Below are 286,024 nucleotides of genomic sequence, written 5' to 3'. Positions count from 1 at the left end.
AAAAGACTGTTGTTGCTTCTGTGTGTCTTCTAGTGGTACAAATTTCTCCAGTTACCTCCTAACCATTCATAAATGAAGTTTTACAATAGCCCATCAGTTACAGAAAAACGCCCATCCTACAGACATACCAACTGAGGCACAGAGGGGTTAAATGCGTTGCTAAAGATTGTGCTGTAAACTGGTGGCAGAGGAGACGTTTAGAAGGTGATGTTCAGTCGCCTGACATATATCCCTAATTATAATCCCTAATAGTGTGCTGTTATAGTAAATGTAAAATATGCAATGCTACCAAAGCTTGCACTAGCTGAAAGTCCAAGCAAGTGTACACTGAGCTTTTATAGGCCCAGGGTCTGCACATGTTTGTGAAAGTGCTTAATCTGCTAATATGAGGATGGGACTATTCGCAGTAACATTAAGCACTCCTGTATCTGCAGGACTAAGGCTATGCATTTTTCCAGGCATTTATAACTTCCCCAGATTTATTCTTTCCCCAGATTTAGCAATGGGATCGGTCTTCATTAAATGCTGTTAATAAGAAAAACTCCTGCTTTCAAAGTTCAGCTGTTTTTGTTGCAGTTCTGGTCAAGAAGTGTAGCTAGCTAGTGTGTTTAAATGAGAAAGGTATTGGTTTTCCGCTGTCATTGAAACTGTCAGGCCTTCTATAAACATTTTCCAAAAAAAGGTTCATCCCTGAATTGAGACCAAACACTGACATTTTAGTCCCGGAGGAATAAAGAGGGTGGGGTGGTTAATGTTAGAGTAGCCTCCCCAAGCATGTACGGGCACCCTTGCAAAAGTCTAACATAGGAAACCTCTATGACACTTCCAAACACCTCCTCTTGTTTTTAATAAAAAGAATAGATCCTGGAATGGGTTTTTTTCTGTTCTCGAAAGGTAGCTCCAGGAAAGCGATCAGGAAATGAAGACTATGTTGGTCTAACTCTAACCTATGCCAGTTTTAATATCTGATATTGCTTGACCAGAAATTAGACTTCTAGACATTGGATCCCCAAGCTTTTTGATGCTATTGAAAGGATTTATTCTGAGTAGTTGTGAGATATTGGATTTTAGAGACTGTGTAGGGTTTATGAAAATGAACGCATGCTAATTTTGCTGTCTAGTAACTGCAATAAGGGAGTACAAAGATACCACTGCTAATACATTTCTGTTAACCTGTAGCAAATGTGCAAAGGCTTTTATCTGAAATGTGTCCCGTAAGCCAAACCTATGCCAGACGAGCTGCTTAACTCACCTGTGGCTTCACTGCTTATGAGTAATGCAGCAATCCCAAAATTAACATTAATAAAAGCTGTACAAACTCCACGCCTTCGTGAAATTTCTATATATATAACCAGTGGCTCATCTCCTTAGATATTTCACACAGCTAAATACAAAAGACTTATATAAGGATAAAACACACTCGCTGTGTTCACAAGAAGGGCTTCAGAAACAACAAGGGTTTCAAACCTGATTTAAAAGGCGCTAGCTCCAAAGTCTTCACTTGACAAGCAGTTATTGTTCAGATCCTCCCGGCCTCCCTCTGGATCTGCAGTGTTGCTCCACACATAACTCTCCCCTTCAGACTGGGGTCTGTCCACATTTTGATTATCACATCTCAAAGACTTTGGATCTGTTCCTACTGTCCTTTCACAAGAAAAAAGCTTTTGAGGAGTTTCCCCTGCAGTTCAACCCCCTTCTGTTCTGTTGTCTGAGAGTATAAAACAAGCTGGGTAGTATTCTGTTGTGGATTATATATCTTCTCGAAGCAATTCCCTGCTTCCCTTGCTTTACCTGTGGCAGGTTAGGGTCTTTGTTGTGTCGGGGTGGACGGTAATCTTACGGAGAGTTTAGATTACATGGGGTTGTTTGGATAGGGATGATCCTGCCTCAGGCAGCAGGTCAGACTAGATGACCTCTGGGGCTCCCTTCCAGCCCTGTCTCTCTATGACTGTACTCTTTGGCATTGAGCATGAGAAGACCCATGCATGTGTTTAAGCTCACTGTTGCCAGGCATCAAAAATGCCATGCAAGGATGAATTGCTACTGACCAAAGGAAGTATATCATTTCTGCAAGTCACCTCCTTCCCCAGAGGCAGGCCACACCTAGAGCCATCACTTTGGTCATGTCTGGAATGACAAGTATTGTCCTAGGCAAGCAACAAACAGCCTCAAACCTATGTCTAGTCCCACCAACTGGCTCGATCCCTGGGCTTAGCATAGGATTACTCAAATCAGAACTACTTACCTGGCATCAGATTAAGTGTGCATGTAAGTCTCTGCAAGATCAGGGCCTTAGGGATAGGTATGCAAGGTACTATTTCTTTTTCTGTCACCCCGTGTTCCTCCGACAGTCCTCCACAACAGTCTCCAGGCCCCGGCTGTTGAGTCTCATTTCTGCCTAGATTGTAAATTCTTTGGGCCAGGGACTGTCTTTTACTGCATGTCTGCACAACATGAAGTGCAAAGGCGCTGAGTATGAGCAAATTTGGGGTGGGGGAGGAGGCTACTGGAGCACCAGCTTCCCTGCAAATGCGGGGTCTGGTCCTTGCAGCAGCTGAGCACTGCAGTTCCTGTTCTCGCAGCAGCGGGGAAGATCAGAGCGGATATGAGTCCCTGTAAATCGGAGGAGACTCCATTGGTCAAGTTCCCCATTCACTGGGCTGGGTACATCGATGATATAACATGTAGAGCCGAGGCACAAGGAAGCAGTGAAGCAACACAACGCCAAAAATATCTATGATCAAATGCCGGGGAAGAAAGATTAGCTTGCCAAGGAGGAGCATCACCAAGAAGCTGCAGAGGGGCAGCGGGGGATTGCAACTACAGATTCTGTCCTTGGCTGTGTCGCCAACTCCCCGGGATACTTATCAATTCCCATCTCACCATGGGCGGCCCCGCTCCATGGAAAAAGATGACAGGATGCCCTCAACACCTGGTCTGGCCTGTACATTTATTGGCATGCTGCTGCTGCCATCCGCTGGACTGAGCAGGTTTTGCAAGTAGACTTGTAAAAAGTTTTCTAACATGCATGAAATAGCTGTTCCAGAGGAAGAGACTTCCACCTTCAGCTTCCTCTGTGCAAAAATGCAGTTTATTTTCTACCTATGGGGACTTTTTACCATCCTGAATTTTCCCAGAACCTGAAGAAGGGCACGTGTGCCTGAAAGCTTGCAGAAAAAGTTGGTTTTTTTCCGATTCTTTAGTTGGTCTAATAAAAAGTATCATATCTGAACCAAGAGTTCTAGAGTTATGCATTTCTTTCTGTTCCAGAAGAGAAATTCTGTATAATGAAGGGTCCTAAAATATAGCTATTTCGTTGGCCAAGGACTTGATATCTACTAAAGCAGAGCTCTGAGATTATGAGCAAGTTTAAACAGTGATAGAGAACAGCAATGAGGTGTTTTTGCAGTACCTGCTCATTACTCTCAGTACATCCTCCAGGTGTGGTAGGCACTTTAAAAGATGAATAGAAACAGGATCTAATTGCAGCTGAGCCATGCTCCCATTTTGAATACGGTGTGCAGTACTGATCATCTAGAAGAGGTCCAAAGAAGGGCTGCTAAACTGGTAAAGGGGATGGGAACCTTTTCTTATGAAAGATCAAGGAGCCTGGGTTGTTTTGTTTAAGAAAACAGATTGATGGGAGATCCATACTTTACAAACACATGCATGGGGTGAATATTAGGGAAGAAGAGCTTTTAAGCAACACTGCCACACAATTAAATGGCTACAAATGGGCTCTGGATGAAATGAGAAGATTTCCAACTAGCGGAGGAGTGAAGTTTTGGAATGCTTGATCCGACAAAGCAGTGTGAGCAAAGACCTTCAATCCCTTTCTGACTGACCTGGCCAAATGAATTGGCTGGATGGATTGTATAATACAGGGGTGGGCAAAATGCAGCCCGGGGGCCAGATGTGGCCTGCCAGGCCATTCTATCTGGCTCGTGCGGCCCCTAAAAAATTTAGAAAATTACAAGCACCTGGCTGGGGTCGTCTGACCCAGTGCTCTTTCCTGCCCAGGGGAGGAGGTTGGACTCAATGATCTACTGAGGTTCCTTCCGACCCTAAAAATCTATGAAATATTAATCTGCCCCTGGCTGCCTGTCATGCAGCCCTCGATGGCTTGCCGAAACTCAGTAAGCGGCCCTCTGCCCAAAATAATTGCCCACCCCTGGTATAATAGGACAGAGAGCTCTGGCTCAACAGTGTGTGTGTGTGTCATGCGTGGAATCATGTCTTCACAATTCCCAAGTTGGGGACTCTTGCAGCATGGAGGTGTCTGGCAGTGTCATAATTCAGGGTTTTTGTTAGTCTCCAGGAGGGGGCCAAGGAAGAAATATTTCCCCTTGTGAATGTCATTGGTTTCTGGTTTGATTTTGCTTTTTTGGTTAATTTTTTACCTTTGCTTGAAGCATTGGGATGTTGACTGCAGCCAAAGCTAGGGTTTTTTGGCTGGGGCATGATGATGTTTCTGCTGGTGTTTAGAAAGCCAAGAGGTTCCTGGCTAGAGCGTCTTGCTGTTGCGCTCTGGGAGATACTGATTTTTAAATCTGGGGTCTGGAAGGAATTTTCCCCTGGGTCAAATTGGCATGCAATGGGGGAGAAGCAGGGGGATTTTTCCCTTACACTAGCGTGTGAGGCATGGTTCTTCTCCTAAGATCGTCTGAGTACAAAGCAACTAATTACACCGGTGCCATTGCAGCAGCAGCGCATTGCCAGCACCTTCATCTCCCCTGGTTTGACCTAGGGTGAGTTTTAAGGTGATCTTGGTGTTTCTATTTTTTCTGTATAGTTGCTTGTAAGGGTTTTAAGTGGCAATCTGAGGGATTTCTTGAATAAATGATTGCCTGTGAACTCGGGGAACTGACTCCACGGCCCAGTCCTTTTTTCCTATGACAGATGCAGTATGGCTTGGTCAATACAGCATTACACAGAGTGCCCCATGCCTTTTCATTTATAACTCTGTACTGAATAAACCCCCATCTGTTATAAATCTCAGAAGCAAAGCCAGTCACACAAGCTACTTTGTTTCTATCTCTGTTTATTATATTCTTTAGTTGACTGAACTTCCTAGCCAAAAGATTACATTTGCCAAGGATCTGTAGATGTCAAGGCCTCAAAATGATTCAAGGCCAACTTCTTGTTAAAAGAAAGAATATTCATTTGAACATCATTGATCCACGCAGTAAAACCCCAGGAGCAGGGGCCAGAAGTGGAAGCTGGAAGAGGGAAGGGGGCCCAAGATGATGATCCCAGCCACGTAGCAGCGGGAGCAGCTGCTGGACAGGAGCTGGCAGGGTGCATATTACCTCGTGGGCTCCTAAATTGGACAGCCCAGACTTGGAAGGTAAATGGAAACTCCTACAAGACGTGCTTTAACAAAAACGCCAAAGCTCTGACACACACAGGGCCTAGATCCTTAGCTTTTGGTGGCCATTCACAGTTCCCGTGGAGTTTAGGGTAAGTCTTGAGCACTTGCCATCTTTGCAAATTGGGTTCTAAGAATATGATGGCTCGAGTGGCATTCTGTGCACTTTGCAGCCCTTTTGCAGCAAAACCAATGCTGCGCATTGCTGGCTATTCAACTACATTCAGTGCTACAGCTCCCCACTGAATGACGTAGTGATTTTCTAAATGGTCACGCAATGCCCTGTCTGCTCACACCTTTGCACAAGAAGCCTGGGGGTATAAAGTATAAACCCAGGATTTAAAGGAATGACACCATATTCCAGATATAAATCACTCTAACGCCTAAACTTGGATGTCCTTCCTTCTTATCTGAGGCAGCTTCTTATTCCGCAGAACATTTTCCCTGAAGTCACTGAGACTAATTATGAAACAAAGCAGTACATAGCAAAAGAGCATCTGAATCTGGGGTGCTCGTCTCCTGAATTTTGTCAGACACAATTGATGGTACTTGTTAAAAACACAATTGACAATATATGTTCAATATTCATTTCAATGCCCGGAGGGATCTCAAAAGCCGACAAAGGGGCCTTCAGAATAAGCCAAACACTGCACATCATAAAACTGAAATGTACATTAATGTGCAAATGAGATTAAGGAAAGTTTATAAACGGGTTCAAAACCCCATGCTGATCTTATTCCATTGATTTCCCATCACAATAAGTTCTCTGCCAGACATGATTGTTCCCTGACTTAGTGACATTCATACAATCAGGCCTTACTCTTCCAGGACCTTCATTCTTATTGCTTTTCAGGTTAAGAGTTAATAAGCAAAGTCACAGCTTTATCACAGAAACCTGATATAGGAATCCATGCCTGGCTTGCTGGCTGTTTTTCTCAGTGCCAGGAGGCCTCTGCTGGCCAGCTCTGCTCCTTGCCTTTGTCAGAAATATCTGATATAAATGAACTCTTGGTTAACTGTTTGATCAGCTGGATGTGTTAAGCACGTACCAGCATGGGTGTCCTCAGTTCCTTTCACTTCACTATCAGTCAAGGGGGCTCAGCACCCATTAGGGGACTATCGGGTTCCTGAGCTGCTGAAGAATAAGTTCCTGAGTTGCTGTAGTTGCTGATTAAACAGATAAAGCTAAGTTAGCTTCTCCTCTTTCTATCAGCAAGGTGTATTTAGGTAACATGGCATCAGTAGATCCCGCTGGTACAAGGAGGAATATACGCCTCCACACTTCCATCAGGTCAGCAGCTCGTTTTCATCATCTCATTTCAAATCCCTCAAGCAAATCCTGCATTTGCACAACTCCCCATCAAAGGAGCCAAAACTGAATGCACACGGGAAAACTAAGCAAAGAGGATACCTCCCTCTGAGGAAGCATTTATTCCCAGAAGGTGAAATCTATCCTTGATCCCAACCTGCATAATACCAGAACAAATGAGTTGCTCCAGCTTGAGATAGGAGAGAGTTGAGTCTGAAGCAGAATTTCTGTCTTCTAACACTGGTGCAGGAGATATAACAGCAGAAGGAAAACAATATTATCCTTAAACCATGGAATCAAAGTCTCTATTCTTCAATGGAATTTGGTCAACCCCAACTCTTTCCCATACCATGGTTTTCCAGCACATTTTATAAGCTTGCAACACTGGTGTGATGGCCATCTTTGGGATAGGCCAGTGTCCTAAGGGTTAATAATAAGGAAAGCCACACAGAGGTGAAAGAAAATACACACTGGAAAACCAAGGCAGCACAGCTCCTGCTAACAGGCCAGCTGGCCATGAAACAGCTGTAAATTTGTCTTCACTGCGCCTTAGAGCAGTGGTGCTCACCGATCAGCCCATGAGCCAGAGCTGGCCCATGGAGCCGTGTCATCCGGCTTGTGGGCTCCCTATCCATGGGCTCCCTACAGGTCCAGAAATTTGGTAGCAGGAAAGCAGTGATAATTAATCCCTCTACTGGTCCCCTGCTGTCACATTTCCAACCCCGGTAGACGACAAGACCTGTGCTGGATGTGGCCCACAGACCAATCCCATGCACTGGATGCAGCCCCACAGACCAATCCCGCACCACGCATGCGGCCTGCAGCCAGAAAGGTTGGACACCGTTGCCTCAAGGTGCAGACAGACATAACACAAGCCATTCCAAGCATGTCTCTGCCTGGAAGCCAGCTCACACCTGTCCTGGTTTAGAAGTGTCCACATGTACACTGGCAAGGGTTTTACATGGCACAGTCACCTTTTGTCAAGCAATCACCAAGGAGTCATAGCAGATACCAGGCCCAGCTTGCCTTCCCTGGGGAGTGCCCTAGTTTCTCCAGTATTCCTTGAGCAGTGGAGGAAAGCCTCAACTGGCTGGAAGCCAAGGAAGGGGGATTGCCTGCAATTGCACTTTTCTCATCCTCCTTCTCACTAATATTGAGTTCATTAAAGACCATTTCTGCACTTGACCAAAATCTGCATGGCGGTTCCCTAACTGGGGGTGCCCAGGTGTGTGGGGCAGGGTAGGAAAGGGAAGCCTCCATCCCTGCTTCTGGGTTCCTAGGGAGCTGGGTATCTTGGGGTTGCACGTCTCCACCGCTTTTAAAAACCATTTCCCCTCAAGCCGCTTAATGTATTTCATTCAGTTTATGGTGACTGACCAGACTGTGGGGTGGGGCAGGGTGGCGAGGTGAGCCCAGGGGTACCCCCGCTCTTGAGTTCCCGGGGAGTGCTGAGCGCTCCAGGGAGCTGCCCACCGTCTTCACGTCAATTACAGGAATGGAATGAAATTGACCGGTGCCTTGGGGAAAAGTGCCGGTTAAGACCTGCAGAGACCTCGGACAGCCCCCAGAGCACCCAGCACCCCAGAGCCCTAATAGCAGGGGTATCCCCTCTATACACCTGACCACCCCCCAACCCAGATCAACCTGGGCAGCACAAACTGGGTCATGTGCAGGCAATACAGGTTGGAGCAGTAGAGTTCTCGTACCAGAGAAGCCAGTTGCCATGCAGGCATTGTGGGAAGGGATGAGGAGTGATGCACTGTGGGATGCCTGGAGTACTGACCAGACACTAGGCATGGGAAGCTTGGTGTGCACAAATAACACTCAGTGGGTTCAAGAAGGACAGCTTCAAAATAATACCTGATTATCCAGGGTTATTTTTGAAACATTCCTGGAGGTTTAAACCATTCTAAATTGGCTTGCACATCCAGACGCTTGTGACTTAAACAGCATTTAAAACGTTTTAAGTGCTATGTCTGTCCATACCCATACAGAACTCTGGACCACAGAAAAAAAAATCCCCTAGGCTAGGGACAGAAATTACACGTAAACAGGTAAAAGGGATGGGAAACTGGTTCAAATGTGTAACACAACAGTAGTTCAATGATCATAAACCTCTTTCAAAATGGCTGAAACCAGTTTAAGATAAACCTGGGTGGATGTAGTATCAGACTTCACTGATTTAGGTTAAATCAGTTTATTGAACTTCTGTCCCAGATCCCCTCCAGATTTAAGTTAACTCATTGCCTGCCAACATCCCAGATCGCTTTGCACCTTCCCTGCAAACCCTTGCCTCACAGGGTGGGCATGCTAGCCTTGGCCCAAGCTGCCTGCTCCAGCTGAGCAAGGAGGCATGTTCTAGCGCCCCCCAGCTTCTGGCCTGGGCCACTGCAGGAAAATGGCTGCATTTCTGGGATCAAAAGTGACTATCTGGTCACTTGCTTATTAGTTCAATCTACTCAGTTTAAACTTACCTGCGAAGATTGAATCAATTCAACCTTGGGCTTCTTGACTGATTGTACTTAGCCCTAGTGGTGGAGCAGCACTGTAGCAAGTTTGCTGCCTTAGGGGGCAATCCCTGGATGCCAGAACGGCCCATGGGGCTCCTGGCATCTGCCATAAAGCAAAGCATCCCTAATACTACACCACTGGAAGCCAGGGACCAATCTTGGATGGAACACAGCTAGCGTGGATTAGAAAGCCCAGCTCCCAAAAGGATCCTTTAGGGGCCCTGAGCCTGAGAAAGATGAGTCTGATAATTCACCTAATGACTTACAGCTTGGAAAGAAAATGGAGAGAGATGTTATCTGTATGTTACAGCGGCATGGCTTACTGAAAAGCCACAAAAAACAAGATTTAAGTGCTAGCTTCATTGCTCCTATTGACCCATGGATTGTGGTTTTGTGGTTTGAATTAGTTTTGTTCACTATAGACACACTTTCCTTTGCATACAGATTAGGATTCCTGTTCTTTATTTGGATGTTGTTTATGATGAATTATTTCAGACTCAAAATAAAGAGGGAACACTAATTTCCCACATGAACTCATCCTGTATCACTCAGGCCGTTGTCATTTTTTCCTTCAACAGAGGATATATTTTGTGCCCCAAAGTTTCGTGGCTTAGATACAAGCACAACTCTTTTGCTTTATCCTTTTCAAGAAGGAGAGGATGTTTTTGTCTTCTATGCATCTCCTTATTCAGTGGTAGGCAATGGGTCCACTGACCCGGGGATAACACTCACTTGATCAGTTTGCTGCTGTGAGTCTTGCCTATCTCAAAACTGGGATCTGAAGTTTTCAAAGTAAGTTAGTACCTGGTCTCTGGCACCCAGAAAATTATAACTACTGGTGAAACCATGTCAGTGACTGTAAATTCCTGTTGATCCTTTCTCATAACCATGAGACAATCACTGAAGAGCTCACAGTGTAATTTAAGACAGACACGAGTTGGCATATTGTGTAACAAATGGGATGGACCAGGGAGGGAAAAGGAGGTAAACATAGTGACATCAACTGTGTACGTGAAAGGGGTTATGTGAGTCAATTCATTTAAACAATAAGACATAAATATGCTGGATGTCAGAAGTCTCTCTGAAGTGGGTCTTGGGGGAATTTGGTATAAAAAAATAACTTTAAAAAATAGCCTGAGTGATGTGACCTATTGCACAAGGGACCACGAGGATGAAGTCACAAAGTCCCAGTTCCTCCAAAAATAATACTCATCCGTGTTACATTTTAGAGGCTCCGTTTACCATAACTAATAAAAACTCTGCTTTTACTGAGCTCCAAGGGAGACAGGGCCCATTCAGAATATGCAGCAAAAGCAATTTCAGTGGGAGTAAAGTGCCAAACACCTCCGAAGATTTGGGCCATAGAAACGTGTGGGGGTAGTCAATGGCCAGTCGAGACTTACGCTGTTTGTAGAGGGCGGCAGATGAGGCAATGTAAGAGATGGTGATGGGTGAGTAGGAAAGTGCTGACTTGTGAAAGGCCTTAAAGGTAAAAGCAAGGAGCTAATTTCTGGTGCTGCAGACTTTGTGGGGTGCAAGACTTTGACAAAGAGGTTGATATTTGATTCGGGAGAGAAGAGGGAGACAGTGAAAGGCAAGGTATAATTGCACAATTTCTGTCATTAACCAAATATTCTTAACAATTGCTGTGGCTATGTCTGTGTGTCTTCCAGGGTGAGCCCAGGAGAGCCCTCAAGAGACGATCCCCTACTTGCACCCACTTCACGTGTGCTCAAGCTCACAATTTCAGCAGCACAGACAGCTCGAATGTACACCCAAACAGCCCTGAGCATATACCTCCTGGATCTCCAAGTCTGGAGGGCCTGAGCTGAGGTGTATGCCTAATTTGCTTGGTTAGGTGTGGTCATGAGTGGATAGGGCTACTTTTGCAGCAGCGCTCTGGGGCTTACTTTGTAGGCCTTGCAGATGTGGCCAGTATTACTCCCTATTTTGTACATGAAATAACTCTACGTAATAAATGTAGTCCCTGAAATTCTGGGGCAGATCTTGGGTTGGTATGAATCAGTGCTGCATCACTGAAGTCAGGATCTAGACCCAAATGGCTAACACTGGGTGAAGTGAACTGAGTAATTTATTTGGTCTTCAAACATAACTGGGGTTGTAGGAGTGTTAGCAAGAGAAAAACCTGATCCAAAACATTGACTACAGCCTCGCTCCTCTGTAATAAAAGTATAATGATAAATAAGCATCCAAGCTTCTAGGAAACTGGACAATTTTGTCCCAAGTTTTGGGCGCTTGAATCTGCACATCTGGTGGAAAATGTGCATGCATTCATTGGGTGACTATCATTTTTATTGGCAGGTGCATCAGAAACACTGAGCGGCTCTGCAGGTTGAGTCCATGAATCACAGTAAAACCCTGTCCGCTTTGTCCCTTTTCTCCTGGGCTTCCCAAATGCCAGGTCACTGCTCCTGCCAGAAGAATATAAGTGGTCCTATACAAGTAAAAATTCAAACAAACATTTTCTCCTTGGTGTCAGACAGAAGTTTTGTGGGTCTTCATGGACCTAAAGCCTAAAGACTATATTATGATTTCCTTGTAAAACTTACAATTTTCTCTTCCCCTCCTTCTCCTCTTAGTTTTTCAAGCTTCAATCTTGTGGGAGCTTCTCATTCCACTAGATGTCTACAGAGTTCTCCTGTTTGAGGAGAGCTGGCTTAATATTTCTAACACAGAAACAGACCAGTAATTTATCCTCTTCCTCTCAAAACATCACCTCCAAACCTTCAGATATTTAGACAGAGGGGAAAAAAGAAAAAAAAGAAGAAGAAAAAATACAAAAAAGGCAATCTTTCCATGTCACTGATATAATTAAATAGTTTCAGGGGGATCATGCTTTTTGGCTTTTCCTCTATTGAGTGCACAAAGACCCCTTGTTTCCTATCAAGCAAGCCATTCACTGGATCTCAAAGCTGAAGGTAGCAGCAATTATTCATTTCATGTATAATTCTCTAGGACTAAACTACTTTGCTGCTAATCAATAATCAGAACTGAATAGGCTGGGAAAGATCAACACAGGCTAGAAACACTAGCCTAGTTATGTTTTGAAGTTATGTTAAAGAGACTTGGAAAAAATCCAGTCTAGGAAGTTTTGCTGTCCTTCCTTCCTATGCAAAATGAAGCTGTTTCAGCTGTGGGAGAACATCACTGCAGTCAGCACATAAATTCAAACTGCCAAAACTATTTTGTTCTGGTGCCACAAAGTCATTTTCATTCTTTGTCTGGGCTCCAGCTGGGATCACACAAATAAGCCAAGTGCTCCAGCTCCTGTAAGCTGAAAACATGCTTTCCATGTTAACAGACAAATAGCAGCCTGCTTATCTGGAAGTGGAGGCTATTGACTGGAGTCCTTCTCCTTAGCAGTATGTTGGGACTAGGACAGTTTGCGGTATCAGTTCTCTCTTTGCTGACCATCCAAAGCCCATGAAATCGTGACGACCCCATACTTCTTGTAATCTTGTTTCGAGGGCCTAACCAAACTTGCATTTCTCCATCCACTATTTGATGTGTTTAGCCTTTCCTTAGAGAGCTGGTGATTGTGAGCACAGCTGCAGGGGATGAGCATCCTCAGTCTCCTGTAAAGGGCATCTATATTGCCAGACCCCATCGTGCTCCTGCTACTGCCTCTCATCCACTTGGGGAAACAGCAAAGATTTGGGTCCATCCGCTCCATTGCATCACTCCAGACAGCTTAGCCATTGCAGTTTGTAGTGGTGGGGTTTACTTCCTAGAGCCTGTCCTGCTCCCCCATGTTGCATGTACATGGGCTCATTTTCAGGGTTGGTGTTTACATCCTTATTGTAATGACAGTAGGATATTTGGAGGGGGAACCAAAGTTATTAGACACATTGTTCAGGGGAAGAGAAAGCTGGAGGAGAACATAGACTTAGATGGAGGACCATGAGGATTAACCCAGTCATTTCTATATGTACGTAGTTAATGTATGCATTAAGTTAATGAAGTACAGTATGTATGTTGTTAATAAACGAGGCTGCAGTTAAAATGTGCAGTATTCTAGTAGGGCGTCTAGTAGGTGCATGCATTACAAATATTACACTTACCACATGCATTACTAAGTCTGCACTTCCATAGTGGAATCAAAATATGGTAGCAAGGAATATTTGACACAAAAGCTGCCTTTGAATAGACCCATTTTAAGAGGGTTCTTAGGGATGTACACAAGCAGATGGCTAAAATCTCCCATTTTCATTCAAGAAAAGTGCCACAGGAGGCTCTCAGTAATCTCCTTAGCTTCCTGGATGATAGCAGAATTACAAAGGAGTCAGAGATTTGCACCAATGCTTTGGAGAGTGTATCAGTGCCAAAATCAAAGGTCCTGCAGAGCTTATCAGGCCAGGGTGGCTAAGACAGAAGTTTCTATAGGCAATGATTTACATGGGAGAGATGGGCTTAGTATCACGTCCAGGCTGACTGAATCGTAGGGTTAGAAGAGATGTCGAGTGTCAGCTGGTCCGGCTTCCTGTATGAAGGCAGGAATTATACTCCTAAATGATCCATAATCAATGCTTATTCAGCCTCATCTTGACTGATCAGGACACTGGTCGGCACACTTCTGCAGTAGGGCTTGAACTCATGGCTCTGCAGCTATAGCAAAATGCCTTCACTACTCTGCAGTTACCTCCTGAGCCCCAGTAACATGTTATACTTTTCTGGGGACACAGACAGGTAGGTGGCAACACCGTTCTCCGAGACAGGCTGTGTGGGAAAATCCTAAGCAGTCCATTTATTGTGACTGGCAAACACCCTGCTTTTACTGAGCTTCAACCCAAACAAAATCCTGATTTTTTCAGAGGTGAATGTCCAATAGAAGTGGTCTTGACTTGTGCTTAGCCAGGTTTCTACTCACCCCCCTCTTCAGATTTCCAGTTTCATTTAAATGCAAGCTATTGTGCAAAGGCTGCTGTTCAGAGCAGCAGTGGTAAAAGTCTTAAACCGTTCCTCTGAAATCTGTGTGGTCCTGCTGATTTTCTTTGCCCCAGCCTCCCATAGTTAGGTCAAATGAACGTACATGGCACATGCAATGCAGAAAATATTGTACCTCAGTGGAGTAGGGCTCAGGCTTGTGAGCCCCCATCGCTGGTGCCCAGTAAGGAATGTAAAATAATTGCTCTCCGGTGAGTGAAAGCTATGCCTTGGGACAAGTGGGGTTAAAAACTAGTGCATTTAAGCGCAGTAATTTACTGGGCTGCCAGATGCTGCTTGTATCTGACGGGACTATCCAGCAGCCCAGTAAATTAGTCTACTGTGCCCTAATTGCCATGCATGTGTAGACAGGTACTCTTTACTGTGCAGCAAATTAGTCTGCTGCGCATTAGAGCACCCTGTGGGTGCCTACATGTTGCCATATGGTGATGTTAGTACTGCGCCATGTTTTAGTACTTGCTTGGGGGTAGTACTAAATCATGGCGCAGTAGCCGCCCGTACTGCAGCATGGTAGAGCCGGCTCTGTCCCCGTAGCAGCATGGGAGAGCTGGGCAGCTCGCTACTACAGCAATGTAGCTGGCGATCACGTGTAGACCCATGGTGTCTGTGGGTTTACGTGATGATGTGTAGACCCACGTCAGATTGTGTCTCTGGAGAGAGGCTATATCCTTTTCTGTGTTTGTACAAGGCCTGACAAAACATGGCCTTTACTGAAGCCTATAGTCGCAACTGTAATTAAAAACAACCAATGACGATAACTAATAATTAAACTCAGATTCCTACTGGAGTCTGATCAGAACTGTCTATTGACGGTGATGGTGTTGAACTCCATCAAATTCAACTCCAGGATTGAATTTGGCCCTTGATTTTAGTTGTTTTTGGAGGTAACAATTTGCGTCTGACTGGATAATATACGCCAGGCTACATCTATTTAATGTCTCAGGGAGTTACGCTTGTTTATACCAGAGGCAGACTTTGGCTCATTGGAGCATCAATCACAGCCACTAAATTCTAGACTTCCTCTTTCAGGCTCAGCTATATGGAGCTAGAAAAATAAAAAAAGGGAAAAACACTAATTACAAATCCTGGTGAGTTTATTCCATGGGATGGCTGATGATCCCATGCTTTGAAGCTGTCAATTTTCTTTAACAATCCTATTTCTTGGAGACAATTGTGCTCTTTGCCCATTGGATGGGAACATGCTAAATGAATGCACTACGTCCTTTTATCCCTGAGTCATAGCTGGGAAAATTATTGCTCTAAATAAAAAGAAAACAGACAGTTCACATAAACTGTTACCAAGTGGCTAGACCTTTTCCTCTTATGTTACCCACGTAATGGAAGGAAAAACCTAATCAAAATAAGACATGAGAAAAGATTTCACAATGTGTTAAATATGCAGCTGCATAGAGAAGGGATTTTTACAGGTCAGCTTATAAAAAGGGATTGCTGTCCTTTGAGGAAAAGACTTGGGCCAAGCTTGTCTGGAAGTGACAAATGATTTTGGATATCCAGACACTTTGAAGTCATTCAGCTTTCAGAAAGTGCTGAGAGCCCAGGTTTTTAAATAATCCCCTGTAACGGAGAACTCTCAAATGGCAGGTAGTGTTTCAAACTTTCTGTAAACCAGGGTGTCAAACTCATCTCCTGCTCCAGGCCAGATCTGGACCCCAGGGCTTCTTGCAGGCTGGATCTAGCCCAGGGCATCAGGTGGCTCTGATGGTGGTAGTGGCAGCTCTGGCCCCTATTCCAGCTCCTGCCGTGTGCTATGTGCCCTGTGCCAGAGCTGGAGTTGCTGCTATCACCATATGTTTCATGCCAGGGCTGCAGCTCAGGCACAGAGCTCATAGTGGTGGTGGCGGCAGCAGCCGTGGTCCTGGCATGGAGTACAGTGTGCAACGCTGGCTCCAGCTCCAGCGTGGGACATGCAGCTGCGGCACGGAGCGTGGAGCAAAGGGTGCTGGCTTGGACTCTGACTCACCCATGGGACATGGGGCATGCAGCTGCGGTGTGGACCATGGGACACATGATACCAGCCCCCACACAAAGCATGCGATGGTGGCAGCGGCAGCAACAGGTGGTAAGGCTGGTAGCTGACCACAGGTGAAGCAACCAGAGGGCAACCAGAGCTGTGTCAGCCCTCACTTGCCCATCTGCCATGGACTGCAACGTCGACCAACGCCCAAGGGCCCCAGATTCTGCAGCAGGACACTCGGTGCTGGCCATGCTCCCCCCTAGCTTCTGGTGGCCATTCAGTAGCATGGTGGGCCACATACAGCAGTGCAGGATCTGGCCTATGGGCCATATGTTCGACACCTCTGCTATGAAACACTCTACAGGACTTTTTTAGAATGGAAATTTTTTAGGATCCCCCTTTTTTTTGCTTTGAAAATTAATGCCTAATATCTTTCTTGTACACCTCAGCCCATTATTGTATTCTGCAGGCATCTGAAGTATATGTGAAGGGAACTCATGGGCATGTTTTATGCCCATAGCCAACAAGGCAGTTGCAGTGTTACACTGAAGGCCAAACTGCACTGATTTCACTATAGCACGTGGTGAGCTGAGTCTAACTAAGATGAGCAACACTTAAAATATCAAAATGCAGCTACATTAAGGGCAGCTGTATCTAAGGCAACAAAGCCTATCACATGTATCTGGATGGAAATTTCACAGAGGAAAATATAAATAATTTGACAGGTTGCTAATTCTGATAGTTGGAGGTAGTGGAAAGAAATCACTCATTAACTAGTTCTCAATAAGTTATCTTATCTCGACAATAATGTAAGGAGCAGAAAAAACAATCAGTTCTTTCCTTGTGAAGAACAACAGGAAAGTATTCATCTCTTCAAAGGAGAAAAAAGAAAAATAAAATCTCTTTAAATTAGTAAAGAATTCTTATTGCAAGCAAAGTTAGAATAATATGGCATAACTGCAAAACAGGATCTTTTCTTTTCATTCTTAGTGAGGATAAGATGTTTTGCTGTGGAAAATTATTTTAAAAAGGACTGGGATGGTAACAATCTGTTAAAGGCAGCATGCCTTGAATTTGCAGAGTGTTACCAGTGTTACGGTAAAGGTAACCACAAACAGTACTGGTTACATCCGCTGAGCATCTGGCCTCTGTGCATTTAGGTAGAAGCAATCTCTTGTTGAAGTCAGTGACATAATTAAAACAGAATCAGGGCTCTCCCCCACAAACCCTGCTCTTATGAGTTGTCCCACTGAAGTCAGTGGGACAATCCTCGTGTTTAAATGCAAGTGAGGGGTGCAGCCTCAGCTTGTGAGGACCCAATCCATCTCCCAGTGCTACCCTACCCTTACAAAAAGTCTTCCATTGTCAGGCTAAGCCTGTAATTACAGTTTTTCTGTTACTTAGAACAATAAACCATATCTCATCTTTCATGGGAACAACGATAAGAAAGGGCAAATATAAGCACATGTACATGAGATGTTTGCTGCGCATTAGCCTAATAACACTGCGTAGTAGTGTAGTAGCTATTAATCGTGCCAATAGCCTACTGCACAGTGTTATTAGGCTAATGCACAGTAAGCATCATTAAAAAACTGTGTGCCAGTGCACTGTGCAGTAACTCTAGGGGCTGTGCATTCAGTTAGTACCACTACTAGAGGTACTAAAATAAACGCACAGTCACTAAGGCACATTAATGAACACGTAGATGCGCCCTATGAGCATTAAAATAATGCAAGAGTAATGCTTTTCAGCAGGGACCAATAACAATAGCACTTTAAAATCATGCTAGGGCTGTCTGCATGCTACATAAGTAATTATTTTATCTCAGTTATATGGGAGAAGGACTGCCAAATCTATCTCTACATTTCTTTGCTTTCTGTTTACTGCATTCAGCCTGGGAACATGTTTTTCCCCCAAATCAATTTGCATTGTTTAATAGAAAGATCTTCATAAAATTTACATATTTTTATGGCCAGAAAATGCTGACCTGCGGCATCACAAAAGCCGTAGCGTTTCATCCCAGAATTTCTGTGTGAAGTCTAACCGCTTGGGACTCAACTGGGACACAGCTGTCCTTCTACAGCAGCCAAGATCTAGTCATCAACGTTTTGTCAAAATTGGACTGTTTTGTCTCTGCTGCACTGAGTGCCTTTTAGGAAATATTTCTGAACAGGCCATTTTTCAGAGTTTCGCTCCACCCTCATTTCATCCTTGTGAAGGATACCTTGGAGCAGTGAGTATTTACAATAATTTCAGTTTTGTTGTATGAAATCCACCATCAGGATAGCATGTTGCTGAGAAGCGGGCTACACACTGTGGAATAGAAATTGTAAGTGACTGCTTTAATCACACGTCTGGTTTTCAAAGTGCTTTACTAACATCTAAGTCATGAAGGTTCACATGTCCTCCCCTGTTACATGGTGTTATAACTCCATTTCACAGGCTGGTAAACTGAGGTAACAAGAGGTAAAGTACGTATTTACTTACATAACACACACATCTGTTTCCCAAAAAAGAACAGCAAAATTGCGGCGGGGGGTGTCATAAGTGGGGAAGCTGATGCTTCTTCATTGGAATAAATGCATGGAGACTTTGTGCTATAAAGGCTGGCAAAAGGCTGCTGCCTCTCGTGGGGACAAGCAAGCAGCAGGGGTGAAGTCCAGTGTTAACCCTCTCATGGTTGCTGCTGAAGTGACAGTGTCCTTTGGGCAGCTGAAAGCTTCTGCCAATCCAGCAGTGGCCACGGAAGGGTTAACTTTGTAGGTGTTGTATAAAGATCCCTGGAGTTGGCTGAGGGGGAGCGAGCTGCTGCGTGCACAGATTCATAGACATTTTGGGCTGGAAGGGACCTCGTGAGATCATCGGGTCCAGCCCCCCAGCTCTGGGCAGGAAAGACAGCTGGGGCCAAATAATCCCGGGAAGGTGTGCATCCAGTCTCCTTTTGAAGATCTCTGGGGAAGAGACCCCCGCTGGGAGTCTATCCCAGAGTCTAGCCACACAAGCCATAAAGAAGTTTTTCCTTATATCCAGTCTGAAACCTTCTTCCTAGGAGTTTATGACCATTACTCCTGGTTTTCCCCTGGGACGCTTTGCTGAATAGGTGTTCACCTCGCCCCGATGCTCTCCCCTGATACATTTGTAAGCTGCCACCAAAGCCCCACAAAGTCTTCTCTTTTTTAGGCTGAACAGTCCCGTATCTATCAGCCTTTCCTTGTGCGGCTTGCTCTTCAGGCCTCTGATCATATGGGTGGCTTTTCTCTGGATGCTCTCAAGCTTCTCCATGTCTTTCTTGAAGTGCGGCGCCCAGAACTGGATGCAGAGCTCCAGCAGATCTCTCTGCCAATACTCTGGAAAAATCTTTCTTTCTACATTCTGCCTGTCAAAAACAAGGCACATGTCTTATTTGTCAGCTTGTGGCACATGAGAAAATTTGGTAACTGGATCAGGGGGAGGCCACTAGTTTGACAGTCAGTCGCACAGTCGGTTCTGCCACTGAGCTATTGTGTGACCTTGGGCAAGTCACCCAGGGTCTCTCTGAGTCTCTTGCTGCTCATCTACAAAGCACGGATGGTATTCCTCACCTCTTGTCACATGCAAGCCCTTGTCTTTTCTATGCTTGTTCAGCAACAAGTATAACGCAGCCCAAAAAGAGTGCTACCTGAATACAAATATATTCTACTGATAAAGAATTGGTGCAAGTGTTGGGATTACAGTCTAGGATGTCCTGGTCTCCTCGGTGGCCATTACACTCTGCCTTGCTCACCTTTGAGGAACAAGGAAACAGCTCCATCTTACACCTGGCATTGTTCTGCATGAAAAGCAAGTTATATTCATGCTTTCAGAAAAATTTCTTTCTAGGTCCTGTACCTTATTTGGCCACAGCGGGTAGGTCAGCAAAACCCTGCTGCTCCCAGGACCTCAATCAAAACCTCTCATTCAATTAAGGAAAAAGATCACCGAACGTTTCAGTGGCTGTGAAGGTTTTCAACCAGGCGCTGTTATTTTTGAGGGAGCCGCTAGACAAATGGGGCAGGTTATGAGCTTTTTCTCTTGCTTTCAGGAAAAAAAAAAGGATGTAGCCTTGCTTTTGTCTCCTTGCTTCTCCCTGTATTTCCTCCCCTTTTGCCATTTTTGCAAAGACTGTCCTACAGTACTAATGATGTTAAGCTCTCGGGGTTTTTACTGGCTTTTTTTTTTTAAAGCAAAAAGTGATAAATGAGTAGGGAGGCTCCAGGACAATCAGTATAAACAACCCCGATGTTGAGAGACTGAAGGAAAGGGCCCGTTTCTCAGAGCCAGCCGCCCGTGAGAATCACCATCATAGCACGTCCAGTCAGGTTTCAGCAGGGGCTGGATGCTGCCAGGCCCGGAGGTGCAAAAGAATGAGGACCTAGATACTTGCGTGGATTTGTGTGGTTAGCACAGGTTTCCCTTCAAACGGTAGGCGCGTTGTTAAACGGCTTTGCATTGCCAGATAACTCCCGCAGCAACCCAGTTCCAAACTTTGGTCTGCATCAAGGTGGGATCACCCTGGCTAATTTACCCTGGCGTACGTCATTTCTGCTAGAAATTAAGAGCCAAGGAATGACTGTAATCCACGGGCTTCCCCTTCCCGCTAGGAATCGCAGAGCCGAGAGGCAGGCACGACATTAGGAACGGAGGCATAGGTGCCCGCTTTGGTTTTTCCCAGCGGGTGCTTTTTCTTTTTATGGGGCCCTCGCTGAGCCCCACGCGTGCCCAGAAGAGGCGGCGCGTTGCTGCAACCCGGCTCATCTGACGTCTGTAAAGATCGCACATTTTAGTGGAGCTTTTTTGACACTTTTATCTCATTGCTGATTGATTCAGCTTTAGCTAAAAGCGCCAAAATGCCCCGCTGAAGCACCTGATCTTTTCAGAAGCTTCACAGCTGGCTTGAAACAACACACTGCTTCTTTTGGTAAAGGGCTTTTTTATCTTCTTAATGTCTGCCACAGAGATCTAACATGTACAACCAAAACGGCCGTGGCTTGTGGGTGCTGAGCACTCACTCGTTGTTTGGGGTGGGTGCTTGAGCCCCGGAGCACCCATGGAGTTGGCGCCTATGCATGGAGGCCAAATGACCCCCTCTTCCCTCTCCCATAAAGGGTAGCTCTATCTATTATCCCTTTGGGGAGGCTAGATCAAGGCCAAGGTGTGGTTCTTGAAAAGCAATAAAACTCAAGTGTCAGATCAAGGAGAGATGCCCATTTGAAAGGAAAAGGCTGAAGACAACCTTCCACCGGACCTTTCCTGATTCAACTAGGGGCCTGGTAGCAGTTGCAGCAGCTGGCCTCAGCTGCCATAGCATCACCCAAAGAGGGAAGTGGTTTCCATGGCACCGGGATCCAAACTATCCAGGGCTTTGAGTACATGATTAGATCTCCAGAATAAATGTTTAGTATAATCAGAGACACGACAGACTACAAGGGCCAAAATCATGCTTCCACTAATAACCGTTACAAAATTCCCATTGTTTTTAGTGGGGTCAGGACTGGAGCCAACATATAGACTGTGAACAGAAACTCAGCACATTGCTAACTTTCCTCCTATCTGTCTATCTGTGTAAATATGTTATTCGAAATAAATCTGTCAGGGGAATGAGACAAAGGATGGCTAAGCATATCCATGCTTCTCGGGAGTGTACAAGGGCTGCATCAGTGAACTGGGGCCAGAAACCCCCCCCCAGATAGAAGCAGTGCTTGGGTCTGTAATAGTAATGTCCAAAAAAATAGCTCTAATATTAATAGAGATCCCTCTGTTTATTTCTTTTACTTTCTACTGCTTCACCTCCCTCAGTGAAAGACCAAGGACCCGCTGATCTTTTATCAGTTCATCTGCCGACAAAGAAGAAGGAAGCACGAGAGCTAAACTTCCTGGAAGAGACTCCAAACAACCCTAAAGTATCTCCAAATACGGTGACTTTTCCCTTGTTTAATAAGCCAGACGCAGGGCTAAATACTCAGCTGGTCCAAGCCCGTCCATCTTCACTTATTTCAGTGTGGGTCTGCCAGTTTTGGGGGGGGCAATATGGACACCTTTATTCCTCATTTGCTAACATTTCTGGGGTGTTCCTGAAAGCCTCTGCTCCCTCAGGTGTGTGACCGTGCAAGAATCTCAGTTTTAATTTTAATTTTTTTTAATAACGTCTCACTCTCATAGCTGCAGAGGAGAATTTGCAAATGTGACCTGGAGTTCAGAAAGCAGAAGATACAGAAAAAAGACCCCAACTTCACCCTGATTGCTTTGTTTAAATCTCATATGTCTTGATGGGCTGGTGATAGTGCTGAATAGGTCAGTAGAAGATGTCCCCCAGGCCCAGACTCTTAAATTTTGGCATTTGGTGATGAATAATGGTGGGATCCTGCAGGTCTCTTTCTTTGTCACCTGCTACCTGGGGCACTGGATGCAGCAGCAAGGTAAAACTCCTCTCCTAGTATGCAGGGAGAGGAGGCAGAGGTTTACCCTGCTATCGTCCTGTGCTACAACATAGTCCCAGTGAAATGTGGTCGGCCAGCCTATGGGTTTGGATTTTACCATTGAAGTGAAAAAGGGCTGTGTGTTTGGAAAAAGAAAAGCAGCAATTAAACTGTAGCACAAATGAGTCTCAGAGACCTTACAGTGCAGGCAAATCTCACGTGCATCACTACAACTCCACCGATTCCCAACATTTCACTAGTGTTAAACGGTCAGAAAAAGCAGATTTTGCTTCATTGGAAATTGCAAAATGTTCCTCCCTGCTGCATGTCTATTTAGACTTCTCTGAGTCCATTTTGCCACTAGAAGATTTGCCGTCTTCATTTTGTCCCCTTGTAAACAAAAGAGACTTACTCTTCAAGGTCTACCTTTTGCAGGGGTTTTTTTTATGTTGTTGCTAGCTAATCCAATAATGGGGACTGCTTACGTAAGAGGTAAGTTTGATCCAACAACACCTTCATTTTAAGTTCTTTATTTCATAAGTAAATTTACAAGTTTGTTTTTTGCTGCTGTATCTGGACACCTCTCATATGTTAGCAATTTTCCCATGCAAGACCTCTTTGAAGCAGGAACATGCTGATCCCATTTATCTGATAGGGAAGTGAGGTATCAAGAGGATTAGCTTGATCTTTCAGGAGAGTTCAGTATCCCTACTACCTGTGGAGGAGGTAACTAAGGGGATGAAAACCAGAGCATGAGTGAACTCAAAGGATGTCTCTGGGGCGAGGACCCTAGGGACTCTGGAGTCATGGAGCGTGTCTACACTGCAATCAGGAGGGACAAGTGCAGCATGCTGCCCGTCATCAACGGTAGGAAGCCACAGCTGCACAGGCTTTAGCAAGGGCCATAAAGGTCAACCCTGGACCTTGGGGACTTATTAGACTGGCCAGTTTACAATACAGTGCATCTTCACTCTCATTGCTACCCAACCTAGCAAGATTAAAGCTACTTTGGGTACGTCTGTCTATGATACTGACTCCCTCTCCTCCAATTATCATGGAGACATAGCCTTAGACCAGTGCCACAAACACAAGGCCAGACAGCTTTCTGCTGCACCACCCACTTTGAGTGTGGGAAAACAGGGGCAGGATTGCCTAATATCAAGTGAATTCAACTGAGCGCTGTATTAATCATGCGTAAGCTCAATGTAAGCAAAGGCAGCCACCAAACTTGACTGATGAAGTGCTGTGCTGCTGCGTGGCTCTGAGACGGGGCTCCTTCGGCTGGGTCAGCTGGTTTGCTCAAGATAAGTCAGACTATTGCAGCAGTAAATCATGAACCAAATGCTCTCAGCAGCAGTTTATGAATCATTCTGGTTTCCTACACTGTTTGCTTACAGTATCTGAAGCTGTCAACTTCATAAAACCCCTAATCCATGGGAAAGATATAGGGCCAGCTTCCAGGCAGCATGCCATTGACTCCGTTGTAGCTTTCCAGATTTACACCAGCTGCGTCAGGCTTATAGACAGAGGGAAAGGACACAAGGGGAGTGTAGCACGTGTCTGCATGTGATGGGCAGGTAAGCCACAGCAGGGATGCTGACAACTTAAACTGAGGCTGCAGCCTGCCCCAACGAAAGCTCATATGTTAAGTACTGTGGAAATGTGAGAAAGCAAGCCCAGAGCCAGGCATCACAAAATTCTTCCTGCAAACTAAACCCAAAACAGCAGGGGCCTCTACCATGGGAAGAGATGCTTCTCCAGATTGCTAGCACTTCTCCCTTCCACTTCACAGCCTTACCCTCTATAGCTGCATCTTCTACCCTAGGGGCGTCATACATCTCATGCATCAGCCAGATCTGGCCCACAGAGCCTTTTCCTTCACCTATAGGGCTCCTGGTAGGTCTGAAAATTGGGGGTAGGGCAAGTAGGGGTTGAGACCTGCTGCAGAATTTGTGGCTACAGGGCCCCTGGGGTACAGCCTTCAATGGCAATGGGGCAAGCAACGGTTGTGCCAACACAGCGCCACTTGCCCCCTGCCACTGCTACTCAACTCACTGGTGCTGCCACTTGCCTTGTCCCTGCCGGGTCCAAATCCAGAGCTGGCCTTCAAGGTCCAGATCCAGCTGGGGGGAGGAGGAGTTTGACACCCCCATTCTTCAGTGGGACAGTGGGATATGGAACATGAGGGGTCTCCTTAGTCACAGCCAAACTCAAAGATTTTCAGTGGCAACAACAAAATGAAGTATGGAAATGCCTTTGGTGAGCTCAGATAAATCACTTTAGATGAGTAAGATGTTGACATTCATAACATCACTGTCCTTACACTGGGGTTGAGCATTGCAAATCTGTTTACAGCAGTTCCAGCAATTCCTTAGCTTTGGCAAGAGAGAAAACCTCTGAACAATCACTACATATTAATCCAAAGCAACCACACTGTGTAAGCATGCTTTGGAAGAGGCGATGAGAGGGGGGAGCTGAAGCAGCTTCTGCTTTCTGCAGGCTCGACTGCAAACAAAATTTACAGCTAGCAAAGAAAATCCATAGATGTTTATCAATGCTAACACATTTCTGACATTGTTACACTAAACATTTCCTGCCCTCATAAATAAAGGGGGAGGCAGTAATTCTGGAGCGAACATCTCATTATCTGCAAACGTGTTTCAGCTTATCAGCAATCTATTAATTTACTTTGAAATAAAATTAAACAATGCATGTTGGGGAAGGCCTGATTGAACGCTAAAGCCTTAGCAGCCAGCAGATGTGAACATATAGGGGGTTTAGGCTGGCGGTTCCCAAAGAAGGGCTTTCAGCTCTGCTTTTTGGTATGACAGCGAGTTTGGTGAAGCCCAGTGACTTCTGCAAGGCTGTGTCTAGAAGGGTTGGACTTGTTCTGGTATTTCTAGCGGTGCTCTTTAGGGGTGCAGCTGGGGACAGGAAAGGCACCTTGGGACTAAGCCAAAGCCTTCAGCTTCTTGGAGATTTGGGTAGTGCTGTGAAACCACTGATGCCTAGAGAGGCTGTGTAACTTAGCTCCTCTGGTTGGTCTATGCTATACCTGGAAGCTCCTTAGCTCCTGGAACAAGCCAGCATAGGGCATAGCTTAAAGTCACTGTGGCCCCCACCCACCCTTGTAGCTGTGAATTGTGTGGGGTGCCTCTAGAGACAGTAGGTAAGGTAGGTAGTGCTGCATTGCCTTTTAGTTTAACCTTTCAGAAGAGGCGGATGTCCCCACTGTCCATGGGGTGGATGGGCCAGAAGGGAGGGATAGAATATCGATGCTTTAATATGTAGTTGCAATGGTTTAAGGTTTAAAAAGTTTCCCCACCTGCCCCCAGCACGACTGATCGCTGTGACTGTTCAGTGGTTTTTCACTGCGGTGCAACTGCAGAGATGTCGGAGACAGGGATCTATGGAAAACCGGTGAACGGCTTTTCAAGTAGTTGCCCGCAGAAGGGGGCATCACGGATGAATGAGAAGAGATGCTCATGTGGGAAGCAGATGCATGAGTAAACAAGGTGGGAATCACTGACTTAGACGAGGAGGTGGGGAAATGGGGAAGAAGGGAGACTCAGGAGTGGACACAAACAGAAGAGGAGCTGAAGGGCCTTGTGTAGTGTTGGTAATTGTTGTTTTAACCCAGTAGCGGGCTCACGAAACTTTTTATTACAACCAGTAACGGGAGACATAGAGCTGCACAGACGGTGAACTATGTATCTATATTGGGTAGAACAGGGCCATCTAACCAGAAGGCTAAGTTTGCCCACCCACAGCCCCCCATCACTCTCGCTGCAACAACAGCTGGAGTCTCTGGGTTTCCCCCTCCCTCCATCACCTTCCACTTCCCGCCGCAGCCCCAGGAAGCAGGGCAGACTGGATAGCTGACAGTGAGGCCATGTGGGCATGGGGGGGCAGCAGTGGGGTGGGGGCATGGGTGCAGTGTGGCCGTGTTGGGGGAATCCGTGCAGTGTGGCCCATGGCTCACCTGGTGCTGTCTGGTGTGCGGCCCCCGGCCACTTGCAAGTTGCACAGCCCTGGGATTGAACATGAAAAAAACAGCATTGCTGTCTTAGTTCTTGATGCAGCCAGATAGTTGATTAGTGGATTGAATTTCAGGGGGATCTGGATCAGAGGAGGTACAGTGGTTGAGCTGTAAGTGTGAACACCAGCCCAGAATAAGAGCCAGCTTATTCCATAACACATACTCACCTTTGAAGGTGCACTGATTAGAAGGAAATAAAAGAAGAGCAAGGTTTTTTTGGTGATAACTTTTACTGGCCATCTGTATAGTTGGGAGAGCTGTTGGACAAACTTCTCGGCGTCAGGTCTTGTATTCCCCAAAATATGACTTTTATTCCATAATAGATTGTCCGTACAGAATGCTGTTCTGCAAAGGCTACTGCAGTCTATTTCCTCAACTAGACAAGCCCTTAAAGACCTTCTTGGATTGGAGGGACTGTTGGCAAAATGTCCTGAGATTGTAAATGAAAGATGCTATATGAATGTAAAAACCTGTAAGCCACTTGGGCTGGCTGTACGTATGTATGTGAGGCCTGCGCCTGTTGTGTTGCCAGAAGTAGCAAGAACGTCCAAACGCTACCCTGATTCCAGAAGCAGAACAACAGGCATCGTTGGGAGAGGAAGCACAAAAGCAGCAATCTCTTGATGCATGAGGTCCGTTCCCAGAGCAATCGATAGGGAATGAATTATGCAAATCTTTATTTCAACTAATGGGAAATAAACCTTTGCTTTTCCATTCTGTGCACTGAAAAGTCACATGCAACCAATACCACTGCGATGTTGAACTATATTATTGGTTTGTAGGCAACACACAGCTGATAATTAGAGACCCATGCTGGGAAATTGCATATAGAAAAATGATTAACTATTGAAGCAGATGTAATTTGGTTCAAAATGCTGAAACCAGAGTCAATCAGTTAATTTGAAAAATAGAACAGTTATTGTCAGTCACTTGAGCAATTAAAATCTCTTCAGAAAACTGAAGAAGCTGAAAAGCTTTTCTGATGACTGAAAACTATGTAACCATTTTGCTTTTTAGAAGTCCTGGAAGATGACGTCCTGCTAATCAACAGATATAACCATCGGCCTGATTCTGCAACCTCATTCGGGTCAATACTGGTAATCCTAACTTTCTGCTTGACAAAAAAAAAGGAAATGATAGCAGAGCTAGATGGTATCTGACATGAGGGAATAGCTTCCTGTATTGTGTCTCCATCACTTTGTGGCCACAAACATGGCCACCAGATGCCACCAGCTTGTCTAAATGTCTTGAGAACATGAGCTTACATTGGGTTAATTAACGTGGGTAAAAGGTGCGACGCACACAGCACAGCAGCACCCAAGTGACCAAGGAGGTTTTGCAGCTGCTGAAGAGCTATCCCTGACAAAGGTGGCTGCCTTTTAGTTGATGGAACTGGGCTCGGCAATGGCATTCAACCTGCATTTGGCAATGCTGTCCTTTTCCAGAGGGTTGGAAATCCTGAATTAACCACCAGGGTGAAGCCCGCTGCCAGTCTTACACAAACAAACAGCTAAATAGACTGCCCATTGCTTTAAATTTGTTTTAAGTGTTTAACTCCCCCTGCTAAAATTAAAAACACCAGTTTGGTGTTAAGGAGGCCATCTGTACGGGGAGAGGGCGGGGGGATGCAGTTGTGCAGTTGCACCTCCCTTTGATTCCTGCTCCACTCCAACTTTAAAGCCAGCTGTCTGGGATGGGCAGCAGCATTTCTATTCGGGCAATGCTGAGTGAGTCAGTTGACTTCGTGGCTCATTATCATCTACCTGATTCCTGCTAATCTCTCCCCAAACCACAGGTGTTAATGACCCTCTCTCCTTTGTAATGGTCTGGATGTTCCACTATTCAACCTCATTTTTCTGTCTGCTAACCAATCTGAGAAATGCCTCTCCTCTGTTTCATAGCCCTGCAGACTGTTTTTAGTGCTGGCTAAAAACCTTTTCTCAGGTGTAATGTTATTAACTCTAGTGCAGAAATGGCTGACAGTGAAAGATTGAAGGCACTGTCAAGATGCTGAGAAAGATTAGATTTTGTTTTACAAATCTGAGTAAGTGATGTACACTGGAATAAATCTGAAATAAATCTGAAATGTTCTGACTACACAACTAGCGAGACAATAACTTTTGGCTATTGTTTGCCTTGTGTTTTTTTAAAGCAATATATTATCTAGCAAATTCGTGCCATTGTATCAATTATATTGGTTTTTGGTTTGATCTTAAACTGAATAATATACTGCTAGGCTCCTAGCAGGTCAGTAAAGCTTCTAGTTGATCTTTAAATGCAGACAAATATGTGTTGTGTTATATGTGATGATGCATCCCCACCACCTTTATTTCCCTTTTTTCAAAATCCTAGATTTGCCCATGGATGTGTCACACCAGGCATGGACTCCTAAAGGAAAGCACTGTGACATGTTTTTCAATTAAAAGTTGAATTTTGAGGTGGGAAGGAGATACTTTTTTGGTCTGCTTTAGCCAGAAGTTAGGAACTTGAATAAATGACCTGACCTCCAGGGACAATAAGCAACTTCAGCATTTCAGCGGTTTAATATCTCCCATAAAGAGGCTCTAAGGGTTCGCTTGTTAATGATTATAAAACATTTCTAAGATACCAATATAACAAATCGCTGGTGCATTTACCCACATAAGCATGTGGAAAAATCCTTCTCATTTTGTCTAAATGCTACTTGTTTCTTATAAGCTTAAAATATACTTTTGTACCACATTTCTTAACTAAAACTCATGTTACTGTTTCTCCCCGTAATTTTATAAAATATAATTCATTTAGATTTAAAAAGGCTTGATGGCTTTTCTTTTATCTCTATGAACAGTAAGTGATATTAATGCCCAATTATCTAGTTCTTGAACTCAAAGATCATTTGCATATGAAAACATTAATGTTTTCCTAATTTTTAAAATGTACGTTATCTCATTTCCATTTTAAATCCCCATTTTTATGTAATCAAAGAGGTAAGTAATAAAGCCGGAGTCAGAAACTAAATGTATATTAGCCTACCTAATGAGACAGGCATTTGTAAAGTAAGATAGATACATTTTAATTGACCTAAATTGCAAAGATATGTAATTATTTGACTAATTAATCCATTTCTAAGCAAGGGCTGAAAAGGTAAAATGACTTGTACCAAATAGAAATAGGACTTGAATATCAATTTACCCCTGAATATCAATTTACAGAGCTCTGTTTCAGGCTCTAGTTCTGCCCAGTGAAGCTAATAGGAAGTTAATCAAAGACTACATATATTTCATATACATCCAAATGAAGGTGCCTTGAAAAATTCATGTTTACACTGATTGTGTACCCATGTTAGGAATCAATCCGTGCATAAAATACATACATGGTGTATTATAGAAAAACTACCCCAGCTTTTTCCTCGAAAAGTATTGTGTATTGTTACTTCCTTAAATAGATACTGGGAAAACTTATTAAAACGCACCGATAAAATGCTTTCAGAAGATGAAGTTGTAAATATAATGTAAATGCTAATGTGTATTTTTAAGACCAGGACTTACCTAATCAACAAGACATTTTTAAACAGGACGGAAATAGGCTCTTGGACAATGATATTATACTGTAACAAGGTTAGGTCTGTTAAATAGTACATCAGTGTAGAAATAAGAAGAAACGTCACAGCAATTGCAATTTTTTAAATGAAGAAGTAGGCAGGCAATATTAAATAAGTCTTTCTGGAAACCCACATATACTCCTAATTAAACACTGAAGTTTTCCTCTTCTGGATCCTTGCTCATCCCCTTCACCATGTGTGCACTCTCATTCTTTTGTGGTTAATCCCAGTTTTTGGCGGGGGGAAAGGGTTTTACAGCTGTTTCTAAGAGGATGCAGTCCATGAGGATACCTCCTTAAGCTGGTGCTCCTTCACATGCAGTTACTCGGTAGCAAAATATACTCTCTCTCTCTCTGATTTCTGTCTCAGTCCCAAAACACTCATGCTTCACTTTAAGCATGTGCTTTTGATCTGTGGCTTGGGACCTTACAACCTGATCCTGCAATATGCTTCAGTGCTGGGGTGGGAGTGGGGAGGGAATGACCTGAGCACTGACTGCATTTGTCTTTTAGTTTTCATTTCATGAATTCCTTTCCAGATTGCATCAATAAAAACTGCTTTTACTTAAGACACCTGGAAATGAGTGTTGGTTCTGGTAACTGAGGGACCACGAGAGGCAGGCCCCTAGAAAAACCACAGATCTCGGCTACGGTCTTAGAACTGACCTCAGCGCCATCCTAGGATTAGGTTGTGTTGGTGGAACAAAACCTTCCGTTGTTTCAAAGCTTCACGTCTGAGCTTATGCCTTTACTAATGCTACAGAGTTAAATATATTAGCATTATTGAAATAAAAATATGTGTTACACCTCCAAATCATTGATCGTTAAGAGTACAACACTGAGACAAACTAGGGAAAAGGGAACCCAGCAACCCATCCATGTTCCTTGACTCAAAGGTGAGGTCCCAAATACATATTAACTCTTTTATTTTCCGGGAAAATATCCAGATCCCGAATCCACTACCTGATCCAACGGTAGACCCTACACAACCTCCCAGAGAGCACCGCCAGAATTAGCAGTTCTCCTTAAGCACTCTCTTCAAGTGAAAGTGTAAGTGAAACAAAAAATCTGTCTACAATAAAACAACTATAAAAGTAAAAAAGCAAATTATTACAATCTCAAATTGGCATTGCATTCTATTCTAAGTCATGAATCCAGCCACAGCTAAAAGCTTTATAGGAATATTTTAGTGTACTGGACAATGTTCGTCCAAAAACATGACTTCCTTTCTTTCTTTTCCTGGCATAAATCCTGTTTTTTTCATTTATTTCCTATAATCCTTCCAATTTCCACAAAGGACACAAAACAGATATAAAATGTTATAAATGCGCATCAGTTAATGTTTGATGTCTTATCATTTATATCCCATTTCTAAAAGGTTTTTGCACTTGACCAGTAGGAGTTTTAAAGCCTTTATATGGAAACAGAGCGCTTGGGATTATTTTTGGCACAGTTCATGTTTTCAGGCAAAAGTGAGAAACCACAGACTTGGACAGGGTGCAAAGAGTCAAAATGCACATGGGAAGTTAGTTCTTTCTATCTCTGAGAAAAGTGTTGGGTGGGAAGCAGTTTTCTTGTTCTGTGAAAGTTTAGGAGATTTCAAAATGTTTCCCCATTTTACGTTGCGATGAAACGAAGCCCTTTCAAACTGTGAAGGCAAAATCATCTCTCATATGTCTTTGATGAGAAAGTACACCATGGAACCACGGGACTTTCCTAATGAAGAGTTTTTTAAAAACATATTTCCATGAAAAGTTTCTGTTTTGCTGCATCTGCGTTCTTTAATGAAAAATGGTGTTACGGTAAAGTTCCCAACAGCCTCTAATTGCAAGTGCTTTTTTTACTGTGTGTGAAATAAATGCAAGCATCTTTTCTTTATATGCTAGTGCAGTATGCGAGCCAACCCATTGCCTTGCATTATCAAGGTATCCCAGAGACCTTTGAAACATGAAGACAGGCAGTGCAGTGACTCTACAAGCAAAAGTTTGTCACTCAGCCACTGTGGGGCAACTCCCAAAGATTCAACAAGTCAGCGTACCCATATTGCAGAAACAAGGCATCCTAGGAGTGAGGAAACTGCCACTCTGTGAACAGTTAGAGTGGCACAAAGGAGACACAGATTGACATAATTGGCCTTTCCCTGCCTAGGGCATCACCTTGAGTACAGCAGAGTCAGGCCCAGGCTAGGAGGCATTCCTGCAGGAACAAAAGACGCAGCTAACCACCGTGCTAAGGCTCTCTGTCCCGGCTGCTGAAGCAGCCCTTTGGGGATGTGGGAACACCAGGGAGCACCATCCTCTATGAGCCAGCGCCTGCTTGCAGAGGAGGCCATGAGCTGGCAGAGCAGACCCCTGGGGACAGCAGACGGAAAGCAGGAATATGGATCAAAGGTTAATAAACAGGGAGGACACAGAGGCAATGAATCCGGATTTCATAGCACTCCACATGTGGCAACACTTTTTGGGAGAGAAGTGCTTAATCAGCTCCCTTTTTGGCTGTCTTGACCACATGTTTGTCTACATCCACTTTCCAGCCCCTTACACCATCTCCTCTGCAAGCAGAAACTCAGCTGCTTTGTGTTGGCTCAGCATTTACTCTAGTGATGGGTCTAACCTGCCGTCTATACTGAAGCAACAAGTCAAGCGTGCTCCTGCAAGTCAGGCTATTGAAGCTAAGTGCACCTGAGCCATGCTAGATCTGTTCCCAACACGACTGCCTTGCTCAACAACCAGCAGGTCCCTCACATTTTAAAAGGCTCTTTCTAATCAGAGAGATCTACCCAGAATCTTGCAGCTGCCCAGATTTGCCTTGTGGGCGGCTAGCTGTTCGCGAATGAGACAGTTAGCAGAAATCGAATGTCCTCCTTCTTGGTGATCCTCTCCAAAATGGTAGAGGAATGATGGGAAGTGGGTAAGTATCCTGGAGCTGTCTGACATACGTGCAGGAGGAGTTAGGCTCCCTGTTTCCAAATGCCCTGGGCTTACTGCTCTGTCTGCATTAGTTATCCTCCCCGACTGACACAAGCTTTCCAGGGGCTGTGTTTGTAAAATGGAGCACAGACTCTAACGTATAATGCTCTGTTCTGTCAGCTTGAAGACACTTAAAATGCAGGATTGCCAAATCTGGTTTTCTCGGTTTCACACATCTCAGAAAACGCTTCAACTTGGGCAAGCAGCTCTCCTTGGACACAGCAAGCACGCCCATATGCAGTTTGCCCATGATAGAGAGCTATACCTATGAGCTGCACAACAAAAGTCATGCACATCTCAGGTAAGGAGGTGCTCCCTGCACTATAGGCATCCACAATCGACCTTCCTGAAGTTCAAGCGTAGATTGGTTTGTGTGGCAATAGCCAGGAACAAATTTGCCTCAGGCCAAAGAAGGGCCTGCATGGGGTAAAGGAGCAGTTTGGAAGGGGCATGCTCCCTGAGGGCCTCTCTCTCATCTGTTCTTCAGGAATTTGAATGCAACAGCCTACAATGAAAATGCAGTACAATTGGGGCCCAGAGACAGGCCTTACTCACTCAACCACAAAACCAAACCCCATCTAACCCGTCAGTGAGCCTGCCTGCTCAGTACTTCCCCTTCCAGCAGTCGGGGAGCTCTTCTCAACACCACCCCCACTCCCCCTTCTCTCAGGAGCTCCGGCACCATTACCTAAATGCAGTCCACCTGCAAGGACTTGGCCTGCACAGTACTTTAGCCGATAACTCCTTGACTGCTGGAAACCAGACAGAACCGGTTTGGAAATTATTTTTTCTTGGCTAATAACATGGTTTAATTCACCACTCCCGTCATGCCCCCAGTATAAAGCACGAGTGCCTGCTTTGGGTAGAAGGGTGTAGCTTGTAGCCGTGTTGGTCTAAGGACATAGGCAAGCAAGGTTCTTTGGGTAAATCTGATGCCTTTTATTAAACCAACTCAAACAGTTGGAAAAATTCTTCTTAGCAATTCTTCTTCTTAAAAAGCTTGCTCAGAAGAATTTTTCCAACTATTTGAGTTGGTCTAACAAAAGGCATCAGATTTACCCAAGAGCCGTGCCTGCTTTGGGTAGAGGTTGAGAGTCAGGGGCCCACCTGCACAAAAACCCAGGCTCAGCCAGAGCATTTATTTAAGCATGTGGGCAAGTCTAGGTCAGAACTATATAAAACAACAATAAAACCCAAACCATTTCTTCATGTTGATTATTCCCATTTTATTTGAAAGCAATGGGCACTCTCAGACAGAGCGTGGAACAATACCAAGGCTCGTGGCAAGGAACATCCATTGAAAATATGGCAAACAATAAAACTGTGTACAAACTATTTACATGCTGGTGGTGAGAGCTGTGGTTTTCCCAAACTTAACTCCAGTGCCAAATGAATAGGCACCTAGGGAAGAAACCCTGGCAAGTAAAATCATTGAGGTCCTGTTCAGCATAAACAGCGAGTGCCCTGGACAGAGCCTGGAAGAACTGATGGGAAGCTGCTGTGTTTGTTAAACATAATTTTCCTAGCTGCACTGTGCAGATACCCGAGGTCTGAAGCAGTGATAAGTTGGGGCAGAGAGACAGCAGCCTTGTGTGAAAGAAAAACCGCTCCACAGCCGTGGAATCTGTGAAATAACACTTACTCCAGGATAAGGGCTTTGTTGATGGCTTTCAACTTCATTTTTTCCACCTGTGCTTGCACTCTCTCTCTGAGTCTGTTATTCTGAACTTGTGAATGCAGTTCCAGGGAATCTTTCACTTCTCTGCAGGAGGTTGAGAAAGTCATTTGTACTGATAACAGTGCTAGTACAATGCCATAAAATACTGATAAAGCCAAAGACATTTGTGCCAATGTATCACATTCACAACAGCTTGCATTTTTGAGGCCAGGAGATAATTTTAATGAAGCCTAAGTGCATTTTATGTGAGTATCTGAAGTGTTGAAATGTGTAACAAGAACTGTGTGCACTCTGCTAAGACAGTACTGCTCTCCTTAGTGTGAGAATATATCAGGAGCAATTTCAAGAGGGTATTTAAAAAAAATAAATGCTTACAGTAAGGAAACGAGTATTGTTCTAGCCCTGTTACCTCTCAGCTCTGTGTTGTTGGGGAACCCTGGCACAGGACGCAGCCTGTCTGACTTGCAAAGAATTCCCCCCCCTTATACAAAACTGATTAAAATGCAGTGGAAGACACACCTAAAACCCTCCAGATAAGGGTGACAAGAGTGAAGCAACTGCCCTAGGTCTCATTTGCATCTGAGATGGAACCAGATGACCATTCATTTACATGGGAGATGGAGAACAGAAAGCCCGAAGCAAAGACTGCAGTGAATTCTGGGATCAGAGAAGCAGGGGAGCACTGCATGATGGGGAATCTGTGCTCCAAATGCTAATCAACCCACATTTACACACATGCAGCTCAGCATTTATCAGACCAGTTCTAATCTGGATTTACAAAGGACTTCCCCTGCCCCCACACACACACCTCTAACCGAAGTAAAGTTTAATAGGCATCTCGGGCCGTACATTCCCCGATCCCACTATGGGAGGCCTATTTAAACTTGATCGACTAAAACTTGGTTGCTGGGTTAGGGAATGTTGAGGCAAGAAACCGAGTCAGAGCAGGTATGGGCAATATTTGAACAATGGTAAAGGGTTCATCAAAGCATCCAGCCCGTTGGAGTCCTAACCACAAGTGTTGTCATACTTTTCCCAGGACGACTGGTGGGAGTCCTCTCCACAAAAGGTTATGAACACTCCAATAATTGCCTTAAGTCTGTCAAAAAAACTATAGTAAGATCTGGAAAAGTCATGCTAAGCGGAGGCTTGTTCACAACATGTGAAAATCCAAAACCCTGATGCTGCAAGCTATCTATTGTTTCTGAAGAAACCATGAGATATCCCATCAGTATATCTGCTATCCATAGGAATTTCAAGCTGGCTCCTAAGTGTCTGGTTACTCCCTAGCCTTATGTTTTCCTGATTATCAATCAGTTTTTTTGAGATGTTCCAAACCAGATAACCCCTTGTCAATCGAAAAGACAATGATTTATACTATTGAGAATGCTTTGAACTGAACTGAGGGTATAAAAATCTGTAAAAAAAGCAGCAAAGTGTGCGTGTGCTTCAAGAGGAGAAGTCTCTTTGACACCACCCGCTGTTGTCTCCCTTCAAGGACTGTGCTAAGAACTTTACCTGTCAGCACTGAAACCCAAATGCCTTGGACTGGTGAGATCCCAGCGCTCTCTCTCTCTCTCTCTCTTGTCTCTCTAGGCATAAATTTCTGAACCTGAACTGTATTAGTTAAGCTTGAGCTAAGTTTCCCCAAATACTTAGTGAAACCAGGGTAGTATTATAATTGTTCATGTTTGTTTTTCCTTTGCATGTCTATTACTACTAGTACCATTATATATTTCATATACTTAGCAATAAATAACTTTTATAGTCAAACTGATAGTAACTGGGTATATTTTTCCTTCTCTACTTCTCCTTCCCCACTTGCTCTGCAGCAACGCTTCTTTTACCTAAGCTAGAGATCCCTGTGAAGCCCAAAAATACTGTGGGGTCTGCTCATCAAGAGGCTAAAGATTGGGACGTGCTGAATTTGAAACACATAAGGGGATCAGCTTGTACAGGCTGATTGACCCAGTTTGGCTCAGCCGTGCCCTAATGAACTGAATGCTGGCCCATGAGGGTGTCAGCTGGACACCCAGCCGGATTCAGAGGGATTCTGTTTAGCTGTGTGCTTGTGTCTGGCTGCAGTTTATTGTTGCTCTGATGAACTGATGCTTGGCATATGAGGGTGTCAGCCTGTCCATGCTGATCAACCCAGCCAGGTCAGGTGTGCGACGTTAATCTGTGTGTGTTTGTGTGTGTATGCCTGATTTGGTGACTGGAGGAACCCAGCCCCATTGAAACTGAGTCCTACAAGATAGCTCCAGTGGGGGTGAGGACTTGCAGAAGGGAGAGATACAGCTCCGTATAGAAACACAAGTAACACAAGCAGCACATTGATAGAATTACCAAGACCCTAGAAATGTATCCTTAATAAATGAGCACATCCCCAAGGTGATGGGCAAATCTGGTAATAGCCCCGCCATTCTGGGCACTGAAACACACACATGTACACGTTCACACAACCCCCATATATGTGTAACAATAGTCCTGACGAGCCTTTTATTGAGAATACATGAGCTGTTGTCTGCTGTTCTTATTGCATTTTTTCGCCTTTGTGACAGCTTCTCTGTGGATTTCATAACCCAAGGAGTTGGAAGTTAATCTAACCACAATCCTTATTGTGCAAGATGCAGTCTCTGGCTTGCCCATGGAAAAGCACATGATGACTGAAGCAACCAGAATACAAAAAATGGTGAACCCTTGAGTAAAACCTCGAGCGTGGCTGGGAAGCAACAGAAGACCCATATCTTACAAAGTTGCTCTTTCCATGACTGCACCAAAACCTGAGAACAGGCCTGAGAGATGATAGGGCATGGCCAGGAGATCCATGAACTTTGTCATTCCATAGGTCACGGGTCCCCTCTTCATGCTGAGACAGTGAAAACATCCTACTAGTAGATTTTAGGAACAGCCTTGGACTGGCTTAGCTTTTGCTACGTGACAAGATGTGGGGAAAGGTTTCCTGTCCAGCTATGAGAGGAGGAGCCAATAATTTATTAGCAAGCATTTCAGGCCCAATCCAGTGTCCATGACAATAAGAACAGCAGATGAGTGTTGTAGTCGATGCAATGAGCAGCCCAAACCCAGTGTTCATTGCAGGAGGTTGTGCTCATCTGCAAATTAGTCTTAAATAGCACAGGCTCCTTTGGCTGGCACAGAGGTTCTCAAACCGACTGAAACAGAAAACATGTGACATCAGTCTCCAAGATGGGTTTCACATGGGCCTGTGTTTTCAGCTTTGTGGAAAACACTGATTTTTTAAAGGAATGACTCTTATGTTTGCACATCTGCTTACCCAGAAGGAGAAGTAGGGTTGTTCACTGCATTGGAGTAAGTAAGTTTGCCATCCAGGGCCGCATCACTGTGGAGAAAAAGGCGACTATTTAGTATAAGCTACCCCAAATCCTCTGAACAGCCCAGTGAAAGGAGACATAGAAAGCAGCACTCAGTCAGCCATTAGGGACCCATCAATAAACCCATGTGCTTATTTACTGCAAATTAGTTTCAATAAACGCTGTCAAGATGTTAGTACTGTAACATTAGAGTGGTCACGATGCTCAGCATTTATATAAAGCTTAATGGCAACTATGCTTCCTAAGGGTCTGGACAACTGATTCCTTTAATGTTAAAGGGAATCAGACATTCATATCTCGTACATGGCTTTGAAAACCTCAGTCTGTTCAAAGCGGTGTACAAGCATTAACCACATACAGAGGCAAACCCCATAACCCCCTTTTTCTACAGATGGGGAAACCAAAGTACAGAAAGGTGATGCAGCTTCCCCACAGCCAGGCAAAGGTTTAGAAATCAGACCTCCCGCTGCCCACCCTGCACCTCCTTCTCCAGACCACGTTGCTACTAGCACAGTGTCCCTGCCTCTGCAGGGCTATGCTCACCATTGCATTTTACCTCTGCCGCCTTGCTCACATCTTCTAACACCCTCAGCACCACTTACACCCATCTAGAGCCCCTCCTTGTTCCCTGCAGAGCTTCTGCTTAGTGCCCCTTGAAGTCAAGGCATCGGTGTTAGCCCTATTTCTAACCATCTAACTCATACAGCCTGCAGGCTCTTAGGATTTCTTCACACATCTGGGGATGTAGGGCCTCAGCACTACAAGATGAAAATAGCTGGCAAACCCTGATGGGACCCATGTCTTTCCCATACAGGGGTCTAATTATGACTTGTCAGGGCACAGTAATTTGTACTTATAAAGGTGATGTTTTAAGAATTGGCTGGTGTCCAAGACACAATGGAAATGAGTATAGGTAGGTAGCTGGGAGTTTTTAGTGTCTTTGACTATTTTTTCTAGAGGAGTCATTAAAAGTCATTAAAAGGCAAAACCCAACCTTGGCAAATGCCTGAACAAAACTGTCAAGGAAAATGCAATGCACCAATAAAAGTGAGTGGGCTCAATTTTGGGACTAAATTCAAGTCTTCATGTATGTAATAAAGGGACTATGGACCGGCTCTATGTGCAAGATCTGAATGTAACCTCACTGATTGAGTTGCTCTGACACTTCTACTCTGGGCTTATACAAACACTGAAACAAGATGGTCACCCTCAAAATCCTCCCCAAGCCTCCTCTTCCCTCTGTTTCAATAAATGTGCCATTACCTTTCTTCTTTCCCTGGCTTACTTTTGTTTTCTTCCTGTGGTAGGTGTTCAATCTGTGGAAATTCAGCTTTCACCATCTCCGGAGTGAGTACAACCCTTAACTCAGTCTCATCATCAGTCTCACTAAAATTCAGTAAGTTGGAAAAAACTTAGTTTTTTACCTTTTATTTTTAATCTTGCCAATGTTTTAGCCTGGAGAAACAAGAGGAAGTTTTATGCAAGGGGGACCATCTGCACATTGTGCTGAAATGCACACAAAGTGCTTACAAATCAAAACAGAATATGACAAATAAATAGAGAGAAAAGAAAGCCAACTTACTAGTCGATTATATTTTCCTTGTCCCTCTCAGGTAATTTGTCCAGCACTGGAGGTCCCTCACTTGGAAGCATATCTAAACTGTAGGGATCCCTGCTGTGGAAATGACATAATCATACATTTGAGTAGGGCAAGATAAGTAACAGCAGATGACAAAAAGGTTTTGCACCTTCTTTTAAGTTTCCAATCCTGCTAGACTTTCCTTAAGATATATCAGTTAGTTACTTTATAAGCATACAAATTAACAAAATGCACTTCTGTTCTTTAAAAAGGTCTTTTACAGCAGTGAATATCCTTTTCTAGTTATGTTAGAACGGTGGTCCATCTATCGGATGGACTCGGTTCCACTCCTAGACTGGCTGCCAACCAGGGTTAAAGAACCCGGTCCACCCTATCATGGAGTGGACAAAAATGGTTGATCTCCTTTTCTCCGGCAGCTCCTGCAGCCAAGCTGGTTCCAAACGTACCAACACCTGCCTTTCCTTTGGATTAAACCAGCAAGGCTGAAGGGGATGCTGGTGTGCGTGCAACTCAGTGTCTCCATATACACGGCCCAGGCTTTTGCATCCTGGAGAGGTCACTCCAGCTTCGTTTTCTCTCTCAAGCAAGGATTACGTTCAGCGAGCTGATGTCTCACTTGGAGTAATTCTGTTGTCTTGCGAGACAGAGAGATGCCTATTAGGTCCTGAATCTGTAGACGTGGTGCCTGAAGCAAGGCACCTAAATATATATTTAGCCACCTAAATAAATGGCTTGATTTTCAGAGGTGATGAATGTGTATTGTTCCCACTGACTCCAGGTCATTGATTTCTGTGTCTACATAAAGGTCTGGCGATTACCTTTAACTACGCAGGCTTTGAAATGTTTTTATTCAGCTATCAGCACGCTAAACTGCCCAATACAGAGGGGAGTTGTAGTCAGTTCTAAGCCTCCAGTCCTACGAAGCCCTGAAGTATGTGATGTGCTGTGTTGGATGATAGGTCCTGCCATCAGATCCCAGAGTCTTAAATATCAGTGTCTTACCGGCACCTGCTGAAATCACATTGGTTTCGGAAGCATTTAAATACAGTAAAAGCTCTGTTATCCAGCATCTCCCAGGAATGGGGGATGCCGGTTAATCATATATGCCAGTTAATCAAATATGCTGTGTCTGGTGCACCAGGGCTTTCACTCCCCGGCATCAGTGTGCCAGGGGACAGGGAGGGGGGCCTCGCACAGGCGGCTTTGCCCTGGGCCATGGTCCACAAGGAAGAAGTGGGACTTGGCTTGCCACAGTGAAACCGAAAGTGGGACTTCAGTTTCACCTTTGCCGCATCCCTCAGAAGGAAGATTTGCATTGACAGATGCCGGTCAGTGGAGCTTCCGGTTGGTAAAATGCCAGATAACACGGCTTTTGCTATATATGCTTATAGTTAAGCATGACTGAAAGACACCCACTGACTTCATAAGGGCCATGTCTGAAAGTCCACTGAACAAGGGTGGACTGGGGACCTAAGTGCTCCAACTGGAGCTAATATGTCCCTTACCTCCTTTGAGTTAGCACTATGGGAGCAGGAGGAGAGAAGCAGCAGAGCTCAGGAGGACAGGTACTGCCATTAAATACCAGTGTCTTGCACACTCATGTCTTACTGGCATCCTACTGCAGGGTAAGAGGAGCTGGCTTGCTAGTAACTCTCACACTGGCCTGGGGTTGAAGCAAAGACCATTCATGCTCCAAAAGGTCTGGGATGGCACCCTTATAATAGGGACAGACTGTCCCCTTTACTTGCACTGAGCCTGGTCCCTTTGGGAGGATTCCCAAAGGGAATTTTTTCATTGACTGCAGCTGCCATAGGACTGGAACCACTGAGTACTGATTTGCATTGCAAGTAGTCCTGGTTGCATCAGTGGGACAACGTGTGAGATGAGATAAGACATGGCAGAATCTGCCCCAGGGCCAAGGTGTTTTGTATTGAAATCTTTCTTACCAGTAAGGCATTGCTGGGTTTGTCAGATTGGGAGTGTCAGACCAAGAATACACCAGTGGTAGGAATCTTCTCCAGTTCATTACTCCTCGGATGACTTCCTGAAATGACACAGTAATCAAGCCTATAAAATGCCATGTGCTGGAGAAAGGTGTGACAGGAGGGAGCAGAAGAGAGGGTCTGGTTTTGCCCAGCTAAGGGTGCATTTGGCAGGCTTCAGTTCTCCTCACCCAAAAAGATAAAAGCTCCAGGCCAAAGGTCACATCAGTGCAGCAGAGGTGAAAAGGGGAATAGTAGGGAAAACCCTAGTGCTGTAGAAGGGGCATGGAAACCTAATGAAGGAATGATCTATTTGCAACAATCACCGCATCTAACAGCAGATGCTAATGATGAACATGCTGTATACATGGCGCAGTTTGAAATGCCTTCCAGCTGGGATAACCATTCATCTTCCCCTTTAATTCCACAAGACAAATCCTTTGCTGCCCTGTGCCCTGAAAAAGTATTAACACAAGGAAACAAAAAGTCTGTACCTTGCGATGCAGAAATTTCTTCTGTGTCACTGGGATGCTGGATCCCCTCGGGCATTCTTTGGTGACTGGATATTTTGGGTGAGGGCAAAGATGATATTCGATGCTTGTTTCTGAATAGGGCAAAGGCGGCATAAAAACTGACAACCCTGGAGTGGGATTCTAAAAGCAAACAAGAAAAACATGCAGAAAACGTAACTCCGAGCCCCACGAACAAGTCTGCCACTGAGAGCTCAGTTCTTGTAGTGAAAAACAGCAGACATCCCATCCCCAGCCTCCAACGCCTCTGTTCCACTTTGACTCTCCTCTTATGAACTGTTCAGCTCAACACCTGATCTCTCTTACCAACCCCTTGATCACAGGTCTATTACCTTCTTTATCCTGTCCAAGCTCTCTGCTGTCCACCAGGGGAGATGCCTAGGACATAGCTTTCCCGTCATGCAGGACTGATGCCAGGGAAGAACAAGCTATACTCCCATATGCCCTGTGATAGCAGGTGTGCTCCTGGCGCATGAAAGAGGGCCCAAATTCTCTGAGCATGTAGGACTGATAGGGAATGTAGGACTGATAGGGACCTCCTGGGTCATTGCCTCCAGCCCTCTGCTCTCAAAGGCAAATGTGCCACATAATCCCCTTCACAAACTGATCAAGCGCCATCTTAAAACCAGTTAGGCTTTTCCGTCCCCACTCAACGGGATTGAACCTTGCTAGGAGGGTGGGGGTCTGCAGGACCTTGATACGAGGGATGTGCCTGACAACACAACCTGGCACTAGGGTAGGCAATTCTTAGATCAAAGTCTAGCTTAGACAATTGCGCTCCAATTCCAAACCAAACGTTGGGTGAAACAAACCTCCGTTCCCTCTCTCCCCACCCCGCTCTTGGGTGCTTTATCAGAGCCAACTCCTACTTACAAAAACGCGAAGTGGGTGACTGTCTGGAGGTTGGAGTAAGGCTTTGGGTGGTGCCAGTTTTAAAAGGCTCGTGCCCTCTGCCATGGATTCATGTTTGTGAAGATCTTTCTGAGGTGCGGTAGGAGTAAGTTGGGCCTTAGGAGAGGCTACTATTGTGATCAGTTCATCCTTAGACAATGAAGAAGACAAAGGTTGTCAGTTGGCTTTTGGGTATGCAGTATTGTGACAAGATGGGGTACAGTAAAGTCAAGTCAAGGCTACTGGTTGACCCATTACCTTGGCTCCCTGTTTCAGTGGTCGGGAAAGTTTCTGCGGTTTGTAACTTGTTGCGGCATGGTGTGTGCAAAACGGCTGGTACCTCATAACGCTGAAGTGCTGAGGAACCTAGGTACAAAGGAAAAGGATCTAGCGCAACACTTGAAAAACTGCTCAATGTGTTTGAAGTGTCTATTAACTCATGTATGGAATGATACGTATGGAAACATGGGTGTTTCACCTAATCTCTGATGTAAGACATGCTTGATATCTGCTAAAAAACTTGGACCAGCCCAGGCCAATCACATGAACTGTAAAGGACTATGTCCACTGCTGTTCTTCCAAAAGGGGCTGTGTGAGAGGTGATATTCATAATCGGGAGTTAGTAAATTCTTGCACAACCAGTACGAGATCAAAAGGGTAGAGAGAAGCTGTGCTTGAGCAATGTCATTTCACTTACATAGCTCTTCATCCTCCCCGGTGTCTAACCCAGCCCTTGCCTTTCTCAGCACTTCCTCCAGTTTGAGTTTTTTCTCCTTGAACACAGATAACCAGAATGGGGCAGAGTATTCCCGATGAGGCCATACTTAAAACTGACCCAAAACACTGGCAGTCTGATCCACCAACCCTTACATGCAACTAGTTTATATGCAGGGGAAGCTCTCGTTGAGCAGAAGGCCAGGGACTACTGATTAGGGACCAAATGTGGTACCATATGTCTTATGTCAAACTAGCCCCGCTGAAATAAAGTAACTTAAGACAGCTGCACAAGTGATAGTGGCTGACCTGCAAACTGTAGAAGGGATGAGTATGTTTGATTTTCATGTCTAAAGGCTTGAGAGGAACTGGGCCAAGAGCATCAGGAGCCTGCAACAACACACAGTCTTTTAAGACACAAGAGTATAATGAGCATTTTCTTTTTCAGACATAAGACACAAAAGTATAATGAGCATTTTCTCTTTCAGACAAAATAAGCCATTGATTCAGCCAGTTGAACACAAGGGAAGAACCACGCACACATTTCCTCCCTGCTTTTTTGGTAGACATTTCAGTCCTTTTGTTTTCCTGCTGAAAAATTATATTTCGGTCACTCCTAGTCATCGGTGTGCTGCTGTGAACTTGGCTACAGTAAAAAAAAATCAGCTACTACAATGTAAAAATTCCCTATTCTTTTCACTATTTCAACATCATTTTTAATAAATGTATTGGGGTGAATGAAGAGCCTTTGTTTTGCAGATGAGTTCTCTAGTATCTGTGATGCTGATTGTATAGTCTATTGATTATATAGTCTGTGGAGTTTCAGATGCGTCTAGAAGCACCCGCTCAAATGGGCCCACAGACATCTTTCTGGTAGGTGCTGCCCTTGGGGGCTTTAGCTGAGAAGGTTAGAAAGGCCTCCAGTGGGAATGGCCATGTTCATGACCCTGCCTTTGTCTGAATACAGAAGTCTATAAGGCAACTACTACAGTAGTGGCTGAATAAGGGGAGACCTAACAGGTAAAATGCTGGACTGGGGCTTAGGCAATCTGGGTTCTATTTCTGGTTCAACCAGTGACCTTCCGCAAAACAATTCTCTCTCTGCTTCAGCTTCCCTAGCTGTAAAATTGAGACAATACCGTCCATCTCCTTTGTAAAGCATTTTGCAATCTTCTGATGCAAAATGCTGGGGATGGGCTAGGAACTGAAGTTATTAAAACATCCGGTCATATGTCCTGATCACTACTTTAAAATTGCAACACGAAGATTAATCTACAGTGACCTGAGAGCCGAGTTGCTTCTTCACATAACATTGCTGTGGGTGCATCTCTTGTCCCACATGCCCTGCAGTTGTAAGCAAGAGGCATCCAGCTGTATGGTTTTCATCGCCCCTCTCTATCTCTGTGTCAATTCAAAATGAAGAGGACTTGTTCAACTATTCTTGAAATGGGGAAGGTGGAGAGCTCAGGTCCAGCCTCAATTATACAGACCCTGCCAAAGACAAGGGGGGTCTGTAGTATAATCTTTAATCTTCAAAAGATTTTCTATGGTAAAATCTATACTGGTCTCTCAAGCGGCCAAAAAATAGCTGCTTGGCAGAGTTCGTAGATGGTCCTGTACAAAGAGGGGGTGGGGGGCGGGATCTGCTGAAGCTATGAAACTATACCAAGCACAGATTTGAAAGGAAATAAGAACAGTGACTTGGTAACAGTAGTGATTTTTAGTCAGGTGATGGGACCAGGGATCTTGCTTTCATATATATGCATAAAGTACTTTTCATGCCTATTGCATGATGTAAAGGGATGGTCTTTCAAGGCAAAGTAATGCAGTGGTGTTTATAAGTCAAGGGGTATATCCTACTTACAGCAAACTATTGCAGCTTGACTGGTGTTAATGGTACTTCAACTATAATATCTATTGATCTGGACACAATATCACAAGCCAAGCTGTTTTGCCCCACTCTGTGTATTATATTTATCCCCACATTAAAGCCTATCTAAAGTCTCAAAGTTGGGTAAGGTAGCCTCCATGTAAAAGAGAACTAGACCCACCATACTTTATCTGTTGCCGTTGTAACCATGCTACCTACCAGTTCATCAGACCTCTGAGGCGGATGGTACACGGGGAAGTCAAAAGGTAAGACGCGACTCACAGACAAGCTGGAAGCGACACTGTCGTGCTCCTCGCCCACAGGTGTGATCAAGGCTTTGAAAATGCTGTTTTCTGCTAAGTGTGGGAAAAGAACCAACATTTTGTAATAAAAGGTAAGATAACTCAGTTAGGATACATCAAGCTGCAAACAGGCTTTAACTTCTTGAAGACTCACTGTGCTACAGGCACAGCGCTAAGGTTATCAGGAAGATCTGATAACAAGCCAGTCTCAAATTCCCCTTACCAGGCATTTTTGACTTCTTGTCTTCTTTTCTCCCTTTCTAAAGCACTGCGTTCCATTTGCTTCACCTCAACTGTGTGCAGGACACATATTTAAGTCTTATGTGTCCTTTCTACTGAAAGCCATAAAATTCCCACTGTTGGCTAGGGCCAAGACCTCTGTCTTGAAGGCTGGCCCTGGCTATGGTTTATCAAAAACCCCTTTCCTTTCCCGATTGTTATAAAGCGAGTAACTTCTCTGTAGCAACACTTCCACTTCATTATATGGAAACGATCCACAATTTTTTGGAGCTCATCCAGATCCCAGACTGAAACCATGCAAATACTGGTGAGCATATGTACAGGAAAAGTTTCAGAAGATAAAAGTCATGGCACAAAGAACCTTGCCAGCATTAAAAGTCTGGCTTTTCCCCTTCTAGTTCCCTCCTCACACATATTACCAATTCCTTTCATTCGAGATCTTCCCCAACTCTGCCTTGTCTAACGGCACTCCTTCTAGCCTCTTCCTCTCCATAAGTGATACCAGTCTTGCCTACCTATTTGTCTGCTTTTCAAACACACCTGGACACATCTTCTACACTGCTCTTCGTGAAAGGGGCTCCTCTGCTTGAGTTGAGGGTCCATACCACCTCTTCCCCCTCAAGACCAACATCCTACCTGATGACCTCCCAAGTAACAATGGATACACTGCAAGGATTTTAAGAATAATTAGAGCTGTTCTCAATGCTTGTAAAGGATGTGCATGAATTAGGCACAGTGCATCTATGTATGCTGACTACACCTCTCCATTGCTCCAGGCAGAAGGTAGGACAGGGTGACATCCTAGAAAGTAACTGGTTCAGAGAGGTGTGAGCTTTCACAGGTGACTGACTACTTCATTGGATGCTAGCCTTTAAGGTATCACCCTGCCCTACAGATCACCACCTCGGTTGCTCATGGAAATCACCTCTGTCCACTGTCAGGTAATACTCATGTCTTCTGATTATAAATTCTTGAGCAGGGACTACTTCTTTGTGAGTGTGAGCAAGTGCGAGAGTGTATGTGTAAGAAAGTGGGCAAGAGTGCGAGTGCCTGTGATAATCAACATGAATTCAGATTAGCCAAAAGGCAAATATTTGATCTTATGCTTTACCTGATATGGAGCTTTCCTCATTCCTTTGCCTTCTGGTGTCTTTCACTAGTTCACGAAACAAAAGTAAGATGCGATTTAGCCGGCACTGAATCAGGACCTATAATAATTGTTTAAAGATTTCCAGTCAATAATAAACTGAATAATCAACATTTATGGTGATTCATAGTACACACAACATTATTTATCCTACAAAAGCCACTTGGACTTCCGGCGACAGGATTTTTTTTGACATATGCATCCATTTTAGAATTTTTCCTAGATTATTTTTGGTGGAGGAGGGCGGTATATGTGGCAGGTATATCCAAAATATAAAACTATTTTAAATGCAAATGGCATATACAGGCCCTGCTCATATACCTGGGTCTATATGGATACACAGATCTTCCTATAGGAATCCAATTGCTGGAGTGGGGCAACGGATTTGATATGGTCCCTGTAAAACAAGAGTCAACCCTAAAGGGAATTTTTCCTTCTACAAAGCATTGTACATTATTCTAGTAGTAGGGATTCATGGATACTGAGGCCAGAAAGGATCATTAGACCATATAATCTCCTGAATAGGTCACAGACCACAGATTTCTGCCTGCATTGCACATAACTTGAGTTTCACTAAATTACATCTTCAAGACATGGATCTAACTTTGGTCTGAGGCCACCAAGAGATTGAGACTCTCTACTGGCTGTTGCATTTGGATTTGCAGGGAGCGAGTGACAGAACTGTAGGGTGGCCAGGTAAAATCAATGTGTTTAGTTTCATGAACCACCTTTTTGTTCACATTTGGAAAAAATGATTTTTTCTGTCTTCTTTCCTTTTTTTAATTTTTTTGTAAAAATTCTATGTTTTGAACTGTTAGCATTTTATGCCTGCTTTATATTGACCTATTCTAATTACTTACAGATTTCGTTAACGGTGCTAAAGTTACAACATATTAGTGTTGCTTGTTGGCTACCTTGGTTGGCTCTTTGAGGATAGAAACTTTTAGCCCACAAGTGTTGTTCTCAGACTGAATTTTGGTTGCTTCAAATTACCTTGCAAGCTATCTGTTGAAACCGCCGCTGAGTCCTGTGTCTGCTGGCCCAAGGGTCATTGAGGAGGAGGTCAAACTTGGGCTGAACACTGGGACACTGTGTGGTTCACAGAAAATAAGAAAAGATTATCATTTTTATAACTAAAAAATGGAGGAATTTCTAGCAAGCATTCCTTGGACTGCATCTACTGGCTATTTCCTAACATTGAGATTATACCAGGTAAAAAATAGTTAGTAATTAATAAATGAATTCTGCTCCCGTTGCCATATCACACCATTGGCTATTAAATGGACATCATCAATAGGTTCAATAGAAAGTTACTGTTAAAATAGTTGAAGAAATAATATACTTCCTTGTTTTACTAATGTAAAAGCTAAAGTAGCTTCAGCGTGAATGGAATTACTTTAGATTCAAAGAAAGCTGACTGCATTCTGATCTCCCTCATACCAATGTCAATCCAAACTTACATCACTGCTCTAAAGATGCTAGGGCCAAACTTCATCCTGTTGAAATCAATGACAACATTCCTATTCAATTCACTGAAAGCAGATTTGGCCTATGCTCCATAGTTAAATTGTTGGACCTTGATATCCAAATCTGGCCTAGCACACAAGGGTGCAAGCAGAGGTAACAAGGGCAACATCATGGGCTGAATACATTCCCCACAGGTCAAATCGTTTAAGAAAAGGACACAATCAGCCAGAAAACTTCTGTGCTCGTGCAGTCATTCAAGGTGAGAAGAGTCCTTTGATCCCAGCAATCTTTCCTGCCCAAGTGCAGGGGAGCTGGATCCGATGATCTGTAAGGTCTCTTCCAGCCCCTAACAAATATGAAACTATGAAACTGAAAGAGCTGAGAGCTGCAGTGAGCAGACAGCTCCTACAACCATTACAGACCACTGTTCTGCAATTGTCAGGCCTCCGTGTTGTCCTTTATAGCAAGACTGTCTAACTCGTGAGTTGGCAAGATCTGAACTGCAGGGATTTTCGCAGGCCACACCACCCACCTCTGGTGGTGGAGTGAATGGCAGTAGCGTTAACTTCCATGTGCCGATTACATTGCCTCCGCTTACCCCGGTGCCAAAAGAACTCCCCAATAGGGATCTCGACCTAGAGTTTCAGCAGTGAGTTGACCAGCACCCACAGGGTGCTACCATCACTAAAAGGTGACCCCAATGGGGACCTCAACCTGGAGGGCAAGCAATGGTGCAGCCGGGCAAGCAATGGTGGCATTAATTCCTGGGGTGCTGGCTACACCGACACAGCTGTGGGGCGGGGGGTGCCGCTACTGCTTGCCCTGCCACAGAACCTCTGGTCCTGTCAACCATGATTTAGGCACTTACAGGAGACATTGGGCAAATGCAGTTTGGACAGCCCTGATTTATAACAACAGCAGAGCACAACTGACATCAGATACCCCTGTCTGCTTATCTGCACTCGCGATGCTGTTTGCACTGTGCTGTCCTGGGTGTACAGCGAGCCCTCCCCTTTGAAAAATAGCAGTGAAAGTGATACACAAGTACAGAAATTTGCTTTCATTCTAAAGATGTGGAAAAATTAAAACAGCTATGTTGTCAAGAGTGGGGCTAAACCTCTTTTTTGGCAGGTGTGTCACAAATTAGCCCCACATCCTCCCTGAGTGCCACTCTGATCCCTTTCCCCTGCCCAAATGGCTCCTCTGCTTGCTGCTTCCTGCCCTGTGCTCCTTGCTTGATCTGCTGCTCTGCCTTCTGCTTCCCTCCCTATCTGCCACTGTGCTCCCTGTCCCCGCCCCAGTCTGCTGCATGCCATACAGAGGCTGCCTTTACTGGACACAATCAGCCAGAAAACTGTGCTCGTGCAATCAGTCAAGGTGAGAAGAGTCCTCTTATCCCAGCAGGGGTGTGCATCCTGCAGTTTGGTCACCTCTGGCTAGAATAATATGGGCATACCTGTTCAACAGAGCGGATCACACGCCTGAGAGAAACTTCCACTTTATTCCTCTGAAACTCCTTCTCAGTGACAGGATCTCCTCGTTTGATCTGGTTCAAAAGAAGGTCCACATGAGAGCAACATAACCAATACCATATTTCCTCGTTAGCTATCATTAATTCTTGATCTATATTTGCCAACCAAATGGAGGCTTCATACCATGCTATGGTATGGCTGGCGATCACTGTACTTGAGTGAGCCGACCAGAAAAAAGAGGTATGACTCTTTGAGCCTGACTCTGCACCTCGATGCCCATGCCAATGGAAGACCCAGGGAAACCCATGAGTTTGCAGGGTCAGGGCTAAGGGCAGAGTCAGGCAGAATGAGTTGGGCTAACTGCCTTATTTTACAGTCCACTGATAAAATGATTTAGTTAGTCTAAGGTGCTTTTCTCCCCTGCCTTCAGACTGACTTCAGATTAACTCAGCGAACTCCCTCTCATTCATAGATTCATAGATTCATAGATGTTAGGGTCGGAAGGGACCTCAATAGATCATCAAGTCCGACCCCCTGCATAAGCAGGAAAGAGTGCTGGGTCTAGATGACCCCAGCTAGATACTCATCTAACCTCCTCTTGAAGACCCCCAGGGTAGGGGAGAGCACCACCTCCCTTGCGAGCCCTTTCCAGACCTGGGCCACTCGAACTGTGAAGAAGTTCTTCCTTATGTCCAATCTAAATCTGCTCTCTGCTAACTTGTGGCCATTGTTTCTTGTAACCCCCGAGGATGCCTTGGTGAATATATACTCACCAATTCCCTTCTGTGCCCCCGTGATGAACTTATAGGCAGCCACAAGGTCGCCTCTCAACCTTCTCTTGCGGAGGCTGAAAAGCTCCAGTTTCTCTAGTCTCTCCTCATAGGGCTTGGTCTGCAGGCCCTTAACCATACGAGTTGCCCTTCTCTGGACCCTCTCCAGGTTATCCGCATCCTTCTTGAAGTGCGGTGCCCAGAATTGCACGCAGTACTCCAACTGCGGTCTGACCAGCGCCCGATAGAGGGGAAGTATCACCTCCTTGGATCTGTTCATCATGCATCTGCTGATGCACGATAAAGTGCCATTGGCTTTTCTGATGGCTTCGTCACACTGCCGACTCATGTTCATCTTGGAGTCCACTAGGACTCCAAGATCCCTTTCCACTTCCGTGCCACCCAGCAGGTCATTCCCTAGGCTGTAGGTGTGCTGGACATATTTCCTCCCTAGGTGCAGCGCTTTGCATTTCTCCTTGTTGAACTGCATCCTGTTGTTTTCTGCCCACTTGTCCAACCTGTCCAGGTCTGCCTGCAGCTGTTCCCTGTCCTCCGGCGTGTCCACTTCTCCCCGTAGCTTTGTGTCATCTGCAAACTTGGACAGAGTACATTTCACTCCCTCGTCCAAGTCGCTGATGAAGACATTGAAGAGTATCGGTCCCAGGACTGAGCCCTGTGGGACCCCACTGCCCACACCCTTCCAGGTCGAGACCGATCCATCCACCACGACTCTTTGGGTGCGACCCTCCAGCCAATTCGCCACCCACCAGACTGTGCAGTCATCCACATCACAGCCTCTTAACTTGTTCACCAGTATGGGGTGGGATACCGTATCGAAGGCCTTCCTGAAGTCTAAGTTTACGACATCCACCCCCTCCTCCTGTGTCCAGGTGTTTCGTAACCTGGTCATAAAAAGAGACTAGATTGGTCAGGCACGATCTGCCCGCCACAAACCCGTGCTGGTTTCCCCTCAGCATAATTTGCCCTGCCGGGCTCTCACAAATGTGAGCCTTGATAATTTTTTCAAAGACTTTGCCAAGGATGGAGGTGAGACTGACAGGTCTATAGTTGCCCGGGTCCTCCTTCCTCCCCTTTTTGAAAATGGGGACCACGTTAGCCCTTTTCCAGTCCTCCGGGACTTGGCCCGTGCGCCACGAGCGTTCGAATATTCCCGCCAGTGGCTCTGCAATGATGTCAGCCAGTGCCTTCAGCACCCTCGGATGGAGCCCATCCGGGCCTGCCGACTTAAAGGCATCCAGTTCTTCCAAGTGACTCTGCACCACCTCAGGATCTACGCATGGCAGTCTGGCGCCTTGCTGCTGCCTCTCTACAACCCCAGTGAGAGACTTGTTGTGCCCCTCGCTTAGGAACACTGAGGCAAAGAACTCGTTGAGGAGTTCAGCCTTGTCCCCCCTGTCTGTCACCAATTGTTTCTGCCCCACTATTCTGTAAGCTCCATTCATGCTACTGGACCGAACATCCATTTGGCCTACTAAATTAATGATGCCACTTTCCCAGGCTATGCTGTTTGGCTGACATCTTTGCCACCATTTGGTGGCTTTGACCTGTTTTCAGTATCTCGTTGCCACACAATTAATCCCCTCCTCCACTTGATTTCCTGTTGTCTTTTGATGTACTCCCTGCTGCCACCAGATCTGATGCTGTCCACTTCATTTTGCTACACTGCTTGCATTTGCCTTCCCAATCTTCACCTCCATCCCTTCACTCTTCCACTTAGTCTCTTCCTCCTGGCTCTGCTCCCCTCCCCTGCAGACCACCGTCAAGCCCTTTGTTCCACTCCTCTGCTGGCTGTCTTCCTAGGAATCACCCAATCCCAGTCAAGTTTCCTTACATCATTTTAAATAAAAACTTTACATTTATTAAGCATTAAAACAAATATCTAGTGAAATCCCAAGGACTTTGGTGGGCAGGTCATATGGTCAGGATGATGAAACACAAACCAGCTGAGAGTATAGGCGTGCAAACACTTTACCATGAGGCATAAGGATATGGGGCTTTCCAGCCCATCAGTTGTTTTGTGGTGACTGTTTATGTGCATGCTTTCATCTTGCGGGAAATGAAGTTAACCCATACTAACGTGTCTTTCTTCCATTAAGCCAGTGTGTCTTAGCTTTCATTTCCCACAGAGTAAGAGCAGACATAGGCAATTACCGCAGAGTAGCTGACATGCTGCAAATGCCTGCCTTCAGTCTCCTGGCAGTAGCTTGTTCATGTGCCCATGTCTTAACGGGTCTTGTGGACTGTCATTCATATGTAGTTTGAACTTCTGGTCTACCATGGAGAGGATCGAAGGAGACAACTGAGCAAGACTTTAGAGCAATGGAAAAATATGCCCCTGACAAAAAGAAGTGGGAACTAATCTTGTTTCAGATTGCCAGATCAAATGGTGAAGCACATTTGGAATCTAGCAAAATCCAGATCACTAGCCAGAGAGTGAACAAATATGCATTGAAAGAAGTGAGGCCAGCAGGATAAGCACATAGCTAATTAAGCAACATAATTTCTCATGGTTTTACACCTTTTCCAACTTTTTGCTCTTCCTTTGTCTATCTTAATTTACATAGTGCTGTTGGAAGGTATGTCCTGACACTGCAAATACATATATGTTGATTACTTTCAATCACAAGCATAGTCCCACTGAAGCCAGCAGGACTACTCATATGGAGAAGATATACTCATGCGTGAGAGTGTTTATTGGGTTTGACCCTTACACTGTAAGCTATTTAGGACAGCAGCCATGTCTTTCATTCATTTGTTTGCAGAAAACTCTATAGACTACTACACAGCAATAATAACAGCTTAATAGATATGGGAAATTTGCAGAGCTTAGGCAGGTTTGCATCGACCTACTTAAAGAGCTAGCAGCAATCAAAAACAGGTTCATAGATTCATAGATTCATAGATGTTAGGGTCGGAAGGGACCTCAATAGATCATCGAGTCTGACCCCCTGCATAGGCAGGAAAGAGTGCTGGGTCTAGATGACCCCAGCTAGATGATCATCTAACCTCCTCTTGAAGACCCCCAGGGTAGGGGAGAGCACCACCTCCCTTGGGAGCCCGTTCCAGACCTGGGCCACTTGAACTGTTCTTTGTTCTTTAGTTGGTTTTATGTAGTCCAAACTGTAAAGTGGATTTTTAAAACACAGCATAAACAATGAAGACTAACCTTATATTGTTCTTCCGCTCTTTGTCGCTCTTCAATAATCTCTTTTTTCCATTTCAGAGAAACTGGATCTTTGCCTTTATGAACTTGCCTAATTTACAGTGGGGAAGAGAAAAACCTTTATCCAATGTTCAGCTTGTTCCACTTAAAGAATAATGGACCTAAGTTCTCCTGCCGTTACTAAAGCAGGTGCTTAACTTTAAGCATGGGGGATGTTTCTTTGACTTAGATGGGACAATTCATGGCTCAAAGTGGAAGATATGATTACTTGCTTTCCTTGATGGAGGCTTTACACTTTTTTTATTCACATTGATTTGAGCTATTTCAGTGTGGGCCTGACTCTGGGCTCCTTCAGCTCAATGGGAAAGCTCCCACTGATGCGAACAATACAGGATCAAGACCTGGAAAAGTAGAATCTGGAACAAAGTTTCCAGGAGCTTTCTGCTGAATGACTGTAAAGAAAATCCAAGAGCTTATTTCCCACTACAGATTACTAATCAGATCCCTCTCAGACAGAAGGAAAAAGAATGTGAGGAAAACAAGAAAATTCAGTTTTAAAATTCACCTACTGGACATGAAACAGCAGAAAGAAGTCTGAACTAACAATGCTTGTTTTGTCATATTTAAATAAACATTACCATCGGTAATAAAGCTGACTAATTACCACTCACCATTTAAGTTGATTTGCTTCCTCTGCCTGAATGTCTTGTTTGACCTTCTGTGCAAACACTGCTTCCTTCATCTGTCTTGTTTTTATTCCTTCGTTACCTTGGCATAGAACTATAGACGAGACCAAGGAGTTATTATATGAGATCTCAAACTAGACATCTTTGCAAAATGAAGATCAATTTTTTATGAGGAAAACTTATCTACTGTGATAACTGAGCTCTTATATAAAAAGTACAGCTAAGGTGACACTTTCTTCAGAAATCAGGGCCATAACTTCCCATCAGTTTTAAGACCAAGATCCCCATATGGATATCTGTTAGAAATCCAACAGCACAAGAAAGCCATTCTGGCTTATTTTATCATGCATTGTATCATTATGTTACCTTCCTTCAAGTCTTTAATCTTTAATTTGCCAGGTTCCTGAATCAAAACAGTTGCTACAGCATGGGGATTTGATAGATCTGTCGGGAATCTCAGGTTTTGGTATTCAATCTCCTACGGGATAAAAATGAATGGGAAGAAATCAATCATGTGCTTGATAAAGAACAAGGGGTAGTCTCATCCCCTGACAGGAGCTTCTGGTTCCCAGCTCTTTGTACCTTTACTTTCTGGGAAGCGCTGGGTCGTGGGTGCTTTAACTGGTCTTTTTTCTGCACCACTGGTTTCCCAGCTGAACCTGGTTTCTTCTCTGAGGCACTTTTCTGTGTTTGAAATTCTTCTTTCCTGGGTTTCAGAAGAGCATGTGCTACTTTAAACTAGCATCCTGATAATGAATGAAGAGCCTCCACTTGTCTTTGTATGCTTTTTAGGTGTATAGGAATAGTGTAATGGTCTCTCCCAAATTACAGATCAAGTATAATTTCCTAATTTTGCTCCTTCCCTATTCCCAAAGGAGCATAAGCGATAATCTTGGAAAGTTTATTAACCCTAAAGACCCTGATCTTGTGAGTATTGAGTGATGACTGTTGAAGAGGGTTGATAGATATAACAGGCATTGTGCGTGCTCAGCACTTCTTAGGAGATATTACGAACCCTGCAAAGTGGACCCTTGCAGAGCATATACATCTGGAAGGAGGCTGAGAAGAGCAGAAAAAGGGACCAGAGATGACTTACAAAGCCAGGAAACTTATTTTAAGGGCTTATGATTTTCCTTGTTGCAGTGTCGTGTTTGAAGCAGACTGTTGTGTTATCAAGAGACTTGGGGTATTGGCGTAAGTGCTAAAACAGAGCATGGTACTACTGTTATGCAAAACAGTATGAAAATCTATATTATAAAGGGCTTTTTCAGAAATAGAAATGGGCAAAAATATACAAAACTAGAGCAAGCACATATACCTTAAGCCCAGAAAGGGTGTTGATGTTCCTGTGAATACACATGTGTACGGCTTAGAGTTAAATTGTGAAATCCATAACTGCATTTTCATTTGGGCTGTTCCATACTCAAGTGGTGAATATGTTATGACAATTTCCACTTTCCCATTGGCTGGAATTATTCCTACAACAGGGAAAAAAGAACCATACTGAATTAACACAGAAATGGGACTTTATTTGCTAAGCACATTTTAAAAATAATATATCGCTGGTAGTTTTGGTGGCAGAAGGGCTGGAACATATTTCAGCCCAAACATATCACATATCTATTGCCAGAACTCCCACTCCCCCATGATTGGCAACAGCTTCAAATGGTAAAGAGATGAACCATTACTTGCACTGCACAGTTTGCTGCTACTGTGAGCATGACAAAGACTATTTATGTTTAAAAGCTTTTACTCACATCTGCTACTCTCAAGTCCTCTGGCACATCCCACTGTCTTAAGCAAGGTATTATAAATAGGTTTTTTATTCCTTTCGCAAGCCTGGGGATTTCTCTGGGTTTCCTCTAATGCTTCTAAATTTCCTCGCTCTCTGTGTTCGGTAGAAACTTTTAAGCGCTATTTTACAACCAGGAACACTTTGCACAACCTTTTGTCAGAGGCTCTAGCTGCTCTCATCATTCCTGAGACAAGGAATTTACTCAGCTCAACAGATACATTAACCTCCCATGACATTCATTTCCTACTCTTTAAAGTAACCTCTGCCTTGTTTCCTTTCTCCTATATTTTTTAAGAACATTTAGCTTCCTTTCCTATGCTATTTTTATTGCTGTTGATGCTCTAGGGAGCAGTGACTATAGTAGGAGTTGGAGGCACTCAGCACCTTAAATGTTTCCATTTAGGTTTAACTTTCTCCATCAAAGCCCCTTTATATTCCCCCCCCCCACCCCCCGAGAGCTAGGCCCATTCAAATGAATTCAGCTGGATAAAACAGGAACCATTCTGAATGCAAATTTGCAAATCCAAAATCCATGCAAGGAGGTTTGGGAAAATTTAACCCCAATCCAACCCTGTTTCAGCCCACCTATAACTTTCTGTTCTGCCTCTGATGTGCTATTGTACTTCCTACAAGTAGTTGTCAATAATTCAAGAAAGCATTTTAAAAGGATAACCCAAAAGAAGGTAGAAGAGTATGCTGTCCTCTGTTGGCCATATATTTGCTATAGCACCAACATTAGCTTCATCTGAAGAATGAAAACCTGCTCAAATTGTAAGTTAAGACCAAACATGCAAAAAACAAAGACCTGATTTTGTTAAACTTAGGGAGGGCTTGTCTCAGCTGGAAAAGAAGGTGATGTTAGACCATGACCTGAGGATTCATAATTAAAATGTTAAGCATGGTTTTAGCAGCCAGTGCAGGGAGGAACCTTCATGCATAACACTGTCAATTGGTTATGGGTAAACCCTACTGGAAACCTTAGATTAAGCACATCCAGTAGACATCATAAATATGCATGTGATATAATCAGGCGCATTAACATGTCAGCTAGCCTGGCTCCATAAAGAATGTTATAAAGTGACCTAATTTTCTACTGAAAGAAAGTGATAATGTTAAAGTGATAACTGGGCAAATTAGGTGTATAGAGGTACAGCTTAACCTGAGGGCTACCAATTTGCAACGTGTTGTCTGTATGATTTCTTATGATGAAACCTAAACTGATGACAAGCACATTTGATTTCCAGTTGCTTTCTCTGCCTAAACTCGTTATAGCTCCTAATCCTACAATCATTTATTTCCATCTGCAATGACAAAACAGCTGAGGACGCTAGCGCTTTTCCCACTGGGTTTGGGAGAACAAAACTTTGTTGCTTCCTATTGCAAATAATATTTTGGATCTAATTTTAGGACCAGCCCTAGTTCAAATACACTGGATTTTATTCTACATATCACTGCTGGGAATGAATCCAGACCATCTGTTAGACTATGAATCCCCATTTGTAGCATGATGCTTTCCTGTACTGGGAAACAAAGTAACGGACTAATGGATAACTGCATAAAGAAAAAGCTACTCTGCTGCTGGAGCATCAACCAGATAATTTGGAGGCAAAGACCTCTAACTTTCCTGTGTGTGTAACTGAAAACGTGCTAAGCCAACAGACTAAAATTCAGATGGTCTAACATGAAAGAGCTGAGAGGTATGTGTCTCCTTCCCATAGCTTCCATTTAGTGTAGTACATTTATATATAAAATTTAAGAAGAGACCAGCCAGTCACATCATTTTATTCCAAGTGAGCTTCCCTAAGAATTGATCTAACTGACAATACAGCTACACAAGTAACTTACTGCAAGGTAAACTGGGGTGCGAATGTCCAGTTCATTGATTGCTCCATAATAACTGCTTGTGCGTAGTTTTACTGCTCAGTAAGTGGGAAGCTACTTGCTCCACCGTTCACGGAGGAGTCAACCACCCCATGCTTACAGCAGGGCAAAAGCATGCGCAGAAGCAGTTACTATGAAGTCGTCAATGGGTCGCAACCTCACATCCTACTTTACCTTGCAGTGACTTCGTCGTGCGGCTGTATCCTTGAGAGGCTACGTCCCATCGTCAAAGGGACTGAGGCACTAGGGACCAAATGTATAAAGGTTTTTAGCTGCCTAAAACTTGTAAATCCAAGCAGACAGCTAACTCCTCTGACTTTCAGTGGGAGTTAAGTGCCTGGTCTACATCCACACTATATCCCTATTTGCATATTTTAGGACACCTGTACATGTGCCTGATGCCTGCTCTGACTTGTTCTAATTAGAAGTCAGACTAGCCTTGTTGGATTTCACTCTTAAAGAACGATTAAGAGTCAAATTCTCAGTTGGTCAATAGCAGCGCTGATCCCGCTGATCGGTGAACTGGATCCGTGCCAATTTACACCGGCTGCGGTTCCAGCTCGGTGTTCCTACAGAATTTTTAATTTATGCATGATTCAATTTTCTCTGAACGTACACCTGGACCACTACTGCACAGGTGAAAGCTTCTAGGATTTTGTGTAAGAGATGGCTATTATTTAACTTTTCTCATGGCCTGGGAAAGTGTTAATGAGGGTTGCCTTAACTCTAATTGTTCTAATTAGAAGTCTGCCTTGGAGCAGGCTCACTGTACACAAGTCAATGAGCCCACAGCATGTGGGTCTGATTCACAGTGTGAAATCCCTTCTGCAAATGGAGAGCCATGCAGCTAGGTGACCGATGAAGTAGAACGTCTCCCAGTATCTGTAAAACCTATCAGGCCTGATCCCTAGTTATGCTTATGGGAATTTTATACCAGTGTGGCAGTATAAAGAGGTCCTGAAGTGGTTGCCATTCCATGATAGAGTTTCAGCCCTAAGAAAGAGGAGGAGGAGATTTATGTATAATCTATAATAATGGTATTATTACTATTGTTGTTATGCTAATAAAATGCTATACTCCAAATCATATATAGTTCAACATCACTGCTAAAGAACTGAGGATTTATTCCACAGAGGAAAGAACTTTACTGGCTATGGAGTTGTTCGGCCTTCATTTGATGTTTGTTATTTATTTCTCTTGTCATATATATGAGGCTATGTTTCAGTGTTGTGGGCTTAACTGCAAACTCTCAGGGGCAGATCTTATACTCTGTATTTCTGTACGTCACCGTGCACAGAGTCATAAATAACAGAACTTAATACATAATCATTTCAACTTCAATCTTAAAGAGATGTGATTGACCTGATGTCGGCTGAACAGCAAATGCTTTGTGAGGATGAATGTAATCAATGTGGAATTCAAAATCTATTGGACAGCTGCACTGCAAGGGAATCGCATACTCCTTGCTGCAAAACAGGAAAGCAAGAAACACAAAGGAAAAATTAATAATCATCCCAGTAGATAACCATGAATGACTGCATGCTCACATCTGGAAAACGATGCTGTTTTCTCCATACTGGGCATGCTCTAACAGTTACAAACATCATAGAGATGGATCACTTAGAAAAAGAAAGCAGCAACTTTTCATAGCTAGAAAGAAAAAAGTCATTTAAAAATTTGTTCCAGCTAGAAGATGAATGAGAAATCTCACTGGGTTCCTCAAAAACAGCTTCATTTACATATACTTACATATATAGAATTTATTTTTTAAGAACTTAATTTTTTCTGTGTCTTTACGTGAGTATTTGTATTCACTAGGTGGTAAAAACTGTACAATGCAATGTAGAGTTACAAGAGCTTCAGAAATTGAAATTACCCCTAGTTCGAGGTCCACAGTGGGGAGAGAGGATGAAAAGGAAAATGAACCACATGTGAGGTGTTAGACATGTTACATAACACAGTGCAGAGGGCAGATAAGAACCTGCACAGAAAAGAACTGGTCATCACTACGCGTTTTTTGGCCCGCAGGGTCAGGATGCAGCCATATCCAGCTCACAGGGTCAGACTGGCACAACAACACTGAGTTATACTCAGAGTCCAGCCCTGCACGCTGACCCCACACCAGATCCATGCCATAGACTGACCCTGGCCATAGGATGCAGCCCTCAAAGTGATCAAGTTGAGCACCAGTGACCTACAGTAACCCCTGAACTGTAACAGCAGCTGCAGAAAGCAAAAGAAATCAGGTAGCACTGTCACACCTATGATCTACTTCTCACCAAGGACCGGCTGGAAATGTATTACTGGGCATAATCACAGAGCTGCCAAAATATATTGGCTGTAACATGTTACAAGAGAACAGGTCACTTGTTAAAGCAAAGGCTGAAAAAGGAAAATCAGGTTACAGTCCTTCCTTGTTCCCTCTGCAGAATAAGAATAGGGTTCAGTTCAAAACTATACAATACTCTGTTTTTTGCATAATTTGGAGACCAAAAATGATCAGAGGAGTAGTCCTTTTTCCCTTCTTTTCCATGTTTTGGATGGTTATTAACAACTGGAACACTCCTGGCCGGTTCAAGTTTTTCATTCATTTTCTTTAAAGTTAAAAATCAGAGCTAGAAAACAAGTAACACCTTGAACCTTAAATAAAAATTAAAATCCAATTTGCTTTTCAATGTTTACAATGTTTTTTCGCAGCAGAGATAGTGGGTAATCAACCTCTCTCCCATTTCACTTTTGCTTCTTGTTTATTAGGCCTCAGCCCAATGCTACAGTGGGAGCTGAAAATGCTGAAGTGGCATTAGACTATTTTTAAAACATTTTTTCTATTGGAACATGTTAATACATTTAAGAAGATTTTGTAAAAATCTTAATTTAAATATAGAGGCCAATTTGGTTCATGTATCTTTAAAAGCTTTAGCTAATGGATGCAAATATGTTATTTGACTCTCATGGATCACTGATGCAGGGCATGTCTATATGTGTATTCATGCGCCATAATTACGGCACATTAAGTTAGTACCTGTAGTAACAGGTAGTAACAGGTACTAACTTAACACACTGTAATCAGCATCTTTTAAGTGACACTAATGCGCAGTAGACTAATTCTACTGCACATTAGTGCATTAGCACGTCTTTTGCTGTGATGTGCTAATGCACAGTAGAATTAGTCTACTGTGCTTTTAGTGGCTTGTGTAGACATGCTCCCTGTAACCCAAGACCTAGTTCTACCAGCATTTAAGTCATCTGAAGTTCTGCACATGTCCTAAAGAGGTGCCATACAATACCCTTCCAGCCCAACCTGAGTACCCCAGCACTTCAAAATACTGGCATCTCTTCCCCTACAACAATTATACTTCAAGGGTCTGATTCTCGTTGGCACTAGGGCCCTTTAATCGCAATATAAGTGAGGCTCAGCGTAAATGAGGAATGATTCCAGTCTTGCCAAAGTTCTCCTTACTTTTGCCTGCATCTAATTTCATGTACCCAAGTGGAAACAACAGCCTGGTGAAACGTTGTACATCATGCTACAACCCTATTTTGCACAGGATTATGCCTGTGCTTTATAAACTGTTTGACTGAAATTGGGCCATGCTGATTAGCGAGGAATGCGTTTTATACACAACATGCCTGGGACAGCTTACTTTGAAAAGGTTAAGGAAATAAACAACAATTGTGCGTTCCTTTTCCCTGGATGTTAAAATTTAGCTTGTGTCTAATGTGTGACCTGTTCTAGGAGGAGAGGAGATAAGAGGAAAGAAAGCAGTAATTTATCTTAAAAGTCTGATCAATGTGGGCGCACACAGAAGTTATATTTGTTGTATGACTGGCCCCCTGAAAGTGCTCTACTGCCGTGCCATGAGAGCTGCAGAGTGCTTTCAAAGTGGCCTATCACGTGACAAATTAATCTTTATCTAATGAGGGATCAGATGAAGGCACTCCAAAGTACAGCACCTTAGGGAACTTGTGTTCCCTAGGCTTAATCTGTCAGTGTGATTGGGGCTGGGCTGATGCAGTCAAGTCCTGCCCATGGTGCTATCTGCAGGAAGGCAGGGGGATGGATGGAAGAGGCAGAGGGGGAGCTGCAGCCTGAGCTGGGAGGCAGGTGGGTTGGAGTCCCCCCACCTTGTAGCCCCCTCTGCCTCCCTCCTTCAGTTCAGGCTGGGCAAACCCCAACCCACAGCGTGCTTTCCCTCCCCTCTCTCTTCCTGCAGACAGCATCAGACATTGGTGGGGAGGGGGCTACATCAGCCTAGCCCTGATCACAGGACAGGCAGGCAGACTTGATCCCCCTCCCCACAACAGGTGAACATTGTTGGGATGGGGGTGGGGGTTGCTCAAACTCATGGCGCTTTATGCACAGCACCTTCAGTTAGAGCAGGGACCTGCAAGTCTCTCAGCACCCAGTATTGTGCTGTATTGAAGCCAAAGCACCTTTTAGGAACAAGGCAATTATACCATCTGCTGCCTTTGCAGCTGCATTTACTGGTGCAGAGAAGAGCACAGCAGAATACGGGGCTTAGTTCAAAGCCCACTAAAGGCAATGAGAATCTTTTCTATTAACTTCAATGGGTTTTGACCCTGGCCCACTGGCCTATGTCTAACTGTGGATCCTGTGTGTTATTTGTGACCTCAGATGTTTAGAAGTCAGTATCTACAAACAGCAGCAGAAAATCCAGTGACCAACTGGACCCCCATGATGCATTAATTCATTTGCTCTCACCAATAGATGTGTCTCGTCACATGAATTCTAGAAACAAGTTTGTACCTTCACCTTTGTACCAAAACAGCAATGCTCTATTCATGTAGGCCTCGTCCTCGCTAGAGAGTTGTACTGCTCTACTACACTGGTATAGTTTAAATAGGTTCACTGCCTGAAGTGGAGACCCAGTGATAGTGGTACAAGAGCGCTCTTGCCATTACAGCACAAGAGAGAATACATGGCACCTTCATACTGGTATCATTGTAGCTATGGGAGGATTTGGGCTAGAAAAAAATTCAGTTACAAATATCCCTCCCCTACTTGAACTAGTTATATGGGTACAAAACCAATGCACAGACAGGACAATAGGCTGAATTCTAAATTCTCAAAAAGGCTCCCAAATGGTACGTAAACCTTATGCTGACTCGCCTTGTTGAATTTCACTCCTAAAGAAAGATTAAGAGTCAAATTCTCAGTTGGTCAATAATAGCGCTGATCCCACTGATCAGTGAACTGGATCCCTGCCAATTTACACCAGCTCTGGCTCCAGCTCTATGTTCCGACAGAATCCTTAATTTATGCATGATTCAATCTTCTGCGAATATACACCTGGAACGCTACTGCACAGGTGAAAGCTTCGAAGATTTTGTGTAACAGACGGCTATTATTTAACTTTTCTCATGGCCTGGGAAAGTGTTAATGAGGGTTGCCTTGACTCACCTCTTACCAAGTGGCACATCAGAAAAGCTTATGTAGGAGGGGAATTCTACAACATTCACAGCAGGGTAGGCGTGTATGGGAACAAGTAAAGTGTCATCTCCCTGGAAAACAGCGGAGAAATTATTAACCTATTAAAATAAATACATATTCTATATAAAAAAGGGTTTTAACACGATAGCTTCCACAGAGCCACACTTCAGCAACTGGGGGCCATGTGACTCCGGTGTAGGAGTTAGCCCTTACGGGGTCATGTAAAACTTCTCCAAGACCTCCATTCCATAGGCAAAGAGTGTGAACACGCTGCTTCCCCTTAAAACCCCTGTGGTTTTCTCTCCTCTGAAGCTCTTACATTTCTGCTCAGCTGATGAATTCCAACTATATTGTCTGTGAGACTCTATACCAGTTGTAGCAGCCCGACGTGTGGGAGATCCAAACTGATGGTCTGCTTACTCTAGTTTTGGATTTGTGGTCTCCACAGCCCATGCATAATCGCAGGTTTAAGTTTCTGGGTGTCTAAAGGTAGGCACGTTTATCCATATTTAGACATCTATATCCAAGTGGCCTGGGTTCTTTCATAGCTTTGTGCCAGACCCTTGACATTACTTTACTGTTTTTCTGCTGTGAATTTTATTCTGATAGATAGCAGGGCACAAAGGAAGGTGGCCTCTACTGAACAGAATGAAAGAGAGGCTAATGATACACCAGAGAGGACTGTGGAGCAATATAGATATTTATCGTTATCACCTTGCTGTGAAGGTAGTTTTATTTCATAACCGCCAAAATGATTTGGCCTTTATCTTAGATCCTTCTTACCTGACAGTGAATTCGGACACAGTCGTAATAATAGCGCCACTCATCAGGACAAAAGTCAACTGTTACTGCAAAGGACAAGCCAGGGACAAGCCGATGCTATAAAATGACACAGAAACAATAAAGTGGGAGGCATTTTAATACTGGTTGTGTGCACTGAACGCAGGGTTTGTGTGCGTGGAACACAACGATGGAGTGCAATGAACAATCTGATAGCTACTTGTGCCACTTACAGTTTTGCTGTATTTGATGTGAAAGTACTTTGTCTGGGGTGGTATAATGTGAAGGTTTATTACATCACCAGAAATATTTACCAGCTTCTGCAGAACAAAAAAAAAAGTTATTTTAGGAGAACATTTGGGAGAACTGTAAAGCTACATTTTTGTGAGTCTGTGCCTAACAAAGAAACTCTATTTAACAGTGAAATAATGGTTTGTTCTTCGATAAAGAAAATGCTGAACGTGTTCAGAATTTTAAAATGCAACCAAAAAAGATGTTACTTTAAAAAAAATATATTGCTAAGTCTTTTAAGTTTTGCAGTCAGACTCTCCTAATCATAGGGAAGCTAATCCTGGCATCTTCTTCTTATTCCACAAATAATCCCACACTGAAGTCAGTGGTAGCCTTTGAAAGTAAGATGCTACCAGCTTCTAGCCTTAAAGGGTTTCTCATTAAATATTTAAGGAGCCAAAACCTGAAATCCACTGCTTATAATGATTTTTACAGATGCCTCACAGCAAAAAGAAATTAAATGTCTTTATTTTTTGGTGTTTGGTTTTCTGCTCATCTAGAAAATAAGCTTTGGACGGTGATAGTTTTGTCAGTAAACTCAGCAGGCACCGTTCCCCTTGGAAAATTTAAAAACCCCAGAGTAAGTAACATCCTCTTCTTCCTAATTCTGAGCAACATCAACAGCTGTTGCAAGAGAAATGACTTCCCCAAGGAAAGAAGCATAGGGAGGTGGCAGCTTGAGTCCTTGAAGTTAAACAGAGCATGAACGCACCTCAGGCCAGCAGCATTAAGCAATGGCAAGAGCTCAGTGGACACCTTGGCAGTCATCATATTGCTTAGTGTGTCAGAACCCAAGTGAGCCGGGAGCGACGCACTCCAAGCCACGTGGTACGAGACAGTCTCGGCCCACAGAGCTGAAAATCTAAAGAAACCAGATGGGTGCACGGGAAACCAGAGAGAAACTTGCCCAGGGCCACGCAGCTGGCAAGTGGTTGCCCTACAGCACAAACCCAATCACAGTGGCAGAGGACAAAGGGCACTTCCATGGTTCCCACTAATGAATGAGTACGAGCACAGTCAAGAGCGCTCCAAGCAGTCTAGGAAGGCGTTTCACGAGTGTAGGTTGTAGCCGTGTTGGTCTAAGGACACGGGCAGACCAGGTTCTTTGCATAAATCTGATATCTTTTTTTAGACCAACTCAAATAGTTGGAAAACTTCTTCTTAGCAAGCTTTTGCCCAAAAGCTTGCAAAGAAGAATTTCTCCAGCTATTTGAGTTGGTCTAGTTAGATGTTGACACTTATTCATCACTTCATCGACTCCTGCTTTACAGCAAGGTGTTAAAGCAGTGGTTCTCAACCTGTTTTGTACCAGGACCCATTTGTAAACATCAATGGCCAATCCTGACCCAGTGCCCCTTATTCCTGACCCATTGCACCCCACCTCCAGGCCCCAGTGTGTGGGGCAGGGGATGGGTATGTGGGGCACAGTGGGGTGCATGTGGGGCACGGCGGGCCCCAAGAAGCCCCCTACAAGCTGGAACTCTCTGCAAGAGAAAAGACACTGTTTCCCCTGTTTTTCTTTTTTAATCCATTTTTTAAGTTTCTTCATGACCCTTTCATATATTCTTGCAACCCACTTTTGGGCTGCGACCCACGGGTTGAGAAATGCTGTGGTAAAGGACACAACAGGGCAGAAGGACATGCGAGGGAAGAAAAGGCTCTTTAGGTCAGTGAATAAACATGCTTCCCCTTTACAGTGTGTTAGATAATCCCTGCTTAAAAACCTACCAGAGTCTGCTGGTGATGCCTGTTGATTTCATACCCCCCATAATGCAGTACAGCCGGTTCAGCCTGTATGACCTTGTTTTGTAGAAGTTTTGTATATATCTCTGCAAAGGAAGATGACAAAGTATATGAGAAGACTGGGCTGGATGGATGGATTTAGCAGTCATTCTACAGCATCGTAGAAAAATAGGGCTGGAAGGGACCCCAGGAGGGCATCTAAACCAACCCCCTGCTCAAGAAAAAAATCACCCCTATCTACACCATCCTATACACAAGTAGCACAGCCAGGCTGTGTGTGTGGCATGCAGAAGACCAGGGAAGGGACAGGCAGCACCACAGTAGATAGGACAGGAAACAGAAAGCAGAGCAGCAGATCTGGCAAGGAGCATACATAGGGCAGGAAGCAAAAAACAGAGAACAGGACAGGGAAAGGAGACTGGAGTGGCACTTGGGGAGGCTGTGAATCTATTTGTGGCACACCTGCCAAAATGGCTGGCCCCATTAACTTATTCTTAAAACTACAAGAGTGCTCCAGTCCCTGTCGCTCAACAACTGTCTCACAAATGCCAGGCAGTGCCCAAATCTGCAGGAACACCTCAACTTACCGCAGGTAAAGCAGGAGGACAAGGGCACCCTGCTGCTGCAAGGACAGCAAGTGATGGTTAAAATCCACTCAAAAGAGCAAAGGAAGATGACCGTGCCCCCACTAGAGAGGAAAGGAAACCCCCAGGCACACTCCATGCCAATCTCACCTTCCTGCTACCAAATGTGGTAATTGGCCTGACCTTAGCAGGGGAGCAAGGCCCTCTAACCAGGAACCTCTGGGCTTTTTAGTCCCAGTGGGAGCAACAGCACGCCCCAAAATCCCCAGCCTTGGCTGTAGCCATCACCTGAGGCATGTGACGAAGGCTCCTGTAGCAACAGGAGGGGGAAAAGTCCTTCCTGACCCCACGTGGCAACCAGCAGAGCCCAGAAACCTGGGAAAAACCAAACCCCTCCATTCTGCTCTGGAGCCTGGGGACTGCAGGTCCTTGTCCCTGTAACTCTTAAAGCAGGGGTAGGCAAAATGCAGCCTGTGGGCTGGATGCAGCCCACCAGGCCATTCTATCCGGCCCGTGGAGCCCCTAAAAAATGTGAAAATTAATATTTATCTGCCCTGGGCTGCCTGTCATGTGGCCCTCGATGGCTTGCCAAAACTCAGTAAGCGGCCCTCCGCCTAATATAATTGCCCACCCCTGTCTTAAAGCCTGCAGGAGATACTGCAGCATACAGAAAGATACAGAGCTGCTCCCATCAGCCAAGCTGTGGTTGGTGCAGGACCAAAATGGGAAGGTAAAGTGAAAACACATGCCCTGGCACTATACTACATTGTATCTGGTTGCCCCTGGCTCTGAGAGCTGAGGATCAGAAGCGTATGCCCATGTGCCTCTGGCCACAGTCTCTACAGTCAGCGCTGGGAAGGGAGAGCTGCTAAACCCCAGAAAGGCATGCCCTTCAAAGGCAGCAGCATCCTCGTGCATGCTCCACGGCTTTGCCCAGGCTGCCTCCTGAAGCAGAAGCAGTGAGGCCACAATTGCACAGTCCTGCCGTTCATCCCCAGAGCAGCGCGGCCTGTGTAAGAGGGAGTTACCGGCACAGTCAGGCTGTGGTGCAGGCACACAAAGAAAAAGGAGGACCGGGTCTCTGAAAATGTACTGGTAAAAGTGCCTGGTGGGCATGAGGTTTGCTTCCAGACCAGAAGGTGGTCGGAGAGCAGGTAGGACCAGGTACTCACTGGATTCCAGCAGGTGGTTGGGGACAACATTTGGTTTTCTAGGCTCCTCTACGAGGCTGTCCAAAAGGATGGCAGGGACTTTCTTAAATGGTCTTTCAGCACCAGCAAACTCCGAAGGGGCCGACTGGATCATCTCCATGCTGGCACAGAAACGCAGTCCCACGTGTATCCAGATACACCATTACCTGGCATCAAGTACAAAATCTTAATACAAAATATCCTGATGACTGCATTTGTCTAATCCTTGCTTTGGACTCCTCCATCTTTCTGTGTTCACCTGTTATCTTTTGTCTCGGATTCGAACTCTAAAGCTCTCCAGGGGGAGAGGTGCCTTTATGTTCTGTGTTTGTACAAAGGGGCCCCTGATCCAAACTGAGCCTCATCGAGACTACTGTTAACACGGGTAATAAAACGGGTCACAATAGGTATAGAAATTGCAGATGCCTTATGCAGTGATGGGGCCTGACCTTGCAAGTGCCTACTCAGAGGTGGGGCCCCTGTGAAGTCATGTGCAAGAGGATTTCCAGGTAAACTGGCAGCCAACACGAGCGTGGCTGGAAACTGAAATGGGCAGAGATGCACGTTTGGAAAGGACGTGTTTTCTCTCCCTCCTTCTAACTTGGGGAACCTGACTGGCAGCTTTGGGCCTTGTTACATGGTAAACACGGGTGGCTCCTGGAGCTCTTAACCCCTGGATTAACACCCAGGGTTTTAAGCACTCACTATGCAGCTCATAGTTAAGCCACTCCAGGGCAGGATTATCTCTGATCCACATTACCCAGCTCCCGGTCCATTAAAGGTGTGGACACCCCCCACAAATGTGCTGCCCAAGTTGAAGCCTTCAAGGATGCCAGGATCTCTCATGCCCCGGCCCGTACAGCAGGGATAGAAGTCCGTCCGCGTTCATCCACCCCGCTGTGGCAACTCACAGCTCCAGCTCCTAGTCCTGCCCCTGCTCCCCAGGCCTCGAGTGGCAAGTCACAGCTGTGCAGCTGGGGGACAGGCAGAGAAGGTGTCTGGACTATGGGTGCGACTGCTCCAACCTCCAAGCTAGCACTAACACTGACCAACATTTGTGCAGCTCACACGGAAGGTGTAGCGAGACCCTTTGTTTCCTGACACTTCTCCTTTCTACTTCTTTTCCTGACGGGCAAAAATGTTATCACAGGAACATGGGCCGTGTGCATGTCTGAGCTGATGGGAGCCTGTGATCTTAGAGGTTTCCTTTCCCTCCTCTCCCACCTCAGATTTCTTTGCTCTATTTTACATCTCGGTTCCCCTTTTAACAGTACTGTAAAAATAATTTTAACTACTCTGGAGCTGCGCATCTCCTCCCTAAGGCTGTGGTTGATAATATCCACAGTGGGCAAATGAAGCCTGTATGTAAATGCAGTGGCAGCCACTGCAGTTTCCAGATGTGATTTCATTGTGCAAAGGTCCCGGAGAAGTCCTGCCTTCACACTGTGGAAGAGGTTTGATCGGCAAGTGTCTTCAAAGGGAGCCCCAAAGAAAACTCGCCCTATAGCTTCAGAAGCATGGATGAACCTGGCTAAAATCCTTGCCTGAAGCCAGTTTCAAAGATGGAAACTCTTAAACATCACAGCTCCTAGGATTCTCTCTCACCCCATATAACTTCTCATGATGCCTAGACTATTTCCCTGGAAGCAGACTGCACAAGCTCCCAAAAGCCATCAAGCATCTGCTGCCATGGACAATGTAGTCTGAGCCAATGGAGGCAAGATGGACCTACCTCCTCCAGGGGAGATCTCCCACCTGGATACTTGTATGAGAGCTCCCCCTTTCCCCTCCATATCCTCCAGCACAGGCTAGTACAGAAACGATCAAATTCACTGCCTAGACTGGTTTGTACAGAATTATTTTTCAAATACCCATGGCGTGTCAGGGGTCACTCTGACACTCCACAGTCCTCGCATGTTCCTCTTCAATGGTGAAGTATTAATCTGAGATTACAAAACTGGCATTTACAGCTTTTATTTAAACAGGATTGGGATGGCGTATTTACTTAAGAAAGATAAGTGTGCATCCAGCAAGCTAGGGGAATCCTGGTTAAGCAAGCACACTTATCAGAACACTGACTTATCTAATGACAGAAGCATAATATTATGCAGCAAGGAAATCAGACATCACCCTCATGGAAGTACGCCCAGAAATATACCACAGCCCCTTTCCTCCCAACCCCTGGCACTGAGGGCAGGGGGGTAAAACTTTGAAGAAATGGTGGAGGAGTAAAGCAACTCTGCTGACGCCACCCACGTCATTTCAAATACACCCTCTAGTAGTCTTCTTTCCTGCTAATGCTCCTTGAGGTCCACCAGCAGATGGGACCATGTGGGCAGAGCCCCATTAAGATAACATGCAGAAGGCCCTAGGTTGAAAACAATTCAGTTCTGGATGGACCCTACATGGGGAGGTTCGTGGTCCACTCTGAGTGGTGGCTTGGCCGCAAAAAAGGTTTGATGAGTCTTGAACAGTTGTGGCTAACAGACCCAGCTCAAGCATAGGGGTCAGTACTTTTAAAATGCAGAGGTCTCATAGTCAACTGCTGGTGCCAACAACCTGTGCTAATGAATCATGTTGCACGAGCTCTTTAATTCCTGGTCCTCCTCTGGCTGGAGCTAGTGGCTGTGACTCCACTGCCTGGGCGCAGAAGGCCAGAGGAGAGCACCAAGGAAAAGCTCTGCTATCCAGCTGCCTAGATCTACTAATTTCCTGACCTGAGAGGCAGATCCCTGTCCTCCACTTTATACTGTGATCCCATGTCTGGTGTAGTCTCCATCAGAAGCATTTTGAGCAAAGAGTGTGGTTTCCACCCCCCCTAAGCAGGCAAAACGCTGTGGTGATTCATGGCACAGGGGTTAATGCTCCTTCCAGAACTTAATAATATTTAGCCATGAATAAGCATAGAGTTTATAATGATGTGGCACTGATTCTGGCAACAAAAATAATATTTTCTGCACTTTTCTGGATTCAGGCATTTACACAAAGCAAGGTGCAAAATCTTATTGGGCAGAGGGCTGGTAAATTTGTACTGAGCTGGTAATAGTGACTAAACTTAAGGTACTAAACTTAATGCACTGTAATTACAGCACATTAACGAATGTGTAGACGCACCCATTGATACCAAGACCTGTAAGAAGCAGATGTAAGCACACGGCCACTTTCTTAACATTTGCATTGTTCAATTTTTCTTAACTTTACAAGATCACAGTTACCATCCTCTTTGCTACTATTTTCTAGCTGAAAAAGGTTTGACAAAGAGGAGGCAAAGCCATATGACGAAAATGTCTTTCCTAATACATTCATCTAGTCACTGGTAACAAGAGCAAACCCCACCACTGCTTTCTACTATAAAGACACCTCATTACAGCTGAAATCCTGAGCCTAGCGCCAATGACAACATTCACACAGATTGCAACGAGACCATGATTTCACCCTGGCCCTATTTAGTGTTCAGGCCCTTAGATCCTTTTGTACCTGGTGGCGCATCAAGCACACGCTATGAATGAACTATAAGAATATTAAGCATCAAAGTAATTACAATTATGCACAGGCTGGGGTCTTCAAAAGCATCTGAGTGTTTTAGAAGCAACCGGTCTTGCAGTAGTCTACGTTAGAAAGCCTTCATTGTAACAGCTATCCCAGCAACGGCACCTCCTGGATACCTACGGCTTCCACTGAACATAATTAGCACAATTAAATCATATCCTTGAATGGCTTTGGACTCGATTGAAAAAAGGGCACTTTTGCTAACATAAACTGCATTTCCTGGAGGATGGTGGGTCAGCTGGAGCAGCCACATCCATTGTGGGGATGCTTCTTGTCATATGCCTAAATACCAGCTATGCCAGCAACACTTTTGACAATTCCAGCCATAATTTAATTAGTCCTTAGGCTAATTGGTCCATATCGTCTGATCAGTGTCACAGATTTATAGTGGCAGTATATATGCTTGCATCATTTTTTTCAATTGCCTTAACTAAAGCCTGGTTAACTTATTGTACTTTTATGTTATTTGCCATTATAAACACTGTAAAGCGTGCAGCCCTGAGATTTACCACCTTCTCCCGAGCACTGGGCTGGGTCCCAAACCCCGTGAGAGTCTAAAATTTTAAATAATTCAGGAACACTAGGGTCACACTTACTTACAAATCACAGCTTTTTACATCCACAAAATGCAAACGACAGGACTTCGAAATCTTATAACAGCTCAGCTCCGGTAGCATCTACCTGTGTGGAGCTGTGAGGCTACAGTAACTAGTGGCAGATCCTCAAAAGTGTTTAATTCCAGTTGAAATCAATGGAGCTGACACACTGAGACACTTTTACACAGCATGTGCTTAGTCATCTGATTGGCAAACGTGTAGTTTTCTGCATTTTCGTTTTTTACTGATTTTCATCAATACACGACCTGATTTTTTAAAATTGAAGTTACTCTATTTTTACTGATTTACACCCATTTTTCAGTTCACTCGGTGCTGCACCACGCTGCTTTCTAAATTCCCGGAATTTATTATGTTTTTTAAATAAAACCCCAAAATTCGGGACACTACACGATGCACAGGATTTTGCACATACATTGCGCTACCGGGCATTCATATGGACAGGGATTCCCGGAATTGCTTTTTAAAAAATAAAAACCAAAAATGTGGGACACGGCATGAGGCAAACAAAGATCTTTGGGTGAATCTGATCTCTTTTATTAGACCAACTTAAATAGTTGGAAACCAATTTTTAAGCAAGCTTTCGGGTTCAAAAACCCTTCGTCAGGCTGAGGAAGTTTCAGCCTACACGCCTGGACACTGCGTGATGCACAGGATTTTGCACATACATTGCTCTACTGGGCATTCATATAGACAGGGAGGGATGCTACCCTGACTGGCACCTGCAAACAGGGTGCCCTGCAAACATTGGAAAGCCCAATGAAGCACTGCCCCTCCACGTCCCACTGAAATCCATGGTGCCAGCAATCCCTTGGGATCCACGGCTCAGGGCAGCAGGGCTGGTGGCACTCCGGTGTCCTCTTTTTAGCAACAGCTGAGGCCACCGTGGACTCACCTGCGCTCGGCGTGAGCCCATCCACAGGTAACTCCAGCCCCTACCGTGTGTGCAGTCTGCTCCCAAAGACGGTGGCCACTGCCATGAGTAGGGGCTGGGGGGCAAGGGAGGCCCAGCAACCTGCCCACCCTGTGCACAGGGCTGCCTGCATCTGCTGCCCAGGTCCCTTGCCCTGGTTGCTAGGCGACCATCAACTCAGTCCCAAGACACAAAGCCTGGAACAGGCTGCACCACTTGTACCTGCTGTGCGGGGGGAGACACTGCAAAGTTTGGGGGTAGAAATGACAAGGGGGGAAATGGATTTTTCCACCACCTGCAAAGAGGTGTTCCTCTAATTTTTAAAATGTTACCCTCCAGATTCAATGCAGCGGCTCCTGAAAGGATCTGGGGGGGATACATTTAGTCTTCGACTGCACCATTAGTTAGCCACAAAGGGGCAGGCTGGGGATATGCAGAGCAGAGGGTTTGGGTCTGAGCAGGCAGAGGTGAGGGAGGCCTCTGCTGCTGTGTTTTTGGGGGAATTTTAAGTCTTAATAATCTAAGGGGTCACAGGAGGATTAGCCCTGGGATGAGACCGTCCATCCCTGTCACGTGCAACTGAGGGATGCCCCTTTAGGCATCTCTACTAAAACCCTTTGCATCCTTCCGGTACCCAGGTTGTAATTAAAGAAATTGTTTTGCAAAAATCAAGTTGGTCTAATAGTAAAAGATATCACGTCTACCACAAGTCCTGATTCCCCTTGCATCCTTCAGCATTTGCTGATGAGAGTAACCTTCAGTCTTCGCATATTGAAGTATTCGCATATTGAAGTATTCATTGAACTCCTGATTTTGTTCCGCTAGACACTTTGACAAGGGGTGCATTGTACGTGCCGTCAGTAATTAGCATTATTCTATATCATTTTACTCACATTTGTAATTGTGTGGCATGCAAAGTGCTGAGGAATGATTTGAGCAAAAATCGTATGTACAAACAATACACCAATTACAACACCGTACATACAAACATACACTCTACATACAAATGACCCCGTACATACAGACAATACACCAATTCCCAAAGAAACCCTGCAGCATCCCCTGCCCACTTGAGTCACAAACTTGCTCCAGAAGTTCACATGATAAATACTGCAGTTTTCTTGTAAAAGCAAAGATTGCATTTGCAAGGCACGAACGGTTCCATCTAGGGAGCAGAATGATCTTTTAAAAATCCCTGGAAAGAAACCAAGTGGGGCTATTAACTTGTTCAAGGTTATAATAATGAAATCCATCTTGGAGACGCTTGATACTTGCAGATGTAATTGGATTAGATGAAAGTTTATCCCGTAATAGCAATAAATCCAGATAAAAGAATCTGTCAATACTGTCATTTTTTATTTTAAATCAGACAAAATAAAATCTTTGCTGATCTTTTCAGGCAGCCGCAGTGCGGTTCAAACTGTATTTTTATGCCACCTGTTTGCTTCACTGGGGACCCCCATTTTACAAAGAAAAGGCCTGATTCTGTCTGCTGTTAAGCAGGTTAGTAACCTCATTGCCTTCCATAAGAAGATTACTTGCTCTGGGTGAAATTGCAGACGGCGAGATATATATGTCCTACCTAGGTCCTATTTTGAGTGCTTGATGCATTGTTCGACCCAGTGGCTGCATCTACACGAGACGCTGACTGCGCAGTAGCTCGTTACTGGCGTTGTGTGACATGAATCGTGACACAACACTCCTGCGCAGCAGTAACAAGCTACTGCGCAGCCCACGTCACCAGGAAGCCATGCGGGGGTGCTGCTGTGCAGTCACACCGGTGACTGCATAGTCATTTAGTACTTGGGTACAGGTATAGACATGGCCAGTGTTAATTAGACTTTCGACTGTCAGGCCCCCAAAGGGACTCATCATATACTTTTCATGATGAATACTATTGGATTGTTATTACTTATATTACAGAGCTCCTGAAGGACTCAGTTAGGACTGAGACCCATTTTTTAGGCCACATAACACTCACTGTATAACTCTTTTAGGATGTCATTTGGCTCAGACAAGGAAATGGCAATTTTGCTTTCAGGCAAAATTCTTTGTATATTTGAGAGGTGCTACAATATTCGGTAGCATGTGCTGTTGAAGAATACTATTTCTCTGAAAACAACCTGTTTCATTGGAAGCATAAATGTATAAGACAAATATTTTTCCTGATAAGCCCTTAACAAAGGGTTTGGTGCTTTTTTGCTAGGAAGAGGTAAGGAGAGGTGTGTGTTCTATATTTTTAGCTTCTGTGGACTTAAGAATATCCCTAGAAAATTTCATTACAAGCTCAAAGCAAAGAAAATTTCCTTCTACACACCCTGCATAGCCTTATCCTTCAAGAAGGAGTGTTCTCTGTCAGCCCCTTGAAACACAAACACAGATTGTCTAAGTTTCTCCTGATTATCACTGATATATTTTTTACTTTCTGTTAAACAAAGGAATGAGGATAATGACCATTGACATAAATAATGACATTCTGTGCTATTGAAGGTAATGTTGTAGTTTTAAAATCTATATTTAGTCGGGGCCCAGTCTTATAAGTCCTCCAGACTTGGAACTCGCCCTGAAGGCAATGGATGTTCCAGACAACGAATACCAGACTATTTTAGTTTACTTATTCCCATTGTATGCTATCTAAAATGCAATTGTTATTCAAATATTTTGTGGTGGTCCAACTCGCTTTTCAGTCGGCAGATATTTTTCTTGTCAGTTAAATGCACATCTGGAACAAGTCACTTAGATAACTGCACCATTGTTTGTAAAATCTCTTAAAGATGCTATATATGGAAGGAAGAAAATGTTTCCAAAGCTTTTTTTTTTGTCATACTCACAAGTTAAATAATTCTGTCCTATTAAATATAGGGAAGATAAAAAAAAAAAGAAGATAAAGCTTAAATCGCAACTCAAACTAAGCAAGAGATCTGAAAGAATTTTAATAAATTCTCATAAATATCTACTTGGATTAATGTATTTCTTATTGTTAGTAAAATAAAAGTGCAAGCAATTAAAAATGGATCATGTATATATTCTTTATATTGACATGGAAGCATCTGCATTTAGGAGAAAATTTTGTCTAAAAAATTATGTTTATCCCTCTAATTTTTATGCTTATCTTGAAGGTAGGAAATCCATGGCTCTTTTGGACTTCAGAGTTGTCAAGATCCTCAGGTGAACTGAATAAATCTCCAATAGCCATTAACTGCATATGGTCTGGGAAGCATAACAAAATAGTTTTATCCAGGAGAAAGCAGTGTTACATCCATTCATTCGTGTACATAAGCATGTGTGCACATACACATATGCACATACACATATGCACGTGCCACTCTATTTGCTTTGCAATAAGCAAAGCAGAAAAAAATCATTGATAAAAATTAGCTTACATTTTTATAGAGGAATCTGAAGGGTTTTGCATATTTTCAATGCAAGGGCACAGTTTTACAGGATGACAAATGCACACCCAGTAGTTCAGTTTATTCTCCTAGAAGCCTTTCTCTTTGACCTAGGTCAGTGAGTCTCTAACCAGGTGCCATGATACTCTGAAGTTCTGCAAGATGCTCTGAAGGGTGCCCTGAGGTATGAGGAGATGAGTGCAGGCTCAAGCTAGACCCTGCTTGGCTGCTCGCCTACACCCAACTGCCTGGGCCCTGTAAGCACATGCTTGTTCCTGCCCAACTGCTTCTCTCCTCACTTGCACCACCATGCTGCTTAGCCCCTGTGAAAGGAGGTAAGCACTAAGCAGTGTAATAAGTTAGTTTTTGAAATGGGGCCCCACTCAATTCACAAAAGTCATGGAGGGGATCTTGAATCTAAAAAGGTTGAAAACCTTTGACTTAGACACAGAATGAATAGTAAGTAGTGCAGTGCTCCGTACAGCCACAACAGACAGCAGATCCTCAATCTGCCCAACCTTTCACTACCATGTTAATAGAAGTTCTGTTGTTTTGCAGAATGAGTGTGTTAGAGGGCCATGGGATGATGAAAAGAAGAGGTGTTGCCTTGTGGCAGTGTTTTTGGCACTGAAAGAATCCTCAGTTCTAGGGTTTAATTGCAAAAATCCCTCTCTAAATTTGTTTAGGCACACAGATTAACAGGGCAATGAATACATTTACTTGGGAGAGACACTTCAGGCATTTAGAAATAGATTAACAAATGGGAACAAGTTATAACAATTAAGGTATTATAATATTAATCCACAGGAACCTCATCAAAGGCATGCATGTACATCTCTATCTCTTTGCCTATCTGTACAGACATATTTGGGTCCATATATATCAGCCCCCCTTTCTCCACAAAATCCACGTATCTGAATATAATGTATGTTTGGAAAGGTGCTTTATAAGGATATAACAGGGTCGTGCTCTAGGGGTGCCTGTGATGCCCCTGGAGCCCCCCAGTCCTCATCAACTTCACTCTTTTTTGGGCAATCTCCCTATCCCCTTTCCCTCTCCTGCCACGCCTTCATGGATTTACCTTTTAGAAAAAAGAAAGCTGCCTCAGGGACTCCCAAGCCTGGTCTCACACTCCTGAAAACAGGTTTCTGTGCTCATTGTTTTAAGGGCTAATTGTATGGGTTCTCTCCTCCCAGTACCTACACCCATGCCTTGCAGATGTCACACATACTAATTGATCATAACCGCCCCTACGGGCTACAGGCTCCTGGTTCTATTCATCCTTAGACCAGCCCCTCTCTGGGATACAGGCACTCTGGCCCCCTCAGTCTCCAGCTGTGGCCCTTCTGGCCATTGGTCCTTCTCCTTAGACCCTGGCCCTGCTCCTAGGCCAGGTGAGACCCATAGGTTCTTCAGCCCCACTAGGCTCCAGCTATGGCCCTCCATGACCTTCAGCACTTCCTGAGTCCTGGCCCCTCTCCTAGGTCAATAAGACCCAAGGGACCCCTGGCTCTACCTGTTCCCTAGGCTACCCCTCTGCTCTTTTCCAAGCCCCCTAGCCCCTGCTCTCTCTCTAGGCTGCTGGCCCTGCTCCCTTTCTGGCTCCTCTTTCCTGAGCCAGCTGGGATCACCGCACCTTCCCCTAGTCCCTTCCACAAACCACCAGAGTTGCTTCCTCACTCAAATTTTGCCCAGCAGCTCCTCTCTCTGCAGCTCTTACGGCTAGACTGCCTGCCCAGTTCTAGCTCTGGGCTTATATCATGATAGCCCAGCCCCTGTAGGCAATGTGACTACTAATTGCCCCTTGGCACACTTGTAGGCTGCTTTTCAGGCAACTTGCCTTCTTGTAAAGTAGCAGGAGCACCAAGCCTATTGCTGTAAAGGGTTCTTGACATAAGATCATATGAAAGTAAGGTTGAAAGGGACCTCATTTAGTCCAACTCTCTGCTCAAGGCAGGATCATCCCTCGCTAAACCAGCTCAGCCAAGTGTCTGTCTACCCTGCTCTTGAAAACTTCCAGGGATGAAGATTCTACTCAGTGAAAAAGTGAGATTAGAGGAGAAGTTCATCAACCAAAATGATAATCAGCTGTCATGACCAGGTTAAAGAAAGTCCCAATAAATAAAACAAACAGACAATTTAAAAAAACGATCCGAGTAAATATTTTTATTGTGCTCGTTATTCTAGTGTCTGATCATTTAACACAACGTATTGGTCTGGATTGGCAAACCCTTACACAGTGAGTAATGCCACAAACTTCCATAGGTTTATTAGCATGAGTGTTTGATGGATCAGGGTTTAGATAAGTGGTTCTAGCATTTCTTTTCTCACATCTATATTCTAAGTATGAGATTTAAAATGTCCTATGTGGTTGTCAAACTGTACTGGAGGGATTACAAACAGTTGGATTATTTAGCATGGGAAGGAGAAATATGAGGTTTGGATAGACGTGTTCAAGAAAATGAAGGGTGTTCAGATTAAAGTTTGTTGGTGCTTGATGTGGAAAGATTCCAGAAGTCTGAGTAATACAGTTCAAAGGTCTTTCTTTTGCTTATTTTGCTTATAAAGCCTTAATACAAAGTTCATTTGTGACTGTGTGGACACATTCCAATGTTTTATGCACAGTACAGATTAAAACAAATTCAGAAAAATCCATCTGGGCCAAATAAAATGAATAAATTGGGCTGAAAGGAAGGTAAATGCTACAGAGTATGTACAGACATTATACTTAGATTGACTTAATTGGGTGGGATGATCTAAATTCTGATCTGTGCATACATTTGGGAAGGTTAGATCAGGCAAAAATGGGTTAGCTCTACCTATCTAACATCTGTACACATTTGGAGTGCAGCCCCTGGGCTGGGAAAGCCTGGCCACTTGCCCCAGGTCTAGGGATGAGCTTTTTCTACCCCCCTCCCCACCACGACCAGGCTATTTTCAGCCCCCAACCCTCCTACCCCCTGACAGATAACTCCACTGTGGACCCACCAGACCCCCCCCACCCATGGACTCACCATGCCCTCCTCAATCCTGCCAAACTCCCTCCCCTCACCCCAACTTATTTAGATTAGGTTCCTGGTGCAGCTCCCAGCACCGGGGCTTGTCTGCACAAGCAGGACCCAATCTATGATCATGCAGCTTGCTTTAAGCTATATGATCGTAGACTGGGACATCTTCACATGCCCGTAGTGAAGGAATAACAGCTGGCTGTGATATAATGTAGCTATGTCTACAAGAAAAGGTGCTTCCCAACTCTTTTTGCAGGCATTTCTAATTAAAAAAATGATGGCCTTAATCAGAAATGTCTCAAGTTTTTTCTCCATCTGCCGCATCTATAACGTTTAGTTAAATTCTGTTAAATTGTAAAATAAGCAGTAGTTTTTAGCAACTGAGAACTCTTTCCACATCTTATTTTCCATCCAGATGACTCAAAAGCTCCTTTCTAGAGGATCAGACCGGGCATAACTTTATGGCTAAGCCCAGAAAAAATGTAGACGTTTAACAACCACTTCGGGTAGCTGTGTCCAAAATATGGATCCTCAAACTCCAGCTCAGCCGCTGAAGATGCCTAAGGCTTTTAAAGGGCTAGAACAGGTATGCACATGCCAAAACCCAAAACTGAGGTCCTCAAAACCCCACTTAGATGTCAGTTAACCCTAAAGGTGCTTAAACTCCCTAAGGACCTACGTTTTCACTAGGAAGTTTCCTGCATGCCTAGATGTCTGCTTCTGGGCATGGCCAAAACCATCTGTCTTCCCAACATTGAGGAGCTAGATAGAAACTTAGCTCATAGCCGACCCCTGTCAGACAATCTAGACATTTCTCTGCAGATCTCTTCTCTGCATATGAAGACATTTTGCTTAAGAAGAATAGTTTGTACTTTCTTGAAAAACGAGGTAGTAAGTATGCTCAGCAATGCAGTTTCCTAGTGACTACTTAACGGTGTCTGTAGAGTCTCATGCACTGAAATGAATGCAGCATTTGTATTTCACTGATTGCTTTTTGATAGGAATGGGACAATCCGCTTTTCACCCAGAAGTACAGCATGGCTTTGTAAGTGATGATGACTAGAAATGTGGAAAGCTGTAAAATCATATAGAACGGCTGTGGGTGGAGCCCAGGGATCTTTTAGATTCCTCCTCTTGAGGGGTGTGAATAGCAGATCATATTCCAGCCTGTCCTCTGGAGCCTGCCTCTGCCCTTAGCTGGTTTTAATATGGTTTGCTCTCTGCTTGGTAGGTGGCAGCCGCTGGTTCTTCTATAGAAACTCTATCAGTCTACTGATTCCGCGCACTTATCCGTCCTGCACTCTCTGGAAATGCATGTGCACAGCTACTAGTAGCAGAGAGACAGCTCAGTCAGCCTGAATCACAGTCTGCAAGCCCTGGTTCCCAGGAGAGCACTTATTTCGGTGCTTTGTGCATCCCGCATGCGAACAACTATTTCCTTTTGATAGATTGACTTTGCCACCACAAAGCTGACACTCACCCGGGAGTCCCGCTTGTTCCCTTATCAATGGGAGCATGAGGAATGGTCATTCCTCACCGACATGCAGCGATAGCAGTGAATAATATCAGAGAGGGGAGAAGGACAACACTAGGAACATGCTCAACAGAGGTGCTTGTTGTTCTTGGGACAGAACCCTGCTGCAAAGAAGGAGGCGAGTCTGGGGGGGCTGCTGTCATCGCTGATGCTGGTGAGAGCTTGGCAGTGGTAGAAGAACGTCGCTCAGGATGATAAAAGCTGATTCTAGCCAGAAGCCCAGAAAGGAATGGAGCAGAGAGAAAGGAACTGAGGAGTTGGGAAAGCCACAGTGACGAGCACATGAACTTCAGGCTGACCTTGGATGCGCAAGGGATGAAGGAGACGGACAGGGACTGACCATGTGGAGCATCCTGGCAATAATTTTCTGGTTTTCCACTATAATTGTAAGTATTTACGGCTATTTCTTTTGTAACTCTTGAAATCACTGATAGTATAAATAACTGCGCACACATTCCTTGGGGTGGTGTCATCTAATGGAGGGACCAGCAGATGAGGAGTGCTAGATCCAGGTCTTGGTTCAGCTGCTTGACTCATCTTATGACCATGAGAAGACACCATGCCTCAGTCTCCCGATCTAATAACATGAGGTTGATAATACCCATTATTGGATTGCATCAAGGTGCATTTCCGCAGAGCTATCCTGATTTACACCAACTGAAAGTCCGAGGCGTAAATCTTAAAACAGAAGCTGCCTGACTTTTAAAAAAAATATGCATTTAATGCTGGAATAAGCTTCACAGAATAGATTCTGGCTCCCTACCTTCAGCTTCAAAAAATCAGTGGGATTTTGAATGCAATACATCATTTGCAATATGTCATTTGCTCTCTGTTACTGTTGGGTCTCAGATGATTACAGGGGCCTGATCACATCAAACTAGCCAGCCTATACCACTTTTTTAAATGAGTATATCATCCATGGGTGAGTATGCTCAGCTGGGGTGAGCCAAGTAGGAATAGGGCTAACTTCCCTGCTGATACAAAAGTGTGCAGTGCCATTGCAGTCAATGGAGAGGATGAGTGTATTTATCTCATCAAGAACAGACAAGGTTCTTTGGGTGAATTTGATGTCTTTTATTAGACCATTATCTCATCAAGGAATCTGGCCCATTGTTTCTAGAGATGTCCGAGCACCACTTACACCTTCCATTTGCCTGGTGAATGAGGGTCACTAAGGTTTTGCTTTTCTATCAGATTCCAGTAGAATAACCCTGAGCACCATTTCCATGTATCCCCATTCCTTCTCATTTCTGCTTTCTGGTTCATAGGTAGTAGCACCGGGGGACTCTAGCTTAATTTATTCAGAACCCCCAAACCACCCACGTTTTTCTGAGATTTTAAAATCAACCACATCTATTTCCCCAAATTCTTTATCCCAGAATGCATCGTTTTCTTGCAGCTCCCACCACCCATCAAACAAAGCAAACAAAACTCCTAGCTTCAAGTCCAGTGTATTAGAGGTGGCTAATAGTGTCATGTACATTCAGTAGGTATGGACCCACCCAATCCTTCTATAGGTTACAAAGATAGATAAAATGCATAGTTAATTGTTATGGAAAACCTCATGAATTGCTGATTTCTGTGAATTTACTACCCTGGATATTCTAAATAGTTATATATGGAGCATTTGCTATATGATTAGAACAAGCAGCATTTTTTAAATAAAAAATATAGACAATATAGAAAATGTCGGGAATTTTCTGTCCTCCAAACATGAACAATGTAAGTGCCTGGATGCAGGAGGAGTTTTAGATCAATGGAATTAGGAAACAGATGGAGAAATTCTGGAATAAATAGAGACAGTCTAGAATGAAAAGTTTATCTTCAGTCAATGCTACTCTGCATTTTGAATTAAGAAAGTGGCTTTTTTTCCCCCTACCCAACAGAATATGGCAGGACATGCACAAGGAAATTAAAATTGTATAGGCCCAAAGTCACTGGGTACAGGGAATTTAGAGCCAGGCTTTCTACTTTGAAATTATATTATGGGGATGCCGCAATGATCAAACTGTTAAAACATTATCAGTTTATAGTCATTGATCTTAGTGCCTTACTGGGGGTGTTCAGCAAATGGTAGAAATGGATCCATTGTAAGTCTTTATCCTTTGCTCCTTCTTCACTGGTCGTCAAAGAGTGAGGGGTCCGGTTCAACAGGAACATCTTGAGATTTGGAAACCATGTTTGTAAACCAGAAATTAAATTCTTGATACATCATCTGATGCAGTGCGATACCGTGCTACCCATATATGTATGCGCTTTTACTGAAGTCAGCGGCACAACTCACAGAAGTAAGATGGCCATGATTTAGCTCTAACAAGCTATCACATAAAGACGACAACTTGTTCATATATGAATAACACACACTGTTTAGAGAATAACTTATTGATGCAAATTGTACACCTAATAAATTGATTAATTGAAGCATATGTCTTATTCTAGAAACAGGAAAACAGCATAAAGACATTTTTTAAAATTTTCTAAAATAAAAACTTATAGGACTTAATGGAAATGATACCCAGGGATGATGCATAGTTTGAAGAAAAAAAATGCTGCTGTCTTTGAAAATTATTTTTCATCTCAATCACTATTTACTTTCTGAGTCTGCTGACTGGCGCCTTGAATAATCAATACCTACTCCAGAGAATTCCAGCTTATTTTCATTAATTGCTTTAAAGGTCTTGATCACAACTTTATTAAAATCTCTTTCGATTCATGTTTTCCAACTGAACTGAGGTACTTTTTCACAAATATACCAAACAGGACGATCGCGCTGGTGTTGCCAACGACTGGATATGTACAGAATTCCTGTAATAACTTTAATTTATATGCAGCAAAACATTTATAAAGACCATATCACGTAACAAAGTTCAGAAATGATCAACTCCAGTATTTAACTAACTGAAAATATGAAACATAGTTAGGTTTCTTTATATCTTTAAGTCATTTAGATACTTAACAGACAGGATCTCCTTTTTTGAAGACTTTTGTTATAGATATAATTGTTTTAGAAGCCCTGATTTCATGAAGCTATTATTTCTCTGATATGAATGTTCTTTGCATGGGCCATTACAAGAAGTTTCTTTTACTGTACACAAAAGAAGGACTTTTCATTTCATTTCATTATTGCACAACACATTGCCGATAATCCATTAAAAGGAGCCCACTTTTTCCAAAATAAAAAGTCCAGGGGTATTTTTGGGGTAAAACCTTGGCATCAGTGAAATCAGTAGTAGTTTGGCCATTGACTTCAGTTGGGCCAGAATTTCATTCTGGTTTCTTTTAACAGACATCCCTAAAGATCATTAACAGCCCAACTGTATGAGATAATAATTCGCTGTTGCAAGGCTCCTGGGGTCCGTTAATGTTTTAATGTAACCTGAAAGAGGCCAGCAGCGTACATGATTAAAGGGACACTAACAACTTGTATTTGGATTTTGTAAAGACGGACTCATTTATTAAATAATCAGGTTTGATCCTTTTTAAATAAATCCTTTCACATCTGATAAAATAAGCCCGTTGTTTATAAAAGCTTATGCTATCCATCTTTGATGTAGTTAGTCCACAAAGGTGCACGCATCTACCCTGCCATCTGTCTTTTTTAAATAAAATATACTGGGGGTTTTTTTTTTTAATCAGAAAAAGGGTTGGGTTTTTTTTCCGTTGCTCCTTGAAAATATCTAGGGATCTTTTTAGGAAGGGAAATACTGACTAATTGATTATAAGAGGCAGATGAAATAGATTACACAAAGTGTTGTTATATATACAGAAGTGGACTGAAAAAAAAATGAAGACAAATATTCTTCCCGCTGCAGATGACAGTAGAGAAGCAGCAACTCTGCTATAAGCTAGGGTTGAGACTGTTCGACCTTTCTTTCAGCTCTAGCAAACGTAGGTGTTGCCAATAACTAAAGTAGCAGGAACATTTTCGCACCACTGTGCACTTCTGAATGGACTGGCCCACTATTTATTGTATTATTTGAGAGAGGAGATACTGTGGGATCAGTCCAGCCAACCTCATCCACTCTCTGGGAGCTTTTCCTCTGTTTCCACAAAGCTGGGGCCCAATCAGCATCTACTGGGAACTGTGTGCGGACGGCCTTAATTGTTGGTTTTTGCACATTGTTTGGTTCCCTAGCTACATGATTTTTGAGTAAACAGTACAAACCACACATTTAATTGCTGTTTCAGGGCTGACATTTTTACCGTGCCTTGCGGGGAAAAATGATGATTAACTTGGGGCACATGCTGACATCAGTGTTTTGAAATACTCAGCAGCAATTCTATTTTCACTTCTTCCCAGGTAGCCTCAATGGTTTGCAGCCAAATTTCTCAATGAAGCAGGGCAATATAGTCTTGGACCGGATTTTAGGGGTGCAACTGTGAGAAAATTTAGGAAGTGACATGCTGGCTTGGAGAATGACCCGCCACTCTGTGTTCTAGTGTTGTGAAGGGCCACAATCGGGTCTAATAGGAAAGAAATTGGTTCATAATCCCACATGGAGAGGAACGATAGGTGCAGCCTTGATCACATTGTGTATGTAAATTGTAATTTGCTGCCTGCTTGGTTATGTATACAGTGGGCACATCTACATGTGCAATTAGCAGGTAGCAATAAACTCCAGTGGAGCAGCCCCAGCTGGCAGGGAGGTCGGGGGGTGGTGGTGGTGGCAGGGTGGGGGGGGTCAGCCTACCACCCGGAGCTGCTCCGACCCAGCTCATTGTGCTGCAGAGGAGCTGGTTGGGGCACAAGGGCGTTCCAGTGCCAGACTAGCCAGCAGGCAGCCCCTGCACTGAAGCCCCTTGTGCCCCAGGCAGCCCCGTCTACATGTGCAGTCCACTTGCGTCAGGCAGTACTGTTCTACAGCAAAGTGAATTAGCTTACTGCAGCTTACTAGTGTTGCATATGTAGACGGTGATGCTTTATTGCAAAGCTAATTAGTCAGCTCCTCAGTTAAGTGTTTTGTGTAGATGCACCCAGTTATAATAGATATCATGCAGAGCTCAATTAAATACTTTGTTACATGTTGGATTTCAAGACAATGTTATTACCATCAAATAAGGAGGCGGCACAGAAAATGCTAGCGTGGGAAGAGTACGGGTGGCAAGTGTTTGAAGAGCGATTTAACTGCTTTTAAAAATTTGCAGATCAAAGCTATCCCCCCTGTATGTGACCTCCTCAATGTCCTGCGTAAGGAAGAAGAGCTGTGTGTTGAGGCTCTGGCCCGGGAAGGAAAGAACAGAACATCTGAAAATAATCAGTTCATGAACTCAGGTAAAAAGTGGGGGTTTATGGGGAAAGCATCCTGTTCTCAGGTCTGCACTGTGGATGGGAGGTCTCCAACTTCCTCCTCTCTACTCCTTAGATGTATGTGTGGGAGCAAAATTGTCATAAAAAACCATTGTGTTACCCTCAGAACAAAATTCTGCCCTTGCTATGGCTACAGACAAGTTCGACAAAGTCCCATGCACCTTCCAAACACAGGCCCCAACCATTGGATGAAATCATTCACAATATTCACTGTATTCTGAGTGGCAACTGAAGACAAATTAAGCCAAATACACCAAATCCTGACATATGCAAAGTACTTAAGATTCTCACCGACTACAGCATTTTTCAGTGCCGATCCAGTAAGTGCACAGCAGAGTTTTTACCTTCAGAACAAGTTACATAAATGGGCAGTCAACACCCTAAGTACATGTAGACAGGAGACCCCCGCTAGCTCCTTCCTCATATAATCACCTGTCAAGTTAATAGTGCTTTCTGTTCAGAGCAGATTTATGAACATATGTAGTACATTGGGGTCCCAGGGAAGGCTGTGATGCCCCCCTAGGGTGCCTTCCCTTCTCACCCACCATGCCTTGGTGGAATAGCAAGTAGGGAGGCTGCCCATGGGTGGGCCCTGTCCAGCTGGCCCCTCACCAGGCCTCTCTGGCCAACTGTGCTGTGCAGGGCACCTACAGCCTTAAGAGCTAATTGTGTGGCTCCAAAACCTCCCCTACACTATGCCCCAAGTCTCGCGGGTGTTACTGTAATGATGTTTGGACCTTCTTGGACACCAGGCCCCTGGCCCATCTGGCCCTATGGCCTTAACTCTGCCCACTCTGGGCTCAACAGCTGCTCGTGCCTTGAACCTGCCCCTGGTAGGGCTCAAGACAATCATGCATCCTTTGTGGACCTCCATATACCACCCCTTACAGTCCCAACCCAAACCACTGGTGCATTTATAACATTAACTATAAGCCCCCAGGCTATAACTTAAATATAAAGGGGAAGCAGCTCTCTGCCCCTGTAAGAGGGAAAACCTTCCCTCACCCCTTAGCTAGGCATCCTCTCCAGCCCTGGGCTCCTTGTGAACACCCTGAGCCACACTGTTCCCACAGGCAGCATGGCACTCAGCCTGGCGTCCCCGGGTAGCTCTCCTAGACAGGAGCTCCTTCCTCTACAGCTACCAGGGAGAGACTACTTGACCAACTCAGGTCCTGGGCTTATATAGCTCCAGCCTGACCCACTTGCTGTCATGTGAGCCTCTCATTAGCTCTCCTGCCTCACCTGCTAGCAGGCTCACAGGTTGCTAGCTCCTTCAAAGGAGCAGGTACACCCCAGTGCCTTGCTACAGCATGTAAAAGAGTTCTTTGGCTTTGGAGTGTCTTCTGGCATAGAGTCATTCATCTTGTAGCATTCAAGCAATATACCTAGCACAGCCATTGGCAGTGCATGCATTCATCACTGTTGAAGAATAATTTTAAATGATTATTTATGCTTGTCCATGAATAGCATTAATTCTGCCCAACCTGTGCCTAGAAAAGCATCTTATGGAACACACTGGGTGCAGGAACTATATTTGTGTGTGTACAGCCACATAAATTAAGGCAGGGTCTCTGCTACTCATAATGCTTCATGGACTGAAGTATTCTTGGATAGTTGCCTAAAGAGAGATGTCCTTTGAGGTAGGATACCCCTTGCCCATTTGAAATCCAGTGTGTTGCACTTAGAAACCGAATTTTTAACCTAGGGCTTTATGAATTGACACAACACTGGGTTGATGAATAGCAGAAAGGCTTGCTTTAATAACTACCAACAAATTACAAAGCTAGATGACAGAAAAAGACTCTTTCTCAATATAAAATGAGCTATTAGTCCTTGTGCAAAGAAAACTTTCTCCAATGCAGGGAAGACGCAGTTCTTGCACAGCCTCATTGTGTGGATCCTTCACTTGCGGCTGGGTGGCAGGATGGCTTCTTGATCTTTCCTGGACTGTACAGACACCTTGCTGGCAGTTCTGCCTTGCTTTTTTATGCTGTTTTAATTGCATAGCTTCAAAGCATTCCTTCTTGATAGTTGGTTAATCAAAGTCTGAACAAAACAGACAAGGACAGAATTAACGTATTACAATTGTACCCTGTTTGTGTGTTTGCGAAGTGTGCAAGCTGATGTAGGAATCAAATGGGATGGGTATTGATCACAGAATATTATTTTTCAGTAGTTACTTTAACAATGGAGCCTAATAAATGCTATAGCAAATGGCTCAGGGAGATAGTGAAGATCAGAGACCAGTGGATACAATAGGTATGAGTTTTAGGAGAATACACACTGGTTTAGCATAATAAACATTTAGAGATTGACTGCCTATTTTGAGAAATATGCCTTAATAAATGCAAATGTGAGGCCGTGAGGATCAGACAATAGGTGTGAGCTAGGTTAAATGCAGTCATTTAGACTGATTTAGCATAAAACTTTAGACAGGTATTGGATGTGTGCTTTGGGAAATAGGTCGTAATCAAAGGGGGAATGTAGTTAACCAGGATATATTTCCAGTCATGTTTTCAATGCACCTTGGCTTTTCTTTTCTCTTATTTTGCATTGAAGTGGATATTTTAGTTCTTTTGTTTTCTCTAGTGCCATTTAGCTCAGTTGAGACGTAGGTTGAGTTTGCAGGTTTCTCCCCAGGCCACTTGGCTTTCTGGCTTGCTCTGAGTCTTGTTACATCTATGCAACGAGTGTGTTAGGTCTCTGTCAATACTTTTAACCATCACTTCTCTGGTGTGGTAGAAGGTTGAGGACTGTTATTGCGACTGTTATTACCTTACGGCATGGGTCTGGTATTGGGAGCCGCAAGGCTCCACTCTCTCTTATGCCTAATGGGTTGCAAGCCATTAGCGGAGTTTGATTTTCTTGTGGCAGTCTTGTTACCACAACCTAGTCTTGCCCCAGCCCTGGTCTTACATTTTTGTGCAAGACACACTGTCCAAGCTTTCACAGTTTTCATATGCAGCACAGGGAAGTTTAAATATAGATGTTCAGAAGCACGATCAGCTGTAGAAAGCCTGCAGTTTTGGGTGCCTCCACGTGCGGGGTGCAAAGGTCTGATTTGCAGCATTAAGCAGGTGTGATGAGCCGGTCCCATGATGAGACTCCTGCCATTTGGGGTCTAATCTTACCACGATGCTTTGTAAGAACTGGGTGCCAACATATTCACACCCTAAATCTGATATAGCCTCATGCTTGAGCACAAAGATCTTGTTTGTTGTTTGGTTGGTTTCTTATGTGAATAATGCAGTTGCCTTTCATTTCAGTGAATTTAACCTAAATGTAGAATCATCGCATCATAGAAAAGTAGGGTTAGGAGGTCAGAGCCCAGATAGGAGGCCATCTAGTCTAACCCCCTACTCGAGGCAGGACCATCCAGACCCACGTCATTCTGGACAAGCGGTTCTGTAACCTGACCTTAAAAATTCCCCTACAAAGGAGGTTGCAAAGCCTCTCCAGGTGAACTTGGATCCAACTTGGAAAGCTGCCTTCTTGACCAATTTCTGGTCATCACTGGAAATTTCCACGTGGGGCTTGCTCTAAGTAAAGCACCTGGGAAGAAACCAGTTAAAATGAGAGTCACTTTCAAACCTTGCCATTACGTTTTGCAGTAAAAATCAGAATAAGTCTGTTCCCCTAACCCAATATTCCTGTGATAGGAATTCACAGTTGCTCTTCTGGGAATGGCAATGGAAACCAGACAAATGAGGAGGGAGGGAAGGTGGGGGAGGATGGCTGAATTCATGGTTGAACAAAGAGCAGTATTTTCTGCCTCCTGGTCTTGATTTAATGATGGTTCGTTGTTAGGTTGGTTTCTTATGTAAATAAAGTGGTGGCCTTTCCCTCCAGGAAAGTTAATTTAAATGATGTCAGCAAAGAGTGAAGTTGTAGGAACCTGCTGGTATTAATAGCTCCAGGCTTTTGTTCTCTGCATCTTTTATGCTTGATATCTGTGTGTGGGGAGAAATGCTCTTGGTGACCTCTGTCGTCTGGGGAAAAGCGGAACAAAGCTCTGGACATCCTGGCCGCATCCCCGTGTGGTTTGCAGCATCTCAAAGCCTTTTGAGGCACTGCAAAATGCACGCAGCACTTGTGATTCTGCTCACCACATGCATATTTGCAGCTCAGCGCAAAATTAGATACTGGGAAATCCCAGTATCTAAAAAACCCACACCAAAAAAAAAGCGTGGCTGCAGCATGTGCTGCCCAAAATTGGAGCCTGGCTGGCCAGAGCCACGCTCCGGCTGCCAGCCAGGCTCTGTGTGCCTGGATTGCTGTTGCTGCAGCCCCAGGAGGCCCCCAGGAGCCCAGGTAAGGCTGCTGGGGCCAGCCTGGGTACTGGCCCCAGCCTTCCTTACCCCACCCGGGGCAATTTGCTACGCACCAGAGTGCACATGCAGACTGCACATGCCCAGGGAAAACTAGCAGTGGCTCAAATATGTATTGCTGTTAATTGTCCCTGGGGAAATGCATGTTCCCACTCGTGGGGACATGTCCCCTGTGGGTGTGTTACTAGTAAATGTGCTTGGAAGAGGAAGGCACTTATGGAGTGGGGGACAGGGGGCTTCCCAGCAGCACCCCATCCCCCCTGCCAAAGCTCGCTCCAGTGGTAGGAGGGGAGCAGTTCTGTATGCGGCAGGTTCCCCTTCTTGTGCTGACCAAAGTCTACACTCAGAAAGCCCCCAAAACAGGATTAGTTAGTGGTGAATCAGGCACAAAATATCAAAGCAGAAGGGTATCTGAACTAATTTATGCTATAAATAAAAGGAGCCTTTTGTATTTTTCCACTGCCTTGAAAATACCAATTGTTTCCAAGAGATGGGAAGTTATACTCAAATAACCTTTGATCCAGCAGTGCTCTTTTATTTTTGGCAGGCCAGTTTACTTGGGGGACATGTCTCTTGCTTGAAATGTGCTCAGCGGAAGAGAATAGCTGGAGGTTGCCAGCAAACTGGGATCTCTATTCCTTCTGACATAATGGAGAGCAGCCTAGGGACTGCTCTAATTTATGCCAGCTGCCTCCCGTCCCCAAGAAACATTGAAAGAATCGGCAGAGCGCAGCTGGGCTCTGGCCCCATCCTGACATGCTGCCTAGAAAGGGCTGATAGTTGGCATAGGAGCCGGCTATGCCAGCTCTCCTGCAGCTGAGAAATCCCTCCTCAAGGAGAAATATCTCAGCTGGCCAGTGACATCTTGCTTCTGATGCCTTTTTGCCGGTGGAGAGTCTTGCCTTCTCGGTCCAAAAGCCAAAGTAGCAAACTTATTTATGCTATTCCCTGGAGGAAGCCTTCTCCCAGTACAACAAGCTCACCTCTGCTGCGCTGTATATTGTTCTCCGGGAAACAAAGGAGTTGACACAACAGTTTGCTGTTCAGGTTTTGTACCGCGCTGTCAGCACGGAGGGCTGCGCTCCAGACAACAGGGCAGAGCTAAACATAGACCTCACCCATGCTAACATTCGGCTTTGACTGATCCCCGCCTGTTAAATGATACTGCTGAGCCATAAACACTTGCCGGGGTGGGTAAATGCCGAAGTGAGACACTCCAGGCTGAAAACCATTGGCTGTGACCAAGCTCCTTGTTTCTATTCTTTTTATTGCACAGGAAGAGATCATTGGGAAAACAGGAGGAGGCAGATCTGGAGTGTGAGACAGTCTGTGTTAGCCTGATGAAGCCTAAGCTGCAGAGGCCTTGAAGGAAATGCTGAGCACTTTCCAGGGAGGGAAAAGCATTCAGGGTATGCAAGGGGTGCCCAGCACCCAGCAGGACGGGCTCCCTGGCTTGCAAATGAAGCAGTGCCGCAGCTGCCGTTCAGGAAACAGCAGATATTAATCACAGGCAGCAAAGGGGATTGTTCCCTCAGTCCAGTCGAGGGGAGCAAACAGCTCGCTTGCATCAGTCTGATCCCTGCGTAATAGAGGAGAACAGCACAAGAAAAAGCCAAAATGCTAGAGTCCCCACAAAAGAGGGGGAAAGTAGAGGGAGAGCTTCTTCTCAGCCTCCCACCCTGCACTCAACATGCAACGGGTGTCTTTACCCCTGCTCCAGGGTGCGGGAGGGGGCTCTCGGGAGCCACCCTAATTAAAGCGCCTGCAGTGTCTCGTGTGTTCAGCATCCCACACATCAAAATGGCAGCAGAGGCGCTTTAACTAAAACTCGTTCAACAAGCTTTAGTTAAAACACTCCTGCCAACTGCTGTGAAGCACAGGGACACTAAATACACATGACACCGAGGCTGCTGGAGCATGCTAATTAGCACGCTTCTGCAGACTCAATTAATCGAGTCTGCTGCGATGCATTCTAATTAGAAGTCATCAGAACAGGTGTTGAGCACATGTATAAGATGGTGTGCTAGCCATGGCAGACAGTAGAGTCCTTGGTGATTTAAAGGTGCAATACAGAGAAGAGAGTCACAAGAGTTGCATCCCTAAATACATAGAAATATAGGACCGTACAGTGCAGTGGGATTTCTGGTTCAATGATGGCTCAAGGGTGGAGTCTCCAACTGAAATAACTCATAGGCAATGGGATTCAAACCATAAATTGTTCAAGACCTGGCTTGTGCCAGAGAGAATATTACCATTAATTGCCTCATTCATATCTCCCCAGTCTCTGGAAGGGAATGCATGATCCCTTTCCCTGACCTGTAACTGGCAGGTGCAATTCTTTTCCTTTCTAATCACAGTAATTGCTTTTCTGGACTTGCTAAATTAAGTTATGAGCTCTTACAGCAGGTAAAGTAATTGAGAGCCACAGCTGAGCCCAGAAACTTGTTCATTAGCATTATTCACTCTAACCGCCTCTCAGCACTAGTGAAAGAGGTGCCTAAAAGGTCAAAAGATTTTGTGCTTGCAAAAGCCTGGCATCCAGTGAACATCTTTCCCCTTTTGCCATGGTATAATGTCATAGCTGTTTAACATACTGGTCAAGTTGTACATTTTTGTATTTATACAAGTAAGTAAAACATTAGACTCTGTCCAAGCAGCAGTTTTTGCTGAGGTAACTAAAAATATTCAGATCTGGTTTCTTTCCTCTTCCCAAGCTACTTAGGCAGTGACAGGACCAAGGGCCAACGGCCTGCTCTAGAGCCCCTGGAGTTGATGAAAAGACTCCCCCTGATTTTGGCATACTTGGAATCAGACCTGGCACCTGGGATCCCTCTTTCGTCTCCGTATTGCCTGGAAATGGATGATCCTTCATATAGAGAGTGGACAGAATACGGTTCTCCATGCTGCTGCCATTGGTTTCAACAGTAGAAGGACCAGTCCTCAGGAAAGCAGTTTCAGAGCTTACTTCTCATGGTCTTGAATGCGTGGTCTACTCTAGCATAGTCTACTCTTCTCATGGTCTTTATAGCTTGGTCTACTCTAGCGATCGAGTAAGTGGCCTGATGTCTTGTTATTCCATCGTAGGGAGATGTGCTGGAATGTGGGACAACATGAGCTGCTGGCCTTCTTCCCCACTTGGACAGACGGTCAATGCGCACTGCCCCAAATTCTTCCAAATGCTCACTGGAAAAAAAGGTAACATTAAACATCACTTTTTCAAATTAAATGTCAGATTTTGGGGGACACTTTCAGGTCAGGCTTTTCATAAACCCTACAACTGACACCCCCCCTCCAACAGCCCATTTTCCCTGTTTCTTTTTCAAAGGCCAATGACCATAACTAGGCAGTGTTTGCAGCCTGAATATTGTTCAGCATGGTACTAAGGCAGACCTGGAAAATGGAACGGGCTTAAAACAAAAATAGAAGTAACTAGGCTCTTTTTCATTGGCCGGGCTGAGAGAAATGCAGAAATTAAATGCAGTAATAAAAAGCAGGTGGCTGGATCAAAGGGGATTCTCAAGGATGGAGAACACCATCCTTTTCCCAAGCAGTAGAAGTGGGAAAGTCAAGGAATGCTTTGTTCTATCATTTACCTTTTTGGGATATCGAAGGTAGACAAGAGGGTAGAATTTGCTGGCAATAAGCTCTAGGAATCATCAGGTTTTAGCAGGAAGTTTGGCTGATTTTTTTATTAGCCTTTCCCCGCCTTTTGCTTGGATCAACACTAACAAAATAATAGACATTGAAAACGCAGTCATTTCTGCTTAATCTGACAGTGCCCCCAAATGATAAAAGGCTGGTTTGTCTCTCTGGTTATGAAACATCAAAATACCGTAACTCAATGTGATCCCTTATTTACATAAAAACACCCAGCCACTCTTTTAACAATTATTTTATGGAAGAAGGCATTCAACTATGAGGCAGATAGGAGCCAAAGTAAGATAGATTCAGCATAAGAAGAGGAATATTTGATGATATTTAAAATTTGTGCATCCTATTTCAGCTATTTTGAAGAAAACACTATTCTTGCCTATGGCAGGGGGTCGGACTTGATGATCTGCTCAGGTCCCTTTTGACCCTACCTACTATGAAACTATGAATCTATGAACTATTCAAATTATTACATTAATATAGCGAACATAGGAGCATAAGAACATTAAGAAACTGCCTGCTAACCCCCTCCAGCTCTATGTTAGCATAAAGGGTAACATTTAGGAAGGTCTGAATATCTGAGGAAATCTCTTCCTGACATAACCGCAGTCAGGTCTCATGTAATCTTTGGCCATAAAAGTACAAGTCTCTCTTAGGTCTGATTGGAAACCTTCTGTTTCAGCCACTGGAGGGAGCGGCTCACGTGTGTGTACAGAAGTGCTCCTTTGCAGCGCTGTAATTTAAAGCAGAGATTCCCCAAATTTTGCTTATTGTGTACCCCCTTCCAGATTTGCCAGCTGCTCAAGTACCCCTACCAGTATACCTTTTATATTTAACTCCTTAAATGCCAATTATTATTAGAATGAAAATTAAATTTGCCATTATATCATTTCTCCCACGTACCCTGCCAGAGATGTCTTGCATACCCCAGGGGTATGTGTACCACAATTTGGAAACCCCTGATTTAGAGCATTCTTTATAGCACTATAAAGTTACAGCACTCTTAAATATGATAGAAGTGCAGTGTTGGGGGGGCGGGGAGGCTGCAGGGGCAGGGAAGCGGGGGTGGTTTTGAACCTCTCTGCACTTTCCAGGCTTGGAGGCAGGAAACGCCCTGCAGCCAGCTGGGGCTTCTCCAGTGGTCAGAAATTTGACCAGCGTTATTTAAAGTGCTGTAGGTTGCTAAAGTGGTGTAAAATACAGGGCTTCAAATTTAATACCTCATTTAGCAAGGGTTAATTTAAAGTGCTGTACCCATTTTTAAAGTGCTATAAAGCCGTGTGCTTCTGTGAAGTTGCAGCAATAAAGCACTTTAAATGGCAACCCCCCCACACTTCTGCACACACGTCAAGTTGGCTCAGTCAAAAACAGAGGTGTCCTTATCAAAACCGAGGAGTCCTCACAACCAAGCAAAGGTCTGCATATCCAAAGGTTGCCTGATCTGAAATCTAGGGTGTGTCCCATTATTCTGGAGATAGTCTAACAACCTTAACTTAATTTGCCTTGATTATGCAGAGGCTGAGAGTTGCTGTGAGTCACTCCTAATAAGCAATGATCAAAGATACAGGCTTCAAGACAGAGTCCACAGGCAGAGATCCTGTTTTTGACTTGTTTCATTCATTGTTTTGAATCCAAATTAGCACCGTGCTTTCTGCTGGCTTGTAACTCCTGCATCTCGCAAGGTTGCTGCCACGTCTTGGACAAATTTTTGTTTTTCCCCTTAAAATTGCCTATCTCACAGGAAAACACAGCAGCCAAAACTTTGCTCTGTTGGTCACTTAGCTACAAAGGAAACTGATGTCTGCAAATGCAAAAGAACCACGTGGCAGTGATGCAAACGGGTCTGAACTAAATCTGTCAGCAGTGACAGACATGGAAACCCCCCCTCTCCCCTGCGCTTTACAGGAAGAAACCGTGTGTTAGTTCAACACAGCTCTGCAGTGTCTGTATAGACTGGGCACTTCAGTGGCGCTTTTTGGTGCTTTTAGCTAAAGGAGATTCAATCAGCTATTACTTAAAAGTGCAAAAAAAGCCCTGCAGAAATGCCCAAACCATACAGACATTGGGCAAGCCAGGACCAACACCATGCTACTTCTGCGCATATGCTGGGCTCGGTGTCAGGGTGCGCGGAGTTTAAAGTAGAGTGCAGTTTCTGGAGGGGTTTTTATGTCTGTAAGCAGTCATAAATACTGGTGAGTGCTAGAAGAGGAAATCTGCAGCTGCTCTCAGCCTTCTTGGCTGGCCCAACATCGTGTTGAATTGAAAAGAAAATCTGGACCCAAATACAGCATAGCACCTGTGAAGTTTGGATGGAGATCCGAATGCTCAACTTTCTGCCTGTTCAAATGGACACAGACTCAACAGAGGGAATAAAGGAAAGCATATCACAATTTCCTGAGTAGAAATCTTTCATAAGAAATCTATGCCCATAGATGCCAATGTTATACCTTCTTCTTGACGCCTCACCTAAAGCCCTGTACTTATGCAGACAGACAATAGATGCCAACACATCTGCACATGCCCCTTTTTATCGTGCCTTGTCCTCTGACACACTTAAAGCCCTTCTTTGCAATCAGTATTGTAGGTTATAAGCACACTTCTAAGCAGTGCATTTTGAGCCTACTTATCTTGCTTATCACCATCTGCTAGAAACACACATTCTGCACCTCCCAGTCAAGGATGCATGCAGTCAAGTTTCAAGGCAGGCTGGTAGGGTGTGGGGACAGGAAGGGAAAAGTGGGAGTTTTTCCTAAGATGCTTCACTTTTTTCACTTTGCTGTTGTATTACAACAGAACATGGAAAACATGAACTCAAAAATCCACAAGCCTGATCCTTCCAGAGAAATTAGCTGGAGCAAGACTTTCATAAATAGACGTAGAACACATTTGCAATTCCAGCCAAGCAAGGATCAAAGCCTTTGTTATACATCTTCTTTTCCTATGGGACCTTTAACTCAGACCCGTAGTTAGAGCAGATGTCATCTCACTATAGGATCATCCACAATGGTGCAACAGTCCAGACTTTATGTTCGCTCCTACCCTGTAAATTCCCATATACTCCACTGATAGTCTCATGCATGTGCATCTCATGCTTCTCTCTCTGACCCTTCAGTTTTGGACACGTCTTGCAAGACTACAGAAAAATAAAGCAGCTAGGTTAGATCCCGGAGTCTGCGGCAAAACAAGTGCCCAAATATAGTTTCCCTCCCTGTAATATTTCCAAGGAAAACAATAATCTGCCAGGCAATGACTAGAGTCATTACAGAGCTGCACGGGACCTTACTAAGTCATGTTTCTCTGTAGGAAGAGCATAGTAAAAGACGGAGAAGAGCAAAGCGGCTCTACCCTGCAGTACGCTTGTTCTGACAGCAGTTTACCTTTCCCTGGGTAAAATCCTGTCCTGATTAGAGGCAAGGGGAGTTTTCCTCGGGTCAGAATTTCACCTTTAGAGCGGAGGAGACGGGTAGTAGCTTGTCTGACTGTTGCACATAGCTATTGCTTTTACCAAGGCTCTGTTTCTTTGGCCGAAGTACCTCTCCGTGTGGGTACAGATGGCCATTCTAGCAACCTGTTAAGGTCACACATTCCTTCGGTGATCTGGTATTAGCTTATAGGGTCTCCATTTCATTTGCCCTGCTAATGCCTAACACAAGGTCGAGCACTTAGTCCTGGGGGTTGTTCCCGTTCTTGCTTCATGAAATGCATCGGATCGGAAACTGAGGTCTTGCGGGAAGCCTCTCTGAAACCTGCAGGTGATACTGTCAGCTAGATGCTGTGCTCCTGCTACATAGTAGAAAAACACACAGGTGTGGTTTATTCCTCCAAGAAAGGCTGGACCTAGGTTAGAAGTTCACAGAGCTAAGCTCTCCCCTGGCTGCTGGGGGACAAGTACACAAATCAGGTGATTTTTTTTCCCTTGAAAATCCTGCAAACGCACATGTGCTTATAGTTATGTTAAAGATCAGAAATCACCTTAGAATGGGGTGGGCAAAATGTGGCCTGCGGGCTGGATGCGGCCCAACAGGCCATTCTATCTGGCCCGTGGCGCCCCTACAAAATTTAGAAAATTAATATATATCTGCCCCTGGCTGCCTGTTATGCGGCCCTCAATGGCTTGCCAAAACTCAGTAAGTGGCCCTCTGCCCAAAATAATTGCCCGCCCCTGCCTTAGAATGGGATAACAGAGATTGTCTATGGAATGAGCAGAGCCATTGGCACTCCATCTATCACCATTTTCTCTCATCATCAGGTTATGACAAATCCTCATAAAGACATCTAACTTAGGGACCTTCACGAGAATGACAGATTTGACCATGGGATGAATTGGATCTGTGACTCCGTGAGTCACAGCTTTGTTGCTCCCAGATCGTCAGCCAACAAATACCAGCTGTGTAGAATACGGTTATTTATATTTCAGTTAATAAACCATATGCATCACAACCATCCCTGGGTGTGTGAACAGCCAGAACCACACAAATACACTGGGCAAATATGGTATCAACATAGTTCACTCACTGCCCTATCTATTCAACTGTATCTTCTGTGTGCAGACAAGGTTCTTGGGGTAAACCTGATATCTTTTATTAGACCAGCTCAATTTCCTCCTCCCACAAAAGCCTGAAGAATGGATGGGCCTTGAATTCTGGTATTCAGGGACTGAGCCTCTTAACCTATAGGATACCATGGTCCAGAGTAGATGGACCATGTCTGAGCATCACCCTTCTCTCAGGTGTTTGAGTTTAGGGCTTTATTAGTAAGAACATCTGCCAACACATAAAGAGAGAGGTGGACTTTTTTAGGGCCCAAGTATATATGGCCCAGGTCCTATTGAAACCAGTAACATAAACTTCCACCATGCAGGATTATAGACCTGACCCAGATCTTTTAGTAGAGAACAGAAGTCTTTCCATTGACTTCAATAGGTTTTGGGTCACGCTCTAAGCACTCCTAGGTCAGGGTCAGTGTTTTGTTGGTTCATTTTGCCTCTGTTCAAGAACTACCTGCTTCAAGAAGGTGCTCATGCTCCTCGCTGCATCTCACCTCCAGCTGTGCTCTCTGCATGCTGTGGAGAAAGCTATTCAGCGCTGCTGTTGGCATACTGGTATTTACTTGTTACTGATCATTAAGCAGAATAATCACCCTCGCATAATAGTGAGCGATTATATCTCGCTTTGTTACTGCTGCCACAATACAGGCTTCGTGTATAGGAACTGCACCAGTGAAGGTTGGTCCGAGACATTTCCAAGACCTGATGTTGCCTGTGGCTATGATGTGAATGACACTACTAATGAGGAGAGAGTGAGTCTGATTTATTATTTGTGACTTAACATGTGTTGCTTAATGATCTGGGGCAGGGGAGGGAGGGGAACTGTAAACCAGCAACAGAGAGAAAGCGTGGTTTAATGGCTGTGGCATGAGATGGAGCCTGGGGTGGGTGGATGTGCCCCCTTGCTCCTCAAAAGACTGAATACCAGACTCCTGTCTGAAGCTCTCCCTTGGCTTTGGCTCCCAGCATGATGGTCGTAGGTCAGCTAAAGGACCTAAGTATGAGACATTAGAGCAGGGGTGGGCAAAATGTGGCCTGCGGGCCAGATGCAGCCTGTCAAGCCATTCTATCCAGCCCGCAGGGGCCCCTAAAAAATGTAGAAAATTAATATTTAACTGCCCTTGACTGCCTGTCATGCGGCCCTCAATGGCTTGCCAAAACTCAGTAAGTGGCCCTCCACTCAAAATAATTGCCCGCCCCTGCATTAGAGAGAGAGAGCCCTGATTGCTGTTGGTCCTGTAAGACTTCAGAGTGAAGATGCCCATTGGTATCTCTTTTGCAGCGCACCTATTTCATGAAGCTGAAGACCATGTACACGGTTGGATACAGCACTTCCCTCCTGACGCTGATGATAGCCTTGGGGATCCTGGCAGCCTTTAGGTGAGGAGAAGTGGACCTTCTTTGTTTGCAAAACCTCTGATTAACCCTCCCAGACCCAAATTAATGTGCTTGCTTTCACAGGAACATAGATGGTTAAACAGTCTCACAACCGTTCTAGAAACTAGAGGCAGAAGTAGTCTGAGTTCACTGCTCCGGCCCTGTAGTGTGTTTTTCTCTTTTAAATGCTCCAAGTGGTAGAGCTGCCATCATTTCTGTCCTATGGTAACTGATCTCAGCAGTAGACAGCTTTTTTTCTCTTCTAGTTACACTCAGTTTTCCTTTCTTATTTACAGCCTGGGTGAAATTCTCTTCTGTGTCACAATGCATTGGCTTCAGAGAAGGTGTTTCAGATTTACACGGGCCAAATCTGCTCTCAGTTTTGCCATCAGCACTTGTAACGTGTGTGTTCTGGAGGTCTGCGTTGGCTGGTTACTCAACCAACTATGTTTAGCTGACAATGGATGTCAGTAAAGCGCACTCTTTGCAGAAGGAACTGCAAATGTTTTGCAAACCATTGTCCTGAGTCTGTAAAGGCTCACCGACTTCACATAGGATTCAACACGTTGAAGGCAAATGCAAAGAATAGACAACATCAGCAAAATGTGACCCACGCTGCGTATAAGACAGCTGGTTGGCACACACCATAATTCAGAAAGGGGGTGGGAAGGGAAAGCAGACCAAAGATAATAGAGCAAATGCTCACTTGTACAGCCGTGCTCAGATTAGTGTCTGTGCAGAGCAAATGTGGCTTGAAAGTTTCCTTCTGAAAGAACCCTGTAGGGCAGACAAATGAATGGGATTAAATCAGACTCCCTTTGAAAGATAAAGGGCTGAGTAGGTCCTGCCAGTTCTCGAAGTCGAGAGCCCAGGCAGAGTCCTGATGCTGAGATCAGCCAGCCCTCCCTTGTCTGGGGAGCATTAACTATATAGGATTTCTCTCTTTTGGGCACAGAAGACTCCACTGCACAAGGAACTACATCCACATGCACCTGTTCACATCCTTTATTTTACGCGCCCTGTCAAACTTCATCAAAGACGCCATGCTGTTTTCCTCTGAGGATGTCAACTACTGCGGCGCTCACATGGTAAAACCCCGGACTCCCCTGGGATTTTAGCAAGAGAAATGGCAATACAGGAAAGGGGCTGACAGCCCTGACGTGCAGAGCTACAGGGGGAAGAAAGCTTTTAACAAATGCCGCTCTCCTCTGTTTTCCCCTGTCCCTGTATTCTGTATGCTGGTTGTGTCGAGCTGAAAGTCTCACCACCGTTGTGTAAGTTTGGGTTAGACGTTGGGGTTCATCCTCCTCTCCCTGGGGCATCAGGGTGAAATGCTTGAAGAAATCAGGCTACATCCTGGCTCCGTTGCAGTCAACTGGAGTTTTGCAGTTGACTTCAATGAAGCCAGATGTTCACATGAGACCTTCAGAAAGTGTTTGCGGCTCTCTGCTGTGGGGGGTTTGGTAAGACGTGCGAGGAAAAAGTGCTGTCTTTGCTCACCTGCAAAGGCAGGGTGCTCCCTGCCAGGGGCCATACAGCCTAAGGCTTCCTCTGCAGCTTTGCATCACTGTCTCTCTCTCCCAGGAGGGATGGAGGCTATGAAAGCAGTGGCAGTTTCTAGGTGATGGTTATAGCCGCATTGGTCTAAAGACATAGGCCGACAAGGACTTTTTGGGTCAATGTGATATCTTTTCTTAGACCATCTAAATTTTCCAACTATTTAGTTGGTCTAATAAAGGTATCACATTGACCCAAAGAACCTTGTCTGCCTATGGCAGTTTCTACACATTTCCATTGAGAAATCAACCTCGTGCAGAGGAAACCGTGCTGCATTTGCTCCCCAACTCAGCTTCCCCACCCCAGCCCCAAGGGGCTTCAAGCTTCTTAGCAGTCTGCAGCACAAGAGGCAGAGGGTCTGCGGGTTTTAGAGAACTGACACTATTTCCGTGTCTCCCGCAACCTCCTTCAGTGCTCCTCTCTTCTTTACAGAAGTGCTAGGGGTTCTCCACACCAGGCAGGGCATGCACAACAGCAACACACCTTCCTTCTACCAACGGGCTGCACTTGTGTTGTTGAGCGTAGGGGGTCATACTCCTTACTCACATCATTAGTGCACTAGTAGCAAGGGCCTAGATATCACAGCAGTTGAAGACAGCATCATACAATGCAATGTGGCAGAACACGTTGATTCTGCACTGGCCCTAGCAGTGTTGCCAGCTCCCAGCCCTCAAAAATTCCCAGCCAGGCTTGACAGTCATGAGATTTACTTAAAAATCACAACTATTTTTTTTAAAAGAAAATAATTCTGTGCTCTTTTTACTTGGCATATAGTTTCTGAGCTTCTGAAATGCATTGATTTCAACTTTTTAAGCTTTTCTCCACAACCAAAAGAGCTATAAGTTTAGGCTCGCGAGCTAAGATTCTCATGCAGTCTCTATATTCTGGCGGTTCAGGCTGGAGGAAACCACGCCAAATATTGTAAGAATCAAAACTAAATTGAATGTTGCCAGCAACACAGCGTGAATCAAGAGCTGGTCAAAAAGTGACCCCTGCTTTACCTGGAATGCGTTGAATTTTACATTTTGTATTGAAATATGCTACAAACTAAAACTTTTGGGGGGAGCAATGTTCAGTTTTCTAAACCAAAAAAACAAAGAAGTGTTAACTGAAAAATAAAAATATTGCAAAGTCTTAGCCTGAACTTGTGTGGGCAGCTGAACAATGAGAACATTTCAACCAAAGTTAATTTTCCCTTTAAAAGTTGGTGTCTATTTTTCACTGAAAAAGAGATAAAAAGAAGAAAAAAAGCCAAATAACTTTGTGAATCAGTGGTAGCACTACTGATTGTAATGGGCAATGACATCAAACCCACGAGCTAGACGAAATCAGGCCTTCACATCCATATCCCATTCAGTTGTGGCCTCTCAGAGACTGTCAAATTAAGATACCCTTTACTGCCTCCATTACTATTGTATCTGGCCATATCCCAGTTTTTAGATTTATTCTCACAACCCCCTTGGGAGGTAGAGGTGAGCTATTATCTCCATTTTATAGATTGGGAACTGAGGCAGAGAGACGAAGAAATCAGTGGGAACTAGATGCATCTCGGATGTTTTGGGCTCATAGCTTGCCCAATATGACTGATGTCTAGGGTGTAGCAGGGAATGACACCTAAGTCTTTGAGTACCAGGCCAGCACCTGCCCACTGTTCCTCCTCTTCCTCATCATGCAGACACGCAGACTAAGACCATCACTTGCCACCACAATGAGCATGCATCCTCATTTATCTGTTGAGATGTCTCTCTGCAGGAAGGCAGATGAACATGCAGCAGAAGCTAATTCTACTCTATTTCTTTAGGCTGGATGTAAAATCATCATGATCTTCTTTCAGTATTGCATTATGGCTAATTACAGCTGGCTTCTGGTGGAGGGCCTGTATCTCCATGCCCTCCTGGTTATTTCCTTCTTCTCCGAAAGGAAGTTCTTCTGGTGGTTCATCGCCCTGGGATGGGGTACTGTGTCTCTTTTCAATAAAAATAATTGTTTGATTATTACTGATTTATTTGAGGCCACTTTATCTGGTACAATAATTGGCTCTTGCAATTGCAGGAGCCCCGATGGTATTTGTTATCACATGGGCCATTACCAGGCAGCTACATGAAAATATAGGGTAAGGCATTTAAATTCCATACATGTTGTACTCGTAGAGGGAAGCTGCATAGGCGCGTGCACACTGCTGCCAGGGTTGCCCTTCTCAGGAAAAGCATCTTTAGTTGTGACTGCTCTGCAGGTCCTGTGAATGATACTTCACTTCACTGGGACTCAGCAATGGGCCAGAGGCTGCAGGGATCCTGAAACCCTCACTGAGAATAGGTCAGGTTTAAAGGATGCTCAGGCCCTTGCAAAGAGGGTTGGTCTACAGCTAGGCAGCATTTTCAAGCCTAGTGGAAGGGCTCTTAGTATCATAGGCCAGAAGGGACCCCAAAGGATCCTTGGGTCCAGCCCCTTGCATGAGCAGAAAAGCCATCTGGGGTCAGACGAGCCCAGCCAGGTGACCGTCCAGTCTTCTCTTGAAGACCTCTAAGGTAGATGATTGCACCACCTCTGGGGGGAGCTTGTCCATAGTCCGGACACCCTAGTTGTAAAGAAGTTTTTCCTAATGTTCAGCCTGAAACTATCTTCCAGGAGTTTGTGGCCGTTGTTCCTAGTTTTCCCCCAGGGTGCCTTGGTGAACAGTTGTTCACTGAGCCCCTGATGTACACCTCTGATATAGCAGTAAGCTGCAATCAGGTCCCCTCTCAGCCTTCTCTTCTTTAGGCTGAAGAGTCCGAGATGCCTCAGCCCCTCCTCGTATGGCTTGCCACGCAAGTCCCTGATCATGTGGGTGGTCCTTCCCTGGACCCTCTCAAGCTTTAGCATGTCCTTGTTGAAGTGCGGCACCCAGAACTGGACGCAATACTCCAGCTGTGGCTGCACCAATGTTGAGGAAAGCGGGAGAATCACTTCTTTGCATTTACTGGAGATGCATTAATTGATGCACGGCAGAGTTTTATTGGCCCTAGCGGGTACTGCGTTGCATTGACAGCTCATGTTCATGTTCATGTTCATGTTCATGCTGGGGTCTATTGTTACCCCCAGATCCCTTTCATTTGTAGTGCTGGTCAGGTTAGCGATGCCCTGCAGGTGTGCTGGGGGGGGGGGGGGGGGGGGGGGGGGGGGGCCTTCCTTCCCAGATGCAGCACTTTGCATTTCTCTACGTTGAACCTCATCCAGTTCTGTTCTGCACAACATGCCAGCCTGTCTAGGTCTGCTTGTATCTGCAGCCGATCTGCAGGTGTATCCGCACAGCTCCATATCTTGGTGTCGTCCGTGAACTTGGCCATTGGGCTTTTCACCCCCTCATCCGGATCATTGATGAAGATATTGAACAGCACTGAGCCAAGTACTGACCCCTGCGGTACACCGCTGCCCACATCTTGCCCGGACGACACCGATCCATTCATTTGGACAGTCTGTGTCCTGCCCTGCAACCATTTTTGCACCTGCTTGACAGTCCCGCAGTTGAGCCTGATAGCTTGAAAGCCACCTGGCATCTTTTTTTGTGCTCCACTGATGGAGTCATTATATAACTCTTTCAAAGGCTGCATTTGACTCCTATAATCAGAGAAACCTTTTTTCTATGAAGGTTTCAGGTGTTTCCTCCCAGACTTCTGGATAAATAGAGTTGGGCTTTATTTTGAAGGGCAATCTGCCATTTTGTCAGGAACAGGTGTGAACCTGGTCTCCTAGAAGTTTTGGCTCCGATACCTGTGGGAAATTATTCTGTGAAAAAAAAAAAAATGGCACGGAAACCTATTTGAAGTGCTATGAAATTAAGTCCTAGGGTGAGCTTTGTTAGCAGTGGGTGATTTAACAAGGACCTCTTTTTCTTCTATTATTGCAGGTGCTGGGACATTAATACCAAAGCTGCTATCTGGTGGATTGTCAGAGGCCCTGTAGTTTTGTCTATTTTTGTAAGTCTGTCCTGGGACAAGTGCATTGAAAAGTCTACTTCCAGATACCGGGACATCAGAGAGTATCAGCACAACGGGTTTTAGAGCCACATCAACAACAGGATGCTCCGCACACCCCTTCGCTGGTGCAGTACGGGAATAACTCCCCGGGAGCGTTTTGCTCAGCGGGATCCGGGTCTGTAAGGATTGCCTCTAGGGTTAAATTCACGAGGATTCCTCTGAGTTTCCTCCCCGGCAGCAACGGCCAAGCGGGGATCAGGTTTCCACATCCTGTTGATTTCGCAGGCACTTCAGCTGGCTTGTGGAAGCTTGTTTTGGACTGTTCCCGGGAAGGCAATGAAGGGGGTGCAGAGGAGCTGAAGATCTCAGCACAATAACCTTTGTGCCTCCGCCTCGGCACTGCTTCTCCCAGCTAAGCCAAAAACAACTTGTCTTACATAAGCAGGGGTTTTTGCTTTTAAAACACAGGCCCAGCTCCCTGCTGGATTCCACGTGATAAGGTGCTGGTGCACCGCTGGGATAAGTACGCTCTCCCTAAGGCTAGAGGCATTGCCCTAAGACCCCTCCACCCACAAGTATTCAGTGCACGCAGGACTGCTGGGCTGCGTGGCTCGGGGAGCCTGGAATGGGTGACCTGCAGGTGGACACGTGGCCCTCGATGTCCTGACTTTGATCACAGGACTCCCGTATCTTTGGTGGTGCACGTTCAACCCAGTTGCATGGGGGGTTCTTAACGACTAATCAAGTTGGTGGGCCGTTGGCTCAGTAGGACGGAGATGGGCCACGTGCAGTCCATCCGAACACCAGTGACATCTCTACAATTATAGTTTCATAGTTGGTAGGGTCGGAAGGGACCTGAGCAGATCATCAAGTCTGACCCCCTGCCATGGCAGGAAAGAGTACTGGGGTCAAACAACCCCGGCAAGGTGTTCATCCAGCCTCCTCTTAAAGACCCCCAGGGTAGGAGCCAGCATCACTTCTCTTGGAAGTTGGTTCCAGATCCTAGCCGCCCTGACAGTGAATTAGCGCCTCCTGATATTCTGGTGCAGATTCATTATAATTAAGTCCATCTGCTGGTGCTTATCAATGCAAAACACCTGGGGAGTGGAACGGGGAAGCTGGACTTCACTAGGGGCTTCTGCATTTCACATTTCGGAAACCATGACCCTAGGTATCACTTGGGTGAGCACGAGGGAGTGCTAGACAGCTCTGCTGGGCCAAATCCTGGGTTCATTAACAACCATTCAACTCCCCCGACGTCACAGCTGGAGGACTGCACAACTGGACAGGCAGGTCTTCGCCAGACCAGTATTTAAATACCAACCCCTGTCCATGTTTAAACAAGGTTGGGGGTGATTCCAGTGCCAACCACATGACAAACATATTTGCAGAGCTCAAGGGGTTGAATGAAAATTGTCAATTTGAGCCTGGGGAGGAGTAACACACCAGGCTTCCTGAGCTGCTCCTGCCTCAGTTTCCCCCTCCAAGGCTCCTCAAAACCCTACACCATGTATCAAATCCACTTTACTGCCTGAGTTCCTCTTTGTAGCAGGTGCCAGAGCTGTAGGGTGCTTATCTCTCAAGGCTTTCTCAGGGCTTGGATCATACCAGTATAGGGCAGAGTATTAGTAACACAGTGCAAGTAATCCTTGAAATCCCAATGCAGATAATTTCTCTTGAACAGAGTCCCCAGAACAGCGCAGCACTACAGATACCCTTGTTTCAGTGCCTGCTGTCGCTCTTCATCCACCCTCTCTTTCAAGCAGCCACTCTGAGCCCTCCCCACACTTTTATCTCTTCCCAGGAAAGACTCCCAGTCTCTCTATCCAGTTGTTCTTTCTTCACCAGGGCTGAGCCTACCACTTCCCTGGCACTGCACCTTCTCCCACCCTGAGAAAATCAACACGTACAGCTTCTCTGCTACTCCCCAGGCCTCTCTACCCTGGGAAAAGTCAGCTGGCAACTCCCTCTGCTTGTGTCCTGCCTTTAGATTTCTCTAATTCTGCCATTCCCCCACTTAACAGCTCTCTTACCTCACCCACCAGATCTCTTATTAATCCCAGCCCATCCTCCTAGTTAGGGCCAGCTGAGGTCTGTCCAAGAGAAGTAGGAGCCAGTGTAAAGGGCAGCACTAGATTCAGCTCTGAGGAAGGTTGGATGTAGCCGTGTTGGTCTAAGGGCATGGGCAGACAAGGTTTTTTGGGTAGATATGATGCCTTTTATTAGACCAACTAAACACTTAGTTGGTTGGTCTACCCAAAGACCCTTATCTGCTCCGAGGAAGCCGCAGTGACATAATGCTCTCAGGCATAACTCGAAGGAACCTTGCATTGGATGCAAGTGTGTCCCACAATCCTCCCATTTGCAAGGGATGCATGTGGAGGAAGTATGAAGAGGTTCCCCTTTCATGTTTACCTCCATTAGACTGAGACTTCCCCCCAGTACAGGGCGTCGGATTTACTTGCATATGCGGAGGAAAAGGTTAAAAGCAGCAGTGCAGCGGTTTGTTTTGCAGCTTCATGGGGCACAAGCCGGGCTGTTGGTGGAGCACAGGGCATGCATGCGAGGAGCTGTGATATGGAACACAGATAAGCCCAAGATTATTTCCCCATGCTGCCATCTGGTTTATATTACTTCTTATCAAGAGAGGAGAATTGAATTTGGGTCCGACTATATCTTGTTATTTCTGCTCTTTGACTGCCAGGTCAAATGAGCAGGGACTGGTTTTGCTTCACTGTTCCAAGAAGCACATCAGCACTTTTAGCCGGCTTTCCTGGACGGAAACAAGCAGTGCTCCAGCAGTTACTACCCTCATGAAGCCAGGGTTGCCTGCAGTTTCTTTGCTTCCACTATCTGGGAGCCCACAGCTTCCCAGTAGACAGAGCAAACTGTGGTTGTGACAATGGTTGGCAAATGGTCTTTTTAATACCCTCCTCTGAACATCTTCATTTGCACCTGGGCAAGCTGGGCCGTTCAGCAGTTCTTGTTCGCAACCGCGGTTTGCATAGGCGGCAGTCAAAAAATGCAAGCCACTTATTGTACAGGCATGCACGGTCCCCCTTTCCTTAGCCATTTATGTTTTAATAATAAATCCTGACAACTATTTAGCTGTGCCTTGGGAGGGGGGTGGGAATAAACCCCTGGACAAAGGGGCAGAACAGAGCATATATAACGCCCGAGTCTTCAAAAGAGAGTTGAAGTGAGCAGAGGCTCCACAGAGATCATTGCACCCTCTGGGAGCAACTAGAGATGAACATGGTTAGATCTGAACGGTAACGCCAGGCTGTAGGTGCTGCGTAGGGTGTACCCGGGGGCTGCTAATGCAAGGGGGTCTCTGCAGCTTGACGCCTGTCCTCTGTGCGTGTTGTTTTTACAGATTAACTTCATCCTTTTTGTGAATATTTTAAGAATCTTAATGAGCAAGCTCAGGTCGCCAGAAGGAAGGACCAATGATTTCGACCAGTACAAGTAGGTTATGTCCTTCTCCCTCCCTTCCCCCCTTTTCATTAAAATGATACTTTCTCCCATTTTATGGTGCCTTCCCATTTATTTCTGCTATTAGGAGACTTGCAAAATCAACACTCCTTCTCATTCCCCTCTTTGGAGTTCACTACATCATTTTTGCTTTTTTCCCTGAAGATGCAAAGAGCGGCACAATGGAAATCCAGCTCTTCTTTGAACTGGCAGTTGGATCATTCCAGGTACGGTTTGACTTCACACTTTCAAGGCCAAAAAAGGCATTTTCCTTTTGTTCGTGAATGCCATGTACAAAGGAGAGGGAGACCAGTAGGAGCAAGCAACTTTTGGAGGGGATATATTTCTTTAAATTAAATCCAATCTAGATGTAAAAAAAAAAAACACACCTGAGGTTGCAACGTAAATCTAGGAATTAATCAATTAATCTGGTTTTGTTATTTTACAGGGATTTGTTGTGGCTGTGCTTTACTGTTTCCTTAATAGTGAGGTGAGTTTTCTGCCTACCCAGCTCCTATAGAGGTCTTCTGTTGCTTAAGCATCCCACAGCGATATGTCTGATTAGTTCAAATTATTCATTCCCATGCGAGCTGCCTCCTATTTCACCTGCCAGCTTGCTGCCAATTTGCCTGCTGTCACCTGTGAAATGCCTCGCCATCTCCTCGACTTGACTAACCCAAATAATTATGTATTATCTTGCAAACTTCTCCACCTTTCTGCTGCCTCCTCTCCAGATCATTTATTAAACAGCAGGCCTGGTATGAAACACTGGAGCACACTGCTGTTAATGCTGAAAATTAACCATGTATCCTTCCTCTTGGGGTCTGTCTTTAGTTCCTAATCCATGGCAATCATTTATTTGTCATCCCATGGCTATATAGTTACTTTAATTGATCGGTGGGGAGGAGTGTATCAAAACTCTGATTAGACTGCCAATAAGATCAACCTAGATTTTACAGTCTTGGGGACCGGGGCTGTTTTGTATAGACCTTACTGCTATGAGGCCTGGTTCTGTGGTTCCCAAAGTGTTACCTCCATCAGAGCTGGGCAGGAAACTCTTCCCATTTTTGGGAGAATTTGATATTTTGGAAGATTTTCCTGGTCCTTCTGGAATCAAGCCACAAAGTCCATTTTGAAATGTTCACGGTCTGAACATGAACAGATCAAAGTGTGCAAATGATTTGGAAATGTTTGGTTTAGACTGACCTTTTAAGCTTTTACCTTTCCCTCCCTGTAAATCAATGTGTCAGAGCTGTGAATACAAGGAAGCATTGCAACAGAAAGTTGTTGCAAATGGAAAAACTCTGCATTTTATTTAGAAAAAAAGCAAAATGCCTTTTTTTTTTTTTTTAAACATGGTTTCATGCCCCCCCCATGGGATGCTAACTGAAGCTGATAATGTCCTGGGAAGAGTTTGAATCTCAACTCATTTACTTTCTGATGGAAAAAAATGTTCCATCGAAAAATTCCTGACCGACTCTAACCACAGCTGCTCCTAATAACAAGCACTTACCTCTAAGGCTATGCTGTATTGTATGGGTTCTTTGCAATGTGAGATCCCACACAAACTCACTGACCAGAGTTGTGTATCCTCACTGCTTAGGTTCAGCTGGAAGTCCAGAGGAAATGGAGGCAGTGGCATTTAAGCAAACACTTGCGTCAGCATCTCAGCTCCTCAGCTAGTAATGGGGGAAGCAGTTTCACTCAGGTGATGCACACGATAAAGCCCAGCCCTCCTGAGCAAAAGAGGCAGTGCACTCAGAAATCAAGTATCATTTAACGGAGCCCATTTGGACTAACTCGGGCGCACACGCTCAACTTCCCATGGACTGCACCAGGAACCCGTTTGTGCATCCTGAAAGCAGAACTTGGCCCCGGGTCAACTCGTCTTGCAGCACATCTATGTGCTGGTATCCTGCATAAGTATTATTGTGGTCCTTTTGCAAAGGAGGCGGCCAAACATCCTGCTCTTTCTCCATTTTTCTGCAAATCAGTCATGTTTGCCTTCCTCCTCCTGTATTTTGGGGCTGTCATGCTGACCTGAAGCACTTGCTCTTTGTGGCTTTTTCTTGGGTTGTCCTGGCTGGGTTGTTCTCATGGTTTTCAAATGTATCTTATTTCTCTTTTTTTTTTTTAAATTGAAGTTTGCACTATATATTCTGCTTTGCAGAATGAGTGTTGCAGTGTATTCTTGAGCACCATATTGGTTGAAAATGCAGAATTAGTTATTCCTTTGTTTCAAGCATAGTATTTGTTATCCCTTTGTTTCAACCCATCTTCAGAACCTAATTTTAGAAGAAATGGCTGGGAAGGTCAGGGCTTGGTCCAGTTATTTCTCTCCTGTTATGTAGCTGTTACCTAGATAAGTTTCAATGGCATTGGAAATAGATTTCTTCCCTTCCACTCTTCTACTAAAGAAGATCTCAGAAAGCAACACACTTGTATAATTTAGATTAATGCCAGTGCTTGAGCTGGCAGCAGCAGAGCTACTTTGGAAAATTCCCATGTTAGCCAACCTTAATAAAATAGCCTTTGACACAAATTGTCATCTCCGTATTTATGAATCCATCCAGTCCATCTTCAAAGGGAACCGGTGGAAATGCAGATGCTCGGGGCACTTAAAACTCAATTAAACTAGACAATAACGTGGGAAGCAAACCAAGACCGGCAGGGGAAAATTCTTTCAAGGTCTGTCCTCACACAAATCTAATGAAGTCAGTGAGATTATACAATGTATGACCTTTCTGGAGCTACACTTATATATGCCAGCTGGAGTTCTGGTCCAAAATAACAATTTCAAGAATGATATCTTGCTATACGAGTTTCCCTGGCCCTAGGAAGGGATCAAACAGTTCAGCTAAAAATAAGTCAAACCAAGTAGCTAAATTTAAGAAATCCATTTAAAATAAATTCCCCTAATGACTTCATCCTCTCCTGGCTTTGCCTGTTTTATTTTTCCCTTTAAAAAATGAAATTCTGATAAAAATCAGCCATCAGTTTAAGTGTTTCAGTTCTGCTGGAACTATGTTCTCTGGTGGGAAACTCTTTCGTCTGAGATTTTTCCGGTCCGATTTGTTTGCAAATATTAATCCTCACAACAGACCCGGCGACACGTAGTTTCATGATTTGGCAGGATGCTAAGGCACACCTTCAAAGTTCGGAAAGAATCATACCCTCACGAGATGGGCTTTGCTGACTGTTATAAATGGTGCTTAAACAGCTCCAGGTAGATGAGAAAACGTCCTCCTGTATTTTTTCCAGTCAGTAGCAAGCCGAGTTGGGCAATCCTTCGTCACCTGGGCGGAGCATCTACTTGTAGTCTTCACATCGTTGACTTCAGACTTCTTGGGCAAGAAGGGACTCATCCTCAGGAGGGGGGTTGCATAATCTGGCCTTTTGTGCCTGCTCTGGTTTTCCCCTGTTGCTGGTGTAGGTCTCTTCACAACAGGAAAGTGCAATTATTTAAAAAATAGAAAAATGCCAGTGAAGCCATGAATTATCCAGGCTTTCCAGGAGCCTGCCTGCAACCTTTTCACTTCTGCTTTTGGCAGCAGCTGGATTTCAGGTTGACTTTGTCCTTTTCAGTTATTTGCCCAAGACAACAAATGGAAGGGGCACTGGAACCAGGGTCAGGAATGGACACGCAAGTTAGGAGTGGGTGGCAGCTTAACTGCAGAGCAAGTGAAGCGCTGTGACTACTTCCATGTCTGCTTTTACTCTGTGATCGCTGGTAAAAACCAAACTAGTGCAGCTTAGCCTCATTTCACTGATGGGTAAAATGCCCTGGTTCAGCTCTCCTATTATGGGGAAAGAGTAGGCCCGTGAGTAGTCCCCACTTGGCGTATTCTTAGTCCCTGGCACCTAGTCTCGTGGTTCAGTATTATGCTACACCTTTCCTACTCGAGCATAAGGCCTCTCTACACGTGCAGGTAAAGGCACAATAGGATCCAACGTGCAAGCCACACAATCGCAGCTCCTACAAAATCACATGTGCACGGCAGAAGCATGCATGCGGGATTGTGCATTAGATCCCATCACAACCTTGCAGTGTGGGCAGCCAGGAACGCTACCTCCACTGAAAGTGTTATCGTAGATTGATATAGGGTCCAACCATGGGGCTCCCAGTAGGGGCTGTGAGGAGGATACTGCCGCCACCACAAAACTTGTGACGTGCAGGACCTGCAGCAGGGGAAGCGGGGAGAGCCCTGCCACCGCTGCAAGCCTTGCCAGCTGCGGGGCTGGCAGCAGGTGATGCATCCCTGTGGCTGGGAGCCCCTCAGTTGATGGGGCTCCCAGCCACAAAAAAGTACTTGGAAGGGAGACAGGCAGGGTCAGTCAACCCACTTACAATTAAAGTTTCTTCCCTGTCTTGGCTGACATTTCAAGAAACATAAAAAACATTAACCTTATTTTCTATAGGCACACCTGAAATACGGCCAAGAGAAGCTGAACTATCTGCACATTCTCATTTTGGGTATCAACATTTCAGTCATTCATTGCATCCAATTGTTTTAAATGAGAAGAAAGCAACATCTTTCCTTCTCTGTCAATCTACTGACATAAGTCAAGACATTTAATGTGATGTCATAAATACAGATATGATGCAACTCTTCACCAGCCCTCAGGCCATCAGAAGAAGGTAGTCTCAGAGCATGGTGCAAGGGGTGGCATCTAAAGGCCTGGGCATAGCTCAGGATTAGTGCAATACCAGTTATAGGTCTTGGAAACCCTTCTGGATTAAAGGTGAATCCAAATATTAAATGCACTAGAATAAAAACTTCAGTGTCTACAACTATCCTTTTTTTTTTTTAACTGGTGTTCTAGCTCCAGATAAAGTTTTCCAAGGCTCTTACTCTACTTGTTCTGCTTTAATGCAGGTTGAAAACAAGGAGGAAGTGTTTTCCAGAGTCCACCTTCCTGCTGTAGTTTGGGTGTTTGTCAGGTGTCAAGCAGCACAGCCTGTTTTTCAGGAGTGCTGAGCCCTTGCAGGACACTACTGACTTCAGCAAGACTGACGTTGTGCTTGCCTTTCTGAAAGATCAAGCTCATTGAACCTAAGCACTAGATATGGAGGGATGCAACTTCTATGGGTCTTGACAGTTGAAGGAATAAAACCATCAAGCTTCTGTGCTGCACGACGCTGAAATGCAGTGCTTCCCCGCCCCCTGGTTGAACTTCAGGCATCAGAAGTGCTCTTCTCTGTTTGTGGACATTTCTGGTAACAGGAATAATGCTGTGCTGGCAGAACAGAGCAGTGTTCATTCCTGAAACACTAAAGTCACGCTGTTTGCTAAGCAGAACAAAAGATCAACACGAAAGTTATCACTAGGGAAGGGATTTTTGTTTTGTTTTTCTTTTTTTTTTTTTAAAGAAATGTGGAATAAGGCAAAGTTAGGAGAAGTGCACAACCTGGAGTTCTGGAGCCCATGGCTCCCCATGTTGGCTGCTGAACAAAGAATGCAAGTAATATTTGACCCTCAAAAAGCCCATTTTCAGAGTTCATGGACTAGATTTGTTCCTTTTTTAGCACCCTGTCCCTTCATATTCCCTATACCTTGCATCAGGAGACATCGAACAACGAGGACTTCCAAAATTTCTTGCAACCACGCATCTTCCAGTACTTGAAAAACCTGTGCAATCACTTACACAAGTATTCCCACTGAAGCCAATATGAGGGAAGAAAAAAAAATGTTCACACACAGGCCAAAGAGCCAAAGCACACCCTTTCCATGAGCTAAGAAATGAGTTATTCCACTTAATGGAGCAACTCTTCACAAGCCCTCAAGCCACTAGAAGAGGGTAATCTCAGAGCACGGTGCAAGTAGTGGCATCGAAAGGGCTGGGCGTAGCTCAGGATTAATGCAATACCTGTTTTTATAGGTCATGGAAACCCTTCTTGATTAAAGGTGAATCCAAATATTAAATGCATAGCTGCTAATTGACTTGCCTAAGGCTAAAGAAAACTTCTGTAGCAGAACCGTAAATCTGGATTCCTGATCCAGCGATCTAACCCCTAGAACTGCAACCTTTGAATAAAACCACTGGGTTAAGATGACACAAAAAGAGACAACATGTATTTGTGAGAGTAGCACATCATGTAATGGAAATGCTAGTGTGCATAGAGGGGCTGCTCCTACTCTACATGTAGTAGCACTGAATGTGGTCCCAGGCCTTTTAACAAAGAGAGATGGCTCACCTGCTTGAATCAGGACGCAAGATATCTGTATGCCACACTTCCACGCTGGAGATCAAGTGGGTGAAGGCCACAGCTGGCCACATTTGGATAAATGCAGCAAAATGCAAAGAAACAGTTTTCCATCTCCCTGTCGTGTGTGTGCGCGTGCACGTGTACACACATGCAAGCCTGCACACTGTGCACGTGCGACTGCACACATATGCAAGAGGGCAATTCAAATACCCCAGTAAGATTCATTCATAAGGTTTCATACAAAATACCTGCAGCTGAATTGAAAAGTCCACTTATTTCAAAAGTAGTTTATTTAAACATTAAACTTCAGGAATATTGACTCACACTTTTTGTTGTCTTAACAGGCTTTAGAAAAGGTACAGATTACAGTTTATGGTACATAAAGACATCATTAGATTTGATGGTCCCAACAAATCGACAGTAGTAGTATCCTGTTCTGCAGCATTTACTAACAAAATATGCCCTACTCAGAATTTAATAAAGCAAAAGAACTGTTATACAAAGCTCACTGAAAAGAAACTTGGCAGGTTTTTTTTTTTTCAGTTGGGGATTTTTTCCAAAACAACTTTTCTTGTTTCTTCATAAACTAGTTCAGGGCTGCTGTGTGTCCTATGTGGGCTCAGTAACTTATTGTCTGCTTTGTCCCGCTTGCTAGAGGGATACTGGGGGGAGGGGGGTGGCTTGACCAGATGGGGAGAAAAACGCCTACTCCAATTTTCCTCTCTTGCCCCCCAAATAAACAGGATAGGTGAATGGACGGTGCTAGGTCCAGCTGCTAGTGTTATGATGACCCACCCTAGGAAGTGCAAACATAAATTTCCATTTTTTGGAAGCTACCAATCCCATTTTTGGATTGTAATTTAATGGAGTATCAGGCCCTGAGGCAAACCAGGAGTCATGTAAGAGCTCTATCACCAGGTTCACAGCACCCAGCAGTACTCTGTTTATGTATCCCCATGCGATTTACTGGAACATGCAAGATGGCATAAGCCACTCCACAGATTGATACAACCAACCTGCAACCGCCGGGAGCTCAACCTTGCAAACTCCTGCTTCTGCAAGTCGTCTTACTAGACGCGAAGGGACCACTCACACAAACTAAGTGCTTGCAGGGCTGCCCGCTAGCCTCATATTTTAAACAAACAGTGCAATTCAACAAATCCAAAGCACCTCACTTGAATAAGAGAAGTAGCTATGATCACAGTGCAACATTTCAAAGGCAAATTGAGGGCCGAAGTCCCGAATTCCTTATACGTTCCACGTTCCTGCTGAAGGCCACAAGAGTTACCGGTGCACAAGGAACGCAGGAATAGGCCCAGACATCATCCGAGACAAGATCAAGAGTTACCCGGGGTAACTGATCTCAGTGCATTATCCTATCAGGAAGACAAATTGGGATGCAAACGAACAATGGAAGTTCAGCAAAACACAGTATGTTTGCAGGCCTGGACTGAAAACTCATTCTTCTCTATCTGGCGAGGAACAAAGAGGTTGAGGAGTTTTAGTCTGCAAAAGTTATGAAATCTCTGGGAGAGGGGAGGGGTGTGAAAATCTTTTTCCCTAAGAAAGAAATTAACTATATAGTCAGCAAAAACAGGAAGTATGCATAGTCAGTGCTTGCGATTCTTGGCTGTGAAAATAGCTTCTCAGCTATGACACCATTTACTCATGACTTGCCGAAGTAAAGTTCTTGCCCTGCTACATTTACACTTACTCTGCAAGATATACTCGCTGGTTATGTTGTGTGTGTTGAGTGGCAGAGTAGTTCAGAAACTGCTGTAGCACGATAGATTGATGCTTTGGCTCAATATTTTTTGAGCCAAACAAGCTACCTAGCTTCGTAGACGTTAGGGCTTGAAGGGACCTCAGAAGATCATCGAGTCCAGCCCCCCGCCCAAAGGGCTACGAAGAAGTGCGTTTAAACATTTGTCTTAAAGTGAGCTAGAATAAAAATTCAGTTTCATAGGCATTAGGGTTGGAAGGGACCTCGGAAGATCATCGAGTCCAGCCCCCCGCCCAAAGGGCAGGACGTCAGCTGGGGTCATAGGATCCCAGCAAGATAAGCATCCAGTTTCATCTTGAAGGTGTTCAATGAAGGCGCTTGAACAACCTCCGGTGGCAGGCTGTTCCAGACCTTGGGGGCTCGGACAGTAAAGAAATTCTTCCTTATGTCCAGCCTGAAACCATCTTGTAGTAGTTTGTGACCATTCGTCCTCGTCATCCCTTGGGGTGCTCTGGTGAACAAACGTTCCCCTAGATACTGGTGGTCATCCCTGATAAACTTGTAGGTGGCCATCAGATCACCCCTGAGCCTGCGCTTTTCCAGGCTAAAGAGCCCCAGGGCTCTCAGCCTGTCATCATAGGGTCTGCTTCCCTGACCTCTGATCATGCGCGTGGCTCTTCTCTGGACTCTCTCAAGCTTCTCCACATCCTTTTTGAATTGTGGAGCCCAAAACTGGACGCGGTACTCCAGCTGCGGCCTCACTAAGGCCGAGTACAGGGGGAGAATGACGTCTCGGGATTTGTTTGAGAAGCATCTATAGATGCAAGCCAGCGTTTTGGTCGCTTTACTAGCCGCAGCATCGCATTGCAGGCTCATGTTCATCTTGTGGTCAATGATGACCCCATCTTAATTAAATCTTACCAGCGGGTATAACATAGAGTTTTACTTGTAACCTCTGGCACACCATATAAATGGTTGTGCCCACGGTCAATGGAGTGTTGTTCTTTGAACAGGAAGGATAAATCTGGAGTCTTGTTCGAAAACACTGAAGTCGGCCGCTTGCAGTCTGCTTCTGCCAGCCATGCAGGAACTTGACTAGACTGTCGAGAGTGATTTTATAACCTGAAGGAGTTTTAAAGCTTAATCAACACAGGCATCTTCTCAACTAAAGAGGTCAGATCCAGCATCTTTTTTCAGTTGCATGAATGGAAGAAGGGAACACGGCTGTACTCTACCAATGCTAGGGCAGACGGGTGCAGGACCAAGGACTTCATGCCTTCTCTTGCAGAATTTTCTGCCGGTCGCTTACAACCCGCATTTGGCCCCAGTGATTCCCTAACAGGATGGAGAGGAAATTAAAGTCTGGCCTGACAGCCTAATCTTAGTAAATGTACAGACAATCCCATGCAGAAGGGATGCATAAGAACCAGGCCAGCTGGAAACCATGCCAAATTCCCAGAGACCTGGATCAGATTCACTAGTTGCTTATGGAGAGAACAATGGGGAGTGAAACCCTGATAGAGGCTGTCAATGGGCCATGCCAATGAGTATGACAAGGCACAGATAACATCTGTACAAACTAAGGCGGCGCTCTCTTGGCAAGGGTGGGCACACTGCATACAATGCTTCTCACACACTTTTCACATACTCCTGAGAGGTCAGAGATGGAGCTGGGAGATGGGGATGGGGTAGGGGAGGAGACGCAAAAGCAACAGCAAAACACCAGCACGCCACAGCCTAGAAGTCCCTGCTACTTTAGAACAACTTGCATGTATAGATGGCAATTTTCTGGATTTCCAGCCGTGTTTTATCTGTCATGACAGCAGAAATTCGATTTAAGGCTACAGCAGATGCTGATTTTTTTCCACCATCAATATCCCGCAGCCATTTCGAATGAACGCTGGGTCCAGCTCCTGACACTCAGACTGACTCGCTTTTTCTCTTTACACCTGACTGACAAAGAAAACAACAAGAACAAACCCTGATGTCCTTTCCAAACTTGGTTCGACGCCGAATCTTCCAGTCTAATTGGCAAGGCTGACTCACAGAAAAGCAGAATCCACCCTCGGTTTCTACATTTTTCGGACTCTGGTCCAGGGGTACGTTATGCTGTTAATGTGAAGTCCGCTGATCCCATTGAGGAAGAAGAGGAAGGCGGCAATGAACTCGCACCAATATGTGAGTGTGAAGCCCATGAAGGTAATATGATCTTTCAGGAGCATTAAGAAACTCAGGACTCCAGTGGATGACAGCAGAAATGAGAGAAGAATGAGGACCGATCCCATGGACCATTTCCGTCTTGAATTAGCATCTTCACAGACCTGGGAGACCATCAGAAGTTCCAGGCCAAATATTGCAATGACGACAGCGAACGAGACCACGCTTCTCACAAGAATCATTCCTATGTTCATCCCTTCCACGCTGGCCAGACTGAGATCTGTGACACACGTCAGCACGCTGGTGTTGCCCATGGTGCAGAAGTGCCACAGTCCAAACAGCTCGCCTTTGGCAAAGAGCCAGTGGCCATCGCAGATTGAAATCGAGGACAGGACCACGGCGATTGCAACGCACAAGATAATTAGGCTTCTGATGAACGTCTCAAAGAATGATTTCTGGGGTCTTCTGTGCACAAGCAGCCGCTGGGCCTTAAAGGGAGATTTTCAAAAGAAAAAAAAAAAGGAAAAAAAAAAGAGGCGATTAAAACCGACATCTTTGTCACTGTTCAAAACATATGGGAGTTAAAGGGACCCAAGTGGCCTTTAAGAACAATACGATGAATTCACACAAATGCCCTTTTCTCAAGATTAGCTCAACAGATCCTACTGTACACACAGTACACAGCACTAGAGGGGAATGCAGCAGGGCTCAGGAGGTCTGGGTTCAATTCCCAGCTCTGTCAGACTTTGTGCAAGTCACTGATTTCCCTGCTCCTCAGTTGCAATAATCCTCTCTCCTGATTGTTGCTCTGTCCCCTTAGGCCAAACTCTGTGATTGCTTGTGCCTGTGCTTAGGCTTGTGTGCGAATGGTCCCACTAACTTTGGAGGAACTATTTGCATGTGCAAACACAAATGCATGACTCTGGGAGTAAGACTTTAGGCAGAAACTATCTTACCCTGCTGCTGTACTACGCCTAGCACAACACAGCCTTGATTTCAACTGTGCAGCCATAATGCAAACAACAGCTATTTTGCACAGTCCTTGCTTCCTTATCATTTAAAAAAAATGCAGACAATATTCTGTTCCAATTAAAACCACCACCTTGGGAGAGAGACTACCCAAGGAAGAGTACAAACCAAATGACTGACCAGCTACAGAAGAGCAGGAGGGTGCAGAGGAAGCTACAACAATTAAAGATAATGCCCGTCACTGCATGCACCAGATTTAACCTGGAGTTTTCAAAGGAGCCGTCAGGGGAAATTGAATTAATTAGGCGCATTGATGCACTCAGCACTTTATCAGGTGCATTAACACCCCCATGCTTGCATGACACCCAGAGCCCAGGTCCCACCTCACACCAGTTTTCCCCCCAGCATAACTCCATCAATTGAACTGACTTTACTCCTACTAGGCAGATAAGGTTCTTTGAGTAAATGGGACATCTTTTATTAGACAAACTCAAATTGCTGGAAAAATTCTTCTTAGCAAGCTTTCGGGTTTAAATACCCTTTGTTGGGCTGAGGAAGCGCTGCAGTTGGTGTGTGGTGCACATGCCACATTTCACATTTACACACACATTTACTCCTACTAGACAGTGTCGGCAAGAAGAGGCAGGCCACCTGTTTTATGAAACAGTTTTAAACGTACTTCTGCAGAGATTAGAGGGGCAACTACTAAATAATTTGGGGTCATGCTCTGGCTTTCTTTAGAACGGAGAGCAGTGATTCCCAACCCGGGTGACATGGCATCATCCCCTTCTGCTCCAGGGCAGACAGCTGTATGGTGCTGGGGTCAGGGTTGTACTCTACAAGTAATTCTGCTGCGATGACCGCTCTTAGTGTAATGTTGTAGTGTTCAACATGAGCAGGGGAGCACAGTCTGACCCAGGGATTCTCTCTTTAAAAGAGAAAAAAAAAATTTGCAAGCATCAAAAAACCCATTTTCTTTCTTTTCTTTCTTTTTTTAATACCCACCTAAATTCTGCGTTCTGTTACTCCAGAACTAGGCAGCAAAATGGGACACTAACTCAGTAGCAAACATTAGCGCAAGAGGGGCTCGGGCTATGGACGGTTCCGGGACACAAACAGGAAGCTCATGAAACAAAGCAGCGCTTGGCTTTTACACCAAAAGGAAAATGGGAAAATGTATTCACCAGCTGGAAACAACAGAGACAGAAATGGCATGTTTGACCTGCCAGGAGGGTTTTAAAGAAAGTACTAAGCCGAAACAAAAATGTTGTATTTTTTTTTAACCCTGAATCCTTTTAATATTTATCTATATAAAACTATCTATAGCTATAGTTCTGTATCTAGAGAACTATCTATAACTATCTAAAGTTCTATCCATATAGATATATATTTACACAAGTATCCTTTTCTCAAGATTAGCTAAACAGATCCTACTATATACACAGTAAAGAGTCCTAGCAGGGAACGTTGTTGTTCAGGACAATGGTAGCAGGGCTCAGGATATAGTTTTTATCTCTAAAATGAAGTATTCCTTTGGATACTTCCAAATTTGCAGCTAGTAGTTTTGTGGCACATCTATTAATGAGGAAGCGCTCTACTTTTTTTCCAAGCTACTGTCCTACATAGAAAGAGAGTCATCAGGTATTAAGTTGCGTCAAACAGCACATCATTTCCACTTCAGGAATCGTGCCCCAGCACACCTGTAGGACAGCTGTTTCTCAGCACTACGTTGATGCCCACTCAAAGAAAAGGGCCCGGCCACCCCGCACACCGCCCCGCACACCCAACAAGGCGGTCAGTCCCTTGCCCTGCGCACTCTGCTGCCGGGTGACTCAAGAGCTCAACACCCACAACTACCAACTGGCTCCAGTTCCCAGCCAGGGGCATCCCTTGCAAAAACATCACCTTACCCATTACTAATGAGTGTGGTAAACACTGCAGGCTTGATTCCTCCAGCAACTGCATCTGCTGGGACCTGCCCAGACTAGTTTCAGGTGCCTGAAACAAGGGTAGGATTAAAATCCTTTCCCCTGACAGAGGATTCCCCCAGGGACTAGATCTGGTGTCTGCCAGCTCACTCTGCCACAACTTACAATCACAAAGTCCTAGAGATGCGAACCTGGAAGGGACCCCCCCAGAGGTCCTGAGCCAGCATCAGCCCTATCCAAACCCTCTTGCATAATGCATAATTTAAACTCGACGTGAGACTACCGGGACCCTGACACAGCACCCCGACCTGCCCCGGGCAAAGCAGCACCCCAGCGTGCCCGGGCCAAAGCAGCACCCCAGCGTGCCCCGGGCAAAGCAGGGACCCAACAGCCAGCGTCCTGCTTCTACGAAACGCTGCCAACGTGCATGAGGGAGAGAGGGCTACAGAAGAAGGCAACCCCCTAATCCACACCAATCTGAGCAAGGGGTGCAACCCCTTCCTGACCCCAAATCCGTCCATGGAGGGGCAAGACCCTCCAGCCAGGAGCCTCCAGCTCTGGTCGCAGCAGTGCCAACACCGCCAGTGAAAACCAGACACATGCAGGGCAACACTGCTCTAACTTTGATGCGAGCCGGGCTGCACTCAAGCGCACCAGGAGCTCTTCCAAACAAACCCCTTCAGCTGCCAACACGGACTCGCCTCCCCCGCGGAGACACGTCCCCCTTTGCCTTCTCCTACCCCCGGCGTGCCCGGCAGCTTGCCAATAAAGAAGGTTTGGTGGGGTTTTTTTTGCAAATATCTCCTACAAAGGCATGGCTTGCGCCACCCGCCCGGGTCCCGACAGGGCGAGCAGCAGCCCGGGGATGCTCCCGCGGGCGCCGGGCCCCCGGGCACGAGGCTGCTCGGCCAGGGCGGCGGAGCCCCGCTCACCTGCACCGCGATCGCCGTCATGCTGCTGCTGCCGCCGGCCGGGGCGCGGGGCCGCCGCCGCCACCCTGCAGCACCCCCGGGCTGCGTCCGCAGCGCCGCCCCACCCCGCCCCCGGGCGGTGCTGCGGGCTGGGTCCGCCCCGGCAGCAGGAGGAGGAGATGCAAATGCAGCTGCAGCCCAGCCCGATAGAAACCCACACTTGATAGCAAGCAAAACCCGGGAGCATCCAAGCCCAAAGGTTGGGCCCAAACTTAGGGTGCCCGCCAAAGGGTTTGGAAACCCCTGAAGCCCCAGGTGGGCTGGAGGGTGTTTGCTGGTAGTAAGACCACTTACAGTTCTGCACTCTTTGGTTTGGCATTAGTTTGGGCTCATTTGGATACCAATTAAAAAAAAAATAAATCTGATCTCTTTTATTAGCCAACTCAAATGGTTGGAAAAGTTCGTCTTAGCATGCTTTTGGGTATCGATACCCTTTGTCAGGCTGAGGGGGTGTCTGCGACCGGGCAGCGCTCAAAGCCTAATGCCCTGAGTTGGCCCAGGGAGGCGGCCTGCTGCTAGGAAAGGCTGCTAATAGAAAAGATGTGGGGTAGAAGCTGCGGAAGAAGGCACCCCCCAGTCTGCCAATCTGATGGGGGTAAAAGTCCTCCCTGACCCCAAATTTGACCCCACCTGGGGTAACCTGCTGCGTGCCAGAGGGTAGGTGGCACAGGGACAACTAGTAGTGGCACAAGGTGTCTCGCTGCTAGTTGTCCCCGGGGAACCAAACATCCACACTCGTGCAGACGCGACTTTATGGTCTAAATCAGATGGCACAGCCGAAACCTTCTGCAGCAGTGGGTTTATTTCACCTGATGACGGGATCATCTGACAAAGCAAACCTGCTGCTTAGGAAAAGGGGATGCAGTGCTGTAAGAGATGCCTCTGATTTAGTCTAGAAGGTGCACTTCTACCCTGCCTTCTGCACCAAGGCTCTCAGGGACTGGTTGCCAAAGCCCTGGTGGAAACGAGCAGATGCAAGCTGCGCTGGTTCAGTTTGCTCTGGTTGCAACCCAAGAGGAGCCGCACTTTTACTAATTGCACGTTTAATGGATTGGCCTCCTTGTGCCGGGGGCTCTTTCTGCGGCTGGTCACTGATGGCTGGAACCGAAGCAGACCTTCAGCGGTGACAAGGCTGTGGAGGACTGACTCCACTATTGAAACCCCTTCAGTATGTAGGCAGACAAGGTTCCTTGGGTGAATTTGATATCTTTTATTAGACCAACCCAAATAGTTGGAGAATAGTTATTAAGCAAGCTTTCCGGTTCAAAAACCCTTCGTCAAGCTAAGGACGTTTCAGCAGTTGGTGTGTGCTCTTCCTGGAAGGGAAGAAAAGTATGTAGGTATTCTCTGCAGCCCCCAGGGCCAGGGCCAAACATCCAGAAAGCCCGAGCTGGAATCTATCTAAGTTATGTGGTTTTCCGTAGGCGGTGCAGTTTGATCAGTAGTGAACAGGACACGCATTCGCCCTTTGGCAGGGGGAAAGCCTTAGACTGCATCCACCATTTTTAAAGCAGCCTGCGTGCGCCGAAGTCCGGTGCAACACATTTTATGCTGAAGTTACATTTTATGCTGATGTAGCTTTGAACGAAATCTAGTGAGTCATCCCTCACATGCTCATTTTTACGATCAAAATGCCTTGAAAGAAAATATCGCTTTGTGGTAGCACTCCTCACTTCTGCAAAGACTTGGTGTATGCAGCAGCTTTTATTCCCTGTCTTTGTGGGCTTCTGTCTCTGTGCTCTTGAGAGGACATGAGGCTTGATCCTGCCCTGCTGAAGTCAGTGTGAATCCTATTGATTTGAGCAGGCTCAAACAAAAGTTTGAGAGCTTTGTCTGTATCTCTAGGGCACATAGGAAACGCTGTACGGAGTGTTGCAACGCTGCTTTTCATTTTCCAGCCTTGTTTTCATTCATGGAGGCTTGATCATAAATGTGCATTACCCTTTCCTACAGCCGGTTATGGATCCTATGAAATGTATTGTAAATAAAACTCATTGCATTTCTGCCTCACTGCCCTGGAGGTGATTTGCAGATCCCACATGTGAGAAGCAGCCGCCGGAAAGACTCATACATCAAATAAACAAGCCCCTCTCTTGGGAGCCGCAAGGTGTCTCTTGGTTGTGCCCTCCTCCACATCAATACCTGCTGCGTGTGCTGTATTTCCTGACACACGGTCCCCTCCCAGCTGATTTTGCTTGCAGACTCTCACCTTGGATAGAGTACACATCCTTATCTGACACCAACGTGCTTGTCATTATATATATCTCTACTTGTGCTGCCAGCAAAAATCTCTTCACCCATAAAGTTTTATACTCTTTGTTTTATCCTATTTATGTATCCCCTTTCTGTGAAGAATTATCAGTTGCTTTACTTTCTTCTCCAGAAACTTTTTTAAACAACCAGGAAGTTGCGTTTTTTTTACTGTGTCATCAAAAGTCCTGGCCTTACTATTGAATTCTGATTTCAATTATATCCATAAATGTCTGGAGTGATTCCAGATTTAGGTTTTGATGCCATAAATTACTGTACACGCGCCATAACTTGTATGTTGAGGTCTTACAGCATTGCAACTGAGAACAGACCGTGGCCGGTTCCCTTTATTTCCACAGCTGTAGCAAATTCTGGTGAGCTGCTTGTTACTGTCTAGTATTAAATAATCATCATTACGTCCTTTCCGTTCCTGAGCAACGTTTGTCAAGACATATTCTTATTTTAGCTCATCCCTCAGCAGTTTTACCAAAACCATTATGACTTTTATTATGACTTTGAAAAATACATTGTTTTACATTGTCCTGAAGGTTTGTTTTTAAAAAAAAATCAGTTTTCTTCCCCATTGAGAGTTACTTTATATTCCACATATTTTTGGTCAATTCTCACACGTTCACCTTCCTCCAGAAATGTTTGCTTAATCACTTACAACAAATTTACCTGTATATTTTTTCAAATAATCCAGTGAATTCTTACATTGTGCTTTCACCAGACTCTGAACAGCATGTTTTTCTCTGTACTTATGTAAGATGTAGCAACATTTTGGAGGGTTGGTAAGAAACTCCTTCTTTTGGTTTTATTTTGGTTGTTGGTGAGCTAATACACACACACACACACACGCACGCACGCATATATATGTGTGTGTGTGTGTGTGTATGGATGTATGTGTGTGTCTGTATATATATATATAGGGTGTGTGTGTATGTATATATATATATGTATATATATATATTATGTATATATAATATGCTTTGACAAGATAATACATTCAAATATATATATTATATTATATTATATTATATTATATATTATATTATATTTTATATATATATTTGAGTGTATTATCTTGTCATAGCATTTTACACTTCCTCTTTTCCCTTTCAGTCTTAGGCTCATCACATGATGGGATTTACCCAACAGACAATGTGCATTTTATTCTGCAAGTCATACTTGTACAATGTAGTGTTCAGACTGTTTGCGTGTATTGACTCTCGGACCTTTCCATCTCCTGAGTTCGGACCTAAGAGTGTTTGTTCATAGATTCATAGATTCATAGATGTTAGGGTCGGAAGGGACCTTAATAGATCATCGAGTCCGACCCCCTGCATAAGCAGGAAAGAGTGCTGGGTCTAGATGACCCCAGCTAGATGCCTATCTAACCTCCTCTTGAAGACCCCCAGGGTAGGGGAGAGCACCACCTCCCTTGGGAGCCCGTTCCAGACCTTGGCCACTCAAACTGTGAAGAAGTTCTTCCTGATGCCAATCTAAATCTGCTCTCTGCTAGCTTGTGGCTATTGTTTCTTGTAACCCCCGGGGGCGCCTTGGTGAATAAATACTCACCAATTCCCTTCTGTGCCCCCATGATGAACTTATAGGCAGCCACAAGGTCGCCTCTCAACCTTATCTTGCGGAGGCTGAAAAGGTCCAGTTTCTCTAGTCTCTCCTCGTAGGGCTTGGTCTGCAGGCCCTTGACCATACGAGCTGCCCTTCTCTGGACCCTCTCCAGGTTATCCGCATCCTTCTTGAAGTGCGGCGCCCAGAATTGCACGCAGTACTCCAGCTACGATCTGACCAGCGCCTGATAGAGGGGAAGTATCACCTCCCTGGACCTATTTGTCATGCATCTGCTGATGCACGATAAAGTGCCATTGGCTTTTCTGATGGCTTCGTCACACTGCCGGCTCATGTTCATCTTGGAGTCCACTAGGACTCCAAGATCCCTTTCCACTTCCGTGCCACCCAGCAGGTCGTTCCCTAGGCTGTAGGTGTGCTGGACATTTTTCCTCCCTAGGTGCAGTACTTTGCATTTCTCCTTGTTGAACTGCATCCTGTTGTTTTCTGCCCACTTGTCCAACCTATCCAGGTCTGCTTGCAGCTGTTCCCTGCCCTCCAGCGTGTCCACTTCTCCCCATAGCTTTGTGTCATCTGCAAACTTGGACAGAGTACATTTGACTCCCTCATCCAAGTCACTGATGAAGACATTAAAGAGTATCGGTCCAAGGACCGAGCCCTACGGGACCCCACTGCCCACACCCTTCCAGGTCGAGACTGACCCATCCACCACAACTCTCTGGGTGCGACCCTCTAGCCAATTCGCCACCCACCGGACTGTGTAGTCATCCAAGTCACAGCCTCTTAATTTGTTCACCAGTATGGGGTGGGATACCGTATCGAAGGCCTTCCTGAAGTCTAAGTATACGACATCCACCCCTCCTCCTATGAGTTCCTAGCTCATAAAATTGTAAGCCCCCTGCCCCCTCCCAAATTCTCTCCCTTACTGTCCAGAAGAATGGGATGGAATGAGAGAATTACACTTGCATGTAGGTTTGCTAAGGAAACTCATGATCAAACAAATTGAATACAATAAACCATTTACCCTCTAAAAGATCCATATGATCTGGCCCTTGAGTGATTTAGGCCCAGTCCTGTTAACACTTACACACTTTTTGGCTGCGCCAGTACAGGTTTCCCTTGTTTTATGTGGGTCTGTAGGTGCAAATTCGCTCTTATGCGATGACCCTTTATATACCAAAAATTAATTATACGCAAAGTAAATTCACTCGGACGTGATCGGTGTGGTGGAAGCCCGCAGGCAGCTGCTTTGTGTGGGGCATTGTGGGAGTGACGCACGACAAAATATAGTCTCTAGTGTGGATCTGTGCTCCTCGCTCGTTGTCGGCGACACATGTTTCTGTAGTTGCCATCCCCATTATGATAGTGCCGTGTGCTGGTGTGTGCTATCTGCTGTTGGTGAGTACCAAAATCGTCTTGTAAAAGTGGTTGAAATGGGCCTGGGGGCCAGGACAGTCGAGGTCTTGGAGCGTATCCCTGTTTGTTACATTGTTAAGTGGGTTCCCTTTACGCAAATTCGAGTTATGTGCCGTTGTCCAGGAACACACGTTCTGCATAAAGCGAGGGAAACCTGCACATGTGGAACCAGCTAGGCCACAGGAGGTTTTCTCTGGATTAAACCAGCAAGGTTGAGCAGGACAGTGTGTGTGGGCAGCTCTGTGTCTCCATATACACTGTCCAGGCTTTTACTCTCTGGAGAGGTCACTCCAACTTCATTTTATCTTTATGGCAAGGATTACCGTTCAGCAAGCTGATGTCTCGCTTGCTGTAATTCTGTTGGCTCGCAAGACAGACTGATGCCTACTGCTACCTGTACTTAGGCTGTGATTCGAATAGATGCGCATGCATGTGCCTGTCTGAATCCGTGGGAATGCTCATGAGGCTGAAGTTAGGCATATTCTCAAATATGTTACTGAATCACAGCTGAATGGGTAATCCTGCCGGAGCCTATGGCAATGTTCACATGAGTAAGTATAAGCATGTGTATAAATGTCTGCAAGATCAAGAGCTTACTTATGTGATGCTGGTTTGAGAAACTAAGGCTGCTTTGATTCAGATTAAGGTGCTTAGGATTGATATCAGATCTGTATCTTCTATACTTTATGATATTTTGTGATTTTAACTGCAATCAGAATATTGCTTCTACGTCATTTTTTAAAATGTAATTTCTTTATTACTCTTAACAAGCAAAAAGTGGAAAAACAAAAAAATCCCCACACTCAATGCAAGAATTTAATCAGTTTCCAATGATTATCTGAAACTTGTCCTTTACTGAAGTGATTGAGATGAGGAAGAAGCTAATAATTTGGGTGTTACTGGACGAATAGTAATTAATGATAAATCATTACTCCACCATTGCTCCTGTTATTATTTGGCTTGAAACACTCTCCTGCAAGGATGGCTGGGTTTATACGCCTTCTATAAATATCTTTTGAACTCAAGTATAACTGGGGAAATAAAGTATTTCTTTTCATTATCCCAAGCCTAAAAAGCCAAACATGTTTTGCTCAATTTTTTAAGAACAACAACATCACCTTTAAGCATTTCAAGTCATGGAAAATATCAGCCCCAGGAGGTGAATATTTTGGAAAATTACCCATGTGAAAATGGCATAAGTAAACATGGGAAAAGAAATCCTCCCAATTTAAAATCACTGTGTCTGAAACTATTTTACATACATAAAGGTAACATGCAAGTAATAGCAGATTATAAGAATTTTAATGGAAAGAGATGATATATTTCTGTGTATATATTACTTTGAGTACATCCGTTCCGGTTTCTCCTACTTGTTTGCATGGATCTTTCAAACAGCAACAGGAGAGAGAAAAGCAAGAATAGGTAAATGTGGTTGTAACACAAAAGAAATTGTCAGAGGAACTCAGGGGTAGTAAACCCATTTTTTTCAATGGACTAGATTTCAGATCGCTGTTGTTTCCCTTTCTAAATTATAAGGAGAGGCCATATATTGTCTTCAGGAGAATTGCAGAATCGCTCAGGAAGTAGTAAACAGATGTTCGAGCCTTTCATTTTCAGACTAAGCGGCACTCACCTACCGGTGCACTAGGTAGCTTACACATATTTAACAATGATAAATCATAAAGCCGGCCCTCGAGGTCATGAACCAACCAATGCTAGAATAGTGCTGGAATTGCTCATTGGAGATCAGGGACTAGGGGATATCTGGTTTGTACATCTAATGCATAGAGAGACTATTTATAATTGTCCCCAGTGCATATGTCCAGGTTCTGCATTTCTTTCTGATCTCTAGAGTCTTGGTTACTCCTGCGTGGGTTCCTCTGCTGGCAGAACTGCTGTTTCTGATCATGCCCTTACAGGCAACTCGCAACAGATGACCTGAGTAAGGAACAGCCCTGTAGATCTTTCACTTGCATTGCATCCCAGTTTCAAAGTGTTTATTGAGAGAGAAACTGTCTTGCTCTTGGAGGAAAATGAAGCCTCAAGCTCTTTTAGCCTGCTGTTGTGGGAGATGCAGAGGGAGGGCAGAACTGTTAGTTTCAGGTCTGCAAAACAAAGAGGAATTTCAGGAAAATGGCTCTGGGGGAGGAAGTGTTTGCTTTCTTTTACAATGTAACCACAAAAATCAGATCTGTTGTGATTCCTAATGGCAGCTGTAGATAAGAATTCAGTGCTCAGTGCAGGTTACAAGCAACCTAGGATGTCAGGAACAGGGTGAAAAAGCTGGCAAGCTGCCGGCATAGCGCCTAAGACAAAGGCTGCTGAGAGCGGGGTCATGACTGATAACCATGCGCTATAGACACGGCAAGTGATATTGTAGCATCACTAAGACAGTGCTTTAATAAGTATAAAGATCAGGACAAATTAAGCAATCCCACCCCGCCATCTCAGAGGAGGGTCAAGTTTTCTAAAAACCTATCACAATACTGCACAGGACTGCAGCCAAGGCCGAGTTGCTCCCCAAGACGGGGGCGCAATCCCCGAGGCAGTTTAAAATATGCACGGGAAAAGCACTCATACCAGATGACCAAGTTTTATGAATACTTCTTTGAATTCCTGTCTGACAAGACACTTTAAAGTGGTTAATAAGCTGCTTCCTCTTTTGCCGAGAGAAGCCCTAATTTCAGTTGTTCCTAAACCAGAAGATGCCATGCTACGTTCCAGTTTCCCTCGTTACTAGGAATACAAAATATTAGCAGCCCTTCTGGCCTCAAGACTGCAGAAGGCATTGGGCTCCATTGGCTTTTCTCAAGGGCGTAGGCCAAGCCACAGAGGCATGCCTTCTGCAAGAGGCCCCGAGCCTGTTTCTGAGTGATTACTATACCATAGTTTAGCTTAAAAATATTAATGGTAATGATTTTAATGGAAGCCAATATATTAGATATAGTTTCACTACAATCTATATGTTTGGGTTATGTTTCTTAGATAGGTTGTAAAAGCAAAGCAGTCTTGCCAGCAAAGACCATTAACCAAAGTACAAAGAAAACAAGACAGTGGTAAGCAGCGTTCCCTAATGGTGACAGCCCCTCTTGCTACAGCTGCTTCCCAGTCCAGCACCACAAGCACTTCTTGGGAACAGAGGTGTACAGAGCAGTTTCACCCGGTTTCAGCCCTTGACAGGGTCTCAGGGCACCCTGGTTGGGAACCATTACCCCCAAGTTTACAATGCAGGAGATTAGTAGCCAAGGCCAGGAACAAAGGTCCAGACTAGAGTCAAGAATCAGGGGATCAGAAGCAGACAGGTCAGGAGATGGAGAGAGGTCAAGACATAGGCAGGCACCCTGGGTCAGGGAGGTTAGGAAGAGGAAATAGGGATCCTGACTAGCTAGGGGGCCAAGGGCAGATGGGGAGGGAAGAGGCGGGGGCACTGCAGTGATTCCTAGCCCACCTGATGTTTAAAACCAACAACCGGCAAAGGCAGCAGCATTTCTATTGAGGCAGCATTGATCGGAGTCACTTGATTTCATGGCTCGTTGTAATCTACCTGATTCCTTCTAAACCCTGCGCTCCATCGGTGGTAATAACCATCTCTTCTTTATCACTGGTCTTAATGTTCCACTAATCAAGATAGCCTCTTTTACAATTCTGTTGTCTGCAGCAGCTCCAGGTAACGTAACTCCTACTTTATAGCCCTGAAGGTTGTTTTTAACTCTAGCTAAAAACATTAGCTCAGGTGTGGAAACATTAACTCAGGTGAACATTAACTCAGGTGTGGAAATAACTTTCAGTGAAGCATTGGATGCACTGTCAAGATGCCCAAGAAAGCTTGCTTGTCCATTTTCTTGCGGTTTTCCCGTTGGTCTAATAAAAGGTATCATTTTGGAACCAAGAGTTCTAGGTTTTTATATGTCTTCTTGTCTCAGACCAACGCGGCTACCACGTACACTCCTGATTTTGTCTTGCAAATCTGAAAGAGATGTACGTTTAATTCCAATGACGAGAGGACTAAAGAAATAACAACTTTTGATTATTTTACCTAGTTGGTTGTATTGTTTTTAATATGTAATATATGACACAGAAAATAAATGCACGTGCCAATAACATTATATTTGTTTTTGCTTTGATCTTAAACCGAATAATATAGCCCGAGGCCTCTAGTAAAGTTTCTAGTTTCTTTTCTTTTTTTAAACCTGGAGAAAAATGTGTGTTATGTTATATGCAATAATACACCGCACCATCTGCACCCCCTTTTTCAAAGCCCTAGGTGCGCCCCTGCAGGGGGTCTAGAGCAGTCAGCTGGAGCTGTCAGGGACGGGGGTATGGGCGCCTGCCAAACCACAAGCCTGGAGCCAGCTGTCAAGAAGACAGGGGTCTGGACTGGAGTCAGGACCTGGTAAGTCCGAAGCAAAGGGGCTAGGGGGCAAGAGTCAGAAATCGGCAGGCAGAAACCAAGAACAAGGATGAAGCCTTGTTGTTTTGGGGGCTGGGGCACATGACTTCTGATGACAGGCTGATGGAGCTGGACTTATTTAGTCTGCAGAAGAGAAGACTGAGAAGGGATTTAATAGCAGCCTTCAACTACCTGAAGGGCATTCAAAAGAGGATGGAGCTGGACTGTCTTGTGGTGGCAGATGACAGAACAAGGAGCAATGGGTTCAAGCTGCAGCAGAGGAAGTTTAGGTTAGATATTTAGGAAAAACTCTCACCAGGAGGGTAGTGAAGCGCTGGAACAAGTTATCCAGAGAGGGGGGTGTTATCCCCATCCTGGGAGGTTTTTAAGGCTCGGCTAGACTGCCTGGGATGATGTAGTTGGGGCTGGTCCTGCTTTGAGCAGGGGTTAGACTAGATGTGACCTCTTGAGGTTTCTTCCAACCCTCATTTTCTATGATTTGATGTTTCAAAGCCAACAGACAAGACCCAGGGATTAGAAATCTAGGAGCCAGCAAGCAAGACACAGGAACCTAGGAACAAGCAAGCAGGAATCTGAAAAGGAGTCAGAAGCCCAGGGTTAGACAAGAGATACTTCCCTCCTGTTGAGTAGTCTGGAGCATGAAAGAGCTGCAGCTGTAAGCAGGCAACAGGGACCAGCTGGGGGTAGTGTTACCCACTGGCAGCCAGGCCCATTCAAGTACCCAGGGCCAGCTGGGAGCAATTTATGCTGCCCTGACTACTGACACATACCTTACATATCTGCAGCTCCTTCAGGGCAGGGTGCCTGTTGTATCCATAATTTACAATTGGCTCTTGATCCCTTGGCAATAGCTGCATGGGTTCACCCAAATATCTAAAGCATACAAGTTGGCCCTACAGAGCATGTATTGATGTGATATGCATTGACATATAGCTCCAGCGCAGGAAACAGAATTCCAGCCCCCGAATTCAAACCTTTGGATCGATAGTTGGTTATTACCCGAACTGGGGTAAAACTGAATTACTGGCACTCTCCTGGTTGGCTTGTGGCATGTACAATTTCTGCAGGTAAACTCAAGTATAAATGTACCCAGAAACATTTTCAAACTAGTAAAGTAAAACTGTGCTCTCTTAAAGAATGGTCTTTTGGGGGGAGTGGAGGATGAACACAGTAAAAATGAATATTTTGGCTATATTCCAAGAAGCTTATCTTGATATGCCTCTTATTTTTAATAGCTTTATTAAAGCCTTCCTATGGGCCCGGTCAACACCTATGCTTATCATTTAGCAGAGACCAAGTTAAGCTCCCAGACCTATAAAATTATGTTTTTCATGTCATAGATTTCAGATGGGGTCCAGGACCCTAGCATCTTTATAGGGAGAAACTGAAGACTTATACATGAAGCTGATTCCCCCTGCCGCTCTTATTTTTCAATGGAGAAGGATAAAGTTCCTATAATAGAGGCTGCATATAAGATCTGGGCTATCCTATTTCATCCTCACCATCATGCAGAAGCACTTCTTGGGGTAGCTTAGACTTGGAAATTTGGGAACAAACCTGTCATTTGGAAAAATTGGCTGAGGAGTAGTGAATGGATTCCCAAGTTAGTCAGCAGTGGGGACTGCACCTCTTTCCTAAGCCTACAGCACTGTTATCCTCAGAGGGGTGGTGGTGCTCGCATGTCATTAGACATAGAACTGGAAGGGACTCCAGGATCATGCTCAATGCTCTGCTCTCAGGCAACGGTGTCACATAATCCTATTCATAAACTCTCCAAGTGTCATCATTTTTGCCCAGATAGTATAGGACCGCTGGAGGATGCCAAAGCTCCTGGGAGCCTTAGAAATACTCCTTAAACTCCCTAGTCCAGGCTTGTGCAGGCATTATGAGCAAAGAGGAGCTCCATTAGAGCTCACTGTTGAAGTGTGGGAAGTAGATTTACCACAGCCCTGGGGAGAGCCCTAGAGACAGGGCAGGTTACATAATGTTAAAAATACTTCTGGAAGTCTCTGCCAAACTTGCTACAACACATGATTTTTTTGTATTCTAAATACACGGGATGCTGCAGTGCTTACATAAGATAAGGCTTTGTCCCCTGACATACGTTGGCACTGGAATAAAGAGAAAGGGACCTAAATTTTTGTGGACTAGGACCGTGGAACAGGCAGATAGAGGCGAGAGCTAAAACACTGATGGACTTCAGCAGTCAAACTTCTACTGAAAATTATACTGCAGGATACTACTTCATCACCAGGACTGGCTATTGAAGGCTGCAATGATTGCTGAGCATAAGATTTAAAAAAGATGAAGTAAGTTTATACCCAGAACAGTGTATTTATACCTATATTAGTTAGCAGCCAAAGAAGGAATGGCTTACTGCTGCAAAGATCAAGTGTATGAGTTCGAAAACATTTATCTTTTCTGGAAATGTTTGAATAAAATAAATGCTGAAGTTGCTTGAAGAACACTAGATCTTCTATCCAAATCCTCTGCCCTTATTTCTTCTTCCTATTCATGTACGTTTTCTCTTATTTCATTGCCATAACCCTCACCCTGACACGCTGTGGAGTACTGCCTTGTCCTGTGTCCATGCAGCCTTGAACAAATATGCCCTTCTGCGGGAGTTCCTGTGAAATGGCTGGGTTTGAGGAAGATAAACAAGCTGTGAGTCACTTTACATTCTGTACTTTTTATTTGTTCTGCAAAAGTCAAAAAATAATTAATCACAGATGCAAAGCTCGGGGGCTGGACCTAAGCCAATCCAGACTGGTACTGTCCCACATTGTTATCACTGAATGCGCTGGAAGTTTCAGTGGACAAGCATGTGCTACACAAACTCCCAGCACAATTAGCACCACCTTCTCAGCAGTCATTAGGGTCAAACGGGTACAAAGATCAAACTACCTTCACATCCCGAGAGGTCCTTGCTTCATAGTGGGATTGAGCTGAGGTATCATAGCAGAGGGGAATCATGCACCGCTGTTGCCTGTAAGGAATCTACTATGTGAGCAGAGAACTCGGCTTTCCCGGGTTGTTGATTCAGCATGTTCCTCAAGTGGAACGTGCATGTGATTGTATTTTTCAAGCTGCATCATGAGTGTTGCATGCTAATACACTTAGATGGATGTGCACCAAACACATGGGCTAGGGACAGACATTCAAAAAGCTGGAGCCTAAATTGATTCAATCTTTGCAGATTAGTTTAAGCTGAGTAGATTGAACCAATTTGCAAGTGCCTAGACATTCCCTTTTGATTTAGGAAGTGCAGGCACACACCTGCGGTGGCTCAGGCCACTGCTGCAGCAGTTGGGGTGAGGGCATGGCCCCCTGAGGTGAAGGGGCAGGGAGGGGGTTTATTCACCCCTTCTGCCCTGGGGGACTGCTGCCTCCATATGTGAGGTGAGTGGCAAATAAGCCCCCTCCCTGTCCCCTTCACCAGACGATGGAGGGAGGGGGAAAATAAACCCCCACCCTGCCCTATTTGCCTAAGGGGGCCATGCTGGCCAGCCTCTGGCCATGCCCCTGCCTCTGGGGTGGCAAGGGGGGAGTGACCCTGACCGGGCAGCAGGCCCTGTGATGGTGTCCCAGGAGCGTGAGCCTCTTTCTGGGGTGGGGCTGCACTGCGGGCATGAACAGGGCGGGCAGAGCTGCTGCAAGCAGGGGCATGCTAACGGGGATTTGGGGGGCTGTGGCCACCCCTCTGAGTCCTGGTGCCACTGCTCACCCTGTGCAGTCTGCAGCAGCTCTGCCCACCCTGCTCCTGCCCATAGTGCAGACCCTGCTGGGAAGAGGCTCGTGCTCCTGGGATATCATCACAGGGGCTGCTGCCCTGTCAGGGTCACTCCCCCCTTGCCACCCCAGAGGCAGGGGCATGGCCAGAGGCTGGCCAGCATGGCCCCCTTAGGCAAATAGGGCAGGGTGGGGGTTTATTTTCCCCCTCCCTCTGGCATCTGGTGAAGGGGACAGGGAGGGTCTTATTTCACTGCTCGCCTGGTGCAGGGAGTGATTGGAGAAGGCAGCAGCCAGGGCTGGGATACCCCAGCGGTGGTCCCCCAGGGGCAGAGGGGGTGGAAGGGGGAATAAATTCCCTCCCTGCCCCCTTTGCCTTAGGGGGCCATGCCAGCAGCATGGGGAGGGGGGGACCCTGACACGGGCTGCTGCACCCTGGCCAGGCAGACCCCGACTGGGGTCCATGCCACTGGGACAGGAGACAGAGCGGGGAATTAAACCCCCATCTCCGTTTGCTTCATGCTGCTGTGGAGGTTGGCCAAGCCCCCACCCCTGGAGCAGCGAGTGGAGAAATGCCTGGCAGGGGCTGCTGTGCCCCTGCCTGGCAGACCCCAGCTGGGGTCTGTGCTGGTGGGATGGTTGGGAGGGCCGGCGTCTGGCCATGCCCCCGCCCCTGCTCCAGCTAGGGAGCAGAAGGGTGGGGCCACCCTGCTCCCCTGGAGTAGAGAGCACACCGCAGTCCCAGGCTGCAGAGCATGCTGGGATGCTGGGGGACTCTGGTTTAACTTAAATCAGGAAGGGGTCTGGGAAAGAAGTTCCATAAACCGGTTTGACCCAAATCAGTTAAGTCTGGTACCAAATTCAACCAGGTTTATCTCAAACTGGTTTCGGCCATTTTGAAACTGGTTTATGTGCACTGAACCATGTTCTGTTACAGGTTTAAGCCAGTTTCTGCTCACTTCAACCAGTTTATGTGTTACTTCTGTCCCTAGAGAAAACCACCAATGAAACTACATCCTTTGGACAGTTTCACAAAACCACAGGGTTGAAAGGCAGTTCAAATACTGTCTTGCCCAATCCACTGCACAGATGCAGAATGCACTGTTCCTATAAGCATCCCAAACATGCCTGGCCAGTTTCCTTTTGAAAATCTCCAGTGAAGAAGATCCTACAACTCTTCTAGGCAGCTTATTCTACTGTCTTACTCATAGGCGGCGGGAAGCGGGGGCACGTGCCCCACCCCGAGATTGGTCGCTGCTGACTCCGATGCTGGCCTTTGTCGGCGGTCACCGCTCGCCACCCCACCACCGACACTGCTGCCCAAAAACTGTGCCCCCCCCGTCTCAGGAGGCACCAGTCACCCATGGTTTTACTGTGTTTACCACTGGAAATATTTTCTCTGAAATTTGATCTAAATCTCCTTTGCTGCAATTTAAACTTAATGTCTAGTGTCCAGGCTTCTGTGCCAAAAGGGAATAGTTCTCTCCCTCCTATGGCAGCCTTTCAAATATTTAAAAGCTACGATCACGTCACCCCTTAATCCAGGGATTCCTAAAGTTCCATCCCACAGGGACGTCTTGGGTGGTGCGACACGTCAAAGGAGCTGCATTTGGCTTGCAGGCTACGCTTTGCAACCCCCTGGTAACTGTTCCAAAAAAGTATTACCAGGCCATGGGCTGCATTGAAGTGGCTTATTGGCAACACTCTGGGAACTTGTTTCTTAATCTCTTTTTCTGAAGATTAAACATACCTAGTTAAGCTTGTCATCTACCCCTTTATCATCTTTGCCACTTTCCTATAGGCCACTCCGGTTTCTTCACATCGTTCTTAAAATATGATGCCACAAACTAGACACCGCAGTCCAGCTGAAGCCATACCAGCACCAAGTAGAGTAATAATATCACCTTCCATGTCTTGAACACAATGCTTCTTTCAATGCATTGTATACTAGCATTTGCTTTCCTACCTCATCAAGCTGCTGACTTGTGTTTCATTTAGTCACTGTAACCCCCAGATCTTTCTCAGAAGTATTACTGCCAAGCCATTTTCCCTGTTCTGTATTTGTGCTTTGGTTTTTTCCTCATGTGTAGCACTTTGTGTTTCTCTTTGTTGCTTTCCATCGTCTGGTTGATCTCTTGGTTCTCTAATTTATCCAGCCCCCTCTGGACTTTAAATCTGTTCTCTAAAATGCTCACAACTCCTCCCAGGTTTGTCTCTTTTGCAAATTTGATCAGGCTGCTTCATCTCCACATCCAAGCCATTAATAAAAATGCCACATACAGCTGTACCCCAGAACAGAACATCACTAGAGACCTTTTGTCTGTCTGACCTTGATCCATTACTAGTTGCACCTTGAATTCATTTATTCAATCAATCATAGAGAATTACTATCTGGGGTATCTAACCCTCCAGCCCATGTTTCTCCAATTTACTTAAGAGAATATCAGATGGGATTGCATGTCAAAGGCCTTATTGAAGTCCAGGTATTTAACAAGTAAAGTCCAGGTTTATCTTTTATTGCACTGGATACCATGCAAGTAACTTAGGACTAATATGAGAATGATAAATGTTAACTTGAGTACGTGATAAGGCAGCTCAAGTTATTATTGGTGTATGCAAAGTCCAAATTCCATCCTCCACTCCCTGCAAGCACAGCAAATTGGGCTTGAGCACACAGGACTGCCAGTTGCCCTCTGGCCCACTTCCATCAGGTTTCCTTTCCTCATAGCACATCTTTTTCCTCCACATGCTCTGCAGAAATCAAGAAGTTGCTGTCCTTCACAGCTGTGATTTTATTGTTGGGATGGAAATCTGTATAGCTGAGGAGAGGGCAGCTGCTCCCTGAGCAGCTATTAGAGGAACCTTCCTCTTTACAGCATCCTCCAGCAATGAAATACCTGTTCCTCCATTAATCCAGAACCCTTTCTGTTTAGCCAGGCTTTTATTTGACAAGCATAATGTGGTTAATGAGTTAACAGCTCCTTTAGCTCCTTGAGAAGAGCAAAACACTTAAGGGATAAAGAAGGAACAGTTTGCCCGGAAAGATTTGCATACCAACATCTTATAAAAAGCAGGAAAAAAAGGGAGATGTAAACATCTGGGGGAGCTGCTGGACATGTATCCCGCTGAGAAATAAACCTCTAGCCTGTGAATGGTAGGTACTGCCTTTTTCAACACTGTTCTTGACTGCAGTGCAGATGAGCAGCACTGTATTTCTGAACAGAAAGAGGGTATGCAACCCTTCAAGGCCCATGCACTGAGCTAGGTGTGTACCTGAAAATCTAACGGCCTCAATAATGTTCACTGGATTTAGAGTTGACCCTTCTATTGCTGCCTTTTGTCCGCATCAGGGACAAACATTAACTTTTGCATTAAAACATATCAGCCCTAGTACTATCTTCACCTTCCTTTGCCACATAGTCCTTATTTCTGTATTAATTCCTACATTTTATCTCCCTGGGCTCTACGGCTTCTGAGATGCCCCGCTGAGCATGGAGAGGTAGTTTCAAAGGGAAGTTTAAATGGATTCAGCTTACATGAGTGAACTGGGGATGGGAAGAAGGTCCAAGTTACATTTACTTTAATTCACCCCTGAATTTAGCCCCAGATGCTAATCAGCCAGTGTATGGAACTGAAACACATTACTTAACCAGCCACATGGTTAAAAGCAGATCTTAACTGTAAGATCTGCAGGGAAATAGTTGACACCAACAACCTTAAGAATCATTGATCTCAACTGCACAGCTTAAAAAGCACTTTCTTCCTTGCCCTCCAACAGCGTGCAAAAGCATGAGGGTGACCTTTAGCAAACTGGTTTCTTATGGCCATACTGCAGGGGTGGGCAAAATGCAGCCCGCAGGCCATTCTATCCGGCCCCTAAAAAGTTTAGAAAATTAATATTTATCTGCTCCTGGCTGCCTATCATGAGGCCCTTGATGGCTTGGCAAAACTCAGTAAGCGGCCCTCCGCCCAAAATAATTGCCCACCCCTGCTATAGTGGCACTCTGCAACCCTGTTTGCATTATTATGGGAACTGCTGACTCAGCATTACAAATGCCCTTTACCAAAAGATTTCCAGAGTACCACACTTCTCTCTTCTGCCTAAGAAACAGGAGGGTTTTTCTGTGGTGGATGGAACTGCTAGCACACTTTCAAAGGCACCAACAGCTAGCATATTAAGCTACTAATGAACACCACACACCTACAACGTGGTTGAAAGGTTCCAAACAGAGCATTTTCCCATTGGAAAATGGCATTTTGTTCTAACTGAAACGTCCTGTGGCAACGTGTTATTTTGGCAAATATTGTCTTTTGGGAAAAAAAAAAAATGAAGTAAAGCATTTTTCTGTTGATCTTAGAACAGAATGTTGCAATTTTTCACTTTGAAATAACTTTTCATTGCAATATGTTCTATCAGATTGTGCTTCATACTGTGACATGAAACAACCCACCCTAAAACCTCAAGAGCTGGGTCAGTGTTACCAACTGACAACTTTGTTTGTCCTGAAACAGTATTTTTGAAAAACTTTGTTTTGAGGAAATTCTGACGGTTTGGTTTGCATGCTAAAAGATGCCAAAACCTTCCTTGGAACAGGAATCCTAATGTTTGACACTTGACAACACCAGCTAACGGGCTCAGACATTTGCAAGTCATCTAAAATATTTCCGAGGGTGTTAAATGACAGAAAACTCATGCCCACTTTGGATGCAGGAAACTGGGCTAAGCCACAGGAGCTCCTGTAAGATTTCATAGATTTCATAGACATTAGGGCTGGAAGGGACCTCGGAAGATCATTGAGTCCAGCCCCCTGCCCGAAGGCAGGAAGTCATCTGGGGTCATAGGATCCTAGCAAGATAAGCATCCAATTTTTTCTTGAAGGTGTTCAATGTAGGTGTTTGAACCACCTCCGGTGGCAGGCTATTCCAGACCTTGGGGGCTCGGACAGTAAAGAAGTTCTTCCTTATGTCCAGACTAAAACAGTCTTGCAGGAGTTTATAACCGTTCGACCTTGTCATCCCTTGGGGCGCTCTGGTGAACAGATGTTCCCCCAGATACTGGTGGTCACCTCAATAAACTTATAGGTGGCCACCAGATCACCCCTGAGCCTGCACTTTTCCAGGCTAAAGAGCCTCATAGCTCTCAGCCTGTCGTCGTTAGGTCTGTTTTCCTGACCTCTGATCATGCGCGTGGCTCTTCTCTGGACTCTCTCAAGCTTCTCCACATCCTTTTTGAATTGTGGAGCCCAAAACTGGACACAGTACTCCAGCTGCAGCCTCACCAAAGCCAAGTACAAGAGGAGAATGACGTCCCAGGATTTGCTTGAGAAGCATCTATGGATGCAAGCCAGCGTTTTGGTCGCTTTACTAGCCACAGCATCGCATTGAAGGCTCATGTTCATCTTGAGGTCAATGATGACCCCCAAGTCTCTTTCTTCCATAGTGCTAGCCAGTGTAGCAGTGCCAGCAGTGTAGCTGCTGCTGAGCCTATAAGGATGCTGCGGGTTTTTCCTCCCAAGGTGCAGAACCTTGCATTTTTCAGTGTTAAACACCATCAGGTTCTCATCCATCCATTTGCTGAGCCTGTCCATGTCAGCCTGGATCACCCTCCTGTCTTCTGGTGTGGATGCTTTGCCCCAAAGGTTGGTGTCATCGGTGAACTTGGCCAGTCCGTGCTTCTGACTCCAAAGTCCACATTGGAGTCACATTGCTCATTAGGACCTACCTAAATCACAGTGGAAGTTCACGGCACTGGTGCCTTTCATCTCGCTGTTTTTGCCGTGCCCCTCTGGTGCTGAGCAGCCAAGAGGCAAAAGCCATGGCATTAATTAACTACCTCCTTTCCACAGTGGTGGTGTGGCAAAAAGACTGAGATTAAAGATGCCATTGCGCCACAAACTTCTGCCGTGATTTAGGTAGGCTTGTTTTTCGGGAAAGATGGGCGCAACTGCTGAGATCTTCCGCTGCTTTCTGAGCAAAGACTTAGCTGCACAGGAACTTTCTAAGGGTAGAAATCCGAGACAAACTTCATGGAATAACAAAGACTACGTGAATCCAAATACAGTACGATAAACTTGATTTAGGAAACGCTGCAATTAGTGCAGAAGTCTTGCTTGATCCAGAAAGCAGCATCCGTTCCAGACGCTGACAAACAACTTTATCGTTTGTAGATAACAAATGGGGTCAAAAGGCCCCAACCAAGATGAAGGCCTCCTCATGCTAGGAATTGTACGGACGCGCAGAAGAAGACGGCTCTTTATCCAGTCCCTCGAAATAGGCTGGAAAAGAGGGACGAGTATAGAAAACTTTATAAGCCCTGCTTTTCATCCCTGCTCCCGGTCACACAGAAGTTTGATGCAACCCTGGGAATAGGATACAGGCCAGGATTTTATCCATGAGCTGATCCTGATATTCTGCTGCCGGGGAGTTCTGGAAACTGAACATGCAATGCAGATGGCAGCTCTCTGCCTGACAAAGGGCACATTAGCAAACTGCTGTGGACTAATCCTATGAACACTTCTAGCAAATAAAAACAGAGCGGAGGTATTTACCAGCATTAGTTACATTTCACTGCAGCAGTTAAAAGACACCCCTAAGGGTAACTGGCTTTGTAAATACAGCTGTGGAGATTTTGGGCCAGCTAAGGAATGCAAGACTGGCAGGGAGTTAAAACAGCTCATGTGTTAAGTGAAAGGCTGCACCCACCCTACTCTGCACCGGGGAAATATTACTTAACACTTGTTATTATGCACTAAGCCACTACAATGCAGGGGGATAAGGGAGAAGAGACAAAGACCGAGATTGATTGACAAAGCAAAAGAACCGGCAAAGATTTCTACCTCAAAAAGCATTCCCCCCCACCATGTTCCTGTTGAAAAGCTGAACCTGCAGCAGCCGTGTCACAGTGGACCTTTTTAAATGAAAAGCAACACTGGGCCAGGATCATTAAAAATTATGCAAGGGCCGGGGGTGAAGTCATGTTAACCTCCTGCTGCCATAATTGAGAAACACCATAGTCTGAGTGAATGCAGTAGATGTTTTGCAGCATGTTTAAATATAACAAAAAAATGCGGTAACAAAGTACTATAAATATTTGGTTACCAGGAGAAAAATCAATCCATTAATCCTTACATTTTTGTTAACTGCCACCTGCTTACAAGACAGCAAGAAGAGCAGAACAGGGCAACATTTCAGAGCTTAATGAGTCCAGAGAGGCATGAGCTTTCACAGGTAACAATCTGCTAGGTTGTTGCCTATGAAAGTTCATGCCTCTGTAAGTCTCTAAGGCTAAAAACACGCATCTGATTTTTTGGGGGAAATAGGATCCCAGGGTAAAAAAGCTAGAGAACAAGCCCATTGTCCCACTTTAAGACCCCATGAAATGTGAGACTGAAAATGTACTAGCACTTTTTCTCCCCTAGACATTTACAGCTTATTTAGCTTTTATTCATTCTAGGGACAAGCTATGTGCATAAAGGGCTGCAGGTTTGATTTTTGTCTCAGGGTTTGACCTGGCACAATCAAAACCAGCTTAAGTGCAATGTCTGTTCTTAACCTAAGCTTCCCCTCTCCCCTTTCTGCTCATCTATAGACTAATGTGGCTCATCACCTCTGCTTACCAAGTGGCTCAGACTCCCGGGTTAAACATGTTTAGGTAGAATTAGTTATACCTGAAGGATGCAGCATTCCCATATGATAAAACAGCTTCTATAATAGAATCTATGTAGTGCTCTTATCTTGCAATACAAAATGCCCTCCACAGTCATTTTGAATGAAAACTTCACTTAATCATTTGATCTTTCAGCAACCCCAATATTGTATACTGCCAGCAGCAGGTACCCTCACTTACTTAGTGTTCATCTGACTGCTGAGAGATTAAAAAAGATCCCTAAAAGGGGAGGCTATACTACTGAGGGGCAGCTCTTCAGAGCAAGCGCTGGGATTTTAATCCCTTCCCCACTGAGATTTTTTCAGTGTCGATGAGCATTTAAGACAGCTGAGCTGCTGTGTCAGCAAAGGCTAGTGCTTGAAGTCAACTTAAAATTATTTTAAAACTGGGCTGTCCAACTTAAGTGCAACAAGGGGTGGGGCCACATGCCACACTGTGGGGATAGTCCCCTTCAGCCTCCCCGTCAGGTAGGCAGTGCCAGCAGCATACGCCTCCTCTCCTCCCCTTGGGCTGTGCTGGTGGCATGCAGCCTCCCCCACACAGCAAGAGGCCACCAATTAGAAAGCCTTTCTACAGAAGATTGAAACTATGCAATATTGCTATGGTCTAGCACAGTGCAATGATCTGAGGTGTGGGAGTGCCTCTCCAATTAGAGAAACACTAGCATAGGCCTCTATTTTATCTAAGGATTCTTAGATATAGAAGGAAGAGATACTCAGGAAGCATGCAATGGCAAGGAAAGGCAGGCTTTCTAATACATAAGTCAAACACTGCTCAGTTCCAATCTTAATACACTGGTTGTAGCTGGAAAAACTAACTTAGCAAAAATCCTGAGATCAACATCTACAGCCTTCTATTAGCCTGTTCTTCACATTTAACTTTTAGTTGCTGCCAGATCTCAAGCTACTGTAGCTAAAGAGTTGCTGTAGCAATTACCTATTATTGTAGGAGACTTCTGGTCTAATAATTCTTGGCTTGAGAAAACTTATGGAGCAAGGCTCTACAATGCTTCAGCTGCTCATTTACTGTGTCCCTTCCTACCCTCTGAGTAAAGCAAAAGCTAAGCTAGGACAGTTAAAGCCCATTTTGTTCAGGGATAAGCAACCCTGAACAGGTTTGGGTGAGAGACTGGGGTGAAGTGGGCATGCTGCAGGACAGGGACAGGCTGCAACTAGATCTAGACAGGTTACAGCGGTGTGCGGATGAGAACAGGATGGGATTCAATACTGATAAGTGCAAGGTATTGCACCTGGGGAGGAAGAACCAGCAGCATACCTACAGGCTGGGGAACTCCCTTCTCGTCAGCACGGAGGCAGAAAAGGATCTTGGAGTCATTATCGATCCCAAGATGAACATGGGCTGCCAATGTGGGGACATGGTCAGTAAAGCTAACCGCACCTTGTCATGCATCCACAGATGCATCACAAGCAGGTCCAGGGAGGTGATCCTCCCCCTCTATGTGACACTGGTCAGGCCACAGCTGGAGTACTGCGTCCAGTTCTGGGTGCCGCACTTCAGGAGGGATGTAGGGTCCATTGAGAGGGTCCACTTGCATGATCAGGGGGCAGCAGGGCAGGCCCTACGAGCAGAGGCTAAGGGACCTGAACCTGTTCAGCCTCCACAAGAGAAGGCTGAGAGGAGATCTGGTGGCCATCTACAAACTGGCCAAGGGGGACCAGCAGGCTATGGGAGAGTCCCTGTTCCCCACAAGCACTACCGGGAGTAACGAGGAATAACAGCCGTAAGTTGACTGAGAGTCGTTTCAGGCTAGATATCAGGAGGTACTACTCCACAGTCAGGGCAGCTAGGATCTGGAACCAACTTCCAAGGGAAGTGGTGCTCACTCCTACCCTGGGGGTCTTCAAAAGGAGGCTAGATAAATCACCTAGCCGGGGTCATTTGACCCCAGCATTCTTTCCTGCCCATGGCAGGGGGTCGGACTTGATGATCTGCTCAGGTCCCTTCTGACCCTACCTACTATGAAACTATGAGAGAAGGCATAGACAGATAGTTTGGAGCAGGCAGAGTGCTGCAGTTGCAAGAGGATGGGTCTTTACCAGAAGTAACTGAATATAGAGTAGCTACCTCAGTTTAAGCAAGGTCATGCTTAGAGAATTTGAAGACTGGCTATTTAGGGATAGAAGGCAGGGAATGCTTGTGCTACTACCGCATTAACTACAGGTCACTGGAGCCCTCTAGCGGTCAGGACAGCTGTTGGCGTTTCAGAGCTAGTTGTCAGTTTTAGTGTTGCCACAGGAAACTGGGATGTCCAGACGCTTGACTGCTACAACATAGCAACTCTTTGGGTGAAACAGGCTTCCTGTCAGTTAGGAGATGGAGATGAGATTGTAACAAAAATGAGCAACCACCACCACAGATAATATATCAAATGCATTTTAATGATTTAGAGTAAAAGCTACTCATTTCATAGGAGTAATTCAAGCAATTAGTTTAATCTGGACTCCAGGAGTACTGTGAACTCTTCCACTGCAGAAACTTAATGTTCTGAAGTTTAGGTTCCAACATTTTGTATCACTCACAGTATTAGAAGTAAGGCAGATTTCACACATGCGAGTGGCAGGTGATTTCAGTTCTTACAGGCCATACTTGCCCTTTAATTCTTCTACTTTCGCTATATAGGCTTTCATTGCATCTTCTTTAGACATTCCTGAAAGAAACAATATTCATCAGGTGGCTGGATCAGACAAAATCTTCACTCATAAGGATTTAACAGCTGTCTGACTTAATTAGCCAGGTGTTCTCCGTTTAAGCTTTACAGCAAGCTCTAGGTTGGATAGCGAGGGCAGGAAGAGACAGAATGACAGGATGCTGCCACCTTGAGGTGGCCCAGAGTGCCAGGAAACTACGTAGCAGAAGTTGCTTTGTACAACTGGGTTCAGGCTGTTTTAAATAAAGATCATGCTCAGTTTCACTGTTTAGTTCTCCAATGTTTTTTTCTACTAGCAGTTAAGTGAGACAACTAGCCATATCAGCCTCCTACTGACTGCAAGAGTAGAGGCTAGTATTAGCACATGGTCAGGAATACCCAATTGATTATGCCATAATATAATAAAAATAGTGGAGATATTTGCCATATATAGGCTTCCAATTCACTCACTGGAGTGCAGTATATGTAAATCTGAAGGACAGCTGGGTGGGAACTGAATTCCAACAGCTGCTTGCCTTATAGGTATCTCCAACCCATGTCTCTCCTAGGTTGGAACTGGTTCATCCCAGTATAGACCCATTTACTTTATAACACACCCTTCCTCCTTGAAAAACAAACAAAACAAAAAAACTCTCCCAACTGGGGTGTGCCTCTTAAGTTGGGTGACCATAGGTCCCAGTTTGGCCAGGATACTCCCAGATTCCATAGGCCAGTCCAGCGGCATAGGGCACCAGAGACAGGGCCGGGCAGGCACCGCTGCTGCTGTGCAGGAGCAAGGACGTGCCATGGGTGCGGAGGGGCAGCACCTGCTCCAGTCCTGGACGCCTGCTTGGCACACCATGCCGCTCTGCCTCCCTGCCAGACTCCAACCCAGGACTTTTAATCAACTGGCTGGGACGGGTCTACAGAATCTGGGAGTGTCCCAGCCAAATGGGGACATATGGTCACCCTACCCTTAAACAAGGAAGCTTGTTCTGCAAGTCTGGAGACACTGCTGCAAGCTGTATGCCAGGCTTCTGGGGTACAGTTCACCCTTCAGGCTAAGATTTATAGTGTGAACCCTCTCACAACCATAGCTGCTGGGAGTTGGGCAGCACTCGGTACGAAATAAAGTACAGCACCTTCATGCCATAGTCAGATTAGTAAGAATTGTTCATGGATGACCCTGCAGAACTGTATAGTAGTTTGTTTCTGCTATGGGAACTTAATGCCAGCCACTCTATCCTGCCTCCCCTAGGGGATTCATTACTAACCTTCCCACCTACCTCAAAAAGCAACCCCTGGGTTAGAAAGGAGGCTGGGCAAGGGCCACAAGTAGCTCCAACTGTAGCCCTCCGACCCAAAGCGGTGTTAAATTCACCCTCCTGGATAGTTTCCAGGAGACGGGGCTTCCTCACCTTGGAAGGGGTTCAACTTATAACCTGGTCTACAGATACGTTCTCTTCTCTTCTCGAGGACGGCCTGGCAATAAGAGTTTAACTCCCTGCACAAGTAATAATGTGTGCCTCCTACAGATGGGGCATAGCCTCCTTTTCCAAATGTTCCTTTAATGTTTTTTGACAGAGCAGACAGCTGTACTCAGTTAAATGCATGGCTGTGGCTAAGATGGCATCTTAAGGCTAAATATAGCTGTTACGGCACAAGGTGACAAGCACCTCAACTGCCAAGAATTTAAGACACTCCAGGCTACTGTATTTTGTTTGGAGTAAATTTGCATCATTTAACATGACTGAACATTAAAGCTTGATGTCAAAGCAAGCCACTTCTACTTTGTTGGCAAAAGGGCTATGAAATGGCCTGGAACAGGACAAAGGCTGATGGTGTAGGTACCTGCACCACATTTGAAGTGAGGGGAGATGGGGGAGGGGGGGTATTCAGGGAAGTTTGTATTTTATAGCTTCCACAAAGCAGTAACTAGAGTGAGGGCTGGGAAGCGGAGTGCCTCAGAATATCCCATTCAGGTTGGATAACTTAAGTTTCTAGATAGTGAACACATCCAGTCCGTTGTTGTTCAAGAGGAAGAACTGGTACTAGTCTAGAATTTAGTCTAGGGACCTGAAGGCTAGTCTCATCACCTCAGACTTATGTCAAGCCAGTCACTTAGCAAGACTCAAAATTATCTGAAAAAAAGTGCAAGTAGGGAAGTATTTCTAGCTCGAGAGATCGGGAAAAGACAGACATGAAGTACTCAAGTACTTTGACACTACAACATTGTTAACTCATCATTTTCCCCTGGCCATCCTCCCGAAGGACAGACAGTGGTTATTTTACATTTTATGAACCTGCGGCATTGTCCGTAGTTTGCTAAAGGCTTGCAAAGGGCTTATTGCCAGCATGGAGATACAGTGTCTCCCAGGGAAGGACCTTCTTCCCTAGAGGACTAGCTGTGTATGAATCCCCATCAAATACTACACAAGCCAGCCAGACTATACCAGAAGTGACTTCTGCTTGTCAGCCATTTGAGAGGCAGTGAAATCAAGATTTGTTTTAAGACTGTGTGACCAATCCTGCCTATTTCTACATTAGCCTTCCTGGACACTTACCTTTCAATGCATCCCAGGCATCCCATTTGGCTTTGCCTTTGAAGTCAAGCATGCCAGGGCGCTCTGAAGAAGAGACATAACATTAGCTATGGAAAGGAAAGCTGTTCGTGTCCTCCCAGCCTAGTCAATGATAACTCTTCCCTCACCTTGAAGGGATTTCAGTCCTTAGCAGCCAGAATTAATAAGCATTTGCCACCCCCTCCTCCCTCAAGAGCCTTGCAATTTGTGTACCGATACTTCTTTATAGAAGTTTGTATTCACATAGGAGGCTAGAAGTGGAATTTAAAGAGTTTTCAGTTCACTTTGTGCACAGACAGCATTCCCAGTTTTACCTTGTCATAACATTTACAGGAAAGAGATCAGTTTTAAGAGCAGCAGACACAGGGATAAAGAGGTGTAGCTGTAGTTAAACACCAGCTAAGGGATGCAATCTCTTCACACTGCAAGTCAGCAGGTTTTTAACTGTATGGCAAGCCCAAAAAATAACTTTCATGTAAATCCAAGTGAGTTCAGCTCAAAAGTTCCCAATTCAGTTGACGAGAGCTGCAAAGTATTAAGAGACCAGAGGCCCAACTTTACTCATAGCTCTAACCTCGCACTGGGCTTTGCAGCTGTAAAGCAACCTTTAGTACTAGTTGGCAGCTCTGCCTCTATTCAGGGAGACAGAGGACACATGAGCCAGCTCAAGAAACAAGCTACGAAACACTGCTTTGCAGTACCCCTCAGACTGGTGCTTTCCCACTTCTACAACAGTAACCCTGATCAAAGAGCAATATTTAAATCCAAGTCAGGGCAGGAGTCTCAAACCATATAGCCAAGCAAGTTATTGCTTTGTCTCCACCGTGGCCCTTCTGTCACAGTATGACTGCAGTGCAGGTCTGTCTATACAAGTCTGACTACAATTCTCCAGCAGTACATATCCAGCTAACACATCCAATGGATCCAATAGCTAACTGGCAAAGGGCCAATGCTTCAAGGAGCATTTTTTTTGTTTTGCTTTACAGAGCTACATTTGCTTAGATGCTAGTCTGCTGCAAAGTACTGTTGTTTGGATCATTCATTCACTTAATACACTTGAATATGTGCTATTTATAATGCTAGAGCAGTACAAAGACTTGCAGTCTTTCATCTGCTGAGAGTCATTGCTGCAGTAAAAGATTTGGGGCAGAAACCAATCCAGTTGTCAGACCTGGGCAGTATAGGGTTCCCTATTTTTACACAAAGCCTCCTTGCTTTTTGCTGCTTCAGCTTCGTTGAGCAATCCTTACTAGCAGAGCTTGGTAAGCCTTTTCCCCATCTTGCACTAGTTTAACTATGTTACTGCAGCAAACATTGCACTGCACTAGGGCTGTTTGTTCTGGCAACTACACTAGTATTAGCCTCATTGCTATCGAGGCAGCACTTACATGAGCAGAATTCCTTCTCTAGCAACTCTTTAGCCAACAGGTAACTCAAAAATAGAGAGAAAGTGCTGCCCCAGGCAATAGCCTTGCACAGAATGCAAGATGCTTCCGATTTATTAGGTCATTCAAATTTAGTACAGCTGCCTGGGTAGATTTCTTCACATTACACCTATATTTACAGGCATAACCTAGAGTTCATATCACTCGATACAGCTAGATATAGTGACATGATCCTGCACTGTCCAGCCTAAGCCAAAGAAGAAGGTCACACCACATGTTTTGTTATTCAGTTCCAACCAATGCCAAGACAGGATTTAAGTTTTGTTTAATTCTTTTTAATCTTTAAAGATGACAGGACAGCAACATGGTTACTATGCATCAGTTTACTAGCCTGCAGCAAGTCGCTTGAAGCAGTACTTTAGGTTTTGAAAGCAAGGATAAGCAGTCATTTATTTAATGAGACCTTTACAGGATTGTTAGCTAGTCATGTTTAACCTACATGTCACTCAAATTGAACTAAGCAGTCAGAAGCCCAAAGGCCATATCAGCAGGGACTCCCACACTGTGTGGGTGTGCACCATGCCCCCTTCCCCCTCCTTCCTTCTCCACCATGTGAGCCTGCCCTGGCCTCCCCCTCAGCTCCCTGCAGCTGTTTGCTGCACCATGCTGTGCAAACACCCTAGGCTGCACCACACAACCCTAACGCCTGCAGCAGGGGCAGGAAATAGAAGCTGGAGGAGGGAGAGCAGCCCAAAGCTCCTGGCTGCTGCTGGAGCCATGGGGGAAGCAGCAGCAGCAGTTAGGTAGAAGCCCAAGGTCTCAAATTAACCCTTCACAGGTTGCATGCAGCCCACAGGCTGTCAGTAGGACAGCAGTGACCGACTTGGTTATAAGTTCACAATGAACAGTGTCTGTGAAGATCAAAGCAGTGTACTGCTCCAAGATTAAGGAACAGGGGTAGGAGTGGAGGACAGGGGTGAGGAGTATGTTATAGCCCAATGTAGATAAGACATAACTAAGTGAAGCAGGGTATGACTGTTATGTTCCTACTGCAGCTCTCAGCACAAAATGCAAGCGAAGTGTGCCATGCACAGAGCACCTGACATTTAGATATCTCTACATGCCATTGTTGCTACACAGGCATCATGTACAGCAAGCCTGAAGTGAACCTGAAGCTGGTAAATAAACTTATTAACTGTACTCCCTGACCTACTTTGATATACCAGGTAGGCTTCAAAACAGAGAAGTTAACAGTTAGGTGCATTTCATTCTTTTCATTATCAGGCAAGTTTCACCTAGTCAGAGAGAGCTCATCTCCCATACGTACGTGTATTTACGTCTCCAACTGTGGCCTGTTTGTAGTGACTGTAAATGTCCAACATTTCTTGATCTGTTGGTTGCGATTTTAGCTGCTTCACCTCTTCGGCAGCTTTCTCAAACTCAGCCTAGAAGAGACAAGCGCACAAGACAACCGAGCGGTGTTAGTTTCCACTTTTGTCAGCAGAGGGCAGTTCAAGATCAAAAAACAAACCCAACCCCCATGTAATCAATCAGGACTCATAGTAGAGAGGATCTCTTATTAGACAAACAACATTTTTGCAAAAAAAAATGTCTCTGATGGCAAGCTTTTGGGCACAAACTCCCTTCATCGGGCATTGGAGAAAAGATTGTAAGAGTTCTCCGGGGTAGAAATGAAAGTTCATCTTTCAGAGGATTTCAAGGTAATTTGCATCATTACAGCGAGACTCCAGACCAGCTATGAACCGACTGCCCAGAGGATTTCCCCATCTGTTGACTCCTTTGTGAAATCCTGTAAAACACGAACTTTCATTTCTTCCCAGGGGAACTTTTACAACCTTTTCTCCAATGCCCGATGAAGGGTGTTTGTGCCCGAAAGCTCGCCATTCAAGAAATTTTTATTTTTTATTAGGCCAAAATCTTGCTGGTCTAATAAAAGATATCACCTCTACCATGCGTCCCAACTGCTTTTTCCTCGAGACCAATATGACTACCACCCCGGGTAACCATGTACAAAAAATCAAATAAAAAAGAGAGGGCAGGCGGATCGGGCACGACACAAGAACTGGAATCGAAAACCCTGTCCGTCTTGGGTTATCGAGAGCGCGCACGAAGCGCAGAGACGTGATTTTGCAAGAAATCTGCATTTTCAGCGTGCGACGTGGGGGTGCTGCGACTCCCCCCTCCTAGCGCCAGCGTGGGTCTCGGGGCAGAGAAGCCGCAATGGCGAAACCAGCGCCGCCGTTTGCTGATTTCTCAATGCTTCCTCTGTTCGCTCAGCGAGCGGCGCGGCTTGGACAAAGCCCCCCGGGGCACCGCCAGGCAGCTCCCCCAGGGGCTGGGGGCTCCTAGACCAGGCTGCCCCTGGCAGGATACAGGGGAGGGGCAGCGGGCCCCAGCTCATCCCCCAAGCACTGCCCCCCATTCCCCTCCCCCACCCCACAGCCCCTACCCCGGAGGAGGCGGAAGGAACCAATGTCTCGGGGGGGGGGGCGGGGAGGCAAATGGGGCAGCCCCGCGCCTCCTCCCCCGACGCTTTGCCCCCCAGCCCCTCGGGGACCCCGCCAGGCCGCGCACCTGAGACATGGCAGCGGCCGGCAGCAGCTTCTTCCCTGGCGGACGGAAACGCGCGCGCGGGTAAGCCGGACGCGGTGGCTCCCCTCCATCCCTCACCTGAGGGCCCCGCCGGCCAATCGCAGCGCTCGGCGGAGGGACGCACCGCCCTCCCACCAATCACGCGGGGCCAAGGGTGGGGCCGCAGCCAATCAAGGAGGGGGAAGGGGGCTCGGGAGGGGAAGGGAACGGCAGACGGCCAGGCACAAAGGCGGCGGCAAGGCGGCCTCCACGAGGGGGCGGGGCCAGAGGGGTCACGCAGCCAATCGCGGCGTCGAGAACTGTAGGAAGGCACGTGACGCGGAAGTGCCCGAGGGCCGCGGTAAGAGCGGGGCGGGGTCGTACCTCACGGGGTCCGTGTCCGGTGGGGGGAGGGGGGTGTCTCTGGGTGAGGAGCGCGTTATAGCGCAGTGTCGCTACGACGTGACACCGCCGTGTTCCTGCTGCAGCTCTGCGCACGAAACGAGAGCGACGTTCAGATGTGTGAACACACGTGTATTTCCTGCTGTGTTAACAACCCTCAGCAGCCCGTGCGCACGTGCGTGGGCCTCGAGCACAGCGCGTGGCAAGAGAAGCCGTGGCTCTCTTCAAGCAGGGGTGTCCAGCCTAGGGCCCGAGGGGTTTGTAAAGCGGGGCAAGGTGGGGTGGGCCCCGCTACCAACGTTGAGGGTGTGGGGAGGCGTGGAGGCGGCAGCGTGGATCCCTGCGCTGTTTAACGCCGCTGCCAACTCGATCCAGGCAAGGCGTTGACCGTCCTGCCAGAAAGGAAGGCTGGCCCGCTGCTAACGGCATCGCACATGGGAGACTTCGACCTCCCCGTCTGCAAAATGGCTGAAAAATACCTACCCCGCTGGGGTGTAACGAGGATAAATCCACTTCAAGCTGTGAGGGGCTGGGATGCGGTGGTGGGAGGAGGTGCATGAATCTATCAGAGGAACTTAAGAGTCAAGAAAGCATTAAACACATTGAAACAGCAAATACACAAGATGAGAAACGTGTCCAGGAGCAGTCAAACGACACCAGCGGCCGTGAGAGAGGGCTGGGTAGCGAGACGGCTGGAGAGGAGGGCTGAACTGGCTGCCACCGGACACGAGGGAAATCGCACGTGGTTCTCGGTGCGTGACAAGCTGCCCGGCGCTGAAGCTGGGACTCGCTCTTTGCTGCAGCGGTTGTGAACGTTTGCGAACAGGAACCGGGGCAGCAGAGGAGCGCTCGCCACTGAAAACAGATCTTGTCAGTGATAGGGAATTGCTTCTTTCTGTCTAGAGCAGGGATCCTCAACCTTTTTCGGCTGCAGGCTGGAGGGACCCAATTCAGGGCAGGGCAGAAATGGGTGTTGGTGCCCAGCCACTGCTGCAGCTGCTCCCCACAGCAGCTTGGGGATGAGGTCCCCAGCTGGTGCTGATCTCCAAAGCAGCATGGGAAAGAAGTTGCTGCCAAAGCCCCCTGTCTGGGCTGGACCGAGTGGCGACATGGGCTGTAGGTTGCTGACCCCTGGTCTAGAGAGAAAAGAAATCAACTCTAAACGTGCTGAACAAAATGACTCTATGACTCTGTGTCAGGGGCAAAAAAGCACGCTTAAACCAAGAGCAAAGCACTGTTTCAAACTTTGCTCATACTTAGACCCCAGTGGGGCTACTCTGGATTTGCTCTTGAAATTAGACCCTTGTTTGCTTCACAAGTGATAAATTATCCCCCTCTGTGATCTTGTTGGATTTGATTTCTATGTGTTATGCCCTGTGGGGTAAAGGGGAGCTTTGGGTAGTAGTGCAGGCATTTTTTCTATGCAGTATAAATTAATGTTATTTATGGTTTTTAAATGCTAGCCTTTAGAGTGTCCAGACCCCGATTGGAGCAGACAGAGTCTTCAGGGACTTGAACTGAAAATAAAAAGTAAAGCATACATTGCAAGGATTAAGATATGTTTGTGCAATTTCTGTTATCTTAAAATAGGGCAGGATGCTGTGGCTGATTTGTGTATGAAGCTGTCTCTAGATTCGGTAGAAGATCTATACATGGATCAGGCACAGGCATGGGCCACTTTTTCTGCAGAGTCAAATTTTATCCATAGCATCCTGAGCAACTCTTTTTAAGTCAAGGGGCTTTAGCCCTGCCTGTGTTGATAAAGATGGTACAGAATCAGGGCTGAAGTGAAGGCACAATGCTATTTAAAAGCTTGTAAGAGTTTAAGCCTTTGGGAGTAGAATACTAACGCACCTGCATCACAGTTCATCTACTTGTATTTGTACAAGGATGCAACTCAATGCTTTATCTCTTTAATGTCTTTTAGGTTTTTGGCAGTTAATTCACATGTCATCAGAAACTGCAACCATTACTGTTCGCCTTGTCCGTTCCTTTGAGCACCGTAATTTCAGACCTGTGGTATATCATGGAGTTCGTTTGGACCAAACCGTAAAGCAGTTTGTTGCATTCGTAAGGAATGGTAAAGGACCGTCTTGCTTGTTCACTTGGATCTCATGTGTGGCTGCTGCTGCCAAAGAATGTAGGCAGGAGCACATTCATGGGAAAACTGGTTAATGAAGTTATCAGATGTGTATTCTCTGGGGGGCAGAGGTGTGGGGTGAGAAGGATGGTGTCAGGAAGGGCTGTCAGGGTCTGCATGGGCCCATGAACCTATATAGCATGTCTCACTATCTTCAGGGACTACCCTTGTGCACTGCCTTGGAAACCCCCACCATGCTCAGTCATAGCGAGGCCAGAAGCTGTGCTGCAGTTGGCTCCTTTCCCCAAGCTGCCTGAGCTACCTTGCAGAGCAGCTACTCAGGGCGTTAAGAGGTTTATGGTATTTAAAAATCCCTGGGCACTCTTTGTGCTTGACAAGGAGCAATACCACTAATTGGCAGAGAGGAAGCTAGCCTCACCAATAGATGGGAGAGAAGAGTTTTGAAGAATTTTATTTTACAGTATAAGGCTTTACTACATCTAATATTTCTTCTAAAGTGCATTTTCCTCTCTATTGAGTTTTGTAATCCATGTAGACCTTGAATTTTAAAGAATGGTTGAACATAACATTGAGTATGACAGCATTTAATTAATTCAGACTGAGCTTCATGCCAGCTTACTGGTTAGAATATCAAACTGATCTTGCACATGCTCAGACGGAGGAATCCATAGCGTGCAGTACGAAAGTTCAAGAATGCAGAATGGGAAATGAGTGTAAAAAAAAGCTCTGACCCAGGACAGCCCATCGTATTCGTACCACCACGGTAACATTCCAAGACCCGGGCACCAAAGCTGAAATATTTGTACTGTGTTCTTTGGGGGTTTTTTGTGCTCTTGGAGAGCAGTAGGGGGTGACTAGATTTGAGGAAGTTTGTTGAAATCTACAGTTTTCTACCCGCCACGTGCAACAGCCTGTACTAAAAACAGACCATATGCATAAACAGCAGCCGATACTAAGCAGTTTGATCCTGCAATATGTATTATTGCAATTCAAGGTCATCAGGACATAGTTTATGGTTTGTGTAGAGCTTTTGAAACATCCTGCAGGCAGATACTGTATTTCCTAATGCAAAAGGTATGTTTTAATCAAGTGGGGAACAATCTTTTGGATCTATAGCCTCCTTAAGTGCCACTCTGATCCCCTTTCCCTGCCTGATCTGCTGCTCTGCTTCCTGCCCTATCTGCCACTGGTGCTTGTCCCCTCACTGATCTGCACTTGCCCCACTTTGGCCATGGGCTGTGGCTACGCGGGGGTGCCAGGCTCAGCAGAGGACAGCAGTGACAGTGGGTTTCCTCTTTCTGCCCTACACACGGGCTTCCCATGTCACTTATGGCATGTTTGCCACAGGTTGGCCACTCCTGCTTTAATCCAGTGGTGTTCAAACTTTTGGTTCTGTGGCCAGATGAGGGACATGAGGCCCATGAGCTGGTTCAGACCCTGTGTGCCAAAATTGTTCCCAGGGCCCTGTACTGTCTCTTCCTGCAGAGTTCGGGCTCCAGGCGTCCCACACCAGCCCCATCTGGTCTCATGTGCTGATCACACACCCATGGGTAGCCATGCAGGTCAGATCAAACCTGCAGGGCAAGGGTTGAGCACAGCTGTTTTAATCTATATTGTAGTATGCTTTGAATGATGATTTTGAAATGAATTTTAAAAAACTCCGCTACACAAGGCTTCATCCTACAAGGTGCTGAAACTCCAGGAATTTCTGATCACCCCAGCCTTCCTTTTAAACTTGTAAGAGTTGAAAGGTGGAGTTGCTCTGCACCACACAGACCAGAGCCCATAAACAGGGCTTCCTTTTGTGAGTTGCTTAATGTGTCTGTTTTTACAGAAACAATTCATGGAGGATGTCAGTTGTTTAGGTGCACATGCATTTGTATGCTAGAGGCACATGCATCCTCTAGCATACAAATGCACATGCATTTGTATGCTAGAGGTTACAGGAGACTCCTGACAGAGCTTTGGAGGAAAAGACCCTTCATACTTGCACCTACAGTTATTTGTGGGGTTGGTCTTGTTGAGATTAGTGCAGCTCCCTTTATCAGCTGCACTGGGGGTTTTCAGGATTTGGGCCCAATGATACATATCAGCTTTTGATGCTAAAGCAAGACTCCTGATTTGATAATCACTTGTAAAGAACAAGTTCAGCATCCCATCCTTCCTGAAGTAGTCACTGAGTTGTTTTTTTTTTTTCACTTAGTCTTTTTACTTTTAATAGATGTGTCTTCAAGAGCAGGACTTCCACCTCCTTTCAGAAATTACAAATATGGTATGTTTTTGGATTGTTTTATTCTTTAGAAAATGCGTGTTGAGTTTGCAGTTTAATGCATTTACAGTTATTGCCAGCTAAACGTATAGTAATTTAGGACTAGCTTTCTGGAATATGCGTAGATATGTGTGTACCTGTGTGCCCGACTGCAGCTGTGCCCAATCAGCCGTTACCTTTACATTGTATGTCTGTGCATAGCGTAGCCATTATTATGAATTTCTGTATTCACTTCAGAATTAGGCATCGCATTACACATTCTGCTGCTAATTGGCAAAGGCATATTTTGAGTATTAATTTTTTATCACTTTTATAAGTGCCTTTTAACTCTGTTCCCATTCTACAGAGCCGCTTGTGACCTGCCATGCTTTGAAACCACGTTCCTCTGCGTGCTTATGCATTTCAATATCTAGCTACTAATTGTGAGGTCATGAGGGATGGCTAAGCAGGAGCTGAAGGCATCGAATGTAAAATGCTTAGATTTATGTACTTAGAGAATTTACATAATAAATATTAAAGAGGAGGAGGAGGAGTAGAACATGGCTAAAGGTGAATAGGAAAGCTCTTCAATACAAATTGACAGAATGAAATAGGTTGAGGTAATATTTAACTCTGAATCGATGCTCTAACGTAAAACTTCTTAGCTGCAGGTTTTCTTTCTATAAAGCCTGGTGTAAGCAGGTATAGATTGTCTTACTCGGAATAGAATCTGTTTTCTGCTAGTCCATACTTACCCTCTTCCAGGGATCTGGCTTTGATGGTAAGTCTGAAGACAGTAATACATATCCCCAGGCGCAGACCTCTTACAACCTGGCTGTTCTAAGTGGTTCCTCCTGGAGGTCTTTCTACTGTGACCTCCCACTTCCCTGTGTCCAGGTTGGAGCTGACAGGCCACGTTCGTCACAGTGAGTCCGCAAGAACTGGTCAGCATCTCCCCAAGTGAGGCACATATTTAGTTCTTGGTACCGATGAAGAAACTTGTTGAAGAAACTGAGAAGGCCTAGGGAGCTGATTCTCCACTTACACAGAGCGGGGAGGGGGAAGGTACAGAATGGAAGTATGAGAGAGACAATTTGGGAATTAGAGTGTAGACTGCTGTGTTTGTGCCTTTATCTTCTGTTATATATCTATATCTAGACACGCGCAGACATACAATCTCTCTCCCTCCCTGTCCCCCCCCCCCCCCCGACACGCGCACACCTTAATTTTGACATTGTATTTAAGGATTTAAAATTCTAGTGATGTAATGACATCTCTGAGGTGCCATCCTTTACCTCTATTTCCTCCTTTTATTGGTAAACAAAGGAGATGTGACCTATAACTTGGTTGCTTATGCTGTGTAGGTGGCATGTCCCTGGTGTTAGCCTTGCCTCACATTTGCTCATGGTACTTGCCATCAGAGCATCAGGTTAGATTTGCTGTGGGCCTGGCCATGTGCTTTTGGACAGCTGTTACTTGTGGATCTGAACAGTCATGGCAGCAGCACTGCATGTGGGTGCAGAGAGGTGCAGCAGTTGGAATCCTGTGTTACTAGCTCAGCCGTGGCCTCTTCTAAGTACAGAAGTGCCAGCTATACTGAGTTTTCTTGTAAAGAATTACAGTTGAGATCCTGATCCTGACTGAGAATCTTTCTTCTTAGGTCTGCCCTGGTACCTCTGCTTCTTTACAGGTTCTTGCCATTGTTCAGGTCCATCATCTGCACATCCCCTGTGGTTTTGCCCTTAGCCTAGCTACAAGAAGGAAATGTACAGGTCTTGCTGCTTCTCTCTGCATACCATTGTTGTCCACGCAGGGCATACAGTGTGAATTAAAAACAAGCAGGAATCTTATCAGGGGATAAGGCACAATGCCTTATCATAAGGAATATAAACATAAAACATACAACATGAAAAAAATAAAAAACAGTAAGGTTATCTGCTTTACTCATTCCCATACATACTTATTCATTCATAGAAAAGAAACAAGCACACACACAGATAGTTAGACAGTCCTGCAAAGGTTAAGGTGTTACCAAGTTCTGAAGATGCTCGGGTCAGTCTGGTGGTTGGCCAGACTGACCACGAGGAATGGAGTCAGGTCTTGTTGGACATGCCCAAAACCCCTTGCATGTGGACAGACCCAAAGCCTTTTCTTTGTGTTCATTCTTTATAGTGATAGCTGTCCATACAAGCCTGTGGATTCTGCAGTCAGATGCAAAGATCATCCTCCTTGTCCTGTTGGCAGGCTGGGATTGGTAGGACGTGATCGTCTGGCCTTGTGGTTTGCAATCTTCAGGGAGGGTCATTGCTTGTAGTCTTCAGCTGTCAGGGTGAAGGCATGGTTTAGTATTTGGTAATCCTTAACTGCTGACTTGAGGTTGCTGCAACCTTTAACTGTTAAAACACAGAAGGCTATTTTCACCTGCTGGAGGAGTGTCTTCCTTCACATTGTCATATACATACATCGTTCATTCTTTCATTACCACTTTTCAAACATGCCAGGCATACCACAGACCTTACATAAGCATTTTTCTTGTACCAAATTTAAGTTCCAAAATCATGAGACCAATAAGTCAAATATATTTATGCTAAGCAACAGGAAATTTAAAATAGATGGTTAATTCCAGAACAATAATGACTGATTAAAATATTATGGAAAGTAAATCATAACAAGATTAACTGTATCTTAATGGCTAAATAATTCATTATAAAAATAGCAATATAAGCAATTTTAGCTACTTCAATACAACACCATCACAAGTGGTGATTCCTTTTTCTGCCTCACCTCACATGGCCAGGACTCTCATCCAGGTCCTGGTTCTCTGTTAGCTTGATTACTTCAGCTTTCTCTTTTCTAAACTTTACTGTTGTAGCCTCATTTCCTGATGTTCATTAAAAATGTGGCCATCAAACTCATCATCTTGACTGTTATCTACGATTAACCTGTCTTCTTCCATGTCCTTCCTTTCGCCATACTGTATATGCTTTCCCCCACTTTCAGAACCCTGTAGTTCCTGCCTGTGCGTCCATCTTACCGTGTTATCATTGACTTTGATTGTGCTCCACAAATTATGCCAAGTTGGCAGCCCACTTGCTTCTCTCACAAGCACTTTTGCACTTCTCCCACATATATGGGGCAGTATGGGAGAAGCTCCACAAAGTGACAACCTAAGTTATCTGTGCCATGATGCCTGCAGAAAACAGCTGTCTGATAATGGCCAAGCAGGTTGTGAGTAGTGATTGTTGTTTCTGATTGGTTTGCTGTAACTTGTGCACAGCCAGTTTGCACCGAAGGTCCCCACTCCTTTCTGTTTGTCTTGTGCATATCTTGTGTGTAGTCCTGTTGACTGTAAGCTGTTCAGGGCAGAGATTGTCATTTGTTACACATTTGTATTGTATTAAACATGGCAGAGACCCATCCTCATGGCGTGTTCTAGGCTCTACCCAACGCAAATAGCAGTTAGAGGCTTCATTTGAGTTGATTCCTACTCTGTCTTTTATGACAGTGTTTTCATTTCTGCTCTTGGAGAGGTCTGTTGGTAGAAGACACAAAGTAAGACTTATGAATGTGATCACATGAGACTAGGCAGGGCATGGGCAGATCTAGAATTTCCCAAAGAAGGTGTGGTGCACCAACCCCTAGACCCTGGGAGATGGGGGCCAGATGTGGCTGTAGCCCCTGGGCTGACGGGAACTGGGCAGAGAGTGGGTGTCTGAAGGGTGGGGGAAACCAAGCTGCTGCCACCACTGTCCCCAGCTGACCTGGGGATTGGGGGGAGCCTCACCTTGCACCCTGCTCTGGCTGCAGGGAGCAGCTGTGCATTGAGTGATGCTAGTGTGCAGGTTCCTCCTGGCTCCTGTTGCTGGCCCTCTAGTTCGGCCACACCCCCAGGTGTCCCTGCTTGCTGGGAGGAGGAACCTGTGTGTACTCCTATTGCTATCTCTGTGGCTGGAGCAGGTCAGGAATGGCCCTGGGGCACCTGATGCACCTGTGCCAGCCAGCAGCAATGGGGAAGGTTCCTCCTGCTTCCAGTCAGTGGGGGCCATAGGGGTGGGGATATCAGGGAGCAAATGCAGAAGGAGGAAACCCACTACCACTGCTGTCCCCTGATGAGCCTGGCACCCCACAGCCACATCCCACAGTTGGAGTGGGGCAGTTGCAGCTCTGGGGCTCCCCCGTGTCCAGGTCAGCTGGTGACTGCAGTGGCAGTAGCAGAAAGGGGGTGTACCTGCACTGCTGCACATCTTTCCTCCTCCCTTTCCCTCTCTGCATCCATCCCTGGGCAAGGGTAAAATGGGTAGCTAGCCAGAGGAAATGAGGCTTTTACCGGGATGTAGAAGAGAGACCCAGATTTTATCTGCCCAGGAGAGCTGAGGAGAAGCTCTTCATTAGGGCAGATGGTGAAATGCTGTGATGCTTGCTGCTGGTGGTGATGCCATGAGTGAGTACAATTAAGCAAGTAGATTGGAGACTTAATGGGTGGGAAAAAAAAGGTCAGATGGTGAAGTTGCGCTAGGACTTGAAAACCAGTAAGCAGATGTTGGACTGCACGCCTTGGCATACAGAGCTGGCTGAGGTCAGCGAGGATCCCTAGTAATTGTCGCGTTTGCATCCCAGAGATGAAGGCCTGGTACATTTTCAGTGTGATTGCAGTAGCTCTGTGTAATATAATGAGATTCCTGTAAGTGCTGCCTGATGCACATCTTGCTTCTGAAAGAGAGAATTCGGTAGTATGGCAACTGGGCTTGCATGCTAAATCTGCCCCTTTAGTGACCTTTATGGTGGGAGAACAGTTGCTTCAACTTTCCTTAATACCATAAATAGAATGCATGAAACTGGCTGAAGTGTGCATGTGTTAAAAGCATGGCGACAAACCTTGAAATCAGAATCCGATCTTTTATGTACTGGAGAACAGACCCTTCAATCACACCAGTCCATATTTTTAGCTCTTTCGAATCCTTTTCTTTGTAGGCTTTTTAAATGTATAATTTTCTGCTAAAACAATGCACACGAAATGAATAGGGAATGAGCTGGCAAACAGCATTGGGTTTTCGTTCTTTTTCTGAAGAAGGACCCGTGTCCTAAATTTGATTTTCTTCAAAACATAGATACTTTGGAATCCTGCCTTTGCAGCTTCTTTCTCAGCCCTGCTCCCTGTGTGGGTGTTTGCTCATATATGCCTATTTTGGTGACAAAACTCTTTCCTATTTTTTCCCCACGGTTGCTAGCACAGAAGAGCTGACAAAGGTACAGGAGAGCGAGTTGTATTTCTTTCCTTGTGCAGCCCCACTCATTACATTTTTACTAGCTTCTGTGCATCTTACCGGAGAAAAGTTGGGTAGGTATTCCTGGGGTCATGGAATGAAGACAGTGGGATATCGGTGGCCTGGCATAATTCTGTGTTAAACCACTCCATTTTGTAATACGAAAAGCAAAATGGAGAATGCTGTGTCCTCATTGTGCAGTGTTTGGTTACTATGCATGTGCCTGTGGTTCAGCTTCCTGCTTGCAAAGGTGCTGAGGGCTTGCATCCCATAAGAGCCAGATCCCAAGACTGCGGCCCTCCACTGCAAAGTGCACCTTGCAAGTGGCCTGGAGAACTTGTGGCGTACCCCAATGCAAGGTTGTAATCGCAGGGCTCACAGTAGGAGGAGTGGTCCTTGCTTTTTCCCTTTCTTTTGAAGTGAGAACATTGAGGTTGCTTTCAGCTCTATTTTTCTGTGATTTTAATGAAGTTCTTAAAAGATAACAAAGGTAGAACCTGCAGTGCAGTTTTTATGGCCTAGCTTGCCAGGCGAACCACATCATGGAGAACATTCTGTTTTCTTTCAGATACAATGAAGATTATTCACCAAGCACATAGATCTAAGGTATGTAGCCTCTCTCTTTCGCTGTTTTGTGTGTGTCGATGCAGGAAGCTTTCTGTGCTGTTTGACAATACCATGACAAGGCTGATCAAACTCACATTTATCTTTATATCCACATTTACTTATTTCTAGACCAATGAACTTGTAGTGAGTTTGGAAGATGATGACAAACTCATTTTGAGAGATGACAGCACTTTGAAAGCAGCTGGAGTAGGTAGGTAGTAGCAGGCATCTGTCTGTCTCGCGAGACAATAGAATTATGCCGAGTGAGACATCAGCTCACTGAACATAATCCTCACTTGAAAATAAAGCGAAGCTGGAGTGACTTTCCAAGGAAAAAACCTGGGCAGCGTATATGGAGACAGTGAGCTGCCCTCACACCAGTGTCCCTCTCTTAGCCTTACTGGTTTAATCCAAAGGAATGGCAGGTATCCGTACGTTTGGAACCAGCTTGGGTGCAGGAGGTGCCAGAGCCACACTGACTAGAGGTTATTTTAGCACGCTTGTATTGACTGAAGGTGCTGTTCGTTGTGCTTGTCATCATACTGATAACCGAGTGATTATGTTTGGATAGCCTGCTGAAAAGTAAATGCTATTCCTCATGCTCTTTACACTACCTGATAATTATTCAGGGAAGACAGGGGGGATAATGTACATTCAAATCATTGGGCTGAGGGCAGCAGGTAGCTGCACTCCAAATGTTCAGAATGCAAATTGTGATTTTTAGAAGGTATGCTCAGAATTCTGCTGAGAGTAATTTTAAATGATTGACAGATAGGTTATTAGTACCATGTCTGCTTAGTCTTATCAGTAACATTTAAACTGATGTTTTGGTTAGAAATTTAAGTAGTGGAACTAGTGTGGAATAATGAAATGAGATTAGATTTGTTTAATGTGCAACACAGTGTGCCTGATAATCAGGGAAATGACTAAGGGTAGCACAAACAGTATCATTTAAAAAATGTGCCAAACATGGCATAGAGTTGAAAACTGACCTGATCCCTTGTACTGTGACACGAGAATGCACATGGGGCACGTCCTGTGATGATAATATAAGGAAATGCCTGCCTGTGACAGACCCGATGGTCACCGGATGTCGCTTCGGTTCCACACAAATGGAGCTGAGCCATTATGCGGCAGCAGAGTAGTGAAGAGGCCCAGTTGGTATATTGGACTTGGGGCGCTTATAGGGACGTACCTAAATCTAAGACAACACAGTCTTACTCTGGGGGTGAAACGACACAGGTTGTTACAACTGTGAGGACCCGCTGGACGCACACCTTGCTGGGGCTGTTTGACCCCAGCCATCTTTCCTGCCCAGAGCAGGGGGGCTGGACCCGATGATCTCACGAGGTCCCTTCCAGCCTGAAACTGAAAAACCCATTCAGCGTTAGGCCATTTATCCTGTCCCCTGACCAGCGAAGGATTTCTCCTTGGAAAGTATTCTTTAGCTTTTTGTCTGGCCTACTCTAAAATGCTTTGAGCAGTGGAGTTTCCTCCACTCCCTGTGATAACTAACATAATTTTTTTTGCAGTAGTAAAAATTTAAATGGTATCTTAGAAACCCTCTTTTAATTTGTTTCTGTGACTCCTGGCTGCCTCTCATTAAGCCACCTTCAATGATCCCCCTTTCTCTCTTGTTGTTGACACTTCTCCAATGCATGTAGTTATCTCCAGCTGAAGAAATATCTCTTGCTATACATTTTCACTGTGCTGAGCAGAATTGGGCCCTCTGAAAGGCCTCTGGGCATTACTGTAATATTAATAATAGTCATTCTTAGCCTTCCCTCCTGAATTAGTCCTTTTAACTCAAAAGAAAAGCTGTCCTTTGGGAAGGCAGGTTTTGGCGTTTTGAAGACTTCAAAGTCTTGTGAATTTTAATTTATTATATGGCTTATTTAGCGATGAGTCTTATCCTGTCTAAGACCTAAGGGACTATGTAGGCTAATGGTCTAAGTAAGGGGCAAAGGGGAGAGGGGCAGATATCTCTTAAAAGCTTACTGTGCCCAAGACTTCCGTCTTGCAAAAGACATTGCTGACTTATTTGTACATACCCGCCTTTGAACCTGGGTTCATAGAACTAGCAATTACAATAATTCTGTGTTCTAGAAACACCAGAGTAAGTTGTTTTAAAAAAAACTTGGGATCCACCAACACGTTTGAATATTTCTACAAAGGGGAGGAAGGAATGGTTTAACCATGGGAGAAAAGCAATTAAAACAGTGTTTCTATAATTATTCAGGCTAATTGTATACCAGCCACAAATGCTGACCGTGTGTCAGTGCCTGTCTGTTGTACGTGAAAAATGAAGTTCTTGCTTTGTATGATGGAAGACAGATTGCCTGGTACGTGTCGAGTCTGAGGTTTTAGAAGAACCATTCTTGAATCCTGCTGCATTACGGTTAACCTTTGTGTAAAAAGCCCTCTCCCTCTGCAAGTGGGTGACTTAGAGTAGCTAAGCATTTTGTTAAGCTCTTTGTAGTTCCTGCTTTTAGCCATTAAGGGTAAATTTGAATTTCTGGTCTATAGTAGAAATGCAACAAAGTTGTAAACCACGCAAGTGAAAGTCAGCATCTTGTGGCTTTAGTCCTGGAACTGAACCTGTTCCCATTGTAATTGGGCAAGTTATAAGCCTCCCATATTCAATTAGGGCAACATTTGCTGCAAAAAATCCCACTGACATTTCCCTTTTAAAAGCCAAGGGTCTGATTCTGCTGAGCACTCTCCTAGAACTTAATGAGGTGGCTTCTAGCCCTTGGTAGGGTTGGGCTGGGAAGATGTAAAAAAAAAAAAAAAAATAGGGACATTAAGCCAAGTATCCTTAGGAAATCCTCTGTGGTGGCGATTATTATTACAGCTATTTGCTAGGAAGCAAAGTTAATGCGTGCCTGTTTTTAGAGTGGGGCGTATGATAATAAAGTGTTCAGTATTCATTGCAAAAAGCTTTGTCTGTTTCCCAGTCAAGCTTCTAAAACCCCTCCTGCTCTTTTTCATGACAGGCAGACTTCATTAACTTCAGGTTTAATTTAAAAAATGAATGTGGAACTTATTGGCTCAGCACCTTAAAGAATTCCATGTTTAATAATTGTGAAAGCTTTCCATCAGATTTGTCTCCGCTCTGAATTAGTAATGTTGCTGACTTATTGTTTTAGAAGAGGAAGTCCTTGACCTACTGGGTTGAAAGAATTGTGACTGCTCTGAACCTTTGTGGGTCCTTTAGCTCTGCCGTATCCCCTGTGAATAATTAGAGGTTTTTGAAGGTATTGCTGGAGAAGCCAATTTGTGTCTTTCACTTTGCATATTGTTGAAGCCTCATGAATTAATCATCAGCAGGGCAAAAAATTAACTTCTTCAGACACATATTTTGATGGGTCATGAGGGAGAATGTAAAGTGATCTGTAAAATATTCTACTGATCCTCTAAGTATTAAATTATTATACCTACAGGCTAATTTCAGAAAAAAAGAAAGTTTTTTTTCTTTCCTAACTGAATACTGGGCAAGCATTTTCTAGCATTTTAAGGAGTAAAAATGCAATCTCTTAAGTTTGCTAAACGTATGCAAATGGTTTTTGGCTAAATAAGTCATGCAGATATTTACAGCTACCTACAAAAGTTATCTTTATTCTTAACCAAGCTAAGTCACATCCTCGACACTGGAGTCTTATGGAAAAATTAACAGAGGGGCAATTGCTTTAAACCAAAAAGGCACCAAATGCTCTTTCAAGCCCTAATTACAGTAGGGCTTTTGGTGGTTAATTTATTTGGCAAATTTAATATTATTTTTTTTATTCTTTTCAGCAAATGAAACCGAATTAGCATTCTTCTGTGAGGAAGATTACAGAAACTACAAAGCTAATCCTGTTTTGGCTTGGTGAAGATCCCAAGGAACGTTGTTTTTTTTTTTTAAATTTTGTTTTCTTGTACCTGTTGTAAACTCTTTGTTTTGTTGTAATAAGTGGGGGGTTTTTTTGTTTTTTGTTTTTTTTAAATGATCAATAAATCTTAGAGGATTGTTCCACAGGTGTTGCAATTCCCTTATTATAGACATTCATTTCTTTCAGGATGCTGCAATTGAGAGGGGAAAAAATATATTGACACAAATGCGCTTTCCTTTTCTTATGGTTCCTTTTTTCTCTTTTAACATTTCAGAATGTCGGGAGTGTAAATGATCTCTGACCTGTGACATGCACAGTCTGTGTGCGATCCTACAACAATGGATTTTGCATGAGGGATGTTAGATATGTATGGAAATTGTACAAGGCAGATGTAAATCCCATCAGAGTGTTATCCTTTCTTATGAAAATGGAAACTTTTTATGACCAAATCACTGGATACTTAAAAGGGCTTAGCTAGAGAATCTCTACCTTACAAGTAATGGCTTTATTCTACTCATTTTCTGTTCAGTCGGCTTTGTTTGAGTGGTGCAGACTGATTAGAGTTTTGTATTCTTCAGTGGTGAATGCTTCCCTTTATATTCTGTATCCCAACCCCTTTTAGTGCGATGAAACAGGCAAATGGCTGTTTGGAGGCTTTTGTGTCTGAGAGTAGCCTGCCTGGTTTTTTTTAGTGTTATTTCATGGAGATGTCGCGGTCTACAAAGTAGCAACCCAGCTTCTTGTAAGACATTAGTATGCAGAAGCAGACTTTGCGCATTCCTCCAAATGGATTGCAAACGGGTGGCTTCAGTACTGAAATAAAGCCTAAATCACTGCATTTCCTGGGATGTCTCCATAATCAGGAGTAATTCTTTCCCCTTCTCGAGATGAATACTTCCAGGTAGTTTCTGGTACTGCTGTACTCTCCTGCTGTGCCCACCAAGTCAAGACCAGTAATAGTCTTGTCATACATCACTGGGAGAGCTCTCCCTAGCAAGTACCCACGAGCTGCAGTTTGGGTCCTACCACCCTGGATGCATACATTGCTCTTGGTGAGATAGGCTACAGCCCTGGGTCTTTCCCTCATCATGCTTCCTGGGCACGGGCTCTGTCTGTTATCTTTTCCCATGGTAATGGGATTTCATAGCCCGGCTTCAGGGCCCCAGGACCAGCACTGCTCCTCCAGACGTCCCAGTGGCTTAAGCACACCTTTTTCTCAGGGCTTCAATCCTGTGAGCACTTTGGGATTTTTTTTTTAAGAACAACAGATAGCAAAAGCAGAGACACTGTGGTTTTGCAGAGATGTCTAAATACAGCATAAGCAAGGTGAAAAATCAGGGAAAAAAATAATAAAACCCTGCGTGCATATTCCTGCCTCAGTTTGCTCACCGCTTCTCAGGCTTAGGGCAGAGCCCTCTGGATCTCTCTGCTGCAGCTCATGGCTGTTTCTCCAAATTGCACAGTCTTTCTAGTGTGCAGCTAGTTTATTTCTTCCCAAGTGGGTCTTGGGACCATCCTGAAATGAAACCGCACTCATTTCTTGCTTTTTTTTTCATGATCATGCATCTTGTGTTTAGGAGCCTGTTTGAGTCCCCCTACCCATCTCATCCTCTTGTGCTTTTAAGATCCAGCATGAACACCTGACTATTTTGTTCTCCTATTTGGGGAGTTCCTGTAACCTCTCCAGATAAACTGGGACTAGTTTCCCTGCACTTTAGCAATCCTGTTGTCCCAAGGTGCTCCCACTTAAATGGGAGCTGTCAGGGTTCACGACCTGCCATTATTCCTGGTCTATGAGCTGTGTGACAGTGCTGACAGCTAATGCTACATTTCACATACACCGAGGCATTCAGTGCTGCAGCACTTTCAGCAATTTAGGGTTCTGGTTGATGTTATATGGTTGGATTCTCGCATCATCCCAGAATGATTAGCTAAACTTCCTCTCAGGGAAGAGTTAATACTGCTGTAAGGCAGTGACACCGCTTTGGCTCTGCTGTACAGTAGCACAGTTGAGCCTTTTATTATGCTCTCAGTAAAATGCTTTGTATGCTGGACTCTTTCTGAAGTACTGCTCTACTGGTGTTTTTTATCAGCTCTTTTAAACCACATTAGTCTTTCCAAAAAAAATTACAGAAAATCACCAACACTTACATTGTTCAAAAGCAGAATACTGGAACAGGATAAGGGAGCCTGGGCAATGGACAATGGAGCCTTTCACCACTGGACGCTTGTTAGATTCTGGATCGGTTGAGTGCCAAATAGAAGTTGTTGGCATCTATTTCTCTTGGTAACCAATGTGAATTAGAGGTCTCTGTCCAGCTTCTTAGGAAATGGGGCATTCTTTTGATATGGAGATCGTCATATTAGCTTTTGAGTTTTATCAGAAGCCATGAGCTGGATGGACATGGTAACAGTACTAATCACAAATCAAAGGTGGCTTCTCTCAGGCAATGAGAAGTAACTCGTATGAATTTTGCTTGTGCTTTGTTATTGGGGCAATATTTACTTATATCAGGGGTGGGCAATTATTTTGGGCAGAGGGCTGATTTCTGAGTTTCGGCAAGCCATTGAGGGCCGCATGACAGGCAGCCCAGGGCAGATTAATATTAATTTTCTAAATTTTTTAGGGGCCTCGCGGGCTGGATAGAATGGCCTGGCGGGCCACATTGTGCCCACCCCTGACTTGTATGCTTCCCTTTCCAAAAAAAAAACCTCAGGGCAGTTTATTATAAAGACAGAGGGTGTGTCTACACCAGCTGCTAAATGCGCAGTAGATGAATTCTACTGTGCATTAGTGTGTCACAGCAAAAGCCGTCCTATTGTGCTAATGCTCCATAAAACGAGTCTACTGCACATTAGCATTACTAAAAAGGTCAGCGCTACTGCACACTAGTGCCAGTTACTGCACATTCAGTTGGTACCTGTTATTACAGATACTAAACTTAATGCGCAGTATCTAATGCACGTGTAGACGTGCCCAGAATAACTTATGAGGACCTGTTTTTCAGAGTTATTTCCTGTCCTCTGTCCCTAGCTCTGAAGCAATATATAAAACAAAGAGCAGTAGTCTTTATTTTGGGTGGCTTTTGCCTTAAGTCAGCCTGGATGGTGAGATGAATTAAACTTTCTGCTCTATGGATCAGAGAGATGGCTGTAGGTAGGGAGAAGAGAGTTTGGAGATACTGTATGGAGACAAAAATGACCCTAGAGGGAATGGAAGCAGTGTTAGATGCTGGCATGGGTAGGAAGGCAGCTGTACAAGGAAAGGGCTAGTTTGGGGAGGACTCACCAGTGCAAGCAAGTGGTGAGGTGCAATCGAAACTAATGGAATCCATTCTCTCTTACTGTTGGGTCAGCAGGATATAAAAAAACTACCCTAGTTTTCACACATTTATTTCCTTCAGTAGTCCCTTTAAAATGCATTTTCAAACCTTGGCTCTGCAGGCATCTGGGTTTCCTGGCTCTGACACATTTCACTTCTGGTATTCAGAGTATGTTTTATTTTTAACCTGAAGTTAGTGATTCTTACAGGCTAAAGATATTGCCACCGTGGATATGTGTAATAAGTAAGATAAATTCTCCCAATTGTTTTTGGCTGAGACTCCTCCTTGGGAAGGAGTCTTGTTGTACCATGTCGAGGGCTAATTACAGGAGTGGCTGTACGGTTTGGAAATCACTTTGGTTTAGAAATAATCTGCTAGTATTGAGCAAGTCCTGGCATGGGGTGAAAGCTCTTTATTTGGAGCACAGCTCACAACCCGCCGGTTAATTTTTTGGGGGGAAAAAAGGACGTGTCACCTTCTGCACAACATTCATCACTGCTCAGAAGCAGCTGTGGATTCCTGTCCTTGCAGAGGAGCAGGGAAACCATGGCCCATAATCTTAAAGGTCAGGGATTAGGAACGAGAATGAAAGGCACGTTGTACTTGGCTGTGCTTTGTTGTACTGGTAAGGGTCCTGGGCTTCCACTGAGGTCAGTGGTGTAAATACTTGAATTATTGGCTGCAAAAGTTGGGTGTCTGACATAGTTGTATGTCCTGCAGTGTTTTAGTTGGGTTCTGCTTTTCACTATTTGGGACCAAAGCTGTTATCTCCTCTTTGGGGTGCTGCTGATCATGGATTTGTTTTCAAGTGATCAATATGTTATTGCCTACCCTTGAAACATGTATATTGAGTGAGTAGGCTTCGCTCCTCCCATGTGCTTCTTTTCCCCCTCTTGCCACTCTGTATTCCCTTTTCCCATGCTTAATTTGGGCAACAAGGTGTTGCTTCCTTTAAAGGCATATATGTCTTTCCAAAAGCATAAGCCATCCAACCCATCCAGCTGTGACTTGAGGGAGAAGAGAAAGCAGGGGTCAGCAACCTACGGCTCGCAGATTCATTGGCCTGGATCTGGCTCACAGACGTAGGGCTTTGGAGGCATTTGGTGGTGGGGTGCTTCAGTTGTGGGAGCTTTCCCCTTGCTGCTGTGGGGGAAGTGCCAGCTGTGCGTGGGTCATAGTGCCCATCCACAGGACTAGTGCCCACCTCCTGTAGTGCCCCTGACCTGATGCGGGTCATTCCAACCTGCAGCCAGAAAAGGTTGCTTACCACCAAATTAAAGGATCGTTTTGAAATAGATTTCTACAGAGCATCTCCAGTGATTATAACCCTGTCCACCTGCTAGCTTAACCATCAAGTAATCTGCCATGTGTTTGTGCAGGGGAGGGAGGAATACAGCAAAGGTGTCTCTGTCTGTGGAGAAAGCCACCAGATGTCAGCACAGCCTGTCCTTTTGTCTCCAAACCTGCCTGAGCAAGGAAACAGCCTTTGTGAAGCAGTGTTGGACGGTGAGTAGCTTTAACTTGCAAAGCCTTTAACCCTGCTGGAGCCAAAAGCTAATGCTTTCCTTGCTGGCAGGGTGGTATTTCATACTGGAATCGGGAAGCAGCAAATCAGGCAGGTGTCAAAACTGAAATGCCTCCTGTTACAGGGCATCCCTTGCAGTCAGTCCTGGCGTGTCTAACCCTTTGCACAGCAAGCATCTCCCTCCTGCCCTGAAGTCTAACCTCTTGATATCCCTCCTCAACCTGAGGAGCAGCCTTGGGAGAAAGTCCTTCATTGTTTGTCTTTAAGGCCCCTACATCTAAACTTGGAGGAACTGAAGGGGGCGGGTGAGATATGAGTCACAGGGAAGTTAGACAGGTGTGCAGTGTTGTGCTTTGACTGACCAGGGAGTCTGCCTGGATAACCTACATTGTGTGCAAGGAGGAATAACCGACTTCTTTACACTCAGACTCCTGTTGTCTTTTTGCAAGTCCGGCTATGCACAAGAAGTGAAGATGTGCGGTGGTCTTGCTGACATTAACCTTCTTACCATCTTCCAGCATTTTGCTTTATTTATTTATTTTGCAGGAGCAAAAAACCTGTTTGCCAAGTAAAATATCAGTATAATAATCCAAAATACTCCCCCGCCCATGATTCTGTATTTGATGCGTAATACACAGCCAGATTTCACTGTTTATCATGACTCACCTGAACAAGGCAGAGCATGCTACGTAGGTGGGTTAGCAATGGTGCAGACTTAGAGATGAGGGTGCCCAGATATTGCATGTGGAGGGTGTTTTGTGTGTTTGCAACATTCATTCCTCTGTTGTATGTTGTGCATTGAGATGTCATGGGCCTCAGCCTCTCATCTTGTGGGGCACAACTTCCTGAACGGCTGTGCAAGGAGGAGAGGCTTGAAGAGCAGATTTCAGGCTGGGCTGTGGATAGCTCAAGGGAAGGATGGAAGAAGGGGCAGATCTTCTACCTTCCTGCCTTCTACATTGTTTCTAATGTAGCCTGTACAGGATTTTGGTCCCCCAAACAGCCCGTGAGGTGCAGCCCAGCTTGCTTTCTTGTGCTCCACCTGATTCGCCCTGTGGCTTGTGAAGTCCCGATTTGCAGAAGCTAATTTCTATACGCACAGCAGGCCAAATTTGAAGGGGCAGAGGCTGACATATAAGTTGGATGGGAGCCTGCATGGAAAAAACGTGCACTGAAACATCAGAAAATAATGCAAAGTCTGTTTACTAGTTTACCCCTGCATTTGTCCCTTTGCCTCCAAGTCTGCCTCCATTGAATGATACAGTTTTCTAGTAATCTGAAAACAGCTCGTAGTGTCTTCAGTTGTGCAGCAGGGGTTGTACTGGGGGTTGGACTAAAGGGAAAATACGTTTGGGAAGCTATTTGCTATGCTGCTGTACGCTGGGCTCTGTGTCTGGCATGAACTGGATTCAGATCAATGGCCTTTAGTCAATGACTTTGTCCAGAGTCAAATGAATGGTTAGAGGTGAAAGCCCGTGCCACAGGTAATTACTGATAGGTGAGTCTGGAGAAACTGCAGCTTGGTAGCAAGCAGCCTTGGCTCTCTTTCAACTTTTGTGTTCCCACTCTGCCTCTGGAGAGCTGAATGAAACAGCTATTTAAGTGCAGATCTCTGATAGTGGAGGGCTCTTTCATCCAGCAGACAGCAGCATAACAAGAATTCAAAGCTAGATAAACTCCACTCAGATATATGGGCCAGATATCTAACAGTGAGGGTAAATAGCCAGCAGAATGGCTTATCCAAGAACAGGAGACTTCAAGCAGCTTCCACTATTTAAGTCCAAATTGGAGGTCTTTTTGAGAGGCTTCAGTGCAACTGTAGCTCTTTGGGTGGTATATTGTAGGACTCATCAAATTCAGTGGCTGATATTATGCAGATCAGTCAAGATGATCATAATTGGTCCTTTCCAACCATAAAAGTCGGTGGAAAGTGATTCATTTGCTCCCACAACAAGAAGAGCAGCTAAGCTTATGTTGTACTGTCCTACTGAATAGTGCATGTTTAATTTGAACTTCTCTGGCTTTGACCTCTGCTCGGAAGCTTTTTGCAGCAGGAAATTTAGTATGACAGATCTGCAGTGATGATGAAAATAAAAACAAAGTTTCCCTAGTGTAACAAATCTTTTGTTTCAAAGCTAAGACACAGCCTGCAGATTCCAACCTGATGCATTCATTTTGAGATACAGGATGCATCAGAATGTTGTTACTTTTGGTTTTGTGTCATAGCTAGTACACTTTTGCTAGGCTAGGCAGCATCTTATAGCAGTGTGCAAACAATTGCATCTCACTTCAGATTTAACCATGTTTGATTCATCACTTTGTAAGTAAAGCCCTGAAGAATAGGAAACCAATTGCACTGTTAAAAGCCTCATATTATAATACAGGAGTGAGCTAGCTGTACCTGCAGAGGTTAAGCTGCAGCACAAGAATTTAAATGAACTCATTAAAATCAACTTACAAATTAGCTCATTAAAATGCTACACTGCAGGTCCAGAAGTTGGTGGATCTGGCATCCCATTTCCATGAAGTTGTGATTTAAGAATCAGAGGCCAAAAAGACAAGTATGGCATTCATCTTCTCTGTGGGCCTCCCAGACCCATCTGTACCCTGGCTCTTTATCTGTATATCAAGGTAACTTTGTGATTACCACATTAAGTTCTACTGTCCCCAAGCTGCAAATGCTTGTGAAATAGCCAGCACCCATTATGACTCACAGTTACAAACAGATCTCATTTCAGAGGCAACTGATACAAAAATGTGCACAATTCTGTGATATGCATAATGAGACAAAAGAATGGATATTGTAGATCAGAGCATTGGTTTTTGCTAACTCTGCATATTCATGACAATAACCAGCACCACTTGCTTGCTGTAGTGCAGTGATTCTTAAGCATGGTACCACCAGATCCTTTGAAGGGTGCCACGAGGGGTGAGGAGAGAGGCAGATTAAGCCCAGGCTCAGGCTTGTACCTGCCAGAAGAACCCCCACTCCCCTGCTCAGCCTTTTGGTAAAGAGGTAAGCGCTGTAATATATAAATTAGGTTTTCAAATTGGGTGCCACTCAGTTCACAAAACCTATGGGGTGGGGAGGTGCTGTAGTTCAATGAAGGGTGCCCTGAGCCCAATAAGGTTGAGAAACACTGCTGTAGTGAGTTTTCTGTTCTTGCATATTTAAATTATAATTACATCACTTGTGAGGGTTTTATTTAATAGAAAGATGCCTAAGATTAATGTATTGTTTATAGAAAGAAAGACAGTAGGCACAAATGAGTATGATACCATTTTATAGATCATTATAGTATCTTTATACATCTATATTTATAAGAATAAGAGGCCAATGATGACAGATTAAACTGGCCCTGTTTTTTATAGATTTTCAGTATGTTTATATATATTCTAGAGGCACAAAGTAGGCAGTACAGAAAATAAAAATACAAAGAGTATACATTTCAGCTATAAATTTTGCAGCAAAATAGATATATACACATATATACACACACATAGTATTTTTGAGTACAAAAAATGTAACGAGGACATCTTTAAGCTAACTTCACTCATACCTCCTATCCCCATTGCCTCCCCACTCCTGCTCTTCCCCCAGCAACCCCAGAAACGAGGCAGTGAGTCTGCAGTAAGGGTGCCCCTCTCCCCTGCCCATCAGCACGCTCTAGAAATCTGTCTCTGGAGTGCTTGAACAATGGGCAGAGAGCACCCTCTTAATGGCTTCATTTCCAGGTTTGCCACGTGCAGACAAGGCTGGGTGAGCAAAGGATTTTTGAAAGCAAGGCTCCAGGAGGCACTGGGGAAGCCATTTAGACATACCCAGATCCTCAAGTGTTTGCATGTACCCAACTCCCTTACTCTTCCTCATGTGAGCAGGGCCTGTGATGTCAATGGGAACACTGGCCTGTGTCAGGGTGAGCCAGAAGTGCACACCATGCAAACCTTGCCTTCAGCGAAGAAGCATTTGCGTTTTTACTTCTAGTTCTCTTGGTGTCAAGCACCATACTTCTTTTGCATTGAAGACAAAGCCTACATCTCAAATAACTTTCTCTCCCTCTCCTCTTTTGGCTAATGAGGTATGTCTGCCAGCTTACCTGCTAAAGAGGAGAGAGAGGAAACTTAATTGTGAGAAAAGACATTGGGATCAAGATACCTTCTGTTAGCCAGAAAATATGAAAAGTGGCACTCTTTATGTTAACTTTGCCTGATAAGAGAATTGAACAGGAAGCTGGAATGAACAATCCTGCTGGATGCAAATTTGCCTCCAAACAGAGTTAAACTGAAGTGAATGGAGTTACCCTCCCCTCCCCACCTGCACTGACTCAAATCCCTGCAGAAGCTATTGTTTGCCGGGTGATTGCTTATATTGCTGCCAAGTCTATCTGCTTTTGTGAGCAATTTTAGCAGATTACAGTTGGAGCACAGAGGTTCGGGATAATCCGATTTGCCCTGAAAGACACAGCAGGAATGCACAACACCTCCCGTTTTACAACCAAATTACTGATGGTGAAACCCTTATTTTCTCTCACTTATCCTCATTTCCTTTTATCTAGTAAGAAAAAAGGGGTTGTTTAGAGATTTCAGGGCTATCCTTTTGAAACAACTGAAATTCTGGGTTATCCCTGGTCTGCAGAGTTGGAAAGTCATTGCTGTTGCTGACAGTTTAAGGCTGCACTGCTGCTTTTTAAAATCCTCCCACCATTGAGGTATTTAACATGCGTCTTCTAGGCACTATCCAGCACTGACCTATATATTCTGTTCTTCTGTAGGAAAACCAAGCTATTGCAACCAGTTCCTATCACCTGTTGCCTACGACAATCTCCCTGTGTCTCTAGCTCCCAACTGTCTCTCCCTGCAAGTCTGCAAAGCACCTGAGATGACATTTTATTGCCATTCAGGGTGGAACATGAATCTGTACTGCCCACAGGCTGAAGGATTGTTGTGATAAAGGGCAGGAGCCAGATCCTTATGCAACTACTAAATGTGTAAGCGAAGTGATGTGTCTAAGTGGGATCCTATTCCACTGCTCAAGACCCTGAAAATCCATTAATGCAAAAAGGAAGTCTGTCCTTCTCTTTGCTGCTTTCTGTGACAGTCTTACAGCTTGGTAGCAGCCTGTTACCAAAGTAGATGTGTTAATAGTTTTTAGGGGCTCATGCAGGATCACTCTTGGGTGTCTAGGCCTATTTAGATGTCTAATAGGCAGAATTGGACCTGGCTCCAAGTGTTCAAATGGATGGCGAACAGAGGGAAGAGAAAGAACAATAAGATTTAGTTCTCCATTGTTCTCTGTGGCCACGAGCCCTGTGCAATGCAAGCCTAACTCATATTTAGGCCCCCAAACTCCATCAAAATCAATCTATTCAGTCCCTTCTTGGACCCGTCCCTGAAGAATTTTTCAGTGTGCAGGGCTGTGGAGAATGAGGCCCATCATGTGTCACTGATCCCTGCCCTTTCTATGATTGAGACTCAGCGATGGAATAACAAGTTGCATCCTTGATAAGAGGTAGTGAAAGCTGCTGTTGTAGAAACTGTTGGAAATGTTTTGGATCCGATACAGATAGTAGTTTTGAGCCACCTGAACTCATTTCTTGCATTTTGCTCTGCTAGCCACTAGTTCCCCAATTCTCCGAATCAGTATTGCAAGGCTGCGAGTCCTTTTGGAAGATTAGCTCTATGTTTTTTCTGTTACTAGGTCATGCATACAACTTTGGTTTCATAAAAACTGAGAACATGTGACAGTAACGGCCCCCATGGATTACTTTAAGGTATAAATGCACTTTGGGCACATTGTTGACTTCCAGAACCTAATGCTTTTACTGCCTTTGGAAAGAGAGCATTTTTTCCATATACATTAATATGCACCTACACTGACCCTATTTGCAGGAGCAGATATGCCCTTTTGCCCTTGAAAGCAGTGGCTAGTTAGACTTGCTCTCCAATTTGCTGAGTCCCTGGGTCAGCTTCAGAAGCTCCTCCAACAACTCGCAAAGTACTTGGACATTTCTGCTGCATATCTGAAACAGTTAAGGCCAAAACTTACCTTGTCCTCATTCACCTTCATGTCCACTCCCCGTTGATGGGGGAAGAAAAAAAAATAAAAACAAAAAAACCCCACCGCACATCTCAGAGCCATCTTTTCAGTTCAATAGATTCAGGCTTTCTTTCCTTGGGTCATCTAGAGAAGGATTTCCTTGCCCTTGTGGAGTGAGAGCAGGAAGAAAGTCTATACCCCCTCCCACTTAAAACAAGCATTTAAATCCTGTGGGTGTAGATGGGGCTGCAACAGAGAATACCACCATCTATACTCCCAACTAACCACTGCAACCTCTGGACCCCCTTAGTATTCTGTCTATATTCGGAGCAGCTAGCTCCAGTGTCACGGTGATTTTTAAGGCAACAATTTACTAGGAAATCAGCAATATACTTTAAATACTTCTGCATAAACTAGTTCCGTGGTAATTGATTTTTCTGAAGTCACCGAAGATGCCTATAGTTACCCACAATACAATTATACCAAACATATACAGCTGAACTCTAGAAATCTTCATAGTGCTTTGTTATCTTCCCCAACAAGAAGTGCCTTGTTACACATTACTGGAAGTTTCCCCACTTGAAAACTCCCCAGTCGCACTGGGCAGGGTGAATTTCACATACCTACCCTTTTCCCAGCCCCTCCTGATACGCAGTAGTCTTTGGCGAACACAGGGCAAGAGAAAGAAGACTTTAGCAAGGATGACAGTACATGGCACCAGTAGCGTCAGGGTATAGGTTGGAGGCAAATAGAATTTGTATTGGTTTTCATCAAAGGCCCTTGTCCATCCGTAGGTGAGCGTGTGAAGGGTGCTGATGACCAAGGCAATAAATCCCAGGGTGGACTAAAAAAAGAAGAAAAAGCAGCACATAATATTTAGTAGGGTGCTGTACTTCTAACAGCACCTCTCCTGTCAGCAAGGCTAAGCACATATGAAACAGCACCTTGATACAGGCTGATGCAGGAAAACACATCCGGTGCCCAGAGAACATAATAGCTAATGGACCCAAAACCTATTCCCAGGGAGAGTTGCCATCAGGGCTGGGCTCTCCTCCGAAAAGATAAATATCTTGAGAACAACGTATAGTTATTCATTCTCGCAACCTGTGAGTAGATGTTATCCTCAATTTGGGCATGCAGAGGCTGAAGGTTTAAAATTATGCAATGGTTTATCTACATAACATGTCTGCACTGGTGCCACTGATGACTGGAACTGGGACAAGTCCTCTGGGCCTATTATAATATTTATGAGCCACATTTAATAAGCTGTCTGTTTTGCAAGACTGCTGAACCTGTGCCAGGTGCTTCAGGCCATTTCTAAGTTTGCCTGTAATCTTCCTGGTGGCAGGTCCTAAGTGTGCTCCTGACCACGTGCAGCAAGCCCTGAGCACCTGAGTCTTCAGGAAGGCTCCAGCCCCAGGGAAGCCACGCCAGGGTTGATCCCAGGGCTTCTCAACGCAGCTGGAGATGGAGGGCTCGCTGATGTATTCCCAGTTTGGAGCATGCCTGCAGACTCAGGAAGGCGGTTGCATGCTTGCCACCCCCGTCTTTGCTGAGATCTGCCACTGTACCTGCACAGGCAATAAGCACTTATACTTCATTAAAGTCTTGGTTGATGGCTTGCTAGTGATAAGAAATACTGCCCTCCCAAAGCAGCAGGAGCCTACGACAGAAAGGCTAGGAGGCGAAAAAGGGGAAGGAGTGACAAACTAGCCTGTCTGAGAAGAAAGCTTCATTGGGAACTTGCTGCTTCTAAAATTAATTACCCCTGTCCCTGAGGGGTAATTAAGTAGGTTTTTAGGAGGACTGGGAGTTGGAGGAGAAAGACGTTCTCTAGGGTGTGCTTTTGTACAAGTGGATCACAGCAGGGTACTTACCTGACTGTGTTCACTGTGGTGTCACGGGCCTCACAACATTGTACCAAGATAGAGACATATTGTCCCTATATTACACATAAGGAACTTAGCCAGGCTCAGGCTGGAAATTTGTGATTGCGCTATAAGCTGAACTGAAGTCTTCTGACTTCACTTCTCGTGCCCTATCTCCTAACCCACTCTCCTTACCCTGGCCAGTTCTCCTTCTCTACCCACCTACCTACCAACCAAAAGCCACAACACATTTTTAAGCCTACTAGAGAACAAGCACTGCAAGCTAGGAGGGGAAAGATTCATTTTACAGCACTTGGAAAATTAAGAATGATAACTAGCTGGAATATGCTCTGATTGCAGTTGAAATATATAATGCTTCTAGCAGCAGGAATCGAAGTCATCATGGCTCATACATCATTTATCTACTGTTAGCTCTCACCGACAGCCAAAAATCCCTGGGTGAAAAGTGGCAGGAAGTACCAGCTTGTGACTAATCTTTCAGAGAAGATTTAAAATGGAAAAAAAAAATTACAAAGTAAAGTTCAAGCGTAGCCATAACTTTCTGCATTAGGCAAAGTATTTTTTCAGAGAGTTAATCCGAAAGGGCTTTTCATGGCTAACACTCAAGGCTGGAGCTAATTAATTTGTTTCATTACCGTTTCTTTTTAAACAGCTTGTTGAAGAAGGCAGAAGGGGAAAGCAGAAGTGGAAATTAGTGGGTACAGAAGAAAAAGAGACAACGTATCAGTGGCTCAGTTCATATCAAATGCAAAACAACCTGCCGTTCAATGGCATGAAACTAAAACACTCGCTGGCAAGAAATCCAGAGAAGTCTGGAACGTGGTCCAAAATAACACCAGGAATTCCTCGGAGCACAACAATGGGCCAATTCATTAGTTACACAAATAAGCGCCAGTGACACAATGCGCTGCTTGAGACTGATCCAGCTCCCACTGCAGTCAATAGGAGCCTTCTGTTCGCCACGGGAGTCGTACTGAACTCTGTCTGTCTGTCTTATGGTGCATGGGTATGTGTGTTGTATACTAATGCCCTCTACTGGATGAAGCGCTAGCCTCACTAAAAGCACAGATGTGATCAGCACCACCCAGTGCAGCGGTTCTCAACCTTTTCAGACTCGAGGCACCCCTCGAAAAATAGTGGCTCTCAGTTTTTGACTACAGAAAACAGAACAGTTTTTCTATTGCTCAGAAAAACCACAGCGGGTCAGAATGTTTTTAACCCTGCGGATTTGTGTTTGAAATCTCTGGTTTATTTTGTAAACCAAGTTTGCACACCGAACAGTGTTAACATTGCGTGGCAGCCTTCAAAGAATCCCACGGCTCCTCAGGGTGCCACGGCACCTGGTTGGCAATCACTGGCCTAGTGGCTCCAAGTCCAACACAAGTTACAATACCAGGTCAGTCTGCTGCATGCACACAAGGTTGCACAAGTCAGTGTTGATTTAATACTGTTGGCCTAATGGTCTGTGAGATGTCCTGAAGATGCTTGTTCTGGTCTGCTGGTGTTCCTAACCTAACACAATGCTGGTTCTTGCAGTCGATTTATTAGTTTGTAGCTCGGGCACCATTTAATGTGCTAATATTTTCTGTGCTGGATCAGGCAGTGTCTGTCTTTGGGGAGTTTGCCTGGTCAATGGAACCCTTGGCGGCCAGGACCGCAGCCAGACGGCATGTGGAGCACTGTCCATCACAGCTGGCAAGTCGGGGAAGGGGTGTGGGTGGGAGGCAGATCGAGGCCCCCACAGTGAGGGAGGGAGTGGGGCAGAGACAGGAGCAGGGGTGAATGGGGACCTGGAGCGGGTGGTGGGATGGCTGGAGCCTGGGTAGCTCATCCAGGGACATGGGGGGGCTCCCACCACTGTGTACTCCCTACAGGAGGCGCATGCCCCCCAGAGTTGTGTGTGGCGCAGAGGCAGGCTGCTGCTGTGGGTTGGGCTCTGCGTCCCGCTGCCTCGGGAGCTGGGTGCCATGCGCAATGCCACGTGCTTGCTGCTGCCGGGCTCCTGAGGCAGTGGCAGCGGGGCGCAGCACCTGGTGCACAGTGGCAGCCCACCTCCACGATGCCCCATGCACAAATCTGGGGCACGCGTGCCCCCCATGCCTCCCTCAGGGTGCACACAGCAGCGGAAGGCCCCCTGCACCCCTGGATGAGCCACCCACGGCTCCGACCATCCCGCAACCCGCCCCGGTCTCAGGGCCCCATTTGCCCCCGGCCCTGCCCCACTCCCTCCCTAACTGTAGGGGTCTTGATCTGTGCTCCCACCAACCCCTTCTCCTTCCCTGACTTGCCTGCTGTGGTGGGCAGTGCTCTGCACGCCGTTTGGCTGCAACCCTGGCTGTGTGCAGGCTCCACTCCTGTGTCTATGCGCGCCTCCCCCTGTGTTGCAGCTGTCCAGAGCCCACACCCGGGCTGCCCTCTGCACTGCCACCGCTGCTCCATGTTTGCAGGGGCTAAGCCCCACTGGCCCTGGCTTATGCTCGCAACCCTTAAAATTCATGGTGTGGGGAGAATTTCATGGTATCTGCACAGGCTGCAAAATTCGATTTTCTCAGGGCCCTAGTTATGTACAGAGAACTTCATAGGATTATAGAAAAGTAGGGCTGGAAGGGAGCACACGAGGTCATCTGGTCCAGTGGTTCTCAAACTTTTTTGTATTCGGACCCACTTGTAAACATTGATGGCCAGTCCTGACCCAGTGCCCTTCACTCCCAACCTGCTGCCCCCCACCCCCAGGCCCCAGCCCCCCTGGTGTGTGGGGCAGGGGGTGGGTATGTGGGCTAGTGGGGATGGGGGAAGGCGGCAAGCAGCCCCTTGCAGACTGGAACTGGAACAGCCTGCAAGGGAAAAGCCACAGTCTCCCATGTAAGTTTGTTGATCCATTTTTAAAGTTTGTTTGGGACCTTTTCATATAAGTTTGCAACCCGCTTTTTAGTCGTGATCTACATGCTGAGAAATGCTGATCTAGTCCCCTGCTCTAGGCAGGATCATCCCTGACTAACCCATCCTAGCCAAGTGTCTGTCTAACCTGCTCTTGAAAATGTCCAGGGATGTATACTCTACCACTTCTCTAAGTAGCCTATTCCAGTGCCTAATCATCCTCATAGTGAGAAAGACTATAAGCAGCTGTTTCATTTGAAGCAGTCCTGATTGATCAAAACCTGGGAAAAAAGAGGACAGGGATAGCTTCTTACGAGGCATATCTTTTCAAGCTGGCTGCAGCCCCTCAGAGACTAAAGAGGCACAACCAGTTTAATGCAGCTCTGATTGGTTTGGGGTATGGCTTGCATCAAAACAGTTGAAAGACGGTCATCTACACATGAAGCTTAAATAGCAATTAACTCAAATTAACTGTGATTATTCCAAGGCAAAGTGTCAGTTCAGATAATTCACAGGTACTTAATATGGGAAAATGGGTTTTGTCCATCTGTAAGGTCTGGGGTTTGCTGCAAGATAAAATACTCAAATTTGAATCAAGCCAGCTGTCTGTTTTTAGCTTGATAAGCTTGTCCAGGGGTAGGCAGTGATTTTTAGCCGGAGTGCCAAAACCCTGTGCAATGCCTACCTTGGAAGTTGCTGGAGTGCCAGAATGCCAAAAAAACAAAACAAGGGCAGGGGGTACATGGCAGGATGCCCAGCTTGTGCCCCTTGCCCCCCAGCCAAAGCCCCTGCCGCCCCTTGCCCCCCAGCCAAGGCTCTGTGGCTATCAGCAGCTACCCGGGACCTGGACCAGCTGCAGCCAGGAGGCTGCAAACAGCTGCTGCCTCCCTGCCCGGGCCCCAGCCCTGGGCTCCAGGGAGGCAGCAGATACCGGCGATGCTCCCTACTGTGCTGCCCTCCCACACGCTGCGCTCCCCTGGGCCCGCTTGACCACAGTGTGTGCGACCCAGAGTGGCAGTGCACAGAGGGGCTGCACAGGCAAGCTCCGCACTGCTCAGGTCATACTTCCCGTGTGCTCGGGAGCAGCGTGGGCAGCACACGGGGTTGAGCCCCTTGCTGCTGCCCCTGCCTGCAGGGCAAGTGTGTCCAGGGCAGCGGGGAGCTCAGAGCGGCAGGCAGCTTTCTGCGCCCTGCTTCACATGTGGCTCTGCAGAAGCAGTGGCAAGGGCAGCAGCACAGTGGGGAGCATTGCCGGTCTCTGCTGTCTTCCCAGAGCCCAGGGCTGGGGCCGGGGCTGGGAGGCAGCAGCTGTTTGTAGCCTCCTGGCTGCAGCTGACCCAGGCTCTGGGTAGCTGCTGATAGCCACGGAGCCCGGGCTGCTCGCAGCAGGGCTTCCATCCTCCCAGCCGGCTGCTCGGAGCAGCCCGGGCTCCGTGGCTATCAGCAGCTACCTCCAACCTGGGCCGGCTACAGCCTCCCAGCCCCCGTCTCCCTCCCAGTGCTGGGCTTCAGGAAGACAGCAGGTGCCGGCACTGCACCCATTGGGGCTGGGGCTGTTGGCAGCATAGGGCTGGGGTCCACTGACAATACGCGGCTGGGGCCAGGGCCCACAGGCAACAGGGGCCTGGAGCCCGGCTGTGGGCAGTGCAGGACTGGGGCTTGGGTCAGGGCCCATCGGCAGCACAGGGCTGGGGCCGGGCCCAGGCTCCAGCCGCAACGGTGGTGCCAGCTGCTGGCGGGCCCAGGCCCCGCCCCAGCCTTCACCACTGCCATCACCCGCTCCAGCCCTGCGCAGCCCTGGCCCCATCCCGGCACTGGCGATGGCCTGGCTGCAGCCCCAGCTGATGGCCCCAGGCCGGCAGTGGCACTGGGTTGGGGCCGGTGGCAACAGTGGTGAGGGCTGGGGCCAGGCCTGCCAGCAGTATGGGCCAGGGCCATCGGCAGCGCCAGGATGCGGCTGGGGCCGTGGTCCTGCTCAGGCCCCAGCCGCATCCTGGTGCTGCCGACTGCCCTGGCAGCCAGCTGGGGCCTGGCCAGGCCCTAGCCGTGGTGGTGGTGCCAGGTGCCGGCGGGCCCAGCCCCAGCCCTCACCACTGCTGCCGCCATCCCCAGCACAGTGCTGCTGCCAGGCCAGGGCCTGCACAGGTCCACAGCCCCAGCCCCGCAGGCGCCCCGGCCTGGCAGCGGCACTGGGCTGGGGCCGGCGGCTGCAGTGGTGCTGGCTGGGGCCGGGCCTGTTGGCAGCACGTGGCTGGGCCCGGGACTGGGGCCATTGGGAGCGCCGGGACAGCCCCGGCTGGGTGGCGGCACTGGGCTGGGGCCAGCCACGGCAATGATGCCAGCTGGGGCTGCGCCCAGGCAGCACAGGGTTGGGGTGCCGACAGCCCCCGGCCTGGGGGCGGCACAGGGCTGGGGCCAGGCTGTTCCCGGGCAGCCATGTGCTGCTAGATTTGGCCATGGCTCTTCCCGCCCCTTGGGGCAGGAAGCAGTCTGCGTGCCAATCAAAAGCATGCCACGTGCCACCTTAGGCACGTGTGCCATAGGTTGCCGACCCCTGGGCTAGTCCCTGGAATGAATGGCAACTGAACTGGCTGAGCCACCATTAGTTTAGACAGATAAAGGGCAGAGCGTGTGTGGGTGGCAAGCGGTGAGAGAGGGAGCGTTAGCACATTTCATCTCTGGCACTTGAAGCGGGACAATGGGCTTGTGCTCCCTAGGATCCCAGAATAACAGGCTTTGTCTTGGGACAAATCTGTTTTTAGCCTTTGTAGTCTTCACCCTTCAGGTATCTGAAGACTGTGATCAAATTCCCTTCTGTCTTCCCTTTTCCAGACTAAATAACCCCAGATCTGTCAGCCTTTCTTCTCAAGTCTCACTTTGCAGGCCTCTAATAATTGTCATCGTTCTCCACTTGACGCTTTCCGATATGTCCAAACCTTTCTTGAAACATGGGACCCTAAACTGGACACGGGACTCTAGGTGAGGCCTCACAGATGCTGAATGAAGTGGAAGAATCACTTCTCTTGATCTGCAAGTGACACTCCTGTTAATACAACCCAAGATGGTGGTGGCTTTTTTTTGTGACAGTAGCACACTTGCTCATATACAGCCTATGGTCCACTGTCACCCCCAGATCCTTCTCTGCAGTACTGCAACCTAGCCAGTCATTCCTTGGCCTGTATTAGTGCATGCAAATTGTACAAGAATATAACTTTCCCTGCATTGATTTAGCAGGGAAAACAATACTTGCTTGAAATTTCACATCTTAGATAGTAAAAGCACCCAAAATTGCTGTACTAACTTTGCTCACTATCTGGAAATGCACAAATAATTTAAGGCTTAATCATCCAAAAAATTTCTCCTTAAAAAGAGATCTAGAATTTGGTGTTTAAAAATGATAGGCTTACATAAAATGCCAACATACCCATCGTCCACTGGAACGGGTATCTTGTGATGCAGTGTCATACATTTCTTCTGCACTTCCAGGAATAGATATAAGTGAGCGGGAATTTCCATGCACTAAGCCAGCCAGTCACAATGTAGGGAAGCCAGGAGGTTTTTTTGGGAATAGAGTCATTCATTTACTTGGCTCTGACACTCATGCACTGTTAGTGTAAACAGATATTGGTGTCAGAGGCCAGAGCAGCAGGCTAGCCAAACTACCCCACCTGGTCCCGCCTGCCTGCTGGGCATCGTTGTCTGCTTCTATGCAGCAGCCTTTCGGTGCCCACCAGGTTACTCGAGACAGATACCACCCTGCTTAGCCTGGGGCTTTTGACCCATTTCTGGTTTCATTGGTTGCCTCTGTCCTGTCCCATACAGTTATAACTAACTGCTCCAAACCTAGTGACACCTGACCAGGTCCTCCCTGACCCCTTCCCTTGGCCTGTGGCTTTTCTCAGGGTAACTCCCTGTGCGCAGTCTCTTATAGACCTCAGCTCCCTCACCTGCCTGCTCCTGACCCCGTCTCCCAGCTCTATTCTGGATCCTTGCTTCCCTGACCTTGCCTGTTTCCGATCCCCTGGGGTGTAACCTCCTAGGGTCAAGCCCTGACCACCTATGTCCCAGTCACACACCCAAACAATGATTCCCACACTTCATGTAGTGCCTCGTGTTAAATGCACTAGTAAAAGAGACCTGTGCAGGCTGCCAGGCTAACGTACATGTGTGCAGAAATACACCCCTGGGATGGGGGGAAGCACCTGCCAGGCGGCATCATTCAGAGGGGATCTCGACCATGGGAAGCATTTTCAAAAGTGCCTAGAAGCAGAGGTAAGATGCCACATCCAAAATGAAAAGAGTCTGTGTCTCATTCTTAGAAATAACCCAGGTGTCTGGGGACTAGCTCCTCCAGGGTAATTCAGCCCTAAAATCCCTGTGCCTGGTAGCATCTCTGTGAGGTGCCGGCTGGCTTTGCAATCCATAGGGACACTGAGGCACCTTGCAGTGGGCCCCACTAAAGCCAGCATACTGGACAGAAGCCACCGCAGCGAACCAATGGCCTAATGCCTGGGGATACAACACCTTTTACTTGGCACTGACCACCAGGAAACTTCTTCTGGAGCTCGTTGCTTAACTCAGACCAGCACAAAGCAGGAGGAAGGGGAACTGCCATCCTGCCCTGTGCCCACTGATATGAACCATGCCTCAGGGCACGTGTTTATATATCTCTCCTCTGGCTGATTTGGCTCCACGTCTCTCAGGAGAGCACACAAGCCACTGGCCAAGGGGTGTTCAAAGGCTGTAGTCTTCATTATTAAGGCACAGGTGAATGATTATAAATTCACTTCCTACCTGGCCTCAGAGTAACTGGTCTGTGTGCCTGTAGCCACTGATTACAACATACCACCTGTGAGCCTTTAGGATTCAAATCTCTACTTCTCCCTCTGTTTTTACATAGCAAATGCAGTTTAACTCCACGGTGTGAGCAGGAGCACAAGAGACTGCTGTTTCATGGGCACTTTGCAGAAGCCGTGGACACTAGGGAATCCTTTCTGTATCCAACCCCTTTGCTTTTTGAGACAGCCCTGCCCAAATGTCAGAATAGATGTTTGCTCCTGAGGTGGGCAGAATTAGACCCAAATCCCTTAGGCCTCATTTTTTAGTTAAGGTTACATCCCAGCAAACCTCTGCTCCCAGGATACTTCCTGTGCCAACTGCCTTAACAATTAATCTTTTACAGGCTTATTCCTAGCAAAACCCTAATAGTCACACGCCTTGGCTTCCTGCAGTCATCATAATCCTTTGCTTTTCATCCTGGAGTGTCCCAAGGTCCTCTGCAAGCTGTCCACAGCACCTCTCCTGCATTATGCACGACTGAAGTGCAGCCAGCACTGCAGGGGAGCAGGCCAACTGGAAGGAACATTTTTGCCCTGGCTGGGAGATAGACTGAAATGACCTGCAAGGTATTTTGCATTTCTAACTGGTCTGAATCTAGGAACCCTTCAACTGTGCATGGCAGTGCTGTGCAGGAGCCGGGAGCTGGACAGGAATCCAACGGAGCCTGCAGGAGGAATGTGAGACAAGCCAAGCCTTTCCTGGAGTCCTGCCAGGAAAGCAGGGTTACCCCCTCCGCTGATCATTAGGAGAAACCAGAGAGAGAAAAACCCAGATGTGGCAAAGCAGCGCTTACACAGGCAGAGCCTGCCGTTAGCCAGCATGTGGGGCACTAATGGAAGTGATGTAATTGCAGAGGGACAAGAAGAAATTCTACACCTTTCCCACAAAAACCTTGATTGACCCACCCCTGAGCAATACAGCACAGCTGCCGGGGGGTGGACATGCAGAGCTGTCCTCAGCTAGCAGGGTGGCTACACTCCACAGACCCGTGCTTAACAACACCCACCGAATCTGGGGTCTGATGGGATCTGCTGGTCCCAGATGCCTGGGGAAGGGAGGGAGGGAGGGGAAAGGTGGGGTAGGGGGAAGCAGCACGCTATGCCCTTTCCTCCTTTCTGCAACCTGTGGGAGAAGCCTCTGGAGTAGGCCAGGGTTGACTTTACCTGAACAAAACTGAATTCCCTCCAGTTGAGAGAGTTGGCGATGGATGGAAGTGACGTGATGGCGAGCAATGACAGCAAGCCCAGGGCGATTATTCCAAAAGAGATATACATCTCCATTCTCCAGACCTCCTCCTCTATCCACACATCAGGTTTCTTCTCCATTGCCTGGTACAACAATGAAGAGTTAAACAGCTTTGTCTAAACAGAGTGGTTAGGGTCACAGCAACTGGTTTTTACGCTTTTTTTTGGAACCAGCCTTTAAACTCGCCTTTAGACTTGTACTTGAACATTCAACAGATTTAATGCATGTGGGTTTGCTCCCTAGTGAATGGTATTGGAAAAGCTTGCATGTGTTGGACTATGGCTAGCAAACACTCTCCTTTGGCTTTGTGTTTCTGGAGCAGCAGTAATGGATATCTAGCCCCATGGTTGCTTATTCTCAAGCAGGGGAAGGTCTCCCTATAGCCCTGCTGACATGCCACGTCTACATGAACCACTGGCAGGAGGCAGGGCAGGATGGCACCTGAGAGACTAACTCATTCAGGGAGGCAACAACCTGCTGTGTCAGATGCAAGGGCACCTGTGGCAGCTGCAGAAAGGCTTAGTCTCCATAATCTGCTACACCTGACTGAAAGTGCTCAGTCTGTCCAGATCCCACAGCCCTCCACTGGATTTGCAGGTACTTGAAACCTTCAGGATCAAGCCCTGCAGTAGCATCTAGAATTAAAATTAACATGAGATATCAGTTCAAAGCCATGCAAACAACTACAGACCTTTGACTGCTCAAATACACTGTGGCCTCCTCAGAGCACTCATTTTAAGTGCACTGAAAATGAGGAAAATTGTTCAAGCTAATGGAAGGAAAGATGGGCTTTGTACTGTACTCCAGACGGTGGCATTTATTACCATCCATTTAGACCATTAAGTGGACTCAATTTAGTAAACCAGGATGTTGCTAGAAAACAAGAGGTGGAGGAGAAAACTGACACCAAACCTTGTTGGGACTCAGTCGTGACTGTCATAGGCAGCAAGTACTGCAGAGGGGAGTTTGCTCTGTGCTGGTATTGAGAGGTGTTTGACACCAGTACAGCTTTTTTCTCACCTTTGGAGATCACAAGTAACACCCTGACTGAAGCCTGCATTTGTGTCTCTCTTGACCATCCCATTACACCAATAAAATCCTACAGGACACACTATCCATTCACAAAGATTTCAGCAGTTGTGATGCACTAAATGCACCTTTGTCACCCCCATGTAAAACCAACCCTTCTCCTTCACACCAACCTTTCCCAAAGGACCCTTGAGCACAGTTTATAAATGCCACTTGCTAACCATCATCCAGCTACCGTGCGCTGGGTTTCAGAACAGCTGGTCCCTCGGTGCTTTGCATCTCTTTGTTGTTTCAGACAAAGTTCATCTTTGATAAGGTTAGAAAGTGAGGACTTATGTTCAATAAATGCTGTACACTGTTAGCTTGTTCACAGCAAGTCCAAGAGGCTTTTTCCCTATCACTTCCCCCCCCCCTCTGACTCCTATGCTCAATTCTTCATTCCATTTCCATTACGGTCCTCTGGAGGATGTTACAGTGAAAGACATGTGTCTTGAAGAGCTAATTCTCGTGATTCCAGTTCAGGTTTTCTAGTGTGGGTTTGTCACTGGCACCACCAACAGCTCCCTGATGGTGATTCTCAGTAACACGAGCAATGTCATGACTTTCTCGAACCCGAGACCCTCCCTTCAGTCCTTTCTATTTTATTTTAAAAAGGGTTTATGAACAACAGTAAAGCAGCAATGAAATGCCACATCCAAAATGAAAAGCCCGCAATCTCCCATTAGTAACTTGGGGAGAGTTCATGCAAAACCTGGGGGAGGAAAAAACCCCAACAACATGGGGTTAGGATCGCTCCCCTCCCTGGATTGTTCCCAGCCCGGTACTCAGCCCAGACACCCAGGGAGGCAAGGATTGCTTCTCTTAAAGTGGATTTTGCTCACTTTACATTCCTATCATGGTCAACTGCTATGGGGGACCTTGCCTCCCTAACCTGCTGCTGCAGGACCGGGAACTTCTTGCTGAAAATAACCATCATCACTGATCACTAGAACTTTCCACTTGATGGCAGAGGCTGTCAAGCGATCAAGCTGCCACCCCCCAGTGACCCAAGGTTAGTTTCTGGGAAGGGGTATGTGCTTAGCTCCTAACTTACTTATGTGTGGTTGGTCTCATTGTAAAGGAAACATGCAAAAATTGAAGAGCTAAGTGCATGGTTTGGACAGCCTGTGTGCTACCCAGAAGTTGGAGCTGCATCCAAGATGATGATGCAGGCTCACCAGGTGAGAAACTCGTTACCTGTTTGACGGCTGTCTCTATTAACTGATACCGATGAGACCGGCGCATGGGCAAGGCCAGGCTGTATACAGCATGCAGGGCTGCGCAGAAAAAGCTGAGGAGACCAATCTGCTTTCTGTGCTGTAGCCACTGGTCCAGCCAGTCTGGAAAGCGTCTGTACTTCGTGCCATGGTACAGCTGTAACAAGGCTGCCAGGACCCCAGGCAGATAGACGAGTGACAGCATAACGTAGGCCACGCATGGCAGCGTGGTATTGACCACCTCAATGGGGATTTTGTAGAACTTGTTCTTCTGCTCCCTGATGTAGGGGTGTATCACTTGTCTGACCAAGTTATAGGTGAAGAAACAGAGAAAGAGGCCCAGGGCCAGAAAGACGGGGATTTTCCAAGCCGGGAGGAGGCGCAGAGGAATGTTCTCAATCTCACAGGCTGAAGACAAGGAGCCCATGTCCGCAGGGGTGAAGCCCATGACACGAATGATTTCAGCAACTGTGCGTTTGGCTTCTTGGTTATCGGAGCAGATCAAGACCTGGAATGAGCAAAAAAATATTTTTAAATGCAAGAAGAGACCAGAAGACACAGAAAATACTCAGTTGTAAAGGAATCTGGATGAAAGGACTCCTAGATTTCAAACAGCTGAATGGCTACCACTTGGCTCTCTGGAGTGCGTGTGTGTGAGCATGTGTTTGCACACACGTGTGCATGTAATGGCTGCCAAGAGCACATCAAGACCAGGACAGGCATTCATTTAGAGAGAGGCGTTCAAGGTATTATTTAATTATGTATTTACTTACAGTGATATGCTACCATCTATCCAGAGAGCACAAGCATTTTTATTCTCTGTTTACAGATGTGGCCCAGAGGAGTTAAATTAAGAAACTTCGAGCACTAATTACAATTTGGTGGCAGAAAAGTTTTTGCCCAGCTTTTAAAAAATATAGATCTCTCATTCAAATTGTTAAGCTCCTTATCTATTTCTATAGCACTGTTAACACAGTCTCGGGACCTTACACCTAAACTGTCACATGCTAACTAACATATATGATCCCTATTTTAAAGAGGGGGGGGGATGGAGGATATATCTAAGGCTGCAGAGAGGTTCTGTCAAAAGTGAGACCTGATTTTAGTGGTTTCTGGACATCCAGCTAGTGCTATGACCACCTAACAGTAAAGCACTCAACTGATGCAGTCAGATCCCATGTCAGTGAGAGTTTGGCCCTTGATAGAAGAAAACATTACCTGCTTATTTCCATCTCTGGGACCTGACTGTAAAGTCCATGCAGATATCACGTTGAATCCTTTGACAACAGTGCACGTTGGGAAGAGGGAAGCCAGGTACTCTGCGTTTGATTCTTTGTGGAGGTTCATTTCGGTGTTGTTGCTGACATCCACCAGTATCTTGCCCGTCAGCACGTCGCTCAGCTCGCAGAGCATAGAGTAGTGTTCCCTGAAAACGGCCACGAAAATAATATCGGTCTTCTTCACCGCGTCGGCCTGGAAAGTCACTTCTGCGGCCAATGGAAAGAGGCTGGCTTTGCGCTTGGGGTTGCGGCTTCCAACCACCACCTTGAAACCCGAGAATGTCAGACGAATGGCCAGGGAGCGTGCAAAGTCGCCGCTTCCCAGGATCCCGATGGTGCGGCCAGCTGTGGGCACCAGGTTGGGGTCATTGTCCACGTTCCGACGGCCTAGGAGTGGCTTGGCCATGTCTCCTCCAGACATCCTTTGAGACAAAAGCAGAAAGGAAATTGTCATGCAAAACTGTAGTTTTTACTGCATACCCTATCATCCCTGTCTGTGTCCCACAGAAACACCCGTGGGAAAGTGTCAAATGCTTCCTACTACATGGGGATCTGCTATGGGCTCAGGAAGGAGGGAATTCCCTCCTTAACCTGCAGTTCTGTTGTATAGCACTGGTTCCCTGGGTGCGACTGTGGGCACTGAAGATGGTATGTCTGCATCTAAAAGCCTGAGCATGTCCTGCTTCTAGTTCTAGGAGACAAGACAGCTGGCTCATCAACATTGCTACACGTGGCCCAGTTATCTCTAGTGGGGGACGGACACCACGCTGAGTGGGTGTGGGTAACCTGTGACCTTATTCTACAGCGGAGGCCTGTGGTTTCATAGCCTGAGATCCACTGGCCAGTCCTCAGTCCCCCCCCTTGCTTTCCTCCACCCTGGACCGGCGATTCTCAACCAAGGATCTGTGGCACCCTGGGGTGCTGTACAATATTAGCACCGTGCACGTTTCACAAGATAAATCCAGATATTTCAAATAGGAATCCGTAGTGTCGGCACATTTTGACCTGTTTGGGTCCTTCTGACTTCTTTGCAAGTATCTAGCCATAGTGGAAAAACAGGTGAAAGCTAAGGTTGGAGCTGGAAACATGAATGGAGATGAATGGAGAAGCCTACATAGCACTTGTCTACCTTAACGGCTGGCTCAAGTGAGTGCAGTAAGCTCCAACTCCTTAATGAGTAATAAAAATGTCCTCATAACAGGACTCATAACGCGAATTGGACTCCTATTACTTAGTGCTTCTGTAGCACCTTCTCATTCAAGAAGAGTGTCCCTTCTACAAACAAAGAGGTGGATTAATAACATTGAACTCAGTTAACGAGGAGGCTATTGCTTGGCTGCGTGGATTTGCACTTGCTAAATAAATTCAAGAAATTTCCTTAGCTTCGTAAGCATGAATAAATTCAGCCTTGTATCACTCCAGGGGGTTTTCTTGTCCGCTACAGGAAGAAAATCTGAAGCCAAAAGAAGTTAGGCACTCGCTACTCGGCGAGGCCAGGAGTGCCACGTCAGTGCTGATCACAAGAATATGGGACCCAGGACATAAGACTGACACTATCCCAGGCACCCGTGACAGCGCGGTCCGTCCCACCGCAGTAAGGTTTTTTTGCCCTCGCTGCTCCTGTTGGGAGCTGTTCCAGAAACTCACTGCTCCGATTAGAAACTTTCCTCTAATTTCCAGCCAAGAGTTATTCATGATCAATTTATATCCACTTGGTCTTGTGCCAATCTTGTTTTTTAGTTTAAACAGCTCTCTTCCTTGGGTCAGCCCCATCTTCCCAATGAGCTGTATGCAAAGAAGGTTATTCTAAACCCAAGGGAGATACATTTCTCTGGCTCGCTGGCAAGTGAACAGGTTGTTCTCCCAGGTTGTTCTCCTTGTGGCCAGCACTGAGTCCTGGTCCCTGGCTGGAGCTCCTACATGTATGCTAACCCAATGCAAGTGAGAAATAGTCCTTGTGCTGAACTACTTGGGGAGAGGGGAGGAGGGAAGCTCTCAGATCTCCTGGTAACCAGATTCCTCTAAATCTCACACAAATAACATGACAAATCTTGTTAGGAGGTGATAGGGAATGGATTCTTCAAGTAGGAAATGGTATTTTTGTAACTTCTGTATTGCCCCCAAACACACACACATGCCCCAGTCCCCTTCTCTCCCTCTCCCAGCCCTTGTTCTGCCGTTCTTTCCCAGCTAGGCCTGTACCTTAATGTCCTTCCATGCCCTCCCCCTAGCCAACTGGCACAGTCTGTCTCTGTTCAGACTCACCTCCATCTGCTATGCATCCTCGATCCTCCTACACCCCCATTACTCCTCCACTGGACCAACATATAATTCACCCCAGGATGCATCACCGCTCCTCTCGGCCTTGGGGTCCCATGCCCCTCCTCCATGTCCCACCAGCACGATGCCTGTAGCACCCCACCTGGCCAGAGCCTGCTGTTCTTGCATTGGGCAGCATGGCTCCCTGTCAACTTTCAGGTCCCTCTTGGTCCCCTTCCCTTCTCCATGCACCCTTCCCAAACTCCTAGCCCACCTTTTACTTCCCCTTCCCAATATGGAAAAGCCTCCGACATCTGACTCCGCTCAGCAGCTGAGCCCGGGAGTCAGTGGCAAATCAGTTTACAAGTGCTGCGTTTCCTGCTGAGGTGAACAAGATGGTTCATCTTTTTTTAAATGCACTGCCAGCTCTGCCCTCCAAAGGGAATTCAAAATAATTTCTCAACAGCAAGGTCAGACCCATCAAAAAAGATGTGGGGAATCTAGGCCAAGTCACGGTCAAGGTATCCAAACCAGGGACATCCTCAATGCAGTGAAAGACAGATGTGTTTCTAGAGCTCCGTAATTCAAAAGCTCCTTGATCAACCTTCACCAAACTTCCCAGAAACTGCCCCAAGATACTTCAGGAAGGCCCATTCCTTATCAGGCACACCATAGGGTAATTTAAAACATAGGTTTGTAGTGGCCAGTGAGCTTCAACCCTATGTAAGAAGCAGATACCACTGTCTGTTTTAAAAAGCTAATCATCTCCACTGCATTATTAATAGTACTCCGGGTCATTATAGCCGGATGCTTTGGTAACATCTAATTGACTTGTCACTATGCGTGCTGTTTATGTGTTGCATGTCAGTCAGTCTTACTATTTGCAGTACAATACAGTGAGATGCCCCTAATCAAGACAGAGCACCATTCTGCTGAGTCCGATACACACACAGTAGGAAAAACTGAACTTACACCAAAATGCATGAAGTCCGGTCATCCCCACAGGATACACAGGGGAGCCGAGACACGCAATCAGTATCACAAAAGGAAACCCAGGTCTCCAAAACCCAAGTCCAGTAACCTTCTCCAGTCCTTTTACCTGTTTTGGATAATGCAGATTAAATAGGTTGGCCAATATCACCTTTTTTATAATTCCCTCTTAATAGATTTAACAGGAATTCTCACGTGCCGTCGACTCCAAAGACTGCACTGGAGTATGTATGTTAGCTGTAAACAGGCTCCCCCTTAGTTTGGGCAAATAAATCGAGACGTATTTGTATTCGTCCTACGGTTTGAAAAGTAAAGGGTGGCTTATTTTTAAAACTCTCCGGCTCTAACAGGAAGCCCAGTGCTTGGTATGCGACAAGCAGCCAGCATGTGTCATCACAGCTAGGGAATGCTTCTACGGTCTCGACAGCAAGTTCTTCAAAACGAAAGCTCAGTCAAGTCCTGTCTTGCAAATTTGTTCTCATAGGACTTCTCCTTGAGTGCCAGGATTAACCAGCAGTTATCTTGATTACAGCGTCTGCTCTTGTCTTCACCACTCATCATTATCTGGATAGGTTGGTCAAACACAGAACCACAAAAGCAGAAACTAAACTTTGCAAGAGGCCTTGGATCAAATCACTGTTCAAGTGATATAACTGCCAACTAATGTCAGACACTCTGCAGCCAGATGATCCCTTTTAGCCCCTGGCTCATTTGCACTACAGTAGTTCTCAGAAACCCTGGTCAGGATTGGGGCCCCATGGGGCTTGTGTTTTCCAAATGCAGAGGAAGACGTGGCCTTTGCCTGAGGGGCTGTAGACCTAAAGGCATATCTGTCCATACTACTGCAGGTTGCAAAGTCTCAACATTAAGTGTCAATGCCTTGGTGTTTTCCAAAGATAAAGCTGGAAAGAGGCATTAGAGGTAACCTCCGGTTTGCACTCTTGAGACAGGCTTGTGTGCTTTCATTGCCAGATAGAAATATTCACTTTTTCTACTCACAGCTGTTTTGTTCCAAGTGAAAAGAAGTCGTGTAGTTTCCTTCCCAAACCCAAAAAGGCCCCCCGAGAAGAATACAGTGGGGCCACATACTTGCTGAGACTAAAACAGATTCAGGTAAGAAAAGGGCTTATCCAAAGCTGCTTTATCCCAGGCTCTACTACACATTCGGGAAATCCTTTCACCTCCATCCAGACTGCGTGGAAATAACGCTCCTGTTCTGCAAACAGCTCTACATACAGCAAGAAAAAGCGGGGGGGAAGACTCCTGGCAACGGGGAAAAAAAAAGAAACTCATTGTCCTTTCTCTTTCTAAGCTTATCATTACCAGGAGAGTGCATGTTAGGGAGATGAGATGAGATGTGGTCCCCATTTTCAAAAAAGGGAGGAGGGAGGACCCAGGAAACTACAAGCCTGTTAGTCTTACCTCGGTCCTAGGGAAGCTCTCTGAGAAAATTATCCGGGTGCACATCTGCGAGGGGCTAGCAGGGGAGATTATGCTTACGGGCAACCAACATGGGTTCATTCAAGGCAGGTCCTGTCAGACCAACCTGGTGGCCTTCTACAACCAGGTCACAAAATCCTTGGACGCAGGTGTCGCAGCAACAGAGTAGGCCCTACGAGGAGAGGCTACGGGACCTGAACCTGTTCAGCCTCCAAAAGAGAAGGCTGAGAGGGGATCTGGTGGCCATCTACAAACTGGCCAAGGGAAACCAGCAGGCTATGGGAGAGTTCCTGTTCCCCTGAGCACTACCAGGAGTAATGAGGAATAACAGCCATAAGTTGGCTGAGAGTAGATTCAGGCTAGATATCAGGAGGCACTACTTCACAGTCAAGACAGCTAGGATCTGGAACCAACTTCCAAGGGAAGTGGTGCTCGCTTCCACCCTGGGGGGTCTTCAAAAGGAGGCTAGGCAATCACCTAGCCGGGGTCGTTTGACCCCAGCGCCCCATGGTAGGGGTTGGACTTGATGATCTGCTCAGGTCCCTTCCGATCCTACCAACTACGAAACTATGAGATGAAGAATGCATGTGTCTCTCTCTGTTCAGACACATTCAAATAGGTTAAAAGAATATCAAGACTGCAAAGCCAAACACTCGGTGTTAGGAAACACTAGAACTAAAGTTGCCAGTGCATTCTTCACTTGCCTCCTTTCTTTGCATGTGCATCATAAGGGCTTTAGTTACACGATCAGATGATATTTCTGCACATGACCTCTGCCTTCTTCACTGCACGGGATGGACCTGCTCTTGGCATGAACGAGAGTTGTGGCGGTAAAGGAGGCCGCAGGTCTCCTGTTTCACTTGCGGCAGAAGTTGGACGGTGAGCAGTGAATGAAGCATGTGACTCAAGGGTCTCATGGTGAAGGCAGGTGCTCACTACCTTTGAGTGCTGGGCTCTAGCTCTGTCTTGACTGGAGTGGCCTGTAAAACGTTGAATAAATCACTTCAGCCGTACTTTTCACAGATGCTCCTATCCATATGCAGAGAGAGGTAGTTAGCTATGTTAGTCTGAAGTCAGTCAGAAGGCAAGGTAGATATGCACCTTTATATAGACTAACTGAATAATATATCTATGGGTGTGCATGTGTGTAGGTGCTGGCCACATGGAATATTTCTAGTGGTTTAACTGGCTTTATGCTGATATACAAAAAAGAGAAGACACACGTCATACAGCCTTATACCAGGGTAAATTGCTCAATTTTGGTGAACAACGGCTCAGAGAAAAATCAGGGGGTAAAACTACATCGTTGTAACCCCACAGCTAACCTCAGGTATCTCTTTGTTCCAGGTCAGCATGCTATTACCTACTGCCTACGTGGCGAGATGCTGTAAAATAACACCTGCTGTGAGCAGCTACCCCAGGATTGCCGTCTGTCTGCCTGATCTAGATGCCAGTGTCATTCACATGGTGCAAAGCTGATATAAATGACATGGGTGAAAACATGTCCTGTGTCCAGGCCCTAATTATAGGTTCATTTTCTAGGTGCCTAATTAGAGACCCTGGAGCCTCCTATGCAATGATGAGCATTTAAACCTGCAGCTGATATCAGTGAGAGTCAGATCTGAACACACAAAGGTCCGTCTCCTGCAAAATCAGGTCCCAGGCTCTGCCTGCACTTCCAAAATTAGCAGGCAGTTTGTTCCTAACCTCTCAGCACTGTAGTTTGCCATCTGTAAAAGGAGGATAAAAATATCTCCTACCCTTAAAGAGCTGTTGTGAAAATAGAGTCATGAATGTTTATGAACCACTTGGATCCTGTAGTGATGAGCCTCACAGAAAAGCCTGGGAGGAAATGAATCATTTCATCTTCAGAGAAAGTCTGAACTGGGCGCAGTAAATAAGGCTTGAGGTCACACCTCTAGCAATGGGGGAAACAAAATACTCAGTAGCTACTCATTAGGTGAGACGGAGCACTATCCATGTTGTGCGCTGCACGCGGGGGAAAACAGCAGGTAATCATAAAGGAATGCATCACAATATGCAGGGTTTTTGGTTGTATCACAATACGCATGCACCTTATTTCTGGCATTTCCTTGCTTTTGTATGCTTGAATTATCCTTCTGAATCACCTGTTCATTTCCCAGGTTTTTAATGTATAATTTGCTAGGTTTTTAAAACCAACATGCTGAAAAAAGTGCTGTCGCATGGCACGCTGGTGAGGCCTCCACAGGGACCAGCAGAAGGGAGTGCTGTTTTCTCACAGGGTCCCTGTCCACGTTCCCACCCCTGGCCCGATCTCTTCACCTAGCCTCTCCTAAGTCTTCATCTCTCAGGCTTTTCAGCACATTCCCAGTCTTTTTGTCAAGCCAGGAGAGTTCCCTTGCTTAGCTTTTCATCCCTCCTTCCCTCCCCCACCAAATCCATGCTCTCCAACCTCCCTCTCTCTTAGTCCCCAGTCTCCTTTTGCAGATTCCCCATCCATTCTCCGAGTCTCATTCTCAACTCCAAATCTAAGCTTCTTTACCCAGCTAATCCTGGCACCTGGACGGGGGTGCCCAGGTCTCCCAATGTCCCTGAGCTCTATTTTTTCTTTCCCTCCCCACTCAGACTCTTCCCGCTTTGGCTCCTTGTCCTGACGTGGCCCCTGCAGGCTCCTCTTCCCTCTGTGTTTGAATCTAGGTACCAGCCGGGCTTGGTACCCTTCATTACAGTGTCTGGACCCTAAAAAGGCCTGGAGATACCTCGCATTGCAGTTGGGCTTGAGCAGCCTCACTGAGGATGGAAACCTGGTTGTATTCAGCTGTGAAACTCTGCAGTTCTTCAGTGCGACCAAGTTGGGGTTTTGCAACCTTGGTCAAATTTAGCTGGATTTTGACAGGGATGGCTAACGGCACATTAGGGACACCAGAGTCCCCCACATCTGCTCTCCTTCCACTGATGTCCCAGCTGCAAGGGCTAGAACGTACAGAAGAACAGCTCACCGCCATTTTTTGATATGGGCAAAAACAATGTGATTTTCCCCATCAGAAAAGCCTGAACAGTTTTGGCTTAAATAGAAAGAAAGAAAAAAAAACTCTACCGCCTGTGGCAGACACCTCGCATGAAACATTTCGGTCAAAAGGGCAAATCCTGGCAAAGTCGTCGCTACTGAAAACGGGCTCTTCTAACTGGAAAGTGTCAGGCAATGCTAATAAAAGACGGGGCTACCAGTCTGGCCGATGATGACTTTTGTGACTAGACAAAAATGCTCCTGCCTATGGAGAGATTATGTTCGGCAGGGTCAAATCTCAGCTCTGCCAGTTTTTGCTCAGGAGGCTGATTCACTCTGCGAGCCTCTACTGCCAAGGGAAAGGCAAAAGGTTTCACTTTGCAGTAGATACTTCTCTCCTTTTGTGACAAACATGACATTTAAGCAGTTTGCTTTGCTGCCCTGCGCTCGGGAAAGCTGCGGTCTGTTGGATTTGCTGCACGGCGCTGTTGCAGTGGTGCAATCGGGCCGCTGGAACAGGACCTGTTCATAAAAGTTTCATAAAGTCAGAATCTGGGGGTTTGGGCACAAATGCCTGGAATTTAATTGTAAAGCCAATGTGCCAGGAGAATATGAATTTTGGCGAAGAGAGGTAAGCTCGTTGAAGTACAGCAGAGTCCTTAAGCTGAAGAATGGTAGATTTAATGTTAATGCCGATGACATATAGCTGATATAACTGCTAATAAGAAGGTTATTTTCATGACTTCTCATCTCACCGTTCTTAACAGGCTCAGACAGGTATTTTGCAAGAGCGTAGTGTATTGCAATTAAGTCCCACGTGGCTTCTATCAGCTTCTCCTGTGGGCTGTGTTTCTTTACTGCTCTTATCAAGTTAATTACTACCCAATACTGACTTTGTGCTCCGTGAAAAAAGCAGGACTAGCACCCTACTGGAGGTGTGGCGTGGTGAAAAGCCTGGACAGAAGAAGACTTTCAGAGACATCGAAAAATACCCTGCCACCTGTAGATAACGGGCGGGATGCAAGGAGGTGTTCCTTCCCGAGACAATACAGAGGATACTTTTTCACATGCAGACTGTGCCTGAAGTTGAGCTATAATCCTGGGGCTAGTGTGCAAGAGTCGAGACTTTGGAGCTACAATGGCTTTGTTTTATTAATTATTTTTCCTAGTATAGATGGACAAGCATAGCACTTGGTTTGTGGGGAGGTATTTAAAGGTGGTCTCTGGTGACTGGGGGTCTCAGTAACTGGGTATGTCCTCCCTAGTAAGGCTTGTAAGAAAATACTTCGACCCTAGCACTGCCCTGCGTTCCAGGTGTTGCCCCTGAAATGCAGGGAGAGGAAGTTTCAGGGTTAAGGGAAGAGAAACTATATAGCTGCCCCTGTTTTTATAGACTCAGGATGGTCCGTGAGCAGGTATGCTGGACTTCTCTCCCCTTCTCCCTTCAGAGGGAGGGGACAGGCCTGGCTCAGCGTAGGTACCAGATAGCTTTGTTCTGGGACCCAGGGAGGAGAACTGCTAGAAACTCTAGTTTCTTGACAGCCACATTGTCATCCTAGGCTGGGCAAAACTTTCCTGGACTTCCTGGGTTTCACACTAGTGACCCTTGAGGTTGCTTTCCAACTCTATGTGTCTATGATTTCTATTATGGGAGACAGGACTGGCTTGTCCCTAGTGCAGAAGGACCCTGAACAAAACAGATGCTGACTCTCTCCTGAACCTTACGGATGAGCTAACTTCCTTTTCTTTATTTTGGAACAGTTGTAGGTTTGGGCCCCCAGGGCCCCAACTTCAAAGAGCCTGCTGGCATGGGATGGGTTATATTCCTTTTTGTGCATTTCCAGGTGCTCATATTTTGCTGCTCTGTGACCTGACCCTGCTTTTTGTTCAGATTTGGCGCAGCATGTATATCTCTTTGATATACTCTGAATTGGCACAGCCAGCTCCCTTTAACCAGATCTAAGCAGCAGCCCTCTTTTGCATTCAGCCTGAAGGACCAATCTACTGGCTGATATAGGATAGCAATTTGGCATCTCTTGGGTCCTCTTGGTTATACTTTCCCTCTCTTGAGCTTGTGAGGGAAGTGAGACACCCGCAGCAAAGGAGGCAGGAATTCTCCTTGGCCGGCTGACAGTGAAAATACCGCAAAATGCCAGGAATGCATGCCATGCAGATTGATACCCCATCTGGGCTGGTCACCTATCTGGAGAGCTCTCCTAGGGCTGAGATAGCAGCTGTCTTGTTACTCGGAGAATCTGCAACGGTTGTTATGCAGCCTCTACTCTGGGATACCCAGAGTTACTCTGTTACACCCGAGCCTTCAGCGAGATGTTTGTACCTGATTGGCAACACCCTAGTTTTTCCTCCCTACCCCTTGTTCAGAAGCAGGGACCCTATCTGTGTGCTGCTACCACTACACAGCCAGCTAGTTATCTCTTCTTTTCCACCCTGCCCAAGTGCACAATACGACTGAGCAACACTTTAAACCAAGAAACATGTCAGGGGCATTGGTCTGAGCTGCAGCAAATGCAGAGGAAGGTGGTGACAAGATTCAAAGTAAAGAAGGAAGAAGAAGGGCAATTACTTGCCTTGCATTAATTTATGAAAGTAACCCTTACATTATCACTTCCTCTGCCTGCTTGCATGTCACATCCATGTCTCTGCCTAGCTGTTTGCTGTTCCAGGCATGTCTTCATACATGTCTAAGAAACACCTTGCAACTCTGTACTGCCATCTCTATCTGGCTGAGGACAGTCTAGGAAAGGGGAAAAGCAGAAAATGATATTTCCATTATGAACATTTGTGGGCAGGAAATGTTTTAGAGGATGCACAGTGCCTTACCCAGTGGATCCCAATAACTGAGAGGAGCGTCTAGGTGTTACTGTAACAAATATTAAATAATCAACTATTGATCATTATGCCTTCTTATCCATGCACGGGTTCCTAGATCAGGAGAAAGCCCAGAGCCAGCATTGAGGCTTTGAGAGAATGAGAGATATTACGCCCAAAAGCTTGCAAAGAACTTTTTTCCAACTACTCAGTCTAATAAAAGACATCACATCTACCCAAAAAGCTGCTGGATACAAATGAATCCTATTGCATCTCCTATCTGACCGATGACACACGGCACTGTTGCCTATATCACTGCTGTTCCTTCCCGAGACAATACAGAGGATACAAATGAACCCCACTGCATCTCCCATCTTATGAAAGTACATGGACAAGGGACTTTCAGAGTGTCGGCCAACCCCCTGGTCTCCTATACCAGGGCACTCACCCACCTTTCTCCTGAGAGCTCTTTAATCAGCAGGGTTTGCCTAACTTTGGAGAGCCTCTGCTCCCAAAAATACCCCTGCCAGCTGCAGAAGGAGTAGGAAGGCCAATTAGCAAGGTAGAAAGGGTGACCTTTGTGTTCATAATTGTAAAGCCCTTTTTGGAGTCAGCCCAAACTTTTATTTAATTGGATCTCCTCTATGGACTCCTTTCTCTGTTGGGTCAAGCACAGACACTGAGGTCTTGCCAGGCTTTTGTACGCTCCGCGGCCTCTTTCTTGTGAAGCCCCTTGAACATAGCAGGGTTGTGGAGTCCACCCCTTTTAAGCTGCACTTTCGATTTCCAAGAGCCCTTGGCATGGTGTGTTAATTGATGCTTTATTGCTTTCAGGTTCTCTCTCTCTGATATTATTTTTTGACAGTCTTTTAATACATATTTGATGGTTCAGTCTACTGGCTTGCTGCCTAGTTCATCTCTCTACAGCGAAGAAGCATCTTAAAATAAAAGTTAATTTATTCTAAACAATAAAAGTGATGCCAGTTGATATGTTTTGTTACTTGTGTATAATAAATATTTGATGCCTAGATACTTTGGGGATGGACATATTGGAAACATCTGAAGCCCTGGTGCTTGTGGATAACTTTATATATGCAATCATTTCCATGGAAATACTTGTCCGGATAAAATTAAATCCATATCTAAGAGTTGCAGGTTTAAGGCCTTAGAAATTATGAAAAGCTTGAGAAGCTATAAAAGAATTGCAGAGAATCACACTTCATGTATTAGTTTTTCAGGCCTTTTTAAAAGCTCCTATGCATTTTAGGCTCCTAAATATCTTTTGAAAAGGAGACTTAAGCTCCCAGTTCACTTAACTCCTTTTTTAAATATATTTACCTCTTGACCTAGGAAACTATGTTACTAATGCAAGTCCAGCATGATTGGGAGCCTAATCTAATGCAGGATCAGATGGAAAACTACAGCACGAAAAACAGTACCTTTAAGTATGAAAATTAGATGGTATCTGCTTCTAAGTGTGATGGCTGAAGGTCATAATATATGATTAATTAATAAAAAGTTGGCGTGTCACATTTTGTCAGCATGACAACTACTTTTTCAGTAAGTTTTCCACTTCTTCAGCAAGTTGGTTTTACTACTAATATTGGACAGATGGCTCTGGGATATGAAAAATGTAGTTTCCCTAGGATATAAGGCCTTTTCCACTATTTTTATAATGTTAAGGTCAAAGTCATGGCATAGTTCCCTTATTTTTTGTTAACATTTTTTAAATGGTATTTTTCTGTGCTTGCTTGTGGAAATCTTGCCGAGTCATCGATTGCAACTTTTTTCCTTTACAGTTATAGAGGAAATCAAATGTGCACCATATTAGAGCTGGTTTTACTGCACTGTACTTTGTATGTTAATACTTTATATATTAAACGTAGCATGTTAAAGGAAAAAGGAGAAAACAAGCGTGGGGCAGTATGCCAATCTTAATCCACTTCCCAAACGTACTAGAAGGCTAACAGTGTAAGCTGCATTCTTCATCCCCCAGCAAGTTTGGATTTTATTTTTCCACTGCGGGGGTGGCATTTTTCCATGTGCAAGTTTTACTTTAGATTATATTGATTTAAATACTCTTTGGGAAGGGCCAGTTTCCTTATTTACTTGTACAGTGCGCAGCTCTCACAGCAGGGCTCAGGCCTCAGGGTACAACCGTAATACAAAGAACAAATGTTTTCTTGGATTTCCTGCTCTTTAACAGACAGCTAGCCACACCTGGGCTTCAGTCCTGCAAACCTTTGTGGTCATTCTCTGTCCCACACTGTAGAATCAGAGAAAATTAGGGCTGGAAGGGACCCCAGAAGGTCATCTAGCTCAATCCCCTGTTCAAAGCAGAACCATCCCCAACTAGGTCATCCCAGCCCAAGCTGTGTCTAGCTGGGTCTTAAAAACCTCCAAGGATGCAGATTGCACCACCTCTCTGGGTCTCCTGTTCCAGTGCTCCCCATGGTGAGCTCTCATGGGCATTATTCAAAATGCAGGCTTGCATTAGTTATGTCAATCCCCGTGGGCCCAGACAAACTTGATTGCTCCGTGGCTGCAGCACAGGAGCTCGTGGTGCTACTAATAAGGCCGTTCGACACACACGCGAATCTCACAAAGCTTAAACACTCAATGGATCGCATCCAGCAACTGCCTCTGCCTGCACAGCAGTAAGTGCGATGTGTGGCCTATATCACGAAGATGTTTGTGTTACAGTGCTGTCACCGAGTCCTTCCCCTGCTTCGTGCTGGCCCACCTTGTCCCGTTCCTCCCCCTTCAGCCGGCCACAAACAAGGTGCCAGTTGTAGACGAGCAGCCTGCTCGCGCAGGCCGATGCCCAAGCACTTCCTGGCTGTGCGGGGAGGAAAGCTAGCCGTCCCCTAACTCCCACATGTGACACCCTTGAGTTCCCGCTAGCCTGGGGTGGGAGCAGAGGTCGCTCCAGGGTCCGATCCCACCGCTCAGATCCACTTCTCCCCTCCAGTTAAAGATACTAGTCCTCTTTTCCCAGAAGCAACAGTCCCGGCTCACCCCAGCGATGGCCATAAGGCAATCGTCTCCCTGAGCAGCTCCATGCACGGCCTCACCCCATCACCTTGCACTGAGCTCCCCGCCAGCTAGCACAAAACCCAGTCTGGCCAAACGGGACAGTAGCTTAGACCCCAAACTCTGCCCGGCCAGGTGGGCGATGCCAACCTCGTGCTGCGGGCCTCTGGCAGCTCCGAGCACCCTGCATGCCCGCAGCCCCAGGGAGGGGGAAATAAGTCAGTCGAGGAAGCAGATGCAGCTGCCCCGCCTCGCTGGGATCCGGGAGTTTCCCCCACGCTGCAGCATTTCCCGCCGGGCAGGGGCAGGGGCAAGACACCGGGTGCAGCTAGTGGGAAATGCCCATGCCCTCCCCTTCTACCTGGACCCCTGCCCCGCGCCCGCACTCACCTCCCGGCGAGCAGCGGCCCCGCGCTGTAACAAGCTGCTTTGTGACGTCACGCCGGCCCCGCCCCCGCCCGCCCCGCGCTGCCCTCGGCCCCGGCGTGGGGGCGGGAGCCGCGGCGGGCTTCCCCGTCCCCGGGGGCTCCCGGGCAGCTGGAGCAGCGCTGTCTGCAAGCTCGGCGCGGATCCCTGTGACCCTGAACTGGGGGTTCAGTCCAGAAGGGGCTACAATATCCCCCCCCCATGCACCCCAGCCACAAAGCCCTGCAGAGTTCATCCCCAACACGCCTTTGCGGGTGTGCTGTCCCCCTGATGGGATCCACCTGTGCCCCTCGCCCCTGGTTTTCTCATTGAGTTATCCCAAACATCCATCCATCCCCGGATAGCCACACATCGAGCGTTAGGCCTGCTCCTGTGGTGGTCCGGTGCGGAGGGGGTTCAGGGTAAAAAGGCACCCTGGGGTCTGAGAGGGCACGCGGAGAGTTAAGGGGCTCTTCTGCAGCCGGCCGACACGGGACCAGTATGCATGGTCAGGGCTGGCACCTCCATGGGGATCTCAAAAGTGAGAGGAGGGCCTGGGCAGGCAGGTGATCACTTGTCATCACTGATGACAAGTGATGACCCACTTGTCATCAGCGGGGAGCATGTAGGGCAGGGAGTTAAAGAGAGGACAGCCACACTCCTTGATAGGGCCTGGCCCTTCCAGGACATGCAGGAAAAGAGCACAAGAAATGTCTTCAGGGAGATGCCCCTCCAAAGGCAACAGAGTCCTGGCAAGGAGGGAGCACAAGGCATACCCCACGCCCAGCTCCTCACCTGCCCACCCTGTCCCCATGGAGCAGCAGAGCACTCAGAAGTGGTACCCAGGCTTTGCCCTTCCTTTGTGCATGGAGGAAGTGCATGAGAGTTTGGGGTGCCCCCAGCTCTTCTCCTACCCGAAGCTGTGTCTGAAGGCACGGGCAGCTTGCTGCATGGTATTTGAATTCAGCTTCGGTAGGCTCCTAGCTACCTGGTCAGAAGGGGAAGAGAAACTGCAAATACTGTATTACATATAAAATCTAATAGGATGTGACTTGCAAGGGTTAAGTGCCAAGGGCTGGATTGTTGTAGTGCCAGTTGCCAAGATTAGACATATCCTGTATCCATTACCGACAAAAGTCTGAGGCAGATCTTAATTCCCTATTAGCAAGTACATTTTAGAGCTGCAGAGCGGTTTGTTTTAATAGCAGGGAGTGGTCTTCTGGGCCTCTGGATAGGTTATCAATGACCAGGCACTTACTGGCTCATGAAAGCTGTACACTTGGGTGTGGAAGAGATAGTAATTTTTCCTCCTAGATGTGGAGAAAGCTGGCAAGTTAGAGCTACCTCCCAGCTCTGCTCCATTGTCCCAGTAATACATTGTTAGGTTGCCAACAGCTAGCATTTAAAGCAATCATAGTTCAGATAGAAACATGGGATCTGGCTCTTAATGACTGCAGAAAAGGTCCCATGAGAAATGATACGTTGTAGTCAGGCTATCATTAGATTAGGGATCTGGATGACACCATTAATAGGGAGATGGACATAAAAAGTAATTAGCATAGCATGGTCCATAAGCAGAAATGGAGAATGAGGAGGGGGTTTCCTTCCTTTTGTTCCTTTGTGTCTTTTTCTTGCTCCAAAAGTGGACCTCGGTAGGAGCCCTTTTTTGGAAGGCTCCTGGAAACACAGGTCTGGAAGTGACCTCAAGAAGTCCTGCACTTGTGCTCCTGGCACTGAAACAGGGCCAAGTATACCTATCCCATTCCTGGCAAAAACTGGTCTCTAACCGGTTCTTAAAAACATTTCTTGTTAGTTGATGGGGATCCCAACTATGAAACTATGAGATCCCACAACCTCCCTGAGCAACCGGCTCCAGTGCATCCCCCCTTCTCATTTAGAAAGCTTTTCATACTGTTCTACTTAAATCTTTTTTTACTGCAACTGAAGCCAGTGTCTTTGTGTCCTATCCCCAATATTGACAAGAAACGAATCACCATCCTCTGTCTAACATGCTTTTTATTTATTGGGAGGCTGTTATCATCTCCACCCTTCATCTTCTTTTCCAGGCTTAACCAGCCCAGCTTCTTCGAACTTTCCTCAGAACTCAAAGTTTCTAAACTCATCATGCTCATTGCTCTCTGGACAGTCTGTCTCAGTGCCGGATTTAGGTTTAAACTACTTACATGACAATTTAAGGCCTCCCAATATGAGAGGCCTCTAAATACGAAAAAAAACCTTGGACATTTTTGTTCTAATATATTAAAAAAATACATATATATGGCTCCACAGTTATTATTCATATTGAGTTCATAAATTTGTGCAGAAGTAACAATAATTCACCTTAAAATTTTATGAAAAATCCATTTTTGTGAATGCTGTATATCATATAGGGCCTCTTAACATGGACATAATTTAGGGCCTCAGCATGTCATAATCCGGCACTGATCTGTCTACATCTTTCTTACTGTGTGGTGCCCAAAAGTGGACGCTATATGCCAGCCAAAGCCTTACTATCACCAAGAAGAGAAGAGGAATTGCCCCCATGCCACACTGCTGTTACTATACTCCGGAAAGATTCTCCCCTGTTACAATAGTATCAGGATGGATCACATCTACTGCTCCCCACTTTTTCAGTAAGCTTGTTACCCTGTCAAAGACGAACATTAGATTGGTTGGACGTGATTTGTTCTTGACAAATGCATATTAGCCAATTGTTATTATGGTATTGTAGTCTAGGTGCTTATGCATTGCTTGTTTAATCCTTTGAAGGGCCACTCTGAGTACTAAAGTTAGAATGATTTCCCTGACTCCTCCTTTGCTCCCTTTCACGATGGAGGTATGATGTTTGCCCTACAAGAGTCTTCAGGGACGTCCCCCATCCTCCACAAGTTCTTGAAGATAATCGCTAATGGTTCAGAGATTGTGGCTGCTAGTTGTTTAAGCCCTCGAGGGTGGATTTCATTACACTCACTCTATTGAAAGCATCTAATTGATCGAAATATTCTTTAACCTGTTCTTTTCCTATTCTGGCCTGTGACCCTATCCTCTTGTTTAAATTAATTTAGTCAAGTATTGAGCCCTAATGAATCTTTTCTTGTGAAACCTGAAGCATTGAAGACTTCAGCCTTTTTTGTGGCATCAATTATTTGCTTTCCTTTTCTGTTAAATAATGGGCCCATCTTTTCTTCCTCCTTTTCTTATTTATAATCAATTTATAGAATCTTTTCCATAAGCCTTTTACATCCCTTGTTAATGGGAACTGATTTGCACCTTATTGTTTCTTCTTTTATCTTTATAGTTGCTTGTACTATTCCTTTATGCCAGAGGTGTCATATTGGTTTGATCTGACAGGCCAGATCTAGACCACAGGGCTCCTTGCGGGCTGGATCCAGAGACAGCTCCAACAGCAGGGAAAGCCGTAGTGGTGGGTGGGCTGAGTGGTGGCAGGGAGCTGGGGGTGTCAATGTTGCCATCTTTCAGTCTCCACTGTTGGCTCATATCCCCAGCAGGGCCCCATACCTTGGATTTTGGCAGTGGGCCCCTGTTCTTGGAGTACTGAACCCGTCTAAGTACCCCGCAGGCCATATGTTTGACACTCCTGCTTTACACTCATGCTTAATGATGCTAATGATGCTTTGTTCTCATGCTTAGTCACGTGCCCTGTATGGACTGTCGCCCGTAGTCCTTTTCCAGAAGATATCTGGATAATTAAAATCCCAGTGCCTCCAGTCCTTTGCTTGCTTCTTTTTAATTATTCCAAAAAGTTGTATCTATCTCCTCTTCTAGCTTATGTGGCCTATAATGTGGACTCCCATCAGGACATAATCCTTGCTCTTTTCATCTTTGTCTTTACCCAGAGACATTCCACAACCTGCCTCTTCCTGAGCCTCAGGGCAAGTTTATCCGTTTGTGATACACAGTGCACTCGTTCCTTCCTTGTACGCTACCTGTCCTGAGCAATTTATACCCTTTTGTTCCAATATTCAGGCCCTGTGATTTGTCCTAACAAGTGTCTGTTACTTGTGTTAGCGTTTCAGTGGTTTGCTAAGATGTTCAAATTCTCCTTATTTTTTTTCTATACTCCTGCCTTTCTCATACTCAGATGTTTGTCAGGTTTCCCCATTGTTCTCTCTCTTGTCTCTTCTATGAAACGATTGCAATTTCTTGTTCTCCTCCCTTCCACCCCAGATTCCTGCCCTTTGATTAGGTAATAATTTTTTTCCTCCATCAAGTGCTTTTTCCACTGGCCCCATTCAAGCTAGTTTGAAGCTTTCCCCACAAGCCAGTGTGCTAAGAACCTCCTTCCTTTCTTTGTCAGGTGGCCCCATCTGTTCCCAGTGCTCTGCTTTCACAAAACATTAGCTTATGGTCAGGAAAACTGAAGCCACCCTGTTGACACCAACTGCACAGCAATGCATTCACCTTTAGGACGCATCTTCCTCTGCTCGGGCCTTTGCCCTCAACCAGGAGAATTAACAAGGCCATCACCTGTGTCCCTGACTCCTATAGCTTAGTAGTAATTTCTGATCTGCTCCAGCCCAGACCTTCCAGTATCATTACTGCCCAGGTGGGTGAGCATCATGGAGCAGTGGAGAGAGGGCTGGATGAACCTGAAAATCTGTTTGGGATGCCTCAGGTTTTGGTTCCATGCAAGCAGCGCGTCTCCTGGGATGATGGATCAGATGGACGACTCAAACCTTTTTAGCAGGCTTGCAACAAATCAAGTCCCATGCTTCTCCAAGAGCCACTCATAGATTCATAGATGTTAGGGTCGGAAGGGACTTCAGTAGGTCATCGAGGGATGACCTATGCCCTCCAGTGCCCTTCCCCTACCCAATCTGCTACTCTGCTTTCTGCTCCCTGCCTTGTCTGTCACTGTATTGCTTCCCTCCTCCCTGATCTGCAGCATGCCACACAGAGGCTGCTTGTAGCACTTGTGCCACAGGTTGGCCATGTTCAGTCTAACCAATTCCACCACATTTCCTAGCACTAAAATGGGCCCTTTTTCCTCCTGGTTATTCAGTAGCAACAAGAAAAAATTATTCCCAGATACAGAATCATAGTATGGTAGGGCTGGAAGGGACTCAAGGATCTAGTCCCCCCTGCCCTCAAGGCAGGATCATCCCTGGCTAAACCATCTTAGCCAAGTGTCTGTCTAACCCGCCCACCATCTGGCTAGTGGCTGGCTCTCTCTCTCAATTGCCTCAGGCTCTTTAGCCACAACTCTTTTCCCTTGTAGGTGAGAAGCCGTGAATAGAGAGAAGTAACACAGTGGGGCTGCTCAGAAGCGCATTATTCAAGGCCCCTGCAGCTAAAATTGTCTGGGATTGAGCAATCAGACAGCTTTCCAACTTCATTTTCATGCATAAATCATCAGAGGCAGCTGCATGTAAGTGCAAACCAGACCAAATTGCTTCCCTTCTTGTGCTTGCCTTAACAGCACCAGTCCAAACAAAATCTGCTCAAGGCCACCAAAGCTGTGGTTGTTTGCTGAAGAATTTATAGCCTGTTGAAATGGGAGCCGCTCCATTCTTGGGAAATGGACTCATAAGGGCATTTAAAGGGGTGACGGTTGCTAAATTGCTGGAGCATTTTGCCTTGAGATGGTGGAGGTTGGGATGGTGGAGGAAAAGCCCAGCTGAATTTTGCTTTTTATAAGTAGCTGAACAGTGTTTACAAACTGCACCTATCTAAGCAGCAAGGCCACCATGCCTCCCCCTCTCTATCTGGCTCTTCTTTTTTTCCATGGTAACATCACTGGGGAATCATTGTGTGTCAAACTGCATTGTTTTTCTGACCAGCCCTGTTCCGGGTATAGTCAGTCTTATCTGATGACTCTCGTGGCTAGAATTTTTGCTTAATCCTGTTCGCCTTGCAGGGCCAGCCCTGTCCAGAGAGGATGGTTCGGATTCCATTGCTTCTTGTGGTTCAGCAAGAGAAGAGTTGGCCGAGTCCCAATGACAGCGGAAACATTGTGATGGTGTTGGATTTGTACAGGTGTCACTGGAGGCATCATCTGATCTGTGGGATGTTCACTGCTGATGAATCTATGAAAGAGGCAAAGATCTCAGCTTGACTTCTGGGTTTCAAGACAAGTTTACAAGACTAGCAATTGGCCAACAGCTTTGGATACATAAACGGAGTCTATTTGGTCTAGAGGTCATTGAGAGATGTCAGAAAGAGCCTGTTTCCAGGGCTGTTTCCACTGGCATTTTTCATTTCCAAATTACATTCATATAAGGACTAATACCTGGCGTGTAATTAGAAAAGTTCAAAGAGACTTTACCAATGATGACAGCGTTAGCTGGAATTAGGAATCACCAACACACATTCAGATTGGGAAATGGCTTTCTAAGCAGCACAACAGCAGAAAGGGAACTTGGAGTCATAGTTGACTCCCAAGATGAACATGAGTCGACCATGGGATGAAACGATCAATAGAGCTAACCTCACTATATTATGCATTAACAGGTGCATCACGAGCAGGTCTAAGGAGGTGCTTCCCCTCTATGTGGCACTGGTCAGGCCGCAGATGGAGTACCACGTCCAGTTTTGGGCGCTGCACTTCAAGAGGGATATGGATAACCTTGAGAGGGTTCAGAGGAGGTCACTTGTATGGTTAGGTTCCTGCAGGAAAGGCCCTAGGAGGAGAGATTGAGGGCCCTGGATCTCTTCAGCCTCTGCAAGAGAAGGCTGAGAGGGGATCTGGCGGCCGTCTACAAATCTGTCGGGGGGTGACAGCAAGGTATAGGAGATGCTCTGTTTACCGAGGCGCCCCTTGGAGTAACTAGGAACAACAGCCACAAACTGACGGACAGCAGATTTAGGCTGAACATCGGGAAGAACTTCTTTATGGTGAGGGTTACCAGAGTCTGGAACAGGCTTCCAGGGTGGTGGTGCTCCCCCCTACCCCGGGGGTCTTTAAGAGGAGACTTGACAAACACCTAGGGCAGGGGGTCAGACTTGATGATCTACCAAGGTCCCTTTGACCCTAAAAATCTATAAAATCTATGAAACTCTGCACTGCATGTGTGTTTTCAAGAACAGAGCAGCAGAAATTCAGGAGAAATGTTAGCAATACCTGACTGTGATTCAAATAAGGCGAATGACCTACAGAGCAGGTTAATTATTGCCAGGGAGGATAGACTGAAAACAGGTAACTCCAGCTCTGAGGAGAGAGCTTGTGCAGAGTGAACAGTGCACAACTTTTGAGCTGAAACTAGAGCCAGAGCAGCTGCGTCTCAGTTGTCTGGGGAGAACAAGACCATGAATGTCAAAGAAGGCTGCCTTTGAATGCTGAAGAGATCACCGGGATACTTTGAAATCATCAAGAATATACTTGGACTCACTAGGGTCCAGACTGTAGGAGAAAGCCAGCCTGGGTCAACATGACAAACCTGATAAGAACTGAAAGCAAACAACCTCTCCAACAAGAGTCATAGAAAAATAGGATGGGAAGGGAGGTCATTTCATTAACCCCCCTGCTCCAGGCAGGACTGTCCCTGTCTCAACCATACCAGCCCAGGGTTTGAAAACTGTCAGAGACTTCACAACCTGTCTCGTCTCAGGCAACCTGGAGAGGGAGAAGGGGAGCTGGGTCTGTTGGGGTACCATCCTTCGCTTCAGTCTCTCTGTGAAATGAGTTAATACTCGCCTGGCTAGGTGTGAGGATTAAATAGTTAATTACTTCACAGGACTTGAAACAGATTACATTTCTACATCTATACAAGGCACCCTGGAAAGGCAATTGCTTGCAATCAACTTCATAGATTTATAGATCCATAGATGTTAGGGGCTGGAAGGGACCTTGTAGATCATCAGGTCCGGTCCCCCTGCACTAGGCAGGAGAAGACAACTGGGGTCAAATGACCCCAGCGAGGTGACTGTCCAGTCTCCTCTTGAAGATTTCCAGCTATAAGTTTCCTGCTGTCTGTCCCCTAGACCAGTGGTTCTCAACCTTTTTTGTACCAGGACCCATTTGCCAAGATTGATGGCTTGCCAGTACCTGTCCCACAGTCCCCTGCCCCCCTCCCCTCCCCTCCCCGGACCATGCTGGGGCCCTTCACTCCCAACCCCGCATCTGCCCCCATCCCGCTCGGGCTGGAGCGCGGTGGCTGCAGCGGCTCTGGCTCATGCCAGCAGCAGTGGAGCGAGTCAGGCTTGGCATGGGCTGGAGGGAGGAGGAGGGGAGGCCTGTGGTACACCTACCCTGGGATGGGGCTCCTGCACCATGCCAGGCAGCCTGGCCATGGCCCCTCCTGCCCTGAGCAGCATCTCCTAGCCACCCTGCTGTCTCCATGAGCATGGGCACTAGCCTCCCCCCCGGCCCCTTCCTTTGCTCATGACTCTTTGAAATACTCTTGCACCCCACTTTTGGGTCGTGACCCACAGGTTGAAAAACGCTGCCGTAGACTGAACCGATGAAGCAGTTTGTTCAGTGACTACCTGAGCTCGGGTTTGCTGTTCTTTGGGGGTCAGGATGAGAGTTGTGAGCAGCCTAACTAGCAGCAGGTCAGTGCTGGTTGGTAGCCATCACCAAGGGGCTTTTGTTGAAGGGAAGGACCAGGTCTCCCAGGAGCTTTCCATTTTAAGAAGTATGCCTCATGGAAGGCCTGATCCACAACCTGTCCAAACTTTGGGATCAGACCTCGGTGCAGCCCTAGTACTGCTCTCAGCAGGGGGGGCTTGTGAGTTCAGCGTGGTACACCCATGCTGAGGCTGCACTGGCTTGAAGCTGCCCTTGCACATCAGCAGGGGAGACGGACAGAGCTCTGTGTCCATACTACAAGGGCGCGATCACTTTGTATTGTCTTATGCCAGGCTCCCACAGAGGCAGGTGTTCCCCTCCAGTTGCTGCTCTTCCCCTCCATCACATCTTTCCACCCTTGCTCTTTTCAAGGCCTCGCTCCTCTCCTTGGGAGTTGCTCTTCCCACTCGGAAAAGAGAGAGAACAGCAGGGGAGGAGACATGCACGTGCAGCTGTGTCTGTGCTCCTGCACACCTGCCGATCCCCCCCCGGTGCTGGCACCAGCGTGAGGCTGATTAGCTGGCAGCGTTGTTATCTTGTCAGATCACACTAGCTAAACAGTGTCAAGCGCGGTCAATACGCCAACAGGGAAAATACAGGTGCTCAGGGACCTGTAGTGGCAATGCCATAGTCCATGTGCTTCCAGCTTTTTATCCAGACGAGAGTGTGGTCATGGGTTTAGGGGACCCAGGGCTGAGAGAAGCACCCAAAACTGATGATCCCTTGTCTGACCTCGCTGGCGTAGACACAGCAGTTCGTCCGGCTGAACAGCAGTTGTACAACTGACTTTCTCTTACTGCTTTGATAAGATAAGGGGTTGTATTGATAGACTGCTCCTTGGTCAAAGGCTGGTGCCTCCGATCTCAGACTTAGCTGCATTGCAGGTGCGGGTGGTAGCACTGAATGGGCTGTGAGTGACCGTTGGTGAATGCTATTTTTAAAATGAAAGCCTTTTGCTTTATTTAGGCAGGAGTCCCTACCTCAGTTTCCCTTTGCCTCCACAGTGGCAACATAACACTTTCAATGGAAGAAAATGAAAAAAACCCAATGCCTAGAAGCTTAGACTGTAACTCTCTAGCCTTCCCATTTTACTGATGGGGAAACTAAGGCAAGGAGTGACAAAGTGAAACTATGCTCCCGCCCACCCCCTTCCTGCTATTTGTATTTCAGCACCTCTCCATTTCATACACTGCTTTGTGCATGTCCTTCAGAGCATCAGATGAAGTGAGCTTGGGCTCATGAAAACTTACACTATATATATATCTGATTTAGTTAGTCTATAACAGGGGTGGGCAAAATGCAGCCCATGGGCCACATGTGGCCCACCAAGCCAATCTATCTGGCCTGCGGGGTCTCTAAAAATGTAGAAAATTAATATTTATCTGCCCCTGGCTGCCTGTCATGCAGCCCTCGATGGCTTGCCAAAACTCAGTAAGTGGCCTTCCAGCCAAAATAATTGCCCACCCCTGGTCTATAAGGTGCAGATATACTCTGCCATGTATCTGAGGTGTCACAGTGAGCCAGACATAGAATCAAAAATCCTTGACTCAAGTGCCTTGTTTGAGCAGAGGAAGCAAGATCTAGCAGTGGAAACACACAGTGGGGTTAAGAGATCTGAAATTTCTTCCCAAATCAGCCATGAAGGTGAAGCTTTAAGTACTTTTATGCTCAGCAACACCTAGTAGCTAAAAAAGAAACATTCATTTTCTTTTAGGAGATGTTTTACTGTGCAGTAGTGCCCTGATACATCACAGAGCTGGGTGGGGAACAGCCTCTCCAGCCCCCGCCCCGTGATAGCAGAGTTGGGGCTGGGAACAATCCTGGTCAGGGGCAGGTCCCAGCCCCATGCTCTGATCAGGCAATTGAGATGTGGGGCTTGGATATTAAGAAGAAGTGTCTAGCACTTCTGCAGGTGGGGCAGCTAGTAGTGAGCCCCCGGCTGGGTGGGGAATCCTGCCCAGCCAGGGGCTTGCTGCTAGCTGCCCCACCTGCAGATCAGGGCAGGGCAGAGCGCTGGGACCTGCCCCTCCCATGCAGCTCTTTCAAACAAAGTCCCCTGCCCTGATCGGGGAGCCAGGGCCAGGAGTTCTCTGCTGGCAGGACAGCGGGACATTGTCCCCACCCCAGCAGCAGGCAGCCTCCTGGGGGTAGGGAGCAAGGTCCTGGGCCTGGTGTTCCCTGCTAGCCCCTGGGCTAGCATCCAGGGGTGGCCTAAATCTCCCCCTGGTGGTGGCAGAGGCCCATTGCAGGGCCCCAGGAAGCAGGAGCAGTTTGCTACTCTGCTCCCACTTCCCTGCACGTGTAGATGCCTGCCTGGGAGAGTTTACTCCCGAGCAGTTTATTCACAAGTAAACTGCTCCCAGTTGCTTCTATCTGCTGCATCCCAGATCTAATGCATGTGTAGACACACCTAGTGAGCATTTTTTTATTTCACTTTACTGGTAACCTGAAGAGTATAGAGAAAAGGAAGTCTGGAAGGGACCTCAGGAAATCACCTAGTTCAACCTAGTTTGGCTTAAATTCCTGTCTAACCCATCCTAGACAAGTGTCTGTCTAACCTGTCTTAAGCCCTTCTAAGGATAGAGAGTCCACAACCTCTCTAGGTAGCCTGTTCCAATGCTTACCCCTGTCATTGCTAGACACTTCTTCTTAATAGCCAACCTCCATTTCTTTGCTGCAGTTTAAAGATAGTTCATTCCAACACAAAGCCACTTAAGGGTGTATGTAACAGGTAACCTAAGTACATTAATACAATAGTTTCCTAGCCTTTCATGTTTGGGTTGCAAATTTTGCTCTATAATTTTGCTCAGGAAAAATTGCTCGATAATTTTTTTTAGAAAAATCAGAAAATATAGGTTTTGAAATGGGGTGCTGCTAAATGTGGAACTTATGTAGCAGGTGGTGGCCTTCGAGTCTAAAAAGGTTGAGAATCACTGCACTAGACTGAACTGCCCCGGCAGCCTGGAGCATGGAGCAGGAGAACTGAAAGTACAGGATACCGTTAGACTTGGCTGGGAAGTACTAGGTGTCAGCTTAGGTTCACAGTCTTTAGGGAGTATGAAATGTCCTGGCTTTGGTGTGCAGGTGAGAGCCAGCAGACTCAGAAAGCTTTTTTAGCTGCCAAGAGTGGCAATCTGCTTTAAGACTATGTCCTTGGAGCTGAACAGACAGTTTCCAGTCTTGGCTCCTCAGGCTGAGGAGGGTGTGTGGTGGTTTATTTTTTAAAGTTTCTAGCCCTTCAGATTTTGAAGAGAAACCCTGGGAATCTGAATCTTTAAGGCCAAATGAAAAGACCCAACATGCATTTTTTTTTAAACAGTTCGTTGAAAATCCTGAATCTTCTGACTTGTGCGCAACTTAACTTCTAACTTCTCTATGTTGGTGTCTTTATTTGGCCTTTGGCCAACACTGCTTGGTGATAAAAGTCTCTTTTGGCAAAAGTCTCCTGAGCACAAGGTACCAAAAGCAGAAAATTCCTGTATTTATTTCCAGGCCATGTCTAGCATGTCTTGGAAGCAGAAAATCAGCCTGTGCTTAAGAGTGAAGTGGAGCTATTGCACGCTGCCCAGAGCAGAACACTAATTCATCTTCAGTTCCACAGATAAAAGCCTGAATTAATTAAAGGAGAGACTAAGGAATCACTTTGATTTTCAGCACACCAGAAACTCCTAATTATAACAGCTCCCATAAGTGCCGCTATAATTAAGGCTCCACCAGTGGTTCCATTGTAAACTTGGTTTTTTGTAGGGATTTATAAATGGCTGATAAACGTTTGCTCCCATTGGAGTGGAGTAGATGAGGGTCCAGATTCTGACCTCGGTTGCATCTGGGTAAATTAGAGGTAACACCTCTGTACCAGCAGCAGCTTCCTTATCGATTTCCTATTGAAATCTGGAGTCCCAGGGATGGCACGCTGCAGACACTGTCTGCTTTCCAATTATACCCTGGCCCAAAAAGGGGAAATTATCTGGGAGTCTTATTTCTTAGCTTTCAAGTGTCTGAGCCTTTGAAGGACACAGGGGCAACACTTTCACCCTTTTCTGCAACCACGAAGGCTAGCACTCTCAAATGAAAGCTGAGCTTCTCACTTGGCACTTGCTTCCAGGTGCTGGGGCTTAAAGCAAAACACCAAATGCTCGTGATCAAACTACCCGAAAGCTGCAAGACCTTGAAAAGCCCCTTCTGCATGGAGCGGAGCCTGATGGAAACTGGGCCAGGCAAGGAATGCAGAGTGCCATTTAAAATGGGTACCTTGCAAAGGATACCATTGCTGTTGATGTGTCTGAGCACAGAGGAGATTATTTTCTGGTGGCATTTGCTACCCAAGCCCTGTTCTTTTCTGTTGCTGTTGTCCAAACTTTGCCACCGACTGTTTTCTTGTGTGCATGGTGCCTTCACAACCTGCAAAGGAATTGCCTCCTCCCGTTGCCCGCCTCACGCTGATACCTGAATGCCACACAGACACAGGTGGGTCTGCCCTCCTCATCCTCACTTGGAGAAGGTGATAGTCCCTTCCATTTTGCAGAGATAACAAGGCCTGACTTTCAGAAGCACTGCCCTCTTTTGAAAACCTGAGCGAGGGTGTTACAGTAGGTGCTGTCGAGCACTTCTGAAACTCTGGATCTTATTTGGATTTTTAAAGGGGAGATGAATTCTTTTGGGAGCTTGATGGCAACCGGGGATGCCAGGGACAGCAATTGGCAGGGAGCTGGGAGGGAGATGGATAAGTTACTAGAGGGAAGAGTTGTGAGGAGGCATCTGGATGCCAGTCTACGGGCTCAGGGCTGCTACAACAACTGCGGCATGTCTGCAAACGGTTCTCTCCATGAAGAACCATTGGCGCTTTAGGAGCAGGTCATTAACTGGCATGTAATATGCAAAATGCTGAGCACCTGGATCTGTGTTATTTCCCCACAGTCACCCTGGGGAGTCCATGGCAGGGTGATAAAATGGCATTGATCTTCTGAGCTAGTCAAGCATTATAATGACAAAGCCATTGTTCCCCTGTCTGAAATTGCAAGCAAACCGTTGGAACTCACTTGAAAACCTGTTAAAACCAGATTTCAAACTTAGAGCTTTATTTGATAAATATATATGTGTAGGCAACTGTTGATCCTCTGGATCATGGTGTATGTATAAGAGGTGTAGTTAGGTGCCTGATGAATCTGCTTGTACGGGGTCCTGCGACCATCAGCCCAAGACCTTTGATGTGTATGCCTAGGCAAGAGTATGGAGGAGTGGAGTCTGCCCAAGACCTACCATCCCTCCTTTAGTCCTTTGAGACAGAATCCAAAGCCCAGACTGAGTCCAGGTATTCGGTGCCTTGATGGTTGTAGCTTCTGTCAGACAGCAATAGATAAGAACTGCTGCTGACTGCCTGTGCCTCAGCAAGGGCTCATGACTGTCCAGGTGATGCCCCTTAGCCTTTGTCCAACCAAGCAGTACCCACAGGGCAGCTGGGGCTGGGGTTTTGAGATGCCCTATACTTGCTTTACTGTGAAGGTTGCAACTTTATGGTATTTTATAGGAGCTACTCTGGCACGAGTAGCCCCACCATGTTGCCACCAGGCCCACCAGCATGACCTGGGCAAATGGCACACTAACAAATTATGGACAAGGAGATTGGTTTGGGACATCTTGCATGACACAAAAGAATTGGCTTTTTTTTCATTAAATGTTGGCAAATCGAGGTGGAAGGCATTTGCCTCTACCCTTGTGGCTAAAGTTGTGCCTTGGGGTTTAGTTAGACGTCTCTGACTGCACGGGTGTAGCAATAGCTCCTGTAACGTAACTGGATGCATTCGTCCAATAGAAAATATTTTTCACCTCCAAACAGTCTTAGTTTTATTATCCATTATTTTCATCTACCTGATGCAAGTTGCATCTAAGCCATCACCCCTGTTCTTCTGAAATGAGCCACAAAAGCCTTAAAGGACATCAGGGTATCAGAACCACAACTTTGCCTCTTCCAGAGGAAGGTCTCATTAAGCAAAATGTTGGATTAAAAAAAAATAGCAAAAGGGGCAAATGCAAAATTGGTCTCCACTCTGGATTTGCAATGCAGAGAAGCAGAGAAAGTTAAGGAGATCACAGACAATTGAATTTAATTGAAAAAGAAGATTAAATAAAATGAGACTTGAATATGAAGAGCTAATTTGAATTAAAGAAACAAGGCACTTGCCTGAAGAATAAAATCAAACTGATTTTATTTTGCATCTGCATTGTAAGTGCTGTGTATGGAGAAAAAAAAAAAAAAGCTCCAAAAAGGGTTTTTTGTTTTTTACATTTGAAATGGTAATGTTTGCAACAGTGTCACACACTGCAGGGAGCAGGATCTAATTTGATTAGTTAGGATTAGGGGATATTTGAAACCCATATAGTGCTATGGAGGCCTTCATCCAAGGCTTAGTGTGCTCTCAAAGCTGTTCCATGTCTGTTGGTGCCTGGCGACAGGATGTCATTAGTTTGCAGCAAAATGTTTGAGATTGGGCATTTTGATTAAATACACTGAAGAAGCAGTGAAATGTGTGGCAAATATTGGGTCCATCAGATAACTACTTTAGAGACTGGCCCACAGGCTGTAAAAGTCTTCCCATGAAATGCCATGGCTTTTGGACCAAAATGTATCCCAAATGACTGTAGACCAGTCATCACAAATGAATCCCTCATCAGCCCCGGCCCCACAGGACCTTGTGTATTCATTCACTCTTTTCCTTGTAATCCATATGTGCGTGATCTGATGGGAAAGAGGGTGCTGGCTCAATATCCTGAGCAGGGGCTTGTCATGGCATCATGTCTAAAGTTGTCATTCTGTTTTGCATGGGTATTAAGCAAAGCCTTATGTATCAGCTTATCAAATTTAGGGCCACGCTGCACAGCCCCTGCTTGAATGAGCAGTCCCATCAAAATCCATGGGTGGGATGGGGACTATATAACAGAGTGGTTGCCTTCTCCGCTTCTCATTTCCTTGGGGATTTTATATGGAGCTTGAGGCAGAAAAGCAATGGCAAGCTTGAATTTGCTCTGGTTCTGCTCTGGCAACCCCAACAAATAGAGTTGGATGGGTGCAAATGAGTGGAGTTTTGTCTCGTGTTTCACATGGGTTTCTGCTAGGGGAAGAGGGTTTCTTACCTCAGTTTACAGGAATCTCCTCTATTTGATGTGCTCAAGGGAAAGACGGACTAGTGGTCAAGGTGTGGGACTTGGGCTTGGGTGGTCAACTGTCACATCCCTGTCATCGGATTCCTGCAGGAACTTGAACGTGTCACTTGCTTTCTTGTCTATGAAATCTGGATGATGGGCTGAGCAGGGGTGTTTTGAGGTTGTGTAGATGCCGTGGTTAAGGGGACTATTTAATTAGACCTGGCAGATTACATACCTCCTGTTAAAATTAATAGACTTTACAAGTATGTTTATGAGGTACAGTGCTTCTAGCAGTCCTGTGCATGGCAGCTGGATGGCAAATCTGTCATTCTGAAGTTGCCGTCTTCTGTTGGCGTGGGCTGGCTACTTAGGCTGGACTGAGGTACCCATTATATTTCAGTGGGTACTAGGTGTCTCATTGATTTTAGGCTCCTTGGAAAATTCAGCTTTAGCCTTTTGTGCTTCAGTCTTCCCAACCAGGGTAAATCAGCAGGGGTAATGATTACAGCAGGAACAAGCTATTTCTGACCAATATTGGTTTGAATAAAAGGTGAAGGGACAAATTCTTCCACGGGTGGCAGGATTGGGTGGCAGAGAGGGATATGGGCCTCACCATGGTTCCCTGCTCCCTTGTCCTGTAGCTCTGAAGAATGGAGCCAGTCAGCGTGTGGGTGTGACACACTTGCACACCAGCAGGTGTAGGCACTGGGAGACATTTTCTTTCCCTCCCATGCCCTTTATTCCCAATGGGGGGCCCAGGTCAGACAAGTATATTCTGAACTGTCCCAGTCATTCCCATTGGTGATGGGTTTAACAACGGGATAGCTGTGGAAACAGCAGTTTTTAAACATATTTAAAGACGGAAGTGGATGGGTACTGGGGGGAGTATGGACAGTTGTCAGGCCAGTATCTCTGGGTTGGCTGTGTGGAGTAGGGCAAAGCACAGGAGTGTCAGGGAGGATGGTGATTGGAAGAGCAATGTGGGTGGGGGTGTGGTGATGGACACACACTGTCTTGCTGAGGGATCACACTTTAGGTAAGGCTTGTGTATGAGAACAAAGTGCCTGATTTTTCAGTAACCTGTCAGCCAACTCCACTGCTGTTTGTCACTCCCTCTGTTCCATCATATCTACCAGTAGTTCATCTATGTATTGTGTAAGGCACTAACTCTCCTGGATAAGAAGTTAGCCATAATTATATCTCAATTCAATGTTAACCTGTCAGGGCTGATCCCAAGTCCTTGTTTGCTGAGCTCATAGTGGACATACAAATGTCTAGGGGATGCTGAGGAAAGAGGTGAAAATATGAGAAGTCACTGTGCTTTGGTTAGAAAAAGATTGCCTAGGCAGATTAGATGAATGACATGTGCAGTAATGAGGGGAGAAAGCTGAAAAGAAAGGAGAGAGACTATCTATTTCAGAATGGATTCTGGCTCTACTAAGAATAGACAGGAGGGCTCTGACCTAGCAAAGCACTTAAACCTAGGCTTAACTTTAAACATGTAAGTAGCCCTCCAGACAGCACGGGGACTATGCGCAGATGGCAAGATAAGCAAGTGCGCAAATGCTCTGGGTTAGGACCTTAAAGCCTTTTAAGAGGAATTTCTTTTACAAATGATTTTCACTGTTCAGTAAATAGAATGAGTATTGAGTAGTATTGAGTAGGCATCAGGGACAGCATCTTACTAGGTTCTTGCTAAGCACCTGGTGGTGATGGCAGCTAGCCTTCACAGAAGAAGGATGGCCCAGTGGTTTGGCTGCTAGCATGGGATGTGGGAGCTTTATATTCAGTTCATTGCTCTGACACTGAGTCCCTGTGTGACCTCCAATTGATTTTGTAGGAATTAGGCCTATAATATGTTTACAGTGGTTTAATGCACCTTTTTGCTGAGTGTGGGAGGGTAAAGGTGGCTCCTCGGCCTCACTTAGAGCTTGGCTGCCACGACTTGAGATGGGAGAACTGATAAGAGTTATTCCCTGAATGAAGCAAATACCATTGACCACCCAGATAGTAGTTTAACAAGGTGTTACATTTATTGAGTGCTGGTTACCAAGTCTTTTTTGGCCATGTTTGTTGCTCATTAGCAGGGGACCGGTTTCTTCACCGCCTTGCTGAGCCTCTCATGTCTTCCTCCCCTGTTTGCTTTTTCCAACATTTATCCTCCAGGCTCCCCAAGCCTGTCTTCAGCTGCCCTCATCACCTGTGACCCCTCGGGTAGGCACCCTGCTGCTCACTGGTCAGCCATTGACCCATAGTCCCTTGGACTTATGTACTCCTGTTCTGTGTGTCGTCTGCCGCGTATTCCTCTCTATCTCCAAGTGCTCAGAGGGTGAGGTTTTGTCCCTCGCCTCCTGCCTTTTAAGTGTGGTGGCTGCTTTCATATCCCTTATCTCCACCCAGTGTGCCAATCCTCATCAGCTGGGGCTCAGTTGGCTGTCGACCTTTTCTTTTTCGTGACCCCAACCCCTTTGGCTACCTGCTTCCTGAAACTATTCCCCAAGTAACAGGGTTTCTACCATAGCATCTTGTTACAATGAGGTAAAAAAGGAGCAGGCATGTAGTATGCAGTTCCACACTGATGTAACTTCTCTGAATCTGGTGTAGGTTTGCTTGACAAAAAATCAAGGGTCAGGTGACACTGGTGTAATTTATACCAGAATGAACATGCCAGGTGTTTTCAGTCTATCCTGAGAGAGCCGTGTGCTCCAGACAAACACGTTATTGCCTGTTCCTCTGCCATCTAATGGTGAGATGCATTAATAGCAGTCTGCTCTGTGTAGAGGGAGCCCAGAATAGCTGTTCAGCTACTCACTTTGGATCTTGGTATAACTTACATCAGCCTACAACACTTATGTAAATCACACCACTGTACATATGCCACATCTGGACCCATACTCATCCTATGCCTCAGTTTCCCACCTGCAAAAATAGCAGTTGCCTACTTCTTGGAGGGGGTGGGAAGAATAACCACATCAGTGTGAGCGTCTCAGATACTGCAGTGAAGGGGCCATATGAATACCAAAGATTACTTAAGTAAAACCTGTTTTTATTAAATAAAAATAAGACATTAGGCTTTCCTTCCCCAGCACAAATACTGATTAGTATAGTAATATGGGAAACATGGTAGTTCACTCTCATTTATTATAGAGTTGCTTAAAACAGGGCAAAATGTACTGTAAACTCAGCAGACTGTGAATGTGGTACTAAAGAAGAGTTTTTTAATTTTACAACGCATATGGTATAGCTAGAACTTCTGTGTGATGCTATTTCTTTTAAATGGACCCTGTCATAGCAAATTTGGCCCAGATTTTAGATCCTGAAACGCACAAACTTTGATGTCCAAACCGAAACAAATAGGATTGCTTCCGTGATTTTACAATTCCCATCTAAACAATTTTGAAAACAAATTGTCAGATCTCTGCAGTGTGCAACCCATCCGCTGCACTTCTCCCAGTTAGTTCATGAGATTCTGAAAGTAAAAGCAATGAAAAACTAGTTATAGACCAAGAGAGAAACTTAATAGTGTCTTTTTTCATTGTGTAAGATGAGAAAAAAAATGCAATAAATAAACAAACAGCATCAATAAATAAAAAAAGCATATTTATGTTTTTTTAAATCAGTGTTATTTTATGGTTTTATTTGTTATGGAGGGAAATGGCTTTTAGCCTGCAAGATCCCCCTTTAATTTTTTCTTTAAGATAGTAAAGTAACTAGATTTCTGCATACTGAATCCACTAATTATAGCTATTTGCTTTTCTACATGCAGTGACTTGGCTCCTTTGAGAGCCCTATCCTGGATTTTGTTGCTATTGGCAGCACATAGTTGATTTGTCTGATTGTGCTCTATTCTTGTATGATAGACCCCCAATTTATGCGAGTATTGCGTTTGGGGGGAATTTCGTGCAAGTCAAATTCGCATAAGTCAGGACAACTTTCCCCATAGGAAATAATAGAATAGTGAGGGGTTGTGTACCCTAGACATACCATAGTCATAGCTTTTTTTTCCCCCTTTTCTCAGTGCAATCGCCTTTAGGAGGCACGTCTGGTGTCTCACCTATGCATCTTGAGATGCCGCTACCACAATGGCGGCACAGCTCCGCTTGATTCTGCCTGCAAATCTTGCGAGGCGCTCATGTATATACACGAATGACGTGCATCTCGAGGGGCAATTTCCAGTCCGGACCTTAATAAAAAATCGCGTGAACGCAAGACACGTGTAAGTCAGAATCGTGTAAATCAGGGGTCTACTGTACTCACTTTTGTTCACTTCACACATGCACCCGTGATAGCGGCTGTTGAGGTGCGCAGAGAGAACGGGAAAAGGGAGATAACACATACTGGGGAGACTTGTCCCGCGAGAGAAGCAGATACCCCTTTTGGACACAATACGAAGGAGGTCGAAGCCTGGCTTGGCTCTCTGAACTCGCAGACTGGCTGGTGTCTGTCTGTGCAGGGTTCCCAGAGCTGGTCCCCGTTTGCTGGGTAGCCAGTTGTGCAGTGCTTGGAGACCTGAGGAAGGGTGACTTCAAAGTCACGGGGCCCTTTATAGCATTTCTCTCCATGGGTCTGAGCAGCTCAGAAAAAAGAAAACCTTTAGAGCCCTTGACAGGTGATACATTGGACACCATGCCCTGTAATGACACTTGCTTGCCCTACAAGGATCAGTGAGAGTTCGAGATCCTCCCATGGAAGGTGCTTTTGAAACATGTCAACAGAGGAAGCTGATCAAGACAACAACAAAAAAATACTGGAAGTGTTGTCAGTTTTTTTTTCTGCTTTCCCCCCAAAACTAGGATTTTGACTGTTATCAAAATGTCTTCATTAGACAACGAAATCGAGCAGAGCTAATTGCTCATTTTGGTATCACCACAGGGCTGGAACATATTGTTAATGTAAATAGAGGGCAAATATTAGTGCATCATTTCCATTAGCTCCTGTAGAGCTCTACAGCCTCTTCCTCCTACCCTGTCTGAGTCAGCAACCATAGGATCTTTGTGTGACCCTTGTCATCTCCCACCGCCTCATCCTCTCCTTTTCCCTATCTCCCTCCTCCTCCTCACTGCCCTATTTCTACCATTCCTCCTCACCCTCTCTCCACCTCTATTAGCAATTCTTAGCACCCAGACACTCCCTCGGGCAATTAACAACCCAGGGCCAATCATCTCTGTTTATTAGCTTGGGGGTGATTTCCCATCACTGATGTTATATTTTAGAGTCTTTTTAGTTTGCAAGAGAAGGAACTGTCTCTTTAGCCATATTTCTATAGCATCCATCTCTGTGGAGCCTTGATCTTGGTTATAAGTTTTTTGTGTCGTAGTGTTACATTATTAGCAGTAGACTATAGCTTGCAGGGCTCTAATCACGTGCAAGTGCTTGTTTGCGGGATCAGACACAAATATGCAACAGATATAGCTCTTATACATCATGTACATAATTATTAGTAATTATAAATAACTACGTCTTCTCTTATTGGAGACAGATGGGTTCTAATCATTGGCACACGATTAAACCTTTGTAAATCTTAAGGATTAGAGACTCATCTTTCCGATTGATTTTGGAAATGCCTAACACACTTCAGAGCCCAGTGAAAACCAGTAATAAATAATGACAGCCTTCTTCGCTTCCTTTGCTTTACATACTTGTTTTTGTTTTAATGAGTGCTTGCTCCTGATTATTTATATAGCCTGGGAGGTATTTATTGTGCTTCTCAACTGGAAAAAATGAACAACAAAGAAGCAGCCTGAGGGGAAGTCCCTACATTGGAGATCCTGTCATCCAAAATCTGGTGTGCTATGGGACAGACACATCAGTGTAGTCCCTTTAAGGTGGATTTGAAGTGGAGGATGTTCAGGTGTGTCCACTGCAGGCATAAGGGGAGAAAAGTCTGGGTTGGGTGGGTCAAAGCCCTGCTTTGAAAGGTAGGGCCAAAAGGCTAGGGTCCACCTAAATAAGGAGAAAACAAGGATTGGAAGGAGGCTGAGATGCCATATAAAGGATCCAGAGGGAGACACTTAGTAGAGAAGCCCTGGCAGTGCCCACTACTCCTCGGAGGAGTCCAAAGAGCTGGCTGATGCTGTCTAGAGGAGCTGTGTCCTGAGACTTGAGGGATGGAAGTAGGTCCCAAAGTTGCAGAGCTCCTGCCATCAAACTTCCTCCTGCCAGCCAGATGGAGGGCTATCTTGGCTGGCGGGGAGGCTTTGCAAGTTAGCAGGGCGACGAAAGGGTGCAAGGAAAATGCAGCCAGAACCCAAGAGGTAGTTCTGGAAGCGGGGTAGCCTATTGCCCTCCAACTGCGTATGTACCAACGTTTCCTTCTCATTTCAGAAGGGAGAGGGAGACCCTGAACCACTTTGTGGAGTAACAGCTGGTCCAAGGGGTAAGGAGGTAAGAGAGGGAGGCACTGGGCAAGGCTGCCAACAACTCCAGGAGCACGCAGTGGAGGACATGCTGGCTGAGCCATGTTACCCAGTAGCTCCAAGTAGAGTGCAGGAGATCTGATGATGTGCATCAAGATTAGCTTGTGTGTGGCATTCAGGAATGGGGGAAGGAGACCAAAGTAACAGGAGCCCTCTGCCCGGATGAGGAGGGAGTGTTCTCAGAAAGGGTAAGAGAGGTAGAGCTGGTGCTGTGTCTCGGGGCTTCTCTGAAGTTCATAATGAGAGCAAAAAAGGGGAGTGAGAGAGGAAGGTGCTCTGATTATTTCCTGAATGTGTTTAGCCTCTGTGGTGACAGTTGCTTTTCAATGGACAAAGCCTGCGTTCAATAAATGTTGTGTGTAGAAACAAGCCCCTTATACCATGGCCAGGTGTAACAGATGCTTTCCTCCTATGCCTCCTTTTTGGAGACTTTAGGCCAGGAAAATGTTCCTACTCTCTCACAGTTCCTTCTGCTGTCTGATGCCATGTAGAGACCCTCAGTGAAGCACATCAATCCTTCATGGCCATGCCACTGCAGCTACCTGCCCTGCAAAGCCCCATTTCAGCCAGTCTCATAGTGCCTTTCGTGGATCCTGGCAGCTGAATCACCTTGATCACCAAATGGATCATCAATTCAGGCTGGAAGGAGAGTCTCCATGAAGGAGCACAGTAACACGTTTCTGAAGCTACAACCAGGGGTGGTGTTCAGTTTTGCTGTAAGTAAAATTCGTCTGTGACGTCATTAATGCATCTCCTTATCGCCAATCTTTCATTCGTGTGTGTGTGTGTGTGTGTGTGTGTTGAGTTCAGGGTGTTGATTAACCATGTCTCTGAGATGCTGGGAAATTACTACTATGGAAAATGTGCAGTCAGTATTTCACGGCAAAGAGTAATTGAGCTAACAGTTGACATATGGAGTTGTGTAGGCAAACTAATTAAATTTTACGTCTTCCCAAGCATTTGTGAATTTTATAAGCATTTGATTTATATATTAATTAAAGCACCGAGCTAAATGAAGAGGATGTAACTATTTATACTGCAAATGCGTCTATCAATAGGAAGGGCTTCCAATGTATTTAGAATCACGCACAAAAATATCTTCATCAAGTCATTTGGCTCAGACCTGCCTTTGCAAATGAGGTGCTTAGACAAACGAGCTCCTGGTGGGCCAAGCTCTCTCTCCTCTGCCTGGTGTACCCTGCCGCATGTGGTGAGGAGGGTGTAGGGCAATAATCATGGACTATTGAGTGCAATGCAATGGCTGGGATTACACGTCTAATAAATCACAGCATCAGTATCATATTGCTAATGTGGGAATGATTACAGTGATGCTGCGTGAAGCTTGTGAGCTTGTTTAGGATGAGCCAAAGCCTGCTCCTGCCGCTGGTCATGCTGCCATGGTAATAATCCTCCTGGCCAGACTCCTGAGTGCACAATACACAGGCATTAGTGGTGCTCTTCTGCAGATAGCTTGCAGGGCACTAATCATGTGCAAGTGCTTGTTTGCCCCCCTTTTGCTATCTGGCACCTGCCTGGTCATATTAGGTGGATGCAAGCTCAGGATGGACCTTTGATTTTTGTTTTTCATTGAACTTCTGACCCTGCAGCACACTTCTGTGTCCCACTACAGCAGCCTATTTATGCCCTCAGTATTGCCTACCAGATTTATTTACCTGCCCACTTATGCACAGGTGCATCCCAGGGTAGTGCATTAACTTAAAAAGGTGAAGTGACTGATCACGGGGCTGAAGCCAGGACTAGCAGAACTCTTATCTGAGGTTTGCCATGGTTAGCTAAGTTACTTCTCTGCCTCAGTTTCAGCAGCTGTAACCTGGGGCCAAACTCTGGATCTACTAGTACTTACCTAGCTCACAGGCGCATTGTGAGGACTGCAATGCTAATGTTTCTGCAGTGCTTTGAATGTGAAAAGCACTACATGAGAGCCAAGTATTACAATTATTGCACTGATCCAGGTGCATTGTATGTATTTGGTGCCAAATCTAATATGCAGTTTAAATATTTATCCAAGCCATTAGTGAAGCATTAGAAGCAGTTTTTGATTGTCCTGGGGTGACCTTGCTAGGGGAAACTGGGAGGGTTTCTAGAATTGTCTCATTAGCGTGATTTCATCTCTAGTAAGTGTTTCCGTTGTGTGTATTTAATAGCTGTGTGGATGGCCTCTGAATGGTTATGGTTAGGAGAATCATTTAATGCCCAATTGTTGCTGTGACAGGGTGAAATTCCTCAAATGACAGACTCATTTTGTCCTAGTTATTGGGATTTGGTGAGTTCAAAATACTCAGGGTCTGTCCAACTCCCAAAATTACATGGGATCTGGTATGTGCAAACTCTAAGAGGCCACAGAAGGTGTCAGCACCATAGATGCACTCAGTCATATCCACCTGAAGACTTAGAGTGGTGAAAAGGCCTCTCCCCTTCTCGGCTGAGGTCTAGTTCTCCTTCCCAGTCAGCTTGACTATTGGCATTAGTGCCATACGTCCCACAGCCTGGAGTAACAGCACTGAGCATCCTCAAGGGAGACAGGATCAGGGCTCAGGACTCCACTAACTCTTAGACAAATGGACAAAGAACTAAACTATGGATGGGACCATGAAGTAAGGATTCATTCATCAGGAGAGGTGGTGAGAGACAGGTCTGGGGAGGGAGAAGGAACTTGTGAACCCAGTTACTTGGGACGATGATAATCATGGGCAGATCCAGGATTTTGTAAAGGGGGTTGCATGAGCAGCAACTGGCACTGTGGGGGGCAGGGGGTGCATCTCTGCTCCCAGCTTCTCCCCATTCCCTGGGATGGGCAGACCACAGCTGGGGCAGAGACTCTCTGGGCAGCAGCCAGAGACGTGTTCAATTGCCAGAGTCAAGTAAGACTTTCCCCATGCCTCTTCTCAGCACCCCTCCCCTTCTATTTATGCACAGCAGCACCTCATGTCCCTTCCTCTCCTCTTCTCTCCCATTTTTCTCCTTCCCACCCGCTGATGCCTCCGTCCAGCTGCCCCTGGGGCAAGGGAGCTCCAGAGCTGCTCCAGCCTCACTCCAGCGGGGCTGGGCTCAGCTGGGGACAGCTGCAGCAGTGGTGCTGGGTGGGTCTCAGTGCATCATAAAACACTGAACATTATTACATGGATGTCACCTGCTTTGCAGCACTGCTTGCCCTCAGTCCTTTCTTTTCTGTCTGGCATAAAGCTGCTTTAGTTTTAGAGGAGACAAAGAAGTGTCAGTGTTCTCCACTTTCCTATGCTTCTTTCTTCCAGCAAAGTCCAAAGGGTCACTTAGGTCCTGGATCACTTGCAGCTGTTTCTGTAATTCAAGTGCTACCAGCCTGGTGAAGTTACAAGATGAACCTATCTTTTATTTCCTAAACTCAGTCTTTTTCGGTGTTTTAACTTAACTGGGCTGTTGTGGTTTCTTTTGAAAGTAGGAACAGGAACTGATAATGTCTGCAGTAGCATGGGACTAAGAAAGCTTAGCAAGGTCTGCTAGGAAAAGGCATTGCAGATAAGTCCTAAGTAGTAATTTAAATAGTATTAAGTCCCTTCTATCTAGAAACATTATTTATAATTCGGGTATAGTTAATATTCATATACCACCAAGCAAGGTGATAAAGCAGGTGACACCAACATATCTCCTTGTTACTTAAAGGCAAGCAAGAATTTAATATCCAGTGCACTCAAAAACTCCCAGATAGGCCCTTTGGGAGATGGCATTAGGAAAATTTCATGTTGACATGCAACAGGGGTGCTCAACTGCTGGGGCCGTGTCATAGATTCATAGATTGTAGAGTCGGAAGAGACCCAATGGATCATCATGTCTGACCCCCTGCCCCTGGCAGGAAAGAGGACCAAGGTCAAATGACCCCGGCCAGGTGACTGTCAAGCCTCCTCTTGAAGACCTCCAAGCTAGGTGATAGCACCACCTCTCTTGGAAGCCCATTCCAGATCCTGGCCACCCTTATTGTAAAAAATGTCTTCCTAATATCTAACCTAAATCTACTCTCCACTAGCTGGCACCCATTATTCCTAGTTACTCCCTGGGGTGCTCTGGAAAACAGCACATCCCCAATTCCCTGCTGTCTTCCCCTGATTAAATGTATAAGCGGCCACAAGGTCACCCCTCAACCGTCTTTTGTATAGGCTGAAGAGATCCAGATCTCTCAACCTCTCCTCATATGGTCTTTCACGGACACCACGAATCATGCGGGTGGCCCTCCTCTGAACCCTTTCCAGATCCTCTGTGTCCCTCTTGAAGTGCGGTGCCCAAAACTGGACACAGTACTCCAACTGCGGCCTGACCAGTGCTGCATAGAGGGGGAGCATCACCTCCTTTGATCTATTAGTCATGTACCTGCTAATGCACAACAAGGTGTGATTGGCCTTGTTGATGGCCTCGTTGCACTGCCGGCTCATGTTCATCTTGGAGTCAACTATGACTCCAAGATCTCTCTCAGCCTCTGAGCTGCTGAGGAGGTCATCCCCCAACCAGTAGGTGTACTGGGGATTCCTCCTGCCTAAGTGGAGTACCTTACATTCGTCTTTGTTGAATTGCATCCTATTTCGTTCCGCCCATTGATCTAACCTGTCCAGGTCAGCCTGTAACTGCTCCCTGCCCTCTGGAGTATTCACTTTGCCCCATAATTTGGTATCATCTGCGAACTTGGAGAGGGTGCTTACCACATCCTCGTCCAAATCGCTGATGAAGATATTAAATAATACTGGCCCAAGGACCGAACCCTTCGGGACCCCACTGCCCACCTCCTTCCAGGTTGAAAATGACCCATCCACCACCACTCTCTGCGTGTGGTCCCTAAGCCAGGTGGCCGTCCCCCCGACTGTGTAGGCATCCACTCTGCAGCCCATTAGCTTCTCTATGAGAGTAGGATGCGAAACTGTGTCGAAGGTCTTCCTAAAATCCAGGTAGATGACATTGGCCTCCGCTCCTGTGTCAAGGCAGTGTGTGACCTGGTCATAAAAGGCTATAATGTTTGTCCGGCAGGATCTATCTACGACAAACCTGTGTCATCTGGTCTAAGAGGCTCCCTGTGGGCCATGACCTTGCACACTTGATTGGGCAGTATGGAGCCATCTGGTGTGGGACTGAGCAGGGACCTAGGGGGCCCCAGGGCCCGATCCCAATCCTAGCATGCAGGGTCAGGGGAGGTGGTGCATGGTCCCAGAGCACATGGGGGTGCAGGGTCCCAGGGCCTGATCCTGGTGTGAGGGGCTGGGCAAGGTTGGCACAGGGCCCCAGGGCCCGATCCTGGTGCAAAGAGGCGGCACAAGCCCCAGTCTTGGCACATGGTGAGATGGGAACCCCAGGGCCTGATCCTGATCCCAGTATGCAGGGCTGGGTGGAGGTATTGTCGGGCCTGAGCCCAATCCCAGCATGTGGGGATGGAGGCAGAGGGGGGAACCGGGGGAAGGGGGTCCACAGTGTGGGGCTCCAGAGCCTGATCTTGGCATGCAGGGCTGGGCAGGGGTAGCGTGGGGCCCTGGGGCCCAATCCTGATGTGTGGGGGCCAGAAGAGGCCACATGGGTCCTATCAGTGCACATGGGGCAGATCCAGCCCATGGACTGGATCTGCGCCATTCATTTTGCACGTGGGGTTGGGCTGAGCCAGTGTGGGGACCCAGGGCCTAATCCTGGCACATGGGGCTGGGCAGGGGTAGTGTGGGGCAGTAGGGCTGGATCCTGGCACATGGGGGTGGGTGGTGCAGGGTCTGATCCTGGCATGCAAGGGCAAGATGAGGCTGCATGGGCCCGATCCAAATGTGAAGGATCAGATGCGGCTTGTGGACCAGCCCTGTGCGATTCATCTGGCCCGTGAGGCTGAAGCACTCAGCACCACTGGCATGCAAAATGGGGCCTGGGTTCTGGAAATAGTAGCTAATTAAGACTAGATTGGAATTAAAGTGGCAGGGGGGGAAAAAAAGGATGGTGTTCAGACTAAGATGATTTTCCAGGTTCAGCATTTTGCAAAGCAAAGCAGTAGGATTAGAAAAGTGACTGGATTAGATTAGATTAGATAAGGGAAACTGTAGTAGATTAGAAAAGGGAAACTGGATTTTCCAGCCCTTCCATGCCCTTAAAGTTCAGTTTCTAACCTTCGTGGTTTTTTAAATAATTGTGGCTGAAAGTGGTCGCAGATCCTAAAACTAGGCAAAAAACAGACCATTTAGAAGAGGGGTCAAGATGCTTCCTCACCTCCCTGGCCATGCTGCCCTTGTGCTCTGAACAAGTCCTCACTCAAAGGAAACGCTTCATCTAGACAGGCCTGCATCGATAAGAGCCAGCGCAGGGTTGAAGCCTCAGTGCTTTGCTTTTAGATGACTTATTTAAATTCATCAAGTGAGGGAAGATGCTTTTACTTTGAGGGAAATCATAAATCCATGGAACTACTCAGAAGACTGATGTTACGTACTGTGTTGATATGGAGCTGGCATGAATTTGTGTGTGATATCTTTTACTGGACCAACTGCATGGTTGGGAAAAAGTTTGACAAGCTTTTGAATGCATGGCATTTTTCTGTGTGCGTGAGCGAGATCAGGTGAGGCCATGGGTAACCCAAGGCTAGAAATTAGGGGTTCATAATAACAGTGATGACAAAACTTTACAGCAGTGGACAGGAGATGCACCCCTTGGGAAATTAATTATCCCTTCACCTTTGGCCTTGAAAAACTCAAACTACATGTAGATTCACTAAAGTTAATATACACTCAAGCAATATGTGCTCAAATCAACCCTGCCTGCATAATCCTGAGAAAATTAGCCAGCATGTACCTTTTTACCTGGGTCAACCTGGAGTCCAACTATTAATGCAGCTGAGAGCAAATTGCATTTCTTCACACTATATTACATTTTATTGGCATTTTAGTTATAATGTTAGAGTACAATGTGTCATCAGTTTGTGCATTCTCCGTGTACAAATCAATGTAGCTAATATAATACACAGCAGCTTGTGCTAGATGGACTCTTGCTGTTCTGCTGGCAGTGCAAATATATTACATTTAGAAATGTATCCAATACAATGAATTTTAATTTAATGTAATAATGGGACCTGCAGATCTCCTCTGTGCATGTTATTAGGAAGCAGCATTAGAATACCATGCTTTAATAACAGCAATAGGATGTGCTCTGCAGCAGCGTATGTAATCAATCACCTTGAAATAGATCTACTTTAATGTTTTTGGAGTATCCAAAATTGTCTGGACCGGCTCTGAAGTCAATGGGGAGTTCTGATTGAAAATGATGGGAGGATGGACCCCCGGTGAAGATAGAATTAAATATTTAAAGGAATGTGGAGTCTATACGGTCTTGGGCAAAACTGACCGCTATTCTCTGAGCAGTGCTGATTATGGATAAGTAGGTGCAAGGCTGTATCCCTGAAAATCCTCCTCCCCTTTTCCCCCCCTTTGGGGTATCCTGCTTGATTACCCCTACCCGTCCCTAAGCAGGTAACATGGGGTAGCATCTAAGGAGGTGGGTCTTCTGCAGGGAAGGGAAGTGGGTGGGTTACTACCCAAAGCCCAGAGCAAGGGGATGCTTCTGTTTTATTATTTTCCTCACCCCTGGATGACATTGCTCTGATTTCCCCAAGTTATTTTGGCAATGCCGCAATGATTTAAGATAAATTATGAAATAGGCATCTGGAACTGGAAAACAGACACTGTTCTGATACAATTAGCCTTATAAATAGTAAATGAAAGGACTAAACTTATTAAAGAATAAATTTTTCCCTGCGGCAAATCGAAAAGTAAATGATAAAAAGCCTGTGTGAAGAGTACATTTCCTGGATACTTATCTGATTTGGGTGTATTGGTGACCTTGTTTGACCTTTCCGATTGCTCTTTCCTGTCCAGATTTTGACATCAGTGTTGTCAGACATCACTTATCTAGAGGTCTATTGTGCAGTTTTAATGACGGTGTTAGCATCCACCCGCTCTCCTCTTCGAATGTGAAATGTAGCCTTGTGCTTTATAAATTTGTCTTTCAGCCCGGATCACATATGGGCTACAGATTGCTATTGATATGTTGGATGGCCACGGCAATCTTTAGGAAATTTGTGATCTAGTCCTGGCATATTTGACAGATAACTCTCGAAATACAAATGTCAAAACACATTTAGATTTTTCCCTTTTCTAACTAACCCTGAAGAAAATACAAACCCTTTTTGACAGAATCAGTTCAGTAGCCTCCTCTAAGACATGCCTTGAGTGTTCAGGAGAATCTGCCTCTCAGAGCTATATAGATCCATCACTGCGCTATAAAAAAGAGCTCTCTGGCTTGAGGCAGGATTATTCAAGACTTGGTTAGACACCACTATATACTGGGAAACCATAAAATACTTTAGTGTTTATTAAATAGAATTAATATTAAATAAAAGACTATTAAAGGGTAAAAGAGACATTGCATACGCTGGAAATACTTTAATTAATATATATTACATTCCTGGGTGATTTAAAAAAGGAGGAAAAAAAGACAGTGACTGTTTGTTTGGTTTTTTCCCTGAGTTTAGTCTGTACATTTTCACTTATGGTTATATAGGCAGCATTTTCTTCCTGTGGCGAAAGAGCCAATAGTTATCATAGCAGCTCTCTAACCGGTAATGTGGCATATGTAGGCACTGATTCAGTAAAATACATAAGCATGATCCTCAGCTTACTCAAGCCTTGGGCTTCAATCCTGTAGATTTATGTACATAGCTTGACTTTAAACATGCACGGAGTCCCACTGCCAGTAAAAATAATAAACCCTGCTGTGTTAGACGATGTGCAAAACTTAATAAAACGACATCCCCAGTACTTTAAAGTCTAAATATAAATGAAAGGGAATACCCACATACTTCAGGTAAAGCGTCTGCACAAATCTCTTTAGGATTATGGCCTATTCAGCGCAGCACTGAAGCATGATCTTAATTTTATTAAATCACTCGGATTTAAGCATGTGCTTTAGTGCTATGCTGAATCATGGTCCTGATGAAGAATGTGATAGTTTGAGCATACACATGCGATTGCAAATTGAAAAGTTTAAGTCTGAATTTTAGAAAGCCCAGTTAGGAACTGTTTTTGAAGAATAAGTAATATATGCATGCACTTGTATGTCCAGCAAATAGAATATAACATTGCACATCAATATCATAGAATTATTTATTTAAAGTTTTCATAGTTTAAGCTTTCACAGAGATCCATCATATGGGTCAAACCTTTATGTCTTGGATACTCGGTTTCTACTGGCCTTAATGGGTGGTTGGGGTACACCAGAATGTGACTGTGTTACTAGGTCTAGAGCAGGGGTGTCAAATATATGGCCCACCACTCAGACTTGGCCAGGTGACTGGCAGGCACCTGAAAGTTGGGGGCACGGCAGACAGGAGTGGCCTGAGGCAGAATCCAGTGAACATGGTGATGGGTGGCTGGAGGGTGAGTGAGAGCTAATATAGCCCTGGTCGCTCTCTGGCCACTTTGTCCATCACCACTGCCGAGGCCCTACCTCCTTGGCTGCTGGCTCTACCCCTGCCCCATGCTGGACCTGCTGCAGCCACTGCATGCCCCATGCCCCTAGGGCTGGAGTTTGAGTTGCCACAGCTGTCATGGACCCCAGGCCGGAGCTGCCACTGCTGCAGCTGCCACATACGCTGGGCTGGATCTGGGTCACAGAGCCACACTTTCTAGCTCTGGCCCAGGGCACAAGGTGAGTCTGGTGCCCCTGGTCTAGAGTTAAGGCAGAACAGGCATCAGATTTTGCATCAAAGCAGGTCTGATAACTCTGGGGAACGGCTACGTATGATTAACCACACTATGTCAACAGCACTCCACACAAGCTTTGCTGCTCATGCAGAGAGAACAGAGACCTTGAGCTGGGGAAGAAAGAAAACATCACATTACTGAGACAGAAAAAGGTCAATGGACAAAGGAAGACCTGACTAGAGGAGAAAAAAGACATTTCTGCAGAACAGCCATGGTTGGAGACATGATAACTCAGATAATGACAGCAGCCAGGGACACAGTTTAATGATGTCCTTGCTGCAGGAGCCAGTGGCTGAAGACAGTGGTCTGCATCAATCACTTGCTGCAGCATTAATAAGGGAATAATGCCAAGGGATGGCCAGTCTCTTGGAAGCACAGGTGGGATTGGGGCTATACAGGCATAAGAGGAGCAAGTATTTTACATTCAGTGGGTGAATCTACACATGTCGTTAATATGAAGCAATAAATTTGGGCACATATTGTGCCCAGGACTATAGCATGTCGAACTGGGATGAAGCAGCCCCAGCTGGCAGGGAGCCTGGGGGGTTCAGCCTGCCAGCCAGGGGCTGCTCTGACCTGGCTCCATGTGCTGCAAAGGGGCTGGCTGGGGCACAAGGGTGCTTCAGTATGGGGCTAGCCGGCAGGCAGGTGTTTCTTAGTTTACTGCCAGGGATGCACATGTAGATGCAGAGACTTTACTGCAGAGCTAATTAGGCAGCTCCTCAGTAAACGTCTCATGTAGACATGCCCAGCTACCTCTAATGCCTGAATGATTTGTGGTATCCATGAATAACAGTAGGGTAGCACCAGAAGCCCTGTCAGGCTGAATGACACTTTGTCCAGTGCTGGACGCATGGGCAGTAAGACATTCTTGTGCTCTTTGGGGCAGGAGGCATCCAGATCATCCAGACTGACAAAAGGTAGGAGGGGAAAGACAGGCAAAGTGACTGGCCTAAAGGGTCACAGGATGTTGGGGCTGGAAGTAAAGGTAGAAGTCTGATAGCTTGAGCCCAGTGCAGTGTCCTCTCACTGTCCTGAAGTTGCTTGTGAGCCACGTGTGGGATTACAGTTTCCTTTGGGGGGTGGGATGGCTCTGCTCACATAGATACCATATATATATATATATATATATATATATATATATATGCTTACATACCAAATAGATAGTGTTTTCTACTCGCTTACATCAGCTCTTCCATGCTAATCCTGGTATCCCTGTTTTGTAGGGAATGGGCTAACTGCTGTGTGTGGATCAGCCTGCTTTGGAGATATCAGCCATGGTTTTCTGTGGCTTGTTAGTTTTAAAGGGAATTTTCCTCTTTGTTGTTCATATTAACCCCTTGCAAGCTCAGAACTGAAACCACTTATCATACTGTAGGGATATTTCCTTCTGTTTCCAGTGAATCAGGTTGTGCTGATCGATTTAACTCTATTGCCACCATGGTAAGAATCAAGTATAGGATGGAGTCTGTATCTGTGGGATCAGGAGTCCAGTTCTCTCCAAAAGGAACTACGGGTGCTTCAGCACTTGTGAAAACCACATATTTAGGTGACTGTGGCCTGGGCATCTAAGTGCCAGCCCCAGCCATTAGAAAAAAAGGGGTATTGTTCCCAATCCAAATGAGTACGTTGAAGCTCAAATTCCAAACCGTGCTTGCCTAGAGCTGCAGTGTTCATGGAGCGTGGTTTTTGCTTGTGCAGCACTTTCCCAATGTTTCATGAAGCCATGTTACTAGAAATACAGTGGTCACAATGACCCTCATATTTGGGGCACGAGGGCATAGCTGGATAGATCGACCAGCTTTGAGGAGGTGGATGGCAAGGATTGGACTAGATAACCTCTGGAGGTCCCTACTTCTGTATGATTCTCTTATTCTGCGTGTGCACGGATAATTGCATCTGCTGGAGCTGAAAACCATGTGCTGAGCTGCACCCATCCTAGGCAATCTTTCTGCCGCACTTCGCTTCTTGTGATTTTTGCAAACGGTGACTGTTCTTCCCAGCAATAGCAGCAGGGGAAGACTGAAGAAAGCAACACACAGGAGCGAACCATGGGTGTTTATTAGCAAAACAGCTTTGTCAGAAAGGAAGCAAATGGAAATACCTGAGCATCAGCAACTATTTGCCACTGAAAAGAAAACAAACCCAGATGTAAAGATCAGGGAGACCTGGCCTATGTCAAGGGCTGGTAATCACTCCTGGCAGAGTTTGCTCATGTGGACTGAGAAACAGGGCCAGTCTATTAACCTGTGCTGCTCTGGCTCTTAACGACTGAGCGCCGAAAGCCGGGAGCAGTCTCACAAGCTGCTCCAGGCTCTTTGGTTCATGAGTTGAGCCACAAGGTGCTGCTAGGGGATCACGCTAGCTGAGCACTCGGTGTATTCAGCCGCTTTGCAGTGTCTGTCAATGGGCGCAGAGCCTTGCTTGTGCTGCTAATGTTCCACTTCATCTCCTGCATTATACTGCGCAGTCCTAGTTCCCAGAGAGGCTTTTTTTAGCTGCCTGTGGTGTCTCCCTTCCTCAGCAGCTTTGAAAATGGGAGGATTCTTGCAGCAAAGGGCGACATCTTCAGAGCAGGTTCTGGGCCACGTACAGGAGTCCGATCACAGGCGTAAGCTCGCGACTGGAAGTATCTTGCTCCAAACACAGGCTCTAGGAGATGCATATGGATTTTGGAAGCTTTCTCCCAAGCCCAACACAGCCTGCATTGTCTTTTGCCAAAGGGAACGTGGATTTCTAGAGGAGACTGGCAGTTCCCCTCTGCAAAGGAGTGGGGTGCCGTTGTCAGAAAAGGGTGTCTGTAAGACGGAGATCAATGTTGAGCCAGGGCTTACGATCTGGTTGAGAGAGCAAATCCCGGAAGAAAACAGGTGGTGTGTTGGAAAGACCAGCAAAGTGCTGTTTCAAAGTGAAGTGTATATATAGGGAAACTGAGGAGGTAGAGTGCAGTTCCCAGAGGTCAGCAGAAGGGGAAGTATATGGGATCAAGCTAAAGAAGTGGAGAGAGTTCTTGTGTAAGGGTTAATTAAAAATCCATGGCAGATGTAGAAATGGCGGTGACGAGATGGGTCTGGGTGCCCGTATCTCCATGGGTTGTGTGAGTTGTTGAGACATGGAAAGTGCGAGTGGTTGGTACAGATCCAAATGGTAGATCAGTGGTGTTCAACCTCCTTAGGTTCAAGGTCCCCCTTAGAAAATGCCAGCTCTTAGTTTTCACTCATTTTTTTTGGACTTCTGAAATTTTATAGAGCAATTCTTTTGTGGCAAAGAAGTCAAAGACACAACAGGTCAAAATTCCTGTTTGCAATCTGTAGATTTCTCTTTTGAATCATGTTTGCACACTAACATTGAGTGGCATCCTATGGCACCCTTGGAGGGATATCAAGGCACCTCAGGGTGCCCTGGTTGAGAATTACTGTTAGGTGTTGTTATTCTGCTGTAGGTTTGGAAAAGAGGTTGGGATATTGTGAGGGTTACAGTCTATCAGGGATACTTTGAAATGTATTATGTTTGTGATGGATCTTTGTTGAAGTGTACCATTTACAGTATCCAGCACAGGGTTGGTTTCACATGCATCCCAAGTGCTTGCTACCTGGGGTGGACTGAATGTACAAGATGCTCTGTGCTCAAGCCAATGCATCTTTCCTAGTGTGGACAACAGATCTTGCTTTTTCTTTCTTTTTTTTTTCTGTTTTACTTTGCAAGGTCTGATTCACATGCGTGGTGGATCTTCTCAAACGACTTGGAGCTTCAGCGAACCCAGCATTATTGCTCCATACAATCACACTTCTATATTTTGGGATTACGGGAGGTGCAGCTGAACTAGGAGTTTAATTACTCACCATTTACAGGTTTTGAGCAGGCATGGTGTATGGGTTTTGTGTATGAACTAAAAAGCAAGGGTCTATCCCTCCATTGGATTTATGGCTTGACTGCTGAGCAGTGCGTGGTCTTCTAACTTTCAGGATGATGTAAAACTCAGTTACATACATGCATTGGTGTACCCTGAGACCTCAAAAGGAAGTTGCACCCTCAGTTCAAGTAGGCTCGGGTACTTTTGCTACAAATATATGATTATCACAAAAGCCTTTGGAGAGTAAATAGTGAGGGGAAAATAAAATGTCTTGTACAGTAATCTGGAAAGTAAATGAAAAATAGGATACAACGAGTAACACTTACACTATTAATTCTATTCATGCATTCCTGGAGGTGACCCTACAGTTGCAGATGGCTAGAATATCAAGCACACTTGGATGTCTTCCTGTCTCCACACTTCTGGTGCTTTCCTTTTTTTATACCCTCCAAATTGCATATTTACATCTGAATAATTTCCATCCCTATTAACACTTCCTTGCCCTACAATTCAAGGTCCTCAAAGCCTCATAGGTCTATGATAGTCAACACCATTCTTTAATTAACATATGCTTCTGTTGGTTACCATAGAAATAGTGAGGTTAAAACTACAGCTGCCAGCCTTTTGACTTCTCTAAAATGTTCCCTAAAATTAAGGAAAACACTCCTTCTGCACATGCTTGCAACGTATTAGGCTCACAACATAATACCTTTGTGGTGCAGTTACTGTGTTAATTGGGCCATAAATAGTAACAGTGTTACATGTGCAGCGATTTCTGGTGCCAGAAAATGTCAAACCAGCCACAAAGATATTCCATAAAATATGTGGAACGTCTCTGTGGCTTGTCTGAATGGCACCATGAATTGAACACGAAGTACCCATACTGTGATGCTGACAATTATCTGATTAGCAGCGTCAGCATGGGGATGGGGGTTGGCACCAGGACTGGGACAGCTCCAGTCCCGATGCTGAAGATGGGTGTCTGGAGGATCAGTTGCAAGTCAAGGTTCTCCCTGCTGGGAGCTGAGCAATCGCCATGCCTGGCAACCTTCCCTGCCTTGCCCTTCCACCCCCCTGAGCAAGGCACTTTAAAATGCCAGGCTATGGGGAGCACTGGGGCTCCCTGCAACCTGGCTGGTTGATTTGCTGTCCCTGCAGGGGCTCTAGGGAAAAGCAGAGAACTCTGTGGGGAGTCCCCAGGATCCCAGGGGACATCTAAAAACGACATGTGCAGCTGGGCTGCACGCAGGGTTTTCTGACATCCTGGCACACTGATACCCCATTTTTTAAAAGTGCGGGGACTTTATAAACCATGCATGAAGCTCAGCTGCATGTGCTGTTTTTAGACATCCACTGTGACTCCTGGATCCTGGGATCCTTGTGGGGGAGCCCATGGGTTTGCAGCTGCCAAGTCGGGGGAGTTGACTGGCACCTCCCATCCAGCACTTGCAAACCCATGCCCTGGGCTCCCTCTTGGCAGTATCGTGATCGGGATCTGATCCCTTGCCCCAACAATCACACTCTTTGCCACACACGTGTGGCACAGCAGGAGGCATGGCTATTGGAAGGGGAGATCGGAGCCCATTGCGCCATTTAGGGAACATCTGCCAGCTTCCTGTGACTATCCTAAATACTTGATCACTAGTTTGCAGCTGGTGCTATGCCTAAAGGTACTGGTCACTTGTGCCAAGTAGGCCTTGCTTAAGGCTTCAGGCCTAAAGTCTGCCAATGATAAGGCTCATATTTATGGGACTTACACCCTCTTATGTTCCTGCTTGTAACATGATTTCCTATATCCCCAGCTATTAAAGCAAACTGCAAAGCACACTGCAAGCTGGAAAGGTTAGAGATGGTTGGTACATTGGGATAATGTACCTGGGTTCTGGTCCAAGAGTTGAATTACATGAGTTTATCATAAATCAGGTAAAGGCAAAACACTTATTATGTGGAAGGTATGCTCACAGGGACCAGGAAAAGGGCCAGATACACAGCAAGTCCCTTAACCAAGACAATAATTCACATTCTCTGGGCCTTAGCTGTGTTTTCCACTGTAAGATGCTTCTTGAGAAGCTCAGCCCTCCTTGGAGTCCTGTGTTGTTTATCTTACATGAAGGGTCAGAGGATAGTAGGTTTTTCATTGAGCATTTATACAGATTGCCCCAAATATAGTGTCCAACCCTCAAAGATGCATTGTCCTGCTGTCTGGATACACAACTTCTGGAAAGACTAGACCAGGGGTTTTCAACCTTTTTTAATAAGTGTACCCCCGGCGGCTGGACGTGGGGGGAGGGAGGCTGGCACGTGGTTGGATGCAGAGCACGAAGTGACGGCAGCGCAGGGTGGTGGGTGGCAGCAACAGTTGCTATGTGCGAGCTTCCCCTCCCGCCATCCGACTGGCTCGGTGACGCCTGTGTGGCCTGCAGAGGGGTGCCACTGCCCTCGCCCCCGCTGGCCCTGCTCCTGGGAGGTGACGGCTCTCCATCCTTGCCCACCCATGCGTACTCCCTAGGGCCTTTCCAAATATGTGTACCCCTGGTTGACAATCCCTGGACTAGACAAATGATCAGTTTTGCATCCTTGTAGCCAAAATGTGGAATCCATGTCTACACAGATCTGCTTACTGAATTTCTCGGTGGGCATGTCTAAACGTTCATTAATGTGCAGTAGTTACTGCCCGGGCTGCATTTAGTTTAGTACTTGCTTAATGAAGTACTAACTAAATGCACAATAACTATAGTTACCACGCAGTAGTGCTGGCGCATGGTTTTTTAGTGATGCTTACTGCGCAGTAGCATATTAGCATGGTTTTTGTCTGGCGTGCTACTGCGCATTAAGCATCTCATGTAGATATGCCCAGTGTAACTCATTTTTTCTTCTTGCATCTTATCTATTGCAAACAGGGGTGTCTCCCCCTCTGTTCCTCTACTAAACTTAGCAATGCTTTTGGCCTGGTGCTAAGCCTGAGAAGTTTTTGTCCTGCATCTCCAATTCCTTTGAAAACATATTGCATTGAAACAGTTTACTCTGAAATGTTAGCACTTATGTTATACATGTATGCATACCTTCTATTCCCTGTCTGGTTTGGTGTATACAAAAGTCTAGTTGGAAAGCAAACCCTATAAATTAGTGTTTGCCTACCTGATAGTCTGATTGTCCGACCCCCATTTCATGTGGCATAATAACAGAGCATTAAGCTAAGAGTAAAGCCAGCTTGTGATTCTGAAGGAGTGAAAAGTAAAAAGGGTGCTTTATTTGACTGTATGTACAGTATTCCTTGGCCAATTAACTCAGAAAAGGATTACACCAAGTATTTGGAAAAGCCAGTGATATATTTAAAAATACACATACTTTCTGAAAGTAAGAAAATACTTTCAGAAAATACTGCTTCTAGGGTTCCACGGCTTGAAAGATGCTCGTTTCAATTTTTGATGGTCCTGTGAAATCATGGGGTGAGACCCCATGCTCACAATTCAGATATTTTAAACCTTTGCATCTTATGAGAAATGGGAGAAAGGAGAGGACGGGTGGCAGTTATTATTTCAGCTCTGCTTCTGGCATGGGGTTCCACTGAAGATGGATGAAGAAAGGCAGGTTGGCAGGTATGTGACAACTCAATGGTAATTTCCTGGGAAATATTGTATTATGGCAGCTGGGAGAATTAATATGTCACCTTAGGGCTAGAGGCTGGGTATGCAGGAGCCGGGGAACGCTGTAATCCGCAGAGCAGGAATGGAGAAAGGGGCAGGGCTGGTGCTCCAGTTCGCCAAGGTGCTGGCCTGTGCCACTGAGTTGGCGCAGGGAGAGGGTTTTGTAATAGCTGCTGATACTGAATAGCTAAGCCTCCGGGGCAGGGTAGGAAACAAGCTTGCAACAAGGCCTGCCTTCTCTAATCCTTGGGTAGCTCCCTGTGCCATACAGGGCTTTTGAGACCATGGGCATGTATAGACGAGATGGGGGCCCTAAATTGAAGCGGTGGGTTTTAAAAAACCGCTTCAATTTGGGGCCGATTTAAACCCCCGTGTCATGCACACACCCCGCTGACTTACTTGCCTCTCCGGTGGGGAGGGGAGGGCGAGCTGCTGGGGGGCGGAGTGGTCCCTGGGCTGTGGGGGGGCTGGTGCTTCCCTCCATGGCAGCAGTGGCCCCCCACCAGGTGGCACCCGCCTGCAGGCACCCAGCTCGGGCGGTCCCAGGGGGCACAGCAGGGAGGGAAGCACCGGGCCCCTGTGCTGCTCCAGCAGGCAGGCAGGCTCCAGTGGGGGGGGAAAAAGATTAGGCTTGCCGCTTTTCTTGGGCAGAGCCTGCCTTCCTGGGCTGCTGCCAGGCTGCTTGCAGGGCTTCCTGCAAGCCGTGGAGCTGCACAGAGCCCGGTGCCTCGCTCCGCAGCTGTAGGCTGCTTGGAGGAGTTTTAGTTAGCTACACCCCAAGTCATTTAAGGAGCATTATGCCACCGAATTTCCTACAGCGGCTGGAATTAATGTGCAATACACTGCTGAGGCATGCAAACATGGACACCATTAAAGCGGTGCAAAAGCATTTAGCCCGCTTTAAAGTGTCGTGCGCATACGCACCCTTTGTTTCATCTACACACAGCCAGTGTCACAATGCTGCACCTCTTATCCTTTTTTTTAACCTAACCTTAGTTTATTTCCCCCAGTTGAACTTTGTATGTGCCAGATTGTGGCACCTTATTTACATAAGGTCGTGTCTTGTACCATCATTACTCCCATTTACTTCAGGATAAGGCTACAGCTCTCTAGCCCTCCGTCGGGCTGCGATGCTACTGGTCTTTCTTGCCCTGAGCAATACTTCTCTGCAAGGGCAATTTTTTTTTTTCTTTCTTTCTTTTTTTTTCCCCATGAGGTCTCCTGCTGGGTGATGGCACCATGCAATGTAGGTAAGGTGGGAGAATCTGACCCCTGGAGATCAGAGTGCGTGGAAAGGCAGGTCTGTTGAGGAGGAGGGCAGAAGCACTTTGGACTGGGGGCAACGGGCTCTGCACTGGGCTCAAGCTTGTGCAAAGTACGACTGCAAACAGATGTTGCCTCGTTCACCATAAACATTTTTTTAAGGAAGCGTAAAATGAAACTACACAGATGTGCATGCCCTTTTGTTACAACACCCGCTTGACGCCCCAGCAGCCCTGCCCAGGTTTCCTTGCTTGCAGAGCCATGCCCCCAGTGTTGTCCCTAAAGCCCTGGGAGCAGCTGGGCCCAACCTTGCGGGACAAGGGTTGACATCCATTTCATCCAGTGAAGGGGATCAGCTGTGCCGGGACACATCTGCCTCATTCAGCGATGTCTATTTATAGCCAAAGTGCAATTGCCTGGTGCACGCAGGACTGCATATTCAAAGAACAGAACGTGATGGTTGTGAAATACCGTTTATGTCCCTGTCTCTATTAACAGTCCACCGCATGAGATCTCTTTCCTAGCAGACCTGTTGCTCGGAGGAAGTCTAGCCTGTCCTATAAGGAGGGAGGTCATACAACACCAGTGGCTGGCACATAGTTTTCACACATACCAGAGCCTGCCAAATTGCATAAATAGCTGCTTTTTAAAAATGTAAGTTCAATGCAAATTCTTCAGCTCCAACTCACCAGCAAATGCCAGTGTTTTTGTATTGCTCATGCAGCTTCTGTCTGCATATCTCCAAATGGTTTTACAAGCGGTAATCGATTCCTTATAACACCTTTGTAAGCTGGCCCTCTGTAATTAATACATGTGGAAGCTGATATATAGAGAATTTAAGTAATTAACCTCAGAGCAGGCAGGAAGTTTGGGACTTTTGACTTCCAATCCTTGCTGCAACCATAAAACCATCTTTCCTCTCCTTATCAAAGTCCTCATATTGCTTGAACTACTGACTACTAGAAGGGCTTTTTGTATACCTGTTTAAATATAGAACCGTTTTAAAGTTAATAGAAGCAAAAAAGTAACTGAAGTTTCTTGATATTGTGGTTTAATTTATTTACTTCCTTGTTCTCCTCTTCTTTTTTCTTGCTACAGAGAGATTTACATAATGGGATGGAAATTTTAACGAGGTCAGGAGTTTTTTTTTTTTCTTCTTTCAGTGCTAGATCTCTTGCTGAAAACACTGGTTTGGAAATCAGCATTACTGACTTCAGCCTTCTGGCCTTTTCATTTCTAGCTAGTATGGAGGAAGAGAGCTTTTCCTTCCTCTTTGAGCCTTTATGTGAAAGTCATGCTGTGTATGGCATATACACCCCATAAAGCCCCATTTTGAAGACCTTAATAGTGCATAGGCTATTTGTTTCCCTTGTGCACAAGGGGGGGGGGGGGGATTTTACCGATAATAGCCTTTGGAGCTTGAAATCCGTAAGTGGTAGGTATGGTAAAACATAATAGGGAGATTCAGTGCAATTGCACAGCATTTTTCTTCCTACACAAGTATGTTCTTTTATGGGTTGACTTTCCTGGATGCAGTTTCCATTTCCTTCTATTCTGATAACTTACTGGAGAAGCAGCAGTTTTTAAAAAGCCCTTTAGCCCAGAGAAAAGGGTCACTATCACTTGTAGCAGGCACACATTTATTTCCCAACTGGCAAACATGACTGCCTGTAGGATGCAATCAGCTGGGACATAAGAAATCTCAAGCAGGAATTTGACAGCAAACCAAAACAGTGTGATCGTAATGAGATCCAATAGACAGCTTCAGTGAAAAGGGAGCCAAGCAACAAAACATTAGAAAATTACCGTGCTAGAGAAGACAAAACAGAGATTAGTAGGAGCCCATCTGAATAATCTGGTGGGTTGGTGAAGGTGTCCTTTAAAAACTCTTGGTAAAATGCTGCTCTTTTCTTTGCAATGATGTATTGCATTTTGTGGTTCACGTGGCTGCACTGAACTGCTGTTGGTATGTGCCCTCCACTGTGATTCCAGCGAGTGGCTCAGCTCCTGCCACCCTGACTTCATTGCTTTGTATTGTTTCTTTTTTGGGGGGGGCAAATTCAGGCTGGAGAAAAAACCTGAGGATTTGGCCCGTCATTCCTGTAAAACATTTACATGTATACAGCACATAAGCAAGTCTGGGCAAAGTATGCTTTTTGCCCTGGAGGGAGACGCAGGCTAAATAAAGCAGACAAGAAGGCATGAGACATAGGACCAACAGTGCTGAGTAGGGGTGAAATGAGGGGTAATGAATGGCAGGTCTAGAGGCATAACAAGCTGTTTTGTGCCCTCTGTGGTAGCTAGTGGCATCCAGCCGGCAGCGGCTGCTGTGCTTGCACCCCTAAATTGGTGTCTGGGTTTGGTGCCCCACTTGCCCACCCCTAGTTATGTCACTAGGTAGGTCAAATTCTTACACAGAGAAGCCTTTACTGACACTGCTTTAGCACTTGCTTCCCAAATATTCATCTTATAGTGAAGGGGATATGGCATGTGCTTGCTTGGGGGTTGTGCGGAGAGCTCCTCTACACAATTCAGGCTATATTTTAGTTGGACACATTGCTGGAGGTCCCTTGAGTGACAGCGGAGTCGGGACTTCTGGACTGAGCATAGGCAGGGGCGCACAATTATTTCGGGCGGAAGGCCGCTTACTGAATTTTGGCAAGCCATCGGGGGCTGAGTGACAGGCAGCCAGGGGCAGATAAATATTAATTTTCTACATTTTTTTTAGGGGCTCCGTGGGCCAAATAGAGCCTGACGGGCTGTATCTGGCCCGCGGGATGCATTTTGCCCACCTGTGGCATAGGCAGAGCAGGGAGGAGCTTCCTGATGAACTCGGGTGCAAGCAGTGGAAACGTGCTTGCCGGATGAGCAGGGCCAGCTGCTGAAAGCAGAGGAGTGAGGTGGGACACAGGTAGGAAGTGGGATGGCTCAGAAATGTGTGGCCAAGGGCTTTGCATGGTTTTTTTTTGCTCTAAAGGCCAGAAGGTCATTGGCAAGAACTGGCTTTGTCAGAGCAGCATTTAGCAGCATGCCCTCATCAAACCTCAGCACTGCTTTTTATGTGCAACCAGATCTCGGCTCTCGAGAGCAAACCTGGCATAGAGCTTTCTTGGCATCTTCTTTGTTTTGTGGCATGCTGCCTATGTGAAAATCTCTTTGTAAATAATTAAAAGTAACGAGGATCCTAGAAACTGGCCACAATGTGCCCCGTGGGCCCGATTCTGCAGTCACAGTACAGGCAAAAACATCCTCTGCCAGTGCAGGATTATGGGATCACACAGAGTCCAGCTGGGCTCCTGTTGAAGGCAACGGGAACATTCAACGGAAGCCAGATCAGGTCTTTAGCTTTTACAGGATATAGTAAATAAGTCCTCCAATTGGTTCTGTAACAAAGCCCAGTATATCCTCTCAGTATTTTAGTCATACATGTTTCTCTCTTAATGGGGACAGGGATTCAAAATGGATTTTGCAAAGGCTTTGTGGGGCTCATTGGCTTGACTTCTGCAGGAATGAAGCATTCTGCCTCTCTGCTGCGCTGCATGGAAGTCACCAGATGTGATGTGCAAACAATTAAAATGGCTCAGTAATGCTGATGGATTGCTTAGGATATTTTCTACCGGCTTCTCTTGTGTTTTTTACAACTTGTTAAGTAGGCAAATGCCGCTTTTGCAGAAGTCCTTTTGCGTGCGTTTTAAAAAGCCATTTTGCCTTCCACATCTGTCTAAATGTGTTTGTAGTGAATCTGCCTCTAGTGTGAGCATCTTGTTTGAATGGGAATCCTCTAGGCAGCTTCCACTAAATGACACTTTCAAAGACAGATATACATACGCAGCACATCAAACATTGTTTAGAAACCGCACACAAAATCCTTGTTAAAAGAATGAAGTTTTACCAGTCGGGCTTTTTTCCCCCCCATTTCATTTACTCTGGGTGGTAGCTGATCTTAGAACTGGCAAAGAGGAATTCGTTGCATTGCTCAATATAACAGCAGCAAAAGGAAAAGTGAACATTAGGCTTAAAAAGAGAGTGGATGTTGTAATGCTTTCATAGGTACCAAGAACAAATGATGGAGCATCACTAAAAATAACCATTATGACAAGGTGTAAAATAAACAGAACATTTTTTTTTTTCCCAAACAGGAGATTTTACCACCTCCAACTCTCCTGTGAAATATAAACTTTCATTTCTACCCAGGAGAACTTTTACAATCTTCTCTCCGGAGCCTGATGAAGGGTGTTTGTGCCCGAAAGCTTGCAATTAAAGAATTTTTTTCTGGTTGCAAAAATCTAGTTGGTCTAATAAAAGAAATTGCCTCTACCATGAGTCCCGATTGCTTCTTCAGGTGAGGCACTTGTGTTGTTCTTAGCTAGTATTGAAATCTTGATTTCACTGGCAATTTTGCTGAGGTAAGAATAAAATCTGAGTAGAGTTTCCAAATTTTGCTCTGCTGCTGAATGCCAGAGGCGCGCTTTTTTGTCGGCGATGCAAGTAATGATGCCTGCAGTTATTGTTGCCCAACACTTTATATTCTAAAACCTGCTTTCACTTGATCGTAACCACCAGTTGTAACCTGGTGGGGATGATTTTGTTTTTTTGGTTTTTTTTTAGCACAGTGCTTAAATAAAGCTGATATACATATATTTTAGAAAGTTTCAGATAAAATTATTCGGCTATTTCAGAGAACGAGTTACAGAAAATTATACTGTTTTCTCTGTATTAGTAAAATTCTTGCAGCTGTTCTGTTGAGAAGCCCTAGCAGCATCATGCTTTGACTCCATTCAGAGACTTGAAGTCCGATGGGGTGGTTGCTCAAGTGTGAGGTGTGTGCCTTTTGCTGCCCCCTTAAAGTTTCATCCAAATTTGGCTGAATTTATAAGACTGAGAAATCTCAGCTCACCCATGCGCAGTAGGGATATGGTAGCTAAATCCTCTGATGATTTTGTCTGCAATGGGAAGGCCCCTCTGCTCACAACTCTTTACCTGTTTGAAGCAGGGATGTGTCTCCATCATAGAGCAGATGAACGTGCTCCAGCTCAGTCTAACAGGATCCTCTTTAACCCTCCTCCTGGCTGCTGGGACTCCTGTGGTCCTGGCCACTGGACTAGAGAATAGAGGAGGGTCCTGCGTGCCCTCCAGTATTTCCCATGCTGAATCCGAAGCAGGATGAAGGAGGAAGAGCGCGAGTCCAGGTGGAGCGATGAGGATCATAGGGATTCGGGGTATGGAAGGATATGCAAAGAGGTTGAAGAGGATGAGAGCAGAGAGGGCTAGTAGACGATGGGATTGAAACAAGGTGGAGGAAAGATTTTAGGTGAGTAACAAGGAAAGGAAAATGGACTGGGAATCAGGGCCAGGCCATGAGCTGGGGGTAACGTGGAGGAAAGCTGAGTTAGAAACTCGGGGGTAGCTGTAGGACCTTGGGGGTCAGGGGAAGGATAGCAGCAGGGCTGGCTGCAGCAGAAGGGGTTGGACAGAGGCAGGGGGCAGGAGCCACGGCTTCGGTCATCCCTTAGAGGACTCCCCTAGAAAAAAATCTGGACTGAACTCATTATTCTTGAGCCTTAACCTTCTTTTCCTATCAAATACCAGTGAAATTCGTGTGTTTCCAGCCCTCTAGTGGCAATTTTGCCTATAGCAGGGGAGTCAAACACATGGCCTGCAGGCCAGATCTGACCCATGGAGCCATCTGATTTAGCCTGTGGACATGTGGTGCCCCGGACCGACCCCCGTGTTGAGATGTATGGTGGACCTGCAGTGCCCGGTCCAGCCCGTGTGCTATGGGCAACTCATGTTTCATGTCAGCCTTGCATGTACACAGCAAGCCCTGGGCCCAGTGTGTCCTGCATGTGGCGTGTGGGCTGGACCCAGTATCGTGGCATTGCATAGGGGGTTGGTTCTGGTCTGGCCTGTAGACTGGCCCAGTGACCCTCATCTGGCCCAAGTTTGACACCCCTCATCTGTAGGGTAAATCTTCTACTGCCACAGAGGCCAGGGAGTCAGGGGTCAATAGTGTTCCCCATGATAAGATTATTTTTTCTTGTTGTCTATGTGCTTATTACATCATAGCAAAGTGCATGCGTGTGCACATTTTCCCAAGCTATGTGGGAAGAATGTTAATGCTGCCAAGTCAAGCACTTGGATATTAGGAAATGCTGGAGGGCAGAGGGCCTCTGCAGTCCTACTTTGATTCCCTCGTGCATCTCTACTATCACAGAGGATATGGACATATGAACAATTTACTGTAGGGCAAAAAGGATGGGGCTTTATTCTGCATCAGCTTCTCTTTACAAATATGCACACTCTTGCCTTGTGGCAAGTGGAAGATAAACTGAGTTAAGTTACTCTTTCACTGGGCTAGCCTGCCTTAGTTCAGCATCCACTTATGCTGGGGAAAGAAGGTGTACATGGCAGAACAACTGTTGAATGGTAAAGTCCCTCTCCCTTTTGCCTTGCAGTAACTTGTTCGCATGGCCATACCCTATGCCCTAATGCACAGTTGCTCTGGACCCCTGCCTTCCTCAGTGCACAGAAGGGATGGCGCTCAACTGACTCCGGGTGGTGTAGTGAATGGGTCTGTTGTGTGCAGGAGGTTGGAAGATGTGAGGTGAGTGAGGCAAGGAGCTGCAGGCAGGTCTCCTGGTTAAAGGTACTGAATGCCATGCTGAAGAAGGAGGTTTACTAATGTCTGCTTCTGAGTCGTTGCGTGATGCTGGGAAAATCAGAAAGTCAAAATTTTAGCAGCTAGCACCTGTGCACTCTTCATTTCTTGGGTATCGAGCATGAAGCATGATTTGAAGAAGTGCTGAACACTCAGATATAAAATAGAGTTTAAAGGGAGGTCTGCTGTAAACTTCTAACGTGCCGCAATACACTTAATGCACTGAGAAATCTGGCCTTCATTCCCCAGGTGTAAAAATGGGCATAATGCACCACTTTGTTTCACAGAAATATTGTGAAGATAAAGTCATGTAATGCTTATACTAGATGCTCTAATGAGACCATCATGAGAGAACTAGATGCTCTAATGAAGACGCCATAAAAGCTCAGGAGGAAATTAGTAATTTTGTAGTCAGCATGGGGTTTGGATGACATGAAACGCACATGGAACGAGGGCTCACAAACAAAGTGGAGCTTAAGGAGACACATTGAGAGCTTCCTATGTCAAAGCACTGTCCATCCTCTGCACTGAATGAGGGGGAAAAAAAAAAGCATTATGGAGGATGTACCTTAAGGTAGTCACATCAGGGGGCCAACATAAATTCCTGCAGGCCACCTGAATTCTGGTGTTTCCCAACTTCTGGATGCTTGGCTTTGCTACCTTTGTTACCTTGATGTCTTTTGGCATCATTTTAGGGTAAACTATACTCAAGTAGAATATGAGTGCAGTCCTGGGACCTGAGCTCCAGCCCATGGAAGTCCCTCCCGCTCACTGAGGATCAGGCCCATTGGGCATCTTTCCATGTGCTCCACGTGTGAAGGGGGTGCTGGTGTAATGAAAGCGCCTGCAGCATCTTATGTATTCAGCGTCCTGTGCTTAAAAATGGTGGTGGGGGCACTTTAACTAAAGCTTATTCAACAAGCTTTAGTTAAACCACCCGTGCTGTTGTTTTGAAGTGCAGGGATGCTGAAAACATGAGACAGTGAGGCTGCTGGAGCATGCTAATTAGCACACTCCATGAGTCTGCTATGATGCGCTGTAATTACAGCGCATCAGAGTAGATGTCCCGCACATCTACAGGCACCCATGGATTTCAAGGAAGCTTTTCCTGATTTTCACTGATATATGTGATTGGGAATTGAGGCTGTGTGAGTCTCTATATAGCATGAGTTAGGTTCAGGCTGAATCTCTAGCATTTTCCTGGGAGGTACCCTGTATAAGTTAAGACATTTCCATAAATAAAGAGAAAATTTAAGTCTTAGGTAGGTTAGACTGTTTCTGTTGGCTGTTTAAATGCCCATTGCATACATTCCACAAAGTTATTACATATTTTGTATGAAGATAATTTTTTTACACCATACGTTTCATTACTGCTATCCTGTAATGTGGACAGTACATCTAAAGTGAGTAACCTTTTACACTCCGGTAAATCACAGATACACATTTCTCCTTCCCAGTTTGGTCAGTATGGAACCAACACCCTGACCCTACAAGGTCCCAGGAGACCTTGCATTGATCCTTTTTCTGGGCATGATGCAAAGTGAAGATCTGGGCTGGATGCAGTTGCTGCACCACCGGGAATGTGGTGGTTCTCTCACAAGGCTCTAGCAAGTACCCACTGCTGCTCCATGGAGGGTGGCCCACAGTGCTGCTTCTCCTCCTGCAAGATGCTGGATTGCCAGGACATGGGTGAACACACACCCATCATTAGCGAAGACCTCATGAAGGGACACCTTGAGAAGCGGGACACCCACAAATCAGCTGGCCCAGATGGAATGCACTCAAGAGTGCTAAAAGAACTGGCGGACATCATAGCACGGCCATTGGCAAGGATATTTGAGAACTCGTGGAGCTCGGGTGAGGCTCCTGAGGACTGGAAGAGGGCCAGTGTGGTGCCCATCTTCAAGAAAGGGAGGAAGGAAGATCCAGGGAACTACAGGCCAATCAGTTTGACCTCAATCCCTGGAAAAATATTGGGGAAAAAAAATCAAAGAAACCATTCACCACAGGCTAATGGAAGACAATATCCTGAAGGATAGCCAACATGGCTTCACTGTGGGTAGGTCTTGCCTGATGAACCTCATGTCCTTCTATAACCAGGTAATGCATCACCTGGACAAAGGAGTGGAGGTAGACATCATCTACCTGGACTTCAAAAAAGCCTTTGACTTGGTCTCCCATGAAGTCTTCATGGTTAAACTGGGGAACTGTGGCCTAGACAGCCTCACGGTCCAATGGCTCGGGAACTGGCCCTGTGGTCAGACCCAGAGAGTGGTAGTCAATGGAATCGTGTCAACATGGCACCTGGTGACCCATGGCATCTCCCAGGGCTCTGGGAGTACTTTTTAACATATTTATAAATGATCTGGACTCTGATATCGGAAGCAGACTAGCTAAATTCACTGATAACACCAAACTATGGGGATGTGTGGTCACACTAAAGGATAGGCTGGTGGTTCAGGCTGACCTGGACAGACTTGCAAGGTGGGCGGACCAAAACTTGATGGCATTCAACACTGAGGGATACAAGGTGCTCCACCTCAGTGGGGTAAAAAAAATCCACATCACACCTATAGGCTCGGCAGTGCTACACTTGCTAGCACCACGACCGAAAGGGACTTGGGGGTCACGATTGACCACAAGATGAACATGAGCCACCAATGCGATGCTGCAGCCAGCAAAGCAAACAAAACCCTGGCTTGCATCTATCGATCCATCTCAAGCAAGACCCAGAAAGTCACCCTCCTGCTGTACTCAGCCTCGCTGAGGCTGCAGTTAGAGTACTGCATCCAGTTCTGGGCTCCGCACTTTAGGAAGGATGTGGAAAAGCTTGAGAGAGTCCAGAGGAGAGCCACGCGTATGATCAGAGGACAAGAGGACAAGTCTTATGAGGAAAGGCTGAGAGACATTGGACTCTTCAGCCTGGAAAAGCTCAGGCTCAGGGGGGACTTGGTGGCGGCCTATAAATATATTAGGGGTGTTCAGCAGGAACTGGGAGAACGTCCATTCACCAGGGCACCTCAAGGGAAGACCAGGTCTAACGGTCACAAACTCCAGGAAGACCATTATAGACTGGACATAAGGCAAAACTTCTTTACCGTCCGAGTTCCCAAAGTCTGGAACAGACCTCCCAGAAGTGGTGCAAGCACCTACTCTGGACACCTTTTAAGGCACATTTGGATGCTTATCTTGCTTCGATCATTTGACTCCAGCAGACTTCCTTACCCTTGGATGGAGAGGGGGAGTGGGGGGGGGCTGGACCAAATGATCTTGCGAGGTCCTTTCCAGCCCTAATGTCTATGAAATCTATACTTCTAGCTAACCCTCTCTGGAGGACAGGGAGGATGTAGGGCACCTTAAAGACGGGTTTAGGGAGGCATGAGCTTTTATAGGCAACAATCTACGTTGTCAGATGCTACGAACGGATTAGCAGAGAGCAAAAAAATTCATAAAGCAAAAGGGACGGGAGGGTATGCTGCTAAGTCAAGTAATAGGTGAGTTGATGAGATCAATTGAAAGAAGATATCTGAGCATACCTGAGCAACGTCCTTGGGTAGATTGATTGCACTGCATATCATTTGGCTGAGTGTGGTGCCTTCCATGAGCACAGAGGTGGTCAAATGCGTTATGGCTACCACCTCTGTATTAAGCATTGCTAACCACATAGGCTGTTGTCTATGAAAACTCATGCCTCTCTGACCTGGTTAGTCTCCGAGGTGCCAGCCTGCCTAACTTCACACTAACATGGCTAACTACCCCTGTGCTCCCTGGAGGATAGAGACCAGATCCACCCACACAAGCCTTCTGCTGTGCAACTAGAGGGCTGGTTGCTGCCATTTCAATTTGAAGGGGTTGTGTTTTTGCCTATCCCCCAGATCACTGAGCTCAGTCTTCGGGCAGCCTGAAGGAGGGTAGCATTCTGCACCTACCTAACAGAAGAGAGGTCTCTCTGTCTGGCACAGTCTTAGCAGAGCTGTAATAGGGTAGCTATGGGGAGAAGCCCTCGCATCCAGTCTTCTGCAGGGATGGGGCACTGTCAGTAGGGGAAGCATAAATAGCAGGTATCGGAGCTGGTAATTCCCTTTGCTGAGTACCTTTTGCTTCGCCTCTCTCGGAGATATTGCTCCAGGTGTCCTGCAGATTCATGGAAGTGTCCTTGAACTGGTTACACACAGTTCACATTCTTGGGGGTTCCTGAAACAATTTTTTAAGAAATCAAAGCTGCGATTCTGATGTTGCAGGATTCGAGGAGCTGGAGCCAAAGATCTAAACCTCTAGGGCAGTCATTCTCAACCAGGGTGTTGTGGTACCCTAGGATGCCTTGAGCTCCTTTCAAGGGTGCTAATGTTAGCACTATTAGGTGTGCAAACATGATTCATCTGATAAACCCAGAGCTTTCAAATAGGATTGCACTGTGTTAAAAACATTTTGACCGGGAGAGGAGTTGTTCTGTTATTGTTCTGTTGTCAAAACCCCCCCGAAAACTAAGAGCTGGCCTTTTCCGTGGGGTGCCTCAACTCTATCAAGGGGTGCATCAAATCTACTGAGGGGTGCCTAAATCTAAACAGGCTGAGAACCACTGCTCTCGGGCCTGAGGATTACAGCATCTTAAATTGTAATGAAAGAGTAGGTTGGATTTAGGTGTTTTAACAGTAAGGGCGGTTGAACTCTGGGACAGAGAGGGTGTGGAAGCTCTGTCCTTGTCATAGTTGTAGCTTCTCCCATTCCTGCTTTCCTGATCTCCAACTATTCCCTTTTTCACAGACTGCTTCTTTTCCACCTTGTACTTTATCACTTGTCTCCCTCTCACTTCCCTTCCCTTTCCCTGCTTTTCCTTTTGTCTTCTTATCTCCACCTATTTACATTTTCACTGACATCCTACCACACTTTTAGCTTCTCTCATTCCTTGGTGTCTCAGCCCAGCAGAGACTCCCACTGCCTGACGAAGGGCAACTGCACCCGCAAGCTTGCTGAGACCTTTTTCCCAACTACCAGTTGGTCTAAGAAAAGATATCACATCTATCCAAAGAACCTTGCCTGCCTTTCTTATTGAAAGCTTTTACCTACAGGCTACAAAAACTCATGGTAGGGCTGGCTTGGACAGGGATGGTCTTACTTTGAGCTATGGGCTCAATGATCTCCTAAGGTCCGCTCCAGTCCTGTTGTCCTGTGATTAGAAGTGCTGAGCATCCACAACTCCTGTAATTGAATCCAGCCCTGAAAGTAGATATTCAGGAGGCAGTCTCTCTGGCAAGATATGGTCCCTATTCTGAAGGGATTTGAGAATGGGTGTGCAAGCACAGTTTACAAGAGAAAAGGTGTTAATCCTCCTCTCCCAGAGACATTTCAAATTGGATTATTTCATTTTGCCTTGCAGATGCAATAAGATACAACGCTCTTCTTCGCTTCCACATCTCAGTGGTTGGCCAGGGTGGCTGCGCATGCTAAACAGCTGCTATGGTTCATTTCAGTGGCAGACGAAGTGATTCTTATTCAGACACGTAGGAACGATCTCTTACTATGACCGCCTACATCTCCCAGCAAAATGGAGATACTAAATGCTATTGTAATATCTATAGAGAATGACTACACTCACACACGCACACAGCTCATCACTTAATTCCAGGAAATTCCTTGTGTGAGAAAAGGGAAATGCATTTTTAAACAAGAGCAGAAACACAATTTTCAAATGTGGGCATGTAAATCAGTGTCCTCCTATTCCTTATTTTGGCACCAGCCCAAAATGGGTGTTGGTTATATTGGTGTAGGTTGTAGCCATGTTGGTCTAAGGACATAGGCAGACAAGGTTTTTTGGGTGAATTTGATCTCTTTTATTAGAACAACTTAAATAGTTGGGGAAAAAAAAATGTTTAAGCAACTTGCTTAAAAAGAAAGCTTGCTTAAAAAATGTTTTTCTTCCCCAACTATTTAAGTTGGTCTAATATAGGGGTGGGCAATTATTTCAGGCAGAGGGCTGCTTCCTGAGTTTTGGCAAGCCATTGAGGACCACATGACAGGCAGCCAGGGGCAGATAAATATTCATTTTCTAAATTTTTTAGGGTCCCTGTGGGCCAGATAGAATGGCCTGGTGGGCCACATTTTGCCCACCCCGGTCTAATAAGATATCAGATTCACCCAAAGAGCCTTGTCTGTTGGTTACATTGAACGCACCAACATGGAATTGGTTCCCCCAACCATGGAGTCCAGGTTTTTAAACTCAAGCTAAGAGGGCAACTCTGAGGTTTCTTTTGGAGAGAAAGTGCAGATCATGCTATCCTGATTGGCATTGCCTTAAAAAATCAGTGATAAACAAAGAGTGTTATCTAATCACAATGAACATTTTTTAAAGCATGTGATTTAGAAACCTAAACCTCTTTGCCTTTGGTGCAATTTAGGCTCCTAACACACTGAGATGCTTTTGAAAGTTTTACCCAGCACCATTGTCCTGTCACACCCAGCCTCTGCACAATTGTAGTCAGGTTAGACTAGCTTAGTTTCCAGTGGGAGGCCCAGAGCAGATACTACTCAGGCCATTGCCATATCCATCCTCTCGTGAATTAATCTAACAAGCGCATCCTCAAGGTACTTGCGCACTGTGGCGCTCTAGCTGCCATCTGACCTGTGCATGAGAGCTGGGTGTTGTAAAGTAGCTAAACTCATCCCCCTCCCTAACCCTCCTTCTCGACTGGATCAGAGTTTCCATTACTGCAGCACAGTTCAGTGTGCCAACACCTTCAAGAAAGCATTTAGCTATTTCTGTCGTTGCTGTTTGCACTACAGTACCAGCCAGAGGTACTGAGACAAAGCCCTATTGTCCTTGGTATGCGAGAGTCCCTGGTCAGAAGAGCTGGCAGTCTAAAGGCATTCTCCCTTGTGTCAGTGAAGATCAGCGCCACGTGAAGTCAGATCAAGTTTCATTACTCATCACTCCGCTTCCATGATTTAGTGCTTTTTGAAGCTGGCTCACATTGTACGTTTAACAGGGCTGGGGCAGTGCAAGCTTCCCAGTTCTCAACTGCAGTGCCTTGGAGCCTCATGCTTGCTGCTCCTTTCTCATTCACTTCACATAACTGTAGTCTTGCCATTTTTTTTCTTGGCTTTTGGATGGAGTTCTCAGCAGTCGGGCTGTTCCCAGCAGCCCCGGCAGTGTTTGTGTCACCACAAGACGTGTCACTCATACAGGAAGCAGTCAGGTTTGGAAATGTGGGAGCTAGCTGACTTGCATTTTAGGATGAACCGACAGCGAGTTAGCAGACAAAGCGCATGTAGAGAGAGGCTATCTCCTTGCCTTCGGCAAGGCATACAAGGGGAAAGTCGGGCTTTGCGCATAACTAAGAGGGGCTTGTGACATGACGTGGGGTAATTCCTTCTAAATGACAAGAGGTTTCTTCCAAGCAACAGCTTTTAAAAGTGAGTACTCTGCTTTTCCTAGATGGTTGCTAGTGCGTGTAGTCCGGTGGGACCTGGCGTTTCATTGCAGGAGAATTTGAGAAGAATGGCAGGGACCATTTTTGACTTGTGCTTCTACACTGCCTAGCACCGTGGAGTCCTGATCACCGACAGGTGCTCCAAACACGCTCCTGCAGGGTGGAAATAGCCACAAGGGCCGATCCTCTGGCAACAGCCTTGACCGGGGAGTCAGGAGATTTGGGGTCTTTCCAAGATGAGCCACAGACTTCAAATGGGAGCCCAGCAAGTCATTTAACCGGTACATCAGAAGCCCCATTTGTACGACGGGGAGAACAGTCCTACCTTTCTGCAGCCTTTTGCCTCTTTAAGTGCTTTGGGCAAGGCTGTCTCTTGCTATGTGCAATGCCTAGCACATTGGGGTAAAGTTGCAGTATGGGATTCAAATATATTATGATGATGGCGAGAGCATGGGGTCAGGCTACTGTGACCATCCCTTTTCTGTACCATATGAATTAGGCTCAATGGACTTATTATATTCAATAATTTATGACAGATGACAATTAGCCTGGAAGATGGTGTTATGCTGATTTATATGTTAAGACAGTCAACAATCTAATGAGATTTTTGGTCATCTTTTTCTGGACAAATATTTTTAGGTAACATGGGGGAGGATTATTTTGAAATACATACCCTCAAGGTATAGTGGGATGGGGAAGGAAAACAAATCCGGCCTTGATGGTACAATAGGATGTTAGCTTTCCCTGGGGTGTGTAGGAAAGAAATATTTGACATTGCCTGTGCAATATTAGGGCTGTTAGCCTTAGGTGTTGGCTACAGCTGATCCCCCTAATTTATATTTGTATGTTTACTAGAAACATAATGGCACACTGGGGAACGATACATGGGAAATAGTGCAAAGGGATACTGTATGTCTGATTTTGAAGACATCTGTAGAAAGACTTCTACACAGAGACTCTCCTTCTTAGGGTTATTTTACGTATTATGTATAATGAATTAGGAGCAGGGCAGTTTGGTGTTTCATATTTTAAGGTTCTGTTTCATTCGCGCACACACACGGCCACATTTATATAGTCAGTATAGAATATTGCTATTATTTTATCTATTGTAAGAGATAACTACTGTTATTCTAGTGCAACTCAGTGGAATTATACTGGCATATACCTGAAATAACACAGTTGTGAATGAAGCCCCAAATCTCAATTTTTTTTGGTTTCCAGGTCATCCTGAATTACTCACTTGCATATACCACGGCTGACCTCTATTCTTAACCAGCTTTGTGCATCCCACTGCTTAGAAAAGTATCTTAGGGTCTGAACTGTTGCATCTCCCTGTTTGGCTTCAGGATCTCCGTAGTTTGTGCACCATTGAAGTCAATGGAAAGATGCCTGTTGATTTCTGTGGGCCCTGGAGCAGGCTGATACTGGGTACCAGAATGAAACTACAGTCACTGGGTATTTCACTGGTATAACCAGTGATCCCTTCAAACACAGCTTCACATGCAGAGTGTATTCCAAGATATGAACAGGACTCCGTTCTGCAATGATGGACAGTCCTTGCTCTGATAAGCAGGGTAACTCTCAGCAGTTTCAACCACCCAAATGTTTTCATAGCAGTAGAGTAAAGCGTGGATGACACATTGCAGTTGTGCTGCAGATGGAATCAAGTGACCACCTTTTCCACCCCTTGTTCCTGCGTTTTGCAATCAGCTCTACTGATTTGGTAAGGAACTGCTGGAGGTGAACCCTTGTAAAGGCCTTTCCTCCTCCTTTCCCTTCTTTTCTATTCCCTGGCTCACTGACTGTATGCTATAAGCAGTGACGTGCAGGCTGAGTCACGGACATGCCACCTGGATGCTGTCAGCATCAATCTTTCTTATAGGAATTGTAGAGGAAAGAAATAGAAAAGACTTGGTAGCTCTTCTCATTCATCTTCCTGCCACTGTGGCATGGGTCCCACAGTACAGAGCTTTGCCTGGTCTCATTTTCAATCTCCGAAGCAACAGGGCTTCCGCCATTTCCCTCGAGAAGCCATTCCACGGCCTAATAAATCTCACCATCAGGAAGTTTTATTTCTCCCTGATTATTATTTAGCCTAAACATTGCTTCTCCTCGCCTCATCCTTTAATTATGTCTCCTCTTTGCCTGTTCCTGTAACAGAGCCCAGTACAGCTCCAGACAGGGACAGGAATCCTATCTGTGGCAAGACTAGAGCCTACATATATTCTTTTGATTTAATGTAATAATTTAGAGGGTTCCCAGATGTGTATTAGGGGCTATACAAGGCAGTTTAAAAAAGACACAGCCCTATGCCCTGCAGAGATTAGACTTTTCATTTTAAACAAGTGCAGTGAGTAAGAATGACAAGTAATGGGAGCGAAGGGTGGGGGCTAGGAGAGAAAGGTCAGAGTGTTACTAAATTCAACTCTTTTTTTGGTTTCAATTTTGCTTCAGATTGTTTAGTTTTTCCATGTGTGTGTCTTTGGACAAATGTGTATCTTTGGACTATTAGTAGTGCTTGAAGCTGTTTTTTTTTTTTAATCAACTGTTATTTTGGCTATGATTTATTTCAGCCCGCTACGTCACGTCAGGAGGTGCAGGTTAAAGGGACTGACATTGAGGTTCATCAGCTGAATGCAGCCATCGTGGCATGTTGCATTAGTAGCTCTCTACTCAGTGAACTGGAAACACTTTGAGGTATGTGGGTCTCGTGACTGGCATTACCTGTGTGCAGCAAGAGGAGGATATATCCCCTTTTTGCATTCGTTAGCTTTCTAAGGTTTATATAAACCTTTCTTTTCACTGGAACCTGCATTTTTCCCATCATGTTAAAGCTTGTATCTGTTTTCTTCCCAGCTAGCCATGATCTTTAGGGGTACTGTCAGTAGTAACAATAAGTATGTTAGGTACTTTTCTTAATATCTTTAGGGCCGTGTTACATGGAGTGCCAAAACCATGTGTCTGGCTTACGACTGGCTTTATGCTGAGCCGTGCTTTCCTTCAGTCTGTACCATGAAGTACACATATTAACTCCACCTGCTGCAATGGCAATACTCCTTCCTTGGACATCTTTACTGGGACATAACAAAACAGCTCCACTCAACACCAGTCTCCCAGCTGTCTTCTGCCAGTTGAACCTCCCAGTCCTTCCCAGACCTCTCAATCCTCCTGGCTGACCTTTCCTAAACAGCTCAACTCCTACCTCTGTCCCACAAGGTGGTGCATAGAGATCCCTCCTGTCTCTCTCCCAATCCTCAGTCTCCCTTCTCTGTGTCCTTACCTTAAATGAAGCATCCTTGGGACACTGTTGTGTGAGCCATAGGCCCTTCACCCAGACTTCAGGCAGTTTCAAAACAGGGCATAAGGGGCACCACACTATTACAGTGTGCTCAGTTCACCCATCCTTGATAATGATGTGAAGTTATTTTTACATTGATTGTACTGCCTCTGTAGCCATTAGCTTTCCTGCCCATGAAGTTTGCACACAGAGGCTTTGCTGACTGCAAGCATTTGCCCTGGGTAATGGAGAGAGAGATTTCTCAGCACAGCACATTCCCACAGCCTGTTTGTTTCAGATCTCAGTTTCTTTAGGACAGGCCATGCCCTTTATTTGTAAGGATTCATGCACACCTCTGGTGCTGTCGGATTAATAAAAGAATGCCAGTTATTCACCCTGCAGTTAGGTAAAAGTTCAGCTCTGTAACAGAACATTATACATCAGATGCCCAGACACAACCATCTGTCACATCCGTAGATTTGATTTTTTTTTTTAATTACTTTGTCCTTCGGACACCGAAGGGCATCTAGTGTCTGGCACTGGAACACAGGTGTTGAGGAAAACCCAAAGGGAACCCAAACGCTCTGCACAAACAGTGATCAGGCATGCCTTTTGTTCTGGTGAAAAGCGCCCACATGCACAGCAGTCCCCCCACGGCAACGTATCCCTGTGCGGAGCAGAAATGATCTGCTGAGGGGTCGCACAGAAGAGATTTGCAAAGTTAATGTGAAGCATGTTCACCAGTGCTGTCTGTCTCTTTTGGCCCCAAAGCCACATCCTGACACATCCTTTGACATCCCTGTTATGGAGACCCTGAGAAATGGGCTCTCCAGGACATTTCAAAGGGTTAGAAGAAAGCTGGCCAATTTTCCATCCTGAGCTCCTATCTCGGAGTTGCCACGTGCACACAATGTCAGGTATCTGATTTGTTTAGATCGGGGGGTCAAACATGTGGTCCACAAAACTGCTCCATCTGGCCCTCCAGCAGGCTACTGAAAATTGGGGGGCTGAGCTGTTGGCACTGATGTGGGGCGAGTGAGGTGTGTGGTGCGTGAACCCTTGCTTGTGCCACTGCCCCTGGATCCCTGCCGCCACCCCTGGAGGTACCATAGCTGCTGCTGGCCCCATGGATCCAGCCCGTGGTGAGTTTGACACCCTTGGTTTATATGACAGTAGGTGAATCCTTCATCTCCACACCTGCAACTTCCCTGAGAGGATCAAAACCAGCTCTACTGGTATATGCTCTCGTGCAGGGGCTGTCAACAGTTTGCAGTTGGGAGTGGGGGGTTGAGGGGAGGGTGCTGCTTTAACAGAGCTTAGGGCATTTCCAACCTGGCCCTCGCAGCTGCTGCCATTCCTTCCCATAGCCACTTCTTGAAGCCCCCAGCTGCTGAAACGCTGCAAAAGCCCCTCAGCTCTACGGGCCGGGCAGAATGGCTCTGTGGGCCGAAGACTGCTGAGCCCTGCTGTAGAGGTTAAAGACTTTATCTTGCTGCAGGATAAAGCAAACTGGTGAAACGGTTACCGTGAAGCAGCTGACGTGTGGTAAGTCCCCCCATTTTAACTCAGTACTGTATGATTGAGTGTCCAAATCTTAAAATATCCTTGCAGGGATTGTGGCCCAGCATTTGCCCTCTAGAAGCTCGGTGCCACTCTGGTCTAAGTGCGCACTGAAGGCTCATTACGGATAAGGCCATTCCCTAGGGAGTGCTGCTGCAATTCCTTCATGATCCCCTGGCTGCCAGGACAGTGGCTATAGCTAAGGCCCCTTATAATTTCTGCTCTTGGCAGCCAATGTCAAGGCATTCCTGGGGCCAGACCAGTGCCAAGATGAGCCCGTGGCTGGAGGTGGAAAGCCACCTTTGCATATACCCCCCTGCCCTTCCTGCACTGTGCCCAGCGCTGGTGAATGCCAAGTGCTTCTTAGTTACAGCAGAGAAGCTGGGCCAGCTTTTCTGCCATGTGAAAGCTTTTGAACCTCTTACTAATTTCTGTCTATGAAAAAATGTTCTACTGCTATTCCTCCCCTGCCTCGCTGTCCTTTAGCTGTGTTTCATTCACTCTAGTTATTTTATTTGGCACAAGCTTTTAGCAGTTTGGTAATACCTATACTCTTGTTTCATAAGGGTTTTAGATACAATGATGAAGTAACTCCATAGGGTCTGATCCCGTGCTGACTGAAGGCAAGAGGAAAACTCCCACAGCAAGCTCAGCCCATCCATAGCGTCCTAGTCATAATAGGTAGGCTGAGTTGCCCAGGTCTTCTGAATAGGTTTATGTGACACTGTGTCACTGAGCCTGTCTCCTGCACAGTGGTTTTCAACCTTTTTTATACCGGGACCCATTTGTAAACATCGATGGCCAGTCCCCACCCAGTAAATAGCTTAAGTAGAAAACACACAAGTATTTTGGTCCCAAAATACTTATTACACACTACAAGTTAAAGCAGCTCAACAGTCTTCATTTTAAAGACGGAAATTAATGTCGACAGGAAAACATTAACAGCAATATCAACATGTGGCCCTCCAATACTCCCAAGCGACATTCATCACTGGGCAGTTTGCACGCTGCAAATTGCCAGTGCCCCTCACTCCTGACTCGCAGCCCCCTGGCCCTGCCAGTGCCCCTCAGTCCCAACCCACAGCCCCCCTCAGCCCTGCTGGTGCCCCTTACTCCTGACCCTCTCCCCCACCCCAGGATCCAGCCCTCCAGTATGCAGGGCAGGTGGTGGGGGGTGCACCCACAGTGGACATGGGGCTGCTTGGCCGGACCGGTATGGGCAGGAGCTGCCCTGGCAGCCCAGCGGATGGGACCTGCAGCAAGGCGTTAAGACTGGATCCTGGACAGGACCCCTGTGCTAGCCATGCCACACTACCAGCAGGAAATCTGCCAGCTTGCAAGGGACAACCCATGGTTTCCCATGGTTTTCGCCTTTAAAGGAGAAAATCTGTGATTTTTGACATTTTTCTGTGATTATTTGTGACCCTTTTGTATATTCTTGAGACCCACGGGTTGAGGAACGCTGTCTTAGCAGATCTTCCTCGTGTCAGCACTGGAAGCTCTCCAGTTGAAATCAATGATAAAACTCCTAAGGGAAGCTCTAAATTATACCACTTGCCACCCCTCGAGGGACTGTTGAAGTAGCAGGGGGACTTTGGTGCCTTCCCCAGAGTCTCCCTACAGAAAAGAGAGGATTGGTGAGGCGGTGACCCTCTGTCTTTCATGCAGAACAAATGGAAGTGACAGAGTACGCTTGTAGGAATTAATATTGTTAACACATTCAATAGTGGGTTTAATTGTTATTATGGGATCTTTCTGGAGCATCGATGAAAACTTCTTTTCAAATAAGATCTGTAGAAGAACTTATGCTTAGAAACATATACTTAGAAAATAGGCTGGTTTCTAACTAGTGTAACATCAGTGTTTTATAGAATCTGATGAAGTAGGCTGTCACCTGTGAATGCTTATGCCTCTCTGAAACAGTTAGTCTCTAAGGTGCCACCCTGCACTGGCTTCTGCAATATTTCAGCACAGTTAGTCTAGAACTGCCCTGTGGAAAAAGATCTGATTTGGATCTAATACTCGTTCAGTTTAACGAAAACCCATGCCTTTCTTCCCGTGCCTGTATTGTGGTATCAATCAAGACTTACTGCATCAAACCAAGGGAGTTATCCTGTTGAAAAACCCTTTCCAACAAGATCAGAATCGGATGCGTAACACTTTTTAGTAACAATAGTAGTTAATTTAATAAGCCCCACTGTTTCTAGTACCTCTTCTCTATTAAGTGAAAATTATCAGGACCATTTTCTTTATAACTTTGTGAATGGGATTCGTGTTCCATCCTCTCTGAACGCTAACAGATTTGAATCAGCATTCAGCAGGAAACGTGAACAGTTTAGCATAAGGACAAAATGTATTATATTTTACTAGCTGCTGAATACATTGAGTTCCAGATAGTTAATTCTAGGAGCGAGAAGGCTTGAGGGCTCTGATGGGAGGAGGAAGCAATAGGAGGACTGAAGGATAATGTTGTCTAAAGCATTCATCAGTTGCAGCAAAGAAAGAAAAAAAGAGGGAAAAAACTCCCACTGGGATATGTGAAGGTATTGAGCCAAATTTTGCAGCTCCTACTCACCATGAGCCATTTTGGAAGCCCAGATGGTTACAGGTGTTTTGTGGTTGCTCTGCTTAGCACTGCAACCCTACTAATCACCAAATCCAAACCAGACTTTGGTGGCTAAGTGGGGCTTAATGTAGAATTTAGCATCAAAGTCCACAATTGGAATCCGTAAACTCGCCTGCTCGGATATGCTCCTTCCCTTTCTCTTCCAGCTCCCCTACCTGCTGTTGCTGTTGCTTTCTCCACTGCTCAGATGAGGAAGCTCCAGACCCAGCTGAGCTGAGTGCAGGCTGGGCTCAGCTGCAGAGGGGACAGTGGCAACAGGGTGGCTGGAGAGTAGTTTCCCCCACCTTGCCTAGTCTTGGAGCGGGTTTGGGGAAGGGGATATCCTGTCCATCCCATTCATCAGGGATTTTAAGTCTCTGGAGCCTCTTGTGGTGTGGTTTAAGCCAACAGGGGGGAGGAGAGGGGATTCATCCTTGTCACTGCATGCCCCAATGCCTGTTTTGACAGTACTGAGTTCTGCACCTGCCTTATGCCTGAGCCACATCATTCAGGTATTTGTCTTCCCATGCCAACTGAAAGGTTCAATCTGGGAGGCAGATATTTCAGAGCACCCCCCATGGATTGGTCTTTATGCAAAATTCAATGGCAACCACTCCTTCCTTTACAAAGCCAGCTGGAGGAAGCCCCTCCCTCCCCTTCTGTAGTGTAGTTCAGTGGTTAGAGCACTCCCCTGGGATATGAGAGACCTAGGTTAAATTTCCTCCTCTGCTTGGGGAGGTTCATATTCACAGGTCATGCCTCTCTAAAGGGTGCCTCAACCATCAATATACTAGCATGTGGGTGGATGCTTTCTATTCCTCTTCATCGAGCTATTGCACTTTGCATAACAGAATTAAAGCTTCACTAGGCCAGAGAGCGACTGCGAGAGGGCACGTAAGCACATAAGCCTGAGCATGACTCTCCAGCCTAGACATTACGGGTATTTACCTGGGACTGGGGAATCCTGGTTCACAATCCCTGGTCCAAAATGAGTATGGATTTTACATCAGTCATTGGACTAAAACATGCCCCGGGACAAAATTCTAGGTTCTGAATCCTAGTGCAGGGAAATGACTCTTGGCAGGACTAAGCGATTCTTAGCAGTCCTTCCTCCTAAGGCAGGCACCCAGACCATGGAGACAGACGTATATTAGAGATACCCCGGCCCATTGTGCTTTTTACTGGGTATGGACAGCTCTGTTAGCATTCCTGCTCTAGTGCATCCCATCCTCAAGTGCCTAGCTCTCCCCATGCATTTTATAGGAAGCCTAGGCATGAAATTGGATTCTAAAAGGTAGGTATTACATTGCTTACTATTGTGGTGCTCCAAGTCTTTTTTGGATCTTGGCCTGATTGATGGCTTTGGCCTTTGGATGACTAAGCCCCATTTTTAAAGTATTTTGGCACTGAGGGTCTTGCTCCATAGAAAGACTGAGGTGCTATAATCACGGAGTTGCAGTACCGAAATGTTTGGTGCCTTGCCACCTAGTGGAATCTGCTACCCTGGCTGAGCTGCCTGGTTTCCCTATACCAGTGGGGTCCACCCTTTTTTGGCAACAAGTGAGCCCCATACCCTCCCCAAGTGCCACTCTGATCCTCTTCACCTGTCTGATTGACTGCTCTGCTTTCTGCTCCCTGCCCTGTGCTTCTTGCCCTATCTGCCACTGCACTGCCTTGCTCCTCCTGTCTGCTGCATGCCACGCACAGAGGATGCCTGTGCTACTTGTGGCATGGGTACCGCAGGTTGCCCTCCCTGCCGTATACAATGCATAGGGAGAATGAAGTGTCCAGAAAGGAGAGAAAACCCACTGTAACTCTTGCAAGTTAGCTTGTAAGAGATGCTGAAGGGAGGAGCAGGGATCTTCTCTGGAAGTGAATGCCTAATTCTGGGCTGGAGGGGGGCAGCACCTTCCACCTGGGATTTGCAGCCGCAAACCCTGTCCTGGTGGGTGGTAAGCCTGCCTCTTCTCTCCGAATGTCACAGGGGTGGTGATGATCTCTGAGCCAACGGCCCAGTGATTACTGGGTCCCTTGGAAGATCGGAGAGCAGGGTTGAAACCCCACCTTTGCTTGACGGGGATTCAAGCCCTCATTTCCCAAGTGCCGGGAGTGCCCTAATCACCAGGCTATCAGCAGGGGCATGTTGAGCCCCTCCTGTTGAAACTGTTCCACTTCCATGCAAAATATCAAAGCTCTGTTGGTCTGAGTGAGCACAAATGAGTGACTTTTTAGCCATGTGATTAGGAGTGGCTAGGGCACTTGGTGACAGGGAGACCTCCGAGAGATGACTCCCAAGTTGTGAGTGAGTACTCTACCACTAAGGAATTGGCTGAACGAAAGGACGAGGGAGAGGAGTGTAGCAACCCATCAACCCCCCCTCCTGCCCTTCTTTTGTAAGAAAGGACTGATCCCTCCTCCATTTTTTAAAGGAATTGCTTAAGCACTTCTGTCCAGGAGAGGGTTCCAGCTGTGCAGCTCATGCACAGGGAGGTATCTCCATGCAGCCTGGAGTAACTAAGTCCTACAGAGGGGTGGGATTTCAAACACAACCCTCCTCGCAACCTTGACATTCACATTCAGTTGGCTCTCGCTGCTTCCTCCTGTGTCTGCTTCTGCTGTGAATCCCATTCCTAGGGGCCTGACTCTTGCCATACATTGTACAAGGGGCCTTAACTTAGGCCTATAGATTTTATTATGGTGGCAAGCTGCCTACAAGCGAGGTGCTGCTATGCTGAACATTATATCCCCTAAGTCTTTCTGTGAATTTAGCCCTACATTACTAGTCAGTGGCAGAATCTGGCTTATTGACTATAGGATCATAGTACTAATTGCATGTACTGAATCATCCAGTGCATACCCGCGAAGTGCAGATTTAACCCCCCGGTGATGATGCATTGTGTTGTTGAACCAGTACTTTGGTGGCCTTTGAACAGTTTGGTGCACTGTTGCAGCATTTAGTCCATCGCACTGCTTCAGAGAAGGACTAAATTATTCCTAAAAAATTCTGCAGCAGAAGGGTGTCAGATCTATCTGTTGACATCTCTGCCACCCCCTTGGCTACTTGTTTGATTCCTTAACTGCTCTTAATAACAATTTAGCTAACAGTACACCTAATTTTTCCTTGCTGCAACTTTAATCCTGTTCCTTCTTGTTTTGTCCTTGTTGACTTGTAGGAATAATTGATCCCTGTCAGAGAAAATTATTCTAGCACTGTCTAAGATACTAGGTAGACTGCATTTGGAATATTGTTCGTAGTTCAGTCACCTTATGATAAAAATGATATAATGCAAATAAAGAAGTGGCGGCAGCCCAACTGATACAGAAACTTAATTATTCAGAAAGGGTTAGAAATGCTACTGTGTAGCTGCAGTCTTTAGAAAACTGGAGATTAAAGAGACATCTTAGTGAGGGATGCAGAACTCTGAAGGGAATACAAAGGATTCAGATATACAAGGATATCTGAGCTCATGACAAATACCAGAACAATGGAGAAATTAACTGAAGATTTGGAAGGGATGAGCAGCAAAGCAATTTAATTTATTTGTGCATTTTTTGTGCCTTCTGTAGTTAATATATGGAAAAAATTCCCACCAGGACAGCAACTGTTAGAGATTTTACTGTTAAGAGCAACTGTTAGAAACAGTTTGTGTGAGCCATAGAGAAGTATGAGGACTTCTCGTAATAACATGGCTGCAATTATTAGCTCAAAAGAGGGTAAAGGGACCTAGATGGTCTTTGTGGCTTCCTTTTTAAAAATATTTGGCTACATTATGCTGGGGAATGGTACTGCTTACTGTAATTTGGGGCTGTATTTGAGTATCTGTACAATATGTGGGGAGAGGTTTCCATTCACATCCATTTCCTTCAAATGCATGGCAGGAGGTGTGATTGTGGGATGGTGCATTACATCCCATTGCGCCTTATTGCTGGTGCCAGTTTTAGCTTTGTTTCTGATTGACTTTATTTATGATTTACACACATGTAACTGCGATCAGGATTGGGTTTGTGAGTGTGTGAGCTCCACCTTGGGATGCCTTTATCCTCCCCCCTTTTTAAACAGCATGCAAAGCTGGTGCAATTCTAAGACCAGCTGAGGGCACGTCTACATTTCTTTTAATCAAGATACGTGTAATGATTCGCACAGAATGCCATTGACTTCAACAGCTTTGGATCAGGCCCTAAATAGCTCGCTTCCTTTGACCTGCAGGTTTTCCTTCTTTAAAACAAAACGATCTGCTTTTATCTGTGCTGAATTTCAATTAAATTCATTTTTTTCAGCACAAAGAAATTGGGACAAGCCAAAATGCTGCCCTTAGGAAATCTACATCATCATAATAATGTTCCCTTACTTCCTATTCCAGCTCTGGGATGTGTGCCCAGCAGATTTGTTTTAGATGTGTGGATAGGAGGAGAATTTATTGTCCAGAGAAGAAAACCCTACAGACACACATTGATGCAGGAGCTCCCATTACACTGCCCTCTTTCATTCAGAAAATCAAAGGCTTGTAATAGCAATTTATGGAAAGGGAAATCACCTGATGGTTTGACTTTTCTCAAGCAAAATTATAGTATAAAATTGTAGAAGTGTGGGACTTGAAGGGACCTGAAGAGCACATCTAGTCCAACCTGCTCTGCTGAGGCAGGATCAAGTATACCCACTAGCATACCAGAGAGCCGGGGGGGCACAACAAAACCAGCCATTGCAGCTGCCAGCTGGTTGTGCCAGAGCCATCAACAGCTCCGGGCACACGGGTACTCTGCCCCAATAGATGTTTGTCTAACCAAAGGACAGTCCACCACCTCCCTGGTCAATTCTTTCCAGTGTTTCCCTGACCTAACGGTCAGACAGATTTTCCTAATATATTATCTAAATCTTCTTTGCCCCACATTAAGCTGAGTTCTTCTTGTCCTTCACCCAGTTGCCATTGGAGAACAGTTGATCACAGTCACCTTTATAACAACCTTTTATGTATCAGAAGACTGTTGTCATGTCCCATCTTATTCTTCTCATTGCTAGAGAAAACAAACCCAACTCCTCGGATCACAGGTCATGTTTTCTAAACCCTTTACAGATTTTTGTTGCTGTCCTCTGGGTTCTCTCGAATTGTTTACATCTTTCTGAAGTGTTGTGACCAAAACGGGACATGGTATTCCAGCTGTAGCCTTGCCAGTGCCAAGTGGAGTGGAGTAATGGGCTCCTGTATTTTACACAGTGCACTCCTGTTAGCACATCTGAGAATGAGATTTGCGTTTTTTGCCAATGCATTGCATCACTGACTCTTACTCAGTTTATGATCCACTATAACCTGCAAATGCTTTTCTGTATCATCACTGCCTGCTTAGTTGCTCCTCATTTTGTACTTGTGCATCTGATTTCTCTTTGTTAGGTGCTTGTCTCTCTTGAATTTTGTCAGACCATCTCTCCGATTTGCCAAGACCATTTCAAATTCTTGTCTTGTCCTCCAGCGTGCTTGAACTCCCACACCCTAGCTAGGTGTCATCCGCAGATTTTCTTTAAACGTACTTGCTATTCCATTTCCACATCATTAATGAAAACATTTAATAGACCTGGGCCCAGACAGTCCTGCAGGACCTCACTTGAGATGCCCTCTCAGTTTGAGAGGGAACCACTGGTAATTACTCCCGAGGAAGGTTTTCCAGTCAATGGTGTACCCACCTGCTGATTTCATCTAGATTGTACTTCTTTAGCTTACTTACGAAAATGTCACATGGGGCAGTGCTGAAAGCCTTACCACCATCAAGATATAACATATTTATTGCTTCCTTATTGCTCCATTAATGCATTAGGCCAGTTACCCTGACACATTAGGAAATTAGATTGGTTTGACCTGATCTGTTCTTGACAAGCCCACGTTGGCTGTTTTTTTTATCACTTTGTTATTTTCTAGATGCTTACACATTCAGTCGTTGGCTCCAGAATCTTTTTGGAGACTGGAGTTAGGCTGGCTGGTCTATAATTCCCCCTTTTCTCAAAGGCAGGTACTAGGTTTGCCCTTTCTCCAGTCTGGAATGCATCTCCCCTACTCTCCATGAGTTCTCCAAGAGAGTTGTTCAGTGATTATTTTGGCCAGATCCATAAGGGGGAATTTCATCGGACCCTGCCCACTTGAACATGCCAACTTGAACGTATCTATCTTACGTAAATATTTTTAACCTGTTCTTTCCCTCTCGTGGCCTGCACACCTATTTCTTTGTTAAAATTAATTCCAGTAAATATCTGGTCACAGTTAATTTTGCTTGTGAAGACTGAAGCAAAAAAAGGTATTGACTACTGCAGCGTTCTCTGCACCATCTGTTGTTTGCTCTCCTTTCTCACTTAGTAGAAGACCCAGACTCTCTTTTCTTCTCCTCTTGCTTCTTATCTATTAATAGAATTTTCCCGTCTTGCCTTTTAAACCTCTTGCTAATTGAAACTGTCTTTGCACCACATCTTTTCTAGTTTACCTGCATTTGGTAATCCCTTATAGTGTATTTTGTTGCCTACAACACACACATTTGTCCCCCCAAAAACCAACTGCTGGAAATTGGTGCCCATTATATGCAAGTAATACAGGAAGAATAGTTTCTGCTGGTTGGGGTAAAGTGAAAACAAAATCTGCATGGGATTTGCATTGAGCAGAACAGCGAGTAGGCTCTGTTCCCTAGCTAGCTACTTACTACAAGGAAAAATTCCTTTTTTCTTCATTTTGCCTTCAAAAACAAGGCGTGTATTATTTTTGATGGCATGTTGTATGTGAGAAAATATGTTTTTGTTATTCATCTTGTAACTTTCTTTCCACTTTTTAAATCATTCCTTTTTGAGTTTCGAGTCCTTGAAGCTCCTGATGCCGTCATGATAATTTCTTAATATCTTTCCTTCATATTGGGATAGTTTGCTGCGGTATGTTTAATATAGTTTCTTCCAGTAAGTGCCAGCTCTCCTGCAATACTTTTGTTCCTCATATTCTCTTCCCAAAAGACCCTCCTACCAGTTCCATGTGTTTGCTGGAGTCTGCTTTTCTGAAGTCCATTATATTTATTCTGCTGCTCTCACAACTTTCATTTCTTAGACCCCTGAATGATCTTTTCACAATCTGTTTCACCAATATTACCTTCCATCTCTGGATTCTCGATCAATTCTTCGTAGTCAGAATTAATCTAAAACAGGCACTTCACTTGTAGCTTCCTGTACCTTCTGCAGCAAAAGGTTGCCTTTAACACACTGCGAGAACCGTCTGTGTCCTGCCGTAATGCTTCTCCACCAGATACCTGGGGAGTTAAAAGTCCCTCATTACCACCAGCTCCTGTCCTCTGGATGCTTCTGATAGTTGCTCAAAAAAGCCTTATCCATTTTCTCCTCCTAATTGTGATCAATATGAGATCACTATGACATCACCTCCACTTTTTTCTTTTATCTTCACCTAAGGACATTCAATGAATCTTCCGCTCACCTTTTCCCAAACTTCACAGCAAGTACAGACAGTCTTGTTATCCAAGGCAACACCTTCCTTTTTGCCTTCCTCAACAAGCTGTACTCTTCTGTACCAATACTCCAGTCATGCTCTGTGCCCTAACAAATCTCTGCCATACCAGCTCTGGTTGCATACTAAGACTTCCAATCTTTCTCATTTATCTCCTGCACTCCTACCATGTCAAATATTTGGTTTTCCTGTGAGTCTCTCTCCTTAGGGCTTTAGAGCAGTTTCCCATTTCCCCTTAAGCCTTCAGCACCCTTATTTGATTTTTGCTTACCTGCTGTCTTATACCACCAGCCCCCCTTCAAGCTCAGTGTAAAGCCCTTTTCACAAAGTTTGTGAGTTGGTATCCAAAGACGCTGTTCCTCTGCTGCAGTAGTTGGGCCCCATCCCTTCCTGCCACGACACCTTCGTGGAGCAGAACAGAACAGAACAGACTAGAAAGCAAGTCCTCTTGTCTTTGCATGGTGCATTTCTTCACTGCGCTCCCTCCATCCGATCAGCCGTGCTACACTAACGATGTGAACAGCTCCCTCCTAGTTACAAGGGAAAGTCCCTCGTGCAAAAGCAGCACATTGCAGCGGGGCAGCACATCTCCATTAATACCGGTGTAATTACAGTAATGTGAATCCCTTGTAATGTAACTAGAAATACACCATGTTTCAGAGCTTACAGGTAGCAACAGGATCCTTATCTCACTGGGATCCTTTAACCCCAGCTGACTTCCTGCCTTTTGGGATGATGATCCTACAAAGTCCCTTCCAGCCCTAATCCTTATGAAATCCATGAAATGATCCATGGCTAACCTGCCCTTCCCTTGCCCATAAATGTCCCTTTTCTTTTTTCCCCTCCTATTTTTCATAAACCAGGCCCCTTCCAGCCCTAATGTCTATGGCTAACCTACCCTTCCCTTGTCCATTAATGTCCCTTTATTCCTCCTCACCCTCCTGACTTCAAATTTGTTCATAAACCAGGTGCGGGGCTCCTGCTGGTCTCCTTCCCACCCTAGAGGCTCCGCGGGTGCAGCAGGACGGGGCGGAGGGGCGGTAGAAAGCGGGGCTGGCGGGGACCGTGTGGGTTTTTTTTGCACTTCTGTTTGGGGAAACCATTGCAAACTTCATGCCTTCGTGCGCGGAGCCGGGGCGGGGAGGGTGGAGGTGCGGGAGCGGGGCTGCCGTCGGGGCGCGCTGCCCGCCGAGGCCGGGGAGGGGGCGGGCGCGGGGCGGCGCCGCCACGTCAGGCCGGCGGGTCCCCCCTCCAGAGGGAGCGGGGCTGGCGATGCCTCCGCCGCGCGGAGCCGGGCGCTGCTGATCCGCCGCTTCCCCCGCAGGGAGGCGGGCGGCGGGCGGGCGGGCACCATTGCCGGCGGGGCGGCCGCGTCCCGGCTCTGGCAGCGGCGCCGGCGGCTCGTGGCCGCCGCGGGGCTCGCCCTGGCCATGGGGCTGGCGCTGCTCATCGCGCTGCCCGTGCTGCTGCAGGCGCCCGCCGACAGCGCCGCGCACTACGAGATGATGGGCACCTGCCGCATGATCTGCGACCCCTACAGCGGCGCCGGCCCCGGCCCCGGCCCCGGAGCCCTGGAGGCGCTGCAGGACCTGGCGCCGCCGCCGCCGCCGCCCTTCGTGCAGGGCCCCAAGGGCGACCCCGGCCGGCCGGGCAAGCCGGGCCCCCGCGGGCCGCCCGGGGAGCCGGGGCCGGCCGGGGCTCGCGGGCCGCCCGGGGAGCGCGGCGACGCCGGCAAGCCGGGGCTGCCGGGGCTGGCGGCGGGCAGCGGCGGCGGGGAGGTGACGGGCGCGCTCAGCGCCGCCTTCAGCGGGCCCAAGATCGCCTTCTACGTGGGGCTCAAGAGCCCGCACGAGGGCTACGAGGTGCTCAAGTTCGACGACGTGGTCACCAACCTGGGCAACCACTACGAGCCGGCCACGGGCAAGTTCACGTGCCAGGTGCGCGGCATCTACTTCTTCACCTACCACATCCTCATGCGCGGCGGCGACGGCACCAGCATGTGGGCGGATCTCTGCAAGAACGGGCAGGTGCGGCCCCGGCCCCTTCCCCTTCCCCTTCCTCTGCCCACGGTCCCCTGCCCGCGCTCCCCTGCCCGGTGCTCCCGCCGCGTTCCCCCCCTCCCCTCCCCTCCCCTCCCCTCCCCTCCCTCCTTCCCCGGGGCTCCCCTCCGTCCCCTTCCCTCCTTCCCCGGGACTCCCCTCCGTCCCCTTCCCTCCTTCCCCACCGCTCTCTGGCATTCCCCACGGTTTCCCCGACCCCTTCTCTCCCTCCCCAGGGCTCCCCTCCGTCCCCTTCCCTCCTTCCCCACCGCTCTCCGGCATTCCCCACGGTTTCCCCGACCCCTTCTCTCCCTCCCCAGGGCTCCCCTCCGTCCCCTTCCCTCCTTCCCCACCGCTCTCTGGCATTCCCCACGGTTTCCCCGACCCCTTCTCTCCCTCCCCAGGGCTCCCCTCCGTCCCCTTCCCTTCTTCCCCAGGGATCTCAGCGCTCCCCTTGGAGGCTTCCCTCCATCCCCTTCCCTCCCTCCTCACCGCTCTCCAGCTCCTGGCACCCCCTCAGCCCCTTCCCCGCTCACCTGGAGGTGATGGGGGGGATCCCGGAGGGCAGACATGGGGGGAGGCTGGGCATGGAGGGAGGGGGCTGAGCATGGGGGGACCGGCAGAGAGAAGAGAGAACTGGGGCGGGGGGTGGGAATAAGGGCAAGAGGGAGGGGAGGAAAGAAAGATGCTTATCTTGCTGGGATCATTTGACCCCTGCTGACTTGCTGCCCCTTGGGCAGGGGGCTGGAGCTGATGATCTTGGGGAGGTCCCTTCCAGCCCTAGTGGCTATGAAATCTGTAAGGGGCTGGAGGCAGGGGGAGCTCAGGCACAGGGCGAGGCAGGGCTGGGAAGGAGCTGCCAAGGGGCATTGGCTGGGGGCAGGAGGAGAGGATTGAGGGGCTTTGGTGGGGACTGGAGGAAGGGGCTTGTTGAGGGTGGGGGAGGCAGAGGCTCTGGGTCCCAGGAGAGGCGTGCTGGGTGCTAGGTACCAGGAGGGGAAGCCTGGGAGATGCGGGGGGAGGCGGGGGCAGATGCCCTATGTGGCAGAGAGACTGAGCCCTCTGTGGCTGCTCTGCAGGTGCGGGCCAGCGCCATCGCACAGGACGCGGACCAGAACTACGACTATGCCAGCAACAGCGTGGTGCTGCACCTGGACTCGGGGGACGAGGTGTATGTCAAGCTGGACGGTGGCAAGGCACACGGGGGCAACAACAACAAGTACAGCACCTTCTCGGGCTTCCTCCTGTACCCCGACTAGCCCAGAACCCCAGTGAGCCACCGAGCGCCGGGGCCCACCGCCTGCTGCGGGCCACGTTAGCTGCGTTAGCCATCCGTACGTTTTGTTTTGCGGTGGAGGCGAGCGAGCTCATCCCTCCCCACAGCCACAGTGCATCTGTCCCCGTGTGTGTCACTAGGAGTTCAGCTGCTGCTTGAAGCGGACTAGCACGTGTCATGGGCCACGGGGGGAAGCCATGGACTGCTGAGCCCGGCCCCCTGCACGCTGCGCCTCCCTGCGATCACCGGCCAGGCTCCTGGCGAGGTGGGCTGGCCGGCCACATGCACCGGCTCTTCCTTGCTGCTTTTGTTTGTATAGGGTCAAGTGTAACTTTTCGTTTACGTGCAATGCAATCCTCGTGTGAATGATGGTGTCATGAATCCCGCTGTCCCCAGCTGCCCGACCAGCACATCACCAACGACGGCAACAACAACAACAAATCACATTAAATTATGTTTTTAGACGATGGTTTCTTACTGTGTGTCTCTTCCAAGGCTGCATGGGGAGGGGAGTGAGGGGGAGGGCTGCATGGGGAGGGTCACTTCATGTTTGCAGCAAAGTTTTAGGTTAGTGAGTGGATGGCGATGGGTAAAGTTTCCCCATCCTGCAGTTGTAAGGGAACAGGGTGCATCCCATCACCTGGACTGAGAGAGGCCCAAAGGAGAGGACCCGGGCAGGGAGGTTTTACAAGGCGCGTGGCCCTGCTCCAGAGACAACCAAAGTTCATTTGACTTCAGGCCCTTTATCAGGCACTGGGTGAAATCACTGACATTTAGGCTAAAAACAGACAACTGGTTTATCTGAGGACAGAGACTTTTCTCCTGGAATCCTACAGGAGGACAAGTTCAAGTAGCTGAAGTATTGGAGTTAACACTGAGCCCCGGGACCATCAAGGTTAACGGAAGTTAATTGCCATTCAAGCGGCATGTGTAAGGGATTGTCTTGGCCTGTTTTGATGCGAGTCAAAACCCAGGACAGTCAGCCAGGGGTTTAAACCAGCGTCTGTTTTTAGTCTGATAGAGTGATTGCCAGGAAGAAGTAAAGGAGGACTCAAGTGTGAGTGTAAAGGTCAATATGCAGTAAGCATAGATGTCTAAGTGTATCTGTGTGAATCTGGCTTTACACACATGTGCACACACGCACAAACCATGCCAAATCCAATGTGGTCTCTTTTTCTTCCATTCCCTTGAGAATCTGAATAATTGCAGACACTCGCTTCTTTTAAAATGACACACGTGAATATATAATTGCACAGCCAATCCTACCCCCGGTACGGGGGTGAATCTAACACACCAGCCCAGATCCTCTGCTGGTGTAAGTTGGGGTTGCTGCCTGACTGCTGCTGGGGGTCTGGGCCACTCCTTCGCTCTTCCCCTCTCATTCATCTCTTGTTCTAGGCTTGATTCTCTTAGCGCGCAGAGATTTTACACAAGGAGACTTCCATTGGCTTCAATGGAGTTACACCTTGTTACCCTGTGCGTGGAGTCAGACTCGGAGCTCCCACTGGCACAGGGAGGTCCTGCCCTCACCACCGCCCCGGGAGCTAATGGGATCATAGCCATGATGAATTTATTCCAGCAATGGCTTGGGACTGTACAAAGATCATCAGGTCACTGAAGACGACTCGGTCTCTTACCTGGTCCTCAGCGTGTATTGCTGCTTTACTGATCAGAGAAGAAAGGCCAAATTCAGCTTTGGTGTCGGAGAAAGCTGTTCCCTCGTTCTATGCGAAGGGACCCCTCCTTGCTCAAGCAGGAGGATGAGTTCATGACCAGGTACATGTGTTATACACTTATCAATCTCTAATGTCTTGTTGATTGGATCATCTCAAATATGATTAAAACCAATGTCTGGGACCCAAATGAAGTATAATTGCAATGGAGCCTCAATTCCCACTGGGCCCTTAATCCTTTTTGACTATTCCTCTCCTCCCCCCAATGAGATGGAGCTTAGACACAAAGCCCTCAGTTTAAATTTCAAAAATTAAAATTGACATGCAGCAGCATTACCAAGAGCCAGGAGGAATTCTAAGGAGGTGCCTGGGCTCTGCTTTATCCTTTGCATTAAGAAGCAATTTGTACTTCTAACAAAGACCCAACTGTTCCCCCTTGGCAAAAGGGCAATGAAGATGCCTTGCAAGGGAATTGCTGTTCACAATACTTAAACAAATTTGAATCTTAGATTCTTAAATCTGTATTCCCTGGTGGAGCCTGCTCCTTGCAATTCAAATGCAGGGCTGTCGGTGAGTGCCTGCCAAGGTGGCAGCTGCTAAGAGGATGATGGATTGATGAGGCAATGGGAAGACAGGCTCGCAGTAGCACTTTGCCCCGACAGTGATCTATGTATCTGCACATTATCAATGTCATGAGGAGGTTTGAACTGCCCTCGCTAGATGTCTCATTTTCCACTTATCTCCCATGTACTAATTATCAGGCTGGATTATTCCCTGGGATGGAAACAAAAATGCTCATTGCCACTCCAGTGACAGTTTATACAATCGATACAACGAACGTTTCTCTCAGTTACTCTCAGTCTTCTCATTTGCCTCTTCTCACTGCAAAGACCTTTGCAACTGCTACAGGAAGGCTCGGACGGCTCTCTCTTGATGCCTGCTGGAGAAGCACAAAGGCAGGCAGGTCTAGTTTATTTTCAGTGTCTTACTATGGTTACTGCAGTGCTGGGGTGCATTCCTCTGAAGCAGGCACCTCAACATGGGGAGAGCAAGATGCTTGCTTGCAGATGAGAGCATTGGCTAAATGACAAAGGCAGTGCTGCCTGTGGGATGGCAGGGCCGGGAGAACTTCCAGCTGCAAGATGCCCTCCCTAGTTGTGTGTTTTCAAGGAAGAACAGAGCCCTACTTCCCTTTAGAGAGGTTTAGTGGATAGTTACCACCCACTGGGGTCTTGAAATTAATCTGGTGGGGTCATGTGTTTCTGGCTGGACTTGGAGTCCACGGGATGCCAAGCTGCCATGTACACTGCGTCCGCTTGACTGTGACAGAGAAGGCCATCTCCATACGTGGGTGACTAAAGCCACGGTGTTGAACAGGGACGCACTGCTCACTGGTTGTCCTGGGTTCTGGGCTGCACACCCCATGTATCCCCAGATTTCCTTTGTCACTTGGGGGGGGGGTGGGATCATGCAGCCTCTCTGAGCCTCAGTTCCCCATCTGTAAAATGGGGATAATAACATTTCCATCACAGGAGTGTCATGGGACTAAATACATTAAAGAACATGAGATTCTCAGATATCATGCTAATGGGGCCCATAGAAGCACCTAAGGTAGTTGGGAGCTATGGATGCTCGACCTGTCAGAGAATTCATGCCACTCTTATTTAGGTGTCTAATGTTGGGCCCCCAAGTTCAAAAAGTCTGGTCTCTGCCCTGGCTTCCTGAAGCTACTCAAGCACTGTACGCCTAATCGTGTGGTGCCCTGCCATGCATGGGCATCCTCAAGCCAGGGATAGAGGCCCAGGTTGCCCATACAATGCATGGGGGCAGTTTGGTGTTTCTGGAAGGGATCCTCAGAAACCAGCAGGACAGTGAGACACCCAAGTGAGACAGGAAATGCTGAGGAGGAAAAAAAGCACCTCCCCCTACTCAGGATCCTTAACCTTGTCTGAAGCTAGGCCTGCAAGCTGGGTCAGCCTTACTGTCCCATCAAAAAAGGAAATCCCAGAGAGAGAGAGAGAGACCTGAATAGGCAGTGGTTCAGTGATGCAAATGCCTGCCTGAGATGTGAGAGCTGGAGGGGAAGGGTGCTGTGCTGCTTTGTCTCCACCCACCTAGAGCTGCATTGGCTATGTTGTGTTCAGAGCATGCACACGAGCGGACGCCCTGCTTGTTGAGAGAGGGGTGGGGGATGCCTTGTTGGAGAATCCTGCTCCCGGGCTTTGGCTTGGACTCACCTTTCAAACAGCTCCTTAGTTATGGGACGTCAGCAGCAGCTTTCTGCACACCAGCTGCTGAATGGTAGGGACCTATAGCAGCTAAGCAGTGGTTTTGAGAATATCAGCGGTATTTAAATAGTGGATTTCAGTGTTTGAAAGACAGCTAGGCACCTACATTCCCCCTGTGACTCTCACTGCTAAATACCTTTGAGTATCTAAGCCAACTGTGAGGTGCTCAGTACTTCTAAGGATCAGCCCCCTTGATGCACCTGAGCTGTCCCTGGCCATGTTGGCTTGGCAGGGGGGAGAGAGAGCAGTGTGCGAGGGTCTTGGCTCTGTTGTTTTTGCCTCGAGATAAACGGTTTTGGTCTTTATGCTTAATAGCTTTACATGTGTATATTGATCTGAACTCTGCTCAGAAGCCTCCTGTTTCTGCGTCTTGCCCTGGACATTATACTTTGTAATTTAATGCTTGTGTGTTTCCTTTACACATCAGTGGGCTCCGATGCCAGGATAAGTTTATCTGTGAGTTAACGAACTGGGGAATATATTTGGTGTGGATATTCATTCTACGCCTTCCTGTTTTAGCCACAGAATAATTATATTAAAATTATAATTATACTACACAAGTATATTAGAAACTCCCCTAAAGCAAGAATCTTTGAGGGTAGAGGGAAACCAGTTTGTAAGCCTTTTTTGCAAACCAAAGCTCTGTAGTTTGCAGAAATTTTAAATGCAGTTTATATATATATATATATATAGATGCAGTTATAATTTTAAATTTTAAATGCAGTTTTATATATATATATATATATATATATATATATAGATATAGAGCTCTCTCTCTCTCTCTCTCTCTCTCTATATATATATATATAATATTTATGTATATATATTCCCGAGGTTTTCAGATTTCATGTGTGTGCAGAAACTTGTTTGATAACAAAGTCTGGGAAGAATCAGTAACACAATCTAATCAAACTTGGTTCTGTCACTAAGAACATTTTAGAACACCCTGGGCACGTTTACATGAGATGTTTACTGCGCAGTAGACTAATTTACTCTGCAGCAGGATAGTACTTGTAAATACAAGTACTATATATTGGATCTATATACAAGTAAATACAAGTACTATCCTGCTGTGGAGTAAAAAACTCTTCAGCTGTGCACATGTAGACACTGCCCCAGCTGGCTGGGGCGTGAGGGTGCTTCAGTGTGGGGGCTGCCTCCCTGCTAGCCCTGTGCTGAAGCTCCCTTGTGCCCCAGCCAGCCTCTCCGTA

The 286,024-nt window shown here is 46.0% G+C and overlaps 7 protein-coding genes and 2 long non-coding RNA genes across 17 annotated transcripts; 3 read left to right on the top strand and 6 right to left on the bottom strand.

The window, feature by feature from the left end:
- Positions 1-34,359: 34,359 nt before the first annotated feature.
- Positions 34,360-73,969, bottom strand: CFAP221 (cilia and flagella associated protein 221). Of its 3 annotated transcripts, none has more exons than XM_006258679.4 (25): positions 73,809-73,969; positions 68,733-68,917; positions 66,962-67,062; positions 65,176-65,262; positions 64,946-65,041; positions 64,133-64,233; positions 60,073-60,176; positions 56,353-56,512; positions 55,617-55,740; positions 55,401-55,512; positions 55,020-55,128; positions 54,352-54,439; positions 50,379-50,468; positions 48,449-48,544; positions 47,420-47,516; positions 45,986-46,122; positions 44,206-44,286; positions 43,441-43,548; positions 43,165-43,332; positions 42,256-42,414; positions 41,726-41,823; positions 39,762-39,854; positions 39,443-39,565; positions 38,122-38,187; positions 34,360-34,910 (listed from the first exon to the last, which is right to left on the bottom strand). In XM_006258679.4, exons 2-25 carry the CDS (start codon positions 68,869-68,871, stop codon positions 34,787-34,789), a joined length of 2,661 nt encoding a protein of 886 aa, XP_006258741.2. In that variant the 5' UTR covers positions 68,872-68,917; positions 73,809-73,969; the 3' UTR covers positions 34,360-34,786. The 3 variants fall into 3 exon arrangements, with proteins under 3 accessions (XP_006258741.2, XP_019336196.2, XP_019336197.2); XM_019480651.2 differs by having other exon boundaries at positions 45,986-46,119; XM_019480652.2 differs by lacking the exon at positions 34,360-34,910 and adding an exon at positions 34,918-37,999.
- Positions 73,970-81,356: 7,387 nt separating this feature from the next.
- Positions 81,357-112,884, top strand: SCTR (secretin receptor). Of its 3 annotated transcripts, none has more exons than XM_019480655.2 (13): positions 81,357-82,146; positions 86,906-87,032; positions 94,481-94,591; positions 100,242-100,345; positions 100,876-100,973; positions 101,929-102,058; positions 104,329-104,482; positions 104,580-104,640; positions 106,414-106,483; positions 109,860-109,951; positions 110,046-110,184; positions 110,406-110,447; positions 111,561-112,884. In XM_019480655.2, the coding sequence occupies exons 1-13, from the start codon at positions 82,102-82,104 to the stop codon at positions 111,735-111,737; spliced, it is 1,350 nt and encodes a 449-aa protein (XP_019336200.2). In that variant the 5' UTR covers positions 81,357-82,101; the 3' UTR covers positions 111,738-112,884. The 3 variants fall into 3 exon arrangements, with proteins under 3 accessions (XP_019336200.2, XP_006258742.1, XP_019336201.1); XM_006258680.4 differs by having other exon boundaries at positions 81,359-82,146; positions 101,926-102,058; XM_019480656.2 differs by lacking the exon at positions 86,906-87,032 and having other exon boundaries at positions 81,361-82,146; positions 101,926-102,058.
- On the bottom strand, positions 88,820-111,565 carry LOC109281443 (uncharacterized). The gene is made up of 3 exons (XR_009462137.1): positions 111,471-111,565; positions 94,211-94,579; positions 88,820-90,620 (listed from the first exon to the last, which is right to left on the bottom strand). It is a non-coding gene; the product is annotated as an uncharacterized LOC109281443 (long non-coding RNA).
- A 3,553-nt stretch (positions 112,885-116,437) lies between the features above and the next one.
- On the bottom strand, positions 116,438-123,980 carry TMEM37 (transmembrane protein 37). The gene is made up of 2 exons (XM_006277961.4): positions 123,875-123,980; positions 116,438-120,533 (listed from the first exon to the last, which is right to left on the bottom strand). Exons 1-2 carry the CDS (start codon positions 123,893-123,895, stop codon positions 119,961-119,963), a joined length of 594 nt encoding a protein of 197 aa, XP_006278023.1. The 5' UTR covers positions 123,896-123,980; the 3' UTR covers positions 116,438-119,960.
- Positions 123,981-130,454: 6,474 nt separating this feature from the next.
- Positions 130,455-133,246, bottom strand: LOC109281356 (uncharacterized). The gene is made up of 2 exons (XR_002087972.2): positions 132,618-133,246; positions 130,455-131,274 (listed from the first exon to the last, which is right to left on the bottom strand). It is a non-coding gene; the product is annotated as an uncharacterized LOC109281356 (long non-coding RNA).
- Positions 133,247-147,353: 14,107 nt separating this feature from the next.
- On the bottom strand, positions 147,354-154,292 carry DBI (diazepam binding inhibitor, acyl-CoA binding protein). The gene is made up of 4 exons (XM_006277958.3): positions 154,185-154,292; positions 152,917-153,034; positions 150,187-150,249; positions 147,354-147,643 (listed from the first exon to the last, which is right to left on the bottom strand). The coding sequence occupies exons 1-4, from the start codon at positions 154,191-154,193 to the stop codon at positions 147,570-147,572; spliced, it is 264 nt and encodes an 87-aa protein (XP_006278020.1). The 5' UTR covers positions 154,194-154,292; the 3' UTR covers positions 147,354-147,569.
- A 123-nt stretch (positions 154,293-154,415) lies between these two features.
- C4H2orf76 (chromosome 4 C2orf76 homolog) lies at positions 154,416-168,817 on the top strand. 3 transcript variants are annotated; one of them, XM_006277957.4, is made up of 6 exons: positions 154,436-154,542; positions 156,511-156,663; positions 158,906-158,956; positions 164,765-164,802; positions 164,932-165,013; positions 168,598-168,817. In XM_006277957.4, the coding sequence occupies exons 2-6, from the start codon at positions 156,531-156,533 to the stop codon at positions 168,672-168,674; spliced, it is 381 nt and encodes a 126-aa protein (XP_006278019.1). In that variant the 5' UTR covers positions 154,436-154,542; positions 156,511-156,530; the 3' UTR covers positions 168,675-168,817. The 3 variants fall into 3 exon arrangements, with proteins under 3 accessions (XP_059583420.1, XP_006278019.1, XP_019335876.1); XM_019480331.2 differs by lacking the exon at positions 154,436-154,542 and adding an exon at positions 154,860-155,335 and having other exon boundaries at positions 158,888-158,956; XM_059727437.1 differs by lacking the exon at positions 158,906-158,956 and having other exon boundaries at positions 154,416-154,542.
- A 7,972-nt stretch (positions 168,818-176,789) lies between these two features.
- STEAP3 (STEAP3 metalloreductase) lies at positions 176,790-207,967 on the bottom strand. Of its 3 annotated transcripts, none has more exons than XM_014599422.2 (5): positions 207,905-207,967; positions 193,913-194,396; positions 192,675-193,202; positions 190,328-190,492; positions 176,790-180,403 (listed from the first exon to the last, which is right to left on the bottom strand). In XM_014599422.2, the coding sequence occupies exons 2-5, from the start codon at positions 194,393-194,395 to the stop codon at positions 180,113-180,115; spliced, it is 1,467 nt and encodes a 488-aa protein (XP_014454908.1). In that variant the 5' UTR covers position 194,396; positions 207,905-207,967; the 3' UTR covers positions 176,790-180,112. The 3 variants fall into 3 exon arrangements, with proteins under 3 accessions (XP_014454908.1, XP_019335874.1, XP_014454909.1); XM_019480329.2 differs by lacking the exon at positions 207,905-207,967 and adding an exon at positions 204,271-204,407; XM_014599423.3 differs by lacking the exon at positions 207,905-207,967 and adding an exon at positions 197,206-197,335.
- A 70,841-nt stretch (positions 207,968-278,808) lies between these two features.
- C1QL2 (complement C1q like 2) lies at positions 278,809-281,316 on the top strand. The gene is made up of 2 exons (XM_059727436.1): positions 278,809-279,564; positions 280,656-281,316. The coding sequence occupies exons 1-2, from the start codon at positions 278,968-278,970 to the stop codon at positions 280,833-280,835; spliced, it is 777 nt and encodes a 258-aa protein (XP_059583419.1). The 5' UTR covers positions 278,809-278,967; the 3' UTR covers positions 280,836-281,316.
- Positions 281,317-286,024: the final 4,708 nt, after the last annotated feature.

Source organism: Alligator mississippiensis, chromosome 4 (assembly GCF_030867095.1).
Source record: "Alligator mississippiensis isolate rAllMis1 chromosome 4, rAllMis1, whole genome shotgun sequence".
NCBI classification, from domain to species: Eukaryota; Metazoa; Chordata; order Crocodylia; family Alligatoridae; genus Alligator; species Alligator mississippiensis.
The sequence above is the reverse complement of the archived record's forward strand: the minus strand, read 5'-3'. Positions and strand labels throughout refer to the sequence as shown.

Coding starts and splice junctions, on each gene's coding strand:
- DBI (XM_006277958.3), bottom strand. Junction 150,250..152,916: donor AGTTGGAGACGTAAATACAC/GTACGTATGGGA, acceptor TCTCTTCTTCAG/AGCGCCCTGGCATGCTTGAC. Junction 147,644..150,186: donor TGCCTGGGATGCATTGAAAG/GTAAGTGTCCAG, acceptor TGTTTCTTTCAG/GAATGTCTAAAGAAGATGCA.
- CFAP221 (XM_006258679.4), bottom strand. CDS start 68,871: ATGGAGATGATCCAGTCGGCCCCTTCGGAGTTTGCTGGTGCTGAAAGA. Junction 60,177..64,132: donor GATGTGCCACTTGGTAAGAG/GTGAGTCAAGGC, acceptor CCTGTTTTGCAG/CAAGGAGTATGCGATTCCCT. Junction 39,566..39,761: donor AAGGAAAATATAATCGACTA/GTAAGTTGGCTT, acceptor ACTGAATTTTAG/TGAGACTGATGATGAGACTG.
- SCTR (XM_006258680.4), top strand. CDS start 82,102: ATGTGGAGCATCCTGGCAATAATTTTCTGGTTTTCCACTATAATT. Junction 82,147..86,905: donor TCTGGTTTTCCACTATAATT/GTAAGTATTTAC, acceptor AAAAATTTGCAG/ATCAAAGCTATCCCCCCTGT. Junction 106,484..109,859: donor CTGTAGTTTTGTCTATTTTT/GTAAGTCTGTCC, acceptor TTGTTTTTACAG/ATTAACTTCATCCTTTTTGT.
- STEAP3 (XM_019480329.2), bottom strand. CDS start 204,308: ATGGATGTGACATGCAAGCAGGCAGAGGAAGTGATAAT. Junction 194,397..204,270: donor CAGGCAGAGGAAGTGATAAT/GTAAGGGTTACT, acceptor TTTGTCTCAAAG/GATGTCTGGAGGAGACATGG. Junction 190,493..192,674: donor TAGAGACAGCCGTCAAACAG/GTAACGAGTTTC, acceptor TTGTTGTACCAG/GCAATGGAGAAGAAACCTGA.
- C4H2orf76 (XM_019480331.2), top strand. CDS start 156,531: ATGTCATCAGAAACTGCAACCATTACTGTTCGCCTTGTCCGTTCCTTT. Junction 156,664..158,887: donor TGTTGCATTCGTAAGGAATG/GTAAAGGACCGT, acceptor TTTTTCACTTAG/TCTTTTTACTTTTAATAGAT. Junction 164,803..164,931: donor ACCAAGCACATAGATCTAAG/GTATGTAGCCTC, acceptor ACTTATTTCTAG/ACCAATGAACTTGTAGTGAG.
- C1QL2 (XM_059727436.1), top strand. CDS start 278,968: ATGGGGCTGGCGCTGCTCATCGCGCTGCCCGTGCTGCTGCAGGCGCCC. Junction 279,565..280,655: donor ATCTCTGCAAGAACGGGCAG/GTGCGGCCCCGG, acceptor GCTGCTCTGCAG/GTGCGGGCCAGCGCCATCGC.
- TMEM37 (XM_006277961.4), bottom strand. CDS start 123,895: ATGACGGCGATCGCGGTGCAG. Junction 120,534..123,874: donor TGACGGCGATCGCGGTGCAG/GTGAGCGGGGCT, acceptor TCTCCCTTTAAG/GCCCAGCGGCTGCTTGTGCA.